General features: G+C 58.8%; 7 protein-coding genes across 13 annotated transcripts; 5 read left to right on the top strand and 2 right to left on the bottom strand.

Annotated features, from left to right (window-relative positions):
- The first annotated feature begins 312 nt into the window (after positions 1 to 312).
- On the top strand, positions 313 to 37,410 carry FUBP3 (far upstream element binding protein 3). Of its 5 annotated transcripts, none has more exons than XM_056108926.1 (19): positions 314 to 480; positions 12,754 to 12,859; positions 19,459 to 19,489; positions 22,006 to 22,055; positions 22,357 to 22,428; positions 23,448 to 23,505; positions 25,057 to 25,219; positions 25,767 to 25,865; positions 27,033 to 27,134; positions 28,220 to 28,322; positions 30,110 to 30,210; positions 31,456 to 31,597; positions 33,742 to 33,902; positions 34,230 to 34,300; positions 34,398 to 34,478; positions 34,563 to 34,639; positions 35,301 to 35,372; positions 35,731 to 35,858; positions 36,136 to 37,410. In XM_056108926.1, exons 1-19 carry the CDS (start codon positions 397 to 399, stop codon positions 36,142 to 36,144), a joined length of 1,710 nt encoding a protein of 569 aa, XP_055964901.1. In that variant the 5' UTR covers positions 314 to 396; the 3' UTR covers positions 36,145 to 37,410. The 5 variants fall into 5 exon arrangements, with proteins under 5 accessions (XP_055964902.1, XP_055964903.1, XP_055964901.1 ...); XM_056108925.1 differs by having other exon boundaries at positions 19,456 to 19,489; XM_056108929.1 differs by lacking the exon at positions 314 to 480 and adding an exon at positions 2,126 to 2,175.
- Positions 37,411 to 53,850: 16,440 nt separating this feature from the next.
- Positions 53,851 to 67,180, top strand: PRDM12 (PR/SET domain 12). The gene is made up of 5 exons (XM_056108931.1): positions 53,851 to 54,081; positions 55,727 to 55,917; positions 57,452 to 57,607; positions 65,708 to 65,819; positions 66,762 to 67,180. The coding sequence occupies exons 1-5, from the start codon at positions 53,859 to 53,861 to the stop codon at positions 67,178 to 67,180; spliced, it is 1,101 nt and encodes a 366-aa protein (XP_055964906.1). The 5' UTR covers positions 53,851 to 53,858.
- Positions 67,181 to 74,600: 7,420 nt separating this feature from the next.
- Positions 74,601 to 89,680, top strand: EXOSC2 (exosome component 2). Of its 2 annotated transcripts, XM_056108933.1 has the most exons (10): positions 74,601 to 74,731; positions 76,699 to 76,800; positions 78,602 to 78,647; positions 78,829 to 78,918; positions 79,778 to 79,843; positions 80,101 to 80,169; positions 81,649 to 81,825; positions 82,029 to 82,157; positions 82,589 to 82,671; positions 89,668 to 89,680. In XM_056108933.1, the coding sequence occupies exons 1-9, from the start codon at positions 74,610 to 74,612 to the stop codon at positions 82,667 to 82,669; spliced, it is 882 nt and encodes a 293-aa protein (XP_055964908.1). In that variant the 5' UTR covers positions 74,601 to 74,609; the 3' UTR covers positions 82,670 to 82,671; positions 89,668 to 89,680. The 2 variants fall into 2 exon arrangements, with proteins under 2 accessions (XP_055964908.1, XP_055964907.1); XM_056108932.1 differs by lacking the exon at positions 89,668 to 89,680 and having other exon boundaries at positions 82,589 to 83,317.
- On the top strand, positions 89,407 to 89,636 carry LOC130018068 (uncharacterized). The gene has a single exon (XM_056108935.1). It carries the CDS (start codon positions 89,437 to 89,439, stop codon positions 89,533 to 89,535), a length of 99 nt encoding a protein of 32 aa, XP_055964910.1. The 5' UTR covers positions 89,407 to 89,436; the 3' UTR covers positions 89,536 to 89,636.
- A 236-nt stretch (positions 89,681 to 89,916) lies between the features above and the next one.
- ABL1 (ABL proto-oncogene 1, non-receptor tyrosine kinase) lies at positions 89,917 to 183,798 on the top strand. Of its 2 annotated transcripts, none has more exons than XM_056108923.1 (11): positions 89,917 to 90,096; positions 165,710 to 165,883; positions 166,269 to 166,564; positions 172,141 to 172,413; positions 175,856 to 175,940; positions 176,345 to 176,522; positions 178,007 to 178,191; positions 179,114 to 179,266; positions 180,202 to 180,291; positions 180,420 to 180,584; positions 181,134 to 183,798. In XM_056108923.1, the coding sequence occupies exons 1-11, from the start codon at positions 89,961 to 89,963 to the stop codon at positions 182,834 to 182,836; spliced, it is 3,438 nt and encodes a 1,145-aa protein (XP_055964898.1). In that variant the 5' UTR covers positions 89,917 to 89,960; the 3' UTR covers positions 182,837 to 183,798. The 2 variants fall into 2 exon arrangements, with proteins under 2 accessions (XP_055964898.1, XP_055964899.1); XM_056108924.1 differs by lacking the exon at positions 89,917 to 90,096 and adding an exon at positions 148,699 to 148,844.
- A 2,123-nt stretch (positions 183,799 to 185,921) lies between these two features.
- On the bottom strand, positions 185,922 to 187,027 carry QRFP (pyroglutamylated RFamide peptide). The gene is made up of 2 exons (XM_056108909.1): positions 186,642 to 187,027; positions 185,922 to 186,024 (listed from the first exon to the last, which is right to left on the bottom strand). Exons 1-2 carry the CDS (start codon positions 187,025 to 187,027, stop codon positions 185,922 to 185,924), a joined length of 489 nt encoding a protein of 162 aa, XP_055964884.1.
- A 4,214-nt stretch (positions 187,028 to 191,241) lies between these two features.
- Positions 191,242 to 213,552, bottom strand: FIBCD1 (fibrinogen C domain containing 1). The gene is made up of 8 exons (XM_056108930.1): positions 213,284 to 213,552; positions 212,639 to 212,751; positions 207,311 to 207,787; positions 205,531 to 205,690; positions 205,200 to 205,336; positions 196,700 to 196,796; positions 191,871 to 192,050; positions 191,242 to 191,520 (listed from the first exon to the last, which is right to left on the bottom strand). The coding sequence occupies exons 2-8, from the start codon at positions 212,708 to 212,710 to the stop codon at positions 191,261 to 191,263; spliced, it is 1,383 nt and encodes a 460-aa protein (XP_055964905.1). The 5' UTR covers positions 212,711 to 212,751; positions 213,284 to 213,552; the 3' UTR covers positions 191,242 to 191,260.
- Positions 213,553 to 220,267: the final 6,715 nt, after the last annotated feature.

The following is a 220,267-nucleotide window of genomic DNA, read 5'->3' as shown; positions in this document are numbered from 1 at the left end:
GGACGGCCCAGGGGAGAGCCACAATCCCGGCTGTGTCCGGGAACATCCGATCGTGCAGGAGCCCGGCACGACGACCCCGACGGCGCCGAGGCGCGGACGGCCGGGGAGGGGGCCGGGCCGGGTCCCGACCTGGCGAAGCTCCGGCGCGCGGGGCGGCGCCACCCGAGGCCACGCCCCGCTTCCGGCCGGCGCGGTCACGTGCTCGCCCGCCCCGCCCCGGCCCCGCTCCGCCCCGCCCCTCGGACGCGGCTCCTCGGGCGTCGAGCGCCCCGGCTTCCCTTCCGCCGGAAGTGGGGCGACTTTCCCTTTCCGGCTACGGGTCCCCCAGCGGAGCGGGAGGCCGGACGGGGGAGCCGAGCGGCGGCGGCGGCGGCGGCGGCGGCGGGGGCGGCGGGAATGGCGGAGCTGGTGCAGGGCCAGAGCGCGCCGGTGGGGATGAAGCCCGAGGGCTTCGTGGACGCCCTGCACCGGGTCCGGCAGGTACGGGCGCGGCCGGCGGGCGGGAGCACGAGCGCCCGAGGCGGGGCCGGGCCTGCCGGGAGGAGGGGGAGCGGGCCCGGGGGCGGGGGGAGCGGCCCGGGGCGGCCGGGCTCGGGCCCCGCGTGTGCCCGGGACGCCCGGCCCCCTCGCGCGCCCCCGGCCCGGGCCCGCCCCGCACGGGCGGCCGGCGTGGGCTGGCGCGGCTCGCGCGGGGAGGTGGCGGGGGCGCTCCCGGGGCCGCCCCGGGCACTGCCCGAGGCTCCCGGGCGGCTGGAAACCCCGAGGACGCCGGTTTTCGTGCCGCCCCCGGGCCGAGCGGGGAGGGGGCGGCGGGGGGCGCCTTCCTGGGGGGACGGAGCGGAGGGGGACGCCGCGCAGGTGCGGGCCGTCCTCCCCGGCGCAGCCTGGCCGGCTGACAGGCGCGGGGGTCGGCGTTCCGCAGGGGGGTCCGGAGGAGGGGGCGAGCGGCCCCCCTGCGCAGGAGCCGGGACCTGCCGGGAGGCGCATCCCCGCGGGGCCCGCCGGACAGAGCCCGGCCGCGTTGCGTGACCGCCGGGCGCCCAGAGTGCTTCCAGCCCACCCGCGCTCTCCTGGCCGCCGCCTCGGAGCGCCAGCCGTGCTTCCGGTTTAATTGCAGACGTACTAACTGATTCTGTGCAAGTCGGGCTGTAACTAATGACTGCTTGATTCCTAACAGAAAGCCGTGTTAGAAGAAGGCCTGCACTGGAAGATGTGTCTTTCCATCTCTGTCCGCTCTTCCAGGGGAGGGATCTCTACCTGTTGCCCGATCCTGACTCTTTTTCACTTTAATCCCGATGCTCCTGTAGACATGGTGTTGGATCCCAGAACTTTCCAAACCTGTGGTTCCACCTAAGCTCTTCCCCGATGGCTCGTCCCTTTACTGCCCGGGCCGCCCGCCAGGACAGTTCGTAGTGAGGCTCCTCCGCCTCTCTTAGACTCGGGAGCCCTCCGCGGTGTTGGGATGAACGTGCGTCCAGCTCCCCTCCCATCACTCTGCCCTCAACTGTGTCTCTCGCTGGCTCCTAATGTGCGATGGCTTTCGCTCTGTGCCGCTGTGTGACAAGCACCTTGCTGGCCTTCTGTATCCCGGAAGAATTCTAGTCTGCCCCAAAGCGTGCGGCCCCTCTGTTGGCAGAAGGCTTGTAGTTGAACCTAACATGAATGTTGAACCACTGGGAAGACTCTGCTTCTCTTGAGCCAGTGGTCGAACTCGTGTTCTTGGACAGCCCGCTCAAGAGGGAGGGACACCCTCTGTTAAATGCTGGCCTAATGTGGACTGTTGCCGCAGTGCCGGTCACTACTAGCAGAGGAAACTTCATTGGAAATGTGCCCAGCTCTGAAATGCACCATTGACTGCAGCAGTCATGAGCCCAATGGAGACAGTGCTGTAAGTGTGTTCGCTTGCGAATCTTAACCACTGGGGGTCGAGCCTATCTCCATGGATTTGATGGTCTTTAAGAGCCAAAGGAGGAGAGACAAAACCGAACAGGTTGGTGGGTCCTTGTAGGTTTCTGTATAGCTTTGCCTCAGGCGAGAATGGAATGTTAGCGATCTGAACTGCTGTCTGCTCGTAGTAACGCCTGTCTCGGCGTCTCCCGCGGCGGGGCCTGTGACGACAGTGGCTCTGCGCTGCTCCGTCGCACACGCTGACGTCTGGCTCCCACCTCCTCCTCGGTGCGTGGAAATAAAACTGCATTTCTTCACTGAAGTGATTGCTAACCGCCCTTCTTCCGTGCCCCCTGATCATCATGACTCTCTGCAGGGCCCTCACCAGCTTCGTGGCCCCTGCTCACCTCGACTGGCCCCGGGGCCTGCACCGGCTTGTAGGGGGGAATGGTCTGGGCCGCCCTGGCCTGTCTAAACGGCCAGCAGAGCCTGGGCCTTGCTGGGATGGGAAGCCGCGGTGTCCACGCAGTCCAGTGTGGGGGTCCTCCCCCCATCCACCTAGCTTCCCCGCTGGTGTCTGGGAACCTCCTTGGATCTCCTTTGGACGCTTTTGAGCAAAGTGAACCCATCATTTTTGCCGGTTCATTCTCAGAGTGTTGGTGGGTCGAAGGAAAGTCTGCAGGTGCTATCAGAGGGGAGGTTTTCTGCAGGGAGTGAGCAGGCCCATGTGAAAGGGATCATGGTGAGTGTTGGTGCTCACTGTCGATTGGCACCTGTTGGGAGAGAACCCCGCGAGGGCCGAAGCAGGCTTTGATTTCAGGAGTCTCATCCGTGGCCTTTTGATGATGAGCAAGAACAATACTGAGTTCTCAGACATTGAGCCCAGGTCTCCTGAGTGGCCGGCAGCAACCGAGCTTCGATGTGGCTAGTTGCTGGGAAGGGGCAGGCTCGGGACGCGAAGGCCATGGGGACCCCACGCAGGCTGGGTCACCCTGGTCCACGGCCAGCTGGATGTCCCCTCAGCCACTTGGGGGCTCCTGGACATGATGGATGACTTAATGCAAGTGAATTTTGTTTCTTTTTTTTTTTTTTAATGCAAAAAATGAGCCAGGGAGATAGCACAGGGGGCGTGGCCCGGGCCTTGTATGTGACACCCCCTCCCCCCCATTCCATCCCTGGCAACACTTTGGGTTCCCAAGCTGGGCCTGAGCACTGCCCGGCCCGGCCTCCCTGTTCCTGGGTTCCATGGGTGTCAGCTGCGTTGACTCTGCAGGTGTGACAGGTGCTTGTTGGACCTGGAGATGCTGCAGCGTCTCCACAGACTGGGCCTGCCCCTCTTGAGGCAGGCCTCGAGAGCTCCATCCCCCTGGAGGTGGTGCCTGCAGAGATGGGCCAGACCATTCTGCAGCAGACCCTTGTAGAGCCCATAGTGAGCATTTTTCCGGTTGTTCAGAGGCCTAGAACCTGTCTTTCCCAGCATGCACTTGGGGGAACAGTGGCCATTGCAAGGCCCCTTCGGAGCGCTACCTGTGTGCTACCGTGGCCGCACACTGAGATGGCCTAGCAGGTCATGTGGGCTGGGCGTTGCCCACAGTGACTGCTCTTTCGGAGAACACTGGAGCCCCGAGGAGAGACCTCCAACTCATGGGCTTTAGGGGAGGCCTTGTGTGCAGTTTCTGGCCCTGGCAGCAGTTGAGCCCCAACCTCGCAAACAGCCCTGCTTGCCCAGTGCTTATGCAGTCGCCTGAGAAGGGACCAGCATTTCGCCTCCTCTGATACCTGAAGAAAGCCAAGATCTGTGGGGACAGGTGGCACCACCTGGGCATCTCTGCAGCAAGCGTGGGCCATGGGTGCTGTCCTGCAGGGAGCTGGGCTACCCTGAGCTCCGTCCGGCCTTTGCTGGCCCCTGTGGCGCTTGGCACTGTTGCCGTGAGTTCCCCGTTGTCGGGTGGAAATTTGCTTGAGAGCAGAGTTTGGGGGAGGGGTGTAGATGGGTAGAGGGCCCTGCGGCCTGCAGGTGGCCTTGCCTATGCCCATCCTTCCTTGGGTGCTCGAGTAGTTTCACAAGGGAATGGAGTGTCTGACCCCTCCAGCAAGGCTCTCGGCCTGCACCCCTCATCCTCTGCAGAGCACTATTCCAGGGAGCCGGGCGCTGCCCCATCCTTCAGCAGCTCTTCCTTCCCTGATCTTTCCTGGAGGGACACCTGTCGCCTCTCGCTTTGGTTAGGGATCTTCCGGCAGCAGCTCCCTGTGCGTGGGCTCCTTTCTCGCCTCCGCTCTCAGGCCTGGCCGCTGGTCTCCCTGGGCTCAGTGAGGACTCGCTGGCTCCATGCTGCCGAGTTCCTGGTGCGGGACTCTAGTTGTCTGATCCCTTTCTGGGGTGGTGGATCTGAGCTCTAGAGCCCTGGAGTTCCTTTGCCTCAGTCCCGCTGTGCCTCAGGCTTCAGGAAACTGGGACACCTCTGATCCGGGCTCCGCGCTCCTTTTAGGCCTGTTGCTGCCACTCAGAACTCTCCTTGATCTGAACTGAAACTTAGGCCTTGGTGTGTTTCAGTCTCTTGCCTCTGGTCTGTTGGGGGGTGTCAGAGCACCCCTCACCCCAGCTTTTCTGTGCAGTCCTTTTACTCTGCGGAGACGTCCCTTGGGCCGGGGCGATCCCCCCAACTGTGGTGCCCATTCCTGCCAGCCCCCGCATGTGCTGGGCCTGCATCCCCCCGCTCAGGGGTCCCTGAGCACCGCGATCTGGAACCCTGGTGGCCCTTATGCACAAACTCGCAGGCTGAGCATGGGAGATGCGACAGCGCGACAGGTGTCGCTCTGCACACGGTGGACATGGGTTCAATCCGCAACACCCCCCGTGGCCCCCGGGGCCCTGCAGTGAGTGAGCCCTGAGCCCCACCAGGTATGGCCCCAAACGAACCAAGAAAACCCACAATTGTCACAGATATTACTTGAGCCGCTCAAAGCATACAGATGTTACCTGGGCGCCCCAGCTCACAGACCTTCCTCCTCTGGGAGGCGTTTAGCACTCGGTTTCACAGCCTCTTCGGAGGAGCGGCAGGTGCTGCTGTTCCAAGCTGGGGACCATAGGTTTTCCTGCTGCCGGGTGGCAACTGTCCTAATGGAGGCAGCGGTCACCAGGCACCTCCACCACTACCTGCGGATGTGCTCAGCCAGCGTGGAGATACGGGAGACACTTATGGAGCTGGTTCTGTTTGTTTTAGTTTAGTCGCTGAAACTACATACAGGGTTATTCTTGATGGGTTTTTGATTTTTGTAGATTACCGTCAGAGCTGGCTTTATCTTGTGGAATGAGATTCTTTCCACATCCAGGTGCAAGAGTCAAGGCTAATTTTTTAAGACTAACTTTTTTAAATGTATATTTTGTGTATGTAGGATAGGAGTGAGGTGTGGACCACACCTGGCAGTGCTTAAGCCTTTCTCCTGCCTCCATGCCCAGGGGCTTGTATGTGATGCTGGGAATTGAATCCTGGTCGCTTGACTGCGTGCAAGTTGGACTCACTATACTATCTCATCGGCCTAGGGCAAAGACTGATGCTCAGGGTGGGAGCGGTAGTATAGCGGGGAGGGCGTTTGCCTTGCACGTGGCTGACTCGGGTTCCATCCCTGGGTACCACATAGGGTCCCCCAGGGACAGGAGTAAGTCCTGACCACTGAGCACCACCAAGTGTGACCCAAACACAAAACCCCAAAAACTAATTCTCATTTTACATTGGAAAGTAACCAGCCAGGGGGAGCTGGCGCCGTTTTCCCGGGAGTAGGAGTGGGAGGCCTCCTGGCGCTTTGGTTTCCATTTTCAGTGGGAAACTGAGCATTCGTTCAGGGGAGGGGCCCCAGGCCCCATCCCCAATACCACGGTCCCGCCCTCCAGGTTGTGGCTAAAAAAAGCTAAAGAGAGGCCAAGGGGAGTCCAGACGGTCAGATTCCTGCCACTACTTGTGGTCTCCTGAGCACTGCAGGAAACCTCCCACTGCAGCCCAGCTACTGGAGAGGGAAGAAGGAAACGGCCAGGGAGCCTCGGAGGGTGCGAGAGCGAGGAGCTGCACTGCAGGGAGAGGCCACCGGTTACCGCACCGTCCAGGGGCTGCCGGGTGTAGGTTCCTGCCATTCCAGCTCTGCTCCAAACTTAGGAGGCATGGGTGCCGGGTGCTTGCCATGTGTGAGAGGTGCACCGGGTTCACTGGTGGGGAACGTGCATCTTTCATTTGGGGGTTTTGTTTGAGGGCCACACCTGAAGGTGCTTGGAGCTACTCCCAGCTCAGTGCTCAGGTGCGGCTCCTGGGGGTGCTCAGGTGATCAGGCCTGGGCTCACCATGTGAAAAGCCTGAGTGTCCCAACCTTTTGAACCCCCCGGATGCCTGGCCGGGATCTGGACGTTTCCCTTCGCTTTCATCTCCCAGACAGTGTCAGGAGCTCCAGGGGCCCCGTGCATGAGTCTTAGCCATTCTGCCATTGCTTCAGTGCAGCGGGGCACCCTTGGGCCATCCTGCTGGTGTTGGGGGCACCTGGACTTGACCCTACAGTGTCAGGGGATCATGTGCTGTTTGAGGCTGGATTGGCTGCGTGCCCAAACCACTGTGCTGACTCCAGGTCCCTGGGTCTCGTGTCTTTGGAAGACTGAAAAACGTTGAGTCTCGGAGCTGGAGAGACGGTACAATGGGGAGGGCACTTGCCTTACCTGGTTCGACCCCTGGCACCCTACGTGGTCCCCAAGCCCTGCCAGGAATGATCCCTGAGTACAGAGTCAGGAGTACCCCTGAGCGTGGCTGGGGGTGGCCCCCAAACCCAAAACCCCAAAACGTTGAGTGTCTTAGAAATATTCCCAGTGTTGCTATATGGCGATTCCAGGGTTCCTGACCTCTCACCTCCCAAGCTCTGAGTTCAGGGCTGTTCTCGCCAGATGATTGAGGCTGGCCCTCTGTGGAGCTCTGGGTAGGGTGTGACCCTCAGTTCCTTGGCAAGGTGAGACCGTGCCAAGGTGATTTAAAGGGCATCCTCCCCCAAAGTGAATGCACAGAGTTGACGGGAGCACTGTCGGGAAGAGCTGGCCTATTGGCTCTCCGCAGTGAACAGGGCTGAATCTCTCTGCCCAGAGCCTGTCTGATGGCAGCGGGTCTCATTCATGGAAACTGGGGTACGCTGGGTACCAAGATTCTCACTTAGTTCTCTGATTCAGTGGTTACAGAATTTCCAGGGACATCCCACTGGGTATTCAGAAAACAGAGTTTGGGGCTGGAGAGATGGTATAGCAGGGCGGGTGCTTGCCTGGCGGGTGGCTCGCCTGGGTTCAGTGATTCCTGGGTGCAGAGCCAGGAGTAACCTGAGCATCATTGGGTGTGGCCCCCAAACAAAAAGAAAAGAGACTTTGGGGCTGGAGAGACCATGCAGCAGGGAGGGTGCTTGCCTTGCGGGTGCTGATCCGGGTTCAGCACCCGATATCGCCTATAGTCCCCTGAACATCACTGGGTTTGGGTTTGACCCAAACAAAAAGAAATAGACACGGTCCCCTGAGCATCCCTGCGCCATCATCCAACCACCAATCCTGTTGGTGAGAATCGCCAGGATTCAGGCTGCGTCCAAGGTCTCCCTGTCACACACTAGCTTAGTGCCTTTGGGCCTCCAGTGCCGGGTGCTGATGAGTGCCACTGCCTGACGTCCAGTCCCCCGGGAGGGTGTGAGTCGTTGATGGATGCCAGAGGTAGGCGTGAGGGTGCTGGGAGTGTATGTGGGTCTCACGAACTCTTGCTGTGTGATGCTTGGGCCCTGCACGCCGCTCTGTGACTCCAGTAAGTACCCCGGGTGGGGACGTGCACGCGTTCTCACTGCTCCGTCCTCGTCTTTTGTGGAGACGGTGCCGAATGTCCGTTGCAGCCCACCCCCCGGAGCGCGGAGGGAGGCCCCTGGTCTCAGCATTCGGGGACTGCTCGGCGCAGGCGTGGACTCTCAGGCCCCCCGCTGCCGCCTCCTCGTGGGGATGGACTGTGGTCCCCGCTCGGCCACTCACTCTGCAGGGCGCAGGCACACCCAGCTCTCAGCACTGCTTGCGGGACCCGTGTGAGTCTGTGCCCAGTGTGGGTCCAGGCAAGGAGGAAGTATGAGGTGTAGTTAGCTGAAGGGGAGATTCTCTGCCTCAGCACTGCCCTGGTCACCCCCACGCCCCGCCCACGGCCAGTGAACGGGAGTGGATTGTATCCCGGAGTGTGGGCCCAGGGAATAGGGCCTTTCTCCTTTCTGACCACTGTAGTGTTTTGTTGATTAACCGAGTTTTGGCTTATTAGTGAACCCTTAATACTGTTTAAAATTTAGATTTGTTTTGGAGCCATACCTGGTCATGTTCAGGGCAGACTCCTGGCTCTGCATTCACACTCCTGGCAGGTCACTCGCAGGGGGCCATATGGGGCATGGGGCGTTGAAATCAAATCTGGGTCGACCACCTGCAAGGCAAGCGCTCACCCTCCCTGCTGTCCTATCTCTCCGGCCTCTGAATTTCTTTATTGGTTTGGGGGCTGCACCTGGCAGTGCTTGGGAGCTGACTCCCAGCCCAGTGCTTCAGGGTTGCTCTTGGCACTGGGCATTGCTATGGCGCAAACCTGACCTCAGATATGCAGGCACTTGCTCAGCTGGGCGCCTTCTCTCCAGCCCTTAGATCTGTTTGAATTGGGGGTGGGGGTTGGGGATGGAGAGGTAATACGGGGTTAAGGTGTTTGCCTGGCACCCAACTAACTCCAATTCAGTTCCCGGCACCGCCTGTGGTCCCCGGAGCACAGAGTCAGGAGTCAGCTCTGAGCACTGCCGAAGGTAGATGTGAGGTAGGTCGTGTGTGTGTGAGCGTGCGCCTTCTGTGTGCTCTCTTTGGGAAACAGCATTATTCCGGCCCTGCAGATCGAACCCCCAGACCACAGGGAGGTCTTTCCTCGGGCTCCGCCCCAGGACCCCTCCTGTTCCAGTGTCCCTCTGCATTTTCAGTGACTCGTGGTGGTGGTGGTGAGGTGGCAGCGGTTACCGGTGGCAGCACAGGTAGTGAGAGCCCTGTCCAGGGCTGAGCGGCCTGGTCTGGACCCCTGCGGTAGCTTTGCTGCCTTCTAACCTGCACTCTGGTGTTCTGGGTCACTCCTGGCGGTGCTCAGGGCTTGCTCCTGGCTCTGCGCTCAGGAATCACTCCTGGCGGGGCTTGTGGGATGCCGGGGATTAAACCCACGTTGGCCCTATGCTAGGTACCAAGCAGACGCCCTGCCCTGTGTCGGTGCCCTGTGGCTCCAGCCCTGCCTGCTCTTGTGCAGAGAGGGGGGTGTGGCCCTTTCCCGCCAGCAGCCAGGGTCAATTGGTTAGGGTGTGCGGGGTTGCTTGAGCGCAGGATGCACTGGGCACTCTCTGGAAGTGAAGCCAACATCTGGGGAAAGGCCTGTGACTAAGGGAGCCCTGCACCCCGGGGGTTCAGGAGAGAACAGTCGGGATCACGTTGTCTTCCCAGCTTGTGGTGATCCTAGACCAGTTACTCTTGCCTCTGCTGTCTCCACAGCAAGCGGTGCCCAGGAGCCACTCCTGACTGTTTGGGTTGCCGGGTAGTGTCTTCACCAATGGTGCCTCAGGACTCTGGTGCCTGGGGAATCTGCTTTCCAGGGCTTGTTGCTTGCAACAATGTAGCATTTGCATGACTGAAGGAATACATTGTTTCTATATGGCATGAGGAGAAATGCAACAAAGTACCAAGACCGGCCCCTGTGCCTGTCCCCTCTGAGGGCCCATGTCTTTCCCTGCCCCAGTTATGCTCAGGCTTTTCAGTGTTCAGACCCAGAGGTGCCAGGGTTCAGATTCCAGCCCTGCACATACAAGTTCTGTGTGGCCCTTACCGCTCAGCGCCAAGCATTGTCCACTGAGCCGCGGGCTGAGAGGCGCTCAATTGGTCATCTGGATTGGGGGGCGAAAAGTGGTGTTGCACCAGCTGTGGCAGCTCTGGGGCAAAGCACCTTCCAGCAGCAGGTGGGAGGTGCTGTCACCTGTGGTTAGGGCAGAACAAGCCACAGGAAAGCATCAGCCCACGGGAGTCAGGCAAGTGCCTGAGGCAGAGTAGAGCAGGGATCTGCCGGTGAAGTGAAGCCTTTGGGGAACTCTGAGTTTGGGGGACATTTTCGCTGTCTGCCTAGAGTCTTACAGTTTGCCTCCAAAAATCACTGCCCAGGGCTGGAGCAGTAGCACACTGGGTAGACATTTGCCTTGCATACGGCCGAGCTGGGTTCGATCCCCAGCATCCCATATGGTCCCTTGAGTACTGTCAGGAGTAATTCCTGAGTGCAGAGCCAGGAGCAACCCCTGTGCATCGTCAGATGTGACCCAAAAAGCAAAAAAAAAAAAAAAAAAAAAAAAAATCACTGCCCGACGGGGCCAGAAAGGTGGGACAGTGGGTAGGGCATTTACCTTGCACACAGATGGTAAAAGACACCAGCTGGTTCTCTTGCAAAATCCCTGTCAGTCTTCCTGCTTACTGCAGGGGAAAGGGCGTTTGAGGGCCACAAGCCACTATGTTATGATCCCTGTTTTCAGGGGTCCCTTGAGGTAAGCCCTCGTCTCAAACCCGTCTCCAGCCCTGCACTCGGACCTCAAGGTGTTCTGTTCCGGAGCAGAGGCTGCCTGTCCCAAGGTTGCCCATGACTTAAGGGAGAGTTTTAAACGCAGAGGCCGGGAACAGGTTCATCTCACCCACAGCCTGCACTTATCTGATCCCCAGCACCACTGTGTGTGGCCCAGAAACAAAACACAGCCCCTTCCAGACTGTCACCACCTCCCGGACAGGGACCATGGTCTGGACCTTCCCTTTGGTCTTCCAGAGGCTCCGTGAGTGCACATGGATGTTGGGAGGGTCTATGCACAGACACATGGGCTCCAGCCCATATTCACGAACATGGGCTCGGTGCAGGTCTGTGCCCAAGCACACCGGCTCCAGGGGGTCTTCATGCACACGCACGTGGGCTCTGGGTGGGTGTACACGCACGCACATGGATTCGGGTGAGTCGCCATGCATGTAGATGGCCCCGGGAGGAGCACGCACATGCACACAGCCCCAGGCTGGTGTACGGGCACGGCTCCAGGCCAGTCCAGGTGCGCAGGGGAGGGGGTGTTATGAGATGGCAGTTGCCAAAAGAAGGGGACTCCCTCACGTGGGCCCACCAAGTGCCAACCAGGCCCGACCCTGCTTAGCTTCCAAGATCCAGCACACTTCAGGGTGGTATGGCTGTTGGCCCGCTCGCTTGTTGTCACCTCGCTGACCAGGGCTGTGCCTGAAACCCCGGCTCCGCCTTGGCACTAACTTCGCCCACATACATAAGACGATCGTGTGTATTCTCAGTGGCCTGGCCTTCGCCCCTTGGAGCCTGTTTTCCTGCCAATCAGACCTTGAAAGATCTAACTTAACCTGTTCTCTCTTTGCCCAGTGCTTTTCTGCCTGCCTTTCAGGGCGGGGGCCCGGCCCGCAGGGTCCCCTGTTCCCCACCCCCTCTCTACCCCCTTCAGCTCCCCTCTGCTGGGAGGCGTGTCTGATTGGGGTGCGCGCTGCCCCCTTTAGGTCTCTGAGCTCACATCACTTTCTTGATTCAGTTATGGGGGGCGGGGCTTGAGGCCACACCCAGTAGAGCTTGCTCCCAGCCTTGTGCTCAGGGTTCACTCCTGGTGGTGCCAGGGATTGGACCGGATCAGCCACATGCCAGTCAAGTGCCATGACCTCACATGCCACATTGGTCAGCTCAGACTCTGTCATTCCCTTCTCTTAGAGCACTGAGCTTCCTTGGGGAAGACAGACACACACATATGCTGCAGACTCCAGGAGCCCAGCACACAGGAGGCCTGGGAGTGGTGGCCTGTGCTGAGAGCCCGCTGGCACACCCTGCCCCGCCCCGCCCAAGAGGGCCTGCTCAGTGTCCAGTGCTCGCTCGCCCTAACAGGTGGTTCCATTCTGGCCTCAGAGCTTTGTGCTGGCCCCAGGTCCTGAATTTGCATTTGCAGCCCTGCTTTGAGCGTCACAAGGTCCCAGAGCCGGGCCAGGTGCTCGCCCTTTGATTTGGGGAAAGTTGGTCAACTGTGGAGGCACAGTCCTTCCCTCTCGAGAGGGAGTGTGTTTCGTGGCTCAGCATACGAAATATTGCTATTAAAGATTTCCACAAAGTTATCTCGCTGCCGCCAGGTCAGGGACCTTTTCAGTAGCCTGAATGTCTTATGGCCACAACCCCCGCCCTGGGCGGACTCCAGTCTCCATCTTCTGCAGCACATGTCCTCGGTGACTGCAGGCTGGGTCCTGTCCTCAGGCGTGACACCCGAGCCTGGAGGTGATCCCGGGGATTGCCCTGCTGAAAGGCATCTTGGGATGATTGTGATTAAAACTATTTCTTGGACAGAGACCTTAATGTCACCTGCTTGCTCCCACATGTGGTATTCCTGTATTTGGCAGAAAGGCTGGGAAATGGTAATTTTCAGGGCCAGAGTGATAGTACTGCAGGTAGGGTGTTTGCCTTGCCTGCATCCAGTCTGGGTTCAATCGCTGGCACCCCTGAGACCTGCCAGGAGCGATCCCTGAGCTCAGAGCCAGGAGTCAGCCCTGAGACCTCCCAGGTATGGCCCAGTCCCCAGTACACCGATTTGCTTGTAGCTGACAGAATTTTGGAAGTACTCTTTCTGAAGATTTATTTCTATCATTTGTTTTTAAAACCGAGAGAAAACTCAGTTACTGGGGAGGAGCACTTGTCTGTGGGGACATGCCCCTTGCTGATGCAGCAGCCCTCAAAGGAGGACCCTTATCTTGCTCCCTCAAATCTCGCCGCGATGTGTTACTGAGCATTTAAATCTGATTCTCTCTAGATTGCTGCTAAAATTGATTCAATTCCTCACTTGAATAATTCCACGCCTCTAGTGGACCCCTCAGTGTACGGATACGGAGCACAGAAGCGGCCCTTGGACGACGCAGGTGAGTCGCTGCAACTCTCCCCCGATGCCGGGAGCCCGCTGCTTCCGGCCCTGCCGGCTGCTTCCTGCTCGGCCGCGCCGAGGACTGGCGGCTGGGGGAAGGACCGAGAGCGCATTTTCCTGCAATTCTCTAGTAGTTGAGTTCTCATTTGCCTCGATAATGCAGAACACTTTTCAGCTGGCCTTTGAGCACCAGCTTGGAAGTAATTTGCCCGATTCAGGGAGTTTTGTGTGATTTCGTGCTCTGTTCCGGCAGCGCCCACGTGGAAATTGAGGTCCCATTTTTCTCCAAAGGAAAGTGAGGGTTTGGAGCGTGTCTCAGGAAGCTGCGGCAGCATCGTGACCTTTAAGAAGGGGGGGAGCACGTGGGGGTTCCCGGCACCCAACCCCGCATTGCCTGCCCCTCCCCCGCCACCCTCAGCACCTGCGGGTGACTCTAGGCCCCCCCAGTGTCCCCCTCCCTCCACCGGGTTTCTCACCCCGTTCCCGTACCCCATTCCCTTGCGTTTTTGGCATTTTCTAGGTTGTTTCTGTTGAGGCGGTCAGCATTTTGGGGGGTGCTTTGCTTCCATACTTTATTGTGTCCCCCTCATGCTGAAGCACTTGGGAGCACCTCGACCCAGCACTCTGCAGAGAACTCAGGCCCCCTGTGCTGTCTGGGCTCTGGCAGGGCTGCTGGCCACTGGGCAGTCCTGACGGGCCGTGAGCAGCTGGGCCGGGCCTGAGGCGGCACGACTGTGCGGGTCACCCCAAATGCCTGCTGTTCCAAACAGAGAAGGAATCGGTGTGATGCCGTTGCTTTCTCGGCCCCCGGCATTCAGCGTTCGCGCGGGTGGTGGTTTGGAAGTGTGAAACTTTGTAGAGTTTGACAGGCGCAACGTTCATTTATAGTAAGTTCTTTTTAAAATCCTGTTTTGCGTTTCTGATTTCCTGGCCCTCGCCTGGAGGTGCTGGGGGATGGTGCATGCCGGGGCTCAATCACACACCATGTACACTCACTCTTCGGTCCCCTTCTGACCCTGTTCTTGTCCACTTCTGAAAACTATGGTGTAGGATCCCTCGCAGGAAATCTGTCCCAGGACCTTGGGAATACAAGTGGGCAGAGGTACCTGCTGGCCCCTGGGTGGCAGGGCCTCTGCGTCTGTCCGGGTGCCCCCGTCAGCCGGCCCGGCTTCTGTGCCCACAACGCTGGGCTGGATACGAGGTGCTGCTGCAGGCATCACTCTGGTGCCTGGGAAAAATGTGTCCCCAAGTGATGGCCTGTCCTTTGCTCGTAGCCTGAAAGTCCATGGCAGAGTGCGGCATTTCCCTCGGTCCTCTATGCACCCCGTTCGGAAGCACAAGCGAGGCGGTGGGTGCGTGGGGGGACCGGCCAGTTTCACAGCACGTACCTGGGTGTCCTTGGGGAGCCCATCCACCCCCCTGCAGTGGCCATTGGGGCTTCCTTTCGGGAGAAGTGTGACTTCTTGCATGTCAGCGTTTGGGGGACTCAGCTTTCGCTCTGAGTCTGGGAACCTGGAGGTGGGGCCTGTGGTGCCCTCTGACCCTGGGCCCCTGCTCCTGCCCAGCCCCCTTAGGACCCAGCTCTGAGGCTCCTCCCCGTGCTGCCCTGGCCCAGAGTAGGTCTGTGCAGCTGTTCTTGGGCGGGGGCCAGAGGCTCCCTCAGATGTTGGCTATCTGACCTGGCTCCCATTCTCGGGTGGCATGAGTTCCTGAGCCTCCCAGGAGCTGTGGCAGGGGCGGGGGGCTGGGTGGCCAGGGTCTGTTTACGAATGCTTCTTCCCAGCGTCCTTTCGGGGCACTGCGGTTTGCCGGTCAGCTTTGTTTTTTGGGTTTTTTTTTTTTTTTTTTTTTTTTTTTTTTTTTGCTTTTTGGGTCATACCCGGCAATGCAAACGGGTTACTCCTGGCTTTGCACTCAGGAATTACTCCTGGCGGTGCTCAGGGGACCCTATGGGATGCTGGGAATCAAACCCGGGTCAGCCACGTGCAAGGCAAACGCCCTACCTGCTATACTATCACTCTAGCCCCTGTCACTCAACTTTGAGTGAATGGGAGGGTGGGGGCCCTCAGGTGCTGTGTGCCCTCCTGTGCTCTGCCTGCAGATCCCAGCTGCACCTCCTTCTCGGCCCCGTCCAGATCTTGTTCCCTCACTGGGGCCTGTAGCGGCGTCCCCTCTCCCCGCAGCCCTGCCTGCCTTGCTCGCTCACTGGCCCCATATGGAGGCTGGGCCCTGGCTGCTCTCCGCTTCCTGAGGCATGTTCCTGCCCCAGCCCCCCATGGGCATCCAGGCTGGACACTGCTGGACGCTCCAGGCCCGCACAGTGGCCGCCCACCCCATTCTCCCTCAGCCCCTTTCTCCCCTTCCAGCTCCCATTCCCCGTCTTCCCCCCTTGGCGCACACCCCGCACTCTGCTCCAGTGGCCAGCGAGGCTCTTCCAGCACCTCCCAGCACCGCTGTCTGGCCCTCCCCTCCCCCTGCCCCCAGGGCTACATCCTGCCCCTCCCCTCCTTCCTGCTCCCAGGCCCTGCGTGTCTGCAGGTGGAGGCGGCCACAGTCATCAGAATCAGGGTGGAGGAAGCGCTGCCTGGTGGACAGCACTGCCCCTCGAAGGCCAAAGGGATGGCGCAAGGGCTGGAATGCCGCCCAGCCAGATGCAGCCACTTCCACTGACCCCGGTCCACTCCGGCAGTGCCAAGGGTGGCCCAGAAGTGCAAAAGACCACCCAGGAGCCCTCAGCACTCGCCCTAGAGACTAGGGGCCTGTCCCAGTGTTGGCAAGAGGCCCCCTGTAGAGGGCTGCTCCTCTGGGGGGACACACCCCGAGTTCTGGTCCTTTCCTGCTTCGGCTCTGCTTCTGGTGGCCAAGGATCAGAGAGGGCCAGCGCCTGCCAGGGCAGCGTTTCTGTGTGGGAACGAGGATGCTGAGCCTTTGTGGGTCGGGGCACGGCTGAGCATGGGCTGGGGGACTCGGTGGGTGTGGGTCGACTCGGAGCAGCCCTGTTCCAGCCCTTCCCTGCGATGGAGAGAGCCCGGTCTGCGCGGGGACTCGCCCCTGCCCTAGCCCGGCCCGCCCCGCACCGCATGGCTGGCAGGTCCCCTCTGGGGCCAGGCAGGATGGGCTCTGCCCCCCCTCTGTCCCTTGGACGTCTGATCTGGCTGGCATGTGCAACCTTGGCCCAACCAAGCCGTGAGCTCACTGGGGCTTGTGATCGTCACTGAGTTCGAGGGTTCCATGGGGTGGGGGTGGGGGGTAGGAGCCCCTGAGGAGCTTTGCGAAAGCATCTCTGTGGTGGGAGTGAACAGAACTTCGCCCCGGCACCTGCCTGCCCAGAGCTGCAGACCAAAATCCCATGGCGTGCCCAGCCACAGACTGTCCTCAGCGGTGAAAGGACCAAACTTCCACCCGTGAGCACCCCAGGGCCTCTTGAGGCCAGCCCAATCCCCAAAGCTCATGGCCACTGCAGCCCTGTAGGGGAAGGCACGAGAAAGTGCCATGGGCACCCTCACCCCCACCCCGGCCCCACAGGCTGGACCCTGGCCCGAGCCGGTTGCTGCCTGGTCTGTCTCACTCTGCTGGCCGAGTGGCAGGACTGGCCTCCTAGGGGGCTTTGGGGCACCATACAGCATCTCCCGGCTTTAGGCGCTGGTATGAGGGATGCTCTGAGCTCCGCCAGAACTCGTTCATACACTGCGTTCAAGTGCGGGAGACTGGCAGGAGCCGACACACACCCCTCATCCTCTGATGCCTGCGCGTCGCAGCTGCTTTTCAGAGCTTGAGCTCTTTTCCCTGTTGCTTGGACTCCGGGGGGGGGGGGGGGGTGCGGTTAGCCCTGGCCTCCTCCCCAACCCTGCCCGTGCTGAGCACCTGCCGTCCCACCACGTCCCCTCCACTTCTTTCTGTTTTGCTAAACATCAGTCCATTTGGGGGGGGGGGGGGGGCACACCTGGCCATGCTCAGGGCTGACTCCTGGCTCTGCTCAGGGATCCCTCCTGGCCAGGCTGGGGACCCTCTAAGGTGTCAGGGACCAACCTCAGGCCAGTCGTGTGCAGTGCAAGTGCTTTACCTGCTGTGCGGTGGGTCTGAGGCCCTGGCCTGAGTAAGACACGCGGCCCCTCAGCTCATCCCCCCACCTCGTTTCACTCCGGCGTCGCTGGGTTAGTCCTTGGGCCTGCACTGGACATGGGGAGGGTCATACCCGGGGCTCCTGCTGGCCGCCCCAGAAAGGCCCCTTGTGGGGGTTGAACTCCCTCTCACCTGGGGCAGGCCTGGTCTCCGGCCCCCCTCTGCTGCCCACCCGCGGCCCTCGGACTTTGTGCCTTGCTCAGCGTTCTGCAGCCCGGAACACTGGGAGCCTTTGTGCTGTCCTGGGGCTCAGAGAAGCTTTTTAAAAACTCTGCAGATTGCCGAAATCCCCGCCCTGCCGCGTGGCTGTCCCGCTGGCCGTAGCCGGGCTGGCAGGGACCTGGGTTCGTCCAGGGCTCGGCAGGTGCTTCTCAGACCTGTGGGCGCAGGTCAGCTCTGCCCTTTGTCTGGCCACCACTGAGCCCTGCAGCTGCAGCTGCATGCATTCTGAGCGGCCGGGGCCCCTGTCTCTCGCTGCAGCGTGTGACCTTGGACACGGTGACAGGTAGTTGGTGAGCTTCTTGGGGGAGGGGGTGAAGACTTTTCCTCATAGTTGTGGGGCTGACGCCCTCCTGAGACCCGCAGAGTGTGGCTTCTGCAGCCAAATGCTGGCGACAAGCAGCTTGTCCCCTGACCTGTGGCTTCGGGTTCATGGGGCCAGGCAGGCGCTGTGTGCGGAGCCTCATCCGGGTGTGAGTGTCTGCGCCTGCCTTCGCCTGGAGCTGTAGCGTGCCTTGGGGCCAGGTGCAGCCTGGGCCACCAGTAGGCGCCACTGAGGGCAAGTGGATCGGATTTTAGTTAGCGTTTTTCACTTCACGGTAAAATGACGGTAGTTAGCGTCCAATTGGACCTGAAAGGTGTTTGCCGCTGGCCGCCCTCCCAGGCCCTTCGCGTGAGGGCCCGGACACCCGCTCTGGGTTGGCACTGCCTCAGCCCAGCACCCCTTCTCCGCTGCCCTTGGCTTTCACAGGCGCCAAACCAGGCTGTTGTCAGAGGGACAGAGCCCTCAGTGCTGCCTTTAGCCTTGGCTCAGGACTGGCACAGGGAGGGCGGCAGGGACACTGCTGTCCAGGGCTGCCAGTGTGCGGCCGGCCCAGACTTCCTGCGGCCTGTGCTCATCTGTACCCGGCTGCCCTTGCCTGGTTTCTGGGGCTGCCCAGACCGTTCATCTCTGGCCTCTCCCCGCTCAGGCCCAGGCCCACAGTCTTCTCACCCCGCCACTCGTGTTTCCTGTCTGCAGTGACAGCATCAGCCCGAGCGGGCAGTGACAGGGGAGGTCACATCCCCCACACCTGGGGGGAGTTTGGGGGCCTGTGCTGCTGATGGCCACGCTCTGCTGGGGCCCTGTGCGTGCTCACAGTCCTGGCTTTTGGTCCTGGACTCCTGCCCCAGTGCTCACACATCCAGACTTTTGGTCCTGGATTCTCGCTCCAGTGTTCACACACCCGGGCTCGCACACCTGGTGTAGCGCCTCTCGGTCCAGGCTGCATGAACACAAAGGGACCATTTCAGGCGGTCGTGCACGCGAGCGTCTTCTTTCAAGACGGGCAACGTGGCGGCAGTGTTGGGCTGCAGGCGCTCCCTGGCTATCGATCAGATGCGCCGCGATGCCGCCGAAACCTGCTATCTGCGCCGCTGCCTCCCAGGCACCATCTGCCTTCCACGTTCGGTCGCGGGTTGAGTTGGAGTGGAAGAGAGTCACCAGGTCGGCGGGGCCCTCGCCCCGCACCTCCCCGAGGCCCTTGGCTCTTCCCACATCAGGCCTTTCTCTGCTCCTCCGCGCTTTCCAGAAGAGAAGCACCAGAGAAGCACCGCGGCCCGTTCTTGCTGCTGGCTGGGGAAGGAGCCGGTCACTGGGAGAGGGACTGGGAGCCAGAGTGGTTTGGTGGCAGTGCCACAGCAGTTGGGTGGCGCCCGCCGGTCGCCCCTCAAAATGCTCGTCCCCAGCGCCCCTGCTATTACTGCCTGCTCCCGAGGGGGGCCTGGGGGCTGCAGGTTTGAACCCCGGGTGGCAGATAGGGAGGGGAGGGGCAGGGGGCTGGCAAGGACATATGTGCCGGGAGCCGCAGCTGCGGGAGCAGCCCTGCACAAAGCTGCTGAGACCTGCTCATTTGTTTGAGAAAGAGAGAGGGAGCCTCGCTCGCTCAAAGCCCTTGCAGGCTGGGCAGGGAGGGGGCGGGAGGGGTGCGGGCAGCGGGATTTCCTCCCAGGGCCTCTCAGCGTGCGGACACACGGATCAATTTCTTATCCTGTGTTCAGCTGGACAGTGGGCCGGCGCCGGCCGCTCGCGCGCGCCGTCCCCTCCTGCTTCGTATCACATAACGCATTCATCTCAGCCACTGAGCCTAAATTGCCGTTCGCCTGCCTTCCGCCTGCCTTTCTTCCCGGCCCCGGGAAGGACTCTTGTGAGGATGAAGTTAGTTTATCCGTGCTAATGCTTTGATTTTTCTTTTCTCTTTCTCTTTGCCACAGTAGGTAACCAGTTAGGGGCCTTGGTACATCAAAGGTAAGCAGTGGGTTATGTTTTATTATTTATTGATCATTTCTAATTGTTTATTGATCCACCATCTGTACGAGAGCGCTCGAAAGTCAGAGGTGGGAGGTGTGAAGAGCCGTGGGCGAGAGAGATCTCGGAGACGCGAGTGTCTGTTGCCCCTTTTCCAAGGCGGCCAGAGCTCAGCTCGGGGCTGGACGGTGCCCAGCCTGGGCCTGGAAACCTGCCCCGTGCCCAGACTCTCACAGCTGCCCGCTGCCCCCCTGTGCAGAGGGGGTCACCTCCCGCCCGGCTCCAGGGGCCTCCTGGCCTGCCGTGAAGCCTGGTCTCCCACCTGCAAGCAGGCTGACCCAGTAGGACGTGAGGGGATGTCCCAAAGAACCTTGATAAATCTGCCTCAGTTTCCCCTCCCTGCATTTCCTTAAGTAATGAGGATTTAGCACCCCAATGACCTGAGTTTATTTGTTGTGGTTTTCTGGCTCTGCTCATGAGTACTTCCTGGTGGGGCTTGGGCGGGGGGGAGGGGGGGCGGGGAGAGAGACTGTGTGTGTGTGGAGGGGTGCTGGCCTGGTTCTCTCCCAGACACCCCCTATGACCCCCTGAGCATAGGCAGGGGTGGGATTTCCCCCTAACCCCCCCCCCCAAAAAAAAAATAGAAGCTTCTGGGCACTGCTCTCTTGCTGGAGAGGCAAGAGGCCTGTCTGTGGCAGCCCGGACCCACCCTGTAGCCGAGAAGCAGTCAAGTGTGAGGCAGTTCATGTGTGAGGTGGCCAAGACTTTGCTGTTATTTTTTTTTTATTTGGGCTTTTGGGGTCACACCCGGCGATGCTCAGGGCTTACTCCTGGCTCTGGACTCAGGAATCACTCCTGGAAGTGCTCGGGGGACCATTTGGGATGCTGGGAATTGAACTCGGGTCGGCTGAGTACAAGACAAACGCCCTCCCCGCTGGCCTCTCACTCTGGCCCAGCCGTTTCCTGTTTACTGAGTTAGACCACACTCGAGGCCACGCTTGTCTCTAACGCTCTCCTGCATTGCCCTGGCTCTGCTGCCTCTGTCCACACAGGCCTCGGCCTGCGCTGGGGTGGAGAGCTGCCCTGATTGGGGGGGTGTGGCTGTCCTTCTAGCAGGTTCCCCAGAACAGGCTCCCAAGGAGGTGGTGTCCACATGCAGGCGCCCTGCACTGGCGTCTGAGAACGGGCTGCAGCCACCTCAGAGGGCGAGACCCCACCCCGTGCACCCCCTGAGGGCTGTTCGGCTCACCCTGCCCCCTCGGGACAGCTGACCCCCCTCAACAGAGGGTCCCCAGTGCTCGCCTTTGGCGGCGGAGGAGCGCATGGCAGGGGGGACACTTGCTTCCCACGTGGCCATGCCTGGCGGTGCTCAGGGCTGACTCCTGGCTCTGTGCTCAGGGATCAGCCCTGGAGGGCTCGGCGAACCATATGGGGTGTCGGGGGTTGAACCCTGGTCAGCTGCCTGCAGGACAAGTGCCCTCCATGTTGTCCCTCCGGCCCCTTGCGCCCACTTGGAATCCTTGGCACCGCCCTCCCCTGCACAGTGCCGGGCGTGGCCCCAGAGCAAACCAGAAAAGCTGATTTATTTTAGGGGAGGAGTGATTTGCTTTGAGCTTTGTCCTAAGGTAAATAAACACTTCGGATGTAATTGCTTCCTAGGGTGTTGGGAAGAGGGGGCTGTGAGGCCCACAGCACACTAGCCAGGCTGGTGGAAAAGGCCCGAGAGCCCAGGCCCAGAAGGGGGCCCGTGGGCTGGGGCGCTTGTGCCAGCCGGTCTCCGGCAGCCGACGGGTGGCCAGTGAGGGCGGACGGAATTGCATTTGCTAGAGGCTCCCGCAGAGGGAGGGAACGCTCGGCTCTGTCCTGGGCAGCAGTGGCCAGGCCTCGGCTGGACACTGGCCCCCTTTGGAGCATCTCTGCTTCAGAGCCAAGATGCGAGGAGAGAGTGTGGAGAGCAGTCAGGCCGAGGGAGGGGCGGGGGCTGGGTGGGTGGACGCCGCGATCAAACCCACACAACTCCCAGACCCCCCGAGGCTGCGTGTCCCGGAGCTGATGGTCCATTCGCCAGAGAGGACATCAGGGGGCTGGTCATTATTCTGTCGGAGTCGTCTGGGGACAGGGTCTGAGGGAGGAGACGAAGGGCAGTGGGAGACCAGCAGGACAGGATGGCGCTGACCCTTCAGCACCCCGAGGGGGTAGGGGTCTGTGGGTGCTCCCGCCTTCCCCTGGACATGGGGTGTTTTCACGGTCATCCTTCAGCCCGGGCACGGGGGTCTGTGGAGCGGCCACAGGATTCTGTTTTGCTTTTTTCTTTCCTTTTTATTTGGGGGGGGGTTCACACCCCGCGATGCTCAGGTCTTCCTCCTGGCTCTGTGCTCAGGAATCACTCCTGGGGGACCATACAGATAACTGAGCCCAGGTCGGCTGCATGTGAGGCAAACACCCACGGTCCTATCGCCCGGCGGGATTCTCTACCTTGCGTTTCTCCCCACACACACAGTGTTCTTTGTTTTCAGGGCAGTAATCACAGAAGAATTCAAAGTACCTGATAAAATGGTTGGCTTTAGTAAGTACCCCACCTCCTCCCCCGCTCCCCGCCTGCCCCGTGCATGGCCTCTCTCTGCAAGTCCCCCGTGTGGAACGCTTTGCACGCCGGCCTCACTAGCGCCCCCATCAGGGGAGGTGTCTTCGGGCAGAGGGGGCTACAGCGCCGGGTGGGCCGCACACCCCCTCACCCCCAAACCCTGAAACGCTTTGAGCCCAGAGTGCACCGCACCTGTGAATGCGTGCATGTGCCCCTCCCCGGGGCGGGGGAGGGGGAGCAGGTGGGTGTGGAAGTCGCCCTGACCCCCTTCACTGTGTTTCAGTTATTGGCAGGGGAGGTGAGCAGATCTCACGGATTCAAGCAGAATCTGGTTGCAAAATTCAGATAGCTTCAGGTAAGTGACCACCCCGCCCCCAACCTGCAGGTCCCGGGTGCCGGAGGACAGTGGGGGCCGGGCCGCTCCTCCACGCAGTCGCTTTGCTTGTTGCTCAGGAGTTGGCGCCTTGGGGCCGGGAGGATCGTGCCGTGGGGAGGGCACTTGCCTTGCACGTGGCCAGCCGGGGATCCCCGGCACCACTTTCGATCCCCCCGAGCCTGCCGGGAGTTAGCCCTGAGCACAGCCGGGTGTGGCTGGAACTGACAGGAGCAGAGAGGTGAGGCCTTGGGTCAGGACCAAGCCCTGGGCTCCCAGGGGACCCTGCAGGAGGCCCGGGGCCCCGCCCTCTGCACCCCCGCTCTCGAGGCCCCTCTGTTTTCTGCACCAGAATGTCACAGCAGACACGTGGCGCCCGGAGGAGTCCTGGGGCCCTGGGACTCCTGATGGCGTCTGCCCGCCCCCAGCCCTGCGTGGAGAGAGACCCACAAGGGGTCAGCCCGCAGCCGTTCCCGGCCGGGGCCGTGGGAGACGAGAGTTGACGGGAGATGGTGTATTTTGTTGTGGTTTTATTTTTATCATCCTGTTCGAGGCTGCCCCCCTCCGTGAGTGGAGGAGGGTCTTTGGTGGAGAAAGACATGGAGAAAGGCCACTCTAGTGTCCTTTCCCGCGTCTCGAACACAGTAACTACTGGTGCCTCTTTCTCTTTGTGTTACCCGCCCTCCCCCCCAGCATAAGAAACTTTTTAAGGAGCAAAATCAGCATCACACATGTTGCAGAGAACGATTTCCCCCTGGTCTCTGGGGAGCCAGTGGCCTGCGGACAATCCTGCCGTGCACTCAGTTGGGTGACCCCATACTCAGGGTTCGCTCGGACCTGGGCCCAGCGGGACTGTGTCTGCTGTGGGCACCTGGGCTTCCGAGTCTCTCCTCGAGCGGAAACGAGTCTTTTTTTGTGGGAGCCTGGGGCCTCCGCAGGCCGGCGTGGACGCCCCCGAGGCCGCACGCCAACACCCGTCGTCTTCTTGGTTCTTCTTATAGAGAGTTCTGGGATTCCAGAGAGGCCCTGTGTACTTACCGGAACCCCAGAAAGTATTGAGTAAGTTTCCTTTATTTACTTTTCCCTTTCTCTCTTCCTCCTCCTTCCCCAGATGGGGAGCACCGGAAGGGCCTGTGCCCAGGAGCTCTGCAAGCAGTGCTGAGGCCGACAGGGAGGCCGGTGCCTACGGATCTCCGGCCCCGGCCCTGGGTCAGCAGTTTTTTCAAACCTGTGGCACCTGGCCCCACCCGGGGGTGCCTCGGAGCCGCCGTCTCCTGTTACCGGCCAGGGCACTAACCAGCCTGCTCTGGGCAGCCAGCGCCGGGGGACTGGCGGGCACCCTGAGCTGCTCCTGGCCCGGAGCTCAGCCCTTTGCGCTTCTGAGGTCTGTGGGCCACACAGCCCTTTCCCGACTGTCACTCTTCTCCAAGGCCCAATGCCTGGAACAGAAGGCACCTCGGCTTTTGGGGGGCGCCTGGCAACAGTCGCTTGGCTCCCCGCAGGGCCTGCGCCCCCAGGCAGGTCCCGGCTCCTGGGCAAGGTCTGGCCGTGTCACCCGGAACTTGCAGACCTGCCGGGTCATGCTGTTTCCTCGTTTCCATTTTTCGGGGCATCTTGAGGCGTTTGCTCTTGTTCTGCCACAACACTGCGGCCAGCGACGCCAAGTAGCCCCCGCAGCAGGTGCACGCTCCGGGCAGGCGGGGGGTCCAGCCGGGCCCGACCTTTCCTTCCCAAGGCTGGTCATCTCAAAGGCAAGCAGAGAGTGGCCAGGACCGAGGGGATGCTGGGCCCGTGCAGACCCGGCTTCCTGCCCGTCTCCTCTTCCTTCTTCCGCTCCTAACCCTTCCTGCTTCCCGTTCTACCAGGGAGTCAGACCAACGGGCTGCGGGCTTGAGGGCTCTCCGTGAGCTGTAGTGTGCTGGCCTGGGGCCTGGCCACACCTGCTCAGGGGGCTGAACAAACTGCAGGGAGCGGCAGGAGAGATTCTGGTGCAGAAAAGGGACATGGCCCCTGGCAGGTGACAGCACTAGGCTGGGGGCTGCCTCCACTGCACCCCGCACACAGACCCAGGCGACCCCAGCTCCGGCCTCGTCCAGTCTAACCAACTAAAACCTGAGATGCGGGAGCCGGGAGATCTGACATGTGAAACAGAGCAGGTGCACTGGGCTGCGGAACTGCACCGCCTCGGCCCGGCCTGGCTCGGCCCTACAGACCTGGCTGAGAAGTCAGGCGGCGAAAAGTCAGGCAGCGGCCAGCGTGGCCACCGAGGTGGCCTGTGGGGTCGGGGTGCACACGGGGCTCGCTTGCTTCCTGTCTCTGTCTGTCTTCTCTCCCCGCCCTCACTGTGCTGGAGCTGGTGGGTGTGGCCTGCAGGACTGGATCCCGTGCCCGCGGGTCGGAGGTGGCCCCAGGCCCGACGGTGCCCTCCTCCAGGTTCCGTCCATGTGGGGGCGCCACTGCGGGGCGTGCGGCGTTTCACTTCCAGCCGGCCATGGAGGATGGCAGAGGCCTCGGGGCCAGGGCCGGCGCTGGCTGGCGGCGCCCCAGTGTCCCCGCGGGGTCTGGCATCCCCCTGACGCCGCGTCTCTTGCTTCTCTTCCCCCTCTCAAGACAAGCCAAGCGGCTCTTGGGACAGATCGTGGAGCGCTGCCGCAACGGGCCCGGCTTCCACAGCGACGTGGACGCCGGCAGCACGGTCCAGGAGCTTCTCATCCCCGCGTCCAAAGTGGGCCTGGTCATCGGCAAAGGAGGGGAGACGATAAAGCAGCTGCAGGTGTGTGAGCCCGCCCGCGTGCGTCTGCGTTGCTCTGCGGCGAGCCAGCGGCACCCCTCTTGGTGGGGGGTATGCTTAGGCCGGAGTCGGGGACACTCCAGGGGCCCGTGCCAGTCAGTGCCTGTCTCCTGCACTGGCCCCTGCCTGCTGCCCAGTTACTCCAGAGATTGACTGCGGGCAGGGTGACCTCTCGGGGGGCTCACCCATGCGCCTGGAATTGCTCCACGCCAGGGCCTGGGTGCTCCTCCGAAGCATCCCCTTCACCTGGAATGCGGGGTAGATGCTCCCGTGCTCCCCTCTGGCATGGGAGTCGGGTGCTTCCCTCTCCTTGCTGTGCTCCTCTCTGAGCAGAGATTGTGGCACCAGTGCCCGACCAGGTGCAGACCATGGATGAGTCAGCGCTGACCCCCTGGTGCCCCCGGACCAAGAGGGGGCCCAGGGAAGCGCGTTCCGGCTTCGGCCCACCTGTGTGCGCTGTGGGGGAGGGGCCACACAACCCTGCACAGCTTGTGCCTCGCTGCTGAGGCCCATGTGCCTGTGCCCACAGGAGCGGACGGGAGTGAAAATGGTCATGATCCAGGACGGCCCGTTGCCCACGGGAGCAGACAAGCCGCTTCGCATCACCGGAGACCCGTTCAAGGTCCAGGTAGGGCGCCCGGGGCTGGTCTGCAGGCCTCGCCTGGCCGGCATTTATGGGACCGTCACAAATGGTGGGCCTGGGCCAGGCATCGTCCCCCTGTCCCCTCTGGGCCTTTGGTGGGAGCGGGAGGTGCTTCCCTCACATGCAGCCGACCAAGCACTTGACACCCCTTAGGGTCCCCCAAGCCCTTCAGGAGTTAGCCCTGAGCATCACTGGGTGCGGCTCCCTCCAAAATGTCCATTAAAAGTGAAAAAGAGGGGCTGGAGCAATAGTACAGTGGGTAGGGCATTTGCCTTGCATGCAACCGACCCGGGTTCGATTCCCAGCATCTCATATGATCCCTTATCACCGCCAGGAGTAATTCCTGAGGGCAGAGCCAGGAGTAACAAGTATGACCCGAAAAGCAAAAGGAGTAGAAAAGAAAAGAAATGATGGAGCCAGGCAGCTGGCTTAGCGGTAGAGCCCGTACTTGGCCCAACCACGGCCCTGGGTTCGCGTGATCCTTGGCACCGCAGTGGGAGAGAAGGAAAGTGACCCCAGGGGTGCGGCTCGGTGACAGGGTGCGCCTTTCCCTCAGACCAAGGGGTTGCTGCTGGTGTCAGGCCACCTGGTAACCGGCAGGGCCCTGGGGGGGTCAGAGGGTCGGCCCCGAGGCCCGCTCCTGGGAGGAGGTGATGAGGGGCTCTGGCTGGCAGTTGACAGTGCTGGGCCCTCGCCCGCCCCTCTCTAGGTCCCAAACGCTCTTGTCTCTGCCATCCAGCTGCACTGCCTGCCGTTCCTTGCTCCAGGGGGTCTCTCCCATCTCTGAGGAAACACTCCCCAGCGCTCCTCCGTATTGTAGCTGCACACACGTTGAGATGCCGCTGGCTGTGTCAGGTCCCACCAGTAAAAAGAGTTTCTAAGATGGGAGTGAGGGTCGGTGGCTCAGTGGCCTCTTTTCTTCAGCTGTAGGCAGCAAGACTGCCCGTCACGCCTCCCATGGGCCTGGGGCTCTCCCTCACGTGGCCCCGGCATCAAGGCTGAGCAGAGAGTGTCTGGGCGTCGTCCCCCCGGCCCCTCTCAGTCTAGTCCGGGCATCGTCTCCCTGTCCTCTCTGGGCCCAGGCCAGGCGTCATCCCTCTGCTGTCTCGAGTCTGTTCCGGCGTTTGTTCCATAACAACCTTCTGTTCGCAGCAAGCGCGGGAGATGGTGTTAGAGATCATCCGGGAGAAGGACCAGGCCGACTTCCGAGGCGTGCGCGACTTCAGCTCCCGGATGGGCACGGGCAGCATAGAGGTACGGCCGCATGCCACCGGTCTCATCTCCAGCGCTGCCTCAGGGCTCCCCATGAGGCCCGCTGGCCAGGCAGACCCCGTCCAGGTTTACTCGGTGATCTGGGCGGCAGCTGCTGGCCTCAAGCTCGGAAGCCTCTGGAAGGAGGTAGAATGGGCTGGAGCCTGGGGCCTGGGCTGGAGCGAGAGCTGAAGAGTTGAGCCTGCCCGACCCCCGGGGCCACGCGGCTTCTGAAGCGGGTGTTGGCAGACGCCGCGGCCTGTCCTTCCCGTCTGTCTGAAGGACAAGAGGGGGCTGTGGGCGCTCGCAGGAGAGCGGGCCCACCAGTGCCATAGGAAGATAGGACCCCAGGGGGCAGGGAGAGGCCGGGGCACAGCTGGCAGCGGGTATAGCGCTGAGCTCACTCAGTGCCACTGAAGTGTATTTACCAAGGACTGAGACGAAGGGGGGCGCTGAGCAACAGCACAGCGGGGAGAGCTTCTGCCTTGCAGGCGCCAACCCAGGGTCAGTCCCCGGCATCCCATAACGTCCCCCGAGCACCACCAGGAGTGATTCCTGAGCACAGAGCCAGGGGCAAGCCCTGAGCGTCGCTGGGTGTGACCCAAAAAAGCAGAGGAAAATTAAAAGGAAGGCTGGTCCTGGAGAGAGTGTCCAGAGGTGAGGCACTGGCTTGTGCCAGGGTTCGAATCCCAGCACCTTTTATGATCCCCTGAGCACCGCTGGGTGTGTGCCCCAAAAACAACTTTCTGACGGGCTCTCGGTCTGGAATATGGCACCGTTAGGATCGCTTCCCGAGCTGTTTGGTCACACCCGAGGTTTATCGAATGTCCTTTATAGTATTACAGTCGTTTAACCACTATCAGAATCGGGGTGGATAAGCCATCAATAAATCATTTTTCCTAATAGGAAAAACTATACTTCCTCTCTGAAGTGTGTGATTCCTGAGAATAAACACGTGAGAGCGTCTTAATGTGTGCATAAGAAAATGTGCGTGTGACATGCATGTAGCGCGTGTGTGCGTGTCCCCTGGGTCTCCCGGAACTCAGGCGGGTGTGCGCGGTTCTCTGAGGGGACGTCTCTCTGCTCAGGTGTCAGTGCCCAGGTTTGCTGTTGGGATCGTCATCGGAAGAAATGGGGAAATGATCAAGAAGATCCAGAACGACGCGGGAGTAAGGATCCAGTTCAAGCCAGGTTGGTCCCCGGCCGCTCTCAGGCCTTAGGCCTCGGCCCAGCCGGCCACCCGCCTCCCTTTGCGCGGCCAACAGCATCAGGACAACCAACATGGCACTTTTAGTTTCCATTATTTTGAATTTTTGTTAACAAATCTCTGGTGCCAGTGGGGTGACTGAGTGGCCAAAGCAAGCTCCAGCCCCGCAGCCGCACCCCGCACCCCTCCTTGCTGAGGGTGGCCCCCGGCACCTCCTGGGGCCCCTTAGTTGGCTGAGTGTCACCCAGAGTGGCCCAGATCCATAGAGCAATTCTGGGAGCCTCCCACCCCCCCCCCAAAAAAAAAAAACCACTGCCTGCTACTTCAGCTTAAGACTAAAGATGCTCCAGGACCATGTGGCTGGGCGGGAGCTGTCCAGTGGCGGGCGGCAGGGGGACACTGACCTCGTACACGGCCAACCTGGGTTCCATCCCCAGCCCCCCACAGGGCCCCCCAGCTCTCTGCCAGGAGTAGCCCTGAGCTCAGAGCCAGGGACCACACTGAGCACTGTTGGGAGTGGCTCCAAAAGAGAACGAAGATGCCGTCACGGGGCAGTGAAGACCCAGAGGAAGCGCCTTGGTACAGCGGGGGCTTTTCTTTCTTTATTTCTTTTCGGGTCACACCCAGAGATGCTCAGGGGTCACTCCTGGCTCTGCACTCAGGGATCACTCCTGGCGGTGTTCAGGGGACCCTAATGGGATGCCGGGAATCGAACCCGGGTTCGCCGCATGCAAGGCAAACGCCCTACCCGCTGGACTGTTGCTCTAGCCCCCAATGGGTGCTTTTCTTCCTGAGGAACCCAACCCTCTGGACTTCAGCCGCGGCAAAAGCAAACCTGTCGACCATTCAAAGGGACAGATTGGCTGAGTAGAACCAGGGTGACCCCTATTTTTGTTTATGGGGGCGGGGCACACCCGGCAGCGATGCTCAGGGGTTCCTCCTGGCTCTGCACGCAGGAATTATTTGTGGTGGTGCTCAGGGGACTATATGGGTTGCCGGGGGTTGAACCCGGGTTGTCCACATTCAAAGCGCCCTCCCTGCTGGACTGTCGTTCCAGCCCCTGTTTATTCAAGTAAAGTCAGAGCCAGGGGGATGTAGAAAGGGCTGGAATTCATGCTTTGCATGCAGCACCCCAGCTGCCGTCCTCAGCACCTTATGGCATCTGCACCCACACACCCAGCCAATGCCAGCTCTCGTGCAAACACTCAAAGATGCATCCCGAGAGACAGCCCGGCAGCAGGCACTTGCCGGCGTGTGGCCGTTCCATTTTGACCCCCAGCATCGCTTCCCTTCCCCAGCCTTGCTTCTCTGGTGCTGGTTTCTGAGGACACGCCACCTCCTCAGAAGCACATGGAGCTTGCCCGGTATTCTCCAACAACAAACCAAGCGTACCTCGTACCCCGAGCCAAGGAGTGAGCCCGCGCTGCTGGGTGTGACCTGACCCCTTAACAAAGCCACTTTAGTATGAAGCAGATTCCCGAGGATTCCACGGCTTCCCTAGATTGGCGGAGGGTTATTTCATGTCGTCCTCTCTTCCTCCTCTCAAGCTGGACGGCTATGCCGGTTCGAACCGAGCACCGTGCCGGAGCCCAATGCTTCCTGGCCTCTCCCCGCCCACTCTGTCGCATCCTTTCTCATGGCCGGCGCTGCCAGAGCAGCGGGTGTGGCGTGGCCGTGCCAGTCCCTCCTGGCCCCGTCAGGGCTGTGGCTCGCACCCCGGCCTGGCCTGTCTTCCTCCTGAAGTTCCCCTCACCCCCTTCTCGTTCCGCAGATGACGGGATCAGTCCGGAGAGGGCTGCCCAGGTCATGGGCCCCCCCGACCGGTGTCAGCACGCGGCGCACGTCATCAGCGAGCTCATCCTTACAGCTCAGGTGGGTCGAGCCCTGGCCCTGGGGACGGGGCCCGGTGCTCTGGCCACCTCTGTCCAGAGTCCAGCGCTCGTGCCGCCCGTACCCACACCCGCCGGTTTTCTGTTCAGACTCCGGCTAAACACCGTGTGGGTCGCCGAGAATCAGAATTGCACGTGTGGTCCCCCTGCTCATAGCTGCAGCGCGTCCTGCTCGGGGACCCCCGGTGGAGGACTCAGACCCGAGGCTGTTGGGGGACCCCAGGTGGAGGGCTCAGAATGGGGGGCTGCTGCCAGAAGCCAGAGGCGACACTGAGCCCAGGCTGCCACCTGTCTCCAGACATGAGGTCTGCACCAGGAGCCTGTCATTCGCCTGGGGGTTCCTGGGGGCCCCTCACAGGTGACCCTCTAAGGAGAGCAGCCAAGGGGCCTGGTTGTTCTTCCTCCCGGGCCTTGGCAGGTGGGGCTGCGGGGACCCGGGGGGGGCCAGGTCTGCCGGGGGTCCGTGGGAGGCCGGGTCTGCCCCTTCGTGGCGGGCGCTCTGCCTCTGGCTGCCTGTGTCAGAGGGAACCCGTGAGCCGGGACACAGGGACGAGCCTCCCCCAGTGTCCAAGGCTTACCCCAAAGCGGGGGGGATGGAGTGAGAGAGGGAGAGACGGACAGACGGACAGAGTCCCAGCTTCCCAGACTGCTGTGTTTGCTTGTTACTGTCTCAGGAAGCGCTCCCATGCCCTCAGCTGTCCCCTCGCGCAGGTTTTGCTGCCCGCCCTTCTTCCCCTGCCCACCCACTTCTCCCTTCCCTGCCGCTCCCCGTTCCTCCCGGGCATCCCCTGAGGCTGACGCGGGGGCTCCGACCATGGCTGTGGTGGACCCTGGTAAGGGAACACCCCAGAGGGTGTCAGAGGCCACAGACCAAGGCCTCACTCGCTTGCACCCCTCAAGCTTTTGCGGGGGGAGGCAGGAGAGGATGACCACCCTGCCTTTAGAGTGCCCTGAGACCCCTTGCTAGGGACAGAGTCAGCGGGTCTGAGTCATTGTCCCAGGTGGTCTGGATGGAGGTAGCCAGAAGTCACCCAGTGTGGCTGCCCCACAGATTTCAGACGTGCCTGCTGGACACTGTCTGGGTGATTGCATCGGGCACTGTGCGGCAGTTGTTTGGGGGGACGGGCCAGCATCAAGCATGGCGCCGAGGACGCCTGTCCCTTCTCTGCCGGGAGAGCCGGTGGGCGCAGTGGAGATGAATCCTGATTCGTCCTGTCCTCGTTCCCAGGAGAGAGACGGCTTCGGGGGCCTGGCGGTGGCCCGGGGACGAGGCCGCAGCCGCGGGGACTGGAGCATGGGTGCGCCCGGGGGCCTGCAGGAGATCACGTACTCAGTGCCCGCCGACAAGTGCGGCCTCGTCATCGGCAAAGGTGAGCTCAGGGCCACCTTCGAGGCTCTCGCCGCTGCCGTGCTCGTCTCCCCTGGTTCCAGGGCACTTCAGCACTGCAGCCTGGCAGGGCAGGCAGGTGCCCACAGCGGGGGAGGTGTTAGGGGGGTGGGGTGAATCCTTCTGTGAGCTCAGGCGATTAAGGGCCGTGTAGCTGAGCCGGCTTGTGGCTGCAGGGTGGTGTGGCCTATTTGCGGGAGCAGGAAGGGAGGTGCCTGCCGCAGCCTGTCCACACTGCTGTGCCGAGCAGGCGGGGGTGAGGGCCTCTGCACAAGGCCTGTCCACATTGCTGTGAGCCAGGCGGGTGCGAGTGAGGGCCTCTGCGCCCGGCGTGGGGCCCTTGGCAGATCTGGGCTCCCCTCGTCCACAGACGGCCGGGCCGCAGCCTCACGCTCCAAAATTTCCTCCCAGTTCATGTCTGAGGCCCTCGGGACAGTGTGGGCCCATTTGAGCCCCGTTGCTGCCGGCATCTCCCCACCTATTCCCGCTGTCTGGCACCAGGGGCCACCCAACCCTGTTCAGACTCGGGCACCAACCCAGCCTTGTGCGAGTTGCCCCCAGCACTTCCAGGTGTGGCCTGGAAACCCCCTTTTCTTGGAGGGGGGCTCCTGGTGGCACTCGAGGGACGCCCAACCATCCAAGGGTAACGCCCAGGTCTGCTCCATGTGAGGCAGAGGCTTCCGCCACCCGCCCATCTCTTGCTCCTGGGCAGGACAGTGGGCGTGGGCTCCCCGGCGGCCCCCCGGAGCACCTCAAAAGCCCAGGACTCTGGGGGGCTCTCGGGGGCCGGTCTGAGCCGCGTCTCCTTGGGAAAGGCGAGGCAGAGAGAGCAGCCTCACGCAGGGCCTGGATTTCCATGATAAACACGGCCATCGGGCAGATAGCCTGGCCAGCCCGCTCCTGTCAGCCGGCCTTTTAGTGGCCTTGATTAATTGCTTTACGATTTCACGTCCAGCCGGGGGGCCGCTGGTGGGCTGTCTCTGTCCCCCATCAGGTGGCAGAATGGAGCCAGCGCTGAATGAGTCTATACACAGCCCCCATGTGCCAAGCCGCTGACCTCATTCTAAAAGAAGATGAACTTCAATTAACTCCTTCCGGCCCCACACGGCCCCTGGGCCCCCGCCCCCACTCCCACCCCGCTCCCTCGACGGCCCCGAGGCTGGGAAAGGGGACGTCTGGGGTTCTCAGTCCCAGACACACGCGCCCTTTTGTGCTCCTGACTCCGGAGCAAGTGACCCCAAGCAGAGGCTGGGGGTGCAGGGAGGGGCATCGTCCTGGGCTTTAGCTTTGCTCCCCTAAAACGCCGTTGCTGGGCAGCGAGGCTGCGTGCAGGGCTCACGCCCCCAGCGGTGGTGCTGGCCACTGCTGTCCCCGCACAAGATGGGCGATGCCTAACTAAAGCCGGATCCAATTCCAGGCGGATCTCGAGTCCCAGACCCCGAGACTCGGGCTGGAGCCCGGCAGGTCCCTTCTCCGTGAAAACGGGCACCAGCTGCAGAGCCCCTAGCTGTGGGGGTGCTGGGCGGGGCCCTCACTGGGAGGAGGCCAGAGATGGGCCCTCGCCCGTGGCCTTGCCCTCCGCTGCCCACAGCCCTACCGTGCCATTCCCAGACTTGTCCTGGGGGAGACCCCAGGTCTGTAAGTTCCTGGAAATGTTTCAAAAGAAGAATCAAACCTTTGTTACCCCGTGGGGCTTTTGTTACGCAAATTTCATTAAGAGACTGGGACTGTCGCTGAGTCCGACTTTCCCCCAGTTCTCCTGACCCCTTCCTGGTCTGCCTCTGTCTGGACCCGTCCCCTAGGAGGAGGCAAGGGCTTGGGGGGGACAAGCCAGGCTGTTACAGGCTCGTGGCCATGTGACCCATGGAGGGAGATGGGGCTGGCGGGCCGCTGCAAGCCTGGTCCCCTCACTCGGTGCCTTTCCGGGCCGCTGAGCCCCCATGTGTGTAGCCACCAGGACAGTCACTTGCGGACAGTCCAGCGGGCTCCCGGACGCTTTTCTGTAGCAGTGGGGCGGAGGCTGCCCCCGCACCCAACTCACTTTCAGAACTGATGGGGTACACGCCTCTCCTGTGCGGGTGGGGGCCCTGGACCCTGCGGCCACTCACACCCGCTGCCCGCCCGCAGGCGGCGAGAACATCAAGAGCATAAACCAGCAGTCGGGGGCCCACGTGGAGCTGCAGCGGAACCCGCCCCCCAGCACTGACCCCGGCCTACGCGTCTTCACCATCCGGGGCGTGCCCCAGCAGATCGAGGTGGCCCGGCACCTCATCGACGAGAAAGTCGGGGTATGTCCCAGGGCCCCGGGGCAGGACAGCGGCCGGGGGCCTGCTGGCTTAGGGGAACGGCTGGGGCCATGATGGCCTGGCCGGGCAGCGCCCGCCGACTATGGCTTGTTTCAGATAAAGGAGGGACAGTTGATGGAGGCAGAGAGCCATAGCCTGGCCCAGCAGGCCGGTCCCCGGGGGACACGCCAGGGCAGCCCTGCTGGTGTCAGGAGCAGCTGGGGGTGCCGTGGCCCCCAGGGAGGGCAGCTAGCTGAGACTGTAGGGACCCCCGGGGGCTGGGCAGAGGAGCCAGCAGCAGCCATAAGAGCCCATGTGTGCCCACCACAGGGTGCAGGTCTTGGAGCTCCAGGCGCCTTTGGACAGAGCCCCTTCGGCCCGCCGCCCACTGCCCACCCCAGGTGAGTGGTCTCGGCCCCAGGTGCGGGCGGGTGGGCAGCCGGTGACCCCCGTGGCCCGGGAGGCCCTCACCTGGCTCGGCCCTGTGCTTCCTTCCAGCACTTTCCCGGCCCGGAGCTCAGGGTGCTTCCCCAGCCTCGCCGCCAAGGTGAACGGGAACCCGCACAGCGGCCCTGTGAGGTCAGTGTCCTCGGCGGGGGCTGCGCGGACGGGTGGGCGGAGCAGGGGCCCCCACCCCCACAGTGACCCTCTCATCCCGCACAGCGGCCCCCCGGCCTTCCTGACGCAGGGCTGGGGCAGCACCTACCAGCCGTGGCAGCCGCCCTCTCAGCAGGCCCCAAGTAAGTGCTCGAGGGCGCCCTCCCCACCCTACCCTCCCTCCAGCACCGCCTGGAGCCACCCAGTGTGGACACATGTGGACACACGCCCGGGCACCTGTGTCTGCAGGGAGGTCCTCGAGACCCCGGAGGGGGCACCGTGCCAGCCCCACCCACAGAGACCTCGCTGCAGGCCAGGGCTGGCCCTGGTCCCCGTGCCCACGGGCAGTGCCCGGCTCAGAGGACCTGCTGCCCCCTGTCCCTCAGGGTCATGCCGTTCCTCTGTTCCGGGGGTCTCTTGGCTCCCGTGACTCGCCCGTGGCGACACACCTGGGTGCAGGCCAGGGTGTTCGTCCAGCTCTGGAGGGAGGGCGTCTGCCTTGCCCGCGGCCAACCCGGATCGTTACCCCAGCCCTTCACACAGCTGGGTGTGGCCCCCAAACAGCACAAAGGTCTTGGCAGGGGTGCGGCCAGGTCCCTTGCCAGCCCCTCACCTGCCTGGGCACCAGGCCCTCCCCTAATTCGGCAGGGGCAGGGTGCTCGGCTGCCGGCCTCCTGTCCCGGAGGTCAGCTGGGCGGCCCCAAGAAGTGGAGTCCACGGCGTGGCAAGTGGAGCCCGGGCCAGGCGCTCAGGCCCCCAGCCTGGCCCGTGACACTGACCGCCTGCGCTTGTCTCTCCACACAGGCCAGCAGAGCCAGCCGCAGAGCGGCCAGCCCGACTACAGCAAGGCCTGGGAAGAGTTTTACAAAAAGCAGAGTGAGTGTCCCTCGCCCCCAGCCCCTGCCTGCCCATCCCTTCCCCCTGCTCCACCCCCACGCCCCCCCATGTTGCTTCAGGACAGGTGGAAGGTGATGGGGGGGCGCCCCGAGTTGGAAGAGGGGGTGAGGGCTTTTCTTCTGAGCTCAGTCTTTGAAGGGAGAAGAAAAGCATTGTGTGATGGTTGCCCAGGAGCCCCCACGTGCTGGCCCCATGGGGTGCGGGCCACTCGGGCGGGCCCAGGAATCCTCCCAGCCAAGGACCCCAGACCTGGGCCCGGCCCTCCAACCCCACACACAGCCACCCCCAGGGAGGCGGGACGGGGGCGGGGCCCTCAATGCGGCTCTCCGGTCCTCAGGTCACGCGGCCAGCGCGGCACCCCCGGCCAGCTCCCCGCCGGACTACAGCCTGGCCTGGGCCGAGTACTACCGGCAGCAGGTCGCCTTCTACGGGCAGAGCCTCGGGCAGGCGCAGGCCCACAGCCAGGTGGGTACCACGCCAGCCCCCTGGGCGCCCCACAGCACAGCCCCAGGAAGGGGGCGGGGTCGGACCCCCACACGTACCTGAAAAGCTGCTGTGGGCCGGGTCCCGCCCCATCGGGCCCTTGGGCCTCAGTTTCCCCGGCCGTGAAGGAAGGCGCCAGGCTTTGCCACCCCGGGCATCGGTAGTAGGGGGTGGGGTCGTGGCACCCCGCGGCCCCCGGCCAGTGGGCTCAGGCCAGCCCCTCCCAGCCCTGACCCCTCACCTGTATGTCCATCCGCAGGAGCAGTAGGGCTGCGGCCACGCCGTCTCCCCGGAACCACCGTGAACGAATCCTGTTTGTAACAGAGGTTTTTAGATTTGCAAACCTTTGGATGAAGATCCTTTGTTTTGTTCTGTGAAACACTATATTTAGATTAACAGACTTTTTCTAAAAATCTGGGAAATTAGTTACTAAAAATTGCTGGTCATCCGTCTCCTTTCCGTCCAACTGTCCGTCGTCTCCCGTCTCGGGCGCTGCCCGGCCAGCCCAGGGCAGGGACCTCCGGCACCTCTGGCCCGTTTCGTCCCTTGTGTGTCTTTTCAGTCACAGTTTGTTTTTGTTTTTTTTTTGGCAACACAGAGTGGCTTGGAAGTCTTAGGTGTTCTGTAACAAATTCTTTTTTAAAAAATTTTAAACAGTATTTAAATATTCTTAAATGTGTAAATTCATTCAATGTATTCTAATTTCTTGTACCTTGGCCGTCTGGTTTTATTGCATTTTTTTTAAAAAACTGAACTATTATGTATTGTAATTATGTGAATTCTGAATTGAGGCAGATAACTGTGTTACTGTCCGACGGGTCTGGGCGGGGGCATTTGATAGGGTTTGTATAATTTCTAGAGTTCTAAAGCGTAATATAAAAATGTGTCTGTGTTTAGATTTTTTTCATGTTTCCGTGACTGGTTGAAGTTGTGTATCTAAGACCTCCAAGCTTGTTTTAAAAACAAAACAAAACTTTTCTCTATTCTCTCAGAAGTATAAATACTGTTATTTTTAATATTAAGAAGAAATTCGATATAACTTTTAACAAACACTGTGGAACATTAAACCATATACAAATGTAGTAACTATTTTTTAATTCCAAGGTGTTTTTTGCTTTTTTTCTTTTAAATATTTTAATATTTGTCAGATTAGATGAATAAATAAATCTAGTATTAACCACAGTATGAATTAAATAATTTTGATTTAATAAAAGGGATACTATGATTTCCAATGTTTACTGTAGTATGTATCTTGTACAGATAACCTGTATTTTTAAAGAAAACGGAATTGAAGCTATTTTTTTCTTGCATTTTTAATTGACCTGAGGGACATTCCGTTTGAAATGTGCTGAAGTCACGTATTCTGTTTTTTCCTCCTGTTTTCTTTATAATGCTTGAAATGTCTAACTATTAAAAAAAAAATTCGAAAATGTTATGCATGTTGTTTTAAAAAGATGTTCTTTTTATTTGACTGACAATTCATTTTACACTCTATATAATAAAATTCCCACAAGGCATCTTGTGGGCAAAGTATTCTGTCTGGCCCATTTGTCTGTCCTTCCACCCGCTTGTCCGCTTGACCCCTCTGCCCGGCCGCCGCCTCGCAAGCCCGAGAAGGTTCTCCCTGTCGGCTTCCTGCCTCTTTCCCGTGTCTCCCCGCAGCGGCGGAGGCTGCGGGGGCTGGCGCTGGGCTGGAAGGTTCGCAGAGGTTCTCGGAGGTGGGGGGGATGTGCTTGGCCCGGAGCAGTTTCCTGGAACTGCTGAGCCGGCTGCTCCCCGTGCTCCCCACCCCCTCGGGCAGCCCACGTGCTCTCGCCCTCCCAGATTCACCGTCACCCCGGTGTCTGCAGCCCGGCCCTGTGGGCCCCCGACCTCTGCATCCTGCTCCCCCGCTCTGCTGCTGGCTGCCTGTGGAGACCCTTTTCCTCGGCCTGTGCCCGCCCCGGCACTTGCCTGGTGGAACCAAAGGGGGGTGTCCTCGGGGAGACTGAGCCCGCACTGGGTGGGGGGGGGGGGGTCCCATCCACGCCCTTCAAGGAGGGGACAGCATCTGGCATCTGCGGCTCCTTCAGGCCCAGAAAGGGTGAGCAGACGCCCATCTGCGGCCGCACGGGGCCTGTTGGGAGCCGGAAGACAGAAAGGAGATGTGGCATCTTCACCCACACCTCTAGAGAATCGAGTTTGACGTTGAGAAATTGAATCGTGAAAGGCGCTCCGGTGAGGGGGCGGGCGCTGGTGCTGGTAATGGGAGTCAGGACCGAGACTTCCTTCTAATTCATCTCCCGAGCTCCGTGCCAAAACAGCATTTGGCATGGTTCACAGGGAGCGACTGTGTGATAATGAACCCTAAGGTGTCCCTTAATTGAAGACTGAGCATTGCGGTTTGTGCCAAGAGTCATAAATGGTGCCGGCTTGCGGGAGGATGCATTTTCTTAAATGTATCGGTAAGTACAGATTAGCGCGCGTCCCCAGTGAAATGCCCATACTATAAATTATGGAAATCTCTCTCTGATGCAGCCTTTTATGGGGGCGGGGGAGGGGTGGCGTCGCAGCAGGAGCAGGGGGAGATGGGGGGAAAGTTTGCAGGCTATGAAGTTTGGCCTCATTACATGGTGCCCGCCCATCAGTCTGCCGGCCCAGCGGCTAAAGTGCTTGAAATGCACCAAGTTGAGCCCTGGCCGAGGGCCATTAAGAATCCTGCGTGGTCATCACGGAGGACTGGGGCAGGGCGGGGTGGGGCAGGGCCTGCTGAGGACTCCTCCAGCCAGGCCAGCACCGTGCAGGGCCCTGGGCATTCTCTCGGCCACCTCCCGGTCAGCAGGAGGCGCTGCGACCTGGGGGGGTGGGGGGTGTCCCCAACGCCCCCCCCAAGGCTCAGGTGGGGGCCAGCCCCCACGTTCCTTGGTCCCCCCACAGGCGGTACCGGTTTGGCAGGGACACAGAGCACTTCACCTGCTCCCCGGAATCCCAGCTTCTAGCAGTTTCTGCGCCCCGGTCCCGGTCCCCTGGGACCCAGCTGGGGTTTTGCAAATGGGCCTGATGGACTCTCAGAGATTAATGGCCAGAAAGTGAGTTGACACCCGATTCCACAGGGGCCACGTTCAATGTCGGGCAGGCCCCGCCGAGACCTAATTGGGCTCATCTTGGCCAGGGCTGGGAGCCTTGGGTGAACCCGTGGGCCCATCCCCGGCTTCTGCTCAGTGTCAGCAGGGTCTGGGGGCAAAGGACTGAGAATCAGGGACGGGCCTATCCACAGAGCCGACGAGGCCACTTGGAGCCACGCTCTGGGCCACCCTGCTTGGGGCTTCAGTGGAGCTGAGCGGGCACTGAGGGCCCAGTCAGGGACCTCGGCCACCCTTAGGGCCTGGTCGCCCTGATGCCAGCGGGACAGCTGGGTGGACCCCGAGCTGGACAGAGGCCCACAAGCAGCCCCCTCCCACCCTGTTGGCACGGTGCCCACTCCCATCTATGACCAGCTCAGTGGGCCCTGGCCGGAGCGGGCCATGGCCAGGCTCAAAACTAAGTCTCCGGGAACCTCTGCTGTGAACCTCACCGTGTCGGGGAGCAAGTGGCCACTTGTCTGTGTGGTGCCACATGGGGGGCCTGTGTCTGCTTCCTGTGCCCCTCGACATTGAGAAGGACCCCCAGCCCAGTGTTGTGCCTCTCCCTGAAACAGCTGAGATCATGAAAACACGTGGGGGCAGGGAGAGCTAGAGCCATAGCACAGCAGGGAGGGCACTTGCCTTGCACACAGCCGACCTGGGTTCAATGCCTGGCATCTTGTATGATCCCTGGAGCCCCGCCAGGCTTGATTCCTGAGCACAGGCTAGGAGGAACCCCTGAGCATTGCCGGGTGTGACCCAAAAAGCAAAAAAAAAAAAAAAAAACAAAGCCAAAAGAAAATGTATGTGGGGTCTCCAGAGAGGGTGCCGCCATGGGTGGGAGGGTGCTGGCCTCGCATGTGGCAGACCTGAGTTTGATCCCCCCCAGAGCATCTCTCAAGCCCTGCCAGGAGAGATCCCTGAGTTTGGAGCCAGGAGTCAGCCCTGAGCACTGCCAGGTGTGGCCAGAAAGACAAAAAGAAAATGCATGTGGTTCGTGAGGTCCACTCAGGCCGGAGCTGCTGTGCCGTTGGCCGTGAACTCCAAGTGAGTGAGCCAATGATATAGAGAGGGAGCCAGGACCGGGACGGGCCTCCCAGGGGCGGAGCACACACTCGGCTTGTGGAAGGCCCGGATTCAGCAGCACCATGGAGCCTGGCCAGGGGCAACCCCAGGGTCTCAAAAAACTTATAATAATAAATAAAGAGGGCTATAGAGTACAGTGTGCAGGGCACTCGCCCTACAGGCCTGCAGATGACTGACCCCCAGGTTCAATCTGGATCGCATATGGTCCCCTGAGCACAGAGTCAGGAGTAAATCCTGAGCACCGCTGGACGGAACCCAACAATCAATAAAACAAAATGATCCGTATTGGGCCAGAGGTGGTGCCCACAGCCGAGCACACGGGAGATCAGGGTTGATCCCAGGCACCATATGGTTTCTCAGGCCATGCCAGGAGCGACCCCCAAGCACCTAACTGGGAACAGCACCCAAGCACTGCTGGGTCTGGCCCAAAGACACAGATGCAGCTCCGGGCCCTGGAGATGATCAACAAACCGCACGAGACGGGGGTTCGCCCCCTCCAAGGAGAAAGGAAGGGGGAAATGGCATTATTTATTTGCGTTTTGGCCCACACCCAGGGATGCTTGGTGGGGGGGGAGGGTCACTCCTGGCTGCACTGGATGACCAGACTCGAACCTTCTGCGGGCAATGCCTGAGCTCAGCTCTTTGACCTCTCTGGCTAGAGGGCCTGGGGACAGCTCAGAGACAGAGTGCCTGGGAGCTGTACACCACTGAGAGTGCCAGTTCACTCCTGGCCCAGCCCCGTCTGCCTGAGCTGATAGGCAGCTCAGGACCCCTGGCCACAAACAATTATGCCCGAACCCTACAGATACTGCCCAGAGGAAGGGTGAGAGCATCTGTCCCCACAGCCCCATGGAAAAGGAAGTGTCTTCCACACCTGCCGGCTCTTCTCCTGGTTGGCTGTAGACATAGAAGCAATTGCATGGGGGCAGGGGGCGGGGGGCTCACACCCGATGGTGCTCAGCGTTTACTACTGGCTCTGCACTCAGGGGTCACTCTGGGCCAAGGGACCCTAGGGGATGCCTGGGATTGGACCCAGATTGGCCGCGAGCAAGGTAAGCTTCCTCCACGGTCCAATCTCTCCAGATCCTAGAATCTATTTTTGAAGATAGACCTCGAGACCAGTAGCCCTGCTGCAGTCTGTGAAACCTAGTGGGGTTTCGATCTCTCCCCAGAGCCAGGCCTGTGAGTGACTCATGGGCGACCTGCCAAGAGCTTCTGCAGCTCTACCTCAAGGGCCACACCACCAGTCGTGAGAATGGGCATTATTCTGGTCTTGCTGGTCACAAGTTCAGCCATCCTTCACTCATCCTACACACACACACACACACACACACACACACACACACACACACACGCACGCACTACTCACACACACACTCACTCTGAATGGTTTTGGGGTCATACCCCGCAGTGCTCAGGGCTTACTGCAAGCTCTGTTTTCAGAATCCTCCTGGCAGGCTCAGCAGACCATCTGGGGTGCCAGGGATCGAACCTGGGTTGTCTGTGTGCAAGGTGACCTACCCACTGTGCTATCACTCCAGCCCTGTACACACACTCCTTTTGTTTGTTCGCTTTTTTGGGGGGTTGCTGTTATTTGGGATTTTGGCTTTTTGGTGTTTGTGGGGGTTTTTTGGTTTAGTTTACTTTGGTTTCCAGGTCATACCCAGAGATGCTCAGGACTTATTCCTGACTCTGCTCAGAGATCACATCTGGCAGGTCTCAGTGATGCCCTGATGCCAGGAACTGAGTCCAGGTCAACCACGCACATACAAGTACCCTACCTGCTTCTATTGCTCCAGCCCCCAAAGATCCCTTTGGGTAGTATGGGGGTAAGGTGCTTGCCTTGCATGTGACCAAGCCCAGTTTGACCCCCCCCCACCATAGACAGTCCCCTGAGTGCCACCAAGGGTGGTCCAAATTTTCCCCATGCCCCAAAATGAAAGTTTCCTTTTTCTTCTGTCTCACCCAGTTTGTCGTGAACGGGCATCAAGCTTTTCAACTGCCTTTGCCACAGAGGGGACACTGAGCGACAAAGGGGGACACTGTTACAGAGACTGACAGCATGCCTCAGAGGGTGACACCATGCCACAGAGGGTGACACCGCGCTACAGAGGGTGACACCATGTTATAGAGGGTGACATAGTGCGACAGAGAGTGACCACATGCAACAAAGGGTGACACCGTGCTACAGAGGGTGACACCATGTTATAGAGGGTGACACAGTGCAACAGAGGGTGATACCGTGTGACAGAGCAGGACACCATCACCCTGTCCATCGCCATCTAGTAAGTTCCATTGATTCTGAAATATTAAAGCAACTGTGCATTCCGAGAATAAGCTTTTGTATCTCGTTAATAGGCGTGAGTTCAGTAGGATCATGACTGTATAGGCCATCGGGTTGAGTTTGCCGTTACCTGTGTGCAGGAGTTGGGGGTGTCAGGTTTGTGACTGAGTCGGCCCACCTGCAGCACATGAGCTGAGGCGCTGCACCTGTTCACCTTCCTCTCGAGGAATATTCCGGTTTAACTGTTTTATTCGAATGGGGGAGGGCTGGGCCACACCCAGGGCTGCCCTGGGTCCTGGACTGTTGGCGGAGAATGCGCTCACTCTCCACTCATCTTTCAAATTGGAATACGCTGGGGCTGGAGAGATAGCACAGTGGGTAGGGCGTTTGCCTTGCACATGGCCGACCCGGGTTCGATTCCCAGCATCCCATATGGTCCCCTGAGCACCGCCAGGAGTAACTCCTGAGTGCAGAGCCAGGAGGAACCCCTGTGCATCGCCAGGTGTGACCCAAAAAGCAAAAAAAAAAAAATTAAAATTGGAATACGCCGGTCTCGAGCACCCCACAGTCCAGTGCTCACTGCTTGGCTCGCTCCTGAGCTCAGTGCTCGGCGCTGTGCCATGGCGCTCCTGCTGGCCTGCTGGGCCCGTGGCCCCGTGCACTGAGCACTCATGAATGTGGGGTGCAGTCACGGATTCTCTGACCGAGTCAAGCCCCCTGAGACGATGGCAACTTGGCGTCTCGGGTTAGCCTGGGGGTGGCCACTGAGCACTCAGCTCGGGAGCAGCAGTCACCCTGCGCCTTCCCTTCGGCCTGCAGACGCTGCTCTGATGGAATATTCGCGATGACAAGGCGGGCGCTTCTAAGCTCGTCACTGACAACTGTGTGTTCATCTGTCTTGGACCCACACTGTGCCATCGACTCAGAAATAACTTGGACCCGGGGCTCCTGGGAAGCTGTCACCCGCCCTCGCTGCCATCCGTCACCCGCCTCGCGGTGGCCCTGACACAGCCCGGGCATCTGCGAGCACGGCGCCGATGCAGACCCACAAGTGAGGTGCGATTTGCTGTTGGTTTCATACTTGTTTTCTTTCATTGTGTATTTTATTTTGTTCTGGGTAGTTTGGGTTTTTTGGGGGGTGCCATAGCTGCTCTGGGGATACCCCTGTACTTGGGGGTCACTCCTGGTGGTGTTTGGGGGATGATTGGTGCTGGGGATAGAACTGGGGCCAGCCACATGCAAGGCAAGCAACTCACCTGCTGTTTTGTCTCTCTGGCCCTTATTTTGTGTTCTGGGCGCCCCACCCCGCCAGCCAGGGGTCTGGGGAGCTGTCCCCAGATACTAGCCCAGCTGCTCAGGCCCCAGGTTGTGGCATTGATCCACAGCAGTGCTCAGGGGCTTTGAGGCCCTCACAGAGTGACCCCAGAGCACTGTGGAGAGGGGTCAGGGATCAGACATAGGACACTTGGGTATACCAGGCACGGAGCTCAGTTCCCAGACTCTGGTTTGTTTTGCTTTTTTTGAGGCTTCTGAAAGTTATTTCTTCTGGGCTGGAGAGAGAGCACAGTAGCTAAGATGCCTGCCTTGCACGCGGCTGACCAGATTCGATCCCCAGCGTCCCATATGGGGCCCTGAGCACCACCAGGAGTAATTTCTGAGAGCCAGGAGCCAGGAAGAACCCCTGAGCATTGCCAGGTGTGCCACCCCCCCCCCCCACACACACACACCCAAAAAGTTATTTTTTTCTGCCCACTGTTCTCTTAAGTTGCTAACTCTTGTTGGTTCTTGCTCTTTCATTTCTTTTATTTTGGCTCTGTGCTTGGGGGTCGCTACTGGCAGTGCTCAGGGGTCTTTGGGGTACCAGGGTAATCAGGGTCAGCCACATGCAAGGCAAACACGAAGGCCCTGTACTGCGTCTCCAGTCCCTTCCCAGTACTTCCTCATTCTCCTGACTCACCTGCTTCCGCCCCATCTTCCTCCTCCATCCCAGAGTGGCAAGTTCCTTCCTTGACGCTGTCCAGCAGCTCTTGAATTTTCTGCTCTTTGGATATTCTTGGACGATCTTTTGTTCTCTTCCTCCTTTTGAGTCACAGTCTGGAAGGGCAGGGACAGGGTCCGGCATCTGTCTTCAAGCTCACTGATTCTTTGCCAGCTACGCGTGATCTGTGACCTCCTGGCTGAGCTGGGCTGTCCCTCTCGTTGCTCCTGATTCTTCCCTAGTTTCTCTGGGGCTTATTCAAGCTTCCAGAATTGCTACCTTAGTGGGGCCTTGTTTTCCTGGCTGTTTGACTTTGTGCCTTTTGGAACACCTTGTGATTTTTGTGCTGTGGACATTTAGCCCCATGGAACCAGGTCACAGGAACTGAGGCACGCAGACCCTTCCTTGGAGGGGACTTGAGGCACGCGGATCTTTCCTCAGAGGGAAACTGAGGCACATGATCCTTTCCTGGGAGGGAAACTGAGACATGCAGATCTTTCCTCAGAGGGAACCCGAGGCATGCGGACCTTTCCTTGGAGGGAATGTGAGGCACATGGACCTTTCCTTGGAGGGGACACGAAGCACACGGACCTTTCCTGGGAGAGGAACTGAGGCACGCGAATCTTTTCTCAGAGGGAAACTGAGGCACACGAACCTTTCCTCGGAGGGAAACTGAGGCATGCTGACCTTTCCTCGGAGGGAACTTGACTGCCAGTAGCCAGAGCTGCAGGAGCTCAGTCCTTTTTCTTGGACCTTCTCTGCACACTCCCTCCTAGCGGGCCAAGTCCAATCACCCACAACCCCGAGCACCCGAGCTCCACAGACGCCTGTGGCTGTGGCCAGGGGCCTCAGGCTGCCTTTGGTAAAGCATCTTCCCCCTGTGGGCCCAGGGCCCCAAGTGCTGGGTGTTTTCTCCCTCTGGTTGCAGCATTTCTACACGATTCCTGAGGGCCTGGCCTGGTGACTGTTTCTGCTCACATTTCCTCGCTGTGGAGAGACAGGGAGCCTGGGAGGACGAGGGCAGGGAATTCCCTCCTAGCTGGCAGTCCCAGGAGTTTCTCCCCCACCCCATGCCATCCACACCCAGCCTCCTGCGATTCTGCAAGTCCCAGCGGAAGCGTTTCTCTCTGCCCGTGACCCCCGCAGTGGCTGAGGGGCGCAGAGGGGCCGTGGTTGGCCGGACTCCCATCTTCTCCCCGGATTGCAGGGGACAGGCTGCCCTGCAACCTCAATTCTCTCAGGGAGTTGAGGCAAATTATTGCTTTTCAGTTCATCCCACTCATTCCCACTGCTGGGCCCAGACTGCTGACACGCAAGTCCTTTACCTGGCGGAGGGGGAGGGCCGTCTGTGGCCCTGCAGTCTGCTTCCCCATCCAGAGGCTTCAGAAAACGCCCCGCGGAGGAGAATTGCAGGAGTCACCCCCACTGGGGAGGAGAGCATTGATCCCCGCCTCATGCGGCGTCGGCATCGTGGGGAGCTGGTCCCTGAACGGGTGCAAGGGGGTGGGGGGGCGCTCCAGGAAGCCCTTCCTGAGAGACGCAGGGCAACCAAGGCAGCAGCTGGGGGAGACGAAGTAACCTTTCATCCTTTTCATTTATTTCTGTTTGGGTTTGATTTGGGGACAGTGCTCAGGGATCACTCCTGGCAGCTCCGGGAACCCCATATGGGGCTGGGGGTGGAACCCAGGTTGGCCATGAGCAAGGTCAGCATCATCCCCGCTGGACCACCCTTCTGACCCCTTCTTTTTTTTTTTTTTTTTTTTTGGTTTTGAGGCCATCCCCAGTGGTACTCAGGGGTCTTTCCTGGTTCTGCACTTCAGAATCACTCCAGGGGCCATGCAGGATGCTGGGGATCGAACCGGATTGGCCACATGCAAGGCAGGAGCCCTACCCACTGTGCTATCTCTTTTTCTTCCCCCACCCTTTCCTTTTCTATCCCGCCACCTTTTTTTTTGGGGGGGGGTCACACCCGGCGATGCACAGGAGTTACTCCTGGCTCTACACTCAGGAATTAGCCCTGGCGCTGCTCAGGGGACCATGTGGGATGCTGGGAATCAAACCCGAGTCGGCCATGTGCAAGGCAAATGCCCTACCCCCTGTGCTATTGCTCCAGCCCTCCGCAACCTTCTTTCTATGGTTGTTGATGTTGGTGTGACCAGGGTCACGGATATATCAGCCTGCCATTGTGAGGGCAAAACTAATGCCATGACAAGCTGCAGCTAACATTAGTCTCAGCTAGGCCTCAGCTTTCTGTTTCCCTGGAGCAGAACTTGCAGTTTCTGGCAAACTCACAGTTGAGTAATTTGCCAAGATAAGGAATTGGGCAGTTGGATCTGACTGGTCATGAAACGTTACTGTAGCCTCCTTAGAAACTGTTGCTAGCCATTGTCTAATGGCTGACTACTGTTGTAACAGGGCTGATGCTAAAATTAGACCAGAATATAAATTACTTCTTAACTCTGAACCCTATAGAAACTGCTTGTGATTTGGAGTTGGGGTCCTTGTCAAGACTCCCCTGTGTTGGATGAGATTCGGGCTAGCGCTGGCTCAGGCCAGTAATAAAGCTCCTTTGCTTTTGCATTATCCTGTGTGGAACTGGGTCTCTCCGTGATTGGGAATCTGAAACTCAGGCACAACACAATGGCCACACACTCGGCACTAGTGCTCCTCCAGGTTTCTCTGCCTTCACTGCTGGCGTTTGCACCCGTGTTCATTGGGGGCACTCTTTTTTAATTTTTTTTATTTATTTATTTTTGCTTTTTTGGGTCATACCTGGCGTTGCACAGGGGTTACTGCACTCAGGAATTACTCCTGGCAGTGCTCAGGGGACCACATGGGATGCTGGGAATCGAACCCAGGTCGGCCGCGTGCAAGGCCAAGGCCCTACCCGCTGTGCTATTGCTCCAGCCCAGGGGCGGCACTCTTTAGGTGAGGCATGGGTCAGGGTTGCAGGGCTTGGCAGAGGCTGCACCCTTCCTGCGGGTAGGGCTAGGGGCTCACAGGCCTCGGGGCTGCTCTTGGCACACGTGGGAGCCCGGAGAGTTGGACTCCTGACTGTACGCTTGCCCAGCGGATGTTCTCAGCCCCAGTGCAGTCCCTCTGGACTCAGAGCAAGGATTTTCTTCTTGAAATTTCAAACAAACAAACAAAACAGTGAAAGAAATGTCAAGGAAAAGGTCCTGAAACTCTGGGCAGCCGCCTGCAGCCTGGCTGGGCTGCCTCGCTCAGGACATCTCTGTAGACGGACACTGGGTGCCTCAGCCCTCACACCGGCTGCCACCACAGGGTCCCCGTCACTACTCAGTGATGGCTCCCAGGGAACTCAAGTCTCCGGGGACGGAAGCTGCCAGGCAAAGCCGGGATCCCAGGGACTCCTCCCCTCCCTGGGACTGCAGGTTCAGCCCACCTCTGTGTGCAGTCAGTACCCGCTCAATTAGCATGAGCAGCTCTCCCCTTGCCAGGCTGCAGGGATGCCTGGGGGGCTGCACGGCAGGAGCAGGACCCCAGCCTGCCTTGCATGTGTGAGGCCTGGGGTCCCACCCGCCAAGCGGCCAACTGTGCAGGCCACCCACGCAAAGGAGGACAGGGCCACTGAGCTCTGCTCGACACATGCCCCGGCCCAGCCCTTCACCAAGCCAAGTCATGCTGCCCCGAGCAAAGGCCCTCAGGCTCGAGTCAGCACCCCTGGCTCTGCCATCTGCTCATCATGAGTGGCCCTGGACCTGTCAGCGAAGCCCCCGTCTGTCTGGAGCTGATGACAAGGGGGGACCCAAGCACCCCGGGCAGAGCACATGCCGCCTCTCACCTGGCTCCAGCCCCCTGGGCTCTGCAAGGCCTGGACCCGGTTGTCCGCAGGGAGTCCCTGTCTCCCCACTCCTGTCCCTGTCACTGCTGGGACTCCTGGTTCTCCCCGCCAACCTCCATGTGTCTCCTAGGACCCAGGGCCTCAGGGCAGGAAACTCCCAGGATTGTGGGAGCCAGGACTATGCCCCAGAGGCAGGTAACCAAGGCTGCCAGGAGAGGGTGAGGGTCTCTAGAGTGGGGCCCGCATTGCACAGACAATCACCTTGGGGACTCACTCGGGCCTTGGGGGACAGGCTGTGTATGCCCCCACTTTAGAGAGGCTCTGAGAGTCCTGTGCATGGAAACAAAGCCACAGACTGCCTGGGGGTGTCCCTGCCTGAGACTCTCCACACCCCTGGGACCCTAGAAGCTGGTGTGACAGAGAGAGGAAGAAACAGCCTCATTGGATCATCCTGATGCAGCGAGGCTTTGCACACAGCCTGGCATATAGCAGGTGCTTAATAAATGTTTGTGGTACCTAATGGGGGAAGGGGGCTGGGAGGGTTCCCAGTGGGACAGGAGCAGCGGATGTGTGTATAAGGATGGATGTGTGTGCATGTGTGCATGAATGTGTGTGTGAGCATGTGCGCATGCCTACAAGTCGGTCTGTGTAGGCCTGACTAGTGCATGTGCAAACGTGTATGAATGTATATATGTGCATACGTGTGAGCGCAGGAGCATGTAGATGAGTGTATGTGAGAGTGTGTATGTATGGTAAGCCTGACTGCGTGCATGCATTTGTGCATGTACTGCATGAGTGTGTGTGTGTGCGTATGTGTGACCGTGTGCATGCATGTATGTTTGTATCTGTGTGTGTGTATGTATGTGCGTACAGATGTGTGCTCAGATGTACTCCAACTCTGTCTCTCTCTGCTCCCTACAGGGCCTGGGAGGAGCTGCTGGGAAGGGGTGTGAGGCCTTGGGGTTCCTCCTGCTGTCCTTTAGGGGCCCAGAGAGCAGTGGTCAGGGAGGGAGGTAACGGCCGCCCTCTTCACTCTGCCTGGGGCTTTTTAACCTCCATCTTGGCCTCAGTGCCTCACCGGGCTCAGCTTCGGCATCCCGGTACTGGGCCCCCAGCCCCACCCAGCGACCGTCTCCCCGGCGTCCCGCCGCATTGATCGCCCGACTCTGCGCGGCTTTCTGCGGGCCTGCGGGCAGGGAGGCGGCCGGCTGGGCGCACAGGGACTCGCGTGCCAGTCACCTGCCAGCCTGAGCTCCGGCTCCGAGCCAACGCACTGGACAGGGGCGCCCCGGGGCGAGCCTTTGTCTCGGCAGGGCCGCCGGGGATAATTAGCCACGGGAGGGTGGGGTCCCCATTCAGGCACGTGCATGGAGGCCCGCGCCCCGCACTTCCCACGCGGCCTCCCCTTTATGCGCTCCGACCGCGGGCACCCTGGAGGTCCGAATTGTGCAGCGAGAACTGGGTTGCTGGGGGGGGGGGGGGTCGCGCAGCCTGTCCCCGAGCAGAGGAGAAATGTCCCCAGACCCTAGGGCGTGGACACCCAAAAAGAGAACCCGAAAGACAACCGGAGCGAGGAACCCGGAGGAGGGGGGGGCGGAGTGCGGCCGCGGGGAGGGGGCTTCAGCGCAGGCGGGAGAGGCGAGAGTGTGGGGGTGCGGGAAGGAAGCGGGGTGAGGGGAGCCGGGCGCCGACCGGGGCAGCGCGACGGCGGCGGCGGAGGAAGAGGAGGGAGAAAACGGGAACCGCGAGGGAGCGAACGGACGACGAGAACGGGGGTTTCGGCGCCGGAGGAGAGAGCTGGCGGCCAGCCGGGACGTGGAGACGCGGAGCGGCCGCAGGGACAACTGGGCGCGCGCATCGCGCGGGGTGGGGGCCCCAAACCCCGCCGCGGGGCTGGGGCCCAGGGGTCTTGGGGGTTGGGGGGTCCGGGACGCTGCGGCTCCACATTCCTCGTCTTTTCTTCCCCGGGCTCTTTCGGGCCGATCGATACCTGCGCGGGACCTGCACCTCCCACCACCCCGCTAATATCTTTTTAATGAGTTCGCGGGGCTTAGGCGCGCTCTGCGCTTAAGGGCGGATTTTTCCCCGGCAGATGTTTGGGGAGGAAGGGGGCGCGCGGGCCCCCGGGAGGAGGGGGGGGGACACACAAATCTCTCGCTCTGAGAGGCGAAGGCATAAGACTTTCTTCTAAAGTTCAAAAGAAAGACGGGCTTTCACTCGGCCCCCAAAAATGTATATTTCTCGGGCGGACAATGGACTCCTTTCTGCGCCTCCCCGGGGGGATGGGGGCGCGGCAGGGGCGGGGACCGGTGCTCCCAGGACGGCCTGAGCTACCCGCGGCCCCCATCGCCTCCAACCGGGCCGGAGCCCCGAATCCCGTGTCGCTGGCGAGCGCTCCACGGCTGCCCGCGGGCTCTCGGGATCCGGGCGGATCTAAGCGCGGCGAGAGTGAGGAACGAACGCGCCCTGCGGAAGGGACCGCGGGGCCTGGGGGAGTCCTGGCTGCCCTCCCCGCCACGCGGTTGCCCGAGGGTGCGGCAGCCCAGGGCGCCGGGGCGCGCGGGGAGGAAAGACAGGAGAGCGGGTGCGGCCGGGAACCCCCGTTCCGCCGCGCTCCGCCAGAAGCCGGGCAACAAGTAGACGGTTTGCGAACAACGGCGGCCCCGCGCACCCGCTCACCTGCCCGGCCCCGCGCCCCCCGTGTCTCTCCCGTGGGCTCGGGGAGCAGGAGGACGGTGACCTCCGAGGAGCCGCGGCCGATTGATTCGTTCCGCCCGGAGCCCCGGCGGCGTGAATGGGGCCCGGGCGGCGGCGGCCGCGGCGGGGATAAAGATGTTGTCCCCGGCGGGGGGGAGGGGGCGCGGGCGGGAAGCGGGGCCATTCACTCCTGGCCCGGCCCCTCGGGAACCCGCGCCGAAGAAAGGGGACCGGGGCCTATTCAAGCCCTACCAGCCGCCCACAATGGGCCGATATACTGGGGGCCTCTCTATTAACGCCCATGAATATTAAAGAGATCGCAGAGCCGGGGCCCGCGGGCGCGAGAGGGGCGGCGCCTGCGAGCCGGGCCGGGCCGGTCTGGGGAGGGGGCGCGGGGCACACTCGGCCCCGGGACCGCCGGCCGGGGGGACGCCCCGATTGCACGCGTCTCGCCCTTCTTCAGGGAGAAGCAGGAGCAGGGTGGCTGCTGATTCTCTCGGACCACCGATTCCATCGGACCCCAATTCCATCGGACCCCGACTCGGGGACATCCCTCTGCTCCCCGTTTCCTGCGCTCAACATTTCTCCCTGGGGTTTGGGCTCCTGGGAAAGCAATCGACGCAGCCCAAGTGTTTCCAACTTCTGACCCCAAGTCTGGGACCTAGAAACAGCGGGAACTTTTCTCGGGAAGGGGGGTGGGGATTGGCCCCGTGACCCCGCTATGGAGGAAAGTGATCCAAAAGATGAGCGTGGGAAAACGGGAGCACCAGGCCCGGAGAAGCCAAGGGCCCTCTTTGCTCTCCTAGAGGCATTGGGAGACTGTGGGTGCAGGAATGAGCTCGCCATGGCCCCCAAGGCGCGTTCCCCACCCCCAGTCTTCTGAGAAGCTCCTGGGGATTGCCCGTTTAGGCAGCTGGTGCCGGTGACCTCCCTACCCACACACAACCCCCTGGATGCCGGCCGCGCTCCGCTCCCAGCTTCTGGGAGGAAGCGGCCAGTCTCCAGCCCTGCTCAGCCTGGGGTCCGCTCTGGACCCCTGGAAGGAGCGGAGGGCCCTGAGCATCCCGCGCTCGGCTCCTCCCAGCGCCGCCCTCTGCTGGCGCTGCCACCCGGGCCACCTTCTCTCGGCTCAGGCTGCATGCCTGCGCTCACTGCCCGGCTTAGCCTCCCCCACTCGCTGAGCTGAGCAGAGGCGCACCTGGGCCACCAGGCTGACCCCCAAGACGGGAGTCACAGGTCTGGGGACTGTGAGGACTGAGACTCCTGCGGGAGGGAGACTGGGGTTTCTGCTCCCCACCCCCAAGTCTTGGAGTGCCCAGGAGGGGCCTGGAGGGCTTTTTCCAAAGAGCCCCTTGGAGCCCAGCGCATGCCCCAGGGTCCAGAAAGCCCAGCTGCGTGTTCGAAATCTGAAACGTTGGGGCAGGTGGGAGAGGGAAGCCTGTGGCCCTTTTCCCGTCGGGGCTTGAGGCCGCAGTGCCTGCAGGAAGGGGGTGGGGAGGGGGGAGGCGGCCGCCCAGACTCGGCTCTTTTCTCTGCAAAAGGCGTTTGGAGTGGCTCTGGGTGCCTGGGAGGGGGTGCGGGAGGGAGGGGCAGCTCGGGAGGGTAGGGAAGAAAGGGTGGGGGGAGACCGGAGAGAAAGGAAGCGCTGAGAAGCAGGCGGAGGAGTTACCGCCGGCTCCGGGTCCTGCCTCGCGAAGGGGCCGAGAGCGGAGGTTCGAACCTCGCCAGCCCGTTCAGCGGGGTTCGCTTCCAGCTGCGGCTGCTCCACTCGCGAAGGTGGGGGGTCCTTTTAGATAACCCCCGAATCAGGCAGAAAAGCTGCTATCGAGAGAGAGTTTCCGCGTGCGGGAGAGTGCCTCGAGCACACCGCGGGGCGGCCCGGCGTCTCCCCCGGGCTCAGCCCCGCAGCGCGCGGCGCCGGATGCGACTTGCGCTCGGCCGCCTCGGAGATCCGGACGGAGGCACCCGGGCCCGTGTGAGACGAAACGCGGGCGCCGCTGCGCAGGCCGCCAGGAGACCAGCGCTGCCCGCATCCCGGGCGCGGATCCTTCGAGGGGCGGCTCTCTCAATGTGGGGGTTCGGAGCGCCCAGAAACTCTGGAACCAGGCCCCACCCGAAGGCCCCGCGAGCGGAGGGGAAGGGGGCGAAGGCCTGAAGGGCTGGGAAGCGCAAAACCAACCTGAGTCGGTGGGTGGGGCGCGGCCCCCGGGGGGTCGAGACCTGGCGTCCCCCAATTACCCGGTGGGGTCCTGGGAGCCCCAACGAAGCTCTCTCCCACCCCCCTTCCTGGCCCGCCTCCCTCCTCTCCTCGCTGCGGGCTGAATCCCCCCCTCCCTGTCCGGCGCTTCCCACGGAGAGAGGAGGAGGACGAGGAGGGGGGAGGTAGGGCAGCGATGGGCGGGGGTGGGGGGGGAAGGACGACGGTGCCGAGTGCCCCCCGCGCCCCCGCCCTCTGCGCTCTCGCCGCGGAGCCGCCTCGAGCCCGGCCGGGTACTCCAAGTCTGTCGTCGGACGTCAGGGGGTCATTAATAACCAATTAGGAGGGTCGCTGCGGCTCCTATAAAGGCGCTGAGATTTTGCCAAGGGGGAGACGGTCCGGGCCGGGTGTGCGAGAGGCGAGCGCGCGTCCGAGCGCCGCCGCGTCTCCGCAGCCGCCCGCCTCCCGCCCGCCCGCCCGCATCCCCCGCCCCGCACCCGCCTCCGCCTCCACCCCTGTCTGCAGCCCTCGGCGCCGCCTCTGCCTTCGCGGCTGATTCCTGCCTCTCTCTCTCTCTCTCTCTCTCTCTCTCTCTCTCTCTCTCTCTCTCTCTCTCTCTGCGCTCTGCCTTGCTCCCCCTCTTCACCTTCCTCCCTGCCACCCCCTCTCTTCCCTCTCCCTCCTGCGTCCCTGTCCTGGTCGCCGCCCGCTCCGCGACTGCCACAGCCCTCGGCTCGCGGCGCCGCTGCCCGCGCACCCCGCATCACCCCGCGAAGGCGCGGCCCCCCGGCCCTTCCCGAACCGCCCGGCGCCGGCGAGCCCCCCGGGCCGCCCATGATGGGCTCCGTGCTCCCGGCGGAGGCCCTGGTGCTCAAGACAGGGCTGAAGGCGCCGGGGCTGGCGCTGGCCGAGGTCATCACGTCCGACATCCTGCACAGCTTTCTGTACGGCCGCTGGCGCAACGTGCTGGGCGAGCAGCTCTTTGAAGACAAGAGTCACCACGCCAGCCCCAAGACCGCCTTCACGGCCGAGGTCCTGGCGCAGTCCTTCTCGGGCGGTGAGTGGTCGCGCCGTCGAAGCTGGGCGCGTCCCCGCCGCCGGGCGGCCCGCCCCGAGTCCGCGGTGCGCGCGAGGCTGCGGAGGAGAGCGCGGGGGGTCGCGACGGCCGCGCCCACCCGGGCCTCGCGGAGGCTCCGCGGGGCCTCCGCGTCCGCGCCGGCCCGAGCCGGGAAGAGCGACCAGAACCGGCGGACGGCGGACGGCGGACGGGAAACGGCCCCGCGCGCCCCGCAGGCCCCCGCGCGCGCCGCTCCCCCGCAAAAAGAGGAGCGGGGATCACGGAGGTGGAGAGGAGGAGGAGGAGGAGGAGGAGGAGGAGGAAGAGGAGGAGGAGAGGAGCAGGAGCGGGAGCGGGGATCCCGGCTCCCGGCAGCCCGCCCGCCGCCCCCCGCGTTCCCTGGCCCGCCCCTCGCTGCCGCGAGACGACGGGTTCTGGGCGCTCACTGCCTTATAGGCGTGTAATAGCAGTTGACTGAAAGAGAACGGGTTTTAAATTCATTTAGTTAACTTGGGCTTGACCCGCGAAAGTTCCCACTTAAAGCGAGAACTTTAAAAGGCAGCGGGGGGCCGGGGAAGGGGCGGAGGGCGGGCGGCGAGAAAAGGCGGTGGAGCGAGCCTGGGGGCGAGGAAAGTTTCTTTTCTCTGCGATGTCTCAAGTGCTCGCTCCTCATTCATCAGCCGGCGAACAATATCTCTCGCGGGCGCTGGCATCTCTGCCCGGCGCCGGCGCCCCCCGCCCCGCGATCTCTGTTCCTCTCCTAATTCACCGTGAACGCTGAATCCACTTCCATTCACGCTGTGTCGACCATCTGATCCCCGCTTTTTGTGAGGGGAATTCCTCGGCCCCTTTTAAACAAGTCCCCTCCGCATTGAGCTACGATTTACTGCTACAGCATTCTTCCCGGGCTAATGAATTTAGAATTAACCATTGCTTTCGAATGGGGCGCAGTGAATAAGATCACGTTAACAGCGTGACAAATCGCCGGCCGCGGCGCCGTGGGCACCGTTTAACCCCGCTTCCAGCGCGCTCTTTTCCCAGGTAGCTTAGAGGGGAACCTTGTAAGACATGGGGGGCCGCCCCGTCGCCCCCTGTGCCGCTCCCTTAGGGGGCAGGGGGACCCGGGGAGTTGCTCAAGGGAACTGCAGCGACTCTTCTTCTGCCGACGAGGCCCCTGGAGGGCTCGCCAGGGTCAGGGCTCTCTGGCTCTGCCCGGCACCGCACCGGATCCGATCCTGGGCGCAGAGGAGTTGCGTGCGGGCTCTCCGCCGCCGCCCGAGTCCTGTCGAACCCGCCATGGCTTTTCCCGACACTTCCGTCCCTGGCGGCGCATCCTCCCTGGCCCTTTCTGGGTGGGGGTTCTGGGTGGGGGTTCTGGGGAACTCACAGAAGGGTAGCCGTTTGGAGCCCCCAGCGCCTCGGACCACGGCCCCAGCCGCGCAAGGAGCACCGAAATCTTCCCACGGCCGCGTGGACCATCAGCTCCTCCTCACGGAGCTGGCCTCAGTTTACCGATTTCGAAAACCATGCCCTGCGGGGACTCGGCTGTCCTGGCTGTCCTGAAACCCTTCCAGGAGGGAAGGTAGGGGCCATTGTCGAGGCGCTGAGGACGCCAGGTCTGACCCAGCCCCCTGCTCCCCTCCAGAGGTGCAGAAACTCTCCAGCCTGGTACTGCCCACCGAGGTGGTCATCGCACAGAGCTCCATCCCCGGAGAGGGCCTGGGCATCTTCTCCAAGACCTGGATCAAGGCGGGCACGGAGATGGGCCCCTTCACCGGCCGAGTAATCGCCCCGGAGCACGTGGACATCTGCAAGAATAACAACCTAATGTGGGAGGTACAAGGGGACCCAGACAACCATGGGGCGCTGGAACTGGGTGGGGGGGGGAATTCTGAAGGTTAATGCCCTGGCCAGCTCCAGAACACCGCGGTCCCCTTCTCATGAACAGCCTGGCGGTAGCCCCCATCTCATTAAGGAGCACAGATATCCACAGTAGCCTTGTCCTCCCCTGCACACCCCACCCCTGCACTGCCCAGGGGTCTCCTCAGCCTCCTGTCTTCCCTTCTATGAGTCTGCCCAGGAGACTAACCAGGGCGCTGGAGCCGTTGAAGCTGGAAGGAAGCTGCCTGTGGGGTGCGCTCCTTAGCCCAGTCCACCGTCGCTGTAATGAGCAGGGTGGAGGGCCGCAGCGAGAGCACAGCGGGAAGGCCCTTGCCTTGCATGCGGCCCACCCGGGTTTGATCCTCAGCATCCCATGTGGTCCCCTGAGCACTGCCAGGAGTGATCCCTAAGAGCAGAGCCAGGAGTAAGGCCTGAGCACCGCTAGCTGTGGCCTCAAAGCAAACAAAATAATACAATTTTAAAAGGAGCGGGGAGGCACTGGCCACGCAGTGGACCCGGAGCTATGTGCCCACATTACACGCAGGAAAGCTGGTCCCCCCAACACTGCCAGTGCAGCAGGGTCATCCCCAGACCCTTCCCTGTGGGGCTCCCCCTGCTGAGCTAGGCTGGTGCACCCCTTCCCGGAACCTTGTCCCACCCCCACACCTCCACTGCAGCCCTCACCTGGCATACACACCCAACAAACACACACACCAGAGACAAAGCCTGCAGCTGATCACAGCCACCTGAGGTGGAGAGTCAGAGCCCCCCTTACCCCCGGAGCCCTGGGGACTGGACTCACCTGTCCCAGGCTGGGCGAAGCCTCTGCCTTCTCCAGCAGTGACCAGGGTTGGATGTGGGGACCAATTTGATCTCTGAGGATTTTGTTTTGTTTTGTTTTCTTTGGGGGCCACACCCATCAGTGCTCAGGACTTCCTCCTGGCTCTGTGCTCAGGGATCACTCCGGAGGGGCGCTCCGGGTCCTGTGTGATGCCAGGGGTCCAACCCAGGTCAGCCACGCGCAGGGCAGGTGCCATCCCTGCTGTTCTGTCTCTCCAGTCCCCCTGGATCCCCTTGGCGGCTCCCACCAAGACATCTGGCAGAGGATCACGGCCGAACCCCCTGCCTTTCACACTGACCCAGATTCGACCCCGCCCCCCCCCCCCCCCCCGCAGCATCCTCTTCTGAGGCCATCGTGCTCCCGGGAGCACTTTGCATCCTGTGGGAGATCATGGGCGCCAGTCTGTCTGGTCAGCAGCAGGCACCTTCTCCTGGGGGTGGGGAAAGGTGGCATCAGGGGCCTGGGGGGGCCTTATGTGGGTGCTCCTGCCCCCACCCAGCCATGGGTCCCCTTGGGTCCTGGAAATGGAGGGGAGAAGAGCCGTGCTCCTCCCCCTAGGGCGGCTGGTGGAAGGAGAGAGTGTGATTGTGAGGGGCTGAGGGGACAAGTCCCCCTGCCCTGCTTACGCGGCCCATGCCCTGCATCCAGGTGTTCAATGAAGACGGGACCGTGCGCTACTTTATCGATGCCAGCCAGGAGGACCACCGCAGCTGGATGACCTACATCAAGTGCGCCCGCAACGAGCAGGAGCAGAACCTCGAGGTGGTCCAGATTGGCACCAGCATCTTCTACAAGGCCATCGAGGTGGGTGTGTGTGCTGGGCGCAGGGTCCTGCCTGGGGCCGCGGCGGGTGGAGGGGCATGGCCCCGGGGAACAGATGCCACGGTGAGGGTGGCCGTGAGACCCCGATTCTGCTGAGAGCGTCCTGGGGAGGATGTTGGTCTCCAGAGAGTTGAGAGGCGGCTCTGTCTGCTGTGGGCCAGAGAGCCCTGGTGCCTTGGGGGACCCTCAGGGCCTGTGGGGCATCACCTTCCTGCCTCTGGTTGCTCTGGGCATCCTGCGTCCCCTGGCTATTGGGTGTATGCGTTTAGTCCAGGCTGGGCCGGGAGGTCCTACCCAAGCGGGCAGCAGTCAGGAGTGGGGTGCTCGGGGGAGGGGAGTGAGCAGACGGTGAACTGCAGGGCGGGGGCTCAGCAGGCTGGATCATGGGAGGTGCAGGGGAGGACAAAGGAGTGTCCACTATGGAAGTCCCTGGGCGGATGGGAAAGGGCTGGCCGGAAGCCGGGACCGGGGCTGAGTGCAATCACTGGCCGAGTTCTGGCTGGGGACAGGGCGGGGGAGGGACCTGGACAGTGTCCAGCAGAGGGATATTTGCTTAGCACCTGGCCTGGACTGTGGTCCCCAACTCCCTCTGGCAGGTTGGGGGCAAGTGCCGAGTGTGGAGGCTGCCCCCACTTTTCTGGACCTTAAGCTTCTGCCCCTCTGTAGGGGCAATAACGTGTCTCTGGGGTTGGGGATGAGTCTGGAGATTTGGGGGACCTGATGAGCCCCCACCCTAGGCTCGAGAACGCCCTTCCTATACTCTGTTCTCCCCCTGGCCAAGTCTTTCTAAGGCCTGAGGGCCTCTGAGAGGGAAGATTCTAGAACCAGGGTCAAAGTGTCCCCAAATAACCAGGGCCCAGGATTCCCTCAGCCAGTGCCGGTGGCTGAGCGGGTACTAAGGTGACCAGACAAAAAGGCGTGAGTGTGGTTTCAGCGAGGTGGGACAGGCATGGGCGGGAGGGCAGCTCGAAGGTGACCCCAGCCGAAACAGAGCTCGCCGTGACTGCTGCTCCGGGAGTAAGTCCTCTCCGTGACAGTTTAACTGTCCCAGTTCACACCCTCCCTCGGCTTCTCAGCCTGACACTTCTCCACTAACACGCACACACCACTGCCTGCCCTGCCCTGGCACACTGCATAGGCACACAATGCACCACATGTGTGCATACACAAAGCATACGTTGTGTATACAGGCATGGGGCATGCATGCATACAGACACATGCTGTGTACACAGACCTGCAATATATATGTATCCAGGCACATGCACGCGTCGCACAGGGGCATATACACAGATGTACAGCCAGATGGTCACACACACGTAGGCACACAAGGCACACACAAAGCCATGCAAGTAGAGTCGGGGAGATCGTACAGAGGGGAGGGCCTTTGCCTTTCACACTGACCCGGATTCAATCCCCAGCATCCCAGATGGTGCCCCAAGTCCCTCCGGAGTAATTCCTGAATGCAGAGCCAAGAGTGACCCCTGAACATGGTGGATGTGTCCCAAAAAGCCACATAAGGAAAGACACAACCACGAACGCCCAGGCACACATGCACGTAAGCCACAGGCACCCAAACACATACATGGACACAGGCACACAGACTCATATATGCACACAGGTACACAAGCACACACATCAAAGGCACACACTCTCACACAGAGGTCTACACATGCACACGTGCATGCATGCAGACACACAGGTGACACACAAGCACACCTATGTGCACACCAGCACACACATATGCATGCACACAAGTGCTCCTATGCACACAGGCACACTGATACACGTTTGTCAAAAGAACACAGAGGCCTGATTCCCGCTGCACCACCATGGGACCCCCAGGCCCGGTTCTGCCCCGGGCACCACAAGAAGGTGGCAGACAGAGGAGCATTAGTGACATTTATGCAGAAACGCAGGCCCAGCGGGACGGCGGTTGAGCACGTCTCCGGGGAGGGATTGGAGTCGAGCAGATGGAGAAAGATGGAGAAAACCTTTTGGTCGGGAACTTCAGCTGATAGCAGGAGGGTGAGGAAAAGGGTCCACAGCACAGCTCCTGTGCTGGGAGGCGCCAGGCCTCAGCTCATCTATGGAGTCCTCCTCAGCAGCATCTGAGGGTCTGAGCACAAACTCTCCGTGACACTGAACACACTCTCACACTGTGACCCGCTTCCAGGGGCGGGGATTGGGGGAGAGTACCAGAGTACCAAGCCAGGGGCCCCTTAAGGAGCTCCTCCTCCTCCTCCTCCTCCTCCTCCTCCTCCTCCTCCTCCTCCTCCTCCTCCTCCTCCTCCTCCTCCTCCTCCTCCTCCTCCTCCTCCTCCTCCTCCTCCTCCTCCTCCTCCTCCTCCTCCTCCTCCTCCTCCTCCTCCTCTCTTTTTGGTTTGTGTTGCTTTGTTTTGTTGTGGGCCACACCCAGCTGTGCTCAGGGCTTCCTCCTGGCTCTGCACTCAGGGATCATCGCTTCTGGTAGGGCTCAGGAGGCCACAAGCGATCAAACCTGGGCCAACCATGTGCAAGGCGGCTGTCTTAGCTGCGGTCCCATCTCTCTGGCCCCTGGTCTTTGTTGTTTGTCCCCCCCCCCCCCCCCCAGTTCTTTCTGTTTCGTAACTGCTGTCTCTCCGTGCCCTGGAAGGGGAAGAAATGTCTTCGCTCCCTCAGCAGGTTTCGGCTCTCTCCTTCCCACAGTCACACCTCGACCCCCTCCAGCCTGAACACATGCCCACATGGGGTCCGTGGCAACCGGGGCAGAGGCTCACAGTGGTAGGGAGGTGTTCAGGAGGAGGGAGAGCGCTTTGTGTGGGCAAGGATGCCCTGGTTCTATCCCCAACGCCCCATAACAATCAATCCATCCATTTCAAGGAAGAAATAGATCTGCATCTGATAACTAAAATAAAAATAAATTAAAAAATAAAAAGACTTACCCGCCACCCGCCTCTCCCAGAAAAATGGACTCTAAATCCAGGTCCCTGAAGGATATTTCTATAAAGTGCCCAGCTAAGATGAGCGGATGCCAGCTGGTGAATCATAAGAGCTTTCTGCAGGAAGGGGCTAGGAGTTTAGGATTCCTCCCCTCCCACCGTGTTTTTATTCGGTTTGGGGCCACATCTAGCAGTGCTCAGGGCTTCCTGCTGGCTTTGTGCTCAGGGATCATTCCTGGTGGGCTCAGAGGGTGCGAGGGATGGAACCCTGGTCTGCTGCCCACAAGCACCTTAAGCCTGGACTAGCTCTCAGCTCCGGTTTAGTATTTAGCAACTTTCCGGGGCTGGAGCGATAGCACAGCAGGGAGGGCGTTTGCCTTGTGGGGTCGATTCCCTGCATCCCATATGGTCCCCCAAGCACTGCCAGGAGTGAATCCTGAGTGCAGAGCCAGGAGTAACCCCTGTGCATCGCCGGGTGCGACTCAAAAAGAAAAAAAAAAAGAGGATTTAGCAACTTTCCTTTTTTCCTTTTCCTTGTGCCCACAAATCACCGTGCCCTGAAGTCTGGGTTTTTTTCTTTCTGTTTCTTTCCCTCTTTGGGGGCCATTGAGATTTTGTTTTCCTGGTATCCCTTCGTCATATTTGCTTTTCTTGGCTGGGCAAGGCCCGGGAGGTGGGGGGGGGGGTGTTTTGGTTAAGGATCGGCCTCAGTGATGACGCAGCCTGGGCAGAGCGCCTCGGCGCCGGCGCCACAGACACGCAGCAGCCGGTGCCCTGGGTACCGTCCCGACTGCCGGACAGAGCGCAGGGTCAGGTTGCTGGTGGGAGGCTGATCCCTGCGCCCTGGGGCCTCCCTGTTTGCTGAGTCTCTATTAATTGGTGTGTCAGGACAACTGAGCTACAGTGGCAATTGATACTCGTCCAGATGACGCGGACTCCTTCTCCGCTCTGGCTTCTGCCCCGCCGGGCTGGGGAGGGCCCCGGAGTCTCAGGGGAGCCTGTTCCATCGTGTGCCGGGAGTTTCTATTAGGGAAACAAACCCTGGACCCCAATACTTTGAAAAAACCAGGAATGAGGCCGAGGCAAACTTCTAGCCTGGAGGCCGGGTTCAGAAGTGCCAGTTGAGCGCTCGTCGTTATCCAGGAAGGCTCGGGGTGGATATCCCCCTTCCCCAGTCCTGGCCTTGGGGACACAGGATGTGGGTTTTGGGGTGGGCTGCAGGCTGCTTGGCCATTCACAGTATGTCCTGAGCTGGTTCCTGCTGCCTGAGGAAGAGCCGGAGCTTGCCCAGTTCTCTGAGTCTGGAACAGAGACCTGAGCCAGCTGCAGCGTAGACCCTAAGGAGATCGTATTGTAGAGGGCCCGGGGTCAGCAGCCACTTGCTTTTAGGGGTCAGCTGGTGGGAGCCGGAAACCACTGGACAGTAGTGTCAAAATCTTAGGAAAAGGCTGTCATTCCCTGGGGTTCCTTCCGGGGAGTGGCGGGAGGGACCCCCAGAACAGGTCTGCAAGGGCAGCTGCTGGCTTCTCAGAACTCTGAAGGGGGTCTCTCCTCTCCTTTGAGAGACCCAAGTTCTGGGCCTCTGTAGATGCAGCTGTCCCCAGGGCCACTGGCTTCTCCCCACCCTTCTCTATTTCAATTCCAGTGGGATTGGGTCCCGATAGACTTTCTTTAAAAATGTCTTGATTTGGGGGCTGGAGCGAGAGTTCAATAGGGAGGGCATTTGTCTTGCAGACAGCTGACCCAGGTTCGGTCCCCGGTATCCCATGTGGTCCCCTGGGCACCGCTGGGAATAATTCCTGATGCAGAGCCAGGAGAAACCCCTGAGCATTGCTGGGTGTGACCCAAAGACAACAACAAAAATGTTAAAACCTGGGGGTCAGAGAGAGAGAGTTCAGAGGGTGATGCCCGAGCACATGTGTCGCCCGCATCTCCCTTCTTGAGATGTGTACTTTCATGCTTTCGTGTCTAATGCTGGGATGTGTGTAGGGGCTCTCTCTGCCCTGGGAGAAGCCTGTGTTTTCTCTTGAGTGATTTCCCCTCTTTCTCTCTCTCCCCCCTCCACACCTTAAACCCTCCAAATAAAATCTATTTATTTCACACACAAAAAATTTGGGTATAAAAGCAAACACAAATTTTTAATTAGAAATTATTATTATTATTTTGGTATGGGGATGCACCTGGGAGTGCTCAGGACTTACTCCTAGCTTCCCATCAGGGCTTAATCTTGGCAGTGCTTGGGGGACCGTATGTGATGCCAGAAATCAAACCCTCACACTGTATCTCTGGCCCTGCTTGGTTTGTTGCTGTTGTTGCTGCTGTTTGTCTGTTTTGTTTTGTGTGCCCCACCCAACTGTACTCAGCGCTGACTCCTGGCTCTGTGCTCAGGGATCAGTCCTGGAGGGCTCAGGAGACTCCAGAGGCTGCTGGGGGCTGAACCCAGCCGTGTGCCAGGCCGATGCCCTCCCCAGTCTCTGGCCCCTTGTTCTTTATTTATTGGTCTTTTGGACACGCTGGTGGTGCTCAGGGCTTATTCCTGGCTCTGTGCTCTGGAATCACTTCTGGCAGGGCTCGGGGGACTCTGGGAGGTGTCGAGAGAACAAGCCTGGGTGGGCCGTGTGCAAGGTGAGAGCCCCGCCCGCTGCACGTTAGCTCTGGCCCCAGGCCTTATTATTTTTAAAACGTCAGATGCATGGTGTAGGCAGTGGAAGCTTTTCTGCACCATCATGCCAGCCTCTAAAGCAGCATTTAGTTTTTTTGGCCACCCCAGGGCTCCCAGGGCCGCCACGAGCCAACAAGGGCTCAGGCCTCTCTCGCGGGATTCACATGATCTGACTGTGTGTCTGCCTCAGTGGGGTCATTACTTCAAATTAGTGGAATTCATCTCCGTCTGTTTCAAAACAGGTCATCCATAAACGACTTGCTCTTGGGTGCAGTTACTGCCCCGGCTCTGAGAAACCGTCTTCCCACTCACTGCCTGGAATTTGATTCAGAATTCGGGCCAATCCGTCGGCATCCTCCTCACCCCGGCTACGGTCACTGCGAGGGTTTTTACAGGCCCTGGGACCCGTCACATTACTGGCAGTGAAAAAGCTGCTGGAGGGGGTGGGGTTCCCACACTTGGAGCGACAGCAGTGGGTGGTCTGTGATGCTCACTGGACCCCACTGACCTGTGCTAACCTGGGGGAGCAGGAGGGTGTGGCCACATGGGTCACTGAACCCCAACAAGCACGTGGGGAGAGGCTGAGGGGGGTCTCTCGGTGTAGCTGAGTGCATCTCAATGCGCGGCTCTGGGGCCTGCGCCCACCCTGCAGTCCTGTCCCTGAAGAAATGGGCACATTCGGGGGACAGTGGGGTATGAGGTGGTCGCTGGAGTAATATCTGGCTTTGTGTGAGAACTGAAGCCGGGGGTGGGTTCCTGTTGGAGGGACATTTATTTTCTTTCTTCTTTTTCTTTAATGTTTTTATTTATTTATTTATTTATTTTATCAGTGAAACACCATGAGGTATAGTTGTAGACTTACAAACTTTCATGCTTGGGTTTCAGTTATACGGTGATCGAGTACCCATCCCTCCACCAGTGCCCATTCTCCTCCACCAATGATCCCAGTAGCCCTCCCACCCCCCCACCCATCCTCCTCACCCCACCCCACCTCTGTGGCAGGGCATTCCCTTTTGCTCTCTCTTTCCTTTAGGGTGTTGTAGTTTGCAATAGAGGTATTGCGTAGCCAGTGTGTTCGGTCTATAGTCTACTTTCAGCACGCATCTCGTATCCTGAGTGACCCTGGAGGGACTTTTATTTATTTATTTATTTATTTATTTTAAAGTTATTATTATTTTGCTTTTTGGGTCACACCTGGTGATACTCAGGGGTTACCCCTGGTTCTGCACTCAGGAATTACTCCTGGCGGTGCTTGGGGGACACTTTGGGATGTTGGGAATCGAACCTGGGTTGGCCACGTGCAAGGCAAACGCCCTATCTGCTGTGCTATTGCTCCAGCCCCTCGAGGGACTTTAAATCAAACTCTCAGGTGTGGAGCTGCCTTGGGATCTGCCTCTCCACACCCTCCCCTGGAGGCAAGGAATCCCCGCGACCTGACCCTGGCACCTCCACTTACACAGGAGGACTCAGAAATAGGTTTCTCTCTTTTTCATCCTTTTCCTAAGGGGTCCGACCAAACCTCTCTCCACGTCCTGACCAGGCCACCAGGCCAGCATCTCCTGGGCTTTGCCAGGTTCCCGACCTGGCTTCTCCCTCGCTGACCCTGAGCCTTCAGGAGGATTGGGCAGGGTTGGCCCAGCCCAGTGGGGTCAGGAGGGGCAGCTGCAGGGCACTCTGACGCTTCTTTGGCCGTCGGGTTCTGCTATGGGCTGTGCAGGACTCAGGGGCTCAGTGCCACATGGCTGAATGGTGCAGACCAGAAGCTTCTAGAAGGTGGGGACCTGCAAGCCAGAACCAGAAAGAGGGGCAGGGCCTTCTGGCAGGGGCACTTCTGGGGGCCTTGAGACATCCCGATGGAATCCTGTGTGATTTTGTGCCGTCACTCTCACGGGGGGCGCCCCCTCTCCTTTGCCCCCACCAGATGGGCACTGTGGGCCCCACACATGGGAGTGTAGGCGGCTCTCCCTGAGCGCCTGGTGGGCCCCTTTAGGGTGACCCAGGGTGTGGGGGGTGATCAGATTCACCTCTGAGCTGGGTCACCCTTGATGGGGCCATCTCAGTCCAGGACACAGTGCCACCGACTCTGTTCCATGCAGCCCCGAATTTCAGCAGCATTTGCTAGTCTCTGTCATGAGTGTGTCATACGCCCCGTGGCTGGGGACAGAGGGACAGGCGACAGGCTGTGCATCAGGCTGTGTCCACAGGCTGGGCACCCCCCCCCCCCCCCCCGTATGTGCCTCCCACTTTAACTCCATCCCTGCCTGGGGCTGTGTCAATTTGGAGCTGGCTGGGTTCCTAGCAGCAGAGCTGGGAGTGTGGCGGGGTGTTGGCAGGGGACAGAGCTTTGTCACCTGCCCCCTGTGCTCCTTGCCAGCAGTGGGGAGAGGGAGGATTGGGGTGTTGGTTTGGTGGAGGTTGCCCAACTTCGACCTGGACGGGTATCTGAGGCAGAACCCTGAGGGCTGAGAGGCGGGGCCCCCTGACCTCTGGCCTCTCCCGTAGATGATCCCCCCGGACCAGGAGCTGCTGGTGTGGTACGGGAACTCACACAACACCTTCCTGGGGATCCCGGGCGTGCCTGGGCTGGAGGAGGAGCAGAAGAAGAACAAACATGGTAGGTGGCTGCAGGATGACGAGGGGCCCAGGGAGCCCAGGATCGGGGACCCCCACCCCTTGCCCCCCGAGAATTCAATCTCTAGCACCATCGAGCAGCTTTAACTTTCTTTTTGTGTTTATTTCTGGGCCACACTCGGTGCTGCTGACTCTATGCTCAGGGATCGCTCCTGACAGTGCTCAGGGGACCACGCACGGTGCTGAGGATGGAACCCGGGTTGGCCACGCCTGTGTTTCTAGCAGCCCTGAGTGTTCCCCGGCCCAGGCAGGGGTGGGAGTAGGCTGGGGGCAGGCAGTGGTGGCGAGGGGGGCAGGTCCTCCAGCAAGGAGCCGGTCGTGGCGTCCGGCGGGGGCTGTGCCCCGCTATACCCACCTGGAAAGGCAAGGTGAGCTGAGGCGGCTTGTGTGCTTCCTTCCGGCCCTGCCTTCTTGCCGGGCTCCCCGGAAGCCGCCCCCACGGGGCCACCTAGCGGGTGCCAAGTCTTGTGCTCACCCTTTCCACGGCACGACCCTACCTGGGGCCTCCGTATACAAGTCTCGAGATGGGGTGACCCCTCTGCTTTTGGAGAGGGTTTCCAGCCGCGACTCCGCAGCGCCAGTTTGTCTCCCGTTTCTCCGGTAGGGGGAGCTCGTGGCCTGGCTCTGTGACCGTCTCCCACTCAGGGTTCAGAAAAGGGGGGCGCAGCTCCCTGTGCAGAGCCGGGCGGTGGGGGGGGGGGGTAGACGAGTTACTGGGGAGGGCAGGGAACCTTCGAGAATATCCTGGTGGTGGTGGTACCCATTTCACATCACTGAACGTTGCGGTTTCCTGAGTCCAGGGAGCGCTCCTGACCTGGCTGTGGGGTCCAGCTCCGAATGTACCCCCCCCACCCCCGGTCCAGGAGCTTGGGGTGTGGCCGCGGCGCGGGCTCTAACGCGGCTGCCCTTTGTGTCCCCCCGCCAGAGGACTTCCACCCCGCGGACTCGGCGGCGGGCACGGCGGGCCGCATGCGCTGCGTCATCTGCCACCGCGGCTTCAACTCCCGCAGCAACCTGCGCTCGCACATGCGCATCCACACGCTGGACAAGCCCTTCGTGTGCCGCTTCTGCAACCGCCGCTTCAGCCAGTCGTCCACGCTGCGCAACCACGTGCGCCTGCACACGGGCGAGCGCCCCTACAAGTGCCAGGTGTGCCAGAGCGCCTACTCGCAGCTGGCCGGCCTGCGCGCCCACCAGAAGAGCGCGCGCCACCGGCCGCCCAGCGCCGCGCTGCAGGCGCACTCGCCCGCGCTGCCCGCGCCGCACGCGCACGCGCCCGCGCTCGCCGCCGCCGCCGCCGCCGCCGCCGCCGCCGCGCACCACCTGCCGGCCATGGTGCTGTGAGCGCGCCCGCCCCCGCCGCCCCGCGCGCGCCCGTCCCGCGCGCCCCCGCCACCTGCGCGCCCATCTCGCGCCTCCTCGCCGCGCGCGCGCGCGCCCGTCCCTCGCACCCTCGCGGGCACCCCGGCCCCGCGCGCGCTCGTCCCGCGCGCCCCCGCCCCCTGCGCGCCCATCTCTCTCCTCCTCGCCCCGCGCGCGGGCACCCCGGCCCCGCGCGCGCTCGTCCCGCGCGCCCCCGCCCCCTGCGCACCCATTTCGCGCCCCCGCCCCCTGCGCGCCCATCTCGCTCCTCCTCGCCCCGCGCGCGCGCCCATCCCTCGCACCCCTCGCGGGCACCCCGGCCCCGCGCGCGCTCGTCCCGCGCGCCCCCGCCCCCTGCGCACCCATCTCTCGCACACCTCGCCGACACCCCTGGCCCGAGCGCGCTCATCTCGCGCGCCCCCTGCGCACCAATCTCGCGCGACCCCGCCCCCTGCGCACCCATCTCGCGCGCTCCCGCCCCGTGCGCGCCCATCTCACACCTCGAGGGCACACCTACCCCGCGCGCACTCCTCTCGCGCGCACCCGCCTCGCGCGCACCCGCCCCTCGGGTACACCCACCGCCCCGCGCATCCCCTGTGCGCTCTGCCTCGAGTGCCCCCGGCCCTCGAGCACCCCTCGAGGGCGCACCTGACCCGCTCGCACCATCTCGCGCGCCCCCGCCGCGTGCACCCCCGTCCCGCGCGCACTTGTCACGCGCCCCCGCCTCGCGCGCTCCCCACTCGGGCGCACCCGCTTCGCCCACCACCAGCGCCGACGGAGGCGGGACTGCGCTCCCACAATTCCGCTGTTTTTCTCTTCTGCCCGGGCCTTTGCCCCGTCGTGGCTTTGGGGGGACCCGCACCTCGGAGTGACCCGCTTTTCCAGGCAGACGCTCTTTGCCCGGATTAGCGGGTGAGGGCACTGAGGAACCACCCTTGCCCCCCCCTCGGCTCTTCGAAAGGGGGGTGTCCCCAGGCTGATCCAGGGACGGGAGCCCCCACACCCCCGTGGGGAGCTGGAGAAAGGAGGGGTCGGGGCAGGGGCGGGGCGCAGAGCGGTCTCTTTCCCTTCTGCCTGCGGTTGTGCAGTCTCGACCCCCACAGTTGAGGGTTGCCCGCGCTGGGGCCGGCGGGCGGGGGCGGCGTTTACACCCTTTCCAGCCTTCGTCGCCCCCCATGTGGCACCCGGGGTATGGTGACGGGAAAACGGACATTCACGCCGGGATCCCGGGCAAGTCCCGCCTCTTCTTGGGCCTCAGTTTTCCCCTTTCCGACAGTAAAATGAAAGCTGGACCAACGCGACTCCAGCTCTGACTAGAGGGGACGTTTAGAAAAGGGACGTTTCCCTGCTTCTTCCTACTCTCTAGCCAGAGGCGGTCCAGATGCGCCTTCCTAGCTGCAAAGTGCTCCCGAGCCGAGCGGGGTGCGCACGGGGGGAGACGGGAGGGGTCCACCCTGCGCGTCCACGCCTGACGGACCCTTCCCGGGTCCCCTCACTCCGGCTGTGCGCGCCCTCTGGTGGCGCATATCCCACAATGCTGTCATTTACCCGAATTCTCTTCGGCGTTTTGTAAAATTAAAAAAAAAACCCTATAATAATATTAATGAAAGTATAAAGTGTATAGAGTTTTCAAGAAACTGTGTTCTACTTCCATAAAATGGTCACTTTAACCTTGTAAATATTTATCTAAAATGATATTTACGAAACTGTGATATATATTATTTGATTGTATATGTACAACTGTAAATACATTTGTACCTCTCTTGTATCTAAAATAAAAAATGACTTGGAACATTTATCGCTGTCGTCTGAATGGAGCGAACCCTGCTGTTTGGAAAGGAAACTGCCTGGGAAGGCTTCTAGAAGCACCAGAGGGAGCGCCTCTGATTTGGAAAGTCATCCCTCATCCCTGAGCAGATGCTGTTACAGCTGACGTGGACTCCAGAGTGTGTGGCAGGAGGCAGCAGCCCCGAGCCTCAGAAGGAGGGGCCTGGGAAAATCCTTGGGACTTCCAGCTGACTTTCCACCGTCTGTTCCCCATTGTTCCTCCCTACACCCCCCCCCCCCCCCCCCCCCGCCAATCTTCCTTTGTGGATTTTGGGTCCCATCCAGCCCTGCTGGGGGCTTCCTCCTGGCTCTGCGCGCAGGGATCACCTCTGGCAGTGCCCAGGGACCATACATGGGCACTGGGGATCAAACCTGGGTCGACCACGTGCAAGGCTAGTGCCCTTCCTGCTGTGCTGTCCCTCCAGTCCTTCTCCCTCTTTCCACGGACAACATGAAGGACATCAAGCAGCAGTGGGGGTGGGTCAAGAGGACTCTTCTCCGGACTAACTTCCCACTTCCCACCTCTCTGGATTCCCACTTTTTTTTTTTTTTGGCTTTTTGTGTCACACCTGGCGATGCACAATGATTTCTCCTGGCTCTGAACTCAGGAATTACCCCTGGCGGTGCTCAGGGGACCATATGGGATGCTGGGAATTGGACCGGGGTCGGTCGCATGCAAGGCAAACGCCCTACCCGGTGTGCTATTGCTCCAGCCCCGGGTTCCCACTTCTTGACTCTCGGAAGACCAGCCGCACCCTTCAACCTTGACCGCTAGGGGGAGCTGTCAGGTTGGGAGCCGGCTAGCAGCTGCCGGCTATGAGGGGCTTCTCTGTCTTTCCAGGGGAATGCAACTCCTGGGCATTCCTCTCCGAGTGCCCCCGCCCCTTCCCCACAGACCCGGATTCATACTTATCCAGAGCATCATTCTCATTTGGAATTTCACATGCATATTCCCAAAGCAATTTCACATGCATATTCCCAAAGCTGCCTGTACTTTATTTTTTTTCTTCTTGGGTCACACCCGGAGATGCACAGGGGTTACTTCTGGCTCTGCACTCAGGAATTACTGCTGGTGGTGCTCGGGGGACCATATGGGATGCTGGGAATCGAACCTAGGTCGGCCATGTGCAAGGCAAACGCCCTACCTGTTGTGCTATCGCCCCCCCCCCCCCCCGCCTGGACTTTTAAGTTTGGGGCCAGAGTGATAGTCCAGAGGGGAGGGCATTAACATGGCATGTATGTGACCGACCAGGTTCCATCCCTGGCATCCCATATGGTTCCACGAGCACTGCCAGGGGTGATTTCTGAGTGCAGAGCTGGGTATAAGTCCTAGGCATCACTGGGTGTGACCCTCAAATAAAACAAACAAAAAACAAACAAACACTGTCCTCCCGTTGTTCATCGACTTGCTAGAGCGGGCCCAGTAACATCTCCATTTTGAGACTTATTGTTACTGTGTTTGGCATATTGAATATGTCGCAGGTAGCTTGCCAGGCTTTGCCGTGCGGGTGAGATACTCTCAGTAGCTTGCCGGGCTCTCCGAGAGGGGAGGAGGAATCGAACTCTGCTCGGCCGGGCTGGCTGTACGCAAGGCAAACACCCTGCCGCTGTGCTATTGGCCAAGTGGTCTAAGTCACGAGACTCAAATAAAACAAAAATAAAATAAATGTATTAATTTTGATTTGTGGGTGGCAGAGCTAAGACAGGAGGGCCCCAGGCACTGAGCTGCCTGCTTGCCATGTTGGTCCCATCCTGGAACTGCATGTGGATCTCGGACACAGAACCCAAAACAGGCCCCGAGCACTGCTGGATGTGTTCCCAAGCCCCAAAAGCATTTTATTTATTTTTGTTTGGGGTCCCACACCCAGAAGTGCTCAGGCTTACTCCTGACTCTGTGTTTAGTGATCACTCCTAGTGGGGCTGGAGGAACCGTATGAGGTGCCAGGGATTGAGCCCTGTTTGCCCAGTGCAAGGCAAGCATCTTACCCATTGTACTATCCCTCCAGCCCCTTAATTTGGCATGGTAGCCATGCCAGCAGTGCTCAGGGGACCATGCGGTGCTGGGGATCGAACCCAGGCCTCCCATGTGCTAATCTAGAGACTTAATCTTCATATTATGTCTCTGGATCCCATCTTCTTGTTTTCTCTCCTTATTGCATGTTGCAGGACCTCCAGGGGTTCCTTTTATGGGGGGCCACCTTGGTACTGCTCAGGGCTTACTTCTGGTGGGGCCCAGGGAACCGTGTGTGTGTGTGTGTGTATGTGTGTGTGTGTGTGTGTGTGTGTCTTCTGAGCCACATCTGGCTGTGCTCAGGGTTTACATCTGTCTCTGTGCTCAAGGATCACTCCTGGCAGGCTCGGGGGACCATATGGGTGTCAGGTATCAAACCCAGGTTAGTCTCATGCAAAGCAAGCCCTCTGGCCGCTGGACTGTCGTCCCATTAACTTCTTTTTTTTTTTTAATAATTTATTTATTGGATCACTGTGGGAAAAGTTACAAAGCTTTCAGGTTTAGGTCTCAGTCATGCAAATATCAAACACATTTCCCTTTACCAATACTTATTTTTTACCCTGAAGAACCCCAATAAAACCCCACCCCCCACCCCTCCCAGTGCCTGCGAGGCAGATGAATTCTAGTTAACACTCTATCTGCTTTGATTAGATTCATTGTTTCAATAAAAGATGCACCACTCTTATTTAGAGTTTACCCCCCTCCCCAAATCAGACATGCTGAAAAAGCATTGTGAAGTGATTTGCTTTCTACAGCTGGGTTCAAGAATTAAATGTTGGTTTTGGATTTCCGCTATTTTACTTATTAACCCTGGAAGTATTTCTACTGAAAGTCAGATAATTAAGAGATTGGTTTCTGTGCTCTGGAGTCGTGGCCGTGCCAGAGAGCCGCTCGTGAGGGGCAACTGGTGACCTCGGTAGGGCGTGAAGGACGGACCGGAACGCCCCCCTTCCCATGAGGTTTTAGTCACCCCCACACCCCCGGCTCATACTTGCTCTCCACAAGGTTCCCATGCAGCCGCCATCTTTCTTTCCAGAGAGGAGAGGGCGAATGGGGCAACACCCTTTCCCCTCCGGGCAGACATGATGGCCTGGATTAAACCATAGTCCGTTTACTTTTCTGCTCCAAGCTGCTGGGTTCTGCATTAAGACTTTGTGCTTCTGGGGCTGTGGCTGTGCTCCAACCTTAACTCTGATTTTCAGGGAGAAACGTTGGGTGATTTACTTGCCATTGATCACTTTGTATATACAGAGATGTCGCGCGGCCGCATAAGCGGCAGTGTGGTTTGGAGGAAAAGTCCTAGTTCCCGCATACTCGAGCTATGCTTGTAGAGGCTTCTGGTCACCGGGGTTCCATCTGGGGGAGGCAGGATGCGGCACCAACCCCATCTGGGACTTCCCGGTGATCTCGGCTCTTTTTGGAACCTGGTGTCTTCTCCAAGAGCTGTGGAGCCAGCCCTCCATGTGGCCCTTCTCTGCGGCTGTATGCTGTCCATTAACTTATTTCTAACTGCTCAGTCTGCAGTATTTTTTTGACTAGTCTGAGCTGATATTCCTAATCCTAACTGTGACCAACTCCAGGAGGGCAAGGAAAGTGCTCGGGAGGGAGAATTCAGGTTGTGTTCGCCTCTCCAGGGAGAAAGCTGAGGTCAGAACCTCTCCTGCCCTTCCTCCCCAAGGACAGGGCTGCCCAGGCTCAAAGGACACTACCGCCCTCTAGTGCCCCAAGCCGGCCTTACAGCTAGACTCGCTCACAGGAGCTTTAGTCTGGGAGTCGCTGGCCTGACCCCTTAGTGGAGACGCTCAGGGAACACAGGCTTTACATCGTCCACTTAATCACAGGGTTGGTGGGTTCTACACAGGGCACACGAAAGAAAAGTTGTGGCAAATTATTTTATTTATGCATCTTTTATTTTTTTTTTTTGCTTTTGGCATCACACCCGGCAATGTACAGGGGTTACTTCCTGGCTCTGCACTCAGGAATTACCTCTGGCGGTGCTCAGGGGACCATATGGGATGCTGGGAATCGAACCCGGGTTGGCCGCGCGCAAGGTCAACGCCTTACCCACTGTGCTATTGCTCCAGCCCCTATTTATGCATCTTCAAGTTCCTGGGAGAACTGTCATCAGCAGGGGGGAAACTGGGTTTGTGATGGGGGTTATAAACCAACTAGAGCAAAGGCGGAGGGAGGGGACGGTGGGAGGCAGAGAGAAGGGAGGGGGCCATGCTCCTGAGATGGGGACCCAGAGATGGCGGTTCCCCTGCACACGGCTTGACCCCCTTACTGCCCACACAATTGAGCCCCGGCCCCCTACTTCACTGGGAGAGGAAGTGGAGGAAGCGAGTTTGGCAATGCTGTCTGTCTTCCCTGCCAAATAAACTTGCATGCCAGGCTTCAGTTTTTCTTGGTTTCTGTTCTATTTTTCTTATCATTGTTTTTTGGTTTGGGGGACACACCAGGCTCAGGGATTACTCCTGGCTCTGTGCTCAGGAATCACTCCTGACAGTGCTCAGGGATCACTATGTGGTGCTGGAAATCGAACCCGGCTCAGCTGTACTATCCGTCTGCCCACCCTCACCTATTTTTTTTTGAAAGAAATGTTTTTGTTTGGGGCTGGAGCAATAGCAGCTCCAGCTAAAAGGTAGGGTGTTTGCCTTGCACGCAGCTGACCTGAGTTCAATTCCCAGCATCCCATATGATCCCCTGAGCACATAGGCAGGAGTACAGGAGTACATAGGCACATAGCTCCTGTGCAATGCCAGGTGTGACCCAAAAAGCAAAAAAAAAAAAAAAGAAACTTTTTTTTTTTTGGTCACATCCAGCGATGCTCAGAGGTTACTCCTGGCTCTGCACTCAGGAATTATTCCTGGCAGTACTTGGGGGGACTATATGGGATGCCGGGATTGAACTCAGGTCAGCTGCGTGTAAGGCAAATGCCCTATCCGCTGTACTATCGCTCCAGCCCCTGAAAGAAACGTTTTTTAAAAGAAACATTTTAAAATCAGCTCATTAAAAAAAAAAACAGGAAGAATAGAACCAATACTAGAAGCACTGTTAGGGGGAAATAGGTGATGGTGTACCCGCAGGAGAACTGTATTGCAGATTACCGGGACCATGAGGAACAACTTGAAAAGGACCTTGCTTCCAGTTCAAATGCTTTCCTGCAGAGCCCACCTCGCACTCACTTGCGCACTCTCATATAAGATATCAGAGTTTAGAAGGACACTGACATTTCTCAATGGCTTCTCAATGACTTCTAATAACTGGTAAACAATGAATGGGATGATACGTCCCAGGCAGTTTTGACAGGAAGTCATTCATTTCACATTCCCAGATTTTATCAGTCCACAGGCGCCTCCTTGCCAAGAGTAAACATGGTCACCTGACTTCCTTCTTCCCTGTTAGATACCCTAGCGCTTGCCAAGAGTCAGCATGGCTGCCAGGCCGTGCGTTTCTATTGGCGGCTTCCACGAGGCCCCGCCCACCACGCTCCCCGCTCGCCAATGGGGAATCGCGGAGCCTGTTCTCGCGGGTCCTGGCCGGACTGCGCCTGCGCCGGTCTTTGGCGCCAAGATGGCGATGGAGATGCGGCTGCCGGTTGCTCGCAAGCCCGTCGGCGAGACCCTGGGCCGCGACACCAAGAAGCACCTGGTGGTGCCGGGGGACACGATCACCACGGACACCGGCTTCATGCGGTACGCGGGACTGGGGGGGGCCTCGGGCCCGCAGGGGCGCCGTGGCCGCCTGCACGTGGCCTGCCGGCCGAGACCCGGCTCGCAGTCTCCGCGCGTTTTATTACTTAGTCAGAGGAACGCTCTGGGGGGAGGGGCGCGGGGCTGGGGCCGGCCGGGGGGGGGTCTGCCGCGAGCACGGCTGGAGCCTTCCCCGTGTCCCGAGCCCGCCGCAGCCCCGGGCCGCCGCTGCCCCGGCCCCGACCCGGGTCCGAGACCTGGGCGCCTTCCGGGGCGGTCGCCCCGCCCGCCCGCAGCTCCGCGTCGGAGTCGGTTGTTCGGGCTCGGGTTGGACCGGCAGACGGTGCCGCGTGCAGCCCAGGTTGGGATTCGGGCCGCTGCCGGCCTCCGTAGCCAGCGGTCAGTCCCCGCCCCCGAAGGAGACCGGGAGTGGCCGTAACGGACGCGCTAACGGACGCGCCAACGGACGCGCCAACGGACGCGGTAACAGGACGCGGTAACTGATGCGGTAACGGACGCGTAGGCAGACTTAGAGACCATTGTCAAGGGCAGCGAAACTCCCCATCGGGGCAACCCCCAGAGGTGAACGCTCCCGGTGTTTAAGTTGTTTCGGTTTGGTTTTTTTTGGGGGGGGGGGAGACAAGGGGGCGATGGTATGCCTGCGCCCCTGCGCCCCTGCGCCTCTGAGTTTGAGACGATTGGAGTCCAGGAATTGTTACCATTCAGCCTCCTTCATTCATGCCTCCAAGATACGTTTGTAGGGGGCTTTGGGAGTGCCAGGAACCACAAACACCCAGCTGGGAGGACTCCCCAAGCCCCCCCTACGACGCAGAGTCAGTATCGTCAAAGGGGTTCAACGGAAAACAAAGTCGGGGCTGGAGAGAGAGCTCAGTGGGTAGCGCCTTGCCTTCCATGGGGCCGACCCCCCACCCCCCCACCCCAGGAGTGATCTCTGAGTGCGGGGGTCAGGAATGAGCCACGCCAGGCTTCCTGCCATGAAAGCGTGCGCCCCAGCCCTTGGAGCCAGCTCTCCGGCCTCAGGCTTGATGGGGTTGGGGGAGAGGACAGTAAGCGCAGTGCTCGGGTCGCTGGAGACGTGGGCTGGAATGGTAGTGGAAGAAAAGGGGAAGTCGAGGGGCCTGAGTGTAAGGTGGGGAGCGCCCTGCAGGACTGTCGGATGCAGAGACATTTGGGTAATCAGGGAAGAACTCCAGGGGCTCTCAGTGAAGTAAGTTGCCGAACAGTATTGATTCCGGGGGCTGGAGCGATAGACCAGTGAGTACTGTGCTTTCTTTCCATGCGCCTGACCCAGATTTGACCCCGGCACCCCATATGGTTCCATGAGCCCCGCCAGGAGGAAGCCCCGAGCACTGCCAGCTGTGACCCCAAAAATCAAAAACCAAACTATGAATTCATGGCACTGGAGAGAGAGTCTGAAGGGGAAGGCGCTTGCCAAGCATGCAGCCGTGGGGCAGTGCGGTCACTGTTAGAATCCTGACACCAAGCACTGCCAGGAGCGATGCAACGCTCAGGGGTCACTCTTGACTCTGCTCTGAGATTGAATCACTCCTGACGGTGCTCGGATCGAACCCAAGTTGGCCATATGCAAGGCAAGCGCCCTCTGTATTGTCATTGACCCTCCCCAAGGAGGATCCTTAAGCACAGAACTTTTTAAAAGTAAGTCCTGAGTACTGTCAGGTGTGCATCTCCCCCAAAATAACACATGTGCAAAATTGAATTTTTCCAAGAAAGCCACCCGCCTGTAAACAAAGCAGGAGGGGCTGCGAGTTCTGGGTTACGTCATTCTCTTGTGCTGGTTTGCATGGCACTTCGTGACCCTGGGTGGTGGCGGGCATTGAACTGGGTGGATGGGCTGCAAGGTAGGTGCCTCAGCCTCTGTGCTTTCCGGCCCAGAGCATCCGTGGTGGGACCGTGTGTCACCCTGTCTCTTCTGCCTTCCCCTTACACAGGGGCCACGGGACCTACATGGGGGAGGAGAAGCTCATCGCATCTGTGGCCGGCTCCGTGGAGAGAGTGAACAAGCTCATCTGTGTGAAGGCTCTGAAAACCAGGTGAGAACACAGATGTGTGTCTTTCCCCCCTGGGGGCCATGAGCTCCGTGGTGCATGTTGCAGTCGTTTTTTTGTGGCCCCCACACCCCAACACCCCCAGCCTGAGTTTGAGCATCACCATTGGCTGGAGGTAGTGAGCGTGTGCTGTGGGCTTCTGAGATGCCCCCTGCCGTCGAAGCTCTCTGGACCCTGGAGGCATCCCACAGACCCGCCTGCTCGGCTGCAGTTATATGTTCCGAAGGCCATGTAACGGTCCACCCTGGAGGGGAAGCCGGTGGGGCAGAGCAGATGAGCGTGGGCACGCCCGGAGAGGGTTCGGGTTGGCTTCGGGCTGGCGTGGCGGAGACCACCTGCCTTTATGGGCAGCTTCGGAGCAGGTGGGGTTGAAGCGGGCGCCATCTGCCTGGGGGCCTTGTGGGCCCCGGGGTCATTAGGGTCAGCCCACACAGGCCGGGCGCCTTGGCCCTGACCTAGGCTGCAGGCGGGTCACTAGGGCTGCTTTGGGTACTGACGCTCTGGGCTTTTGGCTTGTGGGGTGGCTGAGGTGAGTCGGGCGAGTCCCACAGAGGTCTCAGTCTCCGGGCTCACTCCTCAGGATGGAGCAGCCGCATGTGTCCTCGGGAGCCTCGGACGGTGCCTGTGAGTCGAGGCGGGGATGGCCTCCCGGGGCAGCGCATGTCCTTGCCTGTGTCCAGCGTGTCTTTGCCTGTGTCCTCGGGCAGAGGAACCCTCGGCCGGCAGTCCAGCCTGGAGCAGCGGGCTTGAGGCATTTTCTTGCTTTTTAGGTTGTTGTTTGCTTGGGGACCACAGCTGGGGGTGCTCAGGGCTTACCCCTGGCTCTGTACTCGGGGATCACTCCTGGAGGGTCCCTGGGGACCATATCGGGTACCGGGGATCTAACCCGGCTTGGCCTCGCTGCTGTACTGTTGCTCTGGCCCCGAGCCCTTTCCTGAGGTGGTTCGAGCTTGGAGAGAATCTATCAGTGATTGGGGGAGTTGGGGGGCTTCTGCAGGGGGTTGGGTGCTGGCCAGTTCAGGAATGGCACATTCCCAGGGGATGTAGGAGGGGGGTCATTAAGTCGGATGGGCAGGGGCTGAACTGCACCATGGTCCAGCCTGGACCACGTCTGGGCCTCGTCACCTGCACTGGGCTGAGGAACTAGTTAGAGGGGCCCGGGGTACACGGGACGGAGAGTGCACTGGTTGGTTAGACGTGTCTTCTCTCTGTCTCTGAATCCCACTATGCCAAACTTATCATGCAGGCTTTGATTTTTTTTGCGGGGGGGTGGGTTGGGGCCGCAGCTGGCAGTGCCCAGGGACCCCGGGACCATATGCGATGCTGGGGATTGGAAACCCTTGTGGGCCACGTGCAAGGTCAGTGCCATCACTGCTGTGCTCTCTCCGGCCCCTCAGGCAGGGTTCCGGTGCTCCTTCAAGCAGTGTCCAGGGCTCGCCACACACAGGACTGTTTTTTTATTTTCCCCTTTTTTGTGTCACACCCAGTGGTTCTCAGGGCTTACTCCTTAGGGATCACTCCTGGTGGGGCTTGTGGGACCATGTGGGGTGCTGGGGTTAGAACCCGGTCAGGTACGTGCTAAGTAAACCACCTCCCGCTGTATGCCTGCTCCGGCCCCACACCCAAGACTGAAATCACCATCTGCTGAGAGTGTTGGAGGAACCTAGGGTGCTTACTCAGCGGGACCCCCAACCAGGGTCTGCTCCTGTCCAGTGGAGCCTCCGATGGCACCTGGACCCCTCGTGATGCGCCCGCGTTGACAGGTCGCCTTCTGCTTCCCTTTCAGGTACAACGGTGAGGTAGGGGACATCGTGGTCGGGCGGATCACCGAGGTAATTGGCTCTCGGGTCTGTCTGGGCCGCGCCAAGGCCAGCTGGTGTCTGAATGAATGTGATTGTGTCTGCATGTGGCCGTGGGTGTCAGGGTGCCTTGTTTATGTGAGGTTACTGGTCACGTGTGTTGGGAGAGCTATCCTGGACTCAGTGGCCAGGCGTGGACTTTCTCTGTTTGTAGGTTCAGCAGAAGAGGTGGAAGGTGGAGACCAACTCCAGACTGGACTCGGTCCTGCTCCTGTCGTCCATGAACCTTCCTGGAGGGGAGCTGGTAAGGGCCAATGGCGGGCTCCTAGCATCACCCCGGCTAGCTCCAGTTTTGGGGTCCTTGGTGCCTCCAGGGAACTCAGCTGAGTTTTGTTTTGGGGCCACATCCAGCAGGGCTCAGGGGTTACTCCTGGCTCTGTGCTCAGGAATCACTCCTGGTAGTGCTCAGGGGACCATCTGGGATGCCGGGATGGAACCCAGGTCGGCCGCAAGGCAAGGCAAGTGCTGTTCCTGCTGTACCATCGCTCCGGCCCTAGGGGACTGCTTTATCCAGAGGCGGACCCCCGAAGTGGGTGTCTGGAGAGACCCACCTCTCTTAGCTGGGCTCCTGCTGAGGCTGCGGGTGTCCCATTCGGCTCCTTCTCTGGGTGGCAACTGTGCGTGGAGCTCTGCTTGGATGGCTGCGCTTTAGGGCATTCCAGGCTATCACGCCACTTGCCTGCAGTCCTCCCTAAAAGATGGTGCCCCTTGTCTTAGCCCAGAGGGTGGAGTGGGTCAGTGCTGAGGTGACCCCGTGGGGCAGGAGTGATGGGGAATGTGGTCTGGGCGGACCACCAGGCACAGTCCCAGGAAGTCGGGCTATTGATCCGAAGAGTGAGCCGGCAGATGAGGCGCCCTGGCTGTGCTCGTGCCTGTCCCCATTCCTGTCCCCCTGAGGGACACCAGTGACCCGCTGTGTTGCATTGTGGATATCTAGCGGCAGCTTTCAGAGTATTCACGGAAACGGACCGGGCTGGGGACAGGCAGGAGGAAGGCACGGGGCTGGGCACAGGGCTGGGGACAGGGCTGCAACAGGGCAGGAGAAGGGGCGGGGGCTTGCCACCACTTCCGGTCACGTGGTGCGTTCTGCGCGTGTATTTCAGAGGCGGCGATCAGCGGAGGACGAGCTGGCCATGAGAGGCTTCCTGCAGGAAGGGGACCTCATCAGCGTATCCTGTGCTGCCCTTCCAGTCTGCGGGGGTGTGGGGGGGCATGGCCTGTCCAGTGCGGAGGTGCTGTCCGGCCTCTCGGGCTCCTGCACGTTGCTCCGGCCTGTGCTTGGGTTGCGAACAGGACAGCCTTTTTCAAGTCGGGGCACCCAGGAGTAGAAAGGGGCTCCTCTGTCATGGCACCGGGAGGCCCTGGGCTGGGAGGACAGCTGGGGAGGTGGGGCCCTGAAAGTGTTTGCTCCTTCACCCCGGGCCAGGCCGAGGTCCAGGCCGTGTTCTCTGATGGCGCCGTTTCCCTCCACACTCGGAGTCTGAAATACGGAAAAGTAAGTCTGCTTCTGCATCCCCAGCGCTCCCCTGAGTTGGGGTCAGTAGAGCCCCAGAATTAGGCTCAGGCATGGACCCCAGGGCCACGAAGGGAAGACCCGGAGTGTGTGATGGGTCCGATTCTCCGAGTACCCCCTCCCCGTCACCAGTGGCTGTGACCCCAATACTATAATACAAACAGGAGGGGCCCTGCTGTCCCCACTGCAGCTTCTGTTTTGGTAGCTGGACCTGGTGCTGCTCCACCTGGGGTCCTGCTGCTCTGCGGGTGACGGTGATCCCAGGAACAGTGTCCTGTTCTTGTTTGGGAGGCCTCCCGCACTGTCCTCTGGAGGCTACTCGGCAACACTTGGCAAAGGGGCTGCTGGCCCTGGTGCTGCCTGGGCCGCCCCCACAGTGCTGGGCTCCCCAAGGCCTCACCCCGGGGTGCTTGCCGGCTTCCAAGATGGCACCTACTGCTGCTCGGGGGACCCTGTGGGGCCAGAATTGGACCCAGGGCAGCATGTGCCAGGTGGGTGCCCTAACCACTGCCCTGCCCCTGGGACAGTGGGCATGGTCTCAGGCGTCCAGTGGTGGAGACCAGCAGCCTTCTGAGACCAGACTTACTGCCTCCCTTGGCTTTGTCAGGGTGGACCTTTCTGTTTTTTCTTTTTGGGTCACACCTGGCGATGCACGGGGGTTACTCCTGCCTCTGCACTCAGGAATCACTCCTGGCAGTGCTTAGGTGACCATATGTGATGCTGGGAATCGAACCCGGGTTGGCTGCGTCCAAGGCAAATGCCCTACCCGCTGTGCTATCTCTCCAGCCCCCTCTTTTTTCTTTTTTCTTTTTTGAGGTTTTTTTGTTCTTGCTTTTGTGTTGGGGCCACACCTGATAGTGCTTGGGCCTAGTTTTGTGCTCAGGGATCTCTCCTGGTGGGGCTTGGGGGCTGTGTTATTTCTCTGTCCCAAATCTTTTTTTTTTCTTCTGCTCTTTGGTGATGGGGGCTGTTGGGCCATACCCAGGGGTGCTCAGGGCTTTGGGGTGCAGGTGACCATAACAGGGTCAGCTGCATGCCAGGCAAGTGCCCTGCCCGCTGTGCCGCCACTGTGGCCCCCACACTGAGTGGCGCAGACCCCTCTTGCCCTTCATGGGCTTTATCATGTCCCGGGAGTTGCCTCATGCGCACCTGTCGCTTCAGACGCTCGGCTGCTGGGGTGCTCTGGGCGCTGCCTGCTGGACAGGGAGGGATTGGCCCCTTGGCACTTCTGCGCCAGCTGGGTGGCAGATGTGAGGCGTGCGGGAGGTGTGTGGGCTGGGCTGGTCCTCCTTGTCCCCAGTGACTGGGGCCAGATGTTCCTGATCCCGTCCCAGGTGACGGTGGGCGGGCTGACCTGTGGGATCTTGGGCCAGGGGAGAGGGCCTGGCCCCGGCGAGCCAGGGCACACTGAGGCGCCCTCTTTTCCCAGGCCCTGCAACTCTCTCTGTTCTGTCCCCTTAGCTGGGTCAGGGCGTCTTGGTCCAGGTGTCCCCCTCCCTGGTGAAGAGGCAGAAGACCCACTTCCACGATCTGCCGTGCGGGGCGTCTGTCATCCTGGGCAACAACGGCTTCATCTGGATCTACCCAACGCCTGAGCACAAGGATGACGAAGCAGGGGGCTTCGTGGCCAACCTGGAGGTAGGGGGCCCTTGGGCTGCTGCTGGTAGGGGCTCGCCAGGAGCCATTCCTTTGGGCTCTGAGCCCTGGTGTGTTGGTGAGCGGGAGGCCAGTTTGGCCGCGCGTTTGGTCTTGGTGGAGGAGTCAGCGGGGTTGTGGGGTCATTGCCAAAGGGTGGCCAGGAGCCAGCTGTGGCCACAGCCCTCAGACCTCTCCTCTGCCAGCCCGTCTCACTCGCCGACCGGGAGGTGATCTCGCGGCTCCGGAACTGCATCGTGGCACTGGTGACGCAGAGGATGATGCTCTATGACACCAGCATCCTGTACTGCTTCGAGGCATCCTTGCCGCATCAGGTAGTTGCTGGGGCCTGCGCCGCCCCTGCCTGGGCTCCCTGGCTCCCCCGAACACTGGGAACGCCCTCCGCGTCGCCTTTCGCTCTCAGACAGAGTTGGGGGGCCAGGCAGGAGTGGAGCTGCGGGGTCCCCTGATGCAGTGCTGCTTCCGGAGTACCCCAGTCTGCCAGGACCCCGCATCTGTGCCAGGAAATGCAGGGCTCGCTGGCCTTCGCCCTTTCCCTTGGCCCCAGGTTGCTCGTGGGGGCTGCTCCTCCCATTGGGTTTGGGTAGGTGGGGGGAGGGGGGTCTACGTCTGGTGGTGCTCAGGTACTGCAGCTCTGGGCTGGAGGATCCAACCCAGACTTGCGGGCTAAGCCTGTGCCCTAAGCCGGTGCCCGCCGTGTGCCTGGGGCTGCTTTGGGGAACGAACTCCTGCCTCTTCCTCTCAGATCAAAGACATCCTCAAGCCAGAGGTGGTGGAGGAGATCGTGATGGAGACGCGCCAGCGGCTTCTGGAGCAGGAGGGCTAGGGGCATGGCGCCAACACCCGTGCCCGGCCTGGAGCAGCTCAGAGGAAGCTTTGGGTGTGCCCAGGCGCAGCTCCATGGAGCCCGGCACCCACCACCTGCCTGCAGACTGCTCTCCTGCCCGGGGAGGGGAGCCGCTCAGGGCCCAGCGCCCAGCCGAGGGTGCCGGCAGCACTCCTGGCCGCATGGACTCCTGTCCCGAAGCCCTCCAGGGAGCCTGGTCTTCTTTGGTCACGACTCCACCACCGCAGGACGCCCCGGGAAATCTCACCGTGGCCTTCCTGACCCTCGGCTCTCTGGCCTCATCCTGCACCGGGGTGTTGCTGAGGAAAATGGGGAGAGTCGGCCCGACAGCTCGTGGAGGAATAAAGTTCCCGAGCAATCGTGTGAAAGTCGCGTTGTCGGTGATAGGAGTTTCCGGGGCTCTGACTGAAGTGAATGTCAGAGCTAGACGGCAAGAGAAAAGCTGGTTTCTTCTGTGCCGATCACCTTGAAATAATTCAAGCGCTAAGAAGACGGGCCGAAGCAAGAGCACAGCGGGTAGGTGGTCGCCTTGTACGCAGCTGACCTGGGTTTGATCCCCAGCACCTTGTAGGACCCCCGGGCACCACCAGGAGTGACCCCTGGGCATGGCTGGTTCCCCCACCCTCCCGGAGTGCTAAGCGGCGGTTCCCACTGAGGCATGCTGGGCTGCTTTTCTGGTGAACAGCTGCCCGGGCTCCAGGGAGACACGACTCCAGGTCAGCGCACCTGCCTGACCTGCACCAGGCCCCAGAGCACCCTGGGCAGAGCCCACACTGCTGGGGAGACCAACTCAGTGAAAGGTGCCTTGATTTAGGTTTTGGGAAACTTTGGGGGCGTTTGGGGGGTGCCAGGGATCAAACCTCAGGCTTATGTATGAATTCTGTGCTCTAGCACTCTGTGTGTGTGTGTGTGTGTGTGTGTGTGTGTGTGTGTGTGTCTGTCTGTCTGTCTGTCTGTCTGGTGGGGCGGGGCGCTCCAGCGAGACCCAGGGATGAAGCCGGGCCTCCAGCATGCAGAGTCCGCACTCCAGCCCTTTGAGCGCTCTTCAGTCTGAAGCGCTGCTTCATTCCATATTGCAGGGGACTGTGTCATACTCAGAATCGATGGACCTTCACTGTGTACTGTGGTTGAGGGAGGCAGTAACAAATAAGCAGATGCAAATCCTGACAGCTCTGGTCTCCTAGACACAGGCAGCTGTGATTGCAGAAGCAGTTTGGGAAATGAGCTTAGTTTGGTTTTGGTTTTGAAGCCCCCGTGGCGGTGCTGAGGGCTTGCTTCTGACTCAGGGATCGCTCCTGGTGGTGTTCTGGGGGGCCGTTTGGAGTGTTGGGGATCGAAACGGGGGCAAGTGTATGCAAGGCGAACTACTGTCTCCAACCCCCAAACTTGGGGACTATCTCTTTTTTTTTTTTCCTTTTTGGTTTTTGGGTCACACATGGTGATGCTTAGGGGTCATTCCTGCCTCTGCACTCAGGGATCACTTGTGGCAGGGCCTGGGGGAAATCTGGGATGCCACGGATCGAACCCGGGTCGACTGTGTACAAGGCAAACGCCCTCCCTGCTGTACTGTTGCTCCAGCCCCGGGGAGCTATATCTGACTCTGCGTGGTGCTGGGGATCAAGCCTGGGCTCCTGCTTGTAGAGAGTGCACACTCAGCCCTTTGAGCCTCGCCCTGCTCTGAAGGGCCCATTCCTAGTTCTGACATGTCTCAATAGGAGAGGTGTCTTTACCTCAGCTCTCCCAACTGTACCATCTCCTTTGAGGAGTTTGTGCAGCCTCTGTTGTTGCTTTCAAGCGGCTCACTTGTTCAGAATTATTCAGAAAGAATGCGGACCCTTGGGAGCCAGAGTCCTGGCTTGGCCTTGCTCCGGGACGCCGCGTGTGAGCCTGAAACCCCCCTGGCCTCTGCAGCTCCTTTGGCCGGCTTCTCTGCGTGCCCCCTGCCTGGACATGCTAGAGAGCCACCATCTACTTCCTGTGGTCCAGCAGAGGGCGCCCGTGTCCACTCATTCCACTGAAATAGTTTGAAGCAACTTTTTTTTTTTTTTGCCTTTTTGGGTCACACCCAGCGATGCTCTGGGGTCACTCCTGGCTCTGTGCTCAGGAATTACTCCTGGTGGTGCTTGGGGCACCAGATGGGATGCCGGGGATCGAACCCGGGTCGGCCACGTGGAAGGCAAACGCCCTACCCGCTCTATTGCTCCGGCCCCTCGAAGCAACTCTTAAGACTCTGCTTTCTGAAGGTGAAGCTGAAACATGCGAGAATAGATGAACTTAGAGGCTCTCCCCCAATATGCAGCAGCATTTAGGTCTTCAAATTGTCAGGCGTTTTCCTGAATTCTGAAGTCTAGTTTTAGTCCTCAGAGGTATTTTGAGATAACCCTGAGGGCTGGAGTGCCAGGGGGCCCATCTCCAGCACGTGTCTGGTCCCTGAGTACGGAGCTGGGGGCCCTCACGCCACCCCCAGCACTGCTCTGTGTGTGGTCGAGAACCCTCCATGGCACACCTAGGCATATTCTCCAGGGCCGTTGGGAGTGAAGTAGTATAATGCAGCTCCAGGTAAAATAGTTGGGATGGAAAGACAGCAGGCATGGCCCCAAACAAAGGAAATATTATAGATTGGGGTGAGGTTCATGTCAAGGCAAAGGTGACAGTGGAAAATAGAGATGAGGATAAACCACACGCTTCTGTGAAGTCTCAGTTATTCTGGGAGCCAAACATTGTCTCACTTGGTCCTTGTGAAGGTCACAAAACTACCCGTTAGAAGTGCATGGGGAGGGCCGGAATGATTATAACGGAAGGTAAGGCTTTTGCCTTGCACACGACCTACCCAGGTTCTATTCCTGGCATCCCATATAGCTCCCAAGCACCAGCAGGAGTGATTCCTGAATGCAGAGCCAGGAGAAGCCCCGAGCACTGGTAGGTGCCTCTCCCTCATCTCCTCAAAGTGCATAGGGGTGTCCCACTGACAGGCCCCAGGATGCCCTAGTGTTTGACAGGCAGAGACAGGCTTCCTGTCAGCTGCCCCCAGCTGGGCTCATCTGCCTGTCCTGTGAGGCCCTGATCATGGTGTGGATGTTCATTTGGATCTTGGCGGAATAAGGGTGCCCCATCCTGCTAGCTTCCAAAGCTGTTGCGCATCGTTAGCTTTGGTGCTTGCTGGTTGTTAAGGGGAGGCGCCTCCAGAACAGCAGCGTGTCTGTCTGCACACGCCCTTGAGGCCCATTGCCTAACACAGTTCCTGACGTGGGGTCTCCAGAAATGCCAAATGAATTACTAGTTCAGGAAAAGTATTTGAGTTCTGATTCTTCCACCTTTCGTGAGTGAATGTGGAATAATGTGCAGGGAATGAGCGCCATGTAAATTAGGGATGGGAAAGAGCGACAGTTGGAGAGGGAGCAGACTCAGTTACTTGCACTGCACGCAGGAGAGGTTCAGGTTCGATCCCCAACATGTGCAGCCCTCAGCACAGCCAGGAGCGACTCTGAGCATAGAGCTAGGAATAGTGCGTGCCTCATACCCAGAACCACTGGAAACCCTTCTCCCCTGCCAAAAAAAAAAAAAAATTAAGGGCAGTGACATTTTAAAAGAATGGTACTAAGCACCTGGTGGCCAGACTTTTGAGAGCAAAGTTAGCTCAGCTCAGAGTTGAGGGACTGCGGTCATAGTTCAGTGCTGGAGGACTTACACGTAAAAAGCCCTAAATTGGATCCCTTGCACTGCAAAAGTAGAGGAGAAATAAATAAAAAAAAATAAAAACAACTCCAACCCCAAACGTGAGTTTCTTAGTCCTAGCTCTAAATTTGATATTTTAAAAAAATACCCTTTATTTTTGGTATATATCTGACTGTGCTCAGTTGTTACTCTTTACTTTGTGCTCAGGAATCATTCCTGGCAGTGCTTGGGGGAATGCTATGGGGTCGGTGAGTGGCATGGAACCTGGGCTGGCCACATGTGAGGTCAATATCTTACTGTTGAACTGTTTCTCTGACCCCTCTTTTTTTCTGTCTAGATTTTGGGCCACACCTGGTAGTATTCTGATTATGTGTGTGTTCAGGGGTCACTTCTGAAGGGGTGCTGGGGACCAAAAGTCACCCATATGTCAGGCGAGTGCCTGACTCCCTCTACTATCGCTAACCCCTGGCCTCTCTCAAATTATTTATTTTTATTTTTTAGAACAATGTTGGGGACTGAACCCAGGGCCCAAGTTTAAGAGTTAACTTGTTAACTCACACTTAACAAGACAGCTGAGCCTCGTCCCTGGCCTCTGGGTGACTAATTCTTATGGGAAATCGTTGTCTGTAAAATCAGCGCCTTTCCCATTCCAACAGAAATGTTTCTAGAGGTAAGCCACGAGCTATATCAGGCAGCTCTGGTCTGCCCTGCCCTTAGTAGTCACTTCTGGGTTTATTTTACCTGACGATACTCGGGGGTTCCTCCTGGCTCTGCACTCAGGAGTTACTCCTGGTGGTGCTTAGGACCATGTGGGATGCCGGGGATTGAGCCCAGTTTGGCCGCATGCTGGCCGAGTGCCCTCCCCGCTGTCCTGTCTCCTGTCCCAGTAGCCCCTTCTGAAGGGTCTATTGTCTGCTAGGTCTTCAGTCCCTTGGCACTGCGTGGTATGTGGGAAAACCAGGGGCTTTGGAGCAGGATGACAGGGCTCAGAGGGCGACTGTCACAGCTGGATTGTAGCTTATGCTTTTCTATGCCTTGTTGGACAAGGGAGAGCCCTACATGACAGTTCGAGAGGATTCTGATGGATGCTGTAGTGCATTGTGGGGGCTGCCATGAATGGGTCTTCTTGGAAATGGACATTTGGGTCAGGCAGGTGCCCTTGCTGGAATTTAGGCCTGGGGCTGTTGAAGGTTTTTTTTTATTAAATTTTTTTTTTTTTTTTCTGGAAGAGGGCACACAAGGACTGCTCCTAACTGCTCGTATGTGGTGTCAGGGACTGAATCTGGGTTGGCTCCTTACAAAGCAAATGCCTTACATCTGTATTCTCTGACCATAGTGCCTGAGAATAAGTAAGGACTTACTCATGGCTCTGCACTTGGGGATCATTCCTGGCGGGCTCAGGATACCATATGGGGTGTGGGGATTGCGCCCAGAGGGTTGGCTGCATATGCAAGGCAAGCCCTGTACCCAGGGTACTATTCTGGCCCTCTGGCTATATTTTTTTGGGGGAGGGAGCATTTCCATTGGTGCTCAGGACTCCTTGTTTTGTGCTCAAGTGTCACTCCTGGGTGCAGGGGACGGAACCCAGTTGGCCTCATGCAAGGCTATCACCTTATCTGCAGTGCTCTGACCTCTGGAGAGCTTTGTAGCTGCGGAAGATGGATTATTGGCGAACTAGACGATTTGATGTGCTGGGACATTGTCTGGCCTGCTAACCTCACAACTGGGGCCTTTTCTGGGCTAATACAGAGGAGGAGGAGAATGATGATGATGTGTGTGTATGTGTGTAAATGCGTGTAAATGTAACTTGGTGTTCACTTAAGAAGTGAGCTCTTTATTCTCTTTTGGTTATGCTATTTGGTCACACCTCACTGTGCTCAGGGCTTACCCCTGGCTCTGTGCTCAGGGATCACTCCTGGCTGTGTACAAAGCAAGTGCTTTACTGTACTCTTTCCAAACTCTTGAGTGACTAAAATGCAATTTACAAATGCAGTGTCTGGAATGAATAAGCCTCCCTTTGCTACAAAGAAACAATAAATTTGGCGGTATGGACCAGATATTTTCCAGTCGTCTTTTGTGGATAGTTTAATAATCCATGCTTTTTATGGGGAAAGGTGGACATGTGGGAGGGGTAGTGGAGAGGCACCAAATTCCTGGTTTCCAGCAGAGGGAGAAATGAGTTTCTCCTTGAGTTTGAGTTCTGATCAAGGAAGTCCTCCAACTCCGGTCCTGGGAAAATCCAACCCGCAGTTTTCTCCTCGCCACCCTTACTACCCGCGCCGGGAAGGCATTGCCTAGCTCTGCGCGACGCCGGCTGCTGTCCGCGGGCACCCCGAAGGCGGGACCGAGGTTCGGGAGCCCGGAGCAGAGGGCAAGAAGTCCCGGGGTGTCTCCGAGAGGGGCGGGCGGCGCGGAACTACAACTCCCGGCACGCCCCGCGGGCTGCGCCGGAGGTGGTTGGCCGGGAGCGCCGGCCGAGCGCCGGCTCTGGCCAATGGCACGGAGGGGAGCGACCGGGCCGGACTGCCGGGGACCAATGGCAGCGCAGAGGAGGCGGGCGCTTCCTCGGCGCTCACCTTGCGCTCGGAAGAGCCGCACTCGGGAGGTCGGGCCGGACCGGGCTCCGGCGGGCCGCGCGGGCGGGCGGACGGGCGGGCGGGCGCGGCGGCGGCGGCGGTGCCGGGGGCGGCCGTGCGGGGGTCCCGGGGCCCGCGAGGCGCGCGCCGAGCCGCGGGGGCGGGGCGGGGGGCGGGGCCCGGCGCCGTGCGGAGAGGCGCCGATCCATCATGGCGGCCGCGGGGGTCGGCGTCCGTCCCTGAGCGGCGCCCGGGCCGGGCCTGAGGCCGGGAGCCCCTGCGCGGGCCGGGGGCGCGGGCGGGCGCGGGCGCGGAGCCCGGGGCGGCCGACGGCCCGCGCCGACGCGGTGCTGTCTGGGGCGGAGACCCCCGGCTGGGGCCCCCGCAGTCGGGGCCGCCCGGGACGCCCCGTTTCCTGAGGCGCCGCGCCGCGTCGCCCCGCGGCAGCCGCCCCTCGTCGCCCCCCGGCGGGGCCTCATGCCCTGACCCCCTCCAATGTCACCCCCGACCCCCCGTGTCTCCGCGCAGCCCAGAAGTTGGATGCGGAGGAAACAGCCGGGCAGGTTCCACAGGCCCTTTAAAAAGCCCACTTAAAAGTTGTCGCTCGCGCCGGGGCGACGGACGCCGCCGGGTGGGCGACCCCGGGACACGTGCGCGGCGCCCCCACCCCCACCCCACCCCGCCCCCGGCCCGCCGACCCCGCGGCTTGGCTCCGGCTGCCGGAAGAGAAGGCGCCGGCCCAGCCCGCCCGCCCGCCCGCGCCCCGCGGCCGGGGCCTGGGGGGGGGGGGCCGCGGTCCCTCCCTCCCTCGGGCCTGCGGCGTGTCCCGCCCGCGGCCACCGCCAGCCCCCGAGACCCGGCGCCCCCCGGGCATGGCGTGACGGGCGCCCGCGGCCGCCGATCCGCCGGGGCCCGGGGAATGTGAGCCCCCGGCCCGGTCGCGGGCAGCCGGCTCACCGCAGCGAACCTTCCGGAGCCGCTGGACCACTCCTCCGGGAAGGGGCGCCCATCCGTGCTTTATGGGGCAGCAGCCTGGAAAAGTGCTCGGGGACCAGCGGAGGCCGAGCCTGCCGGCCCTGCACTTCATCAAGGGAGCGGGGAAGAAGGAGCCGGCGCGCCACGGGGGACCCCACTGCAACGTCTTTGTGGAGCACGGTGAGTGGCGGGCGGGCTCTGGGTGGTGGGGGCGGGGTGGGGGGTCCTGGGGCCTGCGGGCGGTGAGCACGCCAGGTGGACGCCCCCGCGCCGGCCACAGCTCCCTCGGGGGGCTCTGGCGGAACTTTTGCGAGCAAAAGTGACTTGCGCCTGGCTTGGGATTCCGAGTTGAGCCTCGCGTGCCAGGCTGCCCTCTGCCCTCTCGACTCGCTCGCTAGCTGCCCCCAGAGCGGGGGTGGGTGGAGTGGGGGGGCAGGTCTTTTCACACGGTGCCATATGGGGTTTATGATGTCCCTGACGGTCGCCCTCTGCCAGGCCTGGCCCCGGCCACTGCGCGCTCCGCAGCGGGCTCTCACCTGGATGGCGGGGCTTTGGGCTCTCCCCCTGCGCATGCTGTTTGGAGTTTCTGCCCCTGGCCTTCTCCCTCCGCAGCTGGACTTGGAGCTGCGCTTGGGAGCGGTGCGGGGAGAGTGGCGTGGGAGCACTGAACCTGCCTTGTGGAGTGGGGCACCTGTGGGTTAGTCCTGCTCACCACGGCCAAGAAAAGGGGACTTGGATGCTACTTGGGTTACAGGTTCTGGTGTCTGCGATGCTGTTCATGTGCAGTACTTTTTTTTTTTTTGGCGTTTTGGGTCACACCCGGCGATGCACAGGGGTTACTCCTCGCTTTGCACTCAGGAATCACTCCTCGCGGTGCTCAGGGGACCATATGGGGTGGTGGGAATCGAACCCGGGTCGGCCGCGTGCAAGGCAAACACCCTACCCGCTGTCCTATCACTCCAGCCCCAACAGTAAATGTTTTAAAAGATTTTTTAAATTGAGGAACCAAGTAGTACGATAGTACAGTGGATAGAACATTTACCTTGCACGTGGCCAACCTGGGTTCCATCCCTATCACCCCATATGTTCCCCTGAGCACTGTGAGGTGTGATCCCTGAGTGCAGAGCCAGGAGTAAGCCCTGAGCACTGCTGGGTGTGGCTCAGATCCCCACCCCAACCAGTTTTTAAGAAATAGAGTTTGTGGTTATATATGGTATTAACGGTGGTTTCTCATGCACATACTAATTCCAGCACCACCCCCATCACCAGTGTGCCCCCTTCCTCCCCAAGTCCCCCACACCAATTCAGCTGTGCGAATCTGTTTGCCCATTATGTTGCCTTTGGCCCTTTGCTGCTCCCTTGCTGTGTATCTTGGTCCCCCAAATGAGAGATCACTCTTGTCTCTCTTCCTTTCCTTCTGACAGTTGTCTCTCAACATGACACTCACTGGTTCCTCTACGTTGCTGGAAATCTCGTAGTATTTTGTTCTTTCTTAGAGCTGCATAGTATCCCTTTGTGTGTCATGCAGTTATTCCCCCCCCCCCCTTTGGTTTTTGGGCCACACCCAGAGATGCTCAGGGGTTACTCCTGGCTTTGCGCTCAGAAATTACTCCTGGTGGTGCTCAGGGGATCATATGGGATACCAGGGATCAAACCTGGATTATCCGCATCCAAGGCAAATGCCCTCCCTGCTGTACTGTCACTCCAGACCCATTCTTTGTGAAGTTTTAAAGCTAAGACACAATGGGGGCTGGAGTAATAGCACAGTGGGTAGGGTGTTTGCTGTGCATGCAGCCAACCCGGGTTCGATTCCCAGCATCCCATATGGTTTCCTAAGCACCGCCAAGGGTAACCCCTGAGCATCGCCGGGTGTGATCCAAAAAGAAAAAAAAATAAAGCTAAGACACAAGAGACGAGACTGGAGAGATAGTGCAGTGGATAATTTAGGCCTTTACTTCACATCACGCATGGCCAATGTGGGTCAGATCCCTGCACACTGCCAGTGTGGCCCCAAATAAGAAGAACCACCGGAAAATCAAGCTCAGGATCTCCTTAGACTGAAGTCAGCCTAGACCTAGTCTAAGATTCAGAGGTAGACTGAGGTCAGCCGCAAGACAGTTGATTGAGTCCTGCTCGGGCTGTGACAGTCGATCGTTTTCAACCATGGCCTGCGTAGGAAGTGACCAGTAGAACCTAGTAACAAGTATAAGGTGACCGCACTTGGCAGGAACTGCAGGTCACGTCAACCCCATGGGTGGGTGCCCACAGTGGACGGCCGAGCTGTGCGTGGGCTTACACAGACAGTGGAGGTTTGAGTTTCTTCTGGAAAAGAGTCCCCTCATCTAAATCATCTGGGTTCTTGGATTTGACTTTGAGACAGTTTGATTCTAGCCTTGTTTTTAGAGAAGCAGGTGTGGTGATGTGTTCTTGTGTGTCCCAAATTGCGGATTTGTACAGCGAATTATTTGCCTTAACGACCAGTGGTGGTGTTGAAGTTGGTGCAGACTTCTGGGCCAGACATCAGAATGTTAAGTGTGCGTCTCAGGGACTGAGTCTGCTCGCCACTAGGGCGCTGGCCCAGTTTAGAAGAGTCCCCTGGCTGTCGAGGTGCCCCTGCAGCGGGTGAGAGCTCAGGCTTCAGTCGCTCTGTGAGTGGTAGGCAATACCACTCTTTTCTTCTCTCAAACCACAGAAGTCATGCAGTTCTTTCGCGTGGCTGAAGGCTGTGGCCCCTGACTCTGGCAGCCAGAACATAGTTTCACTTAGGAATGTTCTGGGTGGGACTGGAGCGATAGAGCAGTGGGGAGGGCACTTGCCCTGTATGTGGCCTACCACCTGGGTTTGATCCCCAGCACTCCATATAGTTTCCTGAGCACAGAGTCAGGAGTAAGCCCTGAGCACTGTTGGGAGTGGGCCAAAAAACCAAATGAAAAATAGTAAATTTTAAAAATGTCCTTGGTGGAGCACCGAAACTACTGATTTTATTAACTCCCTTTTTTTTTTGGCCCACTCCCAGTGGTGCTCAGGGATCACACCTGGAGATCAAACCCGGGTCATCTACCTGTCAGGCAAGTGCCCTCCCTGCTGTCCTATAGCTCTGGCCGATGATTTTATTAACTCTTGCCCCTTGGGGGTGTGTGTTTTTGTGTGCTGGGATGAGTGGCAAACTCTCATTTCTTTCATTTTGTGGGGGCAGAGTTTGGGCCACACCCGGTGATGTGCAGGAATCACTTCCTGCGGTTCTCAGGGGACCTTGCGGTGCTCTTCCAACCCAGCACTCCGCCCTCTGAGCTCACTCTCTTTTTTGGAGGGGTGGTGGGTGCCCATCTAGGGGCTGCCTGGCACAGTTGTCAGGGGCTACTATCACGGACTGAGCATACGTTTTGCTTGCAGGTGGCCTGGGTTCGATCCCTGCCACTGCATAGTCCCTGAGCGTTTCCAGGAGTGATCCCTGAGCACCAAGCTGGGAATAGCCCCAGAGCACTCCTGGGTATACGCCCAAACCCACCCCTCTCCATCAAAGGAGGGAAAATATCTCTTTTAGGAGAGATGGTAAAACAAGATTAGAAGTATTCACTAGTAAACACTTTCCTCCTTTTTCATTGACTCACCATGAGCCACTAGTAAACTTCATTAGCTTTCTTTCCTTTAGTATTTCCTTCTTTTCTTGAGCAAACGTGTCTGGCGCACTCACTGTACCAGGTAGTGTTTCTTCCTGTCTGATGATAGCGCTGGTGACCGGAAGCCTATCCCTGCCCTCTGAATGTCCGTGCCAGTGTCAGGAGGCGGACCGGACCAGGTATGTTCAGCAAGTGAGAGGGGGAGTGAAATCGATGCTGGGAAGGGCACAGGGACTGCAGGGGTCGTGATTTCAACCAGGGTGGCTAGAGACCCTCCCTCTCCCCCCAAGCTTAAGTGGCATTTGAATGAAGACCGGAAGGAGGGAGCGAGTTCTAGAAGGGAGGTTGGTAGAGGCTGTACTGAGCTCAGCGGCACTGGAGCCGGAGCGAGCCGACTGGGCGGAACCCTGGGCAGGCACTGGGCCTTGCTGCCTGGGCCCGGGGTTAGTCTCGGGCTTGTTGGGTGTGGAGTTGCTGTGCTCTGTGGAGAGCAGCTCGGCAGTAGCATTATCCCTGTGCTTGGTGACCGAGAGGTGGCGGGGCTGTGAGGCGCCCCCATGCCACCCCTGGAGGGCTCTCGGGTTCCATGAGACACAGAGGCAAGGGAGGACAAGGGTGTACTGAGGTTGAAGATGGGTCAGTGGGAGAATGTGGTTGCCTTCTGCGGAAAGGGAGACCAGAGGAGCAGCAGTGTTGGGGGGTAGGAGCCTGCTGGGTGGGGCGGTTGAGTCCGAGAGCTGGAATTCAGGAAAGCCATTCAGGTGGAGGTGGCCAGGGGGCATCGTGGGGAGCTGTGGGATGACTGATGTCCCCAGGCGAGAGGGCTCGCTCCTCTGGGCCCATCTCCTAGATGTACCAGCGCATTCCTCTGGTTTGTGAAATGAGGATGTGTGTGTGTACTTGTGTACTGGGGATCACACCCAGGGCCCACATCAGCGAGTGTTTTCCTGCTGAACTCCGTCCCTAGCCCAGGACTTTACATTTTGATACAGGCTTGGTTTGAATTTTTTTGAGGGGGTAAAAGTTTAGATTTCGTGTGGGAATGACTAGTTCATCTGTCATAGGTTTTTTTTTTTTTTTTTTTTTTTGGTTTTTGCTTTTTATTTTTCGGGCTACACCCAGCTGTGTCAGGGATAATTCCTGGCTGTGTGGTCATTCCTGGAAAGCCTCAGGGAATTGTACATAGTACTGAGAATCGAACCTAGGTTGTTTATCTTTGTACTGTACTGTCTTTTTGGACTTCATCTTTGAGTTTTAAGTCCACTTTCTCTGTTTTTACTCTAAATTGAAAAATTGCAGATTTGATGGGCCAGAACAATCATACGGTGTGTTGGGCACTTGCTGTTCATGTGGTCAACCCAGGTTTGATCCCTGACACCCCTTGTGGTCCCCTACGCTCCACTAGGAGTAGAATATAGAGCTAGAGGTAAGTTAGTCCTGGGCACTGCTAGATGTGGTCAAAATCAAAAAGTAAATTGCAGAGGTTTTTTATTTTCATATTTTTTTGTGGTAGTGACTGTTAAGTATAAAGTAGTTTCAATTTAAAAGATTTGTAATTGGATTGGAGAGATTCTCTAGAGGTTAAGACTCTTGCCTTGCAACTGTGTACGCAACCTTGCTTTGAATCCTGGCATCATGTGTGGTCCCTGAGCACTGCAGGCATGGAAGCACTGCTGTGTCCCGAAAGAAAAAGTTCTGTAATGTCTACCAGAAAAAGTGGTAGGCATTTTTAAAATTTTTTTTCTCTGGATTTCCTCCTTCGGGCGGCAATTACCCGGCAGTGCTTGGGGAGCCTGGGGGCCTCTCCTAGTGATTCTGAGGCAGCTGCGCTGGTGGTCAGTGCTAGGCCTGAGCAGTTTCCCATTCTGGTCCCCCAGCAGTGTTCGGGACGTCTGGGGCAGTGTCCAGCCGTGTTTGGGAAACTGGCACAGAAACTGTGCCACAGATGCCATAGAAACTGTCTTTGCAGTTAAGAGCCCCTTCATCATTTTCAAATCTGACCTTGATCAGGGGAACAGGTCCTGAGTTCTGGTCGTCTGGTCCGGTGGATTGCCCTGAGGCGCTCACCCAGCAAATCTGGGCAGTCGGAATCTCTTCCTTGTTTGTTTCGGGTTTTGGGGCCACCCTGGCTGTGTTTGTTGCTCAGCGTGGCTCCTGGGGGTGCTGTGGGGGACCATGCAGTGAAGGGGAGCAGAATTCAGGCTCTTGCCTGAAATCTGTACTATAGCCCATTGAACTGTTTCTCTGGCCCTCCCTCAGGTTCTTAAAGAGGCTTCCTGGGAAGATTCTGTGCCCATGTCAGGAATCGGATTATAATATTTGAACTAGGAAATGCAAAATTGGATGTCCTTTTTTTTTTTTTGTTTGTCTCTTGGGACCACGTATGCAGTGTTAGCCCCCCGTGGTGCTTGGGGGGGGGGGGGTCCCTGTGGGTCAGGGTTCCTGTGTCTGCTCATCCTGTCCGAGCTGTCTCCTTGCCCTGTGTCCATATTTTAGGTGCCTGTTATTTCCCCAGTTTAATATGCTCTGGATGGTTTTTTGTTCCTTTCATGAGAACATACTACTGTCTGTAAGGAAGGTGCTTGCAGGAACTGTAGAAGAAAATGGAAATCACGGTCATGGGCATCAGTAAAGCGGGACGGGCACACACAGGAGTGCTGGGAGGTGTGGCTGACAGAAGTGTCCATTGAATTAGTTTGGTGATCGGGCCACACCACTCGGTGCCCAGGGCTACTCTGGGCTCTCTGCTTGGTGATCGCTCCTGCAGGGTCAGAGCTTGGAGCCCGGCCTCCTGCATGCGAAGCCTGCGCCCAGTCTGCCCAACCTCTCGCCGACTCCCATCCGGGATCAATATTTGGTCAAAAGGAGCAATTCCCAGCCTGCTCTCTTGATGGAGTATTCAACTTAAGAACTTTTTCTTTTCCTTTTTCTTTTTTTCCTTTTTGGGTCACACCTGGGCAGTGCTCAGGGGTATTAACTGGCTCTGCATTGGGGTATTAACTCCTGGCGATGCTTGAAGGATCCTATGGGATGCTGGGGATCAAACCCAGGTTGGCCACATGCAAGACAAATGCTCTCCTGCTGGACTTTTGCTCCCTTCCCCATTCTGAACTTTATTTTCTGCTTCTGTGATATCATATAATAATTCCTGGGTTTGGGTGGTTTGTGTTTCAGTTTTTGAGCCCCATCTGGTGATTGCTTGGGGCCTATACTTGGCTCTGTTGGGGTATTGAGGGTCAAACCAGGTTAACTCATGCACTATCTGTTTTGCTTTGGGGCCCACACCCAGCTTGGACACAGGGTTCACTCCTGGCAGAGCCGTGTGTGGTGCTGGGGATCAGACTCTGGTTAGCCGTGCGGGGCCAGTGCCTGAATCCTCTACTGTCTCTCCAGCCCCTTAAGATTCACTGTAAAATTCAGTTTCATAATTTTCATTTGAGATCACGCCCAGTGGTGCTCGGGGGTTCCCCTCGGTGGTCTTGGGATAGGGAGCACTGTTGGGTGCTGAGAACTGACACCGGCGGCTCCTGCGTGCCCTGCCTGCACTCGAGCCCTTCCGGCAGTCAGTTTAATGATTGAGTGTGGCTAGTGTTTTCGGATTTAAATCCCAAGACTGGATTACAAGTGCATATTCCAAGACCTTGCTCCCGCCCCACCCTCTGTTCCCTTCATTCCTCCACTCCCTTTGGACACCCATGCCTGCTAGTTTCTTTTTTATCCACCCGGTGTTACTTTTTGCAAATACAGGGAAACAGAGGCGCCTCTGCTGTGTGCGGCTTTTGTTCTTCACTCGGTGTGCCCTTGGGGTCCGTCCCTCCGTGTGGGGAGCCGACATGGTTGCTCTTACCCTGGCGTGGTGTCGCGCTAGATTGGAGCATCCTTAGGTTTTCAGCCGCTCCCGTATGTCACATTTCGGTTGTTCCCAGTCTTCAGTTCTTTTCCAGGGGGAGTGTGTGCGGGTGCTCAGGGGCTCTGTGCTCAGGAGTGACCCCCAGCATTGCTGGGGGGTGGATCTGGGGTCAGCAGCACGCAAGGCAAGTGCCCCACATCCTGGACCACGTCTCCAGCTCCCGCCTTCGGCTCTCACAGACGCAGCTTCCTCGCTCATCCGCCTTTCTGGACTGAAGCCGCCGCAGCTGTAGAGGAGAGTCCTGTACATGGGGGTGCCAGCCTGGCGGGAGATGCTTTGGGGATCTTGATTAGTAGAAAGTACTAGATGTTACTAGATGCTACTCAGCGTCGAGCTCTGCTAACTAGCGACCAGAAGTTACTCAAGTTGCTGCATCGGTGGTTGTGGCTCCCAAATTCTCTCCACTGAGTGGGGTGCGGGTGTCCGTTCCCGTCACCTCGCATGTGCGGGCGTGTCCTTGGAGCCTACCCAAGAGGGCACTTTGGTGGGACTTTCACCCAGCTGATAAGCGCCACAGAGCATCTTGGTCTGGTTTGAATGAAGAGCTTGCTGAGGCCGAGCCCTTCCTCCTGCAGAATGGAGGTCTAAAGTCCCCTTCTGGGAGCTGTCCTCTGCCTGCTGGGCGTGTGGATGGAGGACAGGCAAGGGCAAGGGCCGCCTGGGTGGGCCCCGTCCCCGACTCCCTGGTGGTACAATAGGGACTTCTCGGGAGCTTTAAAAAACTGGGTCCCCATCTCAGCCCAGCCGTGGAGCAGTGGGTCTGGGGGACTGCCTGTGCCAGTCTGCTCTCCCTTCTGTTTTGGTTTGGGACCTCTCGCAGTGGTGCTCAGGGTCTTCCTGGCTGGGGACTTGGGTGGCTTCCAGCATTGCTCGAGGGATTTTGGGTTGGCTTTGAACTAGGGTTGTCTGCATTCGAGGCAAGGAGCTTAACAGCCCTGTAGGACTTCCTAGTCCCATGTTGTTTTTTTTCCCCCTAGTCCCACTTTTGTTCTGTCCGTCCTTCCTTCCTTCCTTCCCTCCCTCCCTCCCTCCCTCCCTTCATTTTCCTCCCTTTTTCCCCCCTTTTTCTCCCTCCCTCCCTCTAGAGAGACTTTACTAGAAGGGTCAGAGCACTGGGTGAGGGACAGAGTTGAGCCCACTCTAGCCTCTGGTTGGGTTTGGGTTTGGGTTTTCACTCTCTAGATGGTCTGACAGGACTGAGAATCACAGGTTTGAGCCACCCACAGGCATCCTGAGTGGGCCCAGCCTGAGGGGCGCACGGCTTCTCCTTCCTTAGGGTCCAGGGATGGGGAGGGGGGTCCTTGCTTCCAGGGGCAGCCATGGGGGCAGCGGTGGCAGGGAATGCTGGAGCCTGGCGCCGGGCAGTGCGGGGTGCTGGTCCAGCTGCCCGTGGACTTTGGTCGCGTCATGCTACATTTCCTTATTGTTGGTTTAGGCAGTCGGAGTTGGCGCCCGTCACTATTCCTTGCACTGCTGCCATTCTCGTTAAAAAGGGAAAGTGTTTCGGCCTGGGCACTTTTCCCCTTCTAGGTTTGCAAAGAACAAGGCCATAATCCATCGCCAGGTGCTGTTTCAGTTCTTGACATTCACTTGTCTCTGGTTTACACAACTCTGTTTCATAAAGTTGGCAGAATTGTGTCTGAGACAGTCTTACCTCTCCCTTCATGTCACCTGGCCAGGTCCTGTGCGTTGCTGCGTGCCTTGTGAGAGGTGACTCAGTGTAGAGCAGGAATTGCTAATTACAGCATCATTTAGAACCGTGTGTGTGTGTGTGTGTGTGTGTGTGTGTGTGTCTGTCTGTCTGTCTGTGTCTGTGTGTCTGTCTGTGTCTGTGTCTGTGTTGCTGGGTAATGTCCTGGAAACCGTGTGTGCTGGTGTGTGTATGTGTGTGCACGCGCTGGGATTGTGTGCATGTGTGCAGGGGCTGTGAATGTGTGCTGGGGCTATGTGGAGAATACAGCCTGGCCGAAGTGAAGTCCATTCGCTCTTTTTTTTTTTTTTTTTAAATTCACCCACTCACTCTTCCTGTGCTCCTCAGCTGTCCTTGGGCCTGATGGGCTAGGACCCTGCAGCTGCCTTCAGGTTTCAGAGCTTTCCCCTTGTTGTGCAAGGAAGTGCTGGGCGGAGTCACCCAGCCTGCTAAGCGCAGGTGCCCATTCTTGCTGCCCCCCCCCCCCCCCCAGTTGCCTGACTGGGCAACGACTGAAAATTCTGCTCACTTGGGGGCCGTCCTTGAAAGTGACAGTGATCACTGTTTGCCTGACAGTTAAATCAGCTTCTGCTCACAGCTCATTTATTTTTTTGATGCCAAGATCAGTGCCCATTTTGGAAGCGTGATGGTCATCGACTAGAAGGAAGGAAACACAAAAGTAAATCGCCTTCAGTGCAGAGAGCTGTGTTGTCTCAGATGCTGTTGGGATGGGCACGAGGGAAGGGCTGATCTCCGCTGGGACGATGTTACCTGTCCTTGGCTTTGCCATTCCCGGGATGCACCCGTAGGTGGAGGCAGGCCGTGCCCATCACGTTTTATGTCAGCATGAGTACCAGCCTGGCCTCTCAGGAGGGGCTTTTATTCACAAGTAGTTTGAGGTGGTTTGTAGGGATGGATGTGGATGTGGAAGATGCTTAAACATGGGGCAGGGAAGGTGGCTTGCCAGCTCAGCACGATGCCTGCATGTGACCCTGGCACTGCCAGCCAGAGCAGCACAGAGTACCCCTCCATTAGAGCACTGAACTGTCGGGTCTGTCCTGCCGGGATGCCCATCTATTTATAGTTCTATATATGGGGGCTGGGGTTGGGCACACCCCACTTTGCTCAGGGCTTACTCCTGGCTCTGTGCTTAGGGGTCACTCCTGGTAGTGCTGAGTGGGGGGTGAGGGAGGAACCATATCAGATGCAGGGATGGAATGCAGATAAGCATGTGAAAAGCAGTGCACCTGCTGTGTTATCTGCTGTGTTATCTCTCCAATCCTTTCTTTTTGTTTCATTTGCTTGTTTTTGGGCCACACCCAGTGATGCTTACCCCCCCCCCCCCCAGCACCACCAGTTTCCCACTAATTGTTTTTTTTTTCTTTCAGTTTTCAGAGACACCTGTGTGTTCAGGGCTTACTCCTCCTGGCTCTGCACTCAGGGCTTACTCCTGACTGGCGGGGCTTGGGGGATATGGGGTGCCGTGGATTGACCAGGGTTGGCCCTAGGCAAACGCCCTCCCCACTGTAATATTGCTCTGGCTCCATGGCTGCTCTTTTTTTTTTTTTTTAAGTTAAAACATGGGGCTGGAATGATAACACAGCAGGTAGGGCATTTGCCTTGCACATGGCTGACCTGGGTTCGATTCCCAGCATCCCATATGGTCCCCCGAGCATTGCCAGGAGTAATTCCTGAGTGCAGAGCCAGGAGTAACCCCTGAGCATCACCAGATATGACCCAAAAAGCAAAAAAAAAAAAAAAAAGGAAAAGTTAAAAGATGGCATTCTGAGGGCTGGAGAGATAAAATAGTACAGTAGTTAAGGCACTTGCCTTACGTGTAGCAGACCCGGGTTCAATTCTCAGCAATGTTCAGTTCCCCTAACAGCACAGGAAAGACTGAGATTCTGAGTGCAGAATCAAAAGTTACCCCAAGCACCACCTTCAACCCCCTCAAAGAAAAAAAAAATACATGAAAAAGTGATATTCTGAAGAATGGTAATAGTTATTGTTCCTTCCTGCACCAGGATTGAAATCTGTTGTTCACTGGATACAATGTAAGGAATCCTTTTCCCTTGGAGAACTGTGTCTTCTGCCCATACAGCTTTTCGGCATTTGAGAGGAAGCTAGTGCAGCCGAGCTGAGCCTGCATCCCAGGCCAGCCCAGCCAAGCCACAGCCGGTGCTTGGAGGTTCTCAGTGCATTTTGTTTCCTTTCTTGCCCCTTCCCTTTGCTGTCCCAGTAGCTGGTTCGGGTGGGCACGACTTGGCCGTCGTGCTTCTGGTCTCACACACTTGCCTGTGCATGAGGTCACACTTCGATGGGCTTAGGGGTTTAAGCAGTCAGGCTTGGAGCAGTGAGACTGTGATTGGGACCCTGCGGGTGAAATAGGAATCTAGCCCCTGGCCTCGTGCTCGTAAGACAGAAGCTTGGAACCTTTCAGCCAGTTTCACGCCTCCATTTCCTTCCCTCCCTCCCTCCTTCCCTTCCCTTCCCTTCCCTTCCCTTCCCTTCCCTTCCCTTCCCTCCCCTCCCCTCCCCTCCCCTCCCCTCCCTTCCCCTCCCCTCCCCTCCCTCTCTTCCCTCTCTTCCCTTCCCTCCCCTCTCCCTCCCCTCCCTGGGTTTCCCTTGCCTCCCCTTCTTCCCTTCTAGTCCCCTCCTTTGGTTTTTTGGGCCACAGCTGTTGGTGCTTGGTACCATGTGGTGCTGAGGGTTGAACCTGCGCCCCCTGTTGTCTGGCCCACTGCATCCACCCCCACCCTAGCAGGGCTAGGGGCCTGGAGTGGTGGTGCCCAGCTGTGCTCTGAGGCTGCCAGGACCACACCCATGGGTGCTCAGAACAGCGGGCTATACTTGGCAGTGCTCAGGGCCCTTTGGCATTGGGGATTGACCTGGGGTGCGACATTGGGAACTATACGGACCTTGTGCATACTAGGCACATGGGGAGTTGTCTCCCCGGACCCTGATTTCTTTCCCCTTTTTGTGGGGTGGTGGTGCACATTTGGTCCTGTTCAGGGCTTACTTCTGGCTCTGCTCAGGGATCATTCTTGTAGGGTTGGGGGGGCATCTGGGGTGCTGGGGATTGAACCCAGGTCAGCCTCGTGTAAGGCAAGCACCTTACTCTCTGTGAATGGCTTCAGGCATGGTCTTTCCTCCTCAGACGAACCCCTGGGTCATGGTGGACACAGACCTTGCAGCATGAGGGTGGTCTGGTTGGCCCGCTGCAGGCCCGCAACTGCTCTAGTGGGTGCTGAGTAGCCCATGACTGTCACTCACCCAGAGGGGATCACCAACCACTGAGCTATCTTTTGGGCCCTCTAAAAAAGAATTTGTGTTGTTTTTTATCTTTTGGGGTCATATCCAGTGATGCTCAGGATTTACTCCTGGCTCTGAACTCGGGAATCACTGCTGGCTCAGGACCATATGGGATGCCAGGGATTGAATCCAGGTTGGCCTTGTGCAAGGCAAACGCCTTCCCTACTGTACTACTGTAGCTCCAATCCTCTAAAAAATTTTTGAGCAAGCCAGTCATTCGTACCTAAGTATGTATTTACCCTGTATATTTAGTCTTAGGTGCTCGAAGGACTGGAACAATGCTTTGCATGTATGTAACAGCCTGAGTTTGAGCTGCAGCACTGCACCACTCTTAGTTCAGACCAGGAGTAGCCCCCTCCCACCAGGTGTGGTCCAACCCCCCCCCCCAGGAAAACATGTTGTATATGTATATTAGAGGTGGTGGGGACCTCTCCTGGCTCTCTACTGGAGGGTCACACGAGAGGCAAGTGCCTTAATCCCTGTGCTCTTCTCTCTGGCCCTCAATCCCCAGTTTGACCCCCCAGCACTGTGTTGCCCGTCCAGCCGTCATTGAGCTGTCAGGCCCTCAGTGGCAGGCGGAGTATTGCTGGAACTCACCCCCTGGGCTCTAGGGCACCATTGTGCAGTGCCCATCCCTGAAAAGAAAAAAAGGAAGGAGAAAGGAGAAGGGGAAAGGGAAAGAAAAGAAGTCTTGGATTGATTTAACATTTGCCACCAACTTTTTGTCTTTTTGTCTTTTTTTTTTTTCTTTTCGGCCGCACCTAGGACCATGTGGTTTGGGAAGAGAAAGACAGCCTCTCGCATGCACTCTGGCCTCTCTGGTTCCCCAGTGCTGTTTTGAGATTTGACTGTTGATTTGTTGGAATCGGAGTTTTACAGATGCTGTGGTCAGCAGCCCAGAATCAAGAGCCAGGGACTGCTGCCCCCTGGTGTCTGCCAGTGTGTGTGTGCGTCTCTGCCAATCTGTCGGTGGCTGCTTCTAACAGGCCAAAAGTTGTTCGTTTGCCCCAGTTTTCAGCCTGAATTCTTTTGATAATAAACTCTTTATTCTTTAAAGTCCAGGAACTGAGAGTTAATTCAGAGGGTCGGGCGCTTGCCTTGCATGTGCCCAACCCAGGTTCGGTCCCCAGCAGCTCATATAGTTTCCCAAGCACCGTCAGGAGTAACTCCTGAGTGCAGAGCCAGGAGTGATTCCTGAGCATCACCAGCTGTGGCCCCAGATCAAAGGGGGAAAAAAGTAACTGCAGCCAGCTGGAGAAAAGGCTGATTCCTGAGCCACAGCCCAGCCCTGTGCTTCCCTGGGGCCAGCTGCAGACTGGCCTATTCTCCACACAAGACCAGGCTGCGGGAGGGGTCGGGCTTCTCTTAAGTTCGGGACAATTTCCTTCTTCGGTGTCTCTGTCCAGACTTGTGGCAGAGGCGACAGGTCATGGTTGCATCTGAGTTCCGTTCCTTGTTCCTGCTAAGGAAACCCAGCAGAGGTCTTCCACCTGCAGCTGGTGCTGGGGCTTCAAAGGATGCTGCTGAGATTATTCCTATTTAGTGAGGCAAGAGAGTGTTTACTGAACACAACTTATTCTGAAAGATGTGAGGGAGAGAAGGGGGAAGTTTGCGTTTAAGGGAGAATGCAGGGCAGAGATAGTTGAGCGCTTGCAGAGTGCTCGTCTTGCACAGTTAGTTCAGACAAGCAGGGCGCTTGTCTTAAACACGGCTGGCCCAGGTTTGATCCCTGGTACCCTGTATGGTCTCCCTAGGCCCACCAGGAGTGATTCTTGAGCACAGAGCCAGAAGTAAGCCCTGAGCACTGCGGGTTTTGGCCCCCAAACACATGGGGGGGAGGGGAGAGAGAGAGAGAGAAGAGAGAGGAGAGAAAGAGAATGAATCTGAGCTTCTCCAAAATGGAAGACACAGAGAGACATAGAGACAGTAGGTGAGATGTGTGGTCAGGGCAGAGCATAGGCTTGGAGAGCGAGCCCGAAGATGGGATGATTCCATGGGAGGGTCCGTGAAACATCTCCACAGAGCATGACTCGCCCCAAAAGGCTCAGGCTCACTGTTGCTGCTATTGTTGATAATGAAGAGGCCAGAGAGGTTAAGCCAGAGGCTGTTTTTTTTTTTTTTTTTTGCTTTTTGGGTCATACCTGGCGATGCACAGGGGTTACTCCTGGCTTTTCATTCAGGAATTACTCCTGGCGGTGCTCAGGGGACCATATGGGATGCTGGGAATTGAACCCGGGTCGGCTGCGTGCAAGGCAAGCGCCCTACCTGCTGTGCTATCACTCCAGCCCCAAGCCAGAGGCTGTTTAAGATCTAAGGTCTAGCGGCCATCACCCTGTGATGGTGCTTTGTGGTTGGTGAAGTTGTGCCTTGGTATCCGGGCTTCTAACCCTTGTGAGTTACTGCCGAGCCTGTGATGCCATTGGGTTGCTATGGAGAAGCGCCTAATGGATATAAACACATTTGGAACCAGGGTTTCCTGTCGTGGTAGAGGATGTGCCTTGGAGAGACGTGTCCACTCCTGCAGCCTGTGGCCAGCACTTCCCTGATACTCTGGAGTTGGTTTCTTCTGAGTCTTGGCTTGGGCCTTCTTGCCAGGAGGAGCCACGTCTCCAGGAAGTTGCTCTTTTGTCATTTTTTACTTTTTTTTAATTGGGGGGGAGGCATATCCAGCTGTGTCAGGACTTACTCCTGGCTCTGTACTCAGGGATCACTTCTAGTGGTGCTTGTGAGACTGTATGGGGTACCGGGGATCAAACCCGGGTCGACCGCATGCCAGGCAAGGCCTTACCTGCTCCCATTTATTACTACTTAATTTTTTTGTTTTGGGGCCACACCCGGCAGTGCTCAGAGGTTACTCCTGTCTCTGCACTATGAGATTCCTCTTGGCGAGACTCAGGTGGCCATATGAGGTGCCAACCTGGGTTGGCCCTATGCAAGGCTGCCTGCTGTATTATCTCTCCAGTTTATTATTGTGTTTTGTTTTGTGTTTCAGGCTATGCTCAGAGGGGCTCAGGGCTTACTTCTGGCTCTGCACTGAGGGATCATTCCATATGGGGTGCTGGGAATTGAACTCTGGTTCTGTAGTCTAACACCCAGCCCTTTATTACTTTTTAAATTTCGACAGCATGATTCTCAGAGCTGTTGGCAGCGGTTTCAGACATGCCGTGTTCCCACCCTGTTCCATTCTCAGTCTCGTCAGGTTTTACTTAGGAGTCGCACTGTAAGGAAGACGGAGGCGACAGACGCAGGTTCATATTTTGGGGTTGGTTGGCTTGAGGTGAGTTCTGAGTTCTAGAGGCCTGGAGTTGTGAGTTCTGAGTTCTAGAGGCCTGGATCAGTGGCTGGATCCCTGCCTGGTGAGCAGAAGGTGGGGCGTTCAGTCCCCAGTGCCGGCGCAGGCATCCAGGGGGTTCCCAGCAGCTCTGCTCTGTGGCACAGCCAGAGTGCCACCCCAGGTGAGCCCTGTGGCCCGACGTGCCAGCCTCTTGCAATACTCAGTGAAATGCAGACCCTGGAGCTCGGTGTGTGTCCCCACATCACTGCAGCAGGAATGAGACTGGGGGCACTGAAGAAGGGTTCTGGGCTGGGGAGAAGGTCAGAGTGTAGCGCATGCTCTGCTTGTGGGAGCCCCGGCTCAGTTCCTGGCACCACGTGGCCCCTGAGCACCAAGCTGAGAGTACCTTCCAGGCAACCACAGGGTGTAGTTCCCTAACCAGATGGGGGAAAAGGTAATTTTGACTCATCTTAGAGTTTGCGTTTGTCCACTGAGACTAGAATTCCATAGGAGAGAAAAATACCAACACTCCTTCACCAGAAGACTATGCCGTGTGGTAGTAGTTGGTGCAATTTTCTGTTCTACGCCCTGTGTATTTTCCAATATGTGATCCTGATAGCTGATTTCTCTCCCTGCGTCTGGGAGTCTGTCCATTCACAGGAATTTGAAGTAAAATCGCCCATTTCTATGTGGAGCCTGGGTGGGTCACGTGCAAGTCAAGCACCTTGCCCGCTATAATAACTTATGTTGTGAAAACTTCATTTTATGTGAAGATATTTCATGGGAAAACATTTGCTGTTCCTTGCTTATTGCTTTCTGAAGTTTGAAGAGTGAACGGGTTAGCTCAGGAAGAGTGTGGCTGGCTTTCGTAGAATCGTGTTGAGAGCTTCCTTAGAAACCACAGTGCATTTCTCTTTCATAATTACTTGGCAGCGGGTAATAAAAAATTTAAGTTGTACTAATTCTCTACTGAATTGCCTTTATTTTAGAGGGGGTCGCAAACCCAGTGATGCTCAGGAGCTACTCCTGGCTCTACATTGCCTGAAGGTGCTGGGGACAGGGGGAAACCATATGGGATGCCGAGAATTGTCTTTTTAAATTAAAAATTGTCTTTTTAAAGTTAAAAAAAAATCTTAAGGGCTGGAGAGATAGTACAGCTGTTAGGGCGCTTGCCTTGCACCCAGCTGACCTGGGCTTGATTCCTGGCATTCCGTATGGTCCCCTGAACCTGCCAGGAGTGAATCCTTCTGGGGTATACATAACCCAGTGGTGCCCAGAGGTTGCTTCTGACTCTGTACTCAAAAATTCCTCCTGGTGATGCTTGGGGATCATATGGGGTGTCAGGGATCGGACCTAGGTCAGCCATGTGTAAGACAAACACTCTACCAGCTGTACAATAGCTCTGGCCCCTGCCAGAAGTGATTCATGAGTGCAAAGCCAGGAGTAACCCCTGAGCCCTGCTGGGTGTGACCCAGAAACTATATGTGCGTGCGTGCACGCACACGCACACACACACTTATTTTTACAATAAAAAAGGAAATTTTTGAGAGATAGTACATAAAGAACTTGCCTTTCATGTGGCCAACCTGAGTTTAATCCCCAGTACCTCATTTTGTCCTCTGAGCACTGCCAAGAGTGTCCACTGGGCACAGAGCCAGGCCTAAGCCCTGAGCACATCTTGCTCTGGCTCCAAATGAAAAATAACACCAACAGGGACTTGAGCAATAGTACAGCAGGTAGGATGTTTGCCTTGCATGTGGCTGACCTTGGTTAAAGGTAAAGGTAAAGGCCCTCCCGTTGTTCATCGATTTGCTCAAGTGGGCCCAGTAACGTCTCCATTGGAGACTTTGTTGTTACTGTGTCTGGCATATCGAATACGTCACGCGGAGCTTGCCGGGCTCTCCAAGAGGGCGGAGGAATCGAACTCGGGTCGGACATGTTGGCTGCGTGCAAGGCAAACACCCTACCGCTGTGCTATCGCTCCAGCCCTAGTTTGGATCCTTGGTATTCTGTCTGGTTCCCGAGCACAAACAGGGAACCCCTGAGCATCACTGAGTTTGGCCCCAAAACAAAAACAGCAAAAAGATAACTAGGACCAGCGGTCCATGTCTGGATATGGGAGAGCACATTATTTAAAGTGGTCATGTCCTGTTTCCTCAAAAAACTAGAAATTGAGCTCCCATTTGACCCAGCAATACCACTTCTGGGAATATACCCAGGGGGCCCAAAAACACACAGCAGAAACACCATCTGCACTCCTATGTTCATTGCAGCACTATTCACAATAGCCAGAGTCTGGAAACAACCTGAGTGGCCGAGAACAGATGAATGGATAGAGAAACTGTGGCACATCTACACAATGGAATACTATGCAGCTGTTAGGAAAAATGAAGTCATGCAATTTTCCTTTAAATGGATGGACATGGAGAGTATCATGCTGAGTGAAATGAGTCAGAAGGAGAGGGACAGGTATAGAATGGCTGCATTCATTTGTGGTATATAAAAAAAAAAATGGCCAGGGAAAACGGGTTAGGAGGACTGGCCAGCGGTTGGATCTACCACAAGTGTGTGGGGGGCTGAGGGTAGGTAAGATGGAGAAGAGACCGGTGTGACAATAATAGCTGGGAATGATCACACTGGACAAGATGTGAGGGTTAAAAGGTAGGTAAGCGAAATATATATATACATATATATTTTTTAAAATTTTATTTTCATGAATCACCATGAGAGACAGTTACAGACTTACAAACTTTTGTGATTACGTTTCAGTCATACAATGTTCAGGTATCCTTCCCTCCACCAGTGCCCATTCTCCACCACCAGTGTTCCCAGTATCCCTCCTGCCACGCCCACTCCTTCTCATCCCCTGTGGCAGGCACATTCTTTCTTATTCTCTCTCTCCTTTTGGGTATTATAGTTGGTAAGCGATATATTTGATAACCTTTCAGTATCAGTGTTAAAAACCACAATGCCCAAAGTGGGGGGTGTGTGGGGGTGCGGTGTTGGGGGGGGGAGAGAGAGAGAGAGAGAAGAAAAGCACCTGTCATAGAGGCAGATAGGGGGTGGGGGGGTGATGGGAGGGAACCTGTGGACACTGGTACTGAGAAATGTACACTGGTGGAAGAATGGGTGCTGGAATACTGTATGATTGAAATCCAATCATGAACAGCTATGTAATGGTCTATCTCACAGTGATTTCAATTAAAAAGTTTAAAAAAATAAAGTGATCATGGCCCAGAAAGTGGAACGCCCCCGGCATTTCCTCCCTGAGATATCCAAGACCACCTCTCCAGATACTCTGGATCAATTAATTATTCTTCTCAAGGTTCTATCTCTGCATCTCCGACTGAAGGAATATTCACAAATCAGGTTTATTTACACAGTTGTTGGAGTTCTCTGGGCTTAACTCTACATGTTTGTCCCAGCTCTGGTCCTGAGCCACAAGGACGCATGTGAGGCCTTCTTCTCTTGGAGGGTGCCCTCCATTGATCCAGGAATCAGTGCCAATTTCCCCAGCTGTGAAATGGGGGGAAGGCAAGGCATTTCCTGGCAGGTGGCAGATGAACCACGCCGCTGTCTGAAAGAATGTTGGGAGCTGTGATGTGCTCAATGAGTTACAGGAGTTCTGTTATTGCGTGAATTGTGTGTGCGCTTTCATAATTTGAGTCTAAGGTCTATTCAAACACTAATGTTTGTGGAGGATCTTGTCTCTTGAATATTTATTGCCAAGTCAAATTAGATACTTAGGTTTTGGTTAGGTTAGTAAAGACTTTTCCGTCACAGATTTTTTTCTAATTTGACCATTGACTAGCAGAGGGGAATTAAAAAGGTAGAGAAGTTTCCACCCATAATATACTTCTTTTTCTGTTAAGCTGCTCTTGGTAGAATCTTGTTGATGAAAGGGAGTGTAGAGAGAAAAGGGAGTAGGTTTTATTCATTTTGAAGTATGTTTAGAGACATGCAAAACAATATGATTTACATATGTCATAATGTTGTAGAATTCCTAAAGAGTGTCATCCTGAACATGTCCTATTTTTCAGCATTGCAGTTTGCATATTTTATTTCACCGATTGTATTTCACCAACTTAAATTAATTTCTATCAATAATGGAGGAATTTTTGAGAATTAATAAATGATAACTCAGGCTGAAATTATGTTTATTTTTGAGGGGGGGGCTTGGGCCCATACTTAAGTGGTGTTCAGGACTTACTCCTGGTTCTTCACCAGGGATCACACCTGACAGGGCTCTGGGGCTGTTATAATGTTGTGGGGATAGAATCTGAGTCAGCCGCATGCACGGCCAGTGCCTTACCTACTGTCCTATCTCTCTGGCCCTGCTTTTTAAAATCTTGGGCCCCGTGAGATGGACTATCAGGAGTGTCCAGGATTGAAGCAGACCTTCCAGCCGGCTGAGTTATCTCCCCGGCCCATCTTTTTCTTATTCCCCTTTGGAAACAGCTTAAGTTCCTCCTCTGCCTCTTAGCAATGCATACAGATATTTTTTCAAGCTAAGTAAGCCTTGGCTGTGGATCTGGCTCATGTTAGAGCACCGGCTCTGCAGCGGTGAGACCTGAAACTCCGCCCCCATCCCAGCCAGGTGAGATCCGGGCCGGCGGCACTGTCATCGGCATCCCCAGTGTCACAACTAAAGCACCCCTGTGTCATGCAGGCACGGCAGCCAAAGAGCATGAGGCATGGCAAGCAGCATGCCAGGCACCGGGCAGCAGAGGGAACGGGAAAGGCCAACGAATGAACCTCTGCTTATTTCAGCACGGAGACAGTTACTTCACACAAGGGCCTCGGAGCCAAAGCACGCAGACGAGCCGGCGAGAAGCTCCCGACTTGAGCACGTGAACCAGGGTCTCTGCCGGCCCCTCTGTAGAGCTGGGACAGGCACGGTGTGAGCATGCCCGAGAGTCAGAAAGGACGAAGGAGAGCAAGTGCAGAGGCAGCCTGCCGGCTTTCCTGCCTCAGCATTGGGGCAGTGTGTATTGTATTGCTGCTCTTGTTTTTTTTGGGGGGGGTCACACCCAGCGATGCTCAGGGGTTTATTCCTGGTTCTGTGCTCAGGAATTCCTCCTGGTGGTGCTTGGGGGACCCTATGGGATGCTGGGAATTGAACCCGGGTCAGCTGCATGCAAGGCAAATGCTCTCCCTGCTCTACTATCACTCCAGTCCCGCTTCTCTTTTTCTTAAGGAAGAAAATGCCTTTGATGTATTTGAGGACCAAGTGAATTGCCCCTCTCTCATGTCTGTTCAAGATGATTTGAATTTCTTCAGGGTCTTGTCGTTCCCTTTTGTTTGGGAAAGAGGCATCTCTCTTTTCTCCAAACTGTGAGTCCTTCCCTTCCTGGAAAGTCTTTTTCTTTTTCTTTGAAGCTTTATTAGGACTTAGAGAACAAAGCAGAAGTGCAGGGCCCGAGTATGCCTCAGAGGGCCCGAGCACAGACTTTGCATGCAGGAGGACCAGGTTCTGCCCCCAACAGAAGGCATAGTTCCCTCAGCACTGCCAGGGGTGACTCTGAGCCAGGAGTAGCCCTTCGCCCTCTCGGCACCCGGAAATGGGGGAGAAATGCTGAAACAGCCTGTGTTAATCAGCTTCCCTTCTCAGATTTGAAATCTTTGTCCGGGAACAGGGGATCACTGAGGAAACAGGAGCCCATTGCCTGGCAACACGGGGTCTTACTTCCATCCCAGCACCGGTGACCTCTCAAGCATCTCTGGGTGACCCCCAGCACTGCTGGGTACGCCCTTCACCAGTAAAGATAACGTGTTTATTAAACTTCAGCCAGAGGGAGAGCAACTCTCCTTCCCCATGTTCTTTTCTACCTGGCAGAAATGTAGAAGAAACACAGGCAGGGAACTGGAAGAGAGCACAGATCCCCGAGTCCCTCTGCTGAGACTAACCCCGGCTGCTGGGTGCAGTGACTGCGCCCATTCTGTCCCGGCTTCCAGCAGTCTCCTGCTCAAGGCTTTGGGAGCAGATAGGCCACATTATTCCTATCCCTCCACATATGGAAGTGCTTTTCCAGTTCACTGAATATAAGGCTTGGAGATCTTATTTTGGGTGGGAGTGTGTTTTGGGTTACACCTCATGGTGCTTGGGGGCTACTCCTGGCTCTGTGTTCAGGGCCCAGAGTTGCTCAGGGAACTACGTGATGCTGGGGATCAAAGTGTTATCGGCCAACTACAGAGCTAATGCGTTCCCCCTGTATTCTCTCCAGCCTGAGATTTTATTATGTATTTATTCATTTTTGCTTTTTGGGGGTCACCCCCAGCAATGCACGGGGGTTGCTCCTGGCTCTGCAACTGAGGAATTACCCTGGCGATGCTCGGAAGACCATATGGGATGCCGGGAATCGAACCCAGGTTGGCTGCGTGCAAGGCAAACACCCTACCCTCTGTGCTATCACTCCAGCCCTCTGAGATTTTATTTTTTAGCACACCTGGCAGTTCTTGACCTGCCATAGGCTGGTGGTGCTTGAGAGCCATGCCGGGGCCCATCATGATGACACCCACCAGTGTTTCGTGAGGTGGTGAGGATCAAACTCCGTACCCTGAGTATTGCTCAGCACCTGAGCAATACTCTGTCACTTGGGCTGTCTTTCCTGGACCAGTAACTTACAATTTTGTGTTCTGCATCAGATGGTACAGTGATAGTCGTTTTTCTTCTTTTGGAGGGGGATTCGGGCTGCCCCCTGCAGCGCTCAGGGGCTGCTCCTGGCTCTGTGCTCTGGAGACTGTGGTGTCTGGGACAGTGCCTCTGAGTGTCCTGTCCTGCCCTCTGAGTCGTGTTCACGCTGAGCCCTTCCTGGGAGTGGCGGGACACACATGGCGTGCCAGGCCCTGGGCTCTGCTCGCACAGGAATCGACTCTGCGTGCCGTCGTCACTTCCTCTGGAGCGGGCGATGGCCTTCTCCCGGGCCTCTGTCCAGAAGGTTTTCAGTCCTTCTGCCTCACCACTTCCTTCTCATGCAGGAACCCGTATAATCTTCCAGGAACACAAATGAGATCATATTGCTGCTTGCTTCAACCCCTCCAGAGCTTCCTATTCCACAGAGCTGAGTCCAGCTCTCGCCTGCCTCCCATCTCCCTGCCTGGCCCCATGGCCCATCTTTCTGTCCTTGATGAGGAATCACCTGTTTCAACTGCAGGACATTTGCCATTCCTCTTGGTGCTCGGGGGCTACTCCTACTTTGGTGCTCAGGATTTCATCCCAGTGGAGCTTGGGGAACCATTTGGCGCTGGGGCTCGAACCAAGACTGTCAGCCTACAAAGCCTGTGCTCCGTCTCTTGCCCTAATGATCCTAATGATGTAAAAAATTCACACACAGATTTTTCTCTAGAAATGAGATTTCTGCATCAAAATAGCAATTTTTGGTGTGTGTGGGGGGGATGTGCCACCCCCAGCTGTGCTCAGCACTTTACTCCTGGATCACTCTTGGTGGGGCTTGGGGGACCTTGTATAGTGTCGGGGCTGGAACCAAGACCTACTGTGTGCAAGGCAGGCACCGTCCCTGCTACCTCTCCCTCCTGCCACAGGAGTCAAACCATTGGAGGCTGTCATGGCTGTTTGCGTTGCCACTCTGGAAGGTGATGGTGGGTGGGGTGGCCCGTGAGCTGACGGTGACAGCTCTGCATCACCTTCTGCGTTGGTGTGGGGGGATCTGAGTCGTTTCCAGCCCTAATGTGACTTGATAGCACTGGGTTTTCCAGCCTGTTCTTACACCCTTAACAGCCTCCTCTGTGCTTGTTCACTGCAGACCTTGAAAGTTTGCAGGTGTGCCCATCTGCTTTTTGCCTAAGGGTCTGGCACGCTTGCCCTCTCCTGGCACTGGCGCATGGTCACAGCTAGGAGACAGCGCCTCTGACTGGCAGGCTTGGGTAGAGAAACAGGCACGGGACTGAATTCTTGATTGTCTGGGAGAACAGACCCGGTGGGTGCGGGGCCACTGCCCACGGCACTGTTCCCAGGGGCCCTGGCACTGGTGCGCTCTGGGGAATGTGACCTGTGGCATTCCACAGACACTTGCCAGGCCCACTCAGCCTCCCTGGGCCCTGGCCAGCCTGCTCTCAGCCATGCGGAGAAGCAGAGCCCGCCGAAGGGCAGGGCACCGGGATGCCAGCGGTCTCCTGGGGCCTGACAGGCTCTTGGCTCAGGCGGAAGTAAGAGGATCGTGGACCCTGTCCTGAGCAGAGAAGGGGCAGCTGCGGTCAAGGCCACCTTCGCTGGGTCCCGGTGGCAGTGTTGGCTGAGCATAGGCTGTGTATGAGAGGCCGGTTCAGCCCAGCACTGGCGTGCTCCCCTGCACATAGCCTGCAGTGACCCCCCCAAAACAACAGCAGCAGCAAACAAACTGCGATTCTCTGGGGGCGTTTTCTTCCCAGTTACTGGCATTCACTGCACTGTCCTTGATGTTTGGTGCCACTGTTCTTTGGGTGCTGTTCAGGACTTCCCAGCACCCCACAGTCTCCCCTCCCTGGCACCTGTCTCCTGAAGCTGAATGCTGCTCTCCAAGCAGCCTCTGGGGGGGGGGAGCCCCCTGAACCCTGTTCTTTGCACAGCTGAGGGAGGGCAGAGGCATCAGGGCTGCTGTTCTGTGCGAGCCAGACAGCTGGCATGGACAGGGCACACTCTGGCCCTGGAAAAGCAGCAGGTGTGGCCCCAAGGTGCAGGCTGAGTGGCAGAGACTAGAGGCTTGGGTAGAGGAATGGGCACGCTCCGGAGGGTGTCCACCAGCCTCTCGCCTCTCAGCGTGAGAAGACGGGATGTGGGGAATGGGGTGTGTTTGGGAGTGGAATGAGTTGGGAGGGTGAGGGGTTTTTCACTCTGCCTCCCTCTGAATTGACCCAAGTTTGTCTGTAATCCTAAAGAAACAACAGTGCTTATGCACAGTTACCGCTTAGGAAGCTGGGACTAATTAGAAAGTTTATAAAGGCCCCAGTCTAGAGAGAACAGTGTAACAGTTATTTAAGGCAACTTCTTTTGTTTCTGAGAACATAGCCAGTCTTTAACTTGGCGATCTATATTAATGGCCTTGTATTTTATTTCCTTAGTGGCAAGGGGCGTGGGTGGGGTTATACCCCATAATGCTCAGGGGCTACATCTTCCTCTTTGTCCAAGGGTCACTCCGGGTGGTGCTGGGGGGATTCGAACCAGAGCCAAGAGCATCTGAAGCAGATGCTTTTACTCGCCACTGCAAAAGTAATACTTTCCAGTACCTTCTTGAGTGTTTGTGTTTGTCCTCTTATGTCATACTGAGTCTGGACTGTTACTGATACATTCCGAATCATCTTAAATATCAGCAGTTTATTTCTGGGAGAAAATTACAGGATCATTTAGCTGTTTCATGTAAGGTTATTGAGGAAGATTGAGATCCTTTTGTGCAATCTCTAGGGTAAGTGGAATCTCTTTGTGCAATCTTTTGTGCAATCTAGGGTAAGTGGAATGTTGGCGGCTGTATGTATCAGACATGTACTAACCACATTCGCCACATGGTGGCAGTCTTGTAAAGAATCCAGCTGAAAACTAGCACCCAGCACCCAGTTGACGTTCTCTCGGATTCTTTTCCCACAGGTAGTCAGGGATTGCTCCCTGCGCAGTACTCAGGTGCTACTCCCAGCACCGCTCAGGGCACCATCTGGCGCTGGGTTGAACCTCCAGTATACAGAGCAGCACGCCAGCCCTTGAGCTTTCTGGAGCTCAGCACTGATTTTTCAGTGAGGATTTGAGAGGAGGAGTGGTGGGGGTTATGTTCTGTACTCCGGTGCTTTGAGTCTCTGGAGGAAAGTTGAGAAGGAGGTCAGTCATTTTATGGGCTGAGTGCCAGGCAGTGGTCACACTGTTGGGAACATTTGTTCTTTCTGGAGCACTGTGACATACTCACATCTGATGCTGTGCTTTAAGTATCCCACATATTTTCAAGAAAGAAGCTTGATTTTTTTTTTTTGGCCTTTTTGGGTCACACCTGGTGCTCAGATGCTCAGGGGTTACTCCTGGCTCTGTACTCAGGAATTACTCCTGGCAGTGCTCAGGGAACATACGAGGTGCCGGGGATCGAATCTGGGTCAGACGTGTGCAAGGCAAACGCCCTCCCTGCTGTACTATCGCTCCAGCCAAGAAGCTTGTGTTCTCAACAGGAAAATAAATAGGCCTATAAAGAAAGCATCGTAGTATTTCTTTAAAAATTGGCGCTAATGGGAAGCGTGTTTGCCTTGCATGTGGCCAACCAGGGTTTGATCTGCGGCACTCCATTTGGGTTCCTGAGCTCCTTCAGGAGTGATCCCTGAGAAAAAAGCCAGGAGTGAGGCCCGTGCATTACTGGCTGTGATCCCCAAACCAGAAAATAGTGGGATGGGGGGGGAAGGTTAAACTGTAAGTACTTCCTGGTGGTCTCTGGAGGGAGAGCTGTTCCATCGTGAGTCCCCTGGAGCACTCTGTTCTCACCTTAGAAAGTGGAACTGGCACCATGAGGACCTGCACTGGGGTAATTTTCTTCACTGTGCTAGGGGTTGTCTCCTCACTCAGTGCTCTCCTCTGCCACCTTCAGACAGGGCCCACAGGCGTTGTGTTGGTCAGGGGCTCCTGGACCAAGGTGACCTCTTGCCCCCTCCTTGGGAAAATAAGCCCCACCAGCACCCCTGGAAATCCACCTCCTCCAAGTGAACCAATAGAAAGTTTCCCCCCACTTGCACCCAGAGTTACTACCACCCACAACCCCCCTGCCGCATTGCTCCAGCACCTGCTGCGGAAACATGTGGGAAATTTTGAAACAGCCCCAGTCCGACAGATGCTGAAATACCGGACATGTGGTTCCCTCCGGGTACTGTGTGATAGCAGAGCTGGAAAGGCCTGCTCTGGGGGCTCAGGCAGAAACGCGGGAGAGCCACCAGGGAGGGGTCGGGAGAGCATCCACACGCAGGCGCAGATCCAGGGGCAGGAACCCTGAATACGCAGACCTGACCAAGTGTTATTATTGAAGGGAGAAAAGGGAGAGTACAGTGGGGAGGGCATTTGCCTGGCATGCAGCCGACCTGGGTTCCATGCCCGGCATCCCATATGGTCCCCTAGGCCCGCCAGGAATGATTCCTGAGTGCAGAGCCAGGAGTAACCCCAGAGCATCACTGAGTGTGACCCAAAAAGCCAAAAAAAAAAAAAGGATGGGAGGAAGTGGTCTGGGCAGAGTTCCGCTTGGTGGGCCTTGAAGGAAGTAGACTGGTCAGAGACTCGAATCTGAGCCAATTGTTTGCTCAGGGGTCTGATTGTTGGGTCCGGGTAGGGGTGTGGGAGCAGTGTGACCTATCTTTGGGGTGAGCTGGCATCGCTTTTTCAACAGTTTAGTCTTGCTGACATGATGCTGCTTGGTTAGCTATGCTGAGAATTCACCTGTAAACATTCAGTCCGCAGGCCCATACTGGGGCAGGTATCTTTTTAATGAGTCGTTGAATTTGCAAGAAAGGAGGGAAATCCTCAGTGCCCCCCAGATAAAAGGGGAGCTAGAGCACCAGTTTTAGCAAACAAAAAGGAAAGGCTGGGGGCTGTGTCTGCTGATGTCAGGGCCACAGGTTCCTGAGGCCCAGAGCGCGAGTTGCCGCGTACCTGACACATGGGAGGGTTTGCAGGGAGCTGCTGAGTCCAGTGGCTCCAGTAGAATCCAGGCCTGTACTTACAGAACCACCCCCAGGATTCTGGTGACGACAGCAGGAACCCTCCCGAAACGCTGCTGCTGAAAGACCCTTTGCTGTCTTCCCTTTCGTTCCGTCAGCCACTGAGCTGGTCTCTGTGCCCATCAGCTAGTTTCCAGTGATCACAAATCTAGGAAATGAAGCCATGCATTACATATATCTCTTGGCCGATCATTATTCTGAGACTTGTGCATGTTGTTGGATGTGCTCGCAGTTTAGACTTTGTTCTTGATAAGTATGCTTTTGTTGTCTGGATAGACTGTCAGTGATTTTTCTTTGTGAGCATTTGGTTATTTCCACACGGGGTTGTTACCGACAGCTGCAGGGACACTTGTGAGCATCCCAAGAACCGACAGGGGCTTTCCTTTCCTGGTGAACCCATGCAGCGGGCTCCCTGGCAGAAGTCTGTGACACTTGGGTTTTACAGACTGTTTGGGACATCAGAGACGGTCTCGGGCTCCTGGTAGACAGCAGGGTGAAGCTGAGAACATCATGTAAAGAGGGGCAAAATGGAAAATGGGAAAAAATAACAAGCCTATTACCAGAGTTAACATAGAACGTGGTTGGATTGGCCTGTGCTTTGAGATCTCTGTCTCTTGGGGAGCCAGAGAGATAGCACGGTAGGTAGGGTGCTTGCCTTGCATGCACCGATCCAGGTTCGATCCTCAGCATGCCCATAGCCCAGCAGGACTGATTCCTGAGTGCAGAGTCAGGAGTAACGGCTGAGTACTGCTGGGTGTGGCCCCAAATTCAAAAACAAATTTCCCTTGAATAATTTTTGTTAACTTTTTTTATCGAGGTACTGTAATTTGCAAAGTTATTCATAGCAACCAATTTTACTATCAGACATGATCAAATTCCATGTGTACAGTTTTCCCAACCTCAGACCTCAACCCCATCACACCAGTATCAGAGATCACTTCCGCCTGGGCTCTGGGACCACGTAGGGTGTCAGGGACACCACCAAAGTTATTCATAGCAACCAGCTTTACAGTCAGCCATGATCAAATGCCATGTGTACAGTTTTCCCGATCTCAGACCTCAACACCATCACACCAGTATCAGAGATCACTTCCGCCTGGGCTCTGGGACCATGTGGGGTGCCAGGGACTGAACCTGAATCAGCAAGGCAAATGCCATAACTGCTGTGCTATCACTCTGGCTTCTCCCTTGGACAATTTCTTATCTTTGTTTGAATTTATCTGACAGATGTGGACTGGAGGATTCCAGATGAAAAGTTACCTTGCAGAGATTCTGGCTTGGTAGTCTTCAGACACCTGGCAGAAGTCAGTACACGGTCTCTTTACCCAAGCTCCCTCCTTGTGCCTACCTGGGAATCCTGTCTGTCTACCAAGGTGGTCCCCACAGATAGAGCTTCTCAAACATGTGCTCATAATCCAAATCTTAAAGCCGGCGAGAAGACGAGGATTCAGACGCTGGGTTTACCTGGGACTACCCTAGCTCTGTCCCTGGCATCATATATGGTGTCTTGCACACTGCCAGGAGTTTCTCCTGAGCACAGAGACAAGTATAGCTGTGAGCACTGCTGGTTGTGCTTCCCCCAAAACAAAACAAAACTGAAAATACAAGGAAATAACTACGTATAGCAGAGGGAAGAGCAGCAGGACTGTAGAGAAGAACATTAGATACTACAAGACTCGGATTCAGGATGAAGGAGGGTCAGGAAATGGGGAAAACCAACTTGATCTCTCTACCAGTGAAGAGCCTTAGTGGGTTCTGGAGAAGTTCAGCTAGCTGAGAGCTTTGCATACAGGAGCCCTGGGTTTGAGCCCTGGCACTGCATGGTCTTCTGAGCACTGCAAGGGGTAACCCCCAAACAGAGTAGGGAGGAGCCCCCAGCTCTGCCTGGTATGGTCCCCAAACCAAAAACAGGCACACAAAATTATCTGAAATCCAGTGCCTACCTCTTTTTTTTTTTTTTAAGTTTTTGGGTCACACACAGCAGTGCTCAGGGGTTCCTCCTGGCACTGTAGTCAGAAATCACTCCTGGCGGGGCTCAGGGGACCATATGGAATACCTTGCATCAAACCAAATTGGCCACATGCAAGGCAAACTCCCTTAACCACTATACTATCTTTCCAGCCCCTCAAACTTCAGCATGTTAATGTTAAGTAGCAAGTTAGATGCTGCCAAAGAGCCGTTTATCACCGATCGGTAGCATAGAAAGGTAGATGAAAGTTATGGAATGATATCTAGAAGCACAGAATGACAAGGTCGGAGGGTTAAAAGTAGGTAAAGGGATTTTCTTGATGATCTTCTCAGTATCAATATTGTAAACCACAATGCCCAAAAGGGGGAGGGGAGAGAGAGGGACAGAGAGAGAGGGAGGAAAAGGACCTGATGGGGGTTGTTGATGGGAGGGAACCCGGGGAACGTGGTGGGAAATGTACCCTGGTGGAGGGATTGGTGCTGGAATACTGGATGACTGAAATCCAATCATGAACAGCTTTGTAGGGGTCTATCAGTGATTCAGTAACAAAAGTTTAAAATAAATAAAATGGGATAAGCTCACATGTGGGAAGCCCAAGTTTGGTCCCGTGAGCAGAGTTGGGAGTAGCCCTTGGACACTGCCTGGCGTGACCCAACCAAAACTTGTGTGTGTGCGTGTGTGCACACGCACAGCTGTGAAGTTATTCTCCAGAAGAACAAAAAGATCTTCTGAGGGAAATGGGGTGTTTCTTGGGGCCACGGGGCGACTGCTGGGGGCTTCTGTTCAGCAGCAGCAGAGTCCGGGCTTGGTGGAATCGCATCTTACGAGAGCTGAGAAGATTCCTGGCAAGCTAGACTCTTATGCTCGTGCTTAATCCAGCAACAAGGGATCTGGGATGTTTGCTCTCTCAGATAAGCAAATCCAGGCTTCTGCTCCACCCCCCCCCCATTAAAATAAATTGATCACTTGACATCCCGTTACTCATCGTTTTGTGCAAGCGGGCACCAGTAACATCTCCATTCATCCCTGTCTTATGCTGGCATAGCCCAATGGCGTCTGCTCACTCTAGGAACACAAAGAGCCTCAAACCGATCGTTCAGGGTCTTGACAAAGAAGTCTGACCATCTTGTAGGTGGGCGGCCACGAGATCTTTTGACATCCCATGGAATCCAGTTGATAACGGCTCAAATGCAGCGGTTGTCTCCAAATCGCATTACGTGTCCAGCCCATCTGATTTTCGACACCTTGGCAAATGAGACAGCGTCCCTGATTCTCGATTGTTGATGGAGGTCAGAACTCCGGATTCGTTCTCTCACTTGAGTGAAGTGTGATACTCAAAGCATAGCTCTTTCGATTCCTCTTTGGGAGACCCGAATAGCGTACTCATCCTGTTTTCGTAGGGCCCAGGTCTCTGAGGTGTATGTTAATGCAAGAAGAACATTGGAGTCGAAGATATGTGAGCCAGAGGTTCTTCCTCCTCTTAGTTATTTCTTCGACTCTCTTGAAGGTGTTCTAAGCTGCTCTCTTCCTCCTGTGCAACTCAGGTGCCAGGTCATTCGTCATGTTGACTTCCCGACCTAGGTACACATAACTGTTGCATTCGGAGATGCTCGTTCCGTTGAGAGCGAATGGAACATCAGGAATGAGTTCGTTTCTCATAAACATTGTCTTCATGAGATTCAGCTGCAGTCCGACCTTTCCACACTCACGGTCGAAGTCGGCCAGCATTTGTGCTGCTTGGCTAATGTTTAGTATTATTAGAACGATGTCATCAGAGAAGCGGAGGTGGTGTAGGTGCTGACCGTCTTATCTTCACTCCCATTCCTTCCCATTCCAGTCGTCGCATGACGTTCTCGAGGGTGCATTTTAATTTTTAAATAAATTCAAAGTATAAAATACTTTTTATTTTATTTTTAGATTTTGGACCATATCCATTAGTGCTTGGGAGTTACTCCCAGCTCCGTGCTCAGGGGCCCATGGGTGCAGGGGGTCAAGCCCAGGCCTGCACTGAGCCTGTGAAAGTCAGTAGCCCCCGAGGAGGAATGTGTGCGGGGCTTGAGGGGCCTGACGTATGCTCGGCCTGGGGTCTCGGGGCTCTGATGTGGAGGCCATGCTGGGGCACCAGACGAGCACCCGGAGCTGGGCAGAGGGGCAGGGCCATGTGTGCCTGCTGGCTCTGTCTTGTACCAACTCCAGGAGATTTCCTGGGCTATTTTTAGCTTTCTATTAATTCTTTATTTGGGCCGTTATATTTTTAACTACAAAAGCTCCTTCCTAGTCACACACTTTTTCATAGCCCCAAATTCTTGTTTTCCGGTCAATGATCTTTATGGGACTGAGGATGGGAATTAAAGAAGAGTTATGATTTTGGTGTTTTGGTGGGGTATCCCCTGGACTCTGTGTTTTTTAGGGTTCCATTGTGTCCCTGCTTTGTTTGGGGTGTGTGTGGGTGTCTGCCTTATTTTGGGGGAGGGTGTCTTTCAGGCTTAGATAATTGCCTGTCGTGTGTGTGCATGTGTGTGCGTGTGCGTGTGTGTGTGCATGCGCGCACGCGTGTGTGATGGTCTGAGTTTTCCTAAGGCCAGCGATCCTGCCTGTTGCACATCCTATTTAAGAAGGAGGCAGAGGAAGGCTGGCTGACATTCAGGACTGCATCAGCAATGGTCACCCTTGCTGACCACCCATGGACTGTAACCAAGACTGTAGCGCAGTGGCTTTCAGCCTTTCTACACCTGCAAATCGTCACCAGCTCCGTGGCTGCAGCCATCCGGTGGCTGAGTCACTGGGTCGTGAGACTGGGAATCAAACCATTCCACCGGGCTGCCGCCTCGCTAGTGCCCTCCAGACTTCCCTGGGGCCTCCTCAGAGACAGTCTCTCTCCCAGGGCCGCACTGCGTGTGCCCACCCAACCATGGAGATGTGACAGTCCTGCTCCCATGCTCCATTCTCCTCCCCTTCCTATGGGCATGTGGTCCCTGTCTCTCCCCTGCCCCTGCAGACCTCCCTCAGCCGGGACCTTCCCAGTGTCCCCCCCACCCCACCAACCACTCTAGCTTCCAGGGTTGCTGGCGGAGCTCATGCATGGTGGCGGGGACTCCCTTCTCTGCTCCCTACTTGGGGCTGGGTTACTCATGAGCCAGCTCCTTTGTAAGAGGCAGGGGCACACGCACCCAGACCCTGGCTCATGCTTTCACTCTCTTTGCTGACCAGCTGTAGCTTGTAGAATAAATGTAATTTCCTCCAGGGAAAAGGGTAAGCTTTAAGGGGCCGGAGAGATACTACAGTGGGTCAGACTGACATGGCTTCAATTTCCCGCCCTTATGGTTCCCCAAGCCTGCCAGGAGTGATCCCTGAACAAAGAGCCAGGAATAAGCCCTGAGTACCATCAGGTATGACCCCCAAACAACACCTCCCCCCCTAAAAAAAGTCTTCATTTGTAGTAAATAGGGAAGAAAAAAACTTGTAGGTAATGGAGAAAGATGAATGAGACTTAGTGACATTAAAAAAAAGATCTGCGAATTGATTTCACATTGTGTGTCGCCCATGTGACCAGAGAAGGGCCCTCAGCCTGGCCAGCTGCAGGTGAGAGAGAGAGTCAGTGATTGGGTGGGGGCCGGGGGTGCAGCCCTGTAGTTTGTTGAGCCAGCTCTGACGGTTGTCATGGCAACAGGCCAGCAGCTAGGGATGGGAGCCTTGCAGGGACGCGGCTGCACAGTTCAGGAGTTGTTTATGAGAAAAATTCCAGCCTTTACCTCTTTGCTGCTCCCCTGCCATTTCTGTCTTAGGCTGGACTGGTTGGTCATGGGGCAGTCCAGTTCCTCTGCTCCCCTGATGTCTGGAAGGCCTCAGGGATCATTCCTAGATGCCCAGAGCAAGTCAGGACAGGACCTCGGACTGCTTGGTGCTTTAATTGCGGGGCGGGACACTTCCAAATAAGTCTTCAAAGAAGGGGGCAGGGGACGTGTGCGTGAGGGGTGAGGGTATGCACTCTCAACCAGGCTGGAACAGAAGCCTGGTGGCTGCTGGTCCTATCAAGGGTGGAGGGTGCCGGGTGCTGCTGGCGAGGCCTGGTGCCACGCTGGTCACTTGGCATCGGTTCTTTCCCGTCATGGAGCCATAGTACTATGGGTGAGCACTTGCTTTGGGCCAGTCCCTGTGGGCACTCGACATCCTTCCTACAGGCCCTATGAGGGTGGCCCCAAGAGCCCTCGGGACACTAGATTGACAGGGCAACCCTGGAGGGCCTTGATGAGTTGCTCTGTGTCCGGGCTCCGCCAGGCTTGGCCTGTACCCAGGTTTGTACCCAGGCCACTGATCTTCCTTCGGACTCTCTGGGCAGGTGCCCCCGTTGTCAGGGAGCCTCTTCTCTGTGGGCGCTTTGAGGTAGGCAGCTGGGGATTGAAAACGGTCAGACAAGCTGCCTGGTGGGGTGCCTTCGAGGGCCAGAAGAAATGCGGGAGTTCTAGGGCGCGCTCTGGTATTGTTGGTTTGTTGTTGTTGGTTTGTTTTTTATTCACGTCACACCTGCCGATGCACAGGGGTTACTCTTGGCTCTGCACTCAGGAATTACTCCTGGAGGTGCTCGGGGACCATATGGGATGCTGGGAATTGAACCGGGTCAGCTGCGTGCAAGGCAAATGCCCTATCTGCTGTGCCCTACTGTTGTTGGTTTAGATTTAGTTGGGGGCCACACCTGGCAATGCCTACCTGCTGTGCCATCACTCCGGGCACCTCTGTTATTTCTGCAAGTGGGTGGGAGGGCATGAAGGATGAGAGCAGCCCTCGCCACCACAGGGGGGTTTCTTTAGAGGGAAAGATAGTGAGGATAGGGTGTTCAATCCCGGCCCCTCACAGGGTCCCCTGGGCCCCACCAGGAGTGATCCCCAAGGGTAGAGCCAGGTGTGCAAGCCCTGAGTGTTGCCCGGTGTGGCCCCAAAACTAAAAAAGACAAAAGGGAAAGAAAGCTGAGCAGAGGGAGTTGGGATGCGCGGGGAAATCTGGAGAGCTCGGGGTGTTTCCATCTGTGCGTGGGCCAGGGACCCCGGGCCCAACCTCAGAGCCCAGTGTGCAGGCGCTTCCCCAGCGGAAGAGGTAAATGCTGGGTCTGAAGGTTGCTCCACTGTCTGGTGCCCCAGTGGGGACGGCTGCAGCCAGCTCTCCATTGGTGGCGGCCTTAGACACACATGGAACAGTTTCTCCCCTTCATTTCTGTATTAAATTTGCTCAAATAATGGGGCTGGAGCGATAGTACCGTGGGTAGGGCATTTGCCTTGCATATGGTAGACCCGGGTTCGATCCCCACCATCCCATATGGTCCCCCGAGTACCCCCAGGAGTAATTCCTGAGTGCAGAGCCAGGAGTAACTCCTGTGCATCACCAGGTGTGACGCCAAAAAATATATATATTTAAATAGGACCCAGAGTAGGTGCGTCATTGGCGGGCACGGCCCTCATTCATGGTGTCTGTCACCACTTAACGTGCTAAAGCCCCGGCGCCCACGCCACACGGCCAGCTGCTCTGGCGCTTCTTGGGCTGTCACTGTAGTTCGCCGGAGCACTCTTGACCTCTGGTCATGGTGACATGCTTTGGGATTTCCAGTGGAGAACAGCCTGTGCGTTTCGTTTTATCCCATCGACCAGATTTCTGTCTACAGCTTCAGCCCGAATCTTGCGGGGCGTCTTTTCCTAGGAGCGCAGTAACATCTTTGCTGTGACAGACATCAAGGGGATCATCCGGATTCCTACGTGAAACTGTCTTTTCTATTAGTGCATTCACCAGCTGTGGGGCCAGTATGGGTGTTGGAAGTCACATTGTCTTAGCGTATGTTGAGATTAGAAAATTCCCAGTGGAAGTTTGCCCTGAGCCTCTCAGCCAGCGTTGCTTTCCCCCAGCTCCAGAAACGAAGGGGGTGGGAGGATGGGAAGGTGGCAGCGTGGACGAGTGCAGGGGACTTTCAAATACCTCATTGTGTGCGCATGTGTGTGTCTGCTTGTGTACATGTGTGTGCATGCATATGTGTAGCATCTGCGTGCGCGCGTGTGTGCGAGCATGTGTGGGAAGTCTGAGTTAATCCTTGCCGAGATCACAGAGCAGGCTGATGTTTTTCCCTTTTTTTCTTTTTTTTTTTTTTTTCCAGATTTAGGGCTGGAGCGATAGCACAGCGGTAGGGCGTTTGCCTTGCACGCAGCCAACATGGCCGACCCGAGTTCGATTCCTCTGCCCCTCTCGGAGAGCCCGGCAAGCTGCCGAGAGTATCTTGCCCGCACGGCAGAGCCTGGCAAGCTCCCCGTGACGTATTCGATATGCCAGACACAGTAACAACAAAGTCTCCAATGGAGACGTTACTGGGCCCGCTCGAGCAAATCGATGATCAACGGGAGGGCCTTTACTTACTTTTACTAGGCACCATGATTTCTAGAGTTACTCAGAGTTGAGTTTCAAGTGTACAGTTTTCCCACCCCAATCCCACCACTCATGTCAGCCTCCTTCCACTGATGATCCGGGTCTCAAGCTTTCAGTTTTGTGGGCTCTGTGGTTCTGGTGCATCATTAAGTCCTGCATCTTCACCCCCCCCCCCCCATGTGTCTGTGGCCCCTGCCCCGCCCCTGCTTCCTCGCCCCCTTTTCTCCTGGTGGAAACCTGTTGCCTTTTTTTTTTTTTTTTTACATTTTGGGTCACACCTGGCAATGCACGGGGGTTGCTCCTGGCTCTGCACTCAGGAATCACTCCTGGCGGTGCTCAGGGGACCATATGCTGGGAATCGAACCCGGGTCGGCCGCGTGCAAGGCAAACGCCCTACCTGCTGTGCTATCTCTCCAGCCCCAGAAGGCTGCTGCCTTTGCTCTTCTGCCTGAGGCCTGCCCCAGCTGCATGTGCCATGTGTGGAAGCATATGGGCCGGGCCCAGAGCCTTCTTATGGCTGCCCGAGAGCCACCTGCCAGTTGCTGGGCCATCTGTCCCCCTCACTGTGCCCCACGAAAACGTACTATCTCACCTGCTCCTTGGGCCCCGGGCTTTGGGGTCTGCAGGGAGCCCAGAGCAGACCTCAGCTGGGCTGCTTCCTGGCAGGCGTTGGGTATTTCTCTTCCGGCCGTGTGGAGAGGGGAGATTGGCCTTGTCGCCAGCGTTTGTTCTTGCCTGACAGGGTTTGTTGTTGTTGTTGTTGTTGTTACCATTACACAAGTATTCAAGCCTGTTGTTGCAAATCCCAGGGCTCAGAAGGACCCATCCATTCCTCACCTCCGCCCCCACCACCGCTCTGCTCACACCCGGGCGCCTTGCCAAGTCCCGACCCCTCTTCCCACATCTTGGACCCAAACCAGTCAGAGCTCAGGGTTTCCTGGTTGGTCCACAAAGTTCCTCCTGGAGATGAAGTTGAAACTGACCGCCCAGGACTGGGCAGCAGCTCTGTAGCTCTGGCTTCCGGAAGCTGATGGCTCGGCCAGCTGGTCCAGCCTTGGGCTTTGCGAGCGACCGTGTTGAAAGGGGCCGCTTGCGCAGCTCCGGCGCAAGGCTGCTCTCCTCTTCCCGCTGTGTGGCCGTGGCTTCCAGCAGCCTGGTGTGCAGGGACCCCAGAACATTCCGCAGCCCGAAACCACCCAGCATGCCCTCCTGTGGGCCAGCCCCATGCTTCCTGCCGCGTCCCCTCCAGGGCCCAGCGCTGGGTGACCACCTAAATAATCTAAAAGCGGTTTCCAAACCCATCTGGGAAACAGTCAGCAGCCAAGTCCGCCTGTGTCTCTACCCTTTGGGAAAGACGAGACTGGCGGCTTTCCTCGCTCTGCGCTGGCGTGAGCTGCTCCAGCCTTTTCTCCCAGAGTGTGGCCTCTCTGGAGTCCAAGCTTTACGGAAACTCTTGTGACCACTGCCTGTTTCTCCCCAGAGTGAACTCCAGGCCCGTCGTAGCCCACTGCGCCTCTCGGCCACTGGACATCTGGGGTGTCGGGCCCACCCCAGATGCCTGGAGGGAGAGTCTTCCGGGGTTCTTAACACAGTCCCGAAATGTCTTCCTGTAGAACTGTTTTTCACTTACAAGAGAAAAGCTGGAGGGGACGGACGGGGACTGAGCACACTCCTGGAGAGGACCTAGCGGGAAATAACTGGAAGGAGTGGGAGAGCTGGTCCCTAGCAGGACGCTGGCCCTGGGCAGCTGGGGGAGGGGCAGGGCCAGGGAAGGGCCCACTGTGACTGTGTAGAGGGAAGTGGTCACTCCGGACGGGACTGGGTGCTGAACGGTGGTGATGTGTCAGTTCTGTAAACCTCAGGCCTGAAGGGGGGAGAGGAAAAGTAAAAAGAGCCTGTCACAGAGGCAGGCGGGTGGCCGGAGGGAAATGGACTCCGGCGAAGGGACTGATGTTGGGACATTGTGCGTCTGAAAATTACGAATAACTTTGGGGCAGTGATTCAGATTTTAGAAAATCAAGAGAAAAACTAACAATTCCGCACTGCCCAGGGAGCCCCAGAAAAGGCCAGCCGCCCTGCGTGCGTGATGCTGGCAGCACCCCCGTGCCCCAGGGGCACTTCTTTGGTGCTTCTTCCATTGAGTCTTAACAGTATCTGGGAATTTTCTAGAAACTTCTTCCTGCTGTAGTGCTCCTTTTCCTTTCCTATGACACTCAGTTGGCTGTGCAAATGGTGAACCCCATCTGCCCTTCCAGTGCCCACAGGCGAGGGTCTCTGGAGGGGGCCGGCTTCCTGGAACAACACAGCTTTCATTTCTCGCATCTCCTTTCCAGTCTCCTTCCTTTCCAGTTCCCATCAGAGCCTGCCGCCCCGCCCACGGTTCTTCCTTCCAGGCTGCACTTGGAACCCTTACCCCAGCACAGTTGGCCACTGGGTCAAGTAGGACAAGGGGGAGAGGGCGAGCTTCCAGCTCAGCGCCTGCTCCTGGTTCTGTGCTCAGGAGCGAGCCCTGGCAGTGTCAGCTCTCTGTGGGGGCCAGGCAAGTGCCGAACCCCTACACTGTGTCCCCTGCCCCGAATACGGCTTCTGAGTTGGCAGCGCCATGTTGGAGAGGGTGCAAGAGGACTTAAGATGCGCAAGAAATGCTGTGTAGGGTATTTGAAGGGAGAGTCTGAAAAACGCTGTGCCTTCTGTTTCTGCCTTATGCCAACAGCATCCGTCAGGTGACACCACCGCTTTTGCTTCATCTGTTCTTGCCCCGACTCACCCAGCTGATGGGTAGAGCCTGGATCCAGTGAGAGACTTTCAGGAACTATGATAGTGACATCAGAAAGTGACAGAGCCCTGGGCCTGACTCCCTGGCTGGTTTCTGATCAGATGCTCCAGTGCCACCTGGGCCTGGTACCTAGAAAGGCTGAACAAAGCTTGCTGAAAAGGGATGCTCTATTTATTATTTATTTATTTCTCACATTTTCTGCCTCGAACTTGAGGCAGGCCAGAGTCACATACTTTTAAGTAACTATACTCCAGGTAATATGATTCACTTCTGTTTAAGTTTATGGTTTTGATGACTGCACACCTGCCCCCCAAATGCCCGTGACACCCCGCCTCCATCCTTATATCACGTCTGGTCCCGGCTCACTAGCCCCAGGCCCTTCCCCCGACTGTGGGTTGGCTGACAGTTCACGGTCATGGTGCGGATGCAGAGTGTTAACTCGCTTCACAGCGCCGTTCCCCTCACCCTCTGCCTGTGCCCTCGTCCTCACCCCCACCTGCTTTTCTCAGGTCAGTGGGAATGATGCTCTTAATCAGCTGTGGGGAATCCGAGGGCCTTTGCTCGGTGTAATGAAGTTCTCCTGTCCATGCTGTTCTGCCCACATTTCCCCATGCGTTTATTCAGTCCCCCATCTCCCGATCTCCTTCATTTTTCTCCCATTCTTCTCATAAATTTTTGGGAGTTCTAACCTGGGCCTCAGTTAGATTTTAAACCGGTCGTATTCAAACGAGCCGAGATTCCCAGTCCTTTAGAACTCTCAGAACCTTGAGAAGGCCACTCAGCACTGCTTGGGAGGATCCGGTGTAGTGTTGAGGATCACACCAGGGGCCTCTGCTTGCAAGACAAGTGCTTTAACCCCATACACTCTCTCTGGGCCCCTCTTGTGGATTTAGGCACTTCAAACGCAAGGTTTGTATCTGTCCTTGGGTTTTTTAACCTGTGAAACTTAAAAAATTAACAGCCTGTCATTCATATGAGATTCTTCCTTACGAACTAGCTGATTTATTTTGTTCAGTTAGTGAGCTTGGGAAGAATTTTTTTTTTAAGGCCATGTTGAAGATACCTTAGACCATAAAAATGTGTGTATTTCCTAGCTATTCTATCTTTTGAAAGCCAGATTTCATCAAAACAAATGATTCACTGTTTTTTCTTCCCTCATCATCCCCTAATTGGTTTCCAAAATAAAATGATTAATGACTGCATTTCTCCACTGCATTGTTTGGATTACAGTCTCCACTGACTGTCGGGCCATGCGTTGGGAAACACTTTCCAAATGGGTGTTCCTGGCTTACTGGGTCACAGGCCGCACGGCTTCCCCAGCTGTGCCACTGGCTGCGGGGATGTCTCCAAAGGAGTGAGTGCGCACTTGTGGGACTTTTAAAATCTTCTTTCTCATTTTTTGGGGGAGGGGGTGGTGTCACATCCAGCGAGGCTCAGGGGTAACTCCTAGCACTGCACCCAGGGATCACTCCTAGAGGGGCTCAGGGGACCATATGAGATGCTGGGAGTCGAACCCGGCTCAGCCACATGCAAAGCAGGAGCCCTCCCCCCGCCGCACTCTCTTCACCTCGCATGGTTGTTTAAAAGTGGGGGAAGTAAATGACTTAGAGCAGTAAGTGCTCAGGATTTGAGCCCTGTTTTCCCAGAGATCACTCTTAGGGCCAGCAGTGTGTTTAGTGTCCCGGGCACATGGTGATTCTTGGGGTGATGGGTGTTTTCCCATCAGCTTGTGTGGGTCCCTGCTCCCTCAGAGTTGAGCCCCAGGCAGCAGGCCCTCTGCCCCTCGCCCCTCGCCCCTCGGCAGCAGCTCCCTTTGGGGGCGGAAGCCCTGGTTTGGTGCGCGGGAAGGCCAGGCACGCCCACCCAGGGGATCCGGTTTCTTGGGGGCGCTCCATTTGTGCTGTCCCCCAGCGGGCTGACTTCAGGTATTTCACTCAGTGCAATAGGAAGGAGTCACGACCCCCGATAGGACAAGGTGGGCGGCTCTGGGGGTCCCCTGCCGATGGCACCGACCCCTCGTGCAGCTGGTTTCACTTAATACGTTTTGTTTAAACAAACCCTGTTCCTGGAAATGGTTTCAGAAGAGTCTGTCCTTGTAGCTGTTCCTTTGCTCTTATTTTTAAAACGTTTCCCGATAATATCGTAAGTGCCTAAGCACAGAGGCTTAGAAAATTCCCCTGGAAGTTACTGCACTCACGAGTAGCACTGTGTTTTGGTCGGCTGTGTCCATGGCCACATTCAGTGGCTTAAAATGGGATTCGCTGCTTTTTATTTTACAAAGCGGACCAAGCTCTGTAAGGACATTCCTCTTGATAGGATTTCGAGGTCCAGAAATTGGAACTGCCCAAACAGATAGACTGAACATTTCTCACTTTGAAAACATCATCTGCCCCCCCACCCTCCCTGGTTTTTGAACCATATTGGAGGTGCTCAGGGCTCTTTGCTTATGTGTGAGTCCTGACAATGCTGGGGGGCCCAGTGTGGGTGTAGGGGTTGTGGTGTCATAGCGACATGCAAGGCAAGAAGTGTCTTACCTCCTGTTCATCTCTGCCCTCTCATGAAACCCGGTGGTGCTCAGGGGTGACTCCTGACTTTGCACACAGGAATCACTCCTGGCAGGCCTCTGGGACCATATTGAATGCCAGGGATAGAACCCAGGTCGACAGCATGCAAGGCAAAATGCCCTTCCTGCTGTACTATAGCTTCAGCCTCCCGTCCCCTTTCTCCCTTCAATAATAACACTTGGTCATATCTGCACATTCAGGGTTCCTGCCCCTGGACCTGCCCCTGTATCTAGATGCTGTCCCAGCCCCTCCCTGGAGGCCCTCCCGCACCCCCAGAGCAGGCCTACCCTGTACTATCTCTTTGACCCCTCATGAAGAATTCTTACCTTTTTTTTTTTTTTTTTTTTTTTTTTTTTGCTTTTTGGGTCACACCCAGTGATGCTCAGGGGTTACTCCTGGCTTTGCACTCAGGAATTACTACTGGCGGTGCTCAGGGGACCATATGGGATGCTGGGAATCGAACCTGGGTCGGCCACGTGGAAGGCAAACGCCCTACCTGCTGTGCTATCACTCCAGCCCCTCTTACTTTTTTTTTTAATTTTCAAATTTTTGATTTATTTTTTAATTGAATCACAGTGAGATACAAAAAAAGAATTCTTCAATAAAAATGGCAGCCTGGAGCTGGAGTGATAGTGCACCAGGAAGGGGGTTTGCCTTGTGTGCTCTGACCTGGGTTTGTGCCTCGGCATCCCATATGGTCCCCCAAGCTCACCAGGAGTGATCCCTGAGCCCAGGGCCAGGCCCTGAGTACTGCCGGGTATGGCCCAAAGCCCTGAATAAGACAGTCCCGGGCTACTTTAGGAACCAGCATAGTATCTCCAAGAGGGATCTCAATTTCTGTTGTAGATCTACAATAGAATATTATAGAATATTACTACTGCAATACTAAAATCACACTAAAAAAAGACTGACTAGGACCCGAGAGATAGTAGAGATTATCTCTACTGACTAGGACCCGAGAGATAGTAGAGATTATCTCTACTGGGCTGGAGCGATAGCACAGCGGTAGGGCGTTTGCCTTGCACGCAGCCAACATGGCCGACCCGAGTTCGATTCCTCCGCCCCTCTCGGAGAGCCCGGCAAGCTGCCGAGAGTATCTTGCCCGCACGGCAGAGCCTGGCAAGCTCCCCGTGATGTATTCACAGTAACAACAAAATCTCCAATGGAGACGTTACTGGGCCTGCTTGAGCAAATCGATGAGCAACGGGAGGGCCTTTACCTTTACCTTTACCTTAAGGCACTTGCCTTGCATGAGGCCCACCTGGTTTGATCCCAGGAACCACTTAGGGACCCTTGAGTGCTGCCGGAAGTGACCCCTGAGCAGAGAGGAATAAGCCCTAAGCACAGCTGGACGTGACCCCCAAACAAAAAACACTGGAAATGCGAAATAATTGTTGTCTGAGGCCAGCAAGAGTACAGGGGGTCAGGCACTGGCCTTGCACACAGCCTATCCCAGGTTAATCCCTGACACCACATGGGAACCCTAGAACCGGGATCCCTCCTGGCCCCAGAGCTGAGAATGGCACCTGAGCGCTGTTGGATGTGGCCCAAGAAATAAACAACAGAAACGAAGATACTAGTAGACTGTGTAGTAAAAAAAATGTGTAGTGTTTTATTTAACGTTTGTAATGGGACAAACTTACAGAATAGACACTCATCAAACAGATGGAACTCATTAAGGACATTTTATATAAGCTTTCATATTCCCATATTCTGTGTGTGTGTGTGTGTGTGTGTGTGTGTGTGTGTGTGTGTGTGTGTTAGCCATGCCTGACAGTGCTCAGGGCTTCTCTTGGCTCTGCTTAGTGATCACTCCTGGCATGCTCAGGGTGGCACATGGACTGAACCTGGGTCAGCCACATTTGAGGCAAGTGCCGTCTCTCCGGCTTGGCCAGCTGAGCCGGGAGTCCAGTGCGAGGACCCGAGCATGCAGTGTGACTGGGGAGTCAGACTTATCTAGGACTCGAACCCCGCTCAGGTGTGCCTAGCACCTCCACAGCCCCACCACCTGCCATCTCCCAGTCTGCTAACTAAGAATCTTTTTTATTATTATTATTATTTTTTTTTGCTTTCCCAGTGAGGCACAAGGGCTTACTCCTGGTTCTGCACTCAGGAATTACTCCTGGCGGTGCTCAGGGGGCCATATGGGATGCTGTGAATCAAACCTGGGTCGGCTGCATGCAAGGCAAACGCCCTACCCGCTGTGCTATCACTCCAGCCCCAGGAATCTTTAAGCAAGTCAGGAGCAACCACCAAGAGGGCAGGAAGAGGACTCAGGGGATTGGGCACAGAGCCTGGCACTGGTACTGGGTCCAGTCCTTGCCACCTCATAGTACCCTGCCACATTGGATGAGCTCTGCAGCCCGGCACCTTTGCGGAGGCACTCTTGCCAATAGAACACTGGCTCAACTTGTTTATTTGTTTGTTTGTTTAATTGAATCACCTTGAGATACACAGTTACAAAACTGCTAGTGATTGGGTTTCAGTCATACAATGTTTCAACACCCATCCCTTCACCAGTGTACATTTACAACTACCAGTGTCCCCAGTTTGCCACACTGCTCAGTGCTCTCTCTCTCTCTCTCTCCCACCCCCCTCCCCATCTATCTCTCTCTCTCTCTGGTTTGCAATATTGTGACTGAAAGGCCGTGATGTATATCTCTTTCCCTCCTTTCAGCACTCAGTACTTGTCCAGAGTGATCCTTTCCGACTCTGATTAGAATGCTGTTTCTTTAGAAAAAGGGAGAAGGAGTGGCCAGAGCTTTCTAACTGAGAATAGTGAAATCCGGGGCATGCTGTGAACCTCAGGGCGCTTCCCTCCAGGCTGTTTTTATTTCTGGAGAATCCCGCTGGGGTGCAGGAAGTCTGCTGTACCCGGACACTGGGAAACAGGAACAGTCATCACCCCGGTGTGCAGAGTCCCTGAGGGCCTTCTCTCTCTGCTGGCCTGCAAGTTCATATCTGAGCCAGCCTAAGGTGCTCAGAGAGGATGCACCTGGAGCCCATCCTGGTGTGGATGTGTGCAGTAACACACAGTGACATGATCCCCCTCTGCTGGGCCACAGGCGGTGGGGATCACAGGATGGCAGGTGGTTGGTGCTGTGCCCCCGGTGCTGTCGTCCTGAGCCTTGGGGCAGCCTCTTCTGAGAGCCAGGGCATTCACTGACAACACAGGGCTACACTTGAAATGGTTTCTTTTCTTTTTTTTTTTTAATTTATTTATTTTTTGCTTTTTGGGTCACACCCAGTGATGCACAGGGGTTCCTCCTGGCTCTGCACTCAGGAATTACCCCTGGTGGTGCTCAGGGGACCATATGGGATTCTGGGAATCGAACCCGGATCAGCCGCATGCAAGGCAAACGCCCTACCCACTGTGCCATTGCTCCAGCCCATAACGGTTTCCTGAACTGCCTTGATAGAAACGGGGGTCCAGGAGCAGTCGTAAAGCTGTGGGCGTGAGGCACTGTGAGGCCACTAAGAGCAGTTCCCCTCACACGCGGGGCTGCAGAGTGGGACAGCATCCAAGTACTTGGGGCAGTGGGGGCGCAAGGCCATGGAGAGAGAACTAAGAAGCCAGCAGATTGGGGTGTAGGAAAGAGAACACAAGAGGGGTGGGTGGTTGGGACGTCTCACTCTAAAGTGACCCATGTCCACAGTCTCCACAGTATTCACGTACTTCGGTGTTTGTGTGTTTGTTTTGGGGCCACACCCAGTGATGCTCAGGGGTTCCCCCTAGCTTCGCACTCAGTGACCACTCCTAGTGGGGCTCGGGGCACCATATGGGATGCTGGGGATTGAACCTGGGTCGGCCACAGGCAAGGCAAATGTCCTCCCAGCTATGCTGTCTCGCTGGCCCCAGAAGGCTGAGGGGGCTTGCCAGCCATATTAAAGGTCTGGGTTTAAGGCCTATATTTGAACCCCGGCCCTGTGCAGCCTCATGAGCACCCCCAGGCTGGTGCTGGTGTCTCCCGGCACTGCTGGGGAGATCCCCAAATAAAAATTCAAGGAGAAATGAGAAAAACAATTCCCTTCCCACTAGACTGGGGTCCCTTAGGCGTGCTGTAGCTTCATGTCTGAGACCATCTACCTTACTGTGGTGCCAAGATGTGGAGGGAGGACAAGCTGCTGGCAGCGGTGGCACCGATACGTAGTGTCAGAGCGTGTGGCGTGTGAAGCAAGATCAGCCTGGAAGTCAGTCTGTGAAGCGGCGGGCACGTGCCGCCGTCCTGGGGTGCTGCTGCCAGCAGGGTTCATTCCCCTTGGCTGCTGGGCAGAGCCCCATTGTAGAGACTAGCACGGCCTGTGTCTTCCCTGGGTGTTTATTTGGGGGTGTTTGTTTAGGGATACTCACCTGTGCTCCAGGTGTCGGAACTGGACTGGAGTGAGTTACCTGTGGGGTCAGCCCCAGCGGTCTCTCCCTGTAGCCTCACCAGGGCCTGTTTATTTTGTCCCTTCACGGATATTTGTGTGTCTGTATTTTGATGATGATGATGATGATGAATTGTCTTATTCCTACTTTGGACAAACTTGCAGGCTATCGAATGTAGCCTGCCCACAGGGCAGAGTCTGGCAAACTCCCCGTGGCATACCAAATATGCCAAATACCAGTAACAATGATGGGTCTCATTCTCCTAAATAGCCTTGAATATAATCTCAGGGCTAGGATGAAAGAGACGTTACTGGGGCCTGCTCGAGGCAATCGACGAATAACAGGATGATGAAATGAAAATGAAATGAAATGATGATGAATAAAAGTCACTGTAAACTGTGAAGATCCTAGTGGAAAGATAAGTTTTTATTTCTCTTGGGTAAGTAAGAAATCATACTTTTTTTTTTTTAAGTAAAAAAGTGAAAGATCTTTTTCTTTCTCGTTTCTGAATGCTCAGGGGCTATTCCTGGCTCTATACCTGGTATCAGGGGAGCACATGCAGTGCCGGGATTCGAACCAGGGTCAGTGGGATGGCAGACAAGCCCCTAAACCCTGTACTGTTTTCCAGTGTGGGCAAGTGGTTAAGAATAGAATCGCTAAGTCTGCTTACCTCCTAAAGTATCACCGGTTTTACAGAGTGAATTTACAGCCTTATTCTGAGGGCCGCAACCCAGTGGTGTTTTGACTTCTGGCTCCATGCTGGGGTCACTCCCGTGGGGCCATGTGATGCTAGGGCTTGAAGCCCAGCCTCTGGTGTGTGAGGCAGCCCCCCAGGCCCCCAGGTAACTCTCACACTGTTGCTCCCTGTTCTTGCCACCCCTGGCCCTTCCTCCAGTCTGCACTGGCCTCTCTTCCTTACCCAGTGGCTTTGGAAGAGTGGCAGCTTCACATTTTGCCTAAGTCCAGCTTCCTAGTTCTCTCTCTGAAGGTCTGTGCTTCTGGTCCCGTCTGGAAGGTCACTAGGATCTTTGTCCAGAAGTCCCGTGCCTTTTCCATCGAGCGTCACAGCCCGTCTCTCAGTCGGCCTTGAGTTCGCATCGGAGGCGGGTATCCAGCCCCGAGGCTTGCTCACGCTCTGGCGCTGTTTGTTCAAAAGACCATCCTCTCTCCATTGAGTCGCCTTTGCACCTTTGCGGATCAATGCAGTGCACACTTGTCTGCTTTAATTGGCTTCAAGTTCTAAGAGGAGAATGGTTCAAAGAAGAACCTTCCCATTTCTTGGCGCTGCCGCCTGCTGCACGGAGCCCTTCCTGACCCCTCTCTGGGTCCCTGGCTTCTCTTCTTATGTGCCTTCCCACCGTCCTCGCCTCAGGAGCGCACCTTCAGTTCCGCGGTCTCTTCCTTCACCTCTCTGCTGAGACTGTCTTGAGGATGGAGTGTTTCTTGCTTCCTGTCATCATCAAAAAAGCAACGTGTATGCCAAATGAATGATCCATCTCAGATCTCTGATGATGAATTGTATTCCTGCTACTGTCCTGGAGCACTGTCCTCCCATTGTTCATCGATTTGCTTGAGCGGGCACCAGTAACATCTCCATTGTGAGGCTTGTTGTTACTGTGTTTGGCATTTCAAATACGCCACGGGGAGCTTGCCAGGCTCTGCCGTGGGTGTGAGATACTCTCGGTAGCTTGCCGGGCTCTCCGAGAGGGGCGGAGGAATCGAATCCGGGTTGGCTGCATGAAAGGCAAACGCCCTCCCCGCTGTGCTATCGCTCCAGCCCCTGATGATGAATAACCTTTTAAAAAATTTTTTGTTGTATCTGGGCCACACCCAGAGAGGCTCAGGGGTTACTCTGGGCTCTGCACTCAGGAATCACTTTGGCAGTGCTCAGGGGACCACATGGGATGCTGTGGGGACCAAACTTGTGTCAGCCATGTACATGGTAAGTACCTTACCCACCATAGCATCTTCCTGGCCTCATCTTCTCTGCACTTTACAAGCAGTTACTAATTCTTATTTGTTGGGGAGGGGTGTTTGGGGCTGCACCTGGCTGTGCTCAGGACTCACTCCTGGCTCTGCACTCAGGGATTAACTTCCAGTGGGGCTTCGGGGCACCGTATGGGATTCTGGGATGGGCCCCGTGCAAGGCAGAAGCCCTCCCCACTATACTATTGCTCCAGCCCCTGGAAGCAGTTATTTCCTGTGTGGAAATTGTTCAACAGCAGATCCTTTGGTTTTATTCTGCCACACCCACAGTGCTTAGGGCTTGCTCCCTGCTCAGTGCTCTAGGGACCATGCAGTGCTGGGGGGTGGATTCTTGGGCTCTCAAATACACAGCACACGCCCCAGCCCTTTGAGCTGTCCCACCCATCCCAAGCATTCTTCCCAACATTTTGATCCCAGCTAATCCACTGTGACTCTCTGGCCTAACTCTGTGGGCTGAGAAGGCGCTGGTGGAGTCACAGTGTAAAATGGGCACTTCGCGGCCTCAGATGGCACCGTTGTCCGGGACCATATTCTGAGCCTCCCAAGGAGGGGGATGGTCATGTCTCAGCTTCATTTCCACCCCTGGGAAGGCGGCGCGTCTCGGAAGCCCCTAAAGCAGGTCGCCCATGTCCAGCAGCATGCACCCCCGGTCCTCCTGGGTCCCTGGAAGGAGAGGGGCAGCGGGTGGGTCGCGTTTCTAGCCCTTTGTTATTGCCCCCGTGCCCCACCCCCCAACGCACAAACACGCCCAGGTTTGACAGCTAGTTAGGAGAAGCAGACAGCAGCCCAACACAAGCCGCTTTCTTCCTTGTTATCAACGGGGAAGAATTAAAAAGGAATTGCAAACTAGTAGGTCATTTGCACGCTGAGCGCTGTAAGCTATGTTTAGGAGCGGGCCATATTTCCCTGCATTGGCGGTGTGCAGTTGGTGGTCCTTCCGCTTAGACCCTGCCCATCACCTGTCAGGGGCCTGGCAGGAGCCAGAGACAGAGGGTGGCAGAGACTTGCTTTGCACGTGGCTGACCTGGGTTTGGTCCCCAGCATTTCATAGGGTCCCCTGCACACCCCTTCAGAATGATCCCTAAACACAGCCCTGAGCACTGCCGGGTGTGACTCCAAAACAAAACCAAGAAAGGAGTCTAGACAGATGGCTCAGATGGCTGAGGACCTTCAGAGCCCTGGTTCAGTCCCTGGCCCTGCGTTTCCCATGCACCCGGCTGGGAGTAGCCCCTGGGCACTGCTGGGCATCACCCCAAACCCAGAAAGAAGAAAGAAAAAAAAAAGATCTCTGGTGCCCTACCTTCTCTCCGGCAACCACTAATCTCCATTCTGTCTGGACAGCTTTGCCGTTTCTGCACATTCACAGATGAAATCATACGATCTGTGGGCTTGTGTGACCAGCATCTTTCGCTTTACAGCGTGTGTTTTTCTCTGTTTTTGTTTGGTTCCTTTTCGTTCCTGGCAGTGATCCCATTCTTTGGACGTACATTTGATTTCTCCGTTTCCCGATCGATGGACGTTGGGATTGCTTCCGGTACTTGGCCCCAGTGATGAACGTCACAGGGAACATTCTCGTACACGGGTCTGTGGCTGCGCTGTCATGGCTGGGTTCTGAGGAGAATTGTTGGGTCTAGTGTTTAATACTGTGGGGGATTGAGTACCCAGCCGTGCCGGGGATCAGACTCAGGGCCTCACTCATGCAAGCAGGGCAGTCTGCCACCAGGTCACATCCCAGACCCTCCGTGTGTTTAACTGTTGAATTTTGCCAAATGGGGCAGGCGTGATAGTGCACGGGCTAAGGTGCTTGCCTTACACATGGCGGCCTGTTTTGATCACGACCTGCTAAGAGGCCCCTGGGCACCTCTGAATGTGGCCCAGGAAGGAAGAAGAGGCAAGAAAGGCAGACTGGGGTTGGCGCTAGAGTACTCCAGGGAGGGGGCTTGCCCTGCGCGCAGCTGGTGGGTTCCATCCCTGGAAGTCCGTATGGTCTGTATCCCCAGTCCTGCTAGGCGTGATCCCTGAGCACGGAACCAGGTGTAGGTCCTGAGCACTGCTGGGTGTGGCCCCAAAACTAAAACAAATTGCCGAATAACTTTCATTTTCCTTTTGTTGTGATTTGTTTGGGGGTCTGGTAGTGCTCTGGTAGTGCTCAAGACCTATTCCCAGCTTGGTGCTCAGGGAACCATGGGATATTGGTGATTGAACCTGGGCCTTTGGCATGGGAAGCCTGTGCACTGGCCCTTTGACCTGTCCCCCGTCCCCAAATGATTATCTAAAGTAGGAGTGCCCCCCCTTTCTCCCTCTCTCCACACCATGTGGTTTGGTTCATCTTTCTGGTCATTCCTGGGGTGCAGAGGGGTATCTAATTAGGGTTCTGGTTTCTGTGTCTCATAGCCAAGCATCTTTCCATGTACTTTGTTGTTTGTTTTTGAGACACACCCAGTGGTGTTCAGGGCTTCTGACAATGCTCAGGGATCACTCCTGGTGGAGCTTGGAAGACCATATGGGATGCCGGGAATCAAACCCAGTTCGGCTGTGTGCAAGACAAGCACCCTACCTGCTGTACTATTCTCTCCGGCCTCCAAATTAATTTATTCATTTTTGGTTTTGGGGTCACACATACTCTGCTCAGGGGTTACTCCTGACTCTGGACTCAGGGATAAATCCTGGCAGTGCTTGGGGACCCTATGGGTACCAGGGATCATCCTGGGTTTGGCTGCATGCAAGGCAATTGCCCTAACCGCTGTACTACCTCTCTGGCCCCTCATGTGCTTTTTTAGCCATTTCGCAGTTCTTCTCTGTGGCCCTGTCAGTTCACATCTTTCACTCATTTTTCATTTGGTTTGTGTGCTATCTCCTTATCCACTCTTTAAGTGTGATGTATTCTCTACACAAGCTGTCAGGTATGTGCTGGAATATGTGGGGTGCAGACCCTCACACATACATAGCACCCACTGTACTGGCTCCGCCCCCACCCAATGAACACTTTTTATTTTTCATTTTCATCAGTGAGCAGTTTTTTGTTTTGCTTGGCTTGTTTTGGTTTTGGGGCCCCACCCGGCAATGCTCAGAGTTTACTCCTGGCTCTGTACTCAGAAATTGCTCCTGGCAGTGCTTGGGGGACCCCGTGGGATGCCGGGGCTCGGCAAATGTCCTGCCCACTGTGCTATCACTCTGACCACAGTGAGCAGTTTTTATTTTATCTTTTCAATTTTATTTTCATAAAGTTGTTCATAGTAATTGATTATGTTCAGTATTTCAACACCAGTCCCACCGCCATTACACCTTCCCTCCAACATTATTTCGAATTTTCTCACCACCACTAAAGCCTGCCCCACAAAATAATTTATTTTGTATTGCTTGTTATGAATTGTATAAGATGTCACATTGCCACCTTGCAGCCAGGAGCTCCTGGGTATCCATGACAGCCAGGACACTGGATGGGCAGGGAGATGGGGAAGGATGACCCATCCCCGCCTCCATGTGGCCTGGAGTTTTCAGTCACTGGTCCCACGTACCTGGCTTTATCTTTGGAGGTTTGTGGTTGCCGGGGTTCATTTTGAGTAGGTAGAGGGAGAACTCCTGTGTCAGTTTTTTTTCTTTTTGGGTCACACCCTGTGATGCACAGGGGTTACTCCTGGCTCTGCACTCAGGTGTTACTCCTGGTGGTGCTCAGGGGACCATATGGGATGCTGGGAATTGAACATGGGTCAGCCGCATGCAAGGCAAAAACCTACCCGCTGTGCTATCACTCCAACCCTTCCTGTGTCAGTTTTTAATGAAAAAAGAAACAGTTATTTGGGGGCCAGAGCTATAGTACAGTGGGGAATGCATCTGCCTTACACGCGGCTGACTCGAGTCTAATCCCCAGCACCCCATATGGTCCCCTAAGCACTGCCAAGAGTGATTCCTGAGTGCAGAGCCAGGAGTAAGCCCTGAGCATCGCTGGATGTGACCCAAAAAGCAAAAGAAAAGAAAAGTTTTCTTTTTCAGAAACAGTTGTTTGGGGGTAATCTTAAAGTCCTCCAGCTTCTAACTGGCCCTTTGGTGTTCTGGCATCGCGACCAAGTGGCTGTGTAGCAGAGACCGGGTGGCAGCGGCCTGATCCAGCCCGGCTGGGTGCTCTCCCACCAGCCAGGCCTGAGCTTAGGGGCCAGTGGGAAAGAGCCCCGCCCGGCAGACAGCTCCCCGCTGTTTCACAAGCCCTCATCCCTGCACTGCATGGTCCCCGGGCACTGCCAGAACAGACCCCAGGCACTGAGCCCAGTGTAGACCCTGAGCACCACCTGGTATGCACCCCCCCCAAAAAAAAATGAAAACCAATAGACCTGAAATTGCTCATTTTTTCAGGAATCATTGTTTAAAACTGAGTGACAGGGTAAAGGTGAGGCACCTAGAACTGGAGAATGTGTCTGTATTCTGCAAGAGTATAGCCTAAGAACTAGGGGTTCGCGGTGAGAGAGTAAATGCCAACCAGTGTAGGGCTCATGGTTCCTGAGTGTTTTTGCAGGACTGTTTCCTTCCAGGGGGTCCTGTTGGTGGCCAGGGGGCAGCACTGATAGGGTGCATGCTCGGCACTCTCAGTACCCCAGTTGAGAATGACTTTTTTGCCCTTTAAACATCTGGGGAAAGTGTAATACCAGTAAAACATTTTTAAATTGTACTTTTAGTCCTTTATTAAGGGAAGTGGTCATTTCTGTCTCAGTAGTATTTATGCAGTAATATACTAGTTGCTGTGCCCATTATTACGCTTTTGCTGTTTGGGGGCCATTCCAGCAGCACACAGGGCTTACTCCTGGCTCTGTGCTCAGGGGTCACTGCTGGTGGGCTTCAGGGATCCCTCTGTGGTGCTGGGGTTGGTGCCTGACCTGCTGTCCTCTCTCTCCAGGTCCCCATCATTACATTCCATTACATTAGAGCCCCAGGTGGATCCCAGCGCTCCAATCTCATCTGCTGCCTCTTCCAGGAACTGCCACTGCGGCCTTAGTGGCCTCCAGGTGGCTCAGATGAACCCTGCCACCCCAGAAATGTAGGGCCTACGCAGCAGCACTGCCTCCTCAGGCCTCCCAGGACGGGCCTGCTCCCCTGAGCACTCAGGAGCCCCCTGCCCGCCTCCTCCCCAAACAACAAAAAGCCCCCAGGATGGAAGTTGTGGGTGAGGGGCAGTTATTGGCCTGAACTTGACTGAGAAGCTAATTTTACTGTCACTGTAGAGTCACACCAGTTGTTACTATAATAGGCCTCATTGCTTGAAGTGGAGCAAACAATGATTTTTTAAAACATCACGGAGCATTGATATTTACATTGCCATAAAGATGAGTATTGCTTAGGGAATGTAAAAATAGCTGAGCGATTAAATCAGTTCTGGAGTTTCCTTAAGGAGGCTGCATCTTCCCGACCAGCTGGTGGGAAGGGGCGGAAGGAGGGGGCCTGGGCCGGGCCTGGAGCCCAGCTTTCCCCCAGGTCCTTCCCGCCTCTCCAGGGACGCGGCTTTCCCAGCCCTGGCGGCGAGAACGCTTCTGGATCCGGTTTGTCCTTTGTGTGTGTGCAGAACCTTGACAACAAAACAGATCGGGCCTGTTGGGGGAAACAAACCTCGGGCCTCCTGAGCGTTTCCCTGGGAGGCTCACAGGCCTCGGAGCTGCTTTCTGGGGTCCCCCCGCCCCCTCTGCTCACAGCCCCTCTGAGCTGCCCCAGAGATAACTTGACGGACACCGGCTGCCCAGCACCCCCATCCCCTCTCGCACCCGGGGGAGCTTCAGGCGACTTGTTTTCCTCCCCTTGCAGCCCTTCTCCCCACACTCGCCTCCAGCTGCCTTCTCCCCCCACCCCCAAAGTAACGTGATCTCTCGGCCGCTCTGCGATCTGCTTTCCAGATTCTTTCGGTCTTAGCGAAGAAGAGGACAGAAGTTAACCCTTGGTTCCCCAGCGCAGCCTTAATCAGTGTGGGCAACCTACAGCAGCGCCCGGTGTTCGAAAGTAAGGCTGGTGTTGCTTGCTGATCATCAGTGCCTGGGCGTTGATCAGGGCTTTCTGCTTACCTGTGCTTTAACTCTTTGTTCTAACGAGAATCATTTGCAGTCTGGAGGTGTTTTGCAACACTGCTGTTTTCTTGCTTTGTTGGCGTTTTGTTCTCTGTTCGGTTTAATAAAGGCTAAAAGTAGGCAAAAAGCAAATAGATAAGACCAGATTTAAAGTAAGACCGCGTCATATTTCAAAAGTTAACCAAGCCTTTGAGTGTTATTTAGTTTTGGTTTTGGCACTGGTCTGGGAAACCATATCTGGTGCCTGGAATTGAACCTAGGTCAGCTGCATGCAAGGCAAGTGCCCAGCCCACTGTACTATCTCTCCAGCCCTTAATACTGTTGATTTATTGGGGTGATGCTGGGGACTGAACCCCAATAAATCAGAACCTAATGCAAGGGCAGTGCTTTGCTTTTGAGCCACATCACATTGTGCTATTTTTAAATTTTTTTATGTGTTTTTGCCTTTTTGGGTCACACCCGGCAATGCTCAGGGGCTACTCCTGGCTCTGCACTCCGGAATCACTCCTGGCTGTGCTTGAGGGACCATATCAGGTGCCAGGGATCGAACCCCTGTCTGCCGTGTGGAAAGTAAATGCCCTGCCCGCTGTACTATCATTCCAGCCCCATGTACTAATTTTTAACCTTGTGCCTGTGTCACTTTGATATCACATAAAAATTAACTGGTCCTATTAGTCTAGTTTTATCCCGGGGAAAAATAAATTGTTTCAGTTGACTTAGAGTTCTAAAATATTCTTGAGAGTGCATTTCCTGGAAGTCTGCTTAGTTTGGCCCGGAGGGGGCGAGTAGCCCAGAGACAGCAGGGACTCAACTGGGGACCTCGAGCAGTGCCAGTGGGGGGTTAGGGGGGAGATGCGCTGGGCCAGTGCTGTTCCTGCCCCAGGCTGGCTGTCCTGGCCTGTAGCGCATGTTGTCTTGTCCCTTGGCAACGCCCCATAGTCTGGTCTTGCTCCCACCCATGCTCTCAGGGCCCTTCTCACTTCCTGTGCAGCTTCCTTCACACTAGACTTAGCCCCCAGCCTCCCCCGCCCACACCGGATACACTTCCCGGAGTCCTCTGGGGAAGCACTCTCTGTGGCTTCCCCTGGGCACTTGCTTATGTCTGACCTTTGTGACTAAGCTCGCGGACCTTCTGGCAGGAGAGCTCCAGGCCCGTGGGACACTTCCTTCTCTGCCCAGCTGTGGGACACTTGACCAGTAAGAGCTGCTGGGCACTCGGGTTGTCAGGAGATGTGTGTCTGTGCTTACACAGCGACACACAGAGAGAAGAAGGCTGTGAGCTTCCTTGCTGCTTCCAGAACCCCCCCCGCCCCCCCCGCCCCCCCGCCCCAGGGCCCAGAGAGCTAAAGAAGTTAGCAGGTGGGCTCTGTGCCATGCTGAGGGACAGCGCACAGGTGGGCTGGCGGGCAGGCAGGTAACATGCAGCGTGCAGGAGGGACAGTGGGCATGGGCAGTGTGCAGAATCGGGGGTTCAGTTAGGGAGGGGAATCACTGGGACAGTGATAGGGGGCAGGGGGCAGTTGGACAGATACGCGTGGTACCCCTTCAGCGACAGTATCACAAGCCCCAGTGCCTTAAAGGAAAAAAGAAAAAGGGGAAAGTGCCGGCCACAGAGGTAGCCCAAGGGCAGGAAGGAAACTGGGGCCTCTGGTGGAGGGAAGGGGCCCTGGTGAAGGATGGCTGCTGGGTCACTTACACCTGAAACTCAGTCGTGAAGAACTTTGTAGCTTGGTACCTCACAGTGATTCAATTAAAACAAGCCCACGGCATCGCTCCCCTTCCCCTTGAGGCCCACAGTGACAAAAGACTTCAGTCCTTGCGCTCAGGCCTTCAGAGGGTCTCCGCTGGCAACTGTTCTGGAGCTTTCAAAGGAATCAGTGCCCATTCAGAGCACCCACTCCTGCCTGTCCCGTCCCCAGGGAAAAGCCGCAGCATCTCTCCCTGCTTCCGGAGTGTGGTCAGATGGACGCGTCCTTGCAGATCCTCCGGGGCCGGCAGAGATGCAGCCACCCCCCAACTCGCACCCGTGCATCTGCCACGGAGCCCGAGTGTGAACCGTTCATCGTCCAGGGCCCAGCCCGTCAGAAACGTGCCCCAGAGTTTATCTCTGAGGACATTTTCTCCCAACGCCAATTTTTTACTTTCTCCTTTGACCTTGTTGTATTATTACCCCTATTGCTTAAATCATGGCCACTCCGGAAAGTTCCAGGACTCGGCTTTTCTCCCTCGCTGTGTGGATTGGAACTGTAGCTGCACCGCACCCCATTTCCTTGCCTGTGAGTTGGACTCAGACCTGACATCCTGGGGTCATAGCGAGCCCCAGAGGGCCACAGGCACCTGTTGGGTCTCCTTTGATTCAGGGGATGAGAGCAGGTCAGGGGGTCTGCCCTCCCCACTCAGCTCAGCGGCATAAGGATCTGGGGCTCTTTTTGTTCTTTCCAGGCCCTGCCTTTGGGGCTGCAGAGACAGTGCAGAACAGTTTTGCCCAAGACTTTGGTTCAGTCTCCAGAGGTATATATATGGTCCTCCTGATCCCCAAGCACCACTGGGTGTGGCCCCCCCAAACCAACCAGACATAAAAAAGCATCAAACACCGGCTCTGCAGGGAGTGTCCTTGGTGTATGGTGCTGTTCAGTTTGGCAGTCTGCTAAGTTCTCAAAGGATTTGTCGCTGCTAACGCGGAACGTCCCACGTGGGCTGAGAACTAAATTGTAAGTTTTGAACACAGACTTTATGAGCATTATTCATTCTAGGAAGAGGAGGTCCCAGTGGTCCCTCATCTTCTTTAGCACCGCCGTTCCCTTTTCAGAAAACAAAACACAACCCCCCAGCGACTCCCTGGAAATCTTCCCCTTTCTTAGCCAACAGCATCTCTTCCACCCCATCCACTGTGCTGGAGGCTGACACTCCCATCTGTCGCGCACCACACAGGGAAACCCTGTTCTAGACTCCGGAACATCAGTCATCGTCATTAGCTTTGAAAAAGAGGCGTCCCAGGCTGGGGAGACGCCTCAGAGGGCTGGAGCACATGCTTTGCATGTGGCGCCTGGCGTTCGGTCCCTGCCACCATATGGTCCCCCAGCAGTCCCTCTACCCCCATTCCCCATGATCTCCAAAAGAATTTTTAATTTTTTAAAATTTTTATTTATTTTGCATCTCACCCGGCGATGCTCAGGGGTTACTCCTGGCTCATGCACTCAGGAATCCCTCCTGGCGGTGCTCAGGGGACCATATGGGACGCTGGGGATCAAACCCGGGTCGACCACGTGCAAGGCAAACGCCCTACCCTCTGTGCTATCATTCCAGCCCCAAGAATTTTTTTTTTAAAGAAATGCAGGGGTCAGGCCTGTCGCTCAGCCCCAGAGCACCTGTCTGGCACATGTAAGGCCCCGGGTTCAATCCAGCACCATCCTCCTCCGAAAAATTGAATTTGAAAATAGAAACTTAACCTCCCAGTATAAAGAACAGATAAAAATGTGTGTGTGTTTTTTTTTATTTTGGGGGCCACACCTGGTAGTGCTCAGGGCTTTCTCCTGGCTCTGCACTCAGGGTTCATTCCTGGTGGGGCTCTGGGGATCCTCTGGGGTGCCGGGAATCGAACCCAGGTTGGCCGAGTGCACGGCCCCATGGAAATGAATGAACCCAGGACAGTTGTCTTCTGGGCTCTGGACACACTCGTGTCCCCGAACGAAGTGTTGCTCGCGCATTCGGGATGGGACTGCTTTCCTGGCTGAGCCTCCTCTTGTGCCTGGGCATCTCCTTGGTGGCAGGAAAAGCACCTTTTGTCCACCGATCTGAATTTGCCAGGACGCTTTTGAAAAGTGGATGAACCCTGAGAAGTCTGGTGATAACACACAAGTCCCGTCGGGTCTTGAATTGTTAGTGTGCTGTTTGGGGCAGGTCTGAGTGAAGATTGGGCAGTCCAGCTGGTCTTTTGCCCATTGAGGACGCTCAGGTTTTTGTTCTTAAGGCCTGGCTGAAAAGGATAAGAAGTCTGGAAGCCATCACCGTTTAGCTAGCATCTTCTAACCTAGGCTTTCTCAGAAACGTCAGGCCTCCTGATCCTTCAACTGACGATCACATGATAATCAAAGGTTCTTTCTGTCCACTTGGAGCGAACTCTTTTCAGAGGCCGTGGGGGACAAACCAAACCCGGCCATGCTCAGAGGTTGCTCCTGACCCTGCACTCAGGAACCATTTCTGATCGTGCTGGTAGTGACACCCTATGGGGTATCAAGAATCGAATCCAGGCCAGCCACGTGCAGGGCAAATGCCCCCACCTCTGTCCTGTCCCTTGGCCCCTTGGAGTGGATGCCTGCTGGGCCGGAGCTTCACCTGTCAGACTGCTTGAGGTCCCCTTTGCTCAGGGAATGACGCTCGCAGTCTCTGAAGTTAGGGTTTGTACCTGCACAATCGGGGAAACTCCATCCAGGGTGCTCTTGGAAACCCGATCTCTGAGCACTGCACGTGGAGTCCCCCTGAACTCTGTGCTCCCGCATGGGGCAAAAGCCTTTTTCTCCCTCCACACAGCCACACAGCTCTCTGACACCATGTATTAACTAAATTCCTTTCCCTATTGTGCCTGAAATTTATCTGACTTTTATTAAATGATTCGGTATGGTTGGGTTCCCTGGTGTTTCCCACAGATGTAGATAGCTGATTCGTGCCAAGTAACACATTATTGCGATTATTGTTATTTTAAAACTTTCGAATGTCAGTTATCGGCCTGAACCGAGGCCGAGGTCCGTGCCCACAGATGGGTGTCGAACAGCCTCAGCTGGGAGCCTCAGCTGGGAGCCGAGCAAGAAAGCAGGAGGGAACCCCAGCCCCCTTCGCGCCGCCGCGCCTGTGGGCGTTGGAACGCGCACGTCCGGGCTGGGGCCACCGAGTGTCGCCACGCTCTGCGCCGTTGGGCGTGTGGGTCCCGGCCCCGCGGACCCCCCGCCGGGCCCAGGGGCCCCCGCGTTCCCGCAGCCTGCCCTGGGCGAGCGGCTAGGGAGCGGGGTGGGCCGGCCGGCGCCCGGAGCGTGGCCCCCTGGGCGCCGGCGGCGGCGGGGCGGGGCGGGGCGCGCGGGGCGGGCCGCGGCGCCGAGCGGGTTAAGGCGGCGGGGCGGGCCCGGCGGCCGGGGCTGGCGGCCCTTTGTTAGCGGGCGCGTCCCGGCCGAGACGGGGGCGGCGGGCGCGGGCGCGGGGCGCGGGGGCCAGCCGGGCCTGAGCCGGCCGCGAGTCAGCCGGGGGCCGGGCCCCCACGCGCGGGCCCGGGAAAATGTTGGAGATCTGCTTGAAGTTGGTGGGCTGCAAGTCCAAGAAGGGGCTCTCGTCGTCCTCCAGCTGCTACCTGGAAGGTAGGCGCCCCGCAGGGCCACGGCCGGGGCGAGGGGCCCCCACCCCGGGGCTCCCGGCCTTCCCAGCCGGACCTGGGCCGCCGCCCGCGCGCCTGGGCCACCCGCCCGTCCTCTCTTCCCCTCGCCCTCGCTCCCTCCTTCTCCCCTTTCTCTTCTCTCTCCCTCCCTCTCCCCCCCTTCTCCTCTTTCCTTCCTTCTACTCTCTCCTCTTCACTCTTCTTTCTCCCCTCTCTCCTCTCCCCCTTCATTCTCTCTCTCTCTCTCTCTCTCCCCCCCCCCTCCATGGGGAGGGTGCGGCCTCCACACTACCCGCCTGCAGAGACCCCATGGGGATGGCGGTGACTCCACCCCGCCCCCCCCCCCCCCCAGCCATGGGGCTCCTCTCCTGCCGCAAAAGTTTGAGAAAGCCCCACTCCTTCCAGGCCCAAACGTCCTCAAGAGCCCGCGCTGCAGAATTTCCACGGAGGAAATTGTGGGGATTGTGTGTTTGTCAGGTCGCCCCGTGTTTGGAAACAGATGATTTTCATTAAGTTTGGTGCACAAAGGGAGCCCCGCTCTACCATTTATGGCTACAGAATTGCGAGTGATCTTATACCCTGATACTCACCATCTTATCTGCAGGCCGTGGGCACACACACACACACACACACACACACACACACACACACACATCACTGGAAGGTCTCAGGAATTCGTTCACTTTGCAAGGAAACAGAAGTTGCAGCCCATTTTTGAAGCAAGGCGTTTGAGGGCTGAATCCTGGGCTCCGGAGGCACTGAGACTTCACTTTTCCTTTCTTTCCTTTCTATTCTGTTTCCGTTTGGGGGTGGGGGGGGCACACCCTGCAGTGCTCAGAGCTGACTCCTGGCTTTGTGCTCTGGGATCACTCCTGGCCGTGTTGAACCCTGGTGGGCTGCATATAAAGTGTTTCCCCCACTGCCCATATCTCCTGTCTGTCCCGTATTCCTTTGCTTCTCTTATCCCGCCACCCCCCTTACTTGCCTTTAGTTTTCTGGAACAGTAGCTTTCCAGAAGGATCCGGAATTGTCCCCGAGGTGGGGACAGGCCACTGCAGCCTGTTGCCTTCAGCTCCCACTAATGCAGAGTGCGGCCTGTGCGCGCCTTTCCTCAGCCCTTCAGCATCTAAAAGAGCCTCGTTTTGACTCTGACTCCTGCTGTGGGGCGTGTGTGTGTGTGTGTGTGTGTGTGGCAGGGATTCTCTTTTGAAGAGGAAGAAGTAAATGGAGGACTAAGTCCCGACATCCTTTTCCTCCCAGCTTCCTGCTGGAGGGTCCCATGTGGGCCACATGTCTCAGCCCTTCCTGCCAGAGCTGTGTCGTGAGTGCAGAGGGGATGGAGCTCCCAGCCTCTGGCATTGGAAGGGAAGAGACTGTTGGTTCGTCCCAAAAGTTGGTACTGGCGCTCCCCACACCGTCTTCTGCTCTGACTGTGTCCGTGTTCTCGCTTGCATCCGTCATGAGTCCGTGCCAGGCGTTCTCATCTCCATTTTGCAGCTGGATGCCTGAGGCCCAGTGGGTGAATGGGCCTGGTGGTGGAGGCAGAGGGGAGGCAGAGGGCGGGCAGGGTACAGCCAAGCACCGGCATTGTTCTCTTTCCTGGGGGTGAGATTACCCTGGACCTGGCTGGTTTTAGTGTTATTTCAGAGGGAAGAAACCTGAGGAATCTCATTCCGTGACGTCTTGAAGTAGTGTCTCAAGCCCATGCCCCCCGGCCCCACCAAGGGGAAAAGCAAAAGAGAGACAGACTGGTCTAGCAAATTGCCTGCATCAAATCTTCTAGGACTGCGTCACTCCGGCAATTTTATTTGTCATTGTTTTCCTTACCTGCGTTGTTCTGTCTGATCAGAGAAAAGTAGATGGAATTGTTGGGTAGCTGAACAAATTTAACAAAGTTGGTTAACCCAGAAAATAAATAAATAAATAAATAAATAAATAAGGGACAGGCTCTAGATGTGTCAGGAGAAACGGCAACTCTGCTTTTCCACGCTACTAGCCCTCTGAACTGCTCCCAGGAGTGCCAGTCCTCCTGGTCTTGGGAGAGTTGAATGTGGTCCAGTTTCCATTCTTCTCACCATGACTGACCAATGCCCATGGGGGGGGGGGGGCGGGGGAGGCGGGCGGGCAGCACATCGATGCTTAGGCTCGCTTATTTCATAACGACCCTAGGATTGCTTCAATGGACAGATACGGAAACTAAGGCACTGAAGGTCAGGAAACTTGTCTAAGGTGACAGAGCCAGTGCCTGAGGGATAGGGACCATGTGAAACGCTGCTTCTTCTAGGGGCATTGCGGGGGGGGGGGGGGGGGGATGCTCCATCTCCGGAAATAGTCCAACCGATGCTTGAAATAGGGTCCTTTTCTTTCTCATCTAGAAATCAGATGAAAACAATTGCCTTTGGCAATAAAGTTTTAAAAAATCTTTCAATCTGTTATAAAATAGCAATTTATGATTTTGTTTGTTTGGGCCATACCTAGTGGTTCTCTGGGCTTACTCCAGATGGGCTCTGGGGACTATATGTGGTGCCCAGGATCAAACCTGGGATAGATGCATGCAAGGCAAACCTGCTGTATTCCGGTCCCTGTATATGACTTTAAAATGAAAGGTAGACAACATGACAGTCCCGTGCAAGCAGCCGACCCGAGTTCGATCCTTGGTGTCCCATATGGTCTCCTGAGCACCACCAGGGATGACCCCTGAGTGCTGAGCCAGGAGTGACCCCTGAGCCTTGCAGGAATGACCCAAAACAAAACCAAAACTAAATAAAAATGAAAGGCAGTTCTGTCTCCTTGCCAGTGCCGCCACCCGGAGCGACCCTTCTAGAGAGAGTTTGGAGTTGTTTTGTTTTTCTTTGTATGTCACACCTGGCGATGCACAGTGGTTACTCCTGGCTCTGCACTCGGTAATTACTCCTGGCAGTGCTCAGGGAACCATATGGGATGCTGGGAATCGAACCTGAGTCGGCCGCGTGCCAGGCAAACTCCCTCCCCGCTGTGCTGTTGCTCCAGCCCCAGAGTTCAGAGTTTGAGTATCTGCAGCAAGCCGCCGGACCACCCCCCTCTCCTCACTCTGGGCAAATGTGTGGTTTCTGGCAGCGCCTCTTCCATCTTCAGTTCACCTCCATCACTGAATTTCTAGTACTTGACCCTGGTACCCTAGAGGGAAACTGTGGGCCGTGGCTGTCCTCCTGGTTTGCTGTATTTGGCACGTGTGTCCACTGTGCCTGACCAGTGTGCCCTTGGACTTGTTTTGTCGCGTTGGCATCAAAAATGGATGACGGTTTTTTTAAACGTTCTTAAACTTTACTTTCTGGGCCTCTTGTCAACACCTGTGAACTTGTCACCTTCTGCCTGATGCTTTCCACGGGGTTCACCACCCCAGTACACTGTAGAACGGACGCCCTCCTAAAAACTCCCCGAGGTCATCAGATACCCCCCTTGCTTAGTAGCAGAAAGCGGACGTTCTTTGTGTGAACTCCTAGGAGCCAGTTGCCCTTCCTGTGTGGGGTTGTGTTGTGTTGAAATTGTCGACTCCTGACCCTTATGCCACCAGCCTGGTGTTGGCACTGAGCCGGGTGCAGAGAAGTAGGCCCAGGTTGCTTCGGGGCGGTTGCTTTTTGTGTTTGGGCCACACCCAGCAGTGCTCAGGGCTAACTCCTGGCTCTGCACTCGGGGATCACTCCTGGCAGCGCGCAGGGGACCCTATGGGGTGCCTAGGATCAAACCTGGGTCGGTTGTGTACAAGGCAGCCACCGTCGTGTACTGCCTCCCCACAGTCCTATTGCTCTGACTACCCCTTCCCCCCCTCGTTCACTTGGTTGGAAGTACTTTCATTTTGTGGTGGTTTATTTATTCCGTTTGGCTTGGAGGTTGCTCCCGATGGTGCAGGGTGGATCATGTGGTGCCCAGGATCCTTCGAACCCAGGGCTCTCAGATGTCAAACCTGCACTCTAGCCCCTGGCGCCTGGAGCCATCCCCGCCACCCCTGGAAACTCCTCTGACTTTGGAGTCAGGTGCCCCCAGCTCTTCATTTCCTTCTGTCCAAGCTCTCAGACAGACCTGAGCTCCGTCCAGCCTGCCCCAGAGGCTGGCGCGGAGGACCGATAGGGTGTGAGGGTTGGTAAGCCGGAAGTCACACCCACACAAGGGCCTGGGAGCTGTGAATTCCCCTTGCCAGCTGGACTGCCCGCTGCTCCTCAGCGCTTGCACAGCTTGGACCTCCTTTTGTAAGCCGTTGCCCACACTCTTCCCTGCCATGGGGTTGTGCGAGGTGCATGAGATATTTCACTTAAGTTGTTTCACGCAGTGCCTGGCCCGGAGTGAGAATCGCACATATGTGAGCCGTTGTTGTCTCAGGCAGATAGTCAGTGGTCAGAGATATTGGCCTTGCCAGGCTCTCTACTGCCGGGAGTGGCGATGGCATCAAGCGGAACCCACCCGTTTTCCTGATTGTCAATAAGACAGTTTGTTTCCAAGTTTGCTTTTGTGCCGATAATTACCCCTCCCTGCCCTTGACTTTGAGCAGAACATACCTTCCCTCCCTCTGGCCCTCTCCTACTCCCATAGTGGATATTCCAGCTGCGGAAGAACATGTCCCAGTGGGTCCACGGCAGAATTTTATTTCTCCCCAGAGGTTGTATTCCAAGGCCCCAAACATGAAATCTGAAAGTCTCACACTGCTTATTACCTCCTTGTAAAATCACGTCGGAGTTTTGCTGATCTAAAATAGAAACCGGAACAAAGCACCAGGGCCGGGCTTTAGCAACATGGAGTACTGTTGTCTGACATGGTGACTGGCCTCAGCTAACAGTGCTCTGGAGCACCCTTGAGTCTCAGTAAGAGAGGAGCTCTTCAAACTCCTCTTGAGGAAAATGTAACTGTGTGAGTGAGGGAAGGGCTGGCGATCAGTCTGTTGTACATGCATGTTTCAGGTCTCTTTTGTGGGCACCTTCAACTTAGGGGTGCCCTGTGAAATACCTAATGAACCTTGAACCTGGGGGACGTTTTATATCGACAGGATGTTCTTTCATTATCCTAGTACTTCCGTATGACTGAGACAGGTACTAGAGCTCAGATGGGGGGCTAGAGCAATAGCACAGCGGGGAGGGCGTTTGCCTTGCACGTGGCCGACCCGGGTTCGATTCCCAGCATCCCATATGGAAAAAAATTTTAAAAATAATAAAGCTCAGATGGGCCAGTTGGAAGAGCTGTGCTTATCTTTGCAGTGGTGGGTCACATTTAAACACAAGACAAGGGTTCTATTCAGGCTGGAGCTTAGCGGTGGCCAGGGACTCCGCTCACCCACGCAGCAGTGAGATCAGCTCCCTCCCCGGCCTTCCCGCCAGGTGCCCCACCCCTGACCCAGAGGCTCAGTTGGTTTTTTTGAGAGCAGAAAAACGGTGCATGCTGCAGCAGATGGGATTGTTTCCCGACTTCTCGCGATGGTTCAGGCACAGAGCCGGCCGGCAGGAGCGTCACTTGCTGGAGTAGTGCTTGCCCACAGATCACGTGAGCGGCCACACTCCTCCGCGGCTTTTCCAGTCTTGCTTTCGAACCCACGGCACCGGGACTGTCCGGGTCTGCGTGGGGTAGAGATGGCGGGGGAGACAGTACGGGGTGGGAACTGGCTGGCGGGGGGGGGGGGGGGAGGCAGAGACAGGAGCATGTAGCACAGATGAGCGGGAGAGGAGACTGAGGGAGGACGCGGGGGCAGAGGGTGGACGAACAAGAGGGTCCCGGGGAGAGGAAATGGAGCAAGGTCCGGGGAGAAGCGCAAGGGCGCAGAGCCAGATTGGTGTTTGTGGCACGGACGGACGCTGAGGGCAGGTGCGTCCCCTCCCAGGCTTGCTCATGGGAGCAGGACTGTGGGTTCATGCAGAGTGAGGCTGCGCACCAGGAGGGTCTGTGTTTCCTCGGTACAGGAGCTGGGACCCTCAGGTACATCCACAGCACCTCAAGGCCCAACCCTTATCCGCAGTGCGAGCACTCTGTGCCGAGGACCTGAAGGCCGAGCTTACTGGTCACTAGGACTGACCTCCGCGTCTTGGAGCCAGAGCACCCTTAGGGCCTGGTTGTCACTCTGAGGAGCAGTGAGACCACCCAGGACTCAGGAGATGTTCCAGGGAAAGGGCCTGCGGACTTGGGCCTATGCTGAGCCCTTACACGCGATGGACAGTGTGCAGCCCGGGGCTGGCGGCGTTGTGCTGCTGTGTGGGTCTCTCTGGCCAGTGCAGAGAGACCACCAGTGCTTTGCCCCTCCCCTGGTGAGTCAGGGTCTGTCCCGCTGCTATAGGAGCCTGGGACCAGCTCCCCGCTTGCTTCCTTGTTTTGTTTGGGTCACACCCAACGATGCTTGGGAGTTACTCCTGGGATCACTCTTGGCAGTGCTTGGGAGACCATGTGGGATGCCGGGAATCGAACCTGGGTCTGCTGCGTGCAGAGCAAGCACCCTGCCCGCTGTACTATCTCTCTGGTCCCCGGTGCCCTGCTTTCAAAAGCACGAAAGATAGATTTCTCTCCCGCCTGGTCTGAGGGCCCCGGCGGTGGTCGCCGTCCTGTGAGAGCAGGTGAGTTCCTCCTGTCCCTGACGAAGGTTTCCACTGCCCAGTTCCTTTCATCGCTGCTGCCGGTCAGGCCTGCTGTTTCTACTCTGCTCGGGCAGCCTGACCCCCTCCCCCACCCTATCCCCCATGGGGGGGCAGCGCGCCTGAGTCCATGACTTCTGCCCTCAGACCAAGCATCGCCCCTGGCATTCAAGCCGTGCGTGCTCCTGGCTGCTCAGCCAGGCTTGATTGTACAGCTATGAGCTGAGGCGTAAGCTGGAGGGGGCACGGGTACCGTGGAGCCTCCACAGACCCAGCAGTAGCCACATAGAGGGCCCGGGGCAGTGGGGGGGCTGCAGGGGAGCCCAGGGCCTGCTGGCAGGGTGCTCTCTGCAGACTTGGGGCAGCCCTGGGGCATGGCTCCAAGTCTTGACCCCACCTTGCAGTCCTGAGTCTGGGAGTTGAGCCCCTGACTGCCCACTCATGCCAGGCGTGGTCCTTGGCTGTCTTCGAGCTGTCACTGCCACAAGTCACAGCCTGACCCCTACCCTCACCCTGGGCGGTCCAGAAGCCCTCAGAGCAGCGAGGGAAGGGAAGGGGAAGGAGGAGGTGAGGGTTGGGCCATGGGCACGGTCCAGGCAGATGCCAAATCGCCTCTTTTGCCTATGTGGACACTTCTGGAGCACCCCTCCCCGGAAGGACCCGTGTCACCCCTCCTGTGACAGACCCGTGTCAGACGGGAGCTGCCGTGGCCTCTGAGAAGCCCGGCCAGGCGCCCTCCTGCCCCCGCCACCTCCAGGCCGGTTTTTGTTTTGTTTTCATGTGGTTTGGGTTTTCTTTATTTCTGGGTCACACCCAGCAATGCTCAGGGGTCACTCCTGACTCGGGTGCTCAGGAATCACTCCTGGTGGTGCTCGGGGTGCCTTTTGGGATGCCCAGGCTCAAAGGCAGGTCAGCCGCATGCGGGGCAGATGCCCTATCCGCTATGCTAGCTCTTTGACCCCATCCAGGGTGTTTCTTGAGGGTTTTTTTTTTTTTTTTTTGTAGAGCCCCTGGGTCAGCCTCTGGGCAGACCCACTCACTGGTGGCAGCACGAGGGTGGGGTGAAAGGGGCTGGAACGGACGTCTTTGGGGGCGGTGTGGGCACAGGAAGGTCAGGGCTGATCAGAGCTTTGGGGAAAGGAGTCGCCACTATGGGGCGGGGCTCAGAGGGGTTCTTGGGGTGCTGCTCTTCTGGGGGGGGCTCTTCGTGCTCACTTTTTAGGCACGTGGACTTCAGAGACAGCTGGTCCCTCAAGTATTTACAGATGTCTGTAGATTTCGCTGCTTGGGGGGCTCAGGGCCTTTGCAGGAAGGGATGAGAGTGAAGAATTGACTGGGGATGCCCACCGGTCAGGGTCCTGCCTTCCAGCTATGACACCTCACAAACAATCCCCCAAAAGGGACCCTATTACCTCCCTCGGGGCTGGCGGCATTGTGCTGCTGTGAGGGTCTCTCTGGCCAGTGCAGGGCTTTGCCCCCTCCCCTGGTGATAGGGTAATAGGTGCCCCTAATTCGCACCACCACCACTCAAACAAAATTGTCTGAAAATATTAGAATGTGAAAAGGTTTTAGGGGAACTAGTTAAGCCTTGAGCCAGTTGAAGTGACTTTTGTTTTAGGCCCCACCTGACTCTGCTCGGGGCTCCCTCTGGGGGTCTGGGGGAAGCCATGTGTGCTGCTGGGGCTTCCAGTGGCCGCATGCAAAACAAGGGTTTGACCTTAAAATAAGAGAAAGAAGGTGTATTTTTTTTTAACTTGTACTTTTCTTCATCTCTGTATCGTTCCAATTTTAGTATATGTGCTGCCGAAGCGAGCACATGCGTTATGTTGACTTGTATGGGGGGGCAGCGGTAACTGCACAGCCTTGAGATACAGCTGCTCAGCTGGCAGGGCTGTACGGTGCCCAGGCTCAAACTCGGGACCTCACAGCTGCTTTGCCTGCCTGTAGCCTTTTGGACGGGGAGGAAAGGGATGCTATTTTTCTGAAGACACTTTCTCTGGAAATCCTCTTGATTTATTGCCTGTAGTGAGTGGGAAGTAACGAAACTGCTTTCCTGTCTAAAGAGAAGAGCATCATTTGATTTGTGGCGAATTTCTAGATACCTCCTCTCTGGACGCCCCTCTCCCTCTCGGATTATTGGGGTTCTGCTGAACCAGGTACACAGTACCCAAGCGACGGAACTGGAACAATAGTACCGCAGGGAGGGCAATTGCCTTGCATGAGGCAGACCTGGGTTTGACCCCTGGCACCCCATATGGTCCTCTGAGCCTGCCGGGAATGATTTCTGAGTGCTGCCAGGTGTGGCCCTAAACAAACCAACCAACCCCATAGTACCCAAGTAATAACCTGAAGGTCCTTGAACTCTCAGAGAGAAATTGGGGCTCCCTTTCCCTGTGTGGAAACGAATGCTGAGGCAGTTGGGTGAGAGCAGCCCTTGTGAGAGGTGGGACGGTGACCTAGTGACCTGCGCGGTCACGTTCCAGCACCTTCCGGGCACGCACGGCACGCTGGTCAGCCTGCCCACTCCAGCCCGGCCGTTCTCAGCCAGGGTGTTCCAAGGACACCCACAGCGTGAGACTCAGGGGCCAGAGGAAAGGAGTCAGGTCAGAAGGGGACCAGGGCCGGGGAGAGGTTGAGAACCGCCACTCTAGATGCTCGGCAGCTGGGTGGACCCAGTCTTAGTGACCTGACTGCCCAGTTCGTGTTCCTCCATGTCAGGCCAGCGCTGCCCTCCGGAGACTGTTGCCAGGGCTGCATGTCACTGTCTCTCTCCCCGGAGGATGAGAGTCTGTTCGCCCCACCTGCCTGACCCCACTTCCCAGCGGCTGCCCGTTTTGGGGTGCTAGGCAGGTTTGGTTCAGAGTGTGGTGCTCATACCCAGGCTATGTTTAGCCGAACTGGGTTTTAGAATGCCCTTCATAGCTGGGCTGAAAAAGCAGGGAGGGCACTTGCCTGGCACACAGCAGGCCGAGGTTCCATCCCCGGCGCCCCACAGGGGTCCCCTGAACCCACTCAGGAGTGAGCTTTGTTGGGTGGGACCCAGAAACAAAACAAAAATGACTTTAGTTGCTCTGTAAGGGTCTACGCAACAGAACAAAGGCCCCTGTGGGTGCAACGAACAGGACTCTCCTCGGGTTCCGGGTGGCACAAACATGACTCCTTGAAGCTCTTTTTCTGAAACGTTGACCGAAACGGTTCTGGACTCGCTGGAGAATACCCCGGGCATGATCTCATCCGTTGGAACTGTGTGTGAAATAAACACGGAGCCTTGCCTTCGTTTTGAAGGATCTGTTTTATAGATTTTTAAATGACAGAGATTCCTTGAACTGGAGGCGAATAGTGAAAGCCCCACGGAGGAGATAAGAGTAAAGAACAAGGGATCAAATGATCGAAAGTCAGCCAAGTGCAGGGGCCTTTTGGCTGTGCGGACGCCCCCAGCCGCCCCCAAACCCGCCCTGTGGGCAGGCTGTACTGCTGTGGGCCCCCGTGGCACCCGCGCCCATGGAAACTTCCAGGGGGCCCAGCTCCCATCCTGGTTTGTGGGTGAGCATCTCTTCCCACTCACCAGTGGGGTGGGGGTGGGGGTCACCAGCCACAGCCCTCGTGGGGCTGGACCAGATAGGCCCTCCAAAAAAATCCTTGGTGAACGTTTTTCATTAGTGATTCATAACCTTAAGAAAGGATGATCTTGGCGTTAAATGATTTTTACTTGCTAGTTTGGAGGTCCCATCTTTTTTTTTCCTTTTTTTTTTTTTAATTTGCCATGAAGTAAAGATTTATTTATTTGAATGGGGGTATTCAGGCCATGCCTGGCAGTGCTCAGGGCATACTGCTGGCTTGGCGCCTGGAGCCATGCAGAGCATGTGCTCCAACCTTCTAGAGATTGCTCCAGGTTTGGGGGATTTTGATTGTTTGGTGTGTGGTTTTTGTTTTGTTTTGTTTTTTGTTTTTTGGAGGGAGCATCACATCCAAGCAGTGCTCAGGGATTATTCCTGGCTCTGTGCTCAGGAGGAAACCGTATACGACTTACCCTCTATTACTCTGGCCCCTCTCTCCAGATACTTTTTTTGTTTTTCTTTCTCTGCGAGGGGAGGTGGGGGCACACCCTGCGATGCTCAGTGTTTACCCCTGGCTCTGTACTCTCAAATTACTCCTGGCAGCACTCAGGGGACCATATGGGATGCCAGGGATTGAACCCAGGGCAGCCTCCTGCAAGGAAAGCGCTTACCCCCTGTTCTGTCTCTCTGGCCCCCTCCAGATACTTTGAATTGTGATTTGTCAGGAGACAATTGACAAAGGGATTGATATGTTTTCGGGGCATGTGTTGCCCACCAGCATGCTGAGGTCCTTGCCCCACTTCGGTCCCATAGTTCTGTTGTCCCGGGAGACAACCCCAGCAACTTCTCTTGGTGAGTGCTCGGAGCTTGCTCTTTCTGCTCATCCTTGTACAGGATTGGGGCATGTTCCCCCCCCACCTGCCCTCCAGTTTTTCTGCCTTCTGCATTGATTTCTCAATGCAGGCTTCCCCACCCCACCCCCAAAGAACCGCTTTATTTATTTATTTGGTTGGTTTGGGGGCCACATTCAGCAATGCTCAGGCATTACTCCTGGCTCTGCCTCAGGCATTACTCCTGGTGGTGCTCCGGGGAACATATAGGATACTGGGGGTCAAACCTGGGTCGGCCACATGCAAGGCAAATGTCCTACCTGCTGTGCTATCACTCCAGCCCCCAAGGGGCGTTTTTAAAAGTATTTCTCCCCCTTCTCAGTGCTCAACTGGCTCATCTGTCACTTTCTCTCGAGGCAGAAAGGTCGGAAATGTCTTTATTCACTAGACAAAATCACAAAGGGATTTTAAATGGATGAAGTGGCCTTTCAGAGATACAAAACTTAAATATCTTCTTTGCATCTTTGTTTTGGGGCCACATCCGGTGGTCCTCATGGCGCCGTGCTGGGTGGGGAATGGAACTTGCTGCAGGCAGGACCCGCATCTGGCCCCCAAACTTAGATATCTGTGAAGCCTGGTGTGGGGGTGGGTGGGGCGGGGACGTACCCAGTGCCGCAGTGAGGACGAATGATGACTAAGTCTCTTGGACGGGATGTAGCGGTGGGCAAGGCAGCCAATCAGAGGAGCCGATGAAGGGAGCGGATCTGAACCTCCTTTTTGAATGCGACCTGGGGTCCTTCAGCGGCCTGGCTTCCTGGCCCTGAGACTGGGGGGCGGCCGGCCTCACAGCAGGGAAGACAAGAGCATTCTACGGCTCGCCCTTGTTCGCGGGGACCGAGCACAGCGCCCCCGCCCCGGGAAATGAAGCCAGGAGTCTGGCATGTATGTGCTGTGAGTCAGTTTTGACATCAGCCTGGATGGAGAGTCGGTGGCGGGCTCGGCCCGGCCTGTGGCTGCACCTCAGCATCCACCTCGCTTCCGGGGTGCGTGAGCGACCCCTCCCGTGGGGCTCGGGCCATTGTGGAATGGAGCAAGAGTGCGGGGCGGAGGATGGCGCGACTCCCCACCTGGGGCTCCTGACATCCTGTGGAATCAAAGGCCTCTTCCTTCCTGACAGCTGCCTTGTCTCCTTGCACGAGGGTCCCAGTGTCTGCCGCCCCCGGCAGGGGCATGTGGGGGAGGGGGACCCGCTCTGCCAGAGCCCACACTTGAGGTCCCTAGTAGGCCCCGGGCCAGTGTCCACCTCCTGCCCACCCCAGGTGCTTCCCAAGCCACTTCCCCTGCTCAACTCCGGACGCAGCCTAAGGTTGGAGAGGAGAGGTCAGAGAGCACCTGAGAAGAAAGCGTTTCTGCTTGCCTGACCTGGGGTTAATTTCCTGTGCAACCTCATCTGCCAGTCCCGAGCTCATGGCCTGGGATGGAGACCCCCCGCAGGCAGTGCAGGAAACCAGGTCAGAGCCCCTCCCCTCCGCAGACTTCTTTCAGGTTTCTGTTTATAAAGGCAGTCCCCACCCCCTGGTGAGCGGTTGGTCTGTCTGCGTTCACCAGGCAGAGCCCCCCAGTGTTTGCCGACTCCCCCACCCAGACTTACTGAGTCTTCACTTCTGGGGGGTAGGGGGCACCCCCAGCAGTGCTCAGGCCTTGTCCTGGCTCTGCGCTAAGGGACCACCGCGGGGCTGCATGTGCGTTGCCCCACCTGCTGTACTCCCCCTCTGTCATCCTCTTGGGGGTTTGGGTGCCTTTTTGCATTCTTTTTTCAGTTCTGACAAGACTGGCTTCATGCTGTCACCCCAGTGCTTCTAAACGATGGTACGAGTCTTCCCAAATGTTTCTGAATGGCTTCATGCATTTACTCAGTTTAATGGCCGGACCACAAACTAACTTTCCTTGTTTGGAGAGTTTGTATGTTTCCGTTTCTGTGCCAGCATTTCAAAGTCAGCCCATACAGGCCCTGTTGGGATCTTTTATGGTCAGTTCCTCAAGGGCATGGATTAGGGGGTGGGGACTGGCTCCCCAGTGACGTTCCTCGGCCTTGAGCCCCCTGCAAGACTCACCCCGGCAAAGTGGGCCTGACGGTTCAGTGCAACTCAGTACCAGGACTGTACTCAGTAGTGCCCGGGGCCTGGGGTCAGGGGCATGTGGTGCTGGGGACTGAATTAGGGGTATGGAACACTCCCAGTGTAGGCTCTCTCCTCAGCCCCCCAATGTAGACTTCTCCAAGCCTTTGGTTTGTGTGTCCAGCGACCATCCTGAAGTGTCACAGCGATTATGCCCATTCCATGGATTTCTCACGTTCACTATCAGCCTTAAGAAATGGAGCTGTCCGTTTGCTGGAGAATTTGAAGGGTTCAGTTGGGTTTTTGCCTGGGAACCCAGCCCAGGCTCCCTCCTGCAAGGCTTGAGCCCCGGCTCTTGTCTGCCTGCAGGGCTGTCCCTGCATTAAAATTGTAAGTCGGAATTTGTTTCCATTTCTCCAGGGTGAAGGGATTTATCTTTTTCTTGTTACTCAGGAGCTCTTGTGTGTTGTGGATCCTTGGCCTGGACTGTGGCTTTGTAGCACGTGCAAGGCCCCAAGTTTCATCACTAGCATAGCAGACCCCTGCCCCAACCTACAAGAGGGCCCCCACAACAGTCAAACAAAGCCTTCGCCGGGGTCTGGAGAAAGGATGCCAGAATACAGGGCTCGGTGTGTGCCTGGTGTGAGGCCAGCCACAGTTCAGTCTGACACCACATATGGTCCTCTGAGCACTGTCCGCTGAGTACCACCAGGTCCAGAGATGATCTTTTGTTTGTTGGCTTTTTGGGTCACACCTGGCAGTGCTCAGGGGTTTCTCCTGGCTCTGCGCTCAGGAATCACTCCTGGCAGTGCTCCGGGATCCCTGTGGGATGCTGGGGATTCAACCTGGGTCGGCCACATGCAAGGCAAAACTCTCCCCCCTCCAGCTCCCCCAGAGATGACCTTGAGGTGATTTTTGCCCTCACCATTTAGAGGACAGCAGTGCATTTCTGCCCTGCAGAGGGGCCTCGGTGTGAGGTGCATCTTGCATGAGGTGTGTGTGCTCGTCTCTGTCTACTGAAGCCCTCTGGAAGCTCTTGAGAACACCCCTCCCCATCTCTCCTCATGTTTCTCTAAATAAACCTATTTCCTTCGCTGAACAAAGTTGCAAGCAGAGTTAACAGCGCAGGTGTGCATTGCTTTCCCTTGTGCTGTGCCGAAAGACATGCTTCTTGATCCCAGAGACACACTTGCAAGAAGGCGCATTCCTGAAGCTCTCCAGTCCTGTTTCTGGAAGGTCACCCTAGACCAGGGTTTCCCAGCTGGGCCCATGTGGCCCCCAGGGTATTTCCAGGAGACCCTGGGTGAAAATCTCATGAACTGGGGTGGAGCAGGGTTCAGGCACGAGACCTGGAGGCCCTCTGGTGGGATGAAGGGGCTCCAGGAGGCCTGAAGGGGGCCACGGTGGGGAATAGGCTGAGAAATTCTCGCCTCGACCTTCAGCTGCCGCTGGGGCCCCTGTTGTCTTGTGATTTGGGGCACAAGACAGAAGTGCCGGGACTGCTCTTGACCCCATGCTTGGGGGTCTCTCTCAGTGGTATTTAGGGACCACGTGGTGCCAGGGGTCAGACTATGTGGGCCACTTCGATTCAAGGCTTGCCTCCTGCCCATGTCCTGCCCTGCGATGGGTGCCAGCCCTCCCAGCTGTCTTCTCGGCCCCAGGATCCCCCCTTCCCCAGTGTGGGGGATCAAACCCACGTCCTCCGGTGCAAGACAATGTCTGCCTGAGCCACATCCCTAGCCTAAGTTTGACTTCCTGTCATTTCCTCCGATGAGGATTTCAAATTCCCTCCATCACAGGCAGCTGCAGTGTGTCTCTGCTAACCCAAAGAACTACCCTCGCATGTGCGCGCGCGTGTGTGTGTGTGTGTGTGTGTGTGTGTGTGTTGTCATGAGCACACATACACCAGAGTACAGGTTTAACTTTCACCACATCCTTTTCAAGAAAAAAAAAGGAAAAAAACATCGCTCAGGGATCCTTTGGAAATTAGCTTCTTTCAGCAATCAGAAAATATCTCCAATTGAGGCTGGAGTGATAGTACAGCGGGTAGGGTGTTTGCCTTGCATGCAGCCAACCCGGGTTCAATTCCCAGCATCCCATATGGTCCCCTGAGCACCGCCAGGAGTAATTCCTGAGTGCATGAGCCAGGAGTAACCCCTGTGCATCGCCGGGTGTGACCCAAAAAGCAAAAAAAAAAAACCTCCAATTGACCCCAGACTATTCCCAGCCCCCTCAGTTCTTGCAGGACCATTTGGGTGGGGTCTTCAGGGAAGCGGCATGGCCCACGGTGGAGCTGGGAAATGTGAGCACAGGGTCTGGGAAAAAGAAAGTGAGGGAGAACCTTGGAGGGAAGGAAAACTGACTCTGGGCTACAGTTGTGACAAGGTGCCTCTCAACTGAGTTCTGTTTATTTGGAGCGGGCGAGGGTTGCGCTGTGCCCGGTGGTGCTCAGGGCCAGTGTCGGGGGGCTGAACCAGGCTTTGCTGCGTCCAGGCAGGAGCCCCTGCCCCAGGACATGCTGATGGAGTTCATACTTGGGGAATGTAGACAAAGGGCGCAGCATTCTGTGGCTGCCCGCTGGGGGAAACAGAGGATGCTGCAGAGACCCTGTGGAAGTCCTTGTGAAGTCCACAGTTGAGGCTGCTCCTTAGATGGGAGCACGAGAAAGATGGTGCAAGTCTGTTACTGAAAATGCAGGGGGTGCCGGCAGAGAGCGGCGCCAGGAGGCCTGGGGAGCAGGGCAGTTTGATCTCCCGAGATGGGGGAAGCTCTCGCCGGTGGGGTGTGAGTTTCCAAAGAAAAGTGCTGGGGCACATGCCAGGGACTCGAGCATTCAGTGACCGAGAACCGTTCCCCTGGCCAACCCATAGCAACGGATGGACGAAGGACCAGGGGAACGGAGGAACGGCCTGGGCCCCAAATGTTCAACGAAACGGGAGTCCGTTTATTCCTCTCTCCTCCCCAGCGTAGTCCGATCTCGCCTCTTACAGCAGAGTTGTCATAGGGGCACTGCTGTGGGAGTAGCTCAATAAACCTCAAGCCCCCTGCGGGAGGAGCAAGGAAGACCCAATGTTACCCAGCAGTGGGGAGTGGTGAGTGGGAAGGGGTGCGCTTGTCTTCTGCGGTGTGATGGCCTCAGCTGGAAAATAAAGGAGGGTTTTGGTGATGATAGGAAAAGTGGAATGTTGATCTTGCACTTAAGCCCTCTGTGCTGTTTGATGGGTGGGAGAGATAGTACAGAAAAGAAGCGACAGCCCTGGTACAAATCCCCGACGCCACATATGCCATGTATGGTCCCCTGAGCACTGCCAGGATTGATCCCTGAGCACAGAGCCAGGAGCAAGCCGTGAGCGCTACCGGATGTGGCCCAAAAGCCAAAATTGTGTGTGTGTGTGTGTGTGTGTGTGTGTGTGTGTGTACACATGCAAATATACTATTTGATGGTGATTGTGATTTTTTTTAAAGTAACACAAACCATGTCAAAGACATGAAGACAGCCTGTTTCGGGCTGAAGTAATTTTAATGTTTTCGTTGAACATGCGTAATGCACTGGGAAATCGTAGTTACCACCTTGGAACGAAAATGCATGTTTCCCCCAATGCATGTTTCCCCCAATGCGTCGCCGGGAGAGCCGACGTTCACTTTTCGGCCCTCGACCATTGAGCCATAAGGTCTGCAGAAGTACCAGAGCGACAGAGCTATGACGGTGCGGTCCTGAGAGTAATCTGCTCCCTGCTTTTCCCTCCCTCTTCCCTTCCAGAAGCTCTTCAGAGGCCCGTGGCGTCGGACTTGGAGCCCCAGGGTCTGAGCGAGGCTGCCCGCTGGAACTCCAAGGAGAACCTCCTCGCCGGGCCCAGCGAAAATGACCCCAACCTCTTTGTTGCCCTCTACGACTTTGTAGCCAGCGGGGACAACACTCTGAGCATCACCAAAGGTAACGGGGCTGCGGGCAGGGAGCAGGGGACACAGTGACGTGGCTGGTCGCCCTGACTGGTTGGAAACGCCACGTTAGATAGAGCCGGGAGCAGCATCTTCCCTTAGGGAGCGGCGTGTGCACTCGGCACTGACAGCCTTCCCATCTCCCAGAAAGGATGTCCAGGCTGGGCATGGAAAACATAAATCTGTCCCCAAAGGTCTCCCTTGCGTTCAGGAACAGAGCCCTAGAGTGAACATAGCAGATGGGTGTAAACCCGCCGCTGTATAGCTGCGTCCTCTGCGCAGACAGGAAGTGCCCTGTGCAGGCGTCAGGGGCATGTTCAAGGCCAGCGTTTCCAGTGCCTGAAGCAGGACCAGGTCTGATGGTGCTCTTGTCTCGGCAGGTGAGAAGCTCCGGGTCTTGGGCTACAACCACAATGGAGAATGGTGCGAAGCCCAAACCAAGAATGGCCAGGGCTGGGTCCCCAGCAACTACATCACGCCCGTCAACAGCCTGGAGAAGCACTCCTGGTACCATGGCCCTGTGTCCCGCAATGCCGCCGAGTACCTGCTGAGCAGCGGCATCAATGGCAGCTTCCTGGTGCGGGAGAGCGAGAGCAGCCCCGGGCAGAGGTCCATCTCGCTGCGCTACGAGGGCCGCGTGTACCACTACCGCATCAACACTGCCTCCGATGGCAAGGTACGCGCGGCCGGCGGGGCCTCCTCGCTCTTTCCTCAGATGGGTGGAGTGTCGGTTGCAGTCTGGACATACTTGCCTCTCTTCGGGGCTGGAGAGAGAGGACAAAGGTCAAGGCATTCTTGTGCAGCTTGGCCGGGCCTGCGGTTCCCAAGAGAGAGCTCGTGGAGCGCACAACCGGGGCACGTCATGAGCACTGCTGGGGTTGAGCCCTCCTCAGCCCCTCTCCCACAATTTTCTTTTTTTGGGGGGAGGGGAACGTGGGAGGGGAACGTTGGGCCACACCCGGCGATGCTTGAGGGTTCCTCCTGGCTCTGCACTCAGGAATTACTCCTGGCAGTGCTTGGGGGACCAGATGGAATGCCAGGGATCAAACCCGGGTCAGTCACATGCAAGGCAAACACTCTCCCCACTGTACTATCACTCTGGCTCCTAATTTAATTTTTTTAATTTAGTTTTGGGCTCATATTTGGCTGGGCTCAGGGCTTACTTCTGGTTCTGTGCTCAGGGATCATTCCTGGCAGGGCTCAGGGAACTATATGTGGTGCCGGGGAGTGACTCCAGGCCAGCTATGTGCCAGGCCGGCGCCCTACCCACTCTGCTGTCTCTCCAGCCCCTTAGTAGATATTTTTAAAATGAAAACCTGCTTGCAATGCATTTCCCTCGGATAAAGCTGGTACATGACCCTCTGCAGGGGATAGAACCACAGGGTGTGTGTTTTCAGAGTACGTACACAAAGTTCTAAAGCGGAATGGAATCGCATTCTACTTCTATTTCCCACCTTGAATTCTAAACTTAGAAAGTGTGTGTGTGTGTGTGTGTGTGTGTGTGTGTGTGTGTGCGCGCGCGTACATACTTTTGTGGTCTTCAAGGTCCTAAAAATCCTTCCAAGTCCACAAAGAGTGAGAGCAGTGAGCACTTGCCTGTTTCCTCTGTGGAGGGTGTTTTCACACCCTCCCCGCCACCATAGTTTTAGCAGAAATGGGCAGAAAAGGAGGCCTGGCTGGTGTTTCTTGCCCACAGTTCCAGGACGAGCTTGGGTGCCACCCTGTTCTCCAGGCACTGCAGGTGGATGGCCTAGCCCAGGGTTTATTCTTACAAGCTGTAACACACACAGATGTGTTCATGCAAGAGCAAAAGGAATCACGGTGCAGAGTGGCTGTCTCCCCATTGTCTTCCCCTGCCCGGGGTGACCGCTGTGGCCGGTTTCTAGCCAAATTTCCCTGGCTCTGCTGGTCTACATCTTTGACAGGCGCTGTGAGCGGCCTGTCTGGCCGCGCTGGCTTCTCCCTTCCTGGATGTTCCTGAGATCGTTTGATGGCGCCACTTTCAGAGCTGCCTCATCCTTACTAACGACCGCCGAGCGGGCCGGGCCCTCGTTTATTCAGGCAGCCCCTGCCGGCTGCCTTGCAGGTTGTTGCCAGGCTTTTGATGCTCTAAGGAGGGCCGAGGAGGCTTTCAACTCTTAGAACATCCCAGCCCCGAAAGAAAATAGCGTTTCTTGTCACCACGCCCACCAGTAACAGACTCTTCTGCGACTCCCTCCCTTACAGAGGCTCGTGCGGCTGAGGGTCCGTGCTCCGGCCCGTGCTGTCTTGCTTCTTTTGATTTTTCCGGTCTTACACCATCCGGTTTATTTCCTAGATCCACCCATGGGATCTTGATCTGCAGTTTGAAAACCCACGGCACCTGCTTCTTGGGGCCAGAGCGTGCGGGAGGAGAGGTTCCTGCTGGGCTGGGAAAGAGTGTGAAGCTCTGAGCTTCCTCTCTGCAGGCGTGTTGGGGGGTTGGGGGTGGGAGAGCGGGGAGCTTGGGTCCCTGAGTCTTCCCATCCCTGGGCTAGCATCGCTGACCGGGCGACTGTCTGAGTTACCTGAGGGTCCCCGTTGTGTTTGGTCTCTGATCTCCCCCTGCCCACCGGAACCACCAGGTCCAGGGCTGGGCTTTGGGCTGGTTTGTCTGTCAGTGCACAGGTGGGTACCCGGCTCCTGTTGTCACTCTGTTTTTGTACCTGCCGGGCCCAGAGCCCGTTCCTCACTCTTTCTAGAGCTTTTCTGAGTCACTCTTCTTACCCTCCCTGTGGAGGACGGTGTCCTGCAGAACCCGTGCCACACACGGCCCCCCTTCAGGGACTGCCTGGAACTCACGGCTCGAGCCCAGGAGGGGGTTCCCCGAGGCCTTGCCCCCCATGGTCCTCACCAGACGTTTGCACAGAGCAGAGTGGGGGCCCGTTCTTGAGGTTTGTTTGCTCAGCATCCTTGGGTTGCTCTGAGGCCAAGGCTGTGGCCGGTCCTTCGAGCACTTGGCTCTGCACGTGTGAGGCCTTGGGTGCAATCCCTACTCCAGAAGAATCCAGGCGTAAATTAGTGAAGTGCAGAGTTGCTGGGCTTCCTAGATGTGCAGGATTGGGGGTTATTCCAGAGCCAGCGACGCCTCTGCCTAGACGCTGCTCACGCCCATGCTCCCTTATCACGGGGAGAGACAAGAAACTCCTGGGCAGGTCCTAGATCCGGCTGACTGGCTTATCTCTGAGGCTGGCACTTGAGGGCTGGTTGGTTGGGACTGTTCTGGGACAGGGGAGGTGTCCTCACAGAGGCCACTGACCAGAGCTGCCCGCTCGCTCGCATAGCAGAACTTTCGCTTGTTTGCTGGGTCAGTTGGCTCGGGGGCCACGCCCTGCAGTGCTCAGGGAACTCCCTGGGCTTCCGGGAATTGCACCTGGATCGATCTAGGCAAGCGCCCTTCCCGCTCTCTTGTCTCTCCGCACCCTCAGCGCAGGACTTCGATGCAGCTCTGGACCCCAAGACTGGCGGGAACATGTATGTTTACTTCATGTCTCCTGTTAGCTGCGCTGGGCAAACAGCTGTGTCGTGGAGAGCCTTTTCCAGGCCCCAGAGCTGTTCTTTCTGCCTCCGCAGTCTTGGCCGAGGGGACTTTTCCCCCTTCCAGTTCCCGCTTCTGTGGTTCCTCAATCCCCTGACCACCCCCAGCCCAGGCCCTGAGCCGCGGACGCTGGGACGGTTATTTCCGTTGGCCTTTGGACAGGCCCATCACTAGCTGTCTCTGTCCCCGGGTTCGGCCTTGTCGGCTCCCCTAGCCGCGTGCGAGGCTCCCACGGCAGCCCAGCTTGGCTCTGGGTAGTTCTGCTCCTTTGTTTCCACCATCCTCACTCTGGCGTGCGACTGTCCAGCTCACGGCCCCAGGCCGCCCACTCGGGGGTCTGTCATTGTCTTCAGAGATGCCCTCTTGGACGTTGGTTTTCACACTCTTGCCAGAGTCACAGAGCCAGCCAGACGAGAGTGGAACCGGGGCTTCAGCTTCAGCAGAGACAGCTGGACCAGTCAGCTATAGGGCCTGCTGGACTTGGGTTGGGTTTTGAGTTTGGGGCCACACCTGACGGGGCCCAGGGAACCGTATGGGGCGCGCCAGCGATTGGCCCCCGGTCTGTCCTGTGCAAGGCAAATGCCTTCCCCATTCTGTTGTTCTGACCCAGGGTTCTCTTTTTTTTTTTTTTTTGGTCACATCGAGCCATGCTCAGGAATTACTCCTGGCGGTGCTTGGGGGACCCTATGAAATGCTGGTGATGGAACCGGGGCCCGCCATGTGCCAGGCAGCGCCCTCCCCACTGTGCTGCCACCCTGCCCCTGAGCCTGCTGAGTTGTGAGTCTGGCCTTCCCCTCCCGTCGCTCAGCAGATGCGGGTGCGCTAGCCCGAGGTCTGCTGCGGCGTCTCTCCCCTCCCAGTGCCAGGGGATGCGACCGCAGAGGTGCCCGAGTCAGGCCCTGCTTCCCTGGTGGAAGCTGCCCTCCTGCCGGGGAAGGGGCTCCCGGAGCCACAAGAGTCTGCGCTGGGCCTCGGGGGGCTCAGTAGAGGGGTCAGCGCAGGGCAGCCAGCGAGCCCCTCCACATGCCCAGGCTCCCTGGGGTCCTGCATGTCCAGAGCGGCACCACCTTTGCCCAGGCTGCCTGGTCAGCAGGCACCGTTGGCGTGCAGGGCGGGCGAGCACAGGGGCTGGCCAGGGTTCCCGAGCACTGCTGATGTGGGCTGGAGGGAAGGAACAGCAGCTGCCACAAGGCTTAGAGCAGACCTCTGAGCAAACAGCTTGGGAGAATCTGCAGCCGGCCGCAAGGCCATTGCACACCGACCAAGTGCACAACCCCTTGTCCACATGGGCTCTGAGCTGTGGGCACAGTAGGTGTGTGGGCCTTGGGGGTGTACAGGATATCATGGGTATGCAGGCACTGGTGGTGTGTGGCCACCACGGGGGTGCGGGCAGTGGTCATGCGCACAGAGGCTCAGCAGCACTCACTTCCGCCTGTGCTTGCAGCGCTCAAGCGGGGTCCCACAGAGCCTGTCCCCGAGTACACCTTGGTACTTGTCCCCTTGTCCAAGGGGACAGGGCCTCACCCGGAAGCAAGTTTCCTGGGACCATGATGGCATCTGCACGACTCTTGGCTCACTTAGAGTCCTGCTCTGGGGATCGCTGCCGAGCGTGTCTAAACGGTGACCCTTGAGTCAGAGGAGGCCTTTGGCTTGCCTGAGCTTTGGCGTTTTGTTTTGTTTGGGGGGCCACAAGTGCGGTGCCAGCGACAAGCTCAGATATAGTGTGGGCTGAGGATCGAGCAGTCCAAGGCATGTGCTCCACTGTTTGTTCGGGCCTGACCCGCGTCTAGTGTTTGGGGGGAGGCGTTGCATGGTCCAGGGCCTAGGGCCGTGTGCAGCCACGTCCTGCAGCTGTCTCCTGTCCCTCCTGGCTCGGTTCTGAGGATGAGACTATGGGGCAGAGAGATAGTATAGTGGGCAGAGAACTTCCCTTGTACACAGCAGACCCATGCTTGGTTCTCAGTATGATCAGAGCCAGGAGTAAGCCCTGAGCACCACCAGGTGTGGCCCAGAAGACTCCAGGGGGCCCGAATGAAAGTGCCGTGGGAAAGGAGCTGTCCTTGCATGTGGTCGACCCAGGCTTGACCCTAAGCATCACATATAGTTCCCTGAGCTCCGCCAAGCGTGAGCAACCCCTGAGCACTGCTGGGTGTGGGCCCGGGCTCCATCGTTGCTAAGGAGTCCTCTTTAGCCCCCAAGGGTTATCAGTGGAACCAACTGTTTTGTTCTCGTTTTTCTCTTTGACGTTGTCCATATTCTGGCAGAGCTCAGGGGCCCTTATGGGATGCCGCGACTTGAACCCTGGTTGGCCTCATGCAGAGCATGGACATGTCATCAGGGCTCAGAATGTTGGGGGAGGAGGGTGCAGAGAGAGCAGCAGTGATGCCAAGGTCCCCTGGGCCCCCGCATGGCATCTCCGTGGGATGGCCGCTGTGGGCTGACCTTGCTCCGTGGGACAGCAACTGCCCGTGGGCTGACCCTGCTCCCCGGGACGGCCACTGCTGAGGGCTGATGCTGTCCACAGGCCAGCCACTGCCGTGGGCTGACCGTGCTCTGCCCAAGGTGTGCGCTCACCTTCGTCCGTGCCCTGCCCGCGTCTGGCGCTTGGGGCCCAGGACCCAGTGTCAGCTGCTGCCCCGGGCTGGCGCTGTCCTCGGCCAGCCGCTGCTGTGTGCTGACTCTTGTTCCTCTCTCAGCTCTACGTGTCCTCAGAGAGTCGCTTCAACACGCTGGCCGAGCTGGTGCATCACCACTCCACCGTGGCCGACGGGCTCATCACCACCCTCCACTACCCGGCCCCCAAGCGCAACAAGCCCACCGTCTACGGCGTGTCCCCCAACTACGACAAGTGGGAGATGGAGCGCACGGACATCACCATGAAGCACAAACTGGGTGGGGGCCAGTACGGAGAGGTGTATGAGGGCGTGTGGAAGAAGTACAGCCTCACCGTGGCCGTGAAGACCCTGAAGGTGGGTCCGCGCGCTGTACACTGGGCCGGGCCCGGGGTGCCCATGTGCTGGGCACTGTCCCACGGGAGGCGGAGGGCTGGTCCAGGGGTGCCCTCTGGAAGTGGGCGCTGCTCAGGCCGGCGTCCCCGTTCCGGCTCGTCCTGGGGTTTAGATGGAGGTGCTCCTCTTTCCCAGGCTCTGTGCCGCCCCCCCCTCCTCAGACTGCAGAGGGCAGTGCAGTGGCCCCATGGGTGGTGCCCCAGGTCCACTGCCCTTGCTGTGACTATGGTGCGGGTGCCCAGTGCATTAAGTGTGGAGGGAAGGAAGAATGGTCATGTGCAACTTCCTCCAGAATATTCTCTGGGCTTCTTCCCTGCATTCTCACCCTTGTTGGAAAGGAACTCAGTCGGGATGTGTGGACAGAACCAATGACCCCCACCCCAAGGACAAGGGAGACTCCGGGTGGGCACTCAGACACTTATCTTTAGGGGCTCCTGCATGCAGAAACAGGAAATGGGGTAGGTAGATTTGGGCTGACACTGCAAGAAGACTGTTCCGGGGTCCCCGGATTCAGAGGAGGCGTCCTGATGCTCCATGGTCCCTCAGAGCAGCCCTGGGGCAGGGCCGGCACCTGTGGCCAAGGGTTAGAGGCAGGGTTCGGGGTGAACCTCCAAGACTCCAGGATATTTTCCAGATTGAATTTTACTACCGGTTTAATTGTTTGGAATTTTAGGACACACCCAGTGGTGCTCAGAGGTCACTCCTGCCTGTGCCCCCCATCGTGCAAAACCAGCTCCCCTCTGAGCCCCTGAACCTTCCCACTGTGCCCCTGAGCCCCAGGTCATGATGCGTCTTGGGCCATCACAGAAACCACAAGAGACTGGAGTTAGACTGACCCCTACGGGTGGGAAGCTGCAACTGCACAGCTCTGTGGGCTGCGGCCTGCCAGGCGGAGGCTGGACTCGCCTCCCCCTCCTGTGAGCTGGGCTGTCGCCCACATGGCAATCAGGGGCCACACCTGGAAGCGCTTGGGGCAAGGGCATTGTGGGGGGTCGAACCCGGAGCCCCAGCATGCAGAGCATGTGCCCCAGCCCTCTGAGCTGGCCCTTGCCCCACGAGCGCGGCCCTCTACGGGCACCAGATGCTAATGGGCAGCTGGCCTGTCCCCGTTCTGGGTCGGTTGTTCTGTGGATTTTGGACAAGTCTTGTTGATCAGATCATGGCGCTAGGCTGGACACGTTCACTGCTTCAGTCACGGCAGCAACGCTGGGGAATGTGGCTTAGAGTGGCACCCTGGTCTCCCCTCCCCCCCGCCTTGCTCGCTGTTCCCAGGTTCCCAAGTGGTGTGTGTCCCCCCAAATGCATGGCCGGACGTGCCCTGCACTGCCATCTGGTGCCCAGGTTGTATGTCTTGTGGTCGTTCCTTGTCCGAGCACCTGCTCAGGTGCTGGTCCCAGATCAGGTGTTATGCTAAGGGGTGCTGGTCCCGGCTTGGGTACTGTGCTGAGGAGTGCTGGTCCTGGCCCAGGTGCTGTGCTGAGGGGTGCTAGTCCGGGTGGGGGCGCTGGTTTTAGCAGATGGAGCAAAGAAGGATCTGAGCACAGAGCCAGGAGTGAGCCCTGAGCGCTGGAATGCACACCCGCCTTGTGTAGGAATCTGGGTGCAACTGCCAGCACCACAACCTCCCCAGCACCCCCAGATGTCTCCCAAGTGGCCCCCATTGTGTGTTTGTGCACAAGTACCTGGGGGCTGCGGGGGGTGATGAGGCCAGTGAGCAGAGGAAGTGGAGAGTCCTGTGAAGTGATGAGTGTGGGACATCTGTGAGGGACAGAAATGGAGAGCGCGTCTGGGCACAGCTCCAGGGTGGGAGAAGCCGGCAGAGGTGAGCCCCGCCCGTGGCTCACTCCAGGTGTGCCCAGCATGGGGCTGGCCGGGGCCTCCCAGCGCTGCTTGTCTGAGCGTGAAAGGCCAGCTGGGCATCTCCCCTCAGCCGCCCCCTGCCCGGCACTGGTCGTCCTTTAAACCCGGATGCAGCCAGGTACAGCCCAGCAGAGGGAGACAAGCTCCCGCCGATCTTCCTGCAGGAGAAACCCCCGAGGATGCGGCGTGCTGCCTGGGCAGGGGTGGCAGGGACGGGCCGCTCCTCGAGTCCTCGAGAACCAGGGCCGCCAGCCGTCAGAGTCCCTCCTGCGTTGATCAGGGGGTTGAGAAAGCAGAGACCCCTTTCCCGCGTGCTCCCCCGAGACGCCTGTCTGCGGTGGCTGACCAGGCCCCTAAAGCCCGGCCCACTCTGGGGGCACTGTGGCACCCCCTGTCCCCCGGAAGCCCCTCCCCACCTGATGCCGTGTGGTCTGCAGAGCAGATGTGGCCCCAACTTGACCCCCACACCCACCCCCCCCGCCCCCCACCCCCCGTGTTTAATTGATGGTAGGCAGCAGACCGTTTAAGGTGCGATCAATTGTTCCCAAGTCTCAGCCACCGAGCCCTGAGCTCCGGGATAACAGCTGTCACGGCTCCTCATCGGTCATGCTTCGTTTGTAAACCTGATTGCCCAAAGCCAGAGAGTTGGCTAGAGGTTGGCCTGTCCTCTGGAGGGCCCCGGTGGGGGTGGGGGTGTGCAGTGCCACAGGAGACGCTCACTCCTCTGAGGCCCTGCTGCATAGATGCTGACAGGGCTCACTGGGGAGACCGGCTCGCAGGACACGCTCCCCTCTCCTCGGCCGCCGTTGCTGCTGACACTGGCAGGCGGGCGACCAGGTACCGATGCATTTCTCTCTCCTGCTCTCAGCGGCTACTCCAGAGGGCAGCAGCCTCACCCACACACGCCGCCCTGTCAGGGGGTCCTTCCAGGGCCAGGGAGAGAGGACGGCGGGGAGGGCTCTGGCCTTGCACACTGCCGACCTAGTTGCCATCCCCATCCCCAGCACTGCATCTGGTCTTTGGAGTGCCGCCAGGAGTGGCCCCTGAGCACAGAGCCCAGAGTAAGCTCCGAGCGCCACCAGGTGTGACCCTAAAACAAAGTCAGAGGGTTCCCCAAGCCAGGCACCCCGCAGATAGGCAGGGATGTAGGAATCCCTCAGCTCGCCTCAGCTGTGAGTGCGCTGGCGCGTGCCCATTACAACAGGTGCCGCCTGTTCGTGTGCTGTGGTGGGCAGGGAGAGAGCCTGGTGGGGCCTCAGATTCTCCCTGCAGGTGGGACCGTGGCCTTCAGGGATGGCGAGGATTTGTGCAGCCCTCGGAAACCTCCTGCTCTTTGGGGCGCCTGTACACCCCCACACGTCTGTGCCAGCACATGTTGGAACTTGGGGCCCGCAGAGCTGCCCCCAGAGGCCAGCACTCCCCACGTCCAGGGCGCCTGGGAGGAGCCCTGGGGAGAATCCAGAATCCAGACACAGAGCTGAGGGTGTGGCCTCTTCACTTGTTTCTTCCCTTGTGGGGTTCACGGCACCCCGCTTCTCGGCAGGAGGACACCATGGAAGTGGAGGAGTTCTTGAAGGAAGCCGCAGTGATGAAGGAGATCAAGCACCCGAACCTGGTCCAGCTCCTCGGTGAGTGTGCAGGTCTGCGGGGTGGGTGGGTGTGTGTTTGGGTGCACGTGCATGTGTTTGCGTGTATGTTTGTACAGGTAGATGTGCATACGTATGGGTGTGCTTGCACGTGTGTATTTGAGTGTGTGATGTGTGCATGTATGCATAGGTGTGCCGCTTGTCCTGGACTCTCAGACATGACCTTTGGGGGTGAACTAACTGGTTGTGCTATTTGATTTCACGTGAGCCTGACCTCTGACCTCAGTTGCAGCCTTTCCTGCTGAAGGTCAAGTTTGTTGACTTGGGTGGTGGGAGGAAGGTCGCGGCCCTCCATCCAGGCTGGGACGTTGGGGCCTGGTCCTGGGCCACAGGGCAGCTCGGCCTCCATCCAGAACAGGCTGCGGAGGGCCTCGTTGTTGTTGCAGGGGTCTGCACGCGGGAGCCCCCCTTCTACATCATCACCGAGTTCATGACCTACGGGAACCTACTGGACTACCTGCGCGAGTGTAACCGGCAGGAGGTGACGGCCGTGGTGCTGCTCTATATGGCCACGCAGATCTCCTCGGCCATGGAGTACCTGGAGAAGAAGAACTTCATCCACAGGTAGACAGGGGTGCCGAGACCTCAGCTCTGCTGCGCCAGGAGACAGGCAGACGCCGCGTTCCTTACGTGGCCTATTTTGGGGTGCAGCCAGGCAGTGGTTGGCCTGGGCCACCCTGTGAACCAGGCTCCCCCTGATAGCCGCCGCTCCCCTGGCATTGGGGGGGTGCTGTTCCTGCGGGGCTGGTGACCTTTCCGGGGCCCTCCTCCCACTCCCCGCTCCGCTCATGCCCACAGCCGGGCCTGGCTCTGCTTTTGTGTGGGATGTTTCCCTCCTTTCTCCTGATTATCGTTTCCTCTTCCACTTAACCGCCGTCGTTTCCGGGGTAGCATTGTGTCCGGGCTGGGTAAAGCACCTGCTCTCTGGCTGAGTGGCTTGACCTTCAGTGGGCCACGATTAACTGCACCCCGCATTCTTGGTCGGTGGAAACGGCCGCCTGACGCCGCGACGGGCTTGGCCCAAGCCTCTTAGACAAGATGTTTCCACGCCATCGCAGCGACCTTTCCTACCCAATTAACTCAAGTACGAAAGCAGACATGAGCTTTCACAGCGAGGCCCCGGAGCCGCGCGTGAGATGTTGGCAGGTCCTTGTCAGACAGTCTCTGCGCCCTGCGGGCCTGTGCTTCAGCCGCCCCCGTCAGTGCCGCGGGGAGCCCTCAGAGGCTGCAAATTGAGAATCCTTGACTCTGGTTCGCCTTGCACGGCTGGGCCTGTCCCCTCTCCGTTGAAGCAAACTGGAAATGCTTTGCCCAAATCCGATTAGGGTTCCACTGTCCTGCGTTTGGTGTTCCTGATTGCTGATGATCAAGGTCTTGCGCAAGCCCTCACCCCTCCTAGCTGCAGTCCTGTGTGACTTGTGATTTCACGGTTCACGTCCGGGAAGCAGATTAGATTCCCACCTTCCCCGACAGTCAGGAGGTGTGCGGAAGCCCATTCTCCTGGGCAGGAGTTTCAGGATGCATTGGCTAAGCATCAGAAGCGGGAGAGAGGAGACAGGTTGGCATGCCGTGACCTTGGGCCGGAGCCATAGTCCAGCGGACAGGGCACTGGACTTGCACACAGCCGACCCGGGTTCAATCCCCGGCATCCCATACGGTCCCTGAGCCCCGCCAGAGCCAGCATTAAGCCCTGAGCTGCGCCAGGTATGAGCAACAACAAAACCCGCAGTGGCCTGGAGTGCATCCTCGCTCCTTGTTGGTCAGCTCCCGTGGCGCTCGTGCTGGTGCGGCCCCCGTGTGGAGTTGGCAGGGCTGGAGCCGGGAGGAGAGCACTTCCACGTGTCAGCCCAGTACCCCCATAGCAGCCCGCAAGGTGGTACCCGAGTCCCAGGCTCATGGGCCAGGGGCCCACTCACTCCGCACCCCAGCCTCACAGGTGCTGCACCCCCCGTGGAGAGCTCACGCTCGGACGTCCTCTGGGGCCCAACTGACCATGGGGCAGATCTGGGAAGTCACCGGAGCGCTCACCGCCTGTCCTCTCCCCGCAGAGACCTCGCGGCCCGGAACTGCCTGGTTGGGGAGAACCACTTGGTGAAGGTGGCCGACTTCGGCCTGAGCAGGCTGATGACAGGGGACACCTACACCGCGCACGCAGGTGCCAAGTTCCCCATCAAGTGGACCGCGCCCGAGAGTCTGGCCTACAACAAGTTCTCCATCAAGTCGGACGTCTGGGGTAGGGCGGCTGTCCGCGCGCGCACCTCTCCTGCCTGCCTGCCTGCCTGCCTTCCATTCCTTCTTCCCTCCCTCCTTCCTCTTTTTCTTTCTTTTGTTCTTTCTCTTCCTTCCTACCTTCCTTCCTTCCTTCCTTCCTTCCTTCCTCCTCTCCCCAAATAATTCAGATTAGCTTGTTTTGCTTTGTGTTGGGGCCACACCCAGCAGTGCCCAGGGCATATTCCTAGCTCTGTGCCCAGGATCCTGGGGGGGGTGGGGGCTCACAGAAGGCAAGAGCCCTGACACCTGTGCTCTGTGGCACAGGTTGATTGGAGAGCCGGGCAGGGTGCAGTGTGCAGAGTTGCCCTCTGTGTGTGGAACCATCGCGGGGTCTTATCAGTCTCTCAGGACTCTGGAATCAGTTTCCCATGAGAGAGGCAGAGCTGGAGGCAGAGACATGGCTCTCCTGCTCTGTACTCAGGAATCACTCCTGGTGGTGCTCGAACGAACCATATGGGATTCCAGGGATCGAACCCGGGTTGACCGTGTGCAAGGCAGACGCCCTCCCCACTGTCTTACCGCTCCAACCCTGGGATTTCCTTTCTTAAAGCCATCGGGCACCCCTCACTGCGGGAGCCTTGCTCCTCTGTCAGAGCGGGAATTGTCGGGCTGTGGGCCACTCCAAAGTAGTGCACATCCCCTCGCCCCGTTTCTGAAGTTGGGACTTGGAGGTGACCCTGCACGCTGAGTGTCTTGTGTGGGGCACACAGTGGGCTGGCCTCAGGCCTCAGAACAGACACGGGCTCCTGGGTGCCCTGTGGACGCTCCCCGCCAGGTCACACTTCCTGGTGGGCTGCGTGGGTGGGGTGAGACGTGAGTTTGCCCCGGGGTGTGGGGGTCAGTGTCATCTCCCACCCAGTAAGCAGCCCCTCTGTCTCTTTCAGCCTTCGGGGTCTTGCTCTGGGAAATCGCCACCTACGGCATGTCGCCGTACCCCGGGATCGACCTGTCCCAGGTGTATGAGCTGCTGGAGAAGGACTACCGTATGGAGCGCCCAGAGGGCTGCCCAGAGAAGGTGTACGAGCTCATGCGAGCCTGTGAGTCCGCACCTGGCGCCTCCCACCCCTCCCCTGCAGACCATGTTCTCCCAGGGCTCTCGTCATCGTCGCTGTTCGTTTGCCTTTGGTGCAGACACGGGACGGAGAAATACGAAGCCTGGGTTTCTCACTGATAGGAACTAACTCCTCAGCCTGCTTCCAAATGTTCCGGAAGACTCTCCCATCATCCCAGCAGCCTGTGCCCATCTGTTGTTTTTGTTGGGGGTGGGAGCTGCCATTGCCACACCTGGCAGTGCTTGGGAGGCCGTAGCAGTGCGTCTTGCGAGCCCCGTTAGTGGCATCCCCTGCTCTGGCTGTGGCACGGCGTCTGTCCTGCCCGGAAGCAGAGTGCTACTCCCGTTCCCTCCCGCCGGGCTGCGTGCTGCTGTTGCCACCTAATCTTTGCAGAGTGATTGAGGCCGCTTTATTATTTTGTTTGGGGGCCACTCTTGGCAGTGCCAGGGCCGTGCTCATGGGACCAGACAGTGCCCATGATGGATTCGGGCCTCGACGTACATAGCCGCCCTTTGCACCTCGGCCCAGCCCACTCGTGCAAGGGGCTCTCGCCCAGCCCTCGCCTGCTCCCCACCATCGTTGGGTGTCTGCTGGCCACCTGTGCGTCCACGGGGAACACTCGCTCTGTGGTTCCCGGAAGGTGTGACTCCCCCCCCCCCCCGCCACTGTAGGGGAGTGGCTGACGGGCTCCGTGACTCTCCGCTCGCCCGGAGATCTGGGGAATGGGGTCACCACTCGCCTGGCTGTCCAAGGCCTGGGACTTCCCCAGTCTGCATTCCTGCGAGTCCCCAGCGTCTTCCTGTCCTGGAGGTCTGCTCGAGGGCATGTGGTGTGTCAGTGGTCACGGCCAACCGTGTTACAGGGGCCAGAGAGTGGGACTGGAGCTGTCATCAGGGCCTGACTTGGGTCTCATCCTGCAGGCTGGCAGTGGAGCCCCGCCGACCGGCCGTCCTTCGCGGAAATCCACCAGGCCTTCGAGACGATGTTCCAGGAGTCCAGCATCTCCGATGGTAAGGTGTCCGTGTGAGGGCCAGTGGGGGGTCAGCACAGTGTGGCTCTGGAGACGGGAGTGTGGGGCCCTGTGCCGACAGCCCGTTTCTGACGCGATGGGTTTCCTTTCGGTTCTGGCGGGCCGCAGAAGTGGAGAAGGAGCTGGGGAAGAAGGGAGCGCGAGGGGCCCCCGGGATGCTGCTGCAGGCCCCAGAGCTGCCCACCAAGACGAGGACGTCCAGGCGCACCACAGAGCCCAGAGACCCAACGGACGGGCCTGAGGCGGCCCACTCCCGAGGCCCCGGGGAGACAGGTAGGCACCTTCCAGGCTGGGAGACGAGCCTCCTTTGGGGCCTGCAGCTCCGGCGCTGCCCTTCTGCCAGAGGGTGTGCCCCCCCCACCCCCCGCCCGTACCCCCTGACCTAGGCCATGCCCAGGCGCAGCCCACACTCAGGGGGGGCTGTTGGGGGGAGATGGACCTGGGCCAGCCTGAGTCACAGCTGTCTGCGCACTGTGGGCACTGTGGAACCGGGTCCCAGGACTTGGGGATGCTCAGAGCTGCCCGTCCCCTCCCCGGCCCCCCTGCGCTGTGGGCACAGAAGCCGTGAGAGCCTGAAAGGTCACCCTTCAGGCATCTCTAGGGTAATTGCCTGTTGTCACTCAGCCCTGCAGCACTGCCCCCGGCTGCTGGGCCTTGTCAGTCTCCCGCTCCTGGACCCAAATCAGGGCCAGGGGGGTGGGGGTGGGCCCCACTGTCTCCTCCAGCCTGTTCCTTCCGGGAGAGGTCCGTGTCCCCTGAGGGTCCCGCGAGGACTCAGCACCCGCTGCCCCCTCACCTGGGCCTGGGCTCCGTGTGTCGCAGAGGCCTTGGACCCGGAGCCCGCCGTGTCCCCGCTGCTGCCGCGCAAGGAGCGAGGACCCCAGGACGGCGGCCTGAGCGAGGACGAGCGGCTGCTGCCCAAGGACAAGAAGCCCAACCTCTTCAGCGCCCTGATCAAGAAGAAGAAGAAGACGGCGCCCACCCCGCCCAAGCGCAGCAGCTCCTTCCGCGAGGTGGACGGGCCTCCCGAGCGCAGGGGCGCGGCCGACGAAGACGCCCTGGGCCGCGAGCTCAGCAACGGGGCGCCGGCCCTCACGCCCCCCGACGCCGCCGAGCCAGCCAAGGCCCTGAAGGCCGGCGCGGGAGCGGGTGTCCCCAACGGGGCCTTCCGGGAGCCCGGGGGCGCCGGCTTCCGCTCTCCGCACCTGTGGAAGAAGTCCAGCACGCTGACCAGCAGCCGCCTGGCGGCCGGGGAGGACGAGGCGGGCGGCAGCGCCAGCAAGCGCTTCCTGCGCTCCTGCTCCGCCTCCTGCGTGCCCCACGGGGCCCGGGACACCGAGTGGCGCTCGGTCACGCTGCCGCGGGACCTGCAGTCCACGGGGAGACAGCTGGACGCGGCCACCTTCTCCGGGCACCGCAGCGAGAAGCCGGCGCTGCCCCGCAAGCGCGCCAGCGAGCACCGGAGTGAGCATGCGCCCCGCGGCACGGTGACGCCCCCGCCGCGGCTGCTGAAGAAGACGGAGGAGGCGGCCGACGAGGTCTTCCGGGACCCCGCCGAGGCCAGCCCCGGCTCCAGCCCCCCCAGCCTGACCCCCAAACTGCTGCGGAGGCAGGTGATGGCCCCCGCCGCGGGCCCGCCCCACAAGGAAGAGAGCGGGAAGCCGGGCGCTGCGGGGACCCCGGCAGCTGCTGAGCCCGCGCCCCCCACGAGCAGAACGGGGCCAGGAGGGGCCGGCAAGGCCCCGGCGGAGGAGGCCCGGGGGAGGCGGCACAAGCCCTGCTCTGAGTCCCCAGGCAAGGACAAGGGGAAACTGGCCAAGCTGAAGCCGGCGCCCCCGCCGCCTCCTGCCGGGCCCCTGGGGAAAGGGGGGAAGCCCGGCCCCAGCCCCAGCCCGGACGCCGCGGGGGAGCCAGGCGCCGGCCGGAAAGGGGGCTCCTCAGCTCTGGCAGTGGACGCTGGCGGCTGCGAGGCCAAGCCCGGGCCCCTGGGGGAGGGCTCCAGGAAGCCCGTGCCACCCTCGGCGCCCAAGCCGCAGTCGTCGGCCCGGCCCGCGGGCGCCACGGGCAGCCCCGCACCCGCCGCGCCACTCTCGGCCACGGCGGCCCTGGCCGGGGACCCGCCGTCCTCCACCGCCTTCACCCCGCTCATATCGACCCGCGTGTCCCTCCGGAAGACGCGGCAGCCCCCCGAGCGCATCGCCAGCGGCACCGTCACCAAGGGCGTGGTCCTGGACGGCACGGAGGCCCTGTGCCTGGCCATCTCCAGGAACTCGGAGCAGATGGCCAGCCACAGCGCCGTGCTGGAGGCCGGCAAGAACCTGTACACCTTCTGCGTGAGCTACGTGGACTCCATCCAGCAGATGCGCAACAAGTTCGCCTTCCGCGAGGCCATCAACAAACTGGAGAACCACCTCCGCGAGCTGCAGATCTGCCCGGCCACGGCGGCCAGCGGCCCTGCCGCCACGCAGGACTTCAGCAAGCTGCTGGGCGCCGTGCGGGAGATCAGTGACATCGTGCAGAGGTAGCAGGGGCGACGCCCGGCCCCAGGGAGGACCAGCTCTCCCTCCTCACACTCCCGGGGGGCTCCTCCTGCGCTCCCTGCCCCCAGGAAACAAGGGCCCCCGGCATGTCCCCAGGGACAGACAGCACTAGGGGGCAGGGCGGTGTCCAGAACAGCGCGAAAGCCAGCCAGCCTCCAGTCACGGACGCGGGGTGCCATCCCTGCCCGCACCGCTGACCCTGGGGAACGAGAGTCCAAGGGGCTGGGACTTCGTGCTGCACGTGGCTCAGAATATTGGGGCTCTGGGTGACCCTGACCCCTGGCCCACCACCACCAATACTCACACATGCGCACGCACACACACATTCAGACACACACGTGCGCACGCGCCCAGGGTTCTGAGTGACCCCTGGCCTACTGCCACTACAACCAACATACCTGCATTGAAGGAGACTGGGGGGTCCGATGGCACCACAGCCCCTCCAGGAGCAGCTGCCCGCGTGGCGCCCAGCTCACGCCCACCCGCAGCTCCGCCTCTTGGGTGTCAGGGACGAGGAGAACCAACAGGGGCGCCCCCAGCACCCATCCGACGAGCAGACCTTGGTGTCAACCCCGCACCAGGGCCCCGACTCCTGCCCCGGAGCGGCCACACGGCTGCTCTGCGCTGACCACCAGAACTGGCCTTTTCTCTGGCTGAGACGGTCGCCCCCATGGCCACTCTCAGCCCTTCCTCCGCCTGCCCCTGCCCTGGACGGGGCTCGATCACCACCAGCGGCCTTGCAGACGCCGAGCCTGCGTCTGTCCTCAGCGTCACGCCTGCTCTCAGCGACGGCCTCTGCCCACCTTCCATTCCTTCCGGAACGCCTCTGGGTCGGCTTCCTGTGTTGTGTTTCTTTCCCTTTTTGGTCCAGTACATTTTGTTTCTGTGTCTGGGGTCCACCTCTCTGCTCCGTAGCCTTTTTTAAATAAATGTTTACAACATTCTCACCCGGGCCCGCTCTGGTCCCTGATTGTCCCGTGTCGTGCGCCTGGCACCTTGCAGTGGGACCCGTCTCCCTGAAAGGGTTTCCCAGCCCCGGGTGTTCTTCTCTTTCTTTGGCCTTTGACCTTGTTTCCCACTGCCCAGGGGGCCGGAGTGATGGTACAGTGGGCAGGGTGCTTGGTTCGCATGAGGCCGCTCAGGTCTGATCCCCGGCATCCTGTATGGCCCCTTAGGCACTGCCAGGAGTGACCTCTGTGTTGCCCAGCCCGTGTCAGCGTGAGTGGTCTCTGGCTCATGCCTACAAATGCCAGCAGACAGCTCAGAGGGACTGGGCAGCAAGGGTCAGCCTGTGATGACCTCCTGCAGCCACATACCTGCCTCAGGTCCCACGGAGGCAGTTGAACCCCATGCTGGATGCCAGGGACAGCTCCCAAGGCTGACGACAGCGAGGCCACTGGCCCAGCTGATGCTGCTCCTGACCATCAGTGCAGCAGGGCCAGGAAAGGACAGGCAGCCCCCTTGGTTCTTGAGAGTCCAGATCAGCCTCGGGACTTATGTTCACATCTACACCAAGAGGTGCTTGGGGACTCTCCCAGCCACCAAGCCCGAGCCTTGCACATGCTCCTGTGAGTGACCCCAGGTTCCCTCAGAACTCCCAGGCCACAGGAAACGCCAGAGGTGCCTGTGCACAGCGGGTGACAGTAGACACAGCACCACTCGCTCCTGGCCTCAGGCTCAGGTCGCCGGGCACAGAACCACAGGGCCATAAAGGGCCACAGCTGTGCTCTGTTCCGGCTGGGGGGACCCCTCAGGAGCAGGGCCTCCCTTATCGAGGGCACTTAGGGCAGCTCCTGTCTGCTTGGAACCACACCGCATCCCCCAACTGCCCGGGTCCAGGGACATTCAGCCGGACTGCCATGCCACACCCAGAGAGCCCCAGGGGCAGACCAGGCTTGGACAACGCCGGAGTGGACTCAGGCACCCCAGGGTGGTCTCCAGAGGGGCGTTCCTGTTTGCCATTCTCAGAGCGCAAGTGAGCTGCAGACCCCTGAAGGAGCCCTTTTCTGCGAGGAAGGTGGGGTCCCAGTCATCATCAGGCTGGACCTCGGGTGCAGCTGGACCAAGGTCACCATCCCATGGCCGGCTGGTGTTGGGGCTTCTGGTGTGATGTTGGTCTGGTGTCAGGGCTCACCCTTTGCAGACGATGGTGGGGGGGGGCAGTAGGGCAAGCTGAACCCCAGGAGGCCAGGAGGGGCTTGTCGAGTGGCCCCCACCCCCTTCTCTGCCACCTTCCATGACGTCCGGGACAGCCCCCCTCCGTGCGCAGCAGTGTCCCCCCACGCCAAGCAGACTCTGTGACCCGGATGAAGGGGGCTGCACGCTGGGGGACTGTGGTGGGGCTCCCCTGCCCTCTACCACCCAGAGAGCCCCAGGGGCAGACCAGATTTGGACAATGCCGGAGTGGACTCAGGCACCCCAGGGTGGTCTCCAGAGGGGCGTCCCCGTTTGCCATTCTCAGGGCAGGAATGAGCTGCAGACCCCCTGAAGGAGCCCTGCGGCGTAGAAGGAGAGACCCTGAGAACAGGTCTTCACCCCCCTGATCCGCTCAGCCCCCTTCCCCCACACCCCCCTGGCTCCTCCGCCCAGCCCGGAGTGACCCCCATGGGGCTCCCCGCTGTCAGACCTGCCCTCCTGGCCTGTCTCCCGGGCTGGTGTCCCCGACCGCACCGTCACAGGCATGGGCTGAGGTGGGGGGACGCAAGGGGCCAGCAGGAGCTCCCAGCGACAGGCACCAGATTGCCATGTGCACTGATGTGCCGACCCCAGCTGCCGGCCCCCTGTGTCTGTCCCCGGCCCACGTGGGGCTCCTCTGACTCAGATCTGTCACCCCATAATGAAGTGGCGCTCTGGCCACTGAGTCGGAGCTACAAGCAGGAACGTCCGTCCCTAATAGCATGGAAAATGCTGGAATGCTCTGAGGAGCCAAGCTGGGCCCAGCCCAGTGTGGTTCTAAAAGGCTAATAAAAATCCCCCAATTAATGGTGACAGCTCAATGGAAAATGGTTCGGTTGTGAGCAGGGGCCGGCAGCGGCTCACGAGGGGGTGGGGAGATGTCTCCATGGCAACGTCAATAGCGGCTCAGGTCCAAGACGGGGTCCGGCACCTTTGAAGAGCTGCGCCCCTCGCCCCGGGCTCCCCCCGGGCTGGAGTCGTTGCCAGGATTCTCAGGCCTGAGAGGAGTGGGGAGCCGCACCGGGGCGGACGCCCCCACCTCGATCCCCCACGCCTGCAATTGGCCTTCACCCCACACCCAAGAAGGATGGGGACAGGGCGCAGGTGGGGGCTCCGTCCCAAGTACCCCCTGCGGCCGGAGATCCTGGCGAGAGTGAGACCAGAGCCCCCACGGGGGCTGGGCAGCTATTAACAACGTTTATTTCCAACAACCCCGTGCGCATTCATGGCGCACCAGAAAGGGGGCCTCGCCCGGGAGACCAACCCCCTCCCAGGCTGGGCAGCAGCCCACCCCTACACCCCTTTTCCTGCCCAAGCGGCCGGGGTTAGGGGGCAGGAGGCTGCTGCCACATTTCCTTTCCATCCCGCAGGAAATCGGAGATCCAGCAGGTGCCACCACCAGGCCCCGGGGAGGGGCCGCATGCGGGGGTCAGGGGGAGTGGGGGCTCCACCACCCCAAGCCCCTGCCTCTCAGCCCACAAGCAGTGCGTCCCAGGCTCTGGCTTCAGCCAAGTTGGTGATCAGAAGACCCCCAGGTGGTCTCTTTCTTAGTCTCTGAGGCTGAGGGGAGGCAGTGGGGGGCGGGGGGCAGGCACCCTTCCCTGGCGCCCCTCACCCGCGGCCGAAGCGGAAGCTGAAGCCCCCTTTCTTCCTGCCGTAGCCCTGGAGCCCCTCCACCAGGGTGCCCAGCGGCCCAGGGGCCTTCTTGCTGTCAGCCGGGGGGAAGTCGGGGGCCTCCTGGTCGTCTTCACGCCTCATAAAGGGGCCCCCAGAGCTGGCCTGCTCTCGGCTCGACAGCTCTCTGGCCGTGACCAGCAGGGCGGGGGCCCAGAGGCCTCTCAGCCTCCAAGCGGTGCCCCCCGGGACACGGTGGCCCCCTGCCACCTGGGCCCAGGTCACCGGGCCTGCCTGGACACCCCCGGGGTCTTCTCTGTCCAGCCAAGGGGAGCAGGTGGCCAGCGGCAGGAGGAGCAGGAGGCGCAGGGCGCACGGGCTGACCATCTGGCGCAGAGAGAGAAAAGTCAGGCTGGAGCAGGGGGTCCCACACATCCCCCCACCCACAGCGTCCGAAGGCTCCCTGGGGCGGAGGGGCCCTCAGGAGCTCGGAGCAGCCCCTCCCGGCCACGGCCTGGGCTGACAGCGGGACGGCTGCGGGGCTGGCCGAGGACTGCAGACCAACAGGGAGCTGCTTACGGGGGACTCTGTTCTGCCCCTCGCGTGGACAGCCCCTGAATGGGTTGGGTCGTGAGCAAAGCCATGACACCACGCAGGGTCAGGCATCCCCGGCACAAGGACCGTGCTCTTAAGCATCATCCTCCCATGTCCTGGCTCAACAGGGTCTTGGGGTCCCACCCCACAGCCTGGAAGTGGAGGGTCTGGGGTCCAAGGCTGATGGCGCAGGCAGCCCCCACCCTGCCATATTGCTCCCACTCCGAACCCCACGGAGGAAACAAGAGCCGCAGGGGATGCCACGGTCCCGGCCCGTTGGGTCACAGCCCAAATTGTGGTTCCAGTCCCCAACATGCAAGCCGGGGCGGGGGCCAGGCAGCAGCAGGGCCCTCAGGCATGGGGCGCCCCAGGGTGGGGGGCCGGACTCACCGTGCTGTGGTCGCACCCCAGGAAGCAGCCGGACCCTGCGGGACTGAAGATCCGCTGGGGCGGGCAGGCTGGGCTCCCGCTTTATAGGCGCCCGCCTGATTGTCCCGCATTCCTGTCCCTGGGTTTCCATTGCGGGCACGGTGGCAAGGACCGCCTGTGCGTTCGTCAAACCCCCCCCCGCCCCCCAGACAGGCGCAGGATGTGGGCCCGCCCCCCTGACCAGACGCCACGGCGCTCACGCGGAACCACAGGCCAGAACTGGGCTTCCTTGGAGGAGGCGCCAATGCCCCCGAACCCTCCTGGGGCGGCTTCCCCCCTTCCAGGGATGGACACGTGTGCGGGGCCCACAGTGCTCTGCCCAGAGTCCCCGGGGGGTCTCACACAAGCGGGTGGGGGTTGGTGCTCCAGGCCCATGCGGGAACCACAGGCCCTGGACGTGCTGGCCCTGCCCGCCTCCTGCCTGCGCCCCACCCAGAACTGCGGTGCTGGGTGGGGTGGGGGCAGTCATGGGGTGAGTGGGACTCCCCACCCTGACCCTCAGCTTCAGCAAGTGCCCACACTCTCCCCCACTGGGCCCACAGGGCATCTATGGTCAGGCTTGATCCCCGCAAGAGGTGACCTGCACTTCCCAGGACCAACCACAGGCTGCAGGGGCGCTGTTCCCCATGTCCCTGCGACTTGGCTGCACCTTCAGACCTGGCTCAGACCTGTTGGACTTCGTGGAGGAGGCAGCGTTGGTGGTGGCTGGCACCCCAACAGCGCAGTCACTTTCTAGTCACCCTGCTTGGAGCCATCAACTCTGCATTTTCTGGACTATACCAAGGAGAGTCTGGTCTGGAAACTTTGACTCTGGGCCTTGTTCTGCCATGGCTGCTCTCCCTGCCACAGCTCCAGACGCACAGACCCACGGGACAGAGTGCCCCTGGGAGGAGAGGCCCAGGCTGCTGCCCCAAAGCACCTGTGGGCTGGCAACGCCCCCCCCCCCCGCGCAGAGAAGTGCAGGGGTCAGCCCCACCAGTAGCCTCAGTGGGTTTGCTGCTCCAGGGCCCAGAACTAACTGGGGTTGGACAGTGGGGGACATCCAGGATATCCTGGGGCCTGGTGACCCCACGAAACAATCGGGCAACACTGCTGCCCAGTGTCTGGCCCAAGCTTCAGGCACTTAGGCCAGCACCTGTGCCTCGGTCATTCCAGTGTGGCCCACGGCGGCCCCTTCATACGTAAGCAGTGAAGGCATGGACACCTCGGCCACAGGGCCAGCTGGTGACCTTTGTTCTGAGTTTCAGGCACCCCTCTGAAGCACCCAGGGTGTCGTCCAACCCCCAAGAGACTGAGATGTGTGTCCCCACGGGGGCTGCTGGCACCCAGTGACCCCTCTCTTTCAGCCTGGGGCCGCTGCCTGAGAGCAAACACCCTCACTCCGTGTACACGGGTCGGGGGCCATCGGGGAGGGCTCTTGGCTCCGTCTTTCCCTCCCAAGAAGCAGGGTGCAAACCCCCACATCTGGCCATGTCCTGCCCAGCCGGGATCTCACTCGGGGTGGGGGTTCTGTTTAACTCTCAGAGAGATTAGGGCACTTGCCCAGAGATTAGGGCACTGCCAGCAGGTCCCACAGAACCTGCGCCAGCTACCTCAGGGCAAAATTTCCAACCCTGAACCCCACCCTGCCCCCGCTCTTCACACCTGCACGTGGGAGGGAGGAAGAGAAGGGGGCTTGGGTGGGGGGCATGGGATAGCCACAGGTGCCCCCAGCCATCAGCTGTGGTCCCTGGGGACAGACCCCCTTCCTCACAGCCCCCCCCCCACCCCGCACCATTGGGTGGGGTGGGCAGGGCTACTTGGCTCATTGGCAGCCTTTGGGAAGGGATGGTGGCCTTGGGGGTCCCCCCCCATGATAAGTCCTGGGTTGGGGCTGGGACTCTGCTTGGCCACAGCTTTCCCCATGCCCACAGAGGCCGAGCACCATGATCAGCGTCGTCGTACTAACTCAGCAGCCCCTGGGCACCTCTCGGCCCTGGGCAGGACTGGCTGCAGCTGTTCCCCCTGGGCTGTTTGCAGGGGCGAGGAGGAAGGAGAAAGCAGGGGGTTTCCCTTCACCCCTGCGCCCTCACGCCTCTCCCCACCGCCACACAGGGGGTCCCTGCTGCACCCCGTGTCTCCTGGGCACCTGTTTGCTTCCAGCCTGGAGCCAGCAGAGGGGACATGCCCTTGTCACACATCCAGGCTCGGCTGGGCCACACACGCCCGGGAAAGCTTTTATGTCACTGATGTCCAGCAGAGGCAGAGGGGCCAGTGCCCGTGGAGCCAGTGACACTTGTGTGGGGACGGAGGCCAGCTCTGGGGGCAGCCTCCCAACTTCTCATTTGTCTGCTTTAGAGGGTCTGGTAGGGACACCTCCCCTCCTTGTCTGAAGTGGGAAGACCACCCCCCAACAGGCCCCAGCAGGAACCTCAGCTCATTCCCATGGCTGATGCATGTGGTTTAAGGCTGACAAGCTGAGGTCGAGGGGTCGTGGTCCGTCCCTGGGACCCCGAGGTCAGAGGGGGCGTCAGCAAGAAGTCCGTGTGTGTTTGCAAGCCTCACGCCCCGCCCCCTTAACCCAAGGACTGAGCCCACCTTTCCCCGGCGTAGGTGCAGCACCTGCCTCGGCCAGCAGGGGGCAGCAGCCTCAGACTGTGGTGACGACCCTCACCAAGCCTCGTCCCGGTTCCTGGGAATTGAGGAGGGCAGGCGTGAGACCCGCTGTAGCCCCAAAGAGCTAGACGTCCTCAAGCCCAGAGCAGAGGTGCAGAAACTGCTCTGGGGGAGCCCCACTGCCCAGGGAGGCGCGGACGGACACCCCCGAGCCCAAGGGCTCCATCTCCGCAAACGCACGGGAATGGGAGCGCTCCAGGTAGGGGCGTCGACTCCCGCAGGCAGCTGCGCCCCAACATGGTCTGACTCGACTCTGAGCACAGTCCTGGGCCATCGGAACCTCTTGACCCTTGACCCCACAGGTCCGAACACTCGCTCCTCTGCCAGGACCCCGGGAGCGCCCTGTGCGCCCTTCTCGGTGCCCCCCGCAAAGTGGGGGTCGCGCGGACGCAAACAGAGCTGGAACAGACCCAAGTCGGAACAGCCGGAGTTTGGGTGATCGAATTTGCTCTTTTTCCCCACGGCAGAGGTCGGTTGGGGGTGAAGGACAGTACGAAGGTGACTGACACACGCCCTTAGCCCGCCCCGTGGGACTTGATGTCGGGGTGAGTCTGGCCCACCCAGGTGGGTGGGTGCCAAGTTCGAGCAAGCCGCAGCAGCAGGGGACCAGAGTTGGAGGCAAGACGGTCCCGGGAAGGAGGACGGGGCCTGACGGAGGCGGGGCTGTCGGCAATGGGCGTGGCGGGCGGGCGGGGCCTGCCGGAGGGAGCAGAAACCAATTTGGCAGGGTGGGGCTGTGGGGCGGGGCTTTTGGCAGTGGGCGGGGCCTGTCGTGGGGGCGGGGCCTATGAGGCTTTGGGGGCGGGGATGTTGGCAGTGGGCGGGGCCGGCCGTGGACCCATAGGGCGGGATGCGGCTGTTGGCAGTGGGCGGGGCCGGCCGATGGGGGCGGGGCCGTGTGGGCGGGGCCTGGTGGTGGGTGGGCGGGGCGTGGGCGCCGAGCTAGTGGTCCTCTCGGACCGGCCGGATCTTCATCTCGGAGAACTTGAGCGAGTACTGCCAGCCGGTCCAGGAGGACCACTCGACGCCGTCCGCGTAGGAGGTGTGCGCGCCGCGCAGGTACTGCCCGTTGAGGTTCGACGTGTGGCAGTTGCGGTACCACCAGGCGCCGCGGTAGAAGGCGGCGCAGTTGTTCTCCGAGTGGTCGCTGTCGCGGTCCTTGGTGGTGAACCTCATGCCGCTGTGCTTCAGGAGCGAGTCCCCTGCCGGACGCACACGCGGGAGTGGACTCGGGCCCCCGGCGCGCCCCGCCCCCGCGCGCGCCCCACGCGTCCCCGGTCCACTGGGGGCCTGGGTCTCTGCAGCCCCCAACCCTCCTCCCAGCTTTCTCATTCGCTCCTCTGCTTTCTCTCCCGCAGAAACCCAGCTCGCGGGGGCTGCAGCCACAGGTCCTTAGAGGCCTCTCAGAGCCCCAATCCCGGTGTCCGCCTTTCTGGCTCTGGCCTCACTTTTCACATCTGCAATATGGGCAGATAACCCAGGGGCGCCGGTATTGTGGCTGGAATAAGGACCAGGTGGAGTCAGGGTTCCCCTCCGTCGCCTGGGGCCTGACCTGCAGTGCCCGAGTAGTCCGCGACGGTGAGCGGGTACCCGTCCTCCTCGGGGTCCACAGAGAACAGGCCGACGCCAAAGCTGCGGTAGTGGGCGAAGGCCGTGCCGTTGTCGAAGTCCTCCAGGTCCACGTGCAGCTCATAAGTGGCCTGTGTGGTCAGGGCATGGATGCGCCTCAATCCTGCAGAGCACGAGAGTATGGGGGGACAAGTTGGGGACCCCAGGAGATGATGCCCCCAACTCTGTCCATCAGCCTCGACCACTTCCTCCTCCCGGCCGGGGGCTGGCAGGAGCCCAGGGGGACCAGCAGCGTCTCCTGCAGGTTTTCTCAAAGCTGCGAGTGGGCGTTTTGGTGGGAAGACCACAGGCTGACAGGTGTCAGGGGCTGCTGGGGAGCAGGCGGCAGGGACCTCCCTCATGTGCCCCCTCGGCTCCAACCGGGTGGTTCTGCTCTCGCTACAGCTCCCAGAACTGGCCTCTGAGCCTCCACACAGGCTGTTCCTCTGTTCCCTGCTCCTCGCCTGGTCCCCTCCTGCTCGGGAAGGCTGCTGGTGGTCAGGCTGGGGCGAAGGACACCCTGGCAAGCCCCTGTCAGTGGGAACTTCTCTGTTTCTGCACCTGCCGGGGGCTGACCACTCATCATGACAGCTCACCTGTGAGGTTTGACGGGGCCTGGTGCACAGTAGGTGCTCAATGCATGCTGGCATGGTGGATGAAAAGCCGACACCTGTGTCCATGATCTGGATTTGCGCCAATCCAGACACACACACACACAAAGACACACACACTCAGACACCCATACACACTCAGACACACATGCAAAGACCCATACACACACTCAGACTCACACACACATTCAGTTCTACACACACACTCAGACCCACATACACAGACCTTCATACACACAGACCTTAACACACAGACACACGCACACACTCAGACCCCCCCCACACACACTCAGACCCATATACATACTTAGACACACACAGTCCCACACACACATTCAGACACACACACTCAGACCTTCACACACAGAGACCCTCATACTCACTCAGACACACACACACTCAGACACACACACACGTACAGACTCACAGACATATGCAGATACACACAAAACACACAGACCCACGCCCCAACCCACTTCCCCCAGCTCGTGTGGCCCACAAGAGGCTCAGCCAGGCCTCCCCCCTACACATGCGCACTTACACGCGCACACACACACACACACACACACACACACACACATTCTCACATACCGTGCTTCCCTGCAGTCTGATCACCTCCTGATTACAGGGCGCCTTAATTAAGCCTCACAGGTCATCAGCGGCCGGTGACACTTCACAGCCCCCCACCAGCCCCTCCTGCCCCCCTGTCCTCTCCAGAGCGCTGAGCTCTCCCGCCTCACCCTGCTCAAGCTCGGGGACCTGGAACTCGGCCCGAGGCAAGAACTGAGCCGGGTCTCGGGGTCACCGGCTTGTCCCTGTGCCTCTCCTGGCAGGGACCCAGGGAGGAGACAGGCACTGAGAGCTGTGCGGAGGATCCCCTGCTTTGCTCTGCAATACCCTGCCCCTGGGGCCCCACTCTCGCTCACGGGCCGGGCCTGAGGGGGCCCACGCCGGGGGCAAGGTGCTAAGCCGTGAAGGACAGTCAGCTGTGCCACCTGGCACAGGTCACACTTGCTCTGTCTGAGCTCTCGGGGCCCCGTGCAACTGGGATCAGCAAGTGCCCCGAGCACTGCGCCGCCTTGGGCAGCTGGGGAGGAACACCCACCCAGTCCCCCCAGGGCCAGCAGCTGTGGGCAACTGGACAGATGCCTGTGGTGCCACTGCCCTGTGCAGACGGGCACAGACAGGCCGGGATTCTAGCCTGGGTGCAAGTTGGGGACGGGACGGCAGGCTGGGAGCACGGGAAGGCCGGGACTCAAGCCGGGGCTCACGGCTCAGGTGGCCAAGCTGGGACCTGACCCCACCTTGCCCAAGGCGTCCTGGCTGTATCCGGCTCCCGCAGGGTGCCAGAAGGTGCCCAGCTGCCCGCCAAGCGCTCAGGAGCTCCCAGGGCCTGCCCCAGGCTCTGTGCCACTGTGTGAATCTGCCCCAGGTGCCGGCCCAGAGCCACAGGAGGGCGCCGTCACACTGGGGCTGGAGGCTGTTCCACTGGGGCTGGGGGCCTCCTCTCGGGCCTCCCCCAGTCCCATAGCCCCTCCCCCCTGCTCCTGGGGTCTCTCGGGCCTGTGCTAATGAGCCTGTGCTCAAGCCCCGCTGCTCCCCCCCATGGTGCCGGGAGCGGCCCCACCCCCACCCGAGTCCAACCGCACAGAACATGAAGGCGTTGTAGGTGGATGAAACAGAACAAACACAGCCCCCCCCCCTCCGCCCCCTGGAAACCTCACACCTCCCGCAGCGAACTCGAGCCAGATGAAAGAGTCGAACCCGGCACAGAACACAGGACATGGAAAACGCTCAGGCTGGGCTCGGCCGTCCAGGCCCACTCCAGTCGTGCCCAGCGTCACTGCCCAGCGTCACGCAGGGTCTGTGCCGGGCACGGCGAGCGGCTCCTGCCTCTGTTAGAAAGAAAATCGGGCCCGGGGCCAGGGGGATGCAGGGCGCAGATCCCAGGAGGCGAGAGGGGACAGGGCGAGGTGACGCCAGGAAAGGTCAGCCTTCTAGGAATGGGCAACGTGTCACCAAAGAACAGCCGGCAAAGGAGAGTTGGGGGTGTTGCAGCGACCTGTCCAGGGGCAATGACCTTAATATGCAAAGAGTTTCTATGACTCAATAGGAGGGGCAGCGCCCTGGTGGGGGCACCGTAGGAGCAGTGGGGACGGGGGCGCGTGCGGGGCTAGGCCAGCCCACGTCCACGGGAGCCACATTCTCATTCTCCTCAGGGCCAGGGCTGCCAGGAGCTCATCAAGGCCCCACAAGCCTGCCGCCTGCTCAGGCTGTGGAGATTTCAATTAAGATGCAAAGTGCTCGCCCCGCTGCTCCTGGTGGGCGGCGCTGGGACGCCCCCGGCCCACCCCACACTGCAACTTCTCCTGGCTTCACACCCTGGGGGGATGGGGCTGTGTCCCCTCCAGCACTCAGCTCAGCAAGGGCCTCGAGGCTCAAAACTGCAAATCCTGTGAATGCACACACGCACACACTCACATGTACACACACACTCAGATACACACATACACATACACACCCTCACACACAGATACACGTGCACATACACACATGCACACATACACATATACACACACACATACATGCACACACACACTCAGACACATACACACAGACACATACAGACACACTCAGACACATATACACTCAAACCCACACATACACAGATACTCACACACAAACACACATACACACTCAGACCCACATACAAAGACCCACACACATACTCGGACTCACACACATTCAGTCCACACACATACTCCGGCTCTCACACACACAGACACACACACACTCAGACCCCCGACACATACTCAGAGCCTCACACACACAGACCCACATACACACTCAGACACACACACAGTCCCACACACGCGCACACATGCATAGACTCACAGACATGCAGATACACACAAAACACACAGAGGTCCACATACACATACAGACCCATGCAGACCCACTTCCCCCAGCTCGTACGGCCCACAAGAGGCTCAACCAGGTCTCCCCCTACACACACACACTTACATGCACACACTCAATACACACATACGCTCACACACACACACATACAGGCTTATGATGTGTCACTGCCAAATGACATCTTTCGGGGTCTGTTTCCTTACCCCTAAAGGGGGGCCCAGCAGTGCCCCTTCCTGGCCAGGCTATTGGGATCCCGCACGTATCTTCTGCCTGGTGCCCTTCGCATGCCCAGGTGGTCCCCCGGAGTCCTGCCTCCAGCCCCCACCCCTTTTCCTGGGTTTCTCTGCAGGCCTGGGGGCCTCCTGATCCCACTGTGCCCAGACCTTGGCTCTCAGCCCACAGGCGGTGCCCTGCGGCCACAGCCCCTGCTGAGCCCTGCCACTGCCCCCGGCCTACTGGAATGTTCTCTTGGACCCTTGCCGGGGAGGGCCAGTCATGAGGGGCATCGTGTGAAGACACAGTCTGCTGCCCGGTGTCTTCTCCAACAGGAATAGGCAGGATGGACGGTTCAGGGTGTGCATAGGAGAATGTTCTAGAATCAAATCAGGTCACGGTTCCACAGCGCTGGGACCTCTGAAATCGTGCGGCAGGGCTGGGGCGTGGCTCAGCACGGCATGGGCTTTGTCTGTGGGAGACCCGGGTTTGGCCCCCAGCACTGCCAGGAGTGATCCCTGAGCAATGATCTGGAAATGGCCCCCACGCTCTGCCGACCCAGTTCAACCCCCACCCCCCAATAGCTCCCCACACAGTATTAGTGGTGATCCCTGAAGTAGGGGCGATCACTGAATGCAGAGCCAGGGGTCAGCCCTGAGCATGGCCAAGATGTGGCCTAAAAGCTAAAACAGACCCCCCCAAAAGACAAGAGAAACACCCCAGATCCTCATGCACCTCCGGCCACAACCCCCTCCCCCAAATAAACTGGCCCGACTTGTGCTGTTTAGGACTGTTTCTCTTCAGAGTCAAACCTTCCAGACCCCCTGGCCACACCAGGCAGGGCTAGACAGCAGAGTTCTCTTCCGGAAGCAAGATCCCGGGTGCCCCACTGTCCTGAGCACGGTCCCCAGGACCAGGCAGTGTGAGGGTGCCCTGAGCCGCCTGCGTGCCCAGCTCACCTCCTGGGAACCCTCCCACCTGCCCTCCCCACCACGGTGCCCACCGGGGACGCAGACGCCTGGGTGCTCACCTAGCCAGTGCTCCCCTGTGAGCTTGCCGAAGCCGTCCCGATAGGCCTCCCAGCCGCGGAAGAAGTTCACGGAGCCGTCCTGTCGCCGCTGAAACACCTGTGTATGTGGGGAAAGTGAGCACAGCCCCCCCAAGCCCCCATTCATGGCTCTGCTGCTGACCCGGGGTTCAGATGAGGCAAGGGGGTGTGGAGGTTGCTGTGGGACCCCTGGTGCCTCCAGCTTGGGCCTCGGTTTCCCCACTCCTTAAATAGGGGGGCAGATTCCTCAAAGGTTTCCCCGGGTTAAGAGAAGTTGGGACTGGGCTGGGGCTATAGCACAGCGGGGAGGGTGTTTTCCTTGCACGCGGCTGACCCAGGTTCAATCCCCAGCATCCGGGATGGTTCCCCGAGCACTGCCAGGAGTAATTCCTGAGTGCAGAGCCAAGAGGAACCCCTGAGCATCACCGGGTGTGACCCAAAAAGAAAAAAGAAAAAAGAGGAGATAAACTGGGACTGAGATCAGAGGGGTGGACACGGAGACGGGGGTCCTTAGCCCCCACGGAGAGCCTGTGTGCAGTAAGGAAAAACAGAAGCAAACGGAAGCGTGAATTAGCTGCTGTGTGGAAGGAGTTGGTGAGATGCAGCAGCCCCAGCAGAGTCAGGAGAGGGACGGGCAGAGGACCCCTCGGGTGCCGGGTGTGGGAGGCAGACCGGCCGGGGGCAGCAGGGCTGGGGCTTCGAGGCATGTGGGGGCCTGGACCATGGCGGGAGAGCTCAGGTCTGAAGTCCTGCGGGGCGCAGCCTGTGAACCATGGAGCCTAAATCAAGATGCAAACTAGCCCCACTCTCTGCGGTGGTTCAGTGTGGGGACAGCACCCAGCCGTCACAGAGGGCACTGTTTAACGGTGCCCGGGGATGCTCGAACCCGAGGCTCCTGCATGCAGAGTGTGTGTTCAGGCAAGCCCACTGACGCCCCCGCATAGACGGGCCCCCTCTCAGCCTCCCCGGGCGTGAGCCGGCGGCCTCTGCACCTCATTTTAATAACATTCTTGTTTTGGGAGCCGGGGATCCCAGCAGTTAAATTGCTTTGAAACAAGCACCACGCCAGCCAGGCTCAGCTGCCGGGGTAGTTACGAAACCCGCTGACAGTCCCGTTCCTGGGGGTCCCTCGGCCCTTTCTGGGTAACAAGCCTTCCCCTCCCTCTGTCTCGGCAGCCGGCCCGGCCCTCCTGACTAAGCACCTTCACTCCTGAGGCTCTGCGGGGGGCATCTAGACCATCCTCGGGGCTTCGCTGGGCATCGGGGTGCGGGGAGACAGCGTCTGCCTCAGTCTCCCCAGGTGGGCTTTGGCCCACACCCAGCCGTGCTCAGGGCTGACTCCTGGAGGGGGTCCCCAGGAAGGCAAGCGCCTCCCCTTCCCCACTCACCCCTGGACTGTCTCCTGCCTCCCTCCCGCCCCATCTCTTGCTCCTGCTCCTCAAACCCGGCCTGGCCTCGCTCTCACGGAGAACGTCCACACGGCAGGGCCAAGGCCGAATCCTGGCAGATGTTTGGAGCCCCTGGGTGGGAGTGGGAGGGCCCAGGGGAGGCCGGGGGGTGGGGGGCACAGCAGCCACAGATCTGTGACTTCCTTCTTTCTGAGCCTCAGTTTCCCCATCTGTGAGTTAGAGATGGCGGCACCTACTCAAACCACAGCCGTCACTGGGAATAAACTCGGGGCTCAGCTCTGGCCCCCCACTTCCCTCCAGTCCCCCATCTCTTGGAAGGATTCAAATACTCTATGAAGTACTTCCCAGGGAAGTGGTTAGGAGCAGGCTGGGGAAACTGAGTCAGGGCCACCATCCCGCCACCTGGCTGGAGGCTGATATGAGGGGGGACAGGGAGCAGGCTGGCTTCTGGTAGAGATTTTGGGCTGACCCTGGAGGATGGGAGGGGTCCTAGGCCGTCGCCCTCCTCCCTCACTGCTGAGCACTGGGTATTATTACAGCCGTCATTGTTGTTTACCTCCTGACCAGGGGAGTCTTGCAGGCCCTGGGCAAGACAGGTGCCTTGGAAACTGGACAGAGGGGCATGAGGGGGTGCAGGAAGCAGAAGGGAGGGCAGCTATTGGAGCCCATGCTATGGAGCCTGGGGAGCCCGCCCCGGAGTGCATGGAACTTTCCAGAAGGACAGTAAAAAGCTCTGGTTGTGTGGGGCTGGGACCAGCTGACCCACTGCCGGAGCCCTCAGCACCAGGCCCGGGGCCTGCCCTGCCATGGGTTCCCCTCGGGGCCAGGCCTAGCTGCCCCTGTCCCCACTGAGCCCCCCCCCAGGTGGGGTCAGTGATGGCCGGGCTGGACGCGAGTGCGGGTGTGCCTGGGCCCTGGGCAGCTGCTGATCGAGGCGCGGCTCTGGCGGCTCTGGCCACAGCTCAGCACTTCCGGAACGTTCGCAGACGCAGCACTTGCACTCGGAGTGACGAGGCACGGCCAACCGCCCCCGGGGCCCCGAGTCTAGACTGTGCCTCGGAAAAGGGGGCGCAAAAGGGGGCACACAGACTGGCCAGGCTCAGGGAAACGCCCCGGACACCCCGACAGGCCGATGCCAGAAACCCAGGGAGGAGGCACGAGCGAGGGAACTCGCGGAGCGCAGCTTCCGTCTGCCTGGCCTCAGCCACTTCGGATTCATTTTTCTTTTGTTTGGGGGCCACACCCAGCCGTGCTCGGGGCTGATTCCCGGCTCTGTGCTCAGGGATCCCACCTGGCGCAGCTCGGGGGACCCTATGGGGTGCTGGGGATCGAGCTGGGTTGAATGACCGGATCGAAGCCCCCAGCCTGTCATGGGGCAGGAGGCGGCTCAAAGGGGCGGAGCAAAGGCTTTGCCCGTGGGATGTGCAGGCTCCAGGCGGCAGCCGGGGACCCCCAGACCACCACAGACAGCCCCATCGCCTGTTTGCACCCTAAGAAACCACAGAGCCACGGCCTGGGTGCCAGCCCTGCTCCTTGGGGCTCCAACGTGAACTGCCACGTTCCTGGGCTCCCCTCCCTGCCCGCCATCCTGGGGCCCTGGGGGTCTCGGATGCTGAGGCCCAGGCCTGCTGCAGCTGTGGCTGCAGGCTTCTGGGAACAGCTGCCCGGAGGGAGGCTGGTGGCAGCTGTCACTGCGGGGCAGGAAGACCTTCAATTACAGCGCAGTGATGGCGAGGCAGGAAGTGGGGGAGGGGTGCAGGCACCAGGGACCCTGCACAGCCCCGACTGCGGGGACAGCATGGTTCCACCAGGGCTCAGATCAGCCTGGTCACGCCCCCAGGGTGCGGGCGGCCAAGTCCTTGCTGGTAAATGCCATGCACACCGGCTCGCCGGGGACACAGACGGACACATGGACACACACGCGCCTTCATGGAGTCGCTCCTTAGAGCCGGGCGCGTCATGGTGCCCAAGTGCCGCTGGGGGTGGGCGCTGGGGCTCCCTGTGGGGGTTATGGGGCTCCGCTCTGAGGGTTTGGGGCTCCCTCTGGAGGTTGGGGGGCTCTGCTCCGGGTCTGGGGCTCCCTGTCAGAGTTTGGGGGCTCTGCTCTGAGGGTTTTGGGGCTCCTGCCAAGGAGGCACAGTCCACACGGCCCTGCGGATGGTGCTGGGCAGGGTCGCTGCAGAGGAAGCGGCCCCTGCACCAGAGCTGGTGGTAGGAAGGGTCCCAGGGGCCGGCCAGTCCATGGCTGTCAGCTGTGACCCCCGGCCCCATGGAGACCAGGTCCTGGGTCACACCCAGGCCCACCCCCCAGGGCACCGACTACAGGACTTATACAGGCTGGACCCCATGTGCCTCTGTGCGGCCGGACCCCCGGGCCGGTCCCTGGCCACCCTCCACAGCTGGGTGACGGGCTGCAGTCAGGCAGGTGGGGGACAGCTGCCTGGCGGGGACCCAGGGCTGAGGTTGGGGTGCACTGGGGTGAGAAGAGGGAGATGAGCACGGGGGCCCGGGTTGGGTGCCCGCTGCTCCCTTGGGCTTCACCATGGCTGGGGGGGTCAGGGCGGGCGGACATCCGGGCAGGCATGTCCCTCGCCGCACGCTCTGCGACTCTCCCGCTAATGAGCGGGCAGTGCCCAGGCACTGGCTGGCATGTGTGGGCTACAGGGGCCACTCTGGTCCTCCTCAGGAGCTCCCAGCCCAGGAGAGGCGGGGACGTGGGCAGCGGCCGCAGGGCTGCCCAGTCCCCAGCCTGTCACTTCCCTTCATCTTGGGTCTCCGGTTCCTCATGCGTAAAATGGGGATTGATCACAGCCCCCAGGATCCAGCGATGGTTAAACATGTGGGTCGATGCAGGGCGCTGGATGGATAAATGGCAACAACCATTAACAACTGCTGAGCATTCACAGGAGGAGTCACCTGCCGGGGCAGCAGCCCTGGAGTAGTCCCGGAGGGCTTCCTGGAGGAGCTGCTCTGTTGAACTACACTTGAGCAGGGCTGTGGGATGGGGGAGGTGGGAGGTGAGCAGGTCCCAGCCTTCAAAGCAGGTACAGTGGGGGTCATCCACTAATGCCTCAGTAAGGTCCCTACAGGCAGGTGGCCCTGGGCAGTGACTGTGCTTAATTCTTGCTCAGAAGAACTTGAGCAGGTGCTGGAGCCATCGCAGAACAGGTCGGGTGCTTGGCTCAAAAGCAGCGAATCGGGACTGGAGCGAGAGCACAGCGGGTAGGGCATTTGCCTTTCACACGGTCGACCCGGGTTCGATTCCCAGCATCCCATATGGTCCCCTGAGCACCGCCAGGAGTGATTCCTGAGTGCAGAGCCAGGAGTAACCCCTGAGCATCGGCTGGGTGTGACCCAAAAAGCAAAAAAAAAAAAAGCAGCGAATCGGGGCTCGATCCCTAGGACCCCCTAGGGTCCCCTGAGCCCCACCAGGAGTGAGCCCTGAGAACAGGACCAGGAGTCCGCCCTGAGCCCCACCGGGGGTGGTCAAAGAAGAAACGAAAGAATTTGAGAGTCTAGTCAGGGCAGGAGAGCTGGTCTAGCGCGCTGAGCGCTCTCTGCCCACCGAGTCCCGGTTTCCATCCCTGGCACCACCTGGTCTCCCAGCACCACCAGCGTGTCACCCCTGAGCCTACGAACAGGGTCCTCCAGACACCCCCAAAATAAAAATAAAGAACTCTGTGTGCAGGGGCTGGAGCGATAGCACAGTGGGTAGGGCTTTTGTCTTGCACACGGCCAAACCGGGTTCGATTCCCAGCATCCTATATGGTCCCCCGAGTACTGCCAAGGGTAATTCCTGAATGCATGAGCCAGGAGTGACCCCTGTGCATTGCCGGGTGTGACCCAAAAAGAAAAAAAAAAGAATTCCGTGTTCTCCGTGTGCAGGTGAGGGGGCATCTAGAGGCAGCCGTGCCTGATGCCCGCACCTGAGTCTCTCTGGGCAGCGCCCAGGGGCGCGCGGGGTGTAGACACACGCAAAGGCTCCCAGTGAAGCTGGGCTGGAGTCTCAACACGCAAGCCACACGTGAGCCACGGAACCTTCCTGGGCCTCAGTTTCCCTGCACGGTCCTTGTTTCCGGCTGGAGTGGGGGGAGGGGGGCCCGGCCCCATTTATCAATCTGGGCAGGGCCAACACAGCGAAGACCTGACTTCAGGGTCCCAGCTGCTGCCTGCAGGGGTTTGGGGCGCTCCTCCCTCCTCTGATGTTCCCAGCCAGGGGAGGATTTTCCTCCTGTTGGAGGAAGACAAGATGCCAAGGGCGCAGTGGGGAGGGGGTTTCTCCTACAGAAGAGCCCATTGGGGGGGTGTCTGAGTCGGGCCCTGCACAGTGCGGGGGGAGGGGGGCACAGTGTGGAGGGGGCGGGGCAGCCGGGTAGGAGAGGTTGCATGCATGTGTGTGTATGTGCATGTCCGTGTACCAAATGTGCTGTGTACACGTGTTATGCACGTGTTATGGGCATTGTACATATGTGTACATGTGTGCATATGTGTGTATGTTTGTGTGCAGGGGTCTATGGCCCTCCCAAGGGTGAGGTGTGGAGAGAGCCCATTTCAGGGGCCTGTGGATGCCCCTGGGGGGTTACGGTGCAGGGGGGGGACCCCAGGAAGCCCCGACAGGCTGAGAATGGAGTCACATCCCTCTGCTCCTGGAGACCCCTCCCCCTCCCTAAGCGGCACCTGGGGGGGAGCCTCTTTAACCCCTAAATGAGAGCCTTGGGGTGAAGGGGCCTCAGAGGCACCCAGACGGGCCACCAAGAGCACGTAGATGGCTTGGGGACCCCAGACTGTGCATCCTCGCTGGGACTGGGGAGTCACAGGATCATGGGGGACCCTGACCTGCCCATGCCTGGGGGTCTAGTGGGGGCCCTGAGACCAGAGTTTCCAGCCCTCTGTCCCATTGCACCCAGCTCCCGACTCCCACAGCCATGCCTGCGTCCCCTATGGGGGGACCCAGACACCCGTTACCTGCCCCTCTCAGGCTGTGCGCCCAGCAGAAGTGGCCAGGACCCCCCCTCAGCCTCTGGGGGCCCCCACTTCTGCCCCTTTGCTGGGACTCTGCCTGGCACTCGCCACCCCTGCTGGTGCCCCTGGAAGAGGCCTTCCTTGCTCCCCCAGGCCAAATGGGGGTTTCCCCTTGGCCCCCACCTGGGTCTGCACCATTCCCGTGCCAACCCAGTCACAGCTGCATGGGGGGGGGTTAACACGTGCCCCCCCCACCATGTGCCAGCAAGGGTCGCAGTCCTCCAGAGCCGGCCTCTGCAGCTGGCGGGGACGGGGGAGGGGGAGCACCGAAGCCTGCCCCCCTCCCTTGCTCTCCCCGTGCCCGTCCTGCTGGGCCCCGGGGTGGAGGTGGGGAGGTGCGGGGTCCAGCCCAGACGCCAGCACCCGCGTGGGCCGGCGGGGGCCACTCAGGCGGGCATCTGAGCCAGAGCTAAGGAGGATGGATGGTGCAGGCGCCCACCGCGGGCGGCTGAGCGACCCAGAGGCTCCGGGGTGGTGAGACGGTGATGGCGGCCGGCAGGCGTCTGCCCGCATTCCTCAGCCCAGGCCCGATGTACAAATGGAGATTAACGCGAAGGGAGATTCGCGTCCGTCAGGGCCGCACCAGGCACGCAGCGCCCTCCCCGCCGAGTCCCTGGCCGGTCTCTGCCTGGAGACCCCCACCTGGAGTTGCCCATCCCCCTCTCCTAGCTTTCTGCGCCCCCCAGGAGGCCCCCCCAGACCCCCCGCAGACGGCGCTGGGTGGAGGCCAGTGTCTCACTCCCCCATCACGTCTGTCCCGGCCCTAACTCTGATTTCTGGGCTCGGCTGCTGCTCCCCCGCCTGCCAGCCCGCCCAGGGGTCCCTGAGGCCGCGATCGTAACTCAACTGTCCTGAGTTAGGGAAACAAAGAGCTTCGCGCCCCCAGAGGCCGCGGCTCCTGTCTGTGCCAGACGCTTGTCTGAGCCTGCATGGTGCTTTCCAGAAACTTCCATCACGGGTGGGGGGGGGAGCTCAGTGGCGCCTTCACTGCCTCCTGAAGGCGGATGAGGCCTCAGAACGGCCCCACCCGGCCCACCCTGGCCTGCCCACCTCTCCCTCCATCCCCCTGCTGGACGGATGCAGGACAAAGGGCCATGCTCAGCTTCCCGTCACATGCGGACTGCTCCCTCCAGAAATTTCTGCCTCTGGGGGTGCACGCAGTGTTGGCACGGCTGCGCTCACCCAACCACTGTGCCCGGGAAGCTCAGGAGTCAGGCTGGCACGGTGGCACAGGTTGTTCACTGCTCAGGTGGGCCTTGAGGCCCTGCCTAGGGCCTTGGCTTGCACCTATCCCTGCAGCCCTGCTCAAAGTTCCCCTGACCTTGCACATAGTCAGCCCTGGGCGGCAGGGCTGGCTCCCCAGGTTGGGCCAGTGCCACAGAGCCGCGCACACGGGGTTGCGTCCACGGCCGCAAGGTTCCGATGTGCGTACGTGGTTCTAGAGCCCACAAGGCCGCTTTGGTGGACACAGTGACAAAACACCACAGACCCGGATCCTAGTGTTCACTGCGCGGTGCTGGGCACAGCCACGGCCGGGCCAGAGGGGTGGGGGTCCATACCTGTGCCAGGCAGCCCCCCACGGCTCCTCTGCACCTCTCTTCCAGGCTCCAGGGAAATTCTCTGCCCTCCCCTGGCTCCCTCCCGCCCCCCACAGGAAGCAGAGGGCAGTGCAGAGGGGCAGTCACAGCTGCTGGCCTGGACCCGGCACCCAGGGGTCTCTGCTCCCCACAGCAGCGCCCCTCATGGGCACACACCGTTGTGGGCCTGACCTCACGCTGCCCACAGGTTTCTGGGCAAATCCAGCCTAGCTCACGCCCACGAAAACCACAGCCGGGAGTGCTGGGCTCAGAGAGCAGAAGGGGCCAGGTCCAGGCTCTGACCCCAGCGGGGGCGTCTGCCCTCCACCTGCCGCTTTCCGGAGGTGTGGAGATCTTCAGTTTTAGGGGGCCATCGGACCCCAGGCAGGCCAGGGCCAAGGCTGGCTGAGGGGCTGCTGGGAGCCCCCCCTGAGTCCCTGCATGTCCCCCTGCCCCCGTGAGCCAGATACTCACCGTCCAGCCACCGCCGTCTGTGCGCATATCGCAGTAGACCTGGAAGCCGGCGGGGTAGTGCGTGGGGAACACGGAGTACACCCCGTCTTCCTGCTGGCCGCCCAGGAGCACGTCCAGGCAGTCGCGGGGCCGAGGGCCTGGGGCAGGGGGAGCCGGTCAGCGCTGAGCCTGCTCTGCCCCACCCGGGCACCCTGCCAGGTTCTCGGCCCCTCTGCCGACAGGACAGGGCGCAGGCCGGCTTGGGGCGCCTGGTGCGCGGACGGGGGTGGGGGTGATGCAGAAGAGCGGGGTGGGGTCTCCTGGAGAAGGTACCCCCATCCCCCAGACTCACCCCCAGGGCAGCTCCGGGGCCGCAGGGCCCTGCCCGGGGCTCTCTGCAGATCCGCCTTGGCGCGAGGCCGGCCCAGTCCACGGTCCCGCTGCAGTGTGTCTAGGACGTCGCCGATGGAGCTCGCCAGGTGGGCCACGTGCTCCTGGCTCTCGGAGAGGAGCTGTGATGACAGAGGGTGCAGGAGCTCAGCCACTGCCCCCCAGCACAGGGCACGGGACCCCAGTGACGGTGGCACCTAGCCCCAGGCATGGCCCCTGCTGGGCAGGCCGAGGGCCCCAGGGCCTGGTCCCCCCATCACCCACTCAGTTACTGGGACCGTGAGACTCAGGCAGCTTCAAACAGGACGGGGACATGGGCCCGTCCTGGTACTTCCAGGAGTGAGTCCAGAGCACTGGGCCAGGAGTAGTCTTCAAGTGCTGCTGTCTATATCCCCCAAACCAAACAAAAGCCCACCCTCCCGAAACTGGGGACACTGGTGGCGGGAAACATGCTCTGGCGAAGGGACGGGTGTCGGGACATGTACGACTGAACCCCGGCCACGAGCAACTCTGGAACTGTGTATCTCATGGGGATTTGAGAAACCTAACATCAACCCTCTCCAATGAGGGTCCGCCCAGGCTGGCCTCGGGACCCCACATGTGGACACCAACGTGAGTGGCCCCACCCTCTGCCCCCCCTCCCCGCGAGCTCCCCACTTCCTCAAAGTAGACACAGGGTGCATGGCTACAGTGTTGGGGGTCCGAGCCTCCCTTCTGAGGCAGGGGCCCAGGCCACCTCAAACCGTCTTTACACAGCTCGACTGTCGCCCGCTCCATCCAAGCTCTGATCTCAGGGGCTCAGTCACCTTTGCCTGACCTGGCCAGACTCAACACCGAGAAGCTCAGGGCCGTCAGCCTCACTGCAGTGGCCAGCAGACAGGCCTTGGTGTGGGGGGGGGGAGCTGCAGGTGACCCTTGGGACGGGGGTCGAGGGACTCCTTGGTTAGGCTCAATTCTGGAACTGTGTATCTCACGGGGATTCGAGAAACATAACATCAATGGCGGATGCAGAGCCCGCAGCCGCCTGGCTGGCGACGGGGCAGAGAGCGAGAGCAGCAGAGGGGAAATGCATAGCTGGGACATCGGCCTTGCCCGCAGGGCACCAAGGCGGAGTGGGGGGCAGCCTTGGTGATGCCTAAGCCCCTCTGTTGCACCCCCAGATTGGAGCCCTGCTCCCCACTTCCTGCAGTGAGAGTGCACACACAGCGGCCCTCACCTGCACCAAGGGATCCGGTGGTGTGGAGCCCGAGTCCCCGAGCCCCACTCCTTCTCCACCGCCAGGACAAGCAGAGGGAGGCGGGGGTGGGGGGAACCATCGGATGGGGGACATCAGGAATCTACTTCAGGATGGGTCCCCCAAGCACCGCCAGGAAGTGACTCCTGAACACAGGGCCCTGGAGGAAGCCCTGAGCATCGCTGGGTGTGGCCCCAGAACAAAACAGGAAACAGGAAACAGCTCTTGGGAGCCCCAGCTGGGCCTCCTGCATCCCTCCATCAGCTGCCCTGAGGGTCCTGACCCCGGCCCCTGCTCCCCACAGTCCTCTGGGGAGCCCGTCAGGCCCTGCTGTGACCTGCGCGAGGATCCGGGGCCCCTGGACAGACGGACAAACAGCGCAGGGAAAACTGGGCTGCTATTCGGCTTTGCTGCGATGGGTGGGACAGTCCGGCAGCTCCGGGCTGTGGACAGCAGGCGCCGGCCACCCCCGCAGCCCCGCCCCCGCCCCGCCCACCCGGCGCCTCACCTGGATGAGGTGTCCCTGCTCGCTCCGCAGGGTGCTCAGACCCTGGCCCAGCGCGCCCTGCCCCTTCCGCAGCTCGGCGCACTCCGCCTGCAGCTCCGCAGCGCGCGCCCGCAGTCGGGGCAGCTCCGAGGCCAGCGCCGAGAGCAGCTCCCGCTCCTGAGGGCCCCCCGGCCGCCGGGCCTGCTGCTCCGTGAGCGCCCGCAGCACCGACGTCTGGGCGTCCTCCAGGCGCGAGAAGCCGTCCGCCAGGTCGGGGCAGCGCGGGTCGATGAGGATGCTGAGGCCCGAGCTGTCCGCCCTCTCCACGGTGACCAGGGCGCTGTTGGGGCCAGCAGGCCCCGTGCTGACCACGGGCGGGGGAGCCGAGCCGGCCACGCGGTTGTGGTTGAGGAACAGCATGGCCCCCGTCACAGCCACGGCCAGCAGCACGGCCAGCGACAGCAGGACGGTGCACAGCACATAGCCGCAGCTCGGCCACTGGCGCCCATGGGATGCGTGGACGAACGGGTGGATGGCGGGCAGATGGACAGACATATGGAGAGACGGACAGATAGGTGGACGGATGGACAGATGGACAGACCAACAGGTGGACAGATGGAAGAATGGACAGACAGATTGAGGGAATAACAGACACATGTATAGATAAAAGAGTAGACAGACAGATGGACAGATGGACAGACGGATGGACAGATGGACGGGTAGACGGATGGATGGAAAGATGGATGGGCAGATGGACAGACAGGTGGATGGGCAGATGGATGGACAGATGGACCAACAGGTGGGTGGATGGATGGATGGATGGATGGACAGATGGACGACAGATGGACAGATAGATGGATAGATGGATGGATGAACAGGTGGATGGGCAGATGGATGGACAGATAGACAGAAGGACGGACAGACAGGAGAGAGAGAAGGGACAGCGTCAGGAACAGGGCTGGGTCTCCCACTCTGCTTGGGCAGCCCCCGGCTGGACACAGCCCCCAGGACCACCCTTCTCGGGTGTGGGGGAGTGGTAGAGAGACCACAGACCCCTGATGGAGCAGGAGCGAGAGCTGCCGTGGATGAAAGGGAAACTGAGGCAGGGAGGCCGATGTGGTGGGCACCTTGGCACTTAGTTTCGCACTGTCTCTGGCCTGCCCAGGCAGGCCTCCCCCGTCCCAGTCCCCAACCCCCGAGGTGGACAGCAGGGCCCCTGTGGGAGGCGCTGGGTGAGGGATCCTCCCTGGCTGAAGCTCTAGGCCCATACGGGTGTAAGGGGGCAACAATGACCCGCTGCTCCCTGTGCTCCAGGGACTGTGGGGGGTGCAGGGGGCAGACCCGGGAGGGCTGTGTTGGGGACACTGATGTCGCTTAAACTCATCGTGCAGATGAGGGGAGAGGAGAGCTTGGGGCCGGGGGCTGGTCCTGGGGGGTCATCTTCCCTGTGGAGCATCCTGTTCCGGAGTCAGGAAGACGCACCCACGGGCGCCAACACACCAGCCCAGCAGCCTCAGGGCATGGAACAGCTGCCTGTGCGCCGTCTGCCTGCCTCCTCCACTCCCCCTCACAGAGCAGCAGGAGGAAAGGGGTCGCCCAGCCTTGGACGGGAGAGAGTGGGGGTGAGCCCCCCAGAAAAGGAAGAGGCAAAGGCAATGAAGAGGGGTGGCAGGGGAGTAAAATCTGGGCCCTGGCAAAGCGGGCTCCCATGGCAACCTGTGGTTCAAGGAGTCGGGGGAGGGCGCTTGGAGAGCAGTCCCAGGACCTTTGACACCTGGGGAAACTGAGGCCCGGAGAGGCACTGGGGCACTGGGGCCACAGTCCCTAGACCCGATGGGAAGGAAAAGGGTCCCTGCCAGGGGCTCCCAGCCCCCAGACCCCCAAGGAAGACAGTGCTCGGGGTGAGACCTGGGAGGGGCTCAGCGCAGCAAGGGGGCCAGACCCCAGAGGCCATCCCCCCCCTGCACCCTTGTCCTGCTCCCGCTCGCACATCTGGGGTCGGGGACCAGGACGCCCTTCGCCAGCTCCGAGGAGGCGCCCCACACACAGCTCGCTGGGAGGACAGGGGGCAAGGGCAAGCCACGCAGGGGACTGAGCCGGGCACTGCAGGGGAGTTTCCAGATGGTTCCCTGGAAGGACCGGCCCATCTCCCCACACACTCTCACGTTCTCACATGCGTGCAATTCTCCCACACGCGTGCACACACACACTCTCACATGCACGCAATCTCCCATGTGCATGCACACACACTCTCACACCCGTACAATCTCCCACGCACACACACACTCTCACACGCGTGCAATCTCCCACTCTCACACACACACACTCTCACATGCATTTAGTCTCTCATTTGCACACTCACACACATGCAATCTCCCACGCACACACACACTCTCACACGTGTGCAATCTTCCATGTTCACACACACACACATGCAATCTCCCACACGCACACAGACTCGTATGCATGAGATCTCCCACTCACACATACACACACTCTCACATGCATACAATCTCTCATTTGCAAACACACATAACACACGCAATCTCTCTCATATGCATACTCTCATGTGTGCAGTCTCCCCCCTACACACACAATCACACATTCACACACAAGCAATCACACACACACACACACCAATACTCACAACTGACACACATCCTCCTAACCTCCCACACTCACACCACCCCCTTGCCCGGGTTCCCCATCTCCCCCAAGCCCCTCCTGAGCCCAGATTTGGCGGAAGCCTCTACTGAGGAGCAGCCAGGGGGCCCCCAGACTCCCCCCACCACTGAACTAGACCCAGTTCCAAGGGGCGTTCCAGGCCCGCACACCAGGGTCCCAACTTCAGACCCGCTCCAGCTCCTGCTCCGTGGGGCACCCTGCCGTCAGGGTGCCCCTGGCTGGAGCGGGAAGGGGGCGTGCCAGTGACGAAATCAGGACTGACAGGGTCGGGCAGGACAGCTCCGGGCAGGAGTGTCCTGCAACCCTCAGGGCCCGGTGCTGTCACAGGAGCTGCACCCGGGGGTCACCAACGCGCCGGACAGGGGCCTGTGCAGCGTCGCACCCCCCTACCCCTCACCGGCTCCTCCACGGTCCCCCTGTCACCCCGCCCAGGGTGGAGACGAGAGCCAAGAGGGTGTGGGGAAGCCAGGAGCCGCCCAGGCCCGGGACAGGCACCCGGGACAGAAGCCTCGGCCAGCGGGTAGGGCACTGGCCTGGGACTCGGCTGGTCCCAGCTCACTCCCCAGCACCGCCCATGGTCCCCTGAGCACAGAGCCAGGAGAGGCCCCTGAGCACTGCCCGAGTGCTCCACCCTCCTGCTGGGGGCCCAAAGCTCCCCCCTCTTTCCCTGCTGGGCCGAGGGGGCAGGAAGCCACACAAGGGGTCGAGCTGTTCAGAGTGCACCCGGCCTTTAAAGTCTGCAAAACACACCATCCGCTTGGCTCGGGGTGAGGAAGCAAGGACTGTTGGCCCCATTTTACAGATGGCAAAATCGAGGCCGAAAGAGGGCAGGTAACAGCCAGAATCCCACAACAGGTGCGTGGCTGAGAAGCCTTGGGGAGCAGGAGGCAGGTAGGCCAGCCCGACCTGAGGGGGCAGGTTCCCCATGCACGGCCCTGGAAAAGGTCCATGTTCACACCAGCCCCCAGAGGCAGGCGCAGGCAGGCAGCACTGCAGACAGGCCGGGTCCCTGCGGGGTGACGTGGGGCTGGCGCAGCTCTGACCTGGCGGAGACGGGGATGAGTCCCCAGGGGAGCAGCCCAGTGAGCTGGCTCCCGAGGGCAGGAGTGGCACTCGCTGCCCGCCCCCCACCCCTGCAGCCCCTCACCCAGGCGGCCCTGGCTCCAAGCACAAGCTGCACTTCCAGGCACCTCCAGACGCCAGTGAGACCTAGAAAGGGGGTGCAGGGGCCAAAGGGGGCTCCTGAGGGAGGAGGAGGAGGGGTTAGGGGTGAGACAGTGAGTTCAGGACCACACAGACTAAACACTGCCCGGACTTCAAGATTCAACCACGGGGATGCAGGGGAGGCTTCCTGGAGGAGGTGGCATTTGAGTAGGTTTTGAAGTGTTTGTAGGTTTCCGTGTGTGTGTGTGTGTGTGTGTGTGTGTGTGTGTGTGTTGGGGAGTTTGGTGGAACCAACAGGATGAGAGAGCAACGGCTTGGGAATCGGGAGCCCACGTGCATGGAACTGAGAGGTGGTAAATACGCCTCGTTTCCACGGAGGTAAAACTCCCCTGTGAAGGGTAGGGCTCTCGCACCTGCAAAGGGCACTTTTGTCTGAGGAAGGACGGCATGGACAGACCTTAACGGGGTGCCAGGCCCTGGAGCGCAGAGGGAGGCCTGGGTCCCCTGCTAACTCGCACCCGCAGCCTCTGACCCACTGTCTGAGGGGAGGGGAGCCCCAGGCTGCAGAAAGACCGGAATCTGCTGGAGGTGGTCCTGGGGTAGCCGCGGGCTGGGAGAGAGCTTGACAAACTGGGGGCGGGGGCACAATGCCCTGACCGCAACCCAGGGCAGCGCCCCCAGACCACAGGCAGGCCCCTGCACCCCAGCGCGCCCACCACCCCCTTCCTGCGGCTGCCACGCGCCAGTTCCTTCCCCAGTGGCATCTGTCTGGGAGAAATTTGAAATTTAAAATGGTGGGGCGGGGGGAGTATCACCCTCCCTCTGGCAGCAGGCAGAGCGATTTCAGCCCTTCCCAGCCCCCTGCCCCTCCGCTGATCAACCCTGGGCACCCCCTTGCTCCCCTTTCCCACACCCGGCACCCTTCAAGCCTGGCCTTTGCCCTCGAAGGGCGGTGTGGGCACACTTGGAGCCCACAGTCTGGTTCAAATTTCCGCAGCACCCAGGCAGGGGCAGCCCCCAGCACCCACGCCCCCTGTGCACAGGGGGCTCAGCCCCTCTGTACTGTCCTGACCCAAGCAAGGATTGAAGAGACGGTGGCAGGCTCCTCCTGAGGGGATCAGAGGCGGGTGGACACTCCGCAAGGGTTACGGTGTCCATGGCAGAGGGTGTGTGTGTGTGGGGGGGGTGTCAGTGGTCCCCCAGGGGGCCACTCAGAGAATTGCTGGTTTCCACTCCCTCCACACCCCCGACTCCAGGGATCTCTGTGGGCGCAAGGGGAGGGTAACTCCGGCCACGGGGCCGGCCCAGGAGCAGCTCGAGCCCCAAGTTCAAGGCCCCTCTGGGGTGCAGCGTCGCCGCAGCTTCCCGAGCCTTGGCGGGGAGTGGGGAGTTGGTGCGTCCCCAACTCCGGCCTCGCGCCCGCAGCGGCCCTGGCCCGGCGGCCGCCGACCACCGCGCCCACCCGCGCCCCCAGTCCCCGCGCCCCGGGCTCGCGCGTACCTGCGGCTTGTCGCGCGGCCGCTCCTCAAGTTGGGACGCGGCGCCCACGGCTTTCCAGCGCTCGTTGACCATCCTCGGGCCGGACCGGTGGGGGTGCCCGGCGAGGCGCGCCGCTGCGGGAGCGCAAAGGCGCCCGGTGGCCGCGGGCCCGGCGCTGCCCGCCTCCCCGCCCCGCGCCCCCGATGGGCGGCCGGACCCCGGGCGGGCGGGCGTGCGCGGCTGCGGCTGCGGGTGCGGGTGTGCGCGCGGGGTGCGGGGCGCGCGGGCGCGGGAGCCCCGGAGCCGCCGTCCGCCCGCGCCGCGCCGTCCCCGCTCCCGCGCGCCCCGCGCGCTCCTCGCCCGCCCTCCGCCCGCCCGCCCGCCCGTCGCCGCGGCTTTTTGTCTCGGACTCTGCCTTCGCCTGCTCCCGCGACCCCCTCGGACACACGCGCGCGCACCCGCACCCGTGGGAGGGAAATTCCGCCCCCGCCACGCAGCCCAGATGAAGGGGCGCAGAACCGGCCCCCCGGGTCCCCCGGGCGCGCCCGGAGGGCAGCGAACAGCCGCAAGCGGGCCGGCTCCCCCCGCCCCGCCTCCCGGGCTCCCCAGAAGCCCCCCGCAGCGCCCCTGCCCAAACTTCCTCCCCGGCGGGACTCGCCAACTCACCCTGCGCGGGGGGCGCGGCGCCGGGCGGACCCCCAGGGCGCCCCCTCCGGGCCGTCGGCGTCTCCCGGGCGCGGGACGCGCTCCTGGCGCCTCCCCCTGGACCCTGGGCTCGCCCCGAGCGTCGCCGGGCAGCGGGTGGCGGAGGCCGGACTGCGCCCCCTGCAGGGCCCGGGGCGAGCGCGGGGGTCCCCGAGTCTCCAGCCTCCTGGGGGCGCCCGGGCCGGGGTGCGGCGGGCGAGACGCTCGGGGTCCAGCCGCTCCGCGCCCTGCCCGCGTCGGCTCAGCCCGCGCCTCCGCCCGGGCCCCGGGAGGCAGGAGCGGGGCCGCGCGGGGGGCTTCCGAGTGGCCGCTGCCCCCCGCCGCACTTTTCCCGGCGTCTAATCCGCCCGGAGCAGCCCGCGCAGGTAATTGTCAAAAGTCCTTAATCGGCGCCGGGAACCCGCAGCTCCCGCGGCTCCTGGCCGCGGCGCCCACGCCGGCCCCGCCGCCGAGTCAGCGCGCCCCTCCCCCGCGCTCGGCTCCCGCCCCCCGGCTCCAAAGCCCACACCCCCGATCCCCGCACCCACCCCCCATTCTCCCCGGAGCTGTTTTCCGGCTCCTTGGGGCGCCTGGGCCCGCCGCGCTGTTCCCTGGCACCGACTCGTCTCCCCCACCGGCTGCCAGTCTGTCCCCGACTCGGTCCCTGCTCCCGGCCTGCCTGGTTCGGCGCGGCACCGCGCGTGTGGCCGGCTGCGAGCGACCTGGATGGGGACACGCCCCGGTCCCGCAGACGGGTGGGGTCCAGGCGTCGCCTGGGCTGCCCCACGGGTCTGGGAGCCCGGGTGCAAGACGCTGTCCCCTGGCCACACCAGTCTCCTGCGGGTTAGCGGGCGCCCACGGGCCATCAGACTTGGGCCCTGGCCGTGGGGCTTGTATGGTCCTGAGCCTCCGGCTCCCCAGGAAGAGCGCCCTGTCTTCTCTCCGGCGTGGGTACCACCTCAGGGCCAGGAGTCAGACTTCCCCACGGCCACCTCAGGCTGAGCTCCGGTCCCTGTCCTCAGAAGGAACGGTGCCTCCACCCGGTCCTGTCTCTCCAGCCCTGCCCCCTGAACTGATAATGGAGGCTGGTGGGGTGCTTCGGGTAGCAGGGAGTCCAGCCTGCATTCCAGGTGGGCATGGAAGGGGAACTGGAGAAAGGGGCCGAGAAGCCGAGGAGTTGGTCCCGCCTGGATGCTGGGGAACTGGCAGCCCGGTAGGGGACCCCAAAGCAGGGGCAGGGGATGGTGATTCCCACCCTGAGCACAGCAGGTGCCCCGGGGAAAGGCTGGCCTTGGTACTGCTCCTGGCTGGACAGGTAAGTGTGGGCACTGCCACCCGGTGGCTCCTCCTGGCACTGTGCATCCTGGGGGGGCCGAGAGAGGGGTACCCTGGTCAGCTGGTCACCCCCCGCTCCGTGAGGAGACCCTGGCCATTTGCTCTTCACCCAGGGGAGGGTTCGGCCCTGCAGCAGGTGCCAGTGCCCCATCTCAGCAGCTCCCTGACGTTCTGGGGTCACCCGGGCATGCCTGACCCTTGGGCACTCTGGGGAGGGCATAGGAGGGAATTGGGTTCCGGAAGCGAAGGCCCACCCTGCCTTGAGAACATGCAAATTACCTCCCCAGAGGAATCATACCCCCCTTCCCACTACCCTTAGACCCAGCGGGTGTCCATGGAGCCCCAGAAGCAGCCGGACCCCCTTTCTGTCCCAACCTGCCTGGGACTGCCCCCCCCAGCCACGAGGCCCTGCCCCTTCCACACCCCGCCTGTCCTTCAGGGCCAGAACCCTCCCAGCACCGTCAGCTGGTGGACGGCCTGGCTCAGGGGTGCTGGCCTGGGCAGGGGGCGAGTCAGGGCCCAGGGGCAGGCATGTGGATGCTGGTCCTGGCTGTGGCCGTCCACGGGATGCCAGGCACTCACTCGACTGGCACTCCTGTGCCGTTCACCTGCATTGACAATCTGGTGCTTGTGCCCAATGGTGCCCAGAGCTCAGGGCTGTGCCCTGCAGTTCTTCGGGGCCCTGGAGCACCAAGAACTTGGCTCCTTTCACATTCATGGCTCCTGCTACTAACCACTGAGCTATCTCTCCGGCCCCAGCATGAGCCCTTATTGCTGCCACCCTCATCCCAAACCTATGGGGGCTACCAGCACCCCCATCTCATCAACACGGCAATGGAAGCCTGAGAGGTTAAGTAACTGGGCCACGGTCATACAGCAACAGATAAATGCAGATTGGTTTTGTGTTTTGGGCCACACCTAGTGGTGCTCAGGGCTTACTCCTGGCTCTGTGCCCAGGGATCACTCCTGGCGGTGCTCGGGGGACCGTATGGGATGCCGGGGATCGAACCCAGGTTGGCTGCGTGCAAGGCAAGTGCCCTCCCCACTATACTATCGCTCCGGGCCCTGGCTGCAGGCTCTGAACCCAGATCTGTCCTGCGGGACCCCTCTTCCCTCGGTCACTTCCGTCCAGCCCCCTGGTTGGGCTGAGCTGAGCCTGAGCCCCCCCAGTTGTGCTGCAGGGGTTCAGCCACCCCGCTCGCCTTTCGGGGCCTGGGGGACCTGGCCAGGCAGGAGCTGGTGTCCTCGTCCTCGCAGCCAGCGTCTCAGACTGCCGAGGGCGCTCGGCTCTTGCCGTCGGGCCGTTTCAACTTAACTCTGACAGCACATTTATCATGAAAAATAAATGTGTCTTGGCTTCCCGTGGCCTGGAACACGCGTGTGCGGTGATTCAACGGGCCCGTCACCTCTCGTGGTTAGGCACGAGCCACGCGGACTGGACAGTCTCCAGCGCCTGTGCCCGCCTCTCGCGGAGCCAGAACTCTCGGCGGGCTGACATTTAATTTAGAATCCAGCATACCTTGACACAGCCCCATAGCACAAAGGCGGGGCGGGGGCTGAGTGACAGTGGGGATTTTTTTTTCCCTTTTCTTTTCTTTTGCTTTGTCAACACAGACCAGAGTCCGCCAGGAGAGATGAGAATCCGCACGGCAGGGGGGGGTCCGTGCGCCCACCAGGGAATGGGGGGGGAGCCCACTGGTAACACGTGTCCAGGCTGTTGCCCCTGGGGGGGTGCCAGCTGGGTCCCCTGGGGTGCTCTGCCTGAGTGCTGAGCCTGAGTGCTCGGGCTGGAGCAGACTTAGGGTGTCCGGCAGGCGGGAGTCCCTGCCCTTCCCACGGGCCCTGTGACACACGTCGGTGCCCGTTACACACGGATCAGGAAGGGACCCTGGCTATTTCTCAGCCGCCTGTTTATTCAGCACAAGCTCCTTGTGGGTGATTCTGTGGGAAAAACTGGATTTCTGGGTGGCCAGGGAGGGCAGAGACCCTGAGGGAAAGTGGACAGGAAGCAGAGGGTCGCAGGCAGGAGGACGCGGGGTGGGAGCACAGGCAGCGAGTGAGGAGCTGCAGGAGGGGCTCAGGGCTGCGCTGGGGGACCCCCACGAGCCCCCTGACATGGAGGTCAACCCCAGACTGAAGGCGGGAGGAAATGGAGGTGCCTTGGAGACCCAGAGTTTGGCAGGAAATGCCCCCCTCCCATTCAGATATCCTGGTGGGGGCCCCCCAGGGAGGAAGGGGAGACGCTGCTTTGGTTGATGCCTCCCTTTCCAGGGGAGCTCATCCAGCATCTGGATCACCCCCTTACCCCAGTCCACCTGGGGCCTCCCATTCCGCAGGGACCCCCAAAGCCAGTAACACTTGGGGCTCTTGGTGTTTGCTTTGGGGGCCAGAGAGATAGTACAGTGGTTAGGGCTCTTGCTTTGCACATGATGATGCTTTGATTCCCAGCCCCCCCATGGTCCCTGGAACACTTCCAGGATACTTCAGTCGGCCCTGAAGACTGTCAGGTGTAGCCCCCAAACTAAAGCAGACCATAAAACACAAGTGTTGTGAAGAGAAAAGACTAGAGGTCACACAGGTCTGCAAGGCCAGAACCTCCCCACGGGACTGGAAAGACAGGACAGCGGGGAGGCCGCTGGCCTGCATGTGGCTGACCCGGGTTTGATCCCCAGTACTTCAGATAGTCCCCCGAGCACCACCAGGAGTGATCCCTGAGTGCAGAGTCAGGAGTAAGCCCTGAGCGTCACCAGGTGTGACCCAAAAAGCAAAAAGCAAAAAAAAAAAAAAAAAAAAAAGGACTGCCGTGCAAGGCAGTGGTCAGTGAGCCTATCCAGCGAGGTCAGCCACTTCTCCAGACCTTCTTCCCTGGACCCAGCAGAGTCCAAGATCGGGCTGAGGGTCCCGGGGTGCTCACTCTCTCCATTTGGGGGCTGTTCTCCTCGCCTTTGTCACAGTCTCACCTTGGGGCCAGCGAACTCTTCAGAAGTTGCTTGCTTCTTTTTCTTTTATGTTTTTGGGTGGTGCTCGGCCGTGCTTAGGGCCGTGCTCCAGGCTCTGTGCTGGGATCCCTCCCAGGGGTGCTCAGGGGACCCTCTGTGGTGCTGGGGATCGAACCTGGATTCCTCACAAGCAAGACCAGCGCCTTCCCCGCTGTCCTCTGGCTCCGGCCCTGGAGGGGGTGGGGTCAGGGGGTTGTTCCTGCAAGTGTGGAGTCGCCCCGACCCAGGACCGCCTCTCAGTCCTCCCTTCACGAGCGACCAGCAGAGACCCCGGGGTTCCCGGGCACAGATTTTGGGGTGCTGGGGAGCAGGAACCCTTCTCCCCGCGGCCCGGACCGGCCCCCTGCCAGCTCCCACCGTCGGTTTATTCCTGGCTCAGTTCATTCCTCCTTCCTTCTGTTTGGAGCAAGCGCTTCCTTCTTCAGGCTGTTTGGTTTATCGCGGCCAACTTATGTGGCGCTTTCTTTTTCCATCGTCTGTGTCTAGTCTGCCATATTATCGAACACAAAAGGCCCTTCTCTGGTGTTATTGTTCTTTTTCCTTATGTTAAAAAAGGAATCGAAGCGTATTTTCAGATCGCGGCAAGCCCCGCGCCTCTGGGCTGAATTTGAACACCACATCTGAGACTCCTCCCCACCCCATCCGGCATCCCACACGCCGTCCTGCCCCTCACCGCCCGGGTAGGGGCATCCCGTTTTTATCATAATAGCTGAGCTTGGCTACTTCCGGGGCCCTGTCCAAAGGAGACACGTTCCGTGGTGCCGGGTCCACGTGGCACGTGTGGGCGTCTGCTCCTGTTCCTGCCAGGACTACCCCACCTCTGCCGGCACGTGTGCTGCCGCGTCGCGGACAGCTGGGCTGTTTCCCGGGGGATGGAGCGGGAGGGACTGTTCCCGTGCGTGTATCCGGATGGGGGGAGGCTGTGCTGGGACAGCTCCCCCCCCACTGTGGCTGGGCGGAGGGGGGGGGCCCATCCCTCCAGGGCCGGTGGGGGAACCCCAGCACCCACTCTGCGTCCTCCCAACCCATTGTTCTGTGCGCCTTGAGTGAGCCTGACCTGCAGGCCACACTCTGGCTTTGCCAGATGCCCCGGGGGACTCTCAGATTAGGGGGGCCCGTCCCCTGGTCCTTTCCAACCCACCAGCCACACTGCTGAGGTCCAGCCCTGGAGGGTGGCCGTGCTGTGGCCAGTCACGAGGAAGCCGCATCTTTTTTTTTGCTTTTTTTTGGGGGTCACACCTGGCAATGCAGAAGGGTTACTCCTGGTTCTTCACTCAGGAATTGCCCCTGGCAGTGCTCAGGGGACCATATGGGATGCTGGGAATCAAACTTGGGTCTGCCATGTGCAAGGCAAATGCCCTACCCGCTGTGCTATTGCTCCAGCCCCGAAAGCCGCATCTTGCAGGGACCTTGGAAATGTCGCCTGTGGAGAGCTTGTCAATCATTTTCTGTCCCCCAGTCCTCCCCCGTGCCCACCCCCAGCAAGGACCCCAAGGTGTAAGCCTTAGCAAGACCGCGATGGCCCTCCCAGGCCTGGGCCTCAGAAGTCTGTGAACGGTCCACAGCCTGCGCCCTCCTCGGGGCAGCCCGCGGGCTGAGGGTTAGGGGGTGCTGCTTGCTGACCTTCCCCAACTCTTGGGCTCCGCGTGCAGGTGGAATTGTCCCTCTGCCTGTCACTGGCCAGCATCTGTCTGTCCTGCTGGGAATTAGGCGCCCCGCCCCTCTGGGGGCAGCTACACCCCTCACCGCGTTCCTCTGGGGGACAGCCCTTGCTCTGGCCCTGTCTGGGCTGCAGGAGTGGGGTGCAGAGGCAGCGCCCCCAGCCAGGGAGAGATCCCTCCCTCTGTCTCCGTCAGAACCTTCCAGAGGGGCCACCAGCTCAGCCGCAGAGCCCCAGGCGGAGCAGAGAGCTAAGGGTGCCGGGTACAGAGCGGGGCGGGACAGGCAGGGGGCGCTGAGCCGGGTCCCCCTCCCCTGCCCGCTCCCCGCACACAGCCGGGCCCCACTAGCATGCTGATATCACGTCTCTAAGCTCGGATCAGGCCATCTGCGCTCCACGGGTCAGCAGAGGGGCTCTATCCGCGTCCCTTCCTCCCTGCCCCCCCACCCCGTGATAGGAGCCACCCATTATCTCGGCGCCCATCAGGGGGTGCTTCCTTCCGGTCTTTCAAAAAATGGAACTTCTGCAGAATTGGCACCAGAGTGGTGGTGGAGAGTCTAGCCATATGTGCCAACTGGCAACAGAGCCAGGGACGGGAGGGGGTGCTTGCTGGCAGGCTGGGGGGACGCTCGTGGGCAGCCCCGAGGTTGGGACTAGAAAGCGCCTATTTAAAGTGGCCTTGGAGCACACGGCCAGTGGGCACCGTTGGCTGTCAGCCCAGGCGGGCCCTCAGTGCCCGCCCAGGAAGGGGCTGTGTGCCCGCTCCGGCCCGGGCGGCCCGGGCGTCCAAGGAGGGGGTTGGCAGGCGGCGGGGACGCGGTGCTGCGGGCCCCACCGCCGCCCAGACGTTCCTGGGACTTGGAACCGCAGCCGATACTCAGCGTCTCCTCGGGGGGTGCTGGCTGCTCCCCCCCCCCCCGACTCCCACTTCCTCGCAGCTTCCCGGGATCCCCTCCAGATCAGCCGCTCGTG

The sequence above is a fragment of the Sorex fumeus genome, unplaced genomic scaffold (assembly GCF_029834395.1).
Source record: "Sorex fumeus unplaced genomic scaffold, SorFum_2.1 ptg000233l, whole genome shotgun sequence".
Taxonomy (NCBI): Eukaryota; Metazoa; Chordata; class Mammalia; order Eulipotyphla; family Soricidae; genus Sorex; species Sorex fumeus.
The sequence above is the reverse complement of the archived record's forward strand: the minus strand, read 5'-3'. Positions and strand labels throughout refer to the sequence as shown.

Bases quoted from the DNA above. Each gene is read 5' to 3' on its own strand.
- FUBP3 (XM_056108925.1), top strand. From the start codon at position 397: ATGGCGGAGCTGGTGCAGGGCCAGAGCGCGCCGGTGGGGATGAAGCCC. The intron at 25,220-25,766 runs GTGTGTGAGCCC...CTGTGCCCACAG, and splicing joins AGACGATAAAGCAGCTGCAG to GAGCGGACGGGAGTGAAAAT. The intron at 33,903-34,229 runs GTATGTCCCAGG...TGCCCACCACAG, and splicing joins TCATCGACGAGAAAGTCGGG to GGTGCAGGTCTTGGAGCTCC.
- PRDM12 (XM_056108931.1), top strand. From the start codon at position 53,859: ATGATGGGCTCCGTGCTCCCGGCGGAGGCCCTGGTGCTCAAGACAGGG. The intron at 54,082-55,726 runs GTGAGTGGTCGC...GCTCCCCTCCAG, and splicing joins GGCGCAGTCCTTCTCGGGCG to AGGTGCAGAAACTCTCCAGC. The intron at 57,608-65,707 runs GTGGGTGTGTGT...CCTCTCCCGTAG, and splicing joins TCTTCTACAAGGCCATCGAG to ATGATCCCCCCGGACCAGGA.
- EXOSC2 (XM_056108933.1), top strand. From the start codon at position 74,610: ATGGCGATGGAGATGCGGCTGCCGGTTGCTCGCAAGCCCGTCGGCGAG. The intron at 81,826-82,028 runs GTAGGGGGCCCT...CTCCTCTGCCAG, and splicing joins GCTTCGTGGCCAACCTGGAG to CCCGTCTCACTCGCCGACCG. The intron at 82,158-82,588 runs GTAGTTGCTGGG...TCTTCCTCTCAG, and splicing joins AGGCATCCTTGCCGCATCAG to ATCAAAGACATCCTCAAGCC.
- LOC130018068 (XM_056108935.1), top strand. From the start codon at position 89,437: ATGTCACCCCCGACCCCCCGTGTCTCCGCGCAGCCCAGAAGTTGGATG.
- ABL1 (XM_056108923.1), top strand. From the start codon at position 89,961: ATGGGGCAGCAGCCTGGAAAAGTGCTCGGGGACCAGCGGAGGCCGAGC. The intron at 166,565-172,140 runs GTACGCGCGGCC...TTCCTCTCTCAG, and splicing joins ACACTGCCTCCGATGGCAAG to CTCTACGTGTCCTCAGAGAG. The intron at 176,523-178,006 runs GTAGACAGGGGT...CTCTCCCCGCAG, and splicing joins AAGAAGAACTTCATCCACAG to AGACCTCGCGGCCCGGAACT.
- QRFP (XM_056108909.1), bottom strand. From the start codon at position 187,027: ATGGTCAGCCCGTGCGCCCTGCGCCTCCTGCTCCTCCTGCCGCTGGCC. The intron at 186,025-186,641 runs GTGAGGGGCGCC...CACTCCTCTCAG, and splicing joins AGCTTCCGCTTCGGCCGCGG to GCCTGAGAATCCTGGCAACG.
- FIBCD1 (XM_056108930.1), bottom strand. From the start codon at position 212,710: ATGGTCAACGAGCGCTGGAAAGCCGTGGGCGCCGCGTCCCAACTTGAG. The intron at 205,337-205,530 runs GTGAGTCTGGGG...CCCCTGCCCCAG, and splicing joins GCCCCGGAGCTGCCCTGGGG to GCCCTCGGCCCCGCGACTGC. The intron at 191,521-191,870 runs GTCAGGCCCCAG...TGCGTCCGGCAG, and splicing joins GGACTACTCGGGCACTGCAG to GGGACTCGCTCCTGAAGCAC.